At 46.3% G+C, this 288,358-nt stretch overlaps 1 protein-coding gene across 1 annotated transcript; it reads right to left on the reverse strand.

The window, feature by feature from the left end:
- Positions 1–40,548: 40,548 nt before the first annotated feature.
- On the reverse strand, positions 40,549–237,657 carry LOC144178487 (glycine receptor subunit alphaZ1-like). Its single transcript, XM_077706386.1, has 8 exons — positions 237,374–237,657; positions 132,979–133,079; positions 97,649–97,716; positions 97,309–97,532; positions 82,939–83,021; positions 63,685–63,819; positions 47,992–48,371; positions 40,549–44,616 (listed from the first exon to the last, which is right to left on the reverse strand). Exons 1-8 carry the CDS (start codon positions 237,490–237,492, stop codon positions 44,449–44,451), a joined length of 1,278 nt encoding a protein of 425 aa, XP_077562512.1. The 5' UTR covers positions 237,493–237,657; the 3' UTR covers positions 40,549–44,448.
- Between the last annotated feature and the right edge of the window lie 50,701 nt (positions 237,658–288,358).

The raw sequence follows: 288,358 nt of genomic DNA on the forward strand, positions 1-288,358 counted from the left end.
GCACGCTATTAATAATACATCGGCTGCACACAAACAGCCATTGGCTAAAATAAACACCAGAGAACAAGTGGGCCCTCATTACTTTGGTCCTCCTTTCTCCATCTTCCTTCCTTAATAGAGTGGGTAACATCCTCTGAAATAGAAGAGCCGCATTATTGCCCCTTGGGCAAATGCAAGACAAGGCGTTGCTAACTGGCCCCTACGTCGGCTTTACTAATGAAACCTCGCATTTTACCACCTCATCATACCATGATATATTCACTAACGTTCATTTTCTCTCCACGGGAGAAGCCTATTCTCGCCGGGCATTGTTGACGTTGTCGTGGTAGTTGCCGTGCAACAGTAGCGTATCCAAATATATTCTTCGGGGGGTGTTCAACCTGTCGGTAAAAAATAAAAAGAAAGCCAGCCTGTTACCAAGCAATGCCTTAGCCGTTTTGCCCCTTAAATGAAACGAAAGGGCTAGTTTTTTTTCTTCCGCGTAGCTTCTACATAAGAATAAGAGTACACAGAGTAGTCCAAGATCACGATTCGGAAAGAACATTTACTTTCTCACACACGAAAAAGCACTCACCAGAAAAAAAAACAACGCTAATGTACCTCGACGCTTCACAGTTATTAGAGAAAAAAAAAAAAAAAAAACTAGGGGTGTTGGAAGTTGAACGCGAAACTGCGCGAGAAAAAAATGAATGCCATGCGGCCTTAAGAAAGTGAATGTCCAGCGCAGCTGTTGGAAACCATCACAAATGCATATGGGGGAGGGTGTGAAATGTTCCCCGTTGTATCGGCGGGCTTGTCGCTTGCACTCTGCTTCTCTGGCGGCAAATGCTGGGTCCTGACGCATGTGCTCGGCGTCTTGGGCGAGAAATTCATGGTCGTGCTTAGCGTGACGCATGCGCTAGCCCTCGAATGACGTCAACCACCTATACCCCTTCGAGAGTGGCTGCAAACCTAATGGTTACCTGAACATATTGGGGGGGGAGGGGGTTCAGTTGTTCACGGGCGCCTTATCATCCATCATACGGTTTCGATGCATGTTGGTGGTTTTTTGCTTTACACGAATACTGACCCCTATGCTGCACGCCTGATGCATCCGCTCGGCATCTTGGGGAGAACTGCTGGGTCCTGTTCCGGTTTTTTGTTTACGACACGAAATTTTCACACCAACGAGAGGCTAATAGCTTCGCGGCAAAAATACTATTAAACTGCGATCGCGGCAATGCATAAATCTTCTGTAAGTTCCACTACAACCGGAACATTACGGAAAATCATCTGTTCACCTCCGCATCCTAATTCTCCAAAACTTACCCTCCCTTCCTAGCGAGAACGCCCGTGTGTTCGAGATTTCGGCGCACGTTTGAGATCCGCAGGTGGTCTAAATTAATCGGGAGCCCTCCACTACAGGGCGCCTGATCGGCTTTGAAGCGTCCGCGCGTTAATCCTCATAGTCAATGTCCTTCCTAAACAGAGTTGAACGAATCGCGAAAGCTAAAAGTGCGCCCAGCTTTCGTTGAAAGTGCATCCATTCAAGCGCCAACCTTTAAAGAGCGAAATTGCGAACGAAGAACGAACCCATGCGAGGATTTTTCGCGTATAAGTAAACGCATATACGAAAGATCTAACTGTAAATCTATACGTCGTTTATAAGATGAAGGTATACTATATTGTACTGCGTCGTGATCGATGCGTGTAATGTCTTACCTAATACCGTTCCTTTTCGCGATTTTCAAGTAACCGTTTTGACACAATGGACGCCCGATTTCGCGCACGTGGCGTGTGTTCAGAGATCTTATCACAGCTTTTCGGTCGACCAACCGGTCCATGGGTAAATGCGTTAGTTTTTTGACAGGACGCCATTGGTCCCACTAAGAAAGCTCTCACTTTAAATTTAAAAATCATCTTTGTGTTCGCATTCAGGCTACACATTCAGACGAAGGCAACCGCAGTAGAGGGGAAAATGCGAAAGGACCGTTTCTGGACTGACGACAATATCCCCGTACGTTCTAACATCTTGATGTGGTGTGCAAATAGCATGAGCAATAAGACAGACTGATAGGAGTGCGAAGGCGTGGGTGGAGCTTTCAGAAAATTTTATGCGGTGTTACGACACCGAACGCACCCCTGGATACGCGTCGGCCGTGGAATGTTGGCTTTAGCTCGACATAACTCGTGTGTGGCTAAGGGTTGGTGAAGCGACGAGCTATTCCCCGAGATGCATTTTTTAATGTTTTCAGGACTGCGGAGAGACTTGTTCACGCGAAAGCTTTAATAGGTCGGCATTCCGAAACTCCGGAGCGTTTGCCAGCAGTGCCCTGAACAGATGTCATCAGACCACAGAGGCTTTCCTGCCGAAACTGACGTCGGCGCCATCATTTCATCATCCAACTTCAAAGAAAACTGTTCCAGGGACGAAAATCGAAACCAGTGGGAGAACTTCTCAGTTTTGTCTATTTCGAAGTGCCCTATTTTAGCGAGCCCTGATTGGCTGAAAGCAGATGACAGAACGTGACGCCGCACACCAATTCGTCAGAGGCCTCGCAAGCACAACTACGTCATGAGTAAGCTGCGGAGGTCAAAACTGTTAACAACGAGCGAAGGCGTGGTTTTCGATACGTGCAGCGCAGCCTTGATGATAGCCACCGGGGTGACCAGCGAGATTAAGTGACGGCGCTACGGCGGCTTGGCATGGAAAATCTATTGCCGATGCTTCCTTATTTCGGGGGGAGAGATTCGACACCAAAAGTCTCTACCACGACCGCCGCCAAAGCCTATATTAAACATTATCTGACGCTGATAACCAGCGCACTCTCGTTTTCGCCTTTGGTATGGTTCCCACATTCCCCTTTTTTTATATTCGAACCATACCAAAGGCTATGACAATACTGCACTGGTTATCAGCGTAAGATAACGTTTAATATATATGCTTTGGCGGTGGTCGTGGTGAGAGACTTTCGACGTCGAACCCTGTTTTCCAAAACACGGAAGCATCGGTCATAGCTTTCACATGCACGCCAAGCCGCCGCAGCGCCGTGCCCTAATCTCGCTGGTCACGCCGGTGGCTATCAGCAGGCTGCGCTGCCCGTATCGAAAGCCACGCGTTCGCTCGTTGTTGTTAACACTTTTGACCTCTGTACGTGCACACTAGCTGCGCAATGCCGTGCCGCGCGCCGTTGGCCGACGTCGGCAGCAGCTGGAAACCTGTTTTCGCCCAGAATGGCGCGCTTTTCTTGCCGCAGAGCAACTGGATCCGAGACCCATTTCTTCCGTGCCGCAGAGCGGTAGAGAGTGGGATGACGCGCTGGTCACGTTCGCGCCAACCTGTTCCCGCCACCCCACCGCCGCTTCCGTGGCGCGCGCCGTCTCGGCAAGAATTTGCATTTCGCCTGAGAGCTACCCAGAAAAGCGGGGCAGACCTCCCGCCCGAGAGTGCTCCCGCAGGATGGGTGTACCACGTCACCACCGTGGCGACAAGCTGGTGGGGCCTTCACTGATGACGCGGCGCAACGCCGAAGGCAGCCGTCGGCAAGGCGGCATGGCACGTTTGACGCTAGTGCGCACGTACCTTAAAGCGGACGTGAGACGGACGTTTTCTAAACGGACACAACTCAAAGTACCGCCCCAGGGCGCATGGTAGCAGGCAAGTGTGCACCACTACTTTACGACTACTTCGATGCTGAACCCAGATTAAATATGAACGAATTGGGGCTAATACGAGAAATAAAACGCTCTGGAAAGAAGCAACAGAAAACACGTGATTTCAACCCTCACCGCGCCACATCTTGAATCGAGCTGAAATGGCTTCTGCGACATTTATTACGAACTTCGAAATTACCAACGGATAATTATTGTAATACGGCTCTGTTAATGATACGTAAAAACGCATTTCATCAGCTTTGAAGATAGCGTTGCTGTTTTTTAGAAGAAAGTTTTCTACCTCTACCAGCCAACGGATCTTTCGCGGCGTGCTGGACAATGAACTCCCGTCGCGGCGCAGGCGGCGGCGGGGAGGGGGGTGGCGGAGGGTATCACTCACAGAGCACACTGTAGATGACGCGGCGAATTTACCCAGCCTTCCCCGCGTGGATATGCCTGCTCGCCAACGCGCACGTCAGCGGTGCGGCTTTGTCGTCTGCTTTAGCGACGGCTGTTTTGGACCTGTTTTGGCGCAGCTTCGCGTCCATTGCGCGCTTCCTTCGCACGGCTTGATCAACTTGTTCGACAGCCCCTCTTAGGTAACCCGGACCCGGCGGAATTAAGTGGTCGTACGGCAAAGATGCGTTAAGGATTGGTTTGAAGGGCGGGAAAACGAAATTTAGAGACCACATACCGACGTCTGGCAGCTAGAGAACCGCTACAGTTTGCGCACTGCTTGTCACGAATGGAACCCCGTTTTCTAAATTGATGAATGTCAATTCGGTTGTCTTTTAATAGGTATTACAAAAGGCGGAAGGAGCATTGGTATTGATAAATAGCGATTATAAAAGTTCCCTAAGCTTTCCCGCAATTCTGAAACTTACTAAACTAAGTAGTTTAAATCGGTATAAGTGGGAATCACTAAGCTGACACACCGAATTGTTTCGGTGTCTACGCTTGTGTCGCGTGGTGGTATAGCCCCGAGCTATCACATCAGGATGGCTAGGTTGCGCTGTCACCCTTCGAAGACGCTCCTCTTCGTTTTCTTTCTCCCGACTCACGGGTGAGCTACGGCAGAGGCGTCCGCCATTCTATAGCCCGGCCGTGGCCGTCGCTGCTGCGTTCGGGACCCCACCCCGCGAATTCCAAGTAACTGCTGGCGGAATCTCTCGTTTCACTCTTTGTAGAGCCACGTCTGTAAACCAAATATAAATAGCGATGGGCAAGTTCATATCGATGCGAAATGAACATTTAAATGCTCCTTGTGAAGGCACATTTCACTTTCTTTCGTGTTTTGCCGATTCCTATGCAAGACGGGTTAACCTCATTTTTTTCTATACCTGTTGTTCGTCGGGAACTACCACGCAAACAGTCAAATCCTCAACGTTTAGGATCACTCTCCAGCCTACTGGGCTATTGAAACTGTCGTTAATGGGCTCCTCGACCGACAATGCCATAAAAAAGTGGATGCACGCAGGGAGTAGTTGTATTTTTTTAAAGACATTTATTTCATAACGAAGCTGTAGCTGATAAGCAGCACTACGTAAACTTACCAGTCCCGAAAAGTTTGATGGATTTTAGGTTCATGCTTAAAGCTTTCATCGGTAGCGGCAGAAGTGGGCGTTTGGTTAGATTTTAATCCCCTTTCGCCCGACCTGTTCGTTAATAGGTTTGCTTTGGCTGTCCTTGCCGTGAATGCGTGTAATATTTCAAGAATTGCTGATTTCGTAACGCGTCCGCACTGTATAAGTGCGCTTACGCAAACTTTCCAGTCGCTAATGGTTTTATTCTACAAAATTGGAGTAATTTTTGGTTATCGCTAAAGCCTTCTCTGGTAGCGCCAAAAGCGGACGTTCATTAAGATTTTAATCCCCTTTCCCCCGAAAGGCTCGAGGACCGAATAGCTTATCACACGTTCGCTCTCAGGAAAATTCTCCGCCCTGCTATCTCGAAGCGTCGGTTCCGCTTATTTACCCCTAGCAGTATACTGGCTTAGGACGTGCGCGTTCGAAGCAAACTAGGATAAATGAAGGAGCGCAACAGCCTGAATAATATTCACGTGCCTTCGCACCTGTTCGCCGCCCTTATTGCGAGGAGGTGGAGAATGTACGGTGCCAACAGAGCGCGCACAGAGGGATAACTCTTTCGCCTCCTGTAAAAGAATTAGTGCCTCATCCGTGCGCCCGGCCACGCACGTGTTATTCTCAGACCATGGCCATCTCCTTCGTCGCGGCGTGATGCACTACATCGGCGTCGGTAAAATAGCTCTGAGCTGTGCATTTGGCCATTGTCTTTGCCTCGGTAATGCTCGCTTCTGACGTGGTGCTGCTGAGACCTAGTGCACGGGATTATTTGTAATATATTTTTCTTTTTATTTATTTGTTTGTTTGGTTTCTTGGTTGGGTAGTTGATTGTCTGTTCTTTCGTTTTATTTATTTATTTGTTTGTTTGTGTTTTTGTTTGTTTGTTTATTTGTTTGTTTGTTTGTTCGTTTGTTTGTTCGTTCGTGTGTTTGTTTTCTTGTTTGTTTGTTTTCTTGTTTGTTTGTTTGTTTGTTTGTTTGTTTGTTCTACCCCTTCTTATCCTCTGCCCTGTCATTTCTATGCCTCTTCTCTCTGGCCACGGAATACCACGTAGGCAGTCAGATTCCGGAAATCCTTTCTGATTTTGTCCGGATCAAAATGTTTACCTCTCACTCATGTTTTTGCGTTTCTCTCGCTTTTTCTCTCCGACAAGACAGGAAAAACAAAAGCCTGCGCAGTGATATTTCCGTAACAGGCTGTTAAGCTTGGCGTATCCCTTTACCGCGGCTGTGAGTGCGTAGCGTCGCCGACAAGACTACACACGCTCAATACAAAGCCGAAATCCGTTGCAAGCACGCAGTCCTGTCGAGGCGCCTATGTTCATGGTCGTCATTCGAAGAATCTCCCGAGGCTAAAACATTCCGATGTCCGAGTCTCAAGGCCATTCGGCATTCGTCCTCTCGAAAGCTCGCCCCATATAAGTAAAATGATTTCGGTAGAAGGGGTAGAAAACATTCAAGCAGCAGCAAGAAACCGGAAAAGAGACGGAACCTACCACATAAAATTCAAGAGGGGAACGACAGAATCTGACACCCCCTTCAATGAGATAGACGAAATGACTTTCTCTGAAGAGCTGTTCGTGAATGTCCGGCGCCTTGTATAACAGGATATTTTGGGTCTGCGCTCGTGCGCCGTTAGCCCTAGCGACTGCAAATGCGGCTGCGGGAAATAGCGAACCGGCCTGCAGAACAAATTCTTTTGTCAGTACTGTTGAATTTCAGAATGAAAATGGAACACAGCCAGGGGCGCCGGAAGCAGAGCAGAGCTAGCAGAATGTTAGTAAAATGAACGCGACAAGTCCTCCAAAATGGAATTTTATTTTCTGCTGCGAGACATGCAGACATAAACAGCGCAGGAAATTATGACGAACAAAGGCAGCCAGCTCTTTTGTGCCGGATGGTGGTGCTGACGTACAGAGAGCTGGCTCAGAACAAATTACCGAGTACGGCTCAGAGCCGTTGGTTTATGCACGGGTTTGTAAGATGTATGTACGAGAAAAAAGAGAAACGAGAGTCGAATCGAGGAAGTGGCGAGGAGGGTGAGAATAAAGAGGACGAGAGGAAATTACAGAAGACGAAAAAGACACTAGAAGAGGGGGAGGAGCTGGCATGCATTGCTCTTCCCTGTTGGCTTTCAGTGCTCAGTAAGTATTTATTAATAAAACAACGCAAACAACGAGCATCTTAAATGAGATTGAGTCATTGCTATAAGACTGTAGTTGGAATCCTGTGAACCGATAGCATTAGATCCTATGGGGCGCCATTCTGAAGGCAAAAGAATTTGGCTGACGATTACGATACTACCCAGTGGCAAATTTGTGCGCAGGGCGGACTGCGGTCTTCTGGGTAACGGCGCGTACCTCCTGCGTCTCGCGAAGTGATCGCCGCATCAGCGAACACCCGAAGGCGCACGATCTACTCTGGCGTTGTTCTCGTAGCCCGTCGCCGTAAGAGGCAATGTCTCGCGCCTTTCGCCATACTTCCAACTTCCGCTTTACTGAACGCTCTATCTTAGGTGAACTCTTCGTTCTCTCGGGTATGTCGTAGCGCGTCTCGCGCCGTCGCGGCATACAGCCCTCCCCCTCACATTTTCGCCATACTTCGTTCCTCTGCTTTCCGGCTCGTTCTATCTCGTTTGCATTCGGTGTCCCGTTTCTTCGCTCGGCTACAGCGACGGACGATGGCGCCGTGAAATCCTAGCCGCGGGCGCTTAAATGCTGTGGACTAAAAGCGAAAACACTCGTGCATCCAGATTTCGGCGTACGGTAAAGATGCCCTGGTAAGCGAAATTATTCCGGAGCCCTGATAGCCCAGGCGTAGCTTCGGCACGGTTAACCCCATCATTTGAATTGCCATTTCTAATGCTGGAGCATGCGAATTAGAGGTTGCCCTTAGAAGTTCTACGTTGTTTCGCCCGCCAAAATTTTCCGCTTACTGACCCGGGGTTAGGAGGACTGGGCGTTCGTCAGACGTGCCCGCATGTGTTGCTCCAAGAAGTTGTTCCTTCGGCCAAGCGGTATAGTGTTGTGCACCACCCCTATAGCCACCCGCTCATATTCATCCCAAGGAGAAAAAATTATCCTAGACAAATTACATCAATCCACCTCAATCCCACTAATTTGTCCGTCCGTCGTCATGAGAATGTATATTTAATGCGTAGTATTCTTTGCCGAGTACACCCCCCCCCCCCCCCCCCCCAATCCCGCCCCAGCCAGGAGCGTGTAACAACACCCTGCAGTTCCACAAAAATCCTAAGTGTGAAGGCGGGATAGTTGGTTCATACTGAAGGCAAAAAAAAAAAAAAACAGCGCAAACAAACGACACGTAAGACGAGAAAAAGACAAACACGAGCGCTGAGTGACAACTCAGTCAATCAGCGGCAATCAGCGCTCGTGTTTGTCTTTTTCTCGTCTTGCGCGTCGTTTCTTTTCGCTGTTCTTTTGCCTGCACAAAAATGCTGATATCGCGAAAGTTCCAAATGTAGGGGTTATAATAATGTAAATGGAGATAATTGGTCGAACAAAATATTGAAAAAGTGAACAATCACGACAATATAAATAATTACGGAAAATGTCAAAATGTATACCGCATGGCATTTCCACAATAATGTAGATTTCACGAAAGTTTCACGTGTAATCATTATAATTGCGTACATGTAGATAATTGGTCGAACTAAATTTTGAAAAACTGAAAAAATTGAGAAAAATATAAAATAATTACGGAAAATGGCGAACCGTGTAACGCCCTGCATTTCCACAGTAATGCAGATTTCGCGAAAGTTCCAAACTTGATGATAGTAACGCAAATTGATATAATTGGTCGGGAGAAATTCTGAAAAACTAGAAAATAAGAATTTTTTTTTAAATCCGGAAAATTGCAAACCTTATAACGCCAGGCATTTCTACAATATTGAAGATTTCGCGAAAGCTTCACCTGTAATCGTTATAATATCATAATTGAAGATAATTCGGCGGACAGGATTTAGAAAAAACAACAACAAACATTTGGCGGGGAAAAGTCACACTCAAGACAGGCGGCATAAGAATGCTACGCATTAGTAGATAATTCTCTGTTTTTCTGAAGAATTTTTTGTGAAGGAGATCGGTTTTGAGAGAAGAATCTAAGACAATCCCGCTGTTCAGCTGCACTACAATGAAGTATATTGACCATTCCATGCCTCCAACCATTAAATTCTGGTGAACGACAATGTCGAGCGTACGATTTGGCCCTAAAGTTCGTTCTGGGACATCCTAATTAAATTTCATTCTTTGAATATATTTCTTTAAATACTGAGTCTACAGTCTCTCTCGGTGATCTCTGGTTTCCTTGCCAATCCCCTTGAGTGGCTATGAGCCATATCTTCTGGCACCATACCACCACGACATGGCATCACCCAATGCAAGTGCGGCGTTCATTCATTGCACATTTCGAAAGCGCGCATCACATTTTTTAGACAAATTGCATGATCGTCACCGTAATACGCCAAATTTGCTTTGTTGGTGGCACAGATGGGTCAATCGAATGCGCTGGGGTTAAACTTAATCATGGGATTGCCTTAGAGTGAAGGTAAGTTGTTTTTTTAAAGGCGATTGTCGTTCTTGGGCTACTTAAACGCAGAAATTTTGGTCTGTCTGTCTGTCTGTCTGTCTGTCTGTCTGTCTGTCTGTCTGTCTGTCTGTCTGTGACTAGCTGCGCAATAGCCATATACCCACAGCCAAATCTAAACCTCTACGTCTGGTGTCAATGTCAAGAACAAGAAATTACGCAAATATAAGGCAGACAATAAATACATAAGCGATATTTACAGAGTTCCTTTATAAAAAATTATGGATGCTTGATTTTCGTGAAATGAAATACCACATCCGCAGAAAAAAAATCACACCATCTCCTGCTTTCGACCGCGCCACCCATAGCTTCTGGTGGCATTTTAAGAAATCAAGCGGCAACAGTTACGAAAGGTTCCACTAGATAGGTTCCGCGTTCTTCTTGGAAAGCACGTAGAGAACGGCAAGGTGGTTCTATGAACGTTGAAGCAGGGCGCCTCGATTCACGCGCGTCTTCGCCGTACGGCAGTGCTGGCATCGAGGCATTCGACTTGGAGCAATGGAAAGCGGTAAATTTAAATGACTTGAGCAAACCTCTAGCGTGTTTGCCTTGGGAGGAGCGCGACGGAAGAGAAACAGGGTGAGAGATGAGCGGGAAACAAAGGGAGGCTTTTACTTAACAGATGTCGACGAGAGACTATCGTATTTCGTCGACATTTGCAACGAAATGAGCAGACACGCGGCCATTCTTTTTCCTTTTTTGCGTATGTTCTGGAAACTTTCCGTGGAAACTTCCAATATTGACATCGCTCTAAACACATTAGGATCAAACGGGATGAGGATAAATTTCATGAGTGAAGCTGCTTAAAAAAGGAACATTTAACTTCTGCTTGAAATACTGCCTTTCTGTCACAGCTAGGCATTTTCGGCCACCCTTCCACGAACCGTGAATTTCTCAGAAATGTTTACTTCAACCGCTGACAATTTGTTACGCATTGAAAGGCGCCTTAAAGGTGTCAATCCAGCCTGGGAAAAACGCTTCACGGCCTAAATCAACTTACCAAGAACTACGGAGTGCCCCGATGGCGTCTTCTGGGCAAACGTACTCATCAATAATAAGACATATTCTTCAAAAATTCATTAGCGAATCTATAAGAAGTCTCTCACAAACTTGACGCTTGGCCCGAAGCCCACACTTCGCTCCGGCTTCAGAAGCGCCCTACGCGGAGTTTCCCTTAAGCCCCTCGCACACAGTGCTCACCCAGTTTTGCGCCGTAATCAGCTCAGATGTCACGTTTGCTCGCTTGAGGAGCGGCATTAGCTGCATGTCACCCTTTCTGCCCCCCCCCCCCGTATCGTCCTTTCGTCGCCGCCATTTGCATTCTATCTTCTTTTGCCGCCTACTCGAACCTGCACTGGTTAGGTTTGGTTTCTTTGATTTGCTTGCTTAGAGCAGCAGCCCCGAAGCTTAACCAGTATTTTATTTGCCCATAGAATGCCTATGGCTGCAAGACAAGCAGGCCATAATTTCTGCGCTTGTACAACCGAGAGAAACTATCCTTTTGAAGCGAAGCTTTATTGTCCTCTCTGATGCCGTTGCACCCCACTACGCCCTGCAGAAAAGGAAACATTTTCTGACGATGATGATGACTGGTCGTGGATGAAGTGAAAGGAAAAAAACCCTTTCCGTGGCCGGAATTGAACCTGGCTGTTATGAATCCGGCGTCTATTCGATTTCTCCATTTCGACATAGTCGAAGCGGACGCCAAACAACAGGTACCGATTCGAGCCGTACACCCCAAGCTCAAACGTTAGGCCTACGGAATGCACACCCGAAAGTTGCCTCCCCATCGATGCGCATACACCAGCATAAGAAGGATCGATGCCCCTTCTAAAAGCACAAACTCCCGCTGGCTACCTCAGCCGCCTACCACCTCTTCCACGCTCAGGCGGAATCGTTTTTAACCAAAATTCCCCGCATTTCCCCGAGGGGAAGAATGTGAAAGTGCGAATGCAGGAGTTGAATTTGCGCGGTTCGGTAATGTTCGCGAAAGAGAGATCACACACACACACAACTACAAAGAAAGAAAGATGCATTTATTCACAGACACCTATTTGTGTTGTCGTTGTACTTGATTGCTAGAGCGGATCTCAGCTTTGAAATTTCGTGTCAGTACTCCTTTAAGCGGGTGCATTAGCCCTTCTCACGCCCGATTCCTGGCCAATCCCCCACGTGGGTATGTGCCATGCACAGACACCTATTTGTGTTGTCGTTGTACTTGATTGCTAGAGCGGATCTCAGCTTTGAAATTTCGTGTCAGTACTCCTTTAAGCGGGTGCATTAGCCCTTCTCACTCCCGACTCCTGGCCAATCCTCCACGTGGGTATGTGCCATGTCAGCGGCCAGGCAGCGCGCGCCCATCTCCCCCCGTTGCCAAGGAAGACGAGGAGATTCCTGGCCAATCTCCCACGTTGGTATGTGCCATCTCCCCCCGTTGCCAAGGAAGACGAGGAGCGCGCGCACCCGCAGCTGTTGCTATGTGGACGGACGGCGGTCAACGGAATTCAGGGTCGCTTATAAAGTGCATTCGCACTTAATATGTCGGACATTTAGCCTACACACCCGAAACACTTCGCAAGTGGTGTACCCCTTACCTGCCCCATCGATGTCCCTACTGCTATACCACCACTCCATCAGACCTCACACACCTAGTTTGGTGGTGCCCAGCTTTCACCAGGCACCATACATTCAAATCACCCCAATTACATACCGATCCACAACAAACTGATGCACAACTATTAACCGAAATTGCAGTTTATTCAATTAAAAGCGGTCTAGCACGGCTTGTTTGAGTGGGTTATCCCCCGAACGAACTGGCAAACCTGCACAATCTCCTGACTCCTTGCGATCTCTATTGCGATCACCCCGAACTCGCCCATTAATGTCAGATTCCAAGAACTGGCCAAGCTATTCACTCTACTGAGAGCGACCAGCATTTCTTTATTTTCTCTTACGTTTCCTCCCCATTCCTTTCTTCCATCGTGACGAGTGGTCATCATTTTTCTAATAAAGGTTTTCTCTCTCTCTCTCTCTCTCTAGAAAAGTGGTGCGCGCCTCCAGAGTAGCACATACTCGCAGTGTGGGATTGGCCAACCAAAGAATCTATCACCAGAAGGCTTCGCGTTCAACCATCGTCGCAGTCAGACGGAGGGTGCATGATTGTTTTGTGTTTACATCACTTCCCTTGTACACGTTTCCTTTAGAGGTTGAGTTTTTTTCAGGGTGAGATTGAAAGTGTGCATATGTCCTTTAATTTTCCGCGTTGTGTCTCTTATTTGGAGCTTTCCTGTATATTATTCCACGTGTATTACTTAGGTAATGTTATGCGATCCAACAGCCGTTCTTCTTCAGTGCAAGGTTGCTTACTCGTTGTTTTAGAGGGTTTTCCGAATTTTCCACCTTACAAGAAAAATCGGAGCCCTGATTTTTTAGTGGCGTAGCCTCTTAGGGGCTGGGGCTATTGGCGTCTCCTTTTGCTTGCTCGTCATCGTAATCGTAGTTTGTCTCATGTAGTGAAGGTACTAAAAAAAACGGAAGACTCGCTTACGCTTCGCGCTAAAACGTAACGCTTACTAAAAATTAAAGCCGTTCCACTCGATGTGAAAGCTGTCGGAAGTGCGGAGCCGTGATCCGCCTTAATGGGCTGCAGCGCCGTTATCCGCTCACTGCTGCATTTCCAATTTCCCGCCTTCGCAGGGCTCGCGCGCCTCCTGCCTGAATTTACTCCAGCGGGTGTTCTGTTCTTTTTGCGCTTGCTTTAATTTCACATAGATGTTTTGCGTCATTTCGAACGCGTAATTTTTTTATTGCGCGGCTGGAGCTTTTCTGAGGCATTTCGAACGCGCCATTCTTTTCATGCGTGGTTGGAACCTTTCTGCGGCATTTCGAACGCGCCATTTTTTATTGCGCGGCTCGAGCCTTTCTGCGGCATTTCGAATGCGCCATTTTTTTCTTGCGCGGCTGGAGCCTTTGTGCTTCATTTCTAACGCGCCATTTCTTTCTTGCGCGGCCGCTGTTTTCGCTTACTATCATAAAAACCAACCCAACGAGAGTTCATAACTAAATGAACGCGGGGGTTACCGGTTATATACACAGATTTTGCCTTAAATGTACCTGCAGTTTTCTTTGCGCTCAGTACCGGGGAGATGTATGACAAGCGCCAGCAATTCACGAGGTTTGAACGGCTGTGACTTTTTAAACCGCGCGGTTTTCCAAGCCTCAGCGTGACTCCCTGACCCCAGTACAGAAGGCACTACTTGGCTTTGTTAACTCGCTGCGCTGCAGTTTTCAGGCAGTCGCATCGACCGTCAAGTCCATAAAGTGCTTTGCACTTAAAAAACCACTGGGACACTCATTTACGCCTCACGCTGGAGCGCTTCGAAACCTGTACTAAAAAACACTGGGGCACTCGTTTACGTCTTGCGCTAAAGAGCTTCGTTCTTCAAAGACCAGATACTGTTACAGCAAAGCTGTATACGTCTACTCCCCAACGGTTTCATCTCCGTTGGCAAAAACGCAAAAACCCCAATAATACGCCTATACACAGCATGCTTCACCCCTCCCCAGGTTTCACGTTAGTGGACATGGCCAGGGATTTTTTTTCTCCGGTTTTTTGTTTTCTTTCAGGCATTGTCCACAACGATGGTACTTTTGTTTGTTGCCTATTCTGAGGCACCGTTTCACAAAAGCTTGGGTATTTCGCATTCGTTTTGAACTATTGGTATAATTATTCAAAGGGAAGTGCAGAGCATTGCTAGTTCAATTCTTGGATATTTTTAATCTTCTTTCTCAGATAACTAGACGTCGTCGGTCAGCCTCGCAACTTTAGCGTGCGCAAAAGCCGACCTCCAGGCATATCAGGCTTTTGTACAAGTCAGCCATTGATCCTTCTGCTCCAACCGGCAGAAAACTATAGATTCTCACCTTAACTTCCTATGTTTTGCGGGAACTTCTCGCTGCACGTATTGTGTGGTTCGAATACAATTTGTCAGTTTTTTTTGTCTGTTTATAAAACAGCAACTGCAGCGCTGAAGCCTTGGCCCTTATTGGCTCAGCCCCCACTCGGCCGCCGGGGAACTGCAAGCAACACTCAATAAACTTCCCGTGGTCTGGGCATAAGGTACTCAACTTAAATACCGATATATAAATATATATATATATATATATATATATATATATATATATATATATATATATATATATATATAATATATATAGGAGGCAGGAAGGATTTAATGTTGAGACATGGCTCTACTCACCGGGCCACTATTTCTCAATTTCATTCCCAATCCGCTTGGCGCCCATGAAAATTGCATCTCGTTCGCCCTCTTGCCTTCGCAAAACCCCGCTGATTGAAGCAAAATCCAAAGAATATTTGACCCGAGGCAAGCTTCCTGCGTCGTTTTTTTTTCTATGTGCCGGTGAGAAATTTCGATCTGAAGCGCCGCTGTAAGCGGTACTCGCGAGTGGAAGACACATCATTTCGTAATATCTCTCTTAGAATTCGATTTCGTAATATCTATCTTTGAATTCAATTTAGGTGCAATTTCAACCTTACTTCACGCTTACGCTATCGACGCCCACCCTTTTGGTATTCGTTCTGGCTGATGGAATCTTCATGGTATCAAACAGAAGGCCGAATTTAAGGAGGACGATATCATTTAATGCGGTCTTTTTTTGAGCTGTAATTGCCGAACGACCCGATCATGCCTATCGTTCTAATGTAAAACGCCCGTATCACATCCTCAAGCTGATTCACTGAGCCCAACTTCGAGAAATTAGACGCGAAGTTATTTCGTGGAACATTGAGCTATTGTAAGAGATAGGTTAATGGGAGGCGAACGAAAGAATATTAGACTGGGTGGAGCTCTTCCTCTGAAGGACCAAGGGCTGCCGCCACGGCGATGGCTTGGTTGCACAGTAGTAGCTGGTCTTTGCCATTGTTCAGGGGTCAGGATTGTGATGACGAGTCGTTTAGAATGAATAGACGACCAAGAAGAAGAGGAGTTAATTCAGGTCTGCCGCCAAGAAGTGGACCAACCAAGGAAATCCCCGAAGAAGAAACTGCAGGCTGGGGAGAAAAGCGCTGACGTGGCGTAGACGCTGCGTGCCCGCGACGCGGTAAAAGTGTCGGCGTCTCTGCGCGCGGTCGCTGTGGGGCGGCGTCGGCGCCGCGCGTCCCGACGTGGGTCCTTGTGGATACCCCTGTGGTAAGCCACTCAGCAGGAGGCAGGCCCTGGCATTGGGACCATCGCTGTTGCAGCAGGGACCACGTGGGAGAACCATCAAGCGTCGCCATGCGCGGGGGACCACCCGTCAAAGCGTAGGCTGACGGCCGTAGATTCTGTACGCATGCGCGACAGCGTCACCGCTGCTGGGGCCACAGGTTGGCGGTGCGACTCGGAGGCTGGGACCAATGCGATGTCGTCCCGGCCCAGCCCAGGCTTGAGTGACATTGTCGAATGCCTGGCCGCGTCCCTCTGGCTCGAGCCTCCGAGAACGTCCGCGTGTCCTGCTGCTTGCTCATGCTTTGTTCTTGACTGCCCCTTTGCCACCACGTGCCGGGATTAAGGATTCTCTCCCGGTGGTCACGGCGTTCTTGGATTGGCTATTCTGATTCAGCCCCACAGGTCGTTGTCTCATTCGCCGCAGCCTCCCGTTTGTTCGTCGGGCTTTTCCTGGGTGGTCCACTTCTTGACGGCACATGATGATGGTGATAACGATGCCCTCATTTTTTTAGGTGTACCGTGCACACGGGGGAATTGGCCAGGCCTAAATCACTTATTTTAATTCTTTAGGTGTTCAAAATACTCATTTATTTCCGGAAAGAAAGAGGCCGTGAAAAGAAAGCCCTCTAAAATTAAAACCACAATTAGCCATTAATTAGCATCCTTCAACAATTCAAGCCACCTGAAGCAGAAACCTAAGCTTGAATATATATATATATATATATATATATATATATATATATATATATATATATTGCCGCGAAGAAAGCTTTCCCACAATGAGCCTCTACGTCACTGGGAGCACGCTCTCGTGGCGCTGTTCCACGAAGCCACGTGGAATGCGCGCTCGTGCGGCGGGGCTAGTTTTGGAGGAGACGCTCGTGGGGAGACGTTCGGAACGGTCGGTGTTTTACGTTGTGGGCACAAGTTCGCCTCAATGAACTAATTGTAATCCACCCGTGCAACGTCTTGTCGCTACAAAACTGGTGGAGGTGCGGGGTACGATCAATTGCGCTCTACATCCACCCCCCCTGTGTAGGCCCGGCGACAAGCTCAGCCACGGAGTTGACACCCGTCCACGAACGAACCAGCCGGCGACTGCGAGGGTTACCGGTAGAATTCCAGCCTATGACCAGCAGACCAAGGATGGCCACGCGGGACGCCAGCACTGTGACCTCCGGTACCGGTACGGCACCTTCCTACTTCGTGGTACACCAGCCCCGCACACCAAAAGTTTTCTATGGGGACTCTTTCGAGGACGGAGAAGATTGGCTCGACCAATTCGAACGCGTTGCGAACTTTAATGGATGGAACGAGCAACACAAGCTGCATAACGTGTACTATGCCTTAGAAGAGTCAGCTCGCACGTGGTTTGAAAACCACGAGGCCACGTTGACGCCGTGGAACGAGTTTCGCCGCCGGTTTTTGGCCACGTACGCCTGCACGGATCGTCGGGAAAAAGCTGAGTCGGCGCTTCAAGCTAGAAACCAACGGCCAAATGAAAGCGTCACCATGTACGTGGAAGACATGGCTCGCCTCTTCCGGCGCGCAGACCCGGCTATGTCTGAGGAAAAGAAGTTGAGACACCTTATGCGAGGTGTAAAGCAGGATGTATTTGCTGGATTGGTGCGCAATCCTCCGCAGTCTGTCAGCGCATTTCTGTCTGAGGCCACAGCAATTGAAAGGGTCCTACTCCAAAGAGCGAGGCAGTACAGCCGGGACATCACTTTTATGTCGAGCGAGGCCCCTTCAGTGGAGCAAGGAAACGGCGGCCTCCGGGAGTTGGTCAGGTCGATCATTCGAGAGGAACTCCAAAAGCTGCACGGAGTCCAGCAGCTTCAAGCCTCCATGCCCCTTGCGGAGGCTATACGCCGCGAAGTCAGGCAAGCTGTTGGAGCGCCCGAGACGTATGAAGCCCCACAAAGGCAGTATGGTGTGCCGCAGGAGCCGTACGGGGTCCCGCAACAACAGACCCAGGTTGCCTCATATGCGGCAGCCCTGAGGGAGTCGGATCGCTACGTTGCCCCAACACTTGCCGCCGCAACACCGCAAACGACACTGGGCCTCCGACCCCGCGCCATGCTGACTGTTGATGAGGCACGGCGGCCTCGCAAGAGCGACGAGTGGCGCACGCCGGATCAGCGACCTCTATGTTTCCATTGCGGCGAGGCAAGCCACATATACAGAGCTTGTCCCTACCGACGACTTGGTCTTCGTGGATTTCCTCCACACGCCCCGCGCCCGAGGTACGGTGAGCGCCCCGCCGAAATCGAAAGCTACCTGGCCGAACGTCGAAATGGGTTTCCGCAGCGACGGCGCGACAACCGATCACCGTCACCGATGCGACGCCGCTATTCGAGTCCAAGCCCGTCACAATCTTCGCGGCGCCGTTCTCCGAGCCCTTCTGTCCGGGAAAACTAAGAGCAGCGACCTCGGGAGTTGGGGCCGCTGACCATCGAAGCGCTGAAGACCCTCCAATGAAACGACGACGACCAACCGGCGACGCTGTGGCTTGTTCCGATATACCTGTGCAGGTTGACAACGAGCAAGAAATAGTCGCATTGGTGGACACCGGAGCGGATCGTTCAGTTATGAGCGAGTCATTGGCTACTGCCCTGAAAAAGGTACTAACGCAGTGGACAGGACCACCGGTTCGCACCGCTGGCGGCCACTTGATTACTCCGTCCGGAAGGTGCACAGCACGCGTTAAAATTAGAGGCTTCACATACGTCGGACATTTCATCGTGCTTCCCGTATGCTCGAAGGACTTAATCCTCGGCATGGACTTTCTACAAGAGAATGGTGCTGTCATCGATTTACAGAAACCCAGTGTAAGCTTCTCGACGAAGAGAGCGGTAGCTAAGGATATCGACGACCGACGGGACACTGCCTTGCGCGTCATCGACGACAACATAACGCTGCCTCCTCGAACCAGTATGCTTATTCCTGTCAAGAACGACGCTTTTCAGGACTACGAAGGAATTGCGGAAGGAAACGTCGGTCTCTTGCTTGACAGGGGCATTTGCATTGCAAGGGGGCTCGTCAAGCTACAAAATGGATGCACAACAGTGCTGCTGACAAACTTCGGCACAGAGTGTCAACATGTCGCAAAAGGCACGACCATAGCTTTCATTGAGGGTGTTGCTGAAGTAACGAATATTGGTATGCTGGAAGAAACAGACTCAAATCACCTGGTCGGAGGTGCGCTGCTGCCACCAGTAGAAGTCAACCCCAACTTGAACTCCGCGCAGAAGGAGCTGTTACTGGAACTTGTGAGAGTTTTCTGAGTGTTTCGCATCATCATCCCGTGTGCGCCGCACATCCGTGGCGAAGCACCGCATCATTACCGACGAGGCTGCGAGACCAACCCGCCAGCATCCATACAGAGTATCACCAAAAGAAAGGGAGGCAATCAACCAACAAGTTCGGGAAATGCTAATGGATGACGTCATCCAGCCATCGAAAAGCCCGTGGGCTTCACCCGTAGTCCTGGTAAGAAAGAAGGACAACACATTGCGTTTCTGTGTGGACTACCGTAAACTGAATAGTGTGACAAAACGAGACGTTTACCCTTTACCTCGAATTGATGACACACTAGACCGCTTGCGAAATGCAAAATTCTTCTCATCATTGGACCTCAAATCAGGATATTGGCAGATAGAAGTCGATGAGCGGGACCGGGAGAAAACGGCCTTCGTGACACCTGATGGCTTGTATGAATTCAAAGTTCTCCCCTTCGGCTTGTGTTCTGCCCCTGCAACGTTCCAACGGATGATGGACACTGTCCTCGCCGGATTGAAGTGGCAAACTTGTTTAGTTTACCTAGATGACGTGGTGGTGTTCTCGGCCACGTTTGAAGAACATCTCACACGACTAAAAGGCGTATTACAAGCAATCCGATCTGCAGATCTCACTATAAAGCCCGAAAAATGTCATCTAGGTTTCGAAGAGCTTAAATTCCTCGGCCACATAGTCAGCCAACAAGGTATCCGCCCAGACCCTGACAAAACGTCCGCGGTATCTTCGTTCCCCAGACCTACCGATAAGAAGGCTGTACGACGCTTCCTAGGCCTATGCGCGTACTACAGACGGTTCGTCGAAGGTTTCTCGAGGATCGCTGAACCTCTTACACGGCTTACAAGGGAAGACGTGCCATTTGTATGGGCAAGTGAGCAAGAGAGCTCCTTTGAGGAACTACGGAGACGGTTGCAGGAAGCTCCAGTGCTCGCACATTTCGACGAAACCGCTGACACGGAGATTCACACTGATGCTAGCAATGTTGGCCTCGGAGCTGTACTTGTTCAGTCGCAACAGGGCGCCGAACGAGTCGTAGCGTATGCGAGTAGCACCCTTTCAAAAGCCGAAGCAAACTATTCCACCACGGAGAAGGAATGCTTGGCCGTCGTCTGGGCGATCACCAAATTTAGGCCCTACCTTTACGGCAGGCCTTTTAAAGCAGTCAGCGATCATCACTCCCTGTGCTGGCTCGCCAACCTCAAAGACCCCTCGGGTAGATTGGCTCGGTGGAGCCTTCGACTTCAGGAATACGACATAACAGTTGTATATAAATCTGGAAGGAAGCACAGCGACGCTGACTGCTTGTCACGAGCACCGATACCTGCAGAGTCCTATGATTACGATGAAGAATTAACACTTTTTGGGGCAATAGACTCATCCCAAATGGCCGACTTACAATGTGAGGACCCGGAACTAGGCCCACTCATCAAATACCTTCAAGGAAAACGCACTGACGTACCGCGCGCCTTCGCTCGAGGATTGTCATCCTACTGCCTCCGCGAAAACGTGCTATACAAAAAGAACCATGACAGCAGCAAAGAGGCCTTCCTTCTTGTCGTACCCTCAGTGCTTCGCGAAGAAATCTTACAGGCCTGCCACGATGAGCCAACAGCGGGTCACTTAGGTGTTAGCCGGACGTATGCGAGAATTCACCAAAAATACTACTGGCCGAGGCTTCTTCCCACAGTGCAACACTACGTGAAGACCTGTCACGATTGCCAGCGGCGCAAAACACCGCCATTGAAGCCCGCCGGACTACTTCATCAGCTGGAACCACCACAAACGCCGTTCTACCAGGTTGGAATGGACCTGCTCGGACCATTTCCGATGTCTTTCTCTGGTAACAAGTGGATAGTAGTAGCAACGGACTATTTGACACGGTACGCCGAGACCAAAGCTCTTCCTCGAGGAACAGCAGCAGAAGTGGCAAAGTTTTTTGTGCACGAGATTGTTTTACGCCACGGCGCACCCGGATTTATTATTACAGACAGGGGAACAGCTTTCACCGCCGATTTGATGAAAGACGTCCTCAGGCTGACGGGGAGCCACCATCGGAAGGCCACCGCATATCACCCACAAACCAACGGGCTTACGGAACGTCTGAACAGAACATTGGCTGACATGTTATCCATGTACGTCGACGTGGAGCACAAATCATGGGACGAAATTCTGCCATATGTAACATTCGCATACAATACGGCTGTGCAAGAGGCGACGCGGAGGACACCCTTCCAACTGGTCTACGGACGTCAAGCAACGACAACACTCGATGCCATGCTCCCCCTCTATGATGGCGACTCAGGTGACAACGGAGCTGAAGAGTTTATCCAACGGGCTGAGGAGGCACGACAGCTGGCCAGGCATCGCATTCTGCGCCAGCAGGAAAGAGACGCGCGACAGTATAATCTCCGCCACCGAGCTACAAGGTACATGCCAGGAGACCTCGTGTGGGTGTGGACGCCAATCCGCCGCCGTGGACTCTCAGAAAAACTTCTCCGGCGGTATTTTGGCCCTTATGAAGTGACCCGCCGAATCAGTGACGTTACCTATGAACTTGTACCTCGCGGTTCTCGCTCCACAGCTCGCGGACGATCACCCGGCAAAGAAGTCGTGCATGTTGTGCGCATGAAGCCATACTATGCGCGGTAGATCCACTCAAGACTTCATTGCACAGGACACTGATGTGCTATCTTTTTAGACTAGCTTCATTTTTTTTCTTCTTTGGGTCTACATTTCGTGCTTTTCTCGTATTTTTTCCTTTGTGTTTCTATTTATTTCTGGCTTAATTTCCTCACCTTATTTGTACCACAGCATCGGGGCGATGCTGCTAACGAGGGGAGCAATGCCGCGAAGAAAGCTTTCCCACAATGAGCCTCTACGTCATTGGGAGCACGCTCTCGTGGCGCTGTTCCACGAAGCCACGTGGAATGCGCGCTCGTGCGGCGGGGCTAGTTTTGGAGGAGACGCTCGTGGGGAGACGTTCGGAACGGTCGGTGTTTTACGTTGTGGGCACAAGTTCGCCTCAATAAACTAATTGTAATCCACCCGTGCAACGTCTTGTCGCTACAATATATATATATATAGCGAATCAAAAATGGGAAATGAGGGGCTCGGTGAAATAAGACAGAAAATAAGGGTTGGCAGTCAAGAAAACCTTGGAAAGCAAAAGGGAGGTTGTGGTGGGTCATAGAATCAGATGAATCTTTGAGTCAGAAAGGAAGTGGGGAAAAACTGCCCGCCGGGTAAGATCCGAACCCACGACCTCCAGAATACCGATCTGGTGCGATAGCCACTACGCTACCGGCGGGACTGTTTCGCCACCAGTTTCTCGGGTATTTATGTTAAGGTATTTTTTTATTCCTGCACTTGGGGTGGTAGCTATCGCCACTCGGACTACTCGGGGTGAAGGGGACCTTCTTTTTAACCCCCGGGCCGTGACTCTAGTGCCTACGACATGTCTAGAGTGGTCGACCAGCGTTGAACCGTCTTAAGCTACCCTTGGCACCAAGACTGCCAGAACAGAGGGGGTGGTTTTCTTGACTGCCAACCCTTTCTCTCTCTCTCTCTCTCTCTCTATATATATATATATATATAGATATATATATATATATATATATATATATATATATATATATATATATATATATATATATATATATATATATATATATATATATATATATATATATATATATATATATAAATTTGTTGGCCCAAAAGAAAATAAGCGTGAAACTGACAGGGTCCGAAACGCTGACCGAAACGCTCAATTGGGTATTTCGAAAGCAGTTGTATTGCTGCCGAGAAGTGGCGCCAGGCGAGAAAAAAATGTTCTATTGTTTCCGGGACCTGACACCTCACACATAGTTCCGTAGGGTAAAGCCCTGTTCTAATCAGATAGATATTTAGACTCAGAATTCTGCACCGCTGCTCGGTGACGGTCACTTCGCACTGCCGAGAACCACAAAAATGAACATTCCAACCGAACTTGAAGTGTTGATTCTCTTCAAATGATAGAAGTACTTCTCAACGAGTAGCATCTAGATGTCAATATCTTCTTAATCTTGAAGATTTAAAACGAGCCAGATTAGGAATACCGAATTGAACGTGAGCTGTGACAGCGAGATTAGCTTAATTGTCCGCTGACTCGTTGGCCCTGATGTCCGTATGGCCAGGCACCCATGCCAAACGTACCTCCTTCACACGCCTTCGAACAAACACCAATAACATGCGGCACAATGGAGAGTCGGAAGAGGAAGTTATTGCGATATCACTGAGATCGTATTGGATAATGTGATGAATTCTGATACATGTTGCAGTACTTTACATAGAGTGAGAGCAATTGCTAAAAATTGTGCAATAAAAATGGGTGTGTAGTCCTGGATTCATCTCAACAAAACAACTTCACGCAGATTAACGGGAACAGGAGCACATGAAGACACAAGCGCAGACTTGCAACTGGCTTTTCTTAGAACTCTCAACTGGTTTATCCCCCGTTAATTTGTTCGCAGTCTGTTCTTTGAGATGCATCGTTACCAACTCACCCAACTTTCAACCCTTTTACAGTCCGGGATTCGTAGCGAATAACTCCAATGTAGAGATTGCGAAAAAATACCAGTTCTATCTTTCTCGTCATTTTCAGATACATTTTCAGGATACTTGGAGAAATAATAATTTAAAATACCGATTAATAGAGAGTGTAGGAGACGTTTTGCAGCCGAAGGGAGGGGGTCTTGTAAGAAAAACTCAGTTTGTCGCTCACTAGCAGATACTGGGATAACTTCATATAGCTTAAAAGAAATACAAGCTAGGCATGTTTGAAGGAACTTCACATGGGAAGAAATACGTTTCTCCAATTGAGATGTAAAAATTACACTCGGAACACTGATAAATATAGGCTTTCAGCTCTTAGGAGGGGTTTCGTACATGAGGAGGTAAGTTTGAACCATCAGCAAGAGAAATCAGACTCTCAGTTCATAAATGCGTGCCTCTAAGTACAAAACCCCGTTCGAGATAAACGGCCGAGTCAAAATCGAAAGATGTGCCTTCCCAAAATGTTTAGCGTTGCAGTTTGTAAAGAAGGCGATTGCAAAATAAGACGCAGCAAACCTCCATGACTCGCGGCACACGTAGAATCGGTACAACAGCAAAAGTGTGTCCCAATGCATTCGGCCTGCTCGTTTCTCACATGGCCTCTTCATGCGTCCGAATGCTATCTCCTCCTTAGTGATTGATGCACTAATACGCACACTCCAATGAAGAGAGAAATGTATGTAATACCAACATACTTCAACGAATCCGCTTGCGGAGTGACTTGATTTTTGTAAGTGAGAGAAATTGAAACCAGTCCTGAAAACGGGAAGACGAGTAGATGACTCTTCGGCACATTTAGCGTTATATGCATGCTGTCAAGCCATGTCTCCAACAGAGATATATAGGCGTGAACACGTTCGTATAACGCATGGATGTCGACTGCGGCCGCAAAGAACGCTATTTAATCCGCATAAAGGTAGGTTCTTACATATGGGAGTAGAAGAATGTCATTCTAAAGGATGTTGAAAAGTATGGTGATAAAACAAATCCTTGAGGCACAGCTCTTGTTTGTAGAAACGTTTCTGAAAATACTCTTCCGTCTTTACAAAAGAATTTCCGATCGGCCAAAACTCCTTAATCCAAGCAAAAAAGTTTGCGGGTAGGTTTATGCGGGCTACTTTGTTCAGCAAGGTGCATGCTCGACACTGTCATAAGATTTAGCTGCATCTAAGGCCACTAATGCCTACACCATTTTTTCTTTTTGTGTAAGCAAACCGTCGCCGCCAAGTCCACATCAGAGTTCCAAATGAAACATTCCCTCCTAAAACCAGTCTGAGCAGGACTAACTACTTGCCTGTCCTGCATGAAAGAAGCTAGCCGTTCAAAAACTATTCACTATAATAGTTGGATCATGTTTGATGTCAAAGAAATCGGCCTTAAGTTGTCTAAATCGAAACCCGGACCTGGCTTCTTCTGGAGCAAAATTATCTTAGACACTTTCCTCCTTTGAAGACTTCAACAAAACGTGACAGATAAATTTTTTACATTCAATATAACCGGTGCGAATTCCTCAGTCAAAAATTTAATATCACCAACAGTCACGCCACGAAGCCCCGGCGCCCCAGATGATGGACAAGGCCTCCGTCAGATCGAAGGATGAGAATAGCACAAAATCATCCGTTTCTGGAGGACTGATCAGGCAATAGTTACTGCAACGAGAAGAAAACCGAACCGCAACTCCTCTAGCGGAGCACCCAAGAAATTGGGCATCCTCTGCAGAAGTAAACCCTTCTGATGACTGTAACTGCTTGGGATGAACCACCCGTCATTCACCGATAAAGCACGGCTTTACTTTTAGAATCCGAAAGCAAGTCATTGAATTCGGTAACCTGAATTATTACCTCTTCTTTGTCGTCAATTTTCTCTAAACGACTCGTAATCACGATCCTCTTCTGGGTTGACCCCTTAACCAAGACAGTCTTCACGTTGGTTGCTGCGCAGAAAGCACTCTCACCTCTCTCGAGCAGAGTGCGAATCCCGTGAGAAGGAAGGAAAGGGGGCAGGGGGTATGATCGCGGAGTACCCCAAAGGAACGACGAAGTTTCACAAAACTTGTCGTAGCTTATTCATGAACCTAAAAATGGGCATGAACTCATCGATTGTGACGTGGTATGGCCGCGCCCATACTGGGAAATGAATTTATTTCGTTTAACAGAAAGACCAGTTTTTATGACGGCAATGTAGTTATGAAGGCAGTTTTTATGAGACCGAATGAAAACTTCATTCCATTTTATTTGCTATGTGAACCAAACTGTTGTTTTGCCTTAATCTGCAGCTATCTATATTGAGTTGGGTTATTGCAGCAACGGCGCTCGGTGCGTAGACCCTACTGGAGGCAACACTGCGAGTCTATATAAGCATTAGCCCAATGTACAAAAGGACATGCTTTACAAATCGTCAGCTTAGGGTCATATCCTCATGATTATTTAAATAGAATTTCTGGCCTCATACATGATAAAGTATCCCCAAGTGTTGCAAAATGTGAATTTGTTACAATAAAGTCCCACATTCGGCGTTTTGTGGTAATCGAAGCGAATCAGAAAAGGAACTACTTCTGCTGTGAAATCTCACGTTCTAAGCGATATGTTATTACTGCCTTTTAATGTTTCGCAATTTTTTTATAGATTTAATTGAACCGTGGCTAGGCGTCCTTCCGCCGTTGCAAGATTTACCGTTACGCCATTCACAGACATGCTTGCTCGCCCTCTTGGTGGTTTCATCTGCATTCATCAACATTCACAATAGAAATGGTAATGGGTACAGCCGTGATATTGTTTGCGAATAGAAGGGAAACAATGAAGCATATGCGGGCAAGTCCGCAATTTGTTTTGCCGAGGAAAGCATATTTTCTCGAAAGGTGACAAGGAATATGCTTTAGTATGCCGCACGCTCAACCTCACCGCTGACGCCGGCACTGCAACTGTTCTGAAAATGCGTTCACGTCTCAACACTAGGCCAGTTTTTAGCCACGTGCCTCTTCCTAGATAAACATATTTCCCATGCGACCCACATGCCAAGGCGTCCCGGGCAGCGGTCTATTTCTTTGAAAAGTTGGGAGCCGAATTCTGCGTGCAACACAATGCGCACGTAGCACTCTTGCCCGGAAGTGAAAACAGGCTGCAGTCGTGCAGTTCCCGAAAGAAGCAACGGCCTGCCTTTTCAATCGAATTGCAAAAGCAGAGAGAGAGAGAGAGAGAGAGAGAGAGAGAGAGAGAGAGGACAAATGGGAGGGGAGGAGGGAACTGGGGAGGGAGGGAGGGAGGGAGGGAGGGAGGGAGGACAGCAACGGAAAACCCGGGCAGCACTGAAGCCCATTCTCGGTTCTTCTAGGCGGCAATAGATGGTGCTGCGTTCCCAGGGCGTAATCCACTTAATAGTATTTCGCTATGCCGGTAGCTGTCGCGCGTAGCTCGGTATTCGGGTCTCTCTCCACGTCTCGTCCGCGTTCTTGCTTTGTTACTGACATTCTTGGAGCATTCGTAACTAAAACGGCTTTGCTACACTTCCGAAGAAACGAATGAATCTGAATTCAGATATCTAGTAAGGGGGGAAAACGCGTGCGTCTACCCCATCCATTCGTACCTGCTTCCTCCTAGCGGCTTGTTGCCATGTCCTGTAAAAAGAGCTGTGTCGTATTAATGATTCCGGGTACTTAGATTCAACGCGTCACTAGATACAACTAGCCAGTGGGTTCATTCGTGGATCTACTGACCCGTGGGGTCTAGTGACGCGTTGGATCTAGTGACTCGGGTGGGTGTGCTGACCCGTTGGATGTCTTGACACGTTGGATCTAATGACTCGGATGGATGTACCGACCCTTTGGATGTTCTCATTCGTTGAAAATAGTGACTTTGTGAGGAGGGAGGGATGGGAGGGTAGTTCCGGCTGAAACCTCCTCCCCTAGCCTTCTACCTATATAGTGCTATATAGCTATACCGAATTTTCTATTCTTGCTTCACACTTCAGCATATTATTAGATGAAACAGCGTAAAAAAGTAAGACGAGAAAGGAAACACGGAAGCAGAGCTTTGCCTCTGGTACCCTTCTCGTGTTCATTTTTTCCGCCGTTTTATTTATTTATTTATTTATTTATTTATTTATTTATTTATTTATTTATTTATTTAATGCTATAAACCTCACTTGAGGGGCATTAGATGGGGGAGTATAAAACAAGCGAACAATATACTACAAGAAGAACATTACGTTTCGTGTGGCCGGTAATACAATACTAGCGAGCGCTCGAGCTTTTTAACAACCAAACTAGCAACGCTGTACTCAAGAAGTCTCTACCTCACTTAACCAGAAAGGAATGTGTAAACCTTCTGGAAGAGCCCAATAAGGTCCTATTGGGTCCCTAATTCAACCGATCCCTTGAATTAGGGGCAGGGTGTTGGATGTGTCCTCGTTTATTTTTCTTTGTCCCCTCATAATTTACATCACTAGTTTCAACCTGTTTTCTCGCTGTACGCAGCAGTACGAGATCACATGACTTTAACATATTTGCAACCGATTCTGTTCGGCGGTATTACAAGCATAGTAAGCGCACTGCTATGTGTAATTGTTTGTCTAAACTTTCGCTCACTGATTGCTGTTGAAGACTCTGCACGGAAGAAGCAAACTCCAATATAGGTCGTGAAAATGTCTTGCATGCAAGTAATTCAGCATTTCGGGGCATGTTGTAGTTCTTTTCCGCAGCTTTCTACGGGCTTTCAAGCGCACCTTCCCAACCTGAGTATGCTGCCTAAATCGTACTTAAAGCGGTGTTATTTAGAGGTCTGTGTTTTATTCAGGAAATTTATTCCAGTTCTCTAGTCTGAGGATAGTACAGATTTTTTTTCTTTTTTGCTATATGGGTAAACTTTGTCTTTGAATACTTAATTATCATTCCACACACCAACCACGCGAGGTGTTTACTCATCGACAAATTTTAGTTACAGGAGTGTAATGCCAAATGGTCGTCGGCAAAATGTTTGTTCTTAACCGAACTTTCAACAAGTGTTCAAATATCATTTATGAAAATCAACACAACAAACGCCCTATGCAAAACAGATCCCTGTGGGACACCAGGAAATGCTTTTAAGGAGTTAGATGTGGATTTCACAATGCGTACTTTCTGCTGACGGTCCCCTAAATACGAGACAATCCAATTTATTATATCTGAAATAATTTGTAGTTGCTGGAGCTTAAAATTCTTTTTTTTTTTGCGTTGAACTTAATCAGAATGTTTGGAAAAATCTACACAGATGACGTGAATTTGTTGTCCAGCTAGACGTGAATTTGTTGTCCAGCTACCACAGCTACCAGAAATAAAAATCATAAACTGTTTCCATCAGCTGTGCAACAGCTGACAATGCCTTTGTGAATTTATGTTGATGAGGTTAGAGGATTCTTTTCGCTCAAGAAAAATAATGTGCATTGCTATTATATGTTTTGTGATCTTGCAATACTCAGATGAGAAAATTGAACCTTTGTTCTGAGTATGGATCCAATCGCCAGCTTTGAATACATTTTTCCCAATCATGGTGGCAAGTTTTGCTGTAGTAAGGACCTTTCCAGACACTTTTTAAAAAATTATTGGTAAATAAAAAGACACTCATTCATCATACCTTCGTAGAAATTCGCTATGAATTCCTTCTATTCGCTCGCCTTTTACATGTCTAGCCACACAAACTGGTGAACACCCCTTCCTGTGTCACCTAAAAGTGTTCATTGCACAGGAGCCCGAAAAAGCTTGGCAAGCATTTACGTGCATCAGTTTAAACTTTTGTGAAAACCGACTAAAAAATGGTTGAAACAATTTGCTCCGTCTTCTTTTTTTCTTCATTGTTTCAGCTGAAATTTTTATCTTTTCAATTTCCTCTTTTTTATCCCTCAAGTGAAGCCAATAAGTTTGAAGCCACTGCTCCCGAGCTTCCATTTTAGCTTGTAAAAAATAACAACGCAGCAAGTTGTTCATAAACAGGCTATTCGTGGAACCGAGTAAAATAAAAGCATTTCTAAATCGTAGAGGGCACAAGAAAGCATTGTTCACGCTAACCAAGGCGCTGGAAAGTATAATCCCGACATCCCAGTGTTAGCCCAGGTGAGCCTGCCTCCTGTGGGGCGTTACGCTGTCCCAGGCTAGGGCAGCGGCTTTTACAATTTTGAAAAAAAAGCAAAAGGAAACAAGAGCGAAATAAGGCAACAAAGAGCGACGTTTGAGCGAACAAAACAACAATCATGTACCTCATGCACCTAAGCAAACAAGGCAAAAACAAAAACAAAAAGAAATAAAGCAATGTGCACCCAACCCCGAAAAAGGCAAGCACGACGGTTTTTCAATGTAATAACTCGTTGGATCTAGAGACGCGTTGGATCTAGTGACTCGGGTAGACCTCTTGACTTCTTAGATCTGCTGACTGTGACATAACGTGACCTTGTGGTGTCCTGACTCGTTGGATCTAATGACTCGTTGGATGTAGTGAGCATACACGGTATGCATTGCAAGCTTAACGTTTCAGTCCACTAAGTTTTTTGAATAGTTTTTGGCTGCACGTCTCAGAAACAGCCAGTTCCGTGATAAATCCGTGTTACAGAAACGTGTTTAGCCCTGTCCACTTCAAGTAATTATTGAAACGAACAAACCAGGCGAGGGCACTACCACTAACGAGAAAAAAAATGTTCTTACACGCAGCCACAAATAACAATTCGATCTGTTTAGCTGATGTAAGGGCTTCAGCAGTATGTTCTCCCGGACTCGGCCAAGTGAAGTACAACGGATACGGATTTCTAATGAGGGCATTCGTCACACTTTCAGAAGTGATTTGGTCGCTGCTGAATTTCATTTCCATATGATTCATAGACGCCATTTGCCCACAGATCTCGGCGCTCAGCGACTCTGGCTTATTAAATGTTTACTTTCGCGTCTGTACTGGCTCCAGACCGAGAATGATGCGCGGCAATTTTTGTTTTACGGCTATAGCATTTCTTAACCCGCCTAAAAGAGAAGGGAGGAGAGAGAGGCGCGTGGGAGGGGAGCCAGGAGACTACGGTCTTGCGGTGACATTCACAGCGAAGCAAAACAGGCGAATGGCCAGTTCATACCCTATCCAAGACCAAGGCCTCTCTAATAAAGCTCCAGTCTCCCATAGCCTGCGCTATCTAATCCGTTCTTTGCCCCTGTTTGTTTTATCTGGTGTCTCTGTCTAGGTACCCGCTTTCGCTTCTTACTAGCAGCGTTGGATGGCACCCTGTTACCCTAATGAACCGGTGGTTGTCTGTTATTCGTATTAGATGCGTGGCCAGACTCGACTTCATTTTTTTAAATTTGGGCTAGTATATCGCCCTCCCGAGCCTGATCCCTAATCCAAGACGTCCGTTTTCTACCCTAAGTGGTGTGCGCCTATCATTATCAGCATCCAAAGAAATGAAGATGAATGGAAGGGCGGAGTGGGGGTGCAAGGAAGGAAGTAATATGCCAAACAGTTCTTGTGTACGCCTCCCTCACAGTGTAAGCCAACGTCGTTGACTCGAATGTGTTCCGTCTGCCGTTGTATGTGCTCAAACTTCCAGCTATGCTGTTTTTTTCTTTTCTTCATATTCAACCGATACGCCGAAACAACCACTTTAGTACATTGATGGTATCACCGAGATGTAATACACTAACAGAAAAAGACCCTTCGCCATCTGAAAAAAAAAATCGCGCCAATCCACCCCGTGAATGTGGTTGGAAAGCAAAGCTGTAAACGGCACCCATAACGATTACCCATGCGACGTCACTTAAATTCACTCACATCGCTCTACAAATAGTAAAACCAGAGAAAAGTGAAATGTACTTAACCACACCATTTATTACTTCAAAGAGATATTCTTGGTAAGGTTAAATCAATGCATGATACATGAACGGTGTTTGGTTGAGTTTTATTGGTGTAGCACAAGAGTGGAAACTGTTTTTATAAAATTAAAGTAAGCTCCAACCTGGTGTTAGACGATCTGACTTCTCCGTCTCTGTGCCGCGGACGGAGGCGACGAGATTTGCGGCAGAGAAGGAGAAGGAGGAGGAAGAAATACTTCTGTTCAGATTTCTGAACGGCCCAGAGTGCAGCCCTGGGGAGTGATTCCTTCTTCTATGGGGCCTATATGCAGTCCGCGCGGCCTGTGTTCTGTCCACTCGCTGAAGCTGGGTAGGTAGAGCGGGAATTGACAGCAGCATCTCCCATTGCTCTTGTTGGGTAGTTGACGGAAACAGAGGAGGGTGCTCAGGGGTAAAGAAGGGCTTGCGTTCGGGCTAGTTGGTGTTCCATAACTACTTCTTAAGCGCCAAAAGGCGTTTAAGAAGTAGTCAGGGCTAAAGTCGCACACATCGATTACGGGGCGGAGTGTTCCGACTATTGAGCAAAATTTACATTCAGCGTCGTTGCGATTCGGATGCATTAAGTGAAAACGCGTAGGCTGTGGGAAGGAGCCCGGTTTGTGAGCCGTAGGGTAGTTTGTTGTTCTCTCTAAAGGTCTGGGTAAGGCGAAGGTACGGTCTGTCTCAGAAGGCGATAATGCTGGGTTATGTGTCTGAACGAGATAAGCGGGTGACTGTCATCGTACAGCTCCATAGCACGGTGGGTAAAAGTGCAGGCTTGTTGGGTGGGCATATTTGTTGCCCTTCATTGAAGCGTGAGGGGGTGTCCAGATGAGCTGAATGGAACCGTTTGGGGAGTGGTTTTTTAGCACGCGCAGTGCACGTCAGGACACCCAACCCGGCTGGTAATTCCAGTAGGCTTGCTGGGAATCAGTGACTGCCCTCCGATCCCCTGGTTGATTGAGAGCCAAGGTGATGGCTGCCTCTTCTGCTGCTGTCATTTCTTGGGTCCTAAGCGAGGTACACGCAAGGAGGTTGGTTCTGGAGGCAGCCACGATGATGGCGTATTGCTGCCCTTGATGTTTGGAGACTTCTGTGTAGATAACTGCATGATCCCCCCAGGGTGGTGTTTAGCGCTTGAGCCCGTGCTTTTCGGTAACCCTCGTCATGTGAGGGGTTCATATTTCTAAGCAAAGGGAGCATCTGTAGTTTTAGTCGCCAAGAGTCTGGGAGTACGTCAAGTGGAGTGACATTCTGGGCTGCCAAGCCAATCTGGTGAAGCATGTGGGTACCCACCGCAGTTCTTAGTCAGGCCTTCTGGTTATAAAGATGGCCTTCTATCAGCTCTTCCACCGTGTTGTGGAGCCCCGTGCTAAGCAGCCTCTGTGTGGACGCACTCATGAGAAGACCAATGGCTTGCTTGATTGCCTTTCTAATCATTATATAAAGCATCTCTATGTCTTCCTTGTCGAGAAGAAGACAGGGGGTTGACGTAAGTGACGCTCGAGAGGACAAAAGCTTCTATTAATCGAAAGGTGCCGGATTCCTTTAGGACTCGCTTCTTGGTGGCAACTCGCCCGATCATGTGTATGATTTGATTAACGCTGTTTTTGAGGCGCTGCAAGGAGACGTCACTTTTGGTGTTAGCCTCGAGATGTAGGCCCAGGATCTTGATGCTGTTGCTTGGAGTGATGGCCTGGCCATCAAGGAGTATTTGAATGTATTTCTTGATTTGGCACGAGGGCGGACGACAAGGAGCTGTGATTTTTTACGTGAACACTGGAGGCCACAGGCTTTAGCACATTGGCGTACTAGAAGTGAGATGCCATTGGTGCAAACTTCCTTTAATATTTGTAACTCTTAGCACATGAGCAAGGTGCGCACCGGGCCGCTAGACGGGCGTGAGTGATCGCGTGACGCTTTCACGTAGCATTCAGCGAGAAAGCCGGTGGTAAACCCGCAGATGTGCTTGGTGAGTACACCACCTGTCGTCCCCGTCTTCGCGTGGGCTCGTAGCTAAATCGGTAAGATAACGGGCTCTCCCTTTGTTAGTCTATTAGTTCCAGGTTCGATTCCCGGTGTTGCCAGTAAATTCTTTTATTTGTTCGCTGAAGTTTTCTGGTGACACCAACGGTCGCGAAAGAACCCTTGGGGGAAGAGGTAAAAAGCTTCGCTTTAAAAAAAAATAACTTCGCCGCACCCACTTCCGGCCGAGTTCGGTAGGCGGGACAGCCTCTCATGCGCATCCACAGCTGTTGAGGCGCACTATGCCTCCACTGTAGCTACATCAGCCAGTGCGCGGTGCTGTAGCTATGGTATGCATGTTGCGATTTTTTTTACAATTGTTTATATGGTGGGTGGTTTAGGCGCCTTTTGCGTATTAATTCTTAAAGTTATGGTTGTTTTGGAAACTTTAGGTTCATTTCGGCTGCATAAGAAAATTCTGAGCTCGCTCAGGCAAGCACTAACGGTCCTACGTATGGTTCGCATATATGGAGTTTCACAAAACCGGAGATGAAGACAACCCTTAGCTCGGCTATGTTACACAGGAATGCTTTTTGTGGAGATAGCCACGTTGGGATCTTATTCGATGGTAGTAACTGAATCATATGTACATGGAGGGCTTTGCGATTCTCTCAGCACCCCCTCGCCATCGTTCCGAGGCTGAGCCATTGCGCTGCTGGTCACCATGACATAGGTTCGCGGTCCTGGCCACGGCAGTTTTCTTTTTTTTGAGACAAAAAAATACGCCTGCGTGTTGAGATTTCGGTTCACTTTGAAAGTGCCAAGGGTGTCTAAATTAATCCGCAGCACTACTTTACGGCTCCCCTCATAGTACAGCAGGAGCTTGGGTGCATTAATCTCCCAGAAAAATATTTCCACCGTCAATTTACGATTCATTCACTGCATTGCGTTGGCGATAGACTGTTTCCACCTGTGGTGAATTAAGTGCTACCCGGGTGACACCCCACTTGAAGTGCGGAAACCCGGGAGAAAACGTGAGGTGCGTTCCTGAATGAGCACTATGCTGAAAATTCTGGTAATGGTTCAGGTAGAAATGAGATTTGGACGCGTGCGTAAGACTATTACCGCCGATACATCAGTTGGCGCAATAACTATACTGTCGTAGCGTAAAGAACGTAACCGATCATGCGCCTGCGTGGGGCACAGGTTATACCGTCGACAAGCCTTTAGATTTCACTTCTCGCGCATCTGCAGGGCCGAACGCATGATTGACGGTAAAAAGAAATTGAAATCATGGAGTTAAATGCCCCGAATCTGCACCTTGAAGATTAGTCGCGCCGTAGGGGAGGGCCCCGCAGTAATGTCGCCCGCGTGTGGATCTTTAACGTGCACCGGAGTGTCGACACACGGGCGTTTTCCCTCCTAACATCCACCTGAAAAGCGGTGACCGCGGCCGAGATCGAACCCACGTACTCCGGGTCACCAGCACAACGCCTTAGCCACCGAGCAGCCACGGCGGATACGACTGGCGATACCTAGAGAGAGAGAGAATCAACTTTTATTGAGCCCAATAAGGTATTGGCTCGTGCACGCAGGCACCGGATGGGGTGAAACCCTCTCCTAGGGTTCCCATATGCGTTTAGCAGCTCCTGCCCCCTGGCTGCCAGCGCGAGCTGGATCGTCAGGTCTGGGCTAGACAACAAGGTCTCCCATCGCTCTCGGGGGTCGGGTGTGGGAATAGGGGTGGGGAGCGGGCGGATCTCAAGAGACTTGCACCCAGCCAGGACGTGTGCCAGAGTGCCTTGTCTGTATTTGCAGAACGGGCAAGTACTCTCGTACCTGTCCGGGTACATCTTGTTTATAACTGTGGGATGCGCTAGCGACCCCGCCTGTATTCTTCGGATTACGGTCTGCTGTTTTCGGCTCAACTGCGGGTGAGGCCTGGGAAATCTGCATCTACGCTCTCTGTACATTTCAGTAATTTCTCTATAGCTCGTGACGGGGCGAACCTGCGCGGGCTCGTCCTCGGCCCGGACGGATAACTCTCGGGCGTGGTGGTCGGCGAGTTCGTTTCCTTCCACCTTCGAATGAGCCGGCACCCACGCGAGCTCTAAGGCTCGCCTCGGGGACCTTCGCTTGGACAATATCGCATGTGCCGCGAGGGACACCCTCCCTTTTCGGAAGATGGCGTATGCCTTCTTAGAGTCCGTGACTATAGTGCCGGCCCTCGGATGTGTTAGCGCGAGGGCCACGGCAACTTCCTCTGCTTCGATCGATTGGGTCGTGCGGACCGATGCGCAGGTCACCAGGGAGTCTATGGTGGTGACCGCCGCCGTAGCTTTGGTTCCGTACTTGGGAAGCGCCGCGTCCGCGTAGAGGACGTCGGGGTCCTCTTCGAGCTGGCGGGCCAGCGCCCTGACCCTTGCGGACCGCCTCCCTTCGTTTTTCCCGGGCTGCATGTTCCTGGGAAGGGGCTTGGTCTTTACGATGTCCCTCCACTCAGGAGGTAATGTCTCGGTGTCTGGATGCGGTTCGATGCTCCATCCCACCTTGCGCAGGACGGTCCGTCCGTGTTCGGTCTAACTTAGTCTGATCGTTTGGTTAGAGAGGTGGGCCTCCACCATTTCGTCCACCGTGTTGTGCCTGCCCATGCCCAGCAGTTTTTGCGTGGACGAATAGACGGGCACTCCCAGGGCGAGCTTGGTCGCCTTTCTGGCCACCGTGTCCAGGGCCTCACGGTCCGCCTTCGTCAGCTGGAGGCACGGGGCGGAATAAGTGATGCGGGACACGATGAACGCCTGCACCAATTTCAGGGCGTCGTCTTCCTTGATTCCTCGGTTCCTGTTGGTGACTCTTCTGATCATGCTCGAGATCTGCTCGGAGACGGTCTTGATCTTGTGTGTGGATGCGGTGGCCTTGCGGTCATCGCGCAGCAACAGGCCCAGGATACAGACCTGCTGCCTGGGCTCGATCTTCGTGCCGTCGATCGTGACGATCACGTTCGGTGGCGGTTCCTTCTTGGGCCTACCTGGCTGCACCATCAACAGCTCCGACTTCTGCGGGCACAGCTCAGCCCGCAGGTCTTGGCGTACTCGTGGACGGTCGTCGCCGCCCTCTGCAAGGTTTCTTCCACCCAGGCTTTGGAACCCGCTCGGGACGTCGTCCACACCGTAATGTCGTAGGCGTAGAACGCGTGGTCCACGCCTTCGATCTCTTGGAGTAACCTGGACAGGGGCAGGAGGGCCAAACTGAAGAGCAGCGGCGACAAGATCGACCCTTGCGGAGTGCCCCTGTCACCGAACTCGATCGGGTCGGACCGTTCCTCCCCTATCCTTAGGGTCACCGTACGCTTAGTCAGAAATTTCTCAACGCTGCCGTACGTCCTGCGGCTGCAGCCCGTCTTGCGGAGGTTCTCGAGCACGCTTCCGTGGGACACGTTGTTGAAGGCCCCCTTGAGGTCCAACGCAAGTATCCCGCGTGGTGAGTGTCTCGTGGCCTTCTTGAACACCAGTTCGTTTAGCTGGAGGAGGACATCTTGGGTGCACAGGTGCTGGCGGAACCCGTACATAGTAGCCGGCATCTGGTTCGTCTCATCCAGGAACCCTTGGAGTCTTCGGAGAACCATGTGTTCCACGACCTTGCCCACGCAGGACGTGAGTGAGATCGGGCGCATGTTCTCTATTGTCAGTGGTTTGCCCGGCTTGGGAATAAATCTCACTTCTGCTTCCTTCCATTCCAAGGGTAGCTCCGAGCGTTCCCAGGCCAGGTTGATGTGGTCCGGGAGCTCGCCCGTCGCCGCGTCGCCCATGTTGTTCAGGAGTCGGTAGGTAATGGTGTCCGTGCCGGGTGCGCTCTTTTTGTTACTCTCGTCGATCGCCGTCAGTAGTTCTGTGGTGGTAAAGGGCTCGTCCTGCTCCGGATTTTCGGGTCCCCCGTATTCCTCCGGCAGCGGGAACTGCCCGCGCTCCGTCTTAAGATACTTCGCCTTCAGGTCTTCTATGAGCCTCTTGCCGTCCCCGCCGTAGGCGTTGAGGACCTTGGTGAGGTTTCGGTTTGTGGCCGCCCTACCATTCAGCGGGTCGACCAAGTGTCGCAGGAGGCACCAGGTCTTGCACGCGGACAGCATGCCCTGCAGGCCGTCGCACGTGCTCATTGAGTTCTCCGGCAGAGCTTGGCGGCGTACTCGGAAATTTGCTTGTTCAGCGAGGCTATGCGCTTGGGAAGCTTTGTGTTCCTTCTCTGCCGTTTCCACCCCTCAGTCAGCGAGTTGTGTTCGCAGCCCTTCTGGGCCGTGAGGTGCTGGGTGGCCGCCACGTTGCTGCGTACCAGGACCGCCGTCCCTTCTTCCGACGGGTCCGCGTAAGTCACGTATCCCGGGATTCTGGGTCTGCCGCGGGTCTCCTGGAGCGCGATCACGTCCGGCTTCTGGTCGAGGCTCTCGATGTGTAATTGAAGTTCTACCGATTTGTTCTTGATTCCCCTGCAGTTCCATTGGTAAAAGATCGTGGCCATGGTAGGATAGTACGGCGCCGCATCGCATCGCGAGGATTTAGCGCACTTTAAGCTATTTTACGTCTTTTTAAGACACGGGCGCCACTGCCAACTTGACTCTATGGTTACTCTCATTGAGTAAGAAGCCTTCGGGCAAGGTGCCCACATTTTCCGTCATCCGGTTCGAACGCATACCGGCACCACCACCGCTATCTAAGTCTAATGCACATTCCATAAAGCCGAGCACAGCTGAACAAGCAGGAAGAATTCAGGCAACCATACCACAAACTCTTTTTATCCTTCAGTGAATTTAAGAGTCGGGTACTCCTATATAAAGCCCCAGAGCATACCCAGAAATCTTTAAGGACTTATTTAAAAATTATATAGGAATTATTAGGCATTACGAATTAATAGTGACGGATAAGATTTCTTACCTGTAGGGAAATGATAAGTGAGGAACTTACCTTTGATGAGCGATATGCCTACTGCCCATTCTGGTAGGCGGTTGTTACGAAATCTACCAAGTGTATGTGACATTTCGGGTCCTCAATTTTATGCGGGGATCTACACATGCCATTTTCTACTTACCGAAAGAAATGCTTTTTGCGTGCTCATTCACGGGTGCGCTTATATCAGTGGTTGCGTCTGTCCATTGGTGGGAGTGGTTTTTGTTGCTATTGATAAACGTTTACTGAAGGGGAAGATGATGTTGTTCGTAAGCTCGTCTTCACACTGCTTAAAGAAGGAGGAAGAAAGTGGTTTGGATGGCAGGGGCGCACGCACACTATGCGTTATGAGGTGTTGGGGCATTCAGGGGGTGTGGGTGGAGGGAGGTATACGGTGGGTGATATGTTCTGTAGAATTGTTGTGGAAGCGGAAACGTATTTTTCATGGTACATTATTTCTAGTTTTAATCTACCTACGTTAGTATTTCTAAGCCAGAAGCTAATTTTCAGTTACTTGCTTTTTAGCGAAACAACTGGCTAAATCCCTTAGAACGAGGATATTGACTGTAATTTCTATTGGCACTTCGTCTGGTGGACTAGTTAGTTGGTCGTACATTTAATAAACCTAGTTTTAACTAAAATTATTCCCTGACGATTTCTTGTGGTGAAAAAGATAGTCGTCAAGTGAGTTGGAAAACTGCAGCATGTAAATTCACCAACATCTCATAGAGGGTTGCCGTATTATGCGCTGCAAACTGTTATGTAAAATATAGTGAATTCTCTATAAAAGGAATGGTTAGGAACCGCCAATGTACGTTATGTTTGTAAGGAGTTCCTATTACAAGAAAGATGGGTTAATTGGCCAAATGTTAATTCGCCAACCCAGCTGCGAAATGTGAAAGACGCTGTTTCACTGACAATTTCTTTAGTATAGTGTCATTTGTGGCCACCTTGTTACGGAATAAGAAATTTTGATCCTTTTTATGCTTAAAAAAATGTCCTGAGTGTTTACAAAGCCGACTCTGCTTGCTGAACGGCCGAAACCGGCTCGGATATTGTTAGCTGCGAGTTCAAAAATCTCTGCTGCATTTAGTTGCAGTATCTTTACGTTGCGGGAACAAACCCAGGCGACTTCGAAGCCGTAATACTGTTGAAGCAATTTCTATTTACCGATGTTCTAGTGTGCTCCATAATAAATGATAAGATTTATGGCCCCACAAGCCTTTATAGAACCTCATGCTAGTTCCAGGACATTTATGAGTACCGAAGTGCTATACAAGGATTGATTTCGAGTGGCTAAGTCTAGCCTGTAAGCTATAACAACAGAAGCTTGAATATTACCCCGCTGGGGGCCTTTATTATACATGTCAATCATTTCGGGGGATCGCATTACTTTCGTGATAAATAATTCAAATTGGTTTGGCGCGGTACTAAGTTGTCGTGCGCTGACACCACTGACGACAAAATCTACCTTTGGGGACAATGTAACCTTCCAAAGTGTTCCAAGGGTGTCGGAACGATCAGGCGTAATTCCATAGTCACCAATATTTTATGTTTATTGTCGCATATTTCACAGAGATTTCTTCCAAGTTTATTGCTCAGCTAGTATTCAAGATAACGGCCTACTGTATGCAAAATATGTGCTTCATAACAACTCTAAAGGGTTCATAAAAGAATAAAGGTTAGTTTTGAGTAAAAGCTGATTCTGGTATGAGACAATGTTTTACTCATTTTTCTTTATCTCGCAAACAGGAAACTGTCTTTTGCCATCCCGAGCGAATCTACTGTCTCAAAATGATAAAATAATAAGATCAAAGCCTCATACTATTGCGGATATCGCGCTTGAAAGGCCTCCTTGAAGCTTACAGCAGGAAGGGACACCAGACCATGGAATCGTTTATTTTTTCTGTATCACAAAAATATGCGTAAGCACGATTTGCACAAGGTACCGACAGATGAAACCAAACTCGCAAACAAATAAGATATATTCATCCTAGCAAAACTTCCTGCATTTTCTGCTTCCGAAAAACACAACGTACCATTTAAAGTACCCCAGAATTGTTTTTATCCTACAGCTAGTCCGCAAGCTCAGGTAATAAAAGCTGAGGAGTAAAAAAAAAATCTGACACAACAGAAATAACAGCTTCTTTTTGGCAGGCATTGATACTGAAAACGTGGGGGAAACGTTTTCTACATCCTTCAAAAATAGCTACGTAAACAAATTCTTTGTGCATTGTATTTCAGTGCCTCAACATTATATCTTGCCGAAAGTCTCACTGATCGTCGGACTAACTGCTACGAGTCGAAGACAAGGAATAAAACAAGAAGAGTTCAGTTGTTGCTCATTTTGTATAATATTGCTCCCTAGGATACAATTGTCACTTATACAACTTTTGTACTCAGTACAATGAATCAATTAAACTAAACTAAAATAATAACACCTTATGACCAGCCTTTCACGTCCAACTTATTTGTTGCGCTTCCGAGCTCCAGATGTGAGAAGTTCGGGTTATTATGCGCGCTCCCGCAATTGCAACCTAATAGAGACTCTTCAAACAAATATAACATTTGCACAACATAGATGAGCAACCTGACATGTCACATGATTTCAGGCACAATTGTCATGTAGCACAACAACATTTGTCCAACAGTATTATGAGAATATAGATAAACATGAGATAACTTTTTGTTTTGCAGGAAACGTACCCCGTATCATTTGGAACATGCACAATTTTGCGAATATTTACATAAATATGTATATATTCAAGTCAAGCTAGCGAAATAGTCTCAAAATATGAACAGTGGAGTAAATATATATAAACGGAGTAGCTATTTCTTCCTCAGTGTAACATGTAGCGGCTGTGAAACCAATACAGGTTATTCGATTCACACTATTTACATTATGACTACAGTGCTATGCCATGTAATGTACGCACGCAGTAAAACGTATCATATCACCAGGACGCGGGGAAGGGTATTTCAGCGCTAGAGGATGCAGGCACGTGAAATCCTAACAATTTTTTGTGTCCCAGTACACCGAACGCTACACAGGTTTCTTGGCAAAAACAAAATGATTAGGAATGCTCATATCTTGCACAATTGTTCCCTTTCTCTTCGTGATGTTTCCTCAGGACTTACACAATCCAATTTTTTCACCTTATTTCAATTTCTGATTATAACCTCTACAGTCTGATAATCGCTTATAGCGCACAATCACACTATTAGTACTGCACTAAACAGGATTTGTTTTGCAAGATTTACTGTGCTGGCTGGTAATCACACCATAAAAAGTTTATACTTCTTAGAAGGAAAAGTACGTGAAATAACAGTGCCTTCCTGGTTTTTATCTGTGCACATCAAGCCATATTTTGAAAACTCTTAGCGTGTATCAACTATTCACTATAGGCCGGCGAATCATACGAAGTATAGAACTCAAGTTAGATTTCTCTGTTTGGCTCCTAAGGCGATTCCAAATTGTCAACTTACCATAGCTACGTCCGGGTAATTTTGCGAGTGGCACAAGTTCTTTCAACAGCAGGATCAGTCAAGCTCTTTTTTTTTCAGTTTCGCGATACAAGCAGATGTGAACCGTAGTTCACATTGAACTATCGCAAATTCTTTACTTCGCTTTAAGACTTAACAATGGCCGTCCGCATTAAGGTATTTGGTATGAAACAATAGGGTCTAGCAAAGGTTAAATGTTGCTGCAGTAAACTGCAACGTGAGTGCGAGCAGGCGAACCTTGTCTTTAAATTACAGAATGAAACGCAATGAGCTTGCTCGTCACAGTGAATTTGGTTATGGCAAAAAATTATTGCTGCTTTTATTTGAAAATGCAGGGCATAAAAAGTATAGATAGACTACGTTGGGGTCACCTATATTCCGGCATAAGACGAATCAAGAATTCAATAACTCTACCTCTTTAAAGACCAGTTCCGCCAGAACTGTTCATAGTTGATATCACAGGGCAAGTTATATCGCAGGATCGGCAACCAGGACCAAACAAGAAAATCACCCGTGACAAAAATGAATGCCTGATATGCGGGTTGTCGTAGTGTACTGAATACGACAGCAAGCATGCCACATTTCAATCAAATAAATGTTTTGCTTACACATTGCAATAAACACAGATTATCATTTGTATTTAATCATTTTCAATAATGTCCGCGTATTTGGGCAGCCTGAGAACCTAAAGGGGGATGACTGAAATGAAGAAGCACGGAGGGCCAATTAGAGTGTCAGTCCATTTTGAGCCTAAATGCTCCCTTTGCGTCCGCCCAATCTCAAGTATGCACCCACTTCAAACTTGTGCACTCGGTCGACCAACCGTTGAGAGGGAATATAAGACCGCGTCCCCGCTCTCCAAAGCCCTTCAATCCCTCCAAATGGAGAGCGCCATCACGCGCTGCAATTGCGGAGAAGTACCTGCCGCATAACTAATCAAGGAGCCCGAAAAGAGCTTGACGGAGATCCAACAGGTGAGCTTAAGCGGTGTACTAGAGAAGGAAAAAAAAGTGGACATGGTCCGCTCGTATGGGAACTCATTTACACAGAGTGCTGGTGAAGAGTTAACGCAGAACTTAGTGGTTCATCTCGCGAAGCAATTTTCGTAATTGTGACGCGTCGAATCGCGGGATAATTACGAACCCGCCAAATATTAGGTTCATGCAAGACATCAAATGGGCTCAGTTCCTCTTCTTACAAACAAGAAAGAAGTATCAGTGCTCACACTATCTGTAGCAATAACATTTGTAAAAGATAAAAGACACTAACCATGTGAGTCACCAGTGTCAGAATAAAACAAACCTTGCAGCTTTCTAAACTCAAAAAAGAGTTTGAAAACAGACATCGCCTTCAGTGACTATGAGTTGAATATACGAGCTACCACCTTTACACGCTTTATAAAGGACAGAATTGATGTATCTTGTGGGCAGAACGTAAGCAAATGTCGAAACAGCGGTTGTAGCGTGGTCTATTACCAACATCGCGAGGGCGCTCAAAGGCATTTAGTGGGTTTCTTGAAACATGCCCCTGATGTAGTTGATAAAGTAGTCTCTAAGAGACGCCAGTGCCAGGTATTTATACTTGGCTCGGTTTTCGGTTTCCGCGCTTTGCTGAACATGTACAATATGATTGCAATATATCGACCCGAACTGAATGTTGATGCCGCCAAAGGACACCGAACATCGTGGTCACAGTCCGTCAGCGGTAGGCCCTAACGTGTTTTAAATTACGCGCGAAAGGTGGGTGCCTTGTGCGCGCTATCTATGGCCAGCCGCAGCTGCTGCTTTTGTGCGGAACGTGGAGTGGAGCAGCTAACAACGGCATAAAAAGTCCCGCACAAACACACGGCGCGCCCAAACGATCTCAAAGTTCTCGCTTATGTACACACAAACGCGGTGACTTGACAGTGTAAGAAGCTGATTTTCCGATGAACGCTTCGGAAACAGCGCGGAATGAAAAATAAAAAAGAAACAACACACTCGCCTGTGCTGTACTTCTTGCACCACCAGCCCGCCGAAAGTCTGGCGCTTTAAGTAAGTGCAGCCAGCGAAAGAGAGAACGCAAAGAAACATGCCAAACAGCAAGGGGAGCTGCAGCCGTACAAAGAACGTTGATTTTTCTTTTCCCGTTCCTCCTCGCCGACTGCCCGTGTCGGTGATGGCAGCAGTGCCTGGCGAAGCGGCGCCATGCGTCGTCGTCCCCAGGGCCGGTTGTCCGTTCCCTTCGAAAGGCAGAGCGGCAGGAACGGAAGTAGGGCTGTTTGACCGCGGCCAGCTAGAACATGTAGTAGGGCCAGTAGAGGGCGTTGAAGAGAAAGAAGCCGATGGGGAAGGCGACCCGGCTCACTTGGTCGATCTGCTTGGCGCGATGCCTGTACGCCAGGATCACGTGGGTGGACGTCGGGATGGACGGCGACGTGGGGCGGCCTTTGTCGCTGTTTCCCTGGGGAGACGCGGGCAAGAACACAATGCGGCCAATTGATAAGAATTGCGCCATCAACGCTCGACGGCGTACAGCTGTTGGGCAACGGACCCGCGAGGCTTGCCTCCGCTCTTGCTTCGGGTGATTTTACGCTCTCACTGGGCAGTGGAGGAGCAGAGCAGCAAATTTGCTTTACATTAGCCAGTGCGTCGAGTCATAAATTCAACTCAAGCTGGCCATGTTCTTGGCGGCAGCTCATTCTATTCACCCTGGGAGCATTACTTAGCTCCTTATGAAATATTCGTGGGCGCAACGTTTGCGTACGTACTTAATATAGCTGTTAAGCTTGCTAACTTTCGCAAGAAGGGGCGCGAACCTTAAACGACATCCGATGGTTGTGGTATCTTCTACAGACCTATATATGGTCAGGGCGTCGCCACATTACGATAGATACCTAAAAAAAGCCATGGTGTTTAAACCACTGGTTTGTTCGCCTCCGAATATCGCATAAAGGTTCCATTACAATGGCTGTTTTGTTAAGAATGGTTTACAAATATCCGCAAGAATTTCGAAACGCTGTTACTCTTCTATTATTGAAAGATGTCTATGGGGCTCACTAACACCTTATGCTCATTGTGTGGGTGAGAAAATATTGCGAACGAATCGTTTTCCTGAACCCTGAACATTCTATACATTATTCTCCCAATATGTCAAAACAAACTCCAATCATCTTGCTCACATTTGGAACCGACATAATTAGTGTGTAAAAATGTTGCACATTGTTATCCGACACAATCGTTTTCCAGTGAAGCGTACCATGCTCCATCGTTCAGTTCATTAAATGATCAAGCTAATCGCGCACCGCAAAGAATGGGGGCATGCGTCGCGTTCATGCTTCTTGTTACTCTGTTACGGCCGAAATACTTTTTTAAACGGTATGCCGTCCTACGGAAACTTAAAACGGCTTCAAAGCAAGCGGCACCAAAAAATTAATATAAAAAAAAAACTTTTCGAAGTTCGCTAAAATATGCTTCGAATTTACGACAGAAATTGATTACGATGACAGTGAAGGGAACATCCAACCGGCTCAGGAAAAAAATTCAGGCCAATCCACCATGTGAATGTGGTTGGAAAGCAAAGCTGTAAACGGCACCCACAACGACTACCCATGAGGCGTCACTTAAATTCCCTCACGTCGCTCTACAAATAGTGAAACCAGAAAGAAGTGAAATGCACTTAACCACACCTGTTGTTACTTCAAAGAGGTATTCTTGGTAAGTATTAAATCAATGCGTGATGTATGAACGGTGGTCGGTTGAGTTGTATTGGTGTAGCACATGAGTGGAAACTTTTTTTACAAAATTAAAGGAAGCTCAGACCCGGTGTTAGACGATCTCACTTCTCCGTTTCTGCCGCCGCGGATGGAGGCTACGAGATCGGCGGCATAGAAGGAAGAAGGAGCAGGATGAGGGGGAAGAAATAATTCTTTTCAGATTTCTGAACGGCCCAGAGTGCGGCCCAGGGGAGTGGTTCCTTCTCCACAGTGCGCGCCGCCTGTCCACCAGTTGAAGCTGGGTAGGCGGAGAGGGGCTGGCCAAAAGCATCTCCCATTGCTTTTGTTGGGTAGTTGACGGAAAGAGAGGAGGATGCTAAGGGCTAAAGTCGCACACCCCGCGTATGTGGCGGAGTGTTCCTACTTCTGAGCAAAATTTACATTCAGCGTCGTAGCGATTCCGGTGCATTAATTAAAGACACGTCGGGTGTGGGAAGGAGCCGGATTGTATGAGCAGTAGGGCAGTTTGTTGTTCCCTGGAAAGGTAAGGGTAAGGCGAAGGTGGGGTCTGTCTCTGAAGGCGATAATGCTGGGTTATGTTCCTGAACGTGACGAGCGGGTGACTTTCCTCGTGCAGCTCCATAGCCGTGGAGGGGGGAGGGGGGGTGGTTAAAGCGCAGGCTTGTTAGTGGGCCTGTTCGGGGCCCTTTATTGAAGCGTGAGCGCGTGTCCAGATTAGCTGAATGGAACCGTTTGGAGAGTGTTTTTCTAGCCCACGCAGTGCAGGTCGGGACACCCAACCCGACTGCTAATTTTGGTAGGCTTTGGGAAGCGGTGACTACCTTCCGAACCCCTGGTTGAGTGAGAGCCAAGGCGATGACTGCCTCTTCTGCTGACGTCATGTCTTGGATCTTGAGTGAGGCACACGCAAGGAGGTTAGTTCTGGGGGTAGCCACGATGAAGGCGTACTGCTGCTCTCGATGTTGGGAGGCGTCTGTGTAGACGACTTCGTCATCGCCACCGAGGATGGGGTCCAGCGCTTGGGCCCGTCTTTGTCGGCGACCACCGTCGTGTGAGGGGTTTCTATTTTTAAGCATTAAGCAAAGGGAGAATCTTTAGTTCTTGTCGCCAAGAGTACGGGAGTACATCAAGCGGAGTTACATTTGGTGCTGGCCATCAAGGAGTATTTGAATGTGTTCCTTGATGTGTCGTTTGGTGTGAGGGCGGACGACAAGGAGCTGTGATTTCTTGCGTGAACACTGGAGGCCACAGGCTTTAGGACATTGGCGTAGTAGAAGTGAGATGACATGCGTTGGTGAGAGCGTCCTTTAATTTTTGTAATTTCTAGCACACCCGCAAGGCGCGCGCAGGGCCGCTAGACGTGCCGTGGGCGGAGCACACAGCGGTGCGAGAGGTCGCGTGACGCTATCACGTGACATTCAGCGAGAATGCAGGGGTTAAACCCGTATATGCGCGCGGTGAGTACACCACCCGCCTTCCCTGTTTGCGCCTGGGATCGTAGCCAAATCGGTAAGACAACGGGTTCTCACTTTGGTACTCTATCAGTTCCAGGTTCGATTGCTGGCGGCGCCAGGAAATTCTTTTATATGTTCGCTGGAGTTTTCTGTTGACACCAACGGTCGCGAAAGAACCCTTGGGGGGTAGAGGTATTACGCACTAACCAAGGAAAAAAAACACTTAAAACTTGAGGGTTGATTGCAGTCACGAGGTGGTTTTTACTGCGAATTGTTTTCGGGCCCGCAGTGCGGTTTTTATTTGCAATGCAAAGTGTTTACGAGCCAATATTTCCCACTGAAATGCCAACTTGCGGACAATTTCAGTCTTTGAGTGATTGATTGTAAGGTTTAACGCGCAGATGCTGCACAGGCGATGAGGTGCGCCGTAGTGGAGGGCTCCAGATTAATTTTGACCATCTGGGAATATGTAACATGCACCGAAATCTCGAACACACGGCCGTTTTTGCTTTTTGCCTCCAGCAGCACACAACCCGCCTCCTTGGGCTCAGCAGCCCAGTTTTAATCTCTCGAACAGTTTGCTCAATACTCGCGCGCATGCGCAACTTTCCTCCCGCCAGCAGAACGTTACAGAATGCTTGCCCTCACCACGACGAGCACGAGGTCTTGAGAGGCCTCGACGTCTCCCATGGAGGCGGGCACGATGAGCTTCCGGCGCGCCAGGTAGGAGACGAAGGTGAACTCGAGCACTGCGGCGAACACGAACATCGTGCAAGTGCCCATCCACACGTCGAGGGCCTTCACGTACGACACCGGAGCCAGGTTCGCCTGGTGGTCGGAGCTCTCGGAAGAGATGGTCAGCAGCGTGGTGACGCCCAGGGTGATGCGCGCTGGTATGGCGTCCACGTCCAACCAGAAGGACACCCACGACACCACTACGATGAGCGTGGACGGCAGGTAGGACTGCACCAGGTGGTGGCCGATCGAACGCTTCAGGTTCAGCTCGGCCCGTAGGCAGCTGTACTCGCCTGAGGGGAGAGCAAAGACTAAATTCGCCCTTAGTCGCTCTTGAAAAAGAATCGTAAGGCACGCAACGATAAAAAAATTGGCCGCGTATCTGCTCCTTTCGTTGCAAATGTCGACGTATCGTCTTTGGTCGACGTGTATTGATCTGTTTGTAGCGTTTACGGGCCGACCCAACGCCAGCGATTAGTTACGCCGTAGTGGAGGGCTCCGGATTACTTTTGACCACCTGGGAATCTTAAGCGTTCGCGGAAATCTCGAACACACGGGCGTTTTTGCTTTTCGCCTGCATCAGAAAAGCGGCTGCCACGGCCGCGAATCGAAGCCGCGTCCTCGTGCTTCAGGCAATGCGTAACACATATGGGTAGTGTTGGGGGAAAGCTTAAGATCCGTGGCTGAGCAGGAAAGGACGATATAGACGATGCCTTTCCAGGAATACCCGTTTTGTTATGTAATTAAAAGGTAACAGGTAACTGCGCCTTATACAGACATTGAAGCAATTAAATTACCCTGCAACACTTTTTTCAACTTTTTTTCTAAATCTGAAATGCTTAAAAAACACTCTAAACACCTGAATCTAGTGTAGGAAGTCACAAAGTACCTGAGCCAAAATTTATTCAGATAACCTCCCCTCCACCCAATGAGATAACTTAGGAACTGCCCTTAGGTTGCGATGGCCACAGCTTTGCCAGTACCCCTAAGTGCGAAGGAAAGAGTGAAAGTGGTTTGTTGCAGGCTCCCTTCAATGGCATCACAGTTCCGAACACGGCTGCCATGGGACCAATTTTGGCGCAAAGCGGTAGTCTCGAAGGGCTGATGGCAACCTTGGAGAACAAAGTGTCTGTAAGTATAGCCCCTAGAAATTTGGGTAGCGTGCCATCCGAGGCCTTCTGTAGAGCCTTTTTTGTGATGAAAGCCTCGGCCAGAGAGCACACCTGCCGACATCAGCACTCTTTAAGTGCCTATTGCTACTGAGACATTTTTCTGAAAACTAAATTGTTGTTTTGACAGATTTTCTTGGCATTATTGTTTTGTTTCTTCTTTTCTGTGCTTTACCACGTTTATTATTAAATTTCAGAACTGTAATATGTACTCGCAATATTCTGCACGCCTCTTATTGTCTACTAACGGCAGAGTCCAGGCGACGACAGCTAAAAGCGGCGTGCAAACAGACGACGCTAGTTTTTAAAGCAAAGCTTTACTGATCTCGTCGAGTGGTTTCGCCGTCGCGGAAAATTTGACCTTCATTGGACCGCAGCTGCGGCGCACCATTGCCAACACATCACCTGACTCAACGGTCTAAGCTCCACTGACGGCCGCGAGCGCACTGCCGCTGCCGCTGCCGGCTTGGCGCATGAGCTCTCCGCAGCTGGTTCGTGCCTGACCAAGTGACTCGCCGCGTGCATGTAAGCTTGGGCATGAGTGAGAGCGAGGCCCGGCCGTATTCTGTGAGCATTGGGCGGGAGCTGGAGGTTTGAGTCGTCGGAAAGCAGCATCTTACCCCCCCCCCCCCCGCTCCCGCCCCCCCCCCCCCCCCCCCTTCCCTTGCGGTTACAGCCGGGCGCGTGCCGTTCGGCTGGTAAGACGCCGGAACCGGCACCACAACCGCAGACAAAGGCCGGCGTTGGACGAATTCCATAGTAATTACATCTAAATCAAACGTTAACCAAGTGAAGCCATGATTTAACCAGGCTAAGCCAAGCTGTCGCTTTGCATTCCGAGAGCAGGCTGAGCTAAGCCGCAGCCATTTTTTACTTTTAATTCCCCGAAAAAATCATTCAGGCAACAAAATGTAAGCGAATGAATAATTTTACAATAAAGCTTTAATAGAACAGTGATTAATTTCTTTAAAAAATGCCTCAATGGCAAACACGGTTAGTGCGCCGCATGAGTCACTGAGAGGGCGCTGCAGCGTCTACCTGTGTGTGGTATGCGGTTTTTCGAACAAAACTGGCGCGGACGGTCGACTTGCCAACTTTCTAGGGGCTATACTATAAGTGCTGGGTTTGATAGTAGGCTTTTATTTATCGGTTGCGCGGGGAGTTGTTTCTGTCACACTGCGAGCGAAAGGCCCCGGGTCACGTGGCGCTAAAGGCGGAGCACTCGGAGAGGACAGCGACAGTTTTCGCTGGGGAGCAGGTGCCGGCGGCGTTCAGCAATTTGCTAAATTGGCGCCGGTCACTTTTGGACCCTGGCCCGTATAATCGCGTCCGTACGGTCTTCCTCAGCACACATTTTAATCTATAGTTTTAATAAAATGCGCGAAAAAAGAAATCCCCGGGCGGGTGCGACGGCGCGTAAGGGCCCAGATGTAAAAGGACTTCGCTGAAAGCGATTTTAGCGTGACTTCGCTCTTGAACGCAGTTCTCCCCGGCGGACCTGTCATGAGGAAACTTCCTTTGGGCCATAGCATTAAGAATGCAATAGCGAGAAAGCACTTATCCTTAGTGGCGGTCGGCCGCGAAGGGTGAGACAAGGGAATGCTGCTGTAGACCACCCGTCGTAAGGTGCGGATGTCGGCTACCGGAGAAGGCATATAAGCAGGCACCGGCGTTTCCTCGTGGCTCAATGGCGTTGATCTAATCATGGCAAATGAAACCGCCCGAATGAGCTCTTTTAAATGCGATGGTCTGGTTAGGCTACCCAAACGCGAAAATGTTGCTTCGGGTGTTTGTTTTAACTTGAAAGCACGAGCTAAGTTTGTTCGTCAAAAATGGCCGTCTACTCGAAGGATAGAAAACCGCGCGTTGAATTTTCTCGAAAGCCCCTATATACGAAATGGCTGAGTGGGAAAGGAAGTTGGGTAAATTTCGCACTCGCTGAGATTTGAGCAGGGTCTCTCGAAATGCTATACAGATAGTTCCTGGACCAACCAAGCTCGGTGATTTTGGATGATTAAAGGCAAACCTATCGAACGGTTTAGGGCCTTCGACAGAGAAACCTGCAGTACAGACATATGTACTCAATACTACAGGAATACCTCGAGCGAGGTAATCACATAGCTAGCAATTACGTCCGTAGCAAAAGCAAAACACATTCTAGCTAGTCGCGTGAGGCCAACAAGGACGATTGGCCGAGCTTTCCTGTCTTAGCAAACAAAAGAGGAAGAAAACGTCGCAAAGGGGAATGTATAATGAAGATTAAAGGCCGGAATTTTAGCCAAAATGTCTATTTTCCCCTTGAGTTCATATCAAGCCTAATTAACATATGAGAATAAACCAAGGAAACGAAAGCATTTGAAGCAATAGTTTATTGTGCCTGACATTATTGGCTTTTTATTGCTATCTTGAATGTATGGTTCTAATAGGCTTTTTGTCACCTAAAAATCCCTTTTTTGTGTTATATATGCTCTTTTGGCTTTTCGAGGCGATGTTCAATAAGGACGGTTCTTGCTTCAGAAGCCCGCAGCTGAGTGTTTTTCTCACGCCGTTCGCGTGAAAAATCGGGAAGCCGTACCAATCACGTCGAGAAAAGCAAACCGTTCTCGAGCCGCCGCCACCTCGACCTCGTGACATTGGGAAACGCGGTCAGGAACGCGTTCGAGTACCTGCATTTCAAAGGTCACGTTGCCGTTAACGTCAAATGGTTTTTAATGGACGGAAACGGTATGTTTTGTTTCATTGGTATTCAGTTTAAGCTGGTCCGCATGAAGCCAATTTGACAAGTTTTGAAGCCACATGTTAGCGGTATTAACGGTATATCATCCACTGAACAGAACAGCGTTGTATCATCCGCACACAGAAAAATGTCTTGGGTAGCAACAATAGTTGTTATATCACTAACATAGAGGAAATATAAAATTGGACCTAAAATAGATCCTTGTGGGACACCAAAGAAAATTTTGTTTAAACAGATTTTTCATTGGTAATAAAAACATATTGAGAACGGTTTCAAAAGTTGTCTTGCAGTAGCTCAAGAGATACCTCCTATGCAATAGTGAGGTAATTTTGCTAGAAGTACATCGTCCTTAAGAGAATGAAATGCTTTTTTCTGAAATGTAAGAAGATTCGCAGAGTGTATAGCCGGTTTTCTAGGTTTGTAGCTCTTTTATCTGTAACCTTAAACCTTAAATAATGCAATTTCTGTAGATATGTCTTCTTGAAATCTATAGTTACGTGGAGATATCAATGCATGTTTGTTTAAATGATTTGTTAACCGCACTTTAGTTACTTTTTCCTCTATTTTTTACAAGAGCTGAAAAATTGATATCCTCCGGTAATTGCTGAAGCAGTCAACGGTGCCTCCTTTATATAAAACACACGCTTTTGCAATCTTCATCTTATCAGAAAAAATACGAGTGGAAAGAAGCAAGTTGGTTATATGACACAGTACGTCGGTAGTAAAGGTCAGAAGCAGCTTAAATCAGCTGCTTAATATCGTCACACCAACACTAGTTCGTTTGAATATTCATAATTAACCCCACTATTTCTCAGGAGAAGCAGGATAAAAGGACAGAGGGTTAGAAAGGTTCCCAGAAACATATTTTTGATAACCTCCAGTGCTCGGTATTGGTGGGAACCCGGAAAGCAGAAAGTGCCTATTAAATTCATCGGCCAGAGCCTTGCCGCGAACGGTCGGCCAAGGAACTGTCATTGCATCCGGTAAAACGATTCGCGACTTCACAAATAAATTTTAAGCGTACGCGATGTGTTCTGCGGATCACACAGTATATCAGAAAAGACGTTGGTGTAGTGGGTAATGCGGGACTTTATTAGCTCCTAGTTTATGTTTTTTTTATGTTCCTAGTTATGTTATATTTATTTTTTATATACTTATATTTTTGTTCACTGATATTTTAGTACCTAGACATAATGAACTTCCGAAACAGTAGATTACGCTATTTTATTCTTTTTATTAGCTCTCCAGTTATCGAGGGCTTTTTCCCTATTTTATTTGTTTACTTGTTGACCTTAGAAATGTACGATCGTAGAGTACTATTATTTTCTCCAGAAATAGATTGTACAAGGGATTCGAATTTTTTGTGGCTGATAGCTCCGCCAGGTTGAGATATGCTTCCAAGTGGCGGAAAAACTGAATACCGGAGTCCCCCATTGCACGAGTCGGTAAACATGCGCTAATCGATTTGGGCACTAAGGGCGAGGCTTTCGGAATGAAACGAAATATGCATGGGTGATCCCTAAAATCACTTGTTATTTTTCCTGACTTCGTTTGAATTTCACCTAGGTTGATTATACTACATAGGTCAGTTGATGTTTCACTGTGTTCTGTAATACGGGTAGGTGCTTTTTTAACGTTTGAAAAACCACAAGGAAGCGCAATTTCAGGGAATTGGCGAGCAGAATTCAACAAAAACAGAAGAATAATATTTCAGTCGCCTAATATAACACTGTATATTTATAACGCTGAAAATTCTTCCAAAATGAGTTCGACGAGGTTATAAAATTCTCCAAGGGATCCTCAGGGAGCTCTGTAGATAACGCCAACGATAAATTGGCTGGTTTTCACAAACAGCGGTTCAAAGTTAGGGTTTACAGTAGTGTATTCTGAAATTACAATTATAAGAGACACGCATCGGGGAGAAGTTTGTGTCTCTTAAACGAGATGTGTCTTATAAGCAGGGAACCATGTTTTCACTTACTAATCAGACCCTAGTTCAATGTGGGCACCGTATGACTAAAATAAGCTCAAAAAGAACGCTAACGCATGTTGCAAAAGATTAATTCTAATTTATGTTTGGCCCCCAGAATTTATGAAACAGTTCTGAATCTTTGTTTGCTTCATGACTGTATTTACACTGTTTTTTACAACCGATTCTACAAGCTTTCTTTCCGTTCACTGTTTGTGGAAGATGAATCGGAGATGTTGAGTAGCTCTTTGTAGTAGATGTTGAATAGCCAGAGCGCACAGTTTCTTCTGCTGTGCGCTCAGATTATTCATTACGCTTGCAGGACTCAACATCTACAATGCTTCTTGATTGGGAGCTACGCGAATGGGGAGCCCGCATGTGCGGTCGCGCTCCAATGGATGGCAGTAAGCTTCAACCACTTCTGCAAGTTGCCTTTCCATTGGCAGGGCTTCTCATCGTCATTTCATAGCTGACTGAACAACTATGTGTTTGCTGAAGTTATAATAAATAGCGACTGCAGGCGTCTGTCGTCCACCTGTGTTTCCACAATGGAAGCAATTTCAATTAGTGACTAGTGGCACTGCATCTGAAATTAAAATGTCTGTTACAAGCGAGATTATTGATTAAAGTTCAAAAATAACTTGCCCCTTATAACCAACTTTCTACATCCAATGTCTGTTATAAAAGAGGTCAATTTAATGGGAAAGATAGGGCAGCCAACCGTGTGAGTGAATAGTGTCTCTTATACCCATTTGTCTCTTACATCCATGTCTCTTATAACGATGTTCAACTGTGTATCATAAAAGAATGGGCTCTTGATGAAGAGAACTTGCCTCCGCCCTTGTATTTCCTGAATAATGATTCACACTTGTGTCCTTCAAACTGAACAGCCTCATCGTAGTTCGAGAACAATGTTTCACTGAATTGTAGATCTTCGAAATCATGTTTTATCGAGGGTCGGAAAACTTTTATTTCATCTTTGCTTCTTAGGCTGTGGGCCATGCAGTGATAGAAGGAAAAGAAATTAGAACTACTCGATGTGAGAGAAGAAAAAGAATCAGCGTTATAATGCTGGTGCTGTTTAGAGACAGCCATAACCGGTTTTAAGCTGTGTAAAAACTATGCGAAGCTTCTTACGTCATGTTTTCTAGGTCGGTTTCGTCACTAAGGCGAATCGCGTTATGACCATAAAACTTGAATGCCAAGACACGACCGTTTCTCTTTCAGAAAAACCGGTAATCCAGCTCTGTCCCTTTGCTTTTGCGAGCCACAGAAGGGGCTGCTTATGCATGGGCGTAGGGTTGTCCATTACCTGTATTCACGGGGCGGCTATTCTTAGAGCAGAGCGCTTTTGCATCCATTTTTTCTTTAGTGCTGTTGAAGGAAAGCGGGCAATCACCACAAATGCTAGTCCAGGACGAGACGCTAAGCGATGCGGGGCATCAAGATCGGAAGTTGCGAGCTCGGGGAGCTTCAGTTTACCGGCCAAATCACTCATTCTCTCCCGAATATTTTCGTGATGTTCTTCTACAATTATTTTAAACTGAATATTTTGTCGACGACTGTATTGCTCAAGTTCGTTGAGCTGGATTCTCATTTGTTTTACCTGTGGTGAGGAGACCGATTCGATACGATCGAACCTTTCCACAGGCGCGGTGACATCGTTGCCTTGCTTGTCAAGATTTGCTAGAATTGCATCATACTGATCAGACACATGAGCGAAGGCTTTTTCAATGTCTCATTGACCTTCTTAATACTTTCCGACAATGCATCTACTTTGGCGACAAGGAGGAGGAGCAGCACAAACTTCTCGTTCAACTCTTGCAGTTTTCTATCGGTAGTCCGCAGGATACGCTCCCGACTCAGTCGCCGTGCCACTCTTTCTACGCGCGGCATCACACGTCGAGCATGTCCACGAAGATTTAAGGGAGTCACCCTTACTGCGGTAACTGGCGAGCGTTACGCCAGAGCAAGAGCCGACATGATAGACATAACGACAGAGTGTACATTGCACAAACATGCCATCATTGGGGACATCCTCATGACACACCAAGCAATTTTCCATGTTAACAACCGGCATAGCAGCAGCAGCTGACTGAGACACACGATTGCTTAACGACAGGGCAGACAGTTGCTAACCTGTAAGAGGTCGTTCTACCCTGTCAAAGAATAAATACTTGCAGTTAAGATCTATCTTTGAGACGCAGTCGCGTCTTAAAGCGGCAGTTGCCAATTATGCTTCTTCCACCAGAGCCCGTTGTTACCCCTTAAAAAACTAGGCTAATTGCGGGAAACTACTACAAAAACACGCGCCGGTAGTTTTTACAGCTTTGCAATCAACAGAAGCGTCGCGACTCAAAATATTTATACCACCTTACACTTTAGCGTGACTTGACACATTCGTATGCTCATTTCACACTCTTAGAAAGCATTTGCACAGCTGAGAGCTTGGGCACCACTCTGATTCAGAATGCTGAGAACATTTCGAAGATCCAGGAAACATCCGCTGATTGATTGATTGATTGATTGATTGATTGATTGATTGATTGATTGATTGATTGATTGATTGATTGATTGATTGATTGATTGATTGATTGATTGATTGATTGATTGATTGATTGTGGGGTTTAACGCGCCGAAGCAACGCAGGCGATGAGGCGCGCCGTAGTGGAGGGCTCCGGGTTAATTTTGACCACCTGGGGATCTTTATCGTGCGCCGAAATCTCGTACACACGGGCGTTTTTGCTTTTCGCCTCCATCAGAAAAGCGGCCGCCGCGGCCGGGAATCGAACCCGCGACCTCGTGCTCAGCAGCGCAACGCCTTAGCCACTGAGCCACCGCGGCGGGTCAGGAAACATCCGCTATCATTCCCGGAGGACCGGTTGCTGACAGAGCCATTCCTGTCTGAAATTCCGGCATTCCGTCTGACATGAGATTCCTGGATTCGCTCTGCTAAAAGAACAGCCGAAGGTCCTGAGCAGCACACATTCTGATATTCAAGAAAAATCAGGTTATGGAGATTTCCGAGGACCAAGCACGCTCCCCCAACTTTAGTGGACGTTGAGCGCAGTTTTTTTCGAACAGAATTACCGACCGGAAGGCCGTAGAACTTTAAGCAACAAATCACTGAGATGGGTCTGGTTCGTCGTGGCTTTCAAACATTTCCTTTGTTGTCGAATCGCCTTTAATTTCACGTAAATCTGTTAAAATAGCAACTCCTGTGTGGCCAATTTTCATGAGGAAAAAAAACATTACTTTTCCGCAGCACGAAACATTTTCACAGTTTTTACTGCAAATCTAATATCTGTATTAATATATGCTGCTTAAGTAAATACGAATTAAGCCTGCATGGGCCTAAATCACAGAAGTGGGTGCCTATATTTTCTCAAATGGAACTTATCAGTACGTATTATAGGCGCTTAAAACCTTGATTTTGCGTGCCTAAAGTTGCGGTCTCTAATGATGATAATTAGAGGACACATGCGTACCACTGAACACGTGGAACTCCAGACGTAATTACCGAGCATAAAGTGAACGCGCTGGGGACCGAACGACACGTTCTACAAATTTTATCGGTTCGGTGTACGCGACAATGCACTCTGAACGGTCTATATCAGCAGTAGCTGAGAGACATGGATGCCCGCACAATACCGGCGTATCCGTTCCACAATTCGACGTTAATGCGTTCGCATTCACTACATCATACGGAGTGCATAGGCGTCCTAAAATATGTCGTGCTTATGGAAACCATTGTTATTTTCCTGCCTGAACAGACCCAGTTCCAGTTCCAGCTGCACCGTCTAACCCATTGCTTAAGTAACAGTTCACTAACCGCAATGTTAGTTATTCTTAACACAACGACACCTTAATCACTCAAGGCGGCCTTAAAACAAGAAGATTAATGATTTTTCCGCGGAATTTTTGCCTTTGCAACATCACAGCAAGGCTTAAACGTTCTCAACGTCCTTCCTCCTGACCAACGTTATCGACGCAAAAGCAAACAACACCCGTACAATCCTCGCAACCGCGCGCACCTAACGACATCAACCGCTCTATCCCAAAAACGTGTTTTCACATGGAGAACACCATTTATGCTTCAGCAAAAACTGGTAACATGTGCGGACTTCCCTCCACAGTCTAGACTACTCGCTTACCGCAGATGCCTGGAGCGGGAGGTGAGGCGGACATCGCGGCGGGTGAAGGAGATGAGAGGAAATGGAGCAACGTGGCAGTGTCAGCGCAAACTTTTCATCTGTCGAAGTCAATTGCAGCGAATCATGCGGAAAGGAGGCCAGAATTTTAAAGTACTGGGAAATAAAGTGCCAAACAAAGCGAGAAGTTTGTTTTTGCATGGAGCCACTGGTAGAGGTCGTATAAATAATAGAAAAGAGGTATTGAGTTGATAATAAAAAAAACAAGAAAAAACAGGCACATTAATTTTAGCCTAAAGAGAAAATGAAATAAATTTCTTTTGGTGCGCAACCTAACCACTCTTCCGCTCTGGATGTCCGTAGCAGGTTTCCTAAGAAAACTGAAGTTTTTCTGAGCATAAGTTTAGTACGATTAAAACCCGAGCAGCACTAAGATAACCACTGGGCTTAGTTCAATTTTAATTCATGAATTCACCATGTCGCTAACTCAGTCATTTCAGGACGCTGCCAAAATCACGAAACGTTTAACAGTCAAAGCAGGAATGAAGAATATACCCGTCTATTTTTTTTTTTCTTTCTGGAACCTCCTTCTATTCTAGACTTTGAAAGTGCAGTGAACTGAACTCCCCAGCGCTGAAGGCTCTGCACTTGACTAAATCTGGTGCACCGGTATTATTAAAGCCCCGCCGAGCTGTCACTAGATATCGCTTTCTGGTGATGTTATTCCGAAGCTTTTTGTCTTGATCGGGGACCACGTATAGCTTTTCGGGCAAAAATCACTGGTGAGAGTAGCGACGACGTCTGCATATTTCTTTCGTTTGTTTTGTTTTTCCTTTACCCAGCTGCTGAAAGCTTCTCATTTCCGAAACGGAGAACTTGCTCGCTCTCAGTGACCTAGTTCTCGATTTCTGCTCCGGCATCTCAAATGCCGTATTCGATCAGGCCCTGGTAATTGTCTTTGCAGCCCCCCAGCGCTGCGAATCAGTACGAGATCCCTGTATCTAATTTACGAAGGGCGCTATTGCCATCTCGTCCGATCCATCTGCCTAATAACTGCTGGCATACCTCACTGGGCACCGGAAGAACTTCGGCGCGCAAACATCCAGGGCGGCCGGGCTGGCGCAATGCCACGCGGCGTACCGGTCTAAATGAAAAGCCCTACGTCATTGAGCCTGACATTGGCTCTGCTCTTCCGAGGCTTCGCGTTCGAGCGCTCGTCTCTATAGGAAGCCCAAAGACGTGGAGTCTGATGGCGTGCTGCACGGCCTCAGAGTGGGCGAATGTTTGGGGAAATTTAGTTCGTATGGCGTTTATCTGGTGTTGATATGTCCACACCAGAGTTGAAGCAATGGGACTAATTAAGGTCGCCAGGAAGTCGCTGGGAGTAGCCTTTTCGCTTTTTGCTCGCGATAGCTATCGGCGGGAATTTGCATGAATTGCCTTACGCAGACCCATTACTTAAACTTTTGTGCGTTTGTGTGCGCAAACGTTTTTGGAAAAGATGTTCGAAATAAATTGAAAGAGGTTACAGTCCTTGAGCTTTGGCTTAACTAGAATCGGTGCTTTTTCTCTTATCAGAAGGAAGAATAAGGCGGCTTTAGAAAGCCGTCAAATAATAATCTAGCGGAGGATATGATGCCTGCAATACCGATCCCCAATGTTGCCATGGCCGCTGATTATCTTCTGGATCTGCAGGTGCGCGCGAGACCGGGATATTATTTTACGGCTCTTTGAATAGACGCGCCAAGGAAAATCCCGGGCCGCGTAGTTGAACTCAACAGTTTAAGGAATGGGACATTCACTGAAGGCAATGAAAGAGGCGACACGGCGGGTTTTCTCAAATACTATAAGGCTCAATTAGGATGCAAGAGGGGTATCGTGACAGCAATCGCCATACTTGCATTACTTAAATTACATGTGATGTAATTTTGAAGCGATTTTTTTGTTGCGTATAGGATCCACTGCCAGTTTTACAACGCAGCCACAGAACTAGCAGCGGCAGGCGCAAACGCGATCAACAAGAAGCGCTAAGAGTTAACAAACAACAAGCAACAAGCAAGACGCACCATAACCGCATTGTTCAAGCCCGTCCGAGCGAAGACATTTGCACACAGAAGATTCTTGCCTACCTCTACCATTTGCTGATGGGCATACCATAATCCGAATGCGTGTTTCTGCGTTTAATGCTAGATCATGCGTAGTTCCTGATATCAGTGACCAAGCAGAGGTTTATCTTTTGTGACGTGATGTGGTTACGTTAAAGCACGAAAGCCGTTGTCGCCGAGAACATGCTACCGTTGCCATCTAGCGTACAGTTCAACAGCCTTCCGAATAGCCGAACTGAATCTAAGATAGTGGAAACAGCCAAACTAGACTGACTAGCATGTTGGACAAATATTTTGGGGGCAAAAATACGTAGCACGTACCAATTGTACATACAAAATTTTTACTGCAACAAGTCATCAGCAAGCTTAGAGTTTCAAGGAACAAAGAAGAGAGCATATAACTTTCCGTAAGCCAAATGATAGCCATGGCGTAATAACAGTAATTTCAAGTTTTAAGGCAAACGGCATATTTCGGGCTATTTAATTCGGAAAGACAAAGACGGAGGGAAGGATGGCGTTCCTATAGGCGTTTCGGCACTCGCTGCTTGATATCACTCGGTAGAGTCCCAACTGCCTTATTGTAAAAAAACGGTAGAAAAAAACAATATTCAGGATAGTGGCCTGATACCTTGAGAACAGAAAACGTTACACACGCCAGATGAACAGTTTTTCCCAGAACAGAGCCGCAATTGACAACGTCATTGCACTAGTTTCGTCTCTAAAAGAGAAGTTGTGCAACGAATATGTTCCTATTGTAGTGTTTATGAACATTAAATCAGCGAAAGTAATACGTTTGTAGTGCGTCCAGTTGTATTCAAAGTGCACTCGAAAATGCGTTGTATTTTTCAGATATTAAGCTCATTCCGGATATATCAAACCTGGATATATCGAATTGTTGCATATATCGAACAGTCCAAAAATCCCCTTGGAAATCCTATGCAAAAGTATAGCGCTTTTATACTCGTATATCCAACTCTCGTTCACCGTCACTTTCGATATACTGAACGGCGCGCCGCAAGTGCTCTGAAATTGCGCTTCTACTCATGGAGTTGTGGGCGATGATGATGACTTCTCGGGCATCGCGCCGCTTCGGTGAATTCAGCTCCTGCTCGACTTGCTCGATACGCTTGCATGGGGATAGCCTCATGACAACGAGAACGTCGGGTGTGATTGAGTGCGAAAGGGGAAGGGGAAACCGACGCGAGGCGTTGTGACCCTGCGGCAGATCTGCTGACATCAAGCCCGGTGCAGCATGGCGCATTTATTTTGTTCGCGGCAGTGTGTCTTCAGGACCAGGGTCGCGAAAAGAACGAAAGACATTGGATTTAGCGATGAAGGCAGACATGATTCCACAGGCGGAGGCCAGTGAAAAAGATTCGCGGTTACAGAGGTATTTAAAATTCGAAACCCCTTGTAGCACGTTTGATCACGACATTGTGCAGCAAGCTGACGTAAGGCGATGGCAAAGCAGATCGGCCGTCCTGGCGCCTGTTAGTGAGCTTGAAGACAGTTTTGTGAACTTTATGACGCAGAAGATAAAGCAAGTGAAGCTTATGGACGTTTTTCGTGCTAAATGAAGCGCGGTGGGCGTCGCGCCGTGTTTTGTATTGTCAGTGCTTTGTGGATCAAATAGGGAAGCAACCGCTTGTAGCGATCTCGGACAGCGCTCATTGTTGTGCATGCGGAGTTTTGAGATAAGCTTCAGATGGGCATACTTTGTATATCGAAATATCGACATATGAAACTATTTCGCGCGCGATCCCCTAGGACTTCGAAACATCCGCTATGAGTATATTACTTTTACGATAAATCCGTATTTCCCAGATTTTTATTTAATATTGAAAATGCATTTTTAAAATATGGGGAAACTAGATTAATAATGAGTACTCTCCAAATAAATTGAAAATGAACAGAAACGCACCAGTGTTCGCTTAAGATATTCAGAATGTATTGAAAATGCTATTTGTTTCCGAAAAACGAACATGATGGAAGTGCGCTGTATATATAATGCACATAGACTTGAATAATTACATTTAGAGCAAAAGTCTTAGCATACATTTAGGTATGGTGAATCAAATGAATACTCCACTAATATAGTCGAAATGTACTTCAAATGCGTCTTGTATTTGTGGACCAAACATCACTCTTAATAAAAAAAAAACGTCGTAAAAAGTATAGTAAAGGCCGTAATAATTAACTTCTTGCGAACCTTATTACCCCGCGGTACGGTACGTAGGCTCTGTCACTAGCAACTGCATGGTTAGGAAATTATCTGGGTGTAGGAAGCAGTATATGCTAGATTAAAGTCGTGCATATGACTAAGTTATGCATGGCCAGTTAGTAACCGCATGTAGCTCAGAAGGGTGTTATCGCTAGGACTTTACTTGTGAAGGTTGTGGTACTTACTGCCTCCTTCAGTTAGTAACCCTGACTAGCGCTACCTCCAGTTACCACCTCCATTTACTACCTACAGTTACTAAGTACATAGTGTATACTGGGACATGTAACTTGTGAGTGTTCCGTTAGTGAATTCGCTACCCTATAACAAATACATATGCAGCGCTAGTTTTTCTCAATAAAACACCAATACAGCAGTTCAATTGCGTACAGAGACATAGGTGCAAGGAAGTTTATCTCTTAACGCTCGCATGAAACAAACTACGACGCTATTACACGGTGAATGTTCTTAAAGATTTAGTACGTTAAACGTAAGAGCCCGATTTCTACTTCAAGGCGGATTGAATTAGTTCGCATGCAGTGAGCACAGCGAATGCCCATATTTCGTGGGGTCACTGAAGTAAATCATGCGATTTCTTTGTAAGTCACAAAAATGTTTTGAAAAGCAAGTCGTGTACAATGTGTCGCTTCAAAGGCAAACTCCCGTGTTATGAAACCATTATTTTTCCAGAAAGAAAATTGGTTAATTCTTTACATTTGTAGCCCTACTTTGTCGTGTAGGCCAAGGTTGTACAGTACGATCCACTGCTAAAGAGAAACGGCGAGCGCGTGGCCTCTGCGCTCCGCGAAGCGCCGGTGCCGAGACATGGCGAGAATCGGAGACAGCCGACACATGCGCACTGACCGCTCGAGACGGGAGAAGTCGCTCTGTCGTCGGCTACGGCGCTTCGTCCGGCCGCTCAGCTTGCAATAGCTGAGGAATTTCGTACTCAAAGGATCTGAGCGGCCGGGCGAAGTGCCGAAGCAAACGACAGAGCGACTTCTCCCGTGTCGTGTGGTCAGTAAGAATGTGCACGGCCGGGCTAGAGAGCGAGCTGCGCGCGCTTTGCGCGCCGCTCCCTCTCTAGCCCGGCCGTGGAATGTGCCGGCTGTCGCCGACTCTCGCCACTTCTCGGCGCCGGCGCTTCGCGGAGCTCAGCGGCCACGCGCTCGCCGTTCCCGTTAACAGTGGACCGCACTGTACATTGTCTTGATAATTTAGCATGCCCGCCTGCAATTCAAATGAAGACACACTTACCGATTTGAAATGCTCCACTGCACTTTGTCAGGCTGATCTGTTGCAGCTCGAACTGAGCCATTTTGAGACCGCTGTACATGGTGACTGCCTCGGCGTTCCCCCATTGAAGCTCGACTTCTTTCGTCGTTTTGGAAACTGAAATAAGCACATAAGAAGTTGCAGTCGTCTAAGATGCCCTGTGAACCCGAAAAGGAAAGGCCTGAAAATTTAGAGCGGTGAAGATGGGAGGCCAGCGAAGCTGCATTGGTGGATAATAAAGTATGGTGCTTACTATATTGATCGAATAAAGACACATGCACATAAACTCCTTTGAATTATTTTTAAGGTAATTCTCATATTTATTTCTGGAAAGTCTGGATAAAGTAAGAGTTACAGCTGCTTTTTGCAACCATGCTCTCTCCTTATGGGCCATGTATTGACAGCAGACAAGAATTCGCTAACATTAACAATTTCACTGTGAACTAAATCATTCAAGCAAGTAAACAAAACTCGGCGCAATATTCTAATTGTTCTTGCCGCAAATTTAAGAATTTTTTTTTTCTAAGGTACGTACGTTAAAGGGAGCGCCACAATGCATTTTACACTACCTCTTGGGTGAGCGCGCCCGATTTCTGCGTCGACGCGACCACATACACGCAAGCAATTTTGATCTGAACCTAGTGCAAGACAGCTCGGCGGTAAAAGCAGAGGAGATTATGGCAAGTTTGTTCCCCCCGTGACATACGTGCACGTCACAGGTTACCTAGACTAGTTGTTGAGACAAATCGCCTACAATGACAACGGTACAGCCCTTTATTTTTGACGGGACCTTCACTGAACACAAATATTACCGTCATCCTCGTTTCCATCTGTTCGCTGTTCGCTTATATGAGGCATCATCATTTTTCGCCTAATCCTCTTATGTCTCCCTCAGCCACTTCTTATTTTCCATTTCATCCGTCCCAGTCGGATGATGCCACTACGACGGGACTGTCTATGAAACTACAAGTCCTCCGCAACTCAGTGACTAGAGGTTGGAACTGGAGGATACTTCGCGCGAGTTTTTCTACGGGATATTGCCCGCCACTTACTTCTAACTGTCGCGTCCTTTGTAATGTCCAGGCTCTTGTGTATTTTCGGTTACCCGAGCTAACGGGTCTCCGACATGTTTCCACTAAGGTAAATATTAGTTCAAATACGGTGTTTTCAACTGTCCGGTGACGAGTTCTGGGGAGAAAATTGTGTCAACGACAAAGAATTGCCCCGTGTTTCACCTAAACCTTCCATAACTTGACCGGAAGACGGAAGGAAAATATTGTTTGAAACCACAAAGAAAACCCTACAACACCATGACACAAGTCTTTGGTGTGCATTACTAAACATCGCCACGCAGCTGGAAAATATACGTTTCGCCATTGGTCTCGTACTTTTGCTACTGCTGCTAATGTTCTGAAATTAGTTTACGTCGGTTTCTTGGAGGTTTATTTTGTCACTGGTTTGTTACTACCGCACAACATTCTATTATTAACGAAAGTCACGAGGGCTAGCAGTAATATAACAACGGCCATCGTTGGGTGTAACATCCGTGTTGCCTCTTTTTCCAATTTCCTTGTTTAGCTTAGCTCCTCAACGACGTGTTCGTGTGGGTTTTTTTTCTGTCCCCGGGGCCAACAATTCTTTAGGTCTTCTTTTTTTTAGTCACACATGTAGCAGTTTGTTCTTGAGAGGCTGGCGACCGATATTGCACTCCATATTTCGGTACAATAGTAATAGATCCCCCCCCCCCCTCCCGCTTTTTATATCCGGGCTACCAAATGCAGCAACTTCCGCCTAGCAACAACCATCATTAAGGTAAGTTATAGACTAACTTTTAGTTTATTACGCCGAGCTCATTATTCCATGGCCACTTCAGCGGACTTTCCTACGTAAGCGGGACAGAGCATGGTAAGGTTTTCCCTTCAACGTAGTCATACGAGGGCTCCTGTTACAAAGCTACGAATTTTTTGTTTTCTGAGAACGAATGCTTGCGCTTCTATGTTTAAGCCTTGCAGCTATATTCTGCTTAGCATGTCGGGCGGGTTCCGTCTGATAATCTTTGTGCTGAGTAGTGTGAGAAAAATAGGTTTAGCTTGGATATCCGCACTGCCCGGACAACTCAGTAACTGCAGTGCGTGGGATAAAAAAGGAAGACTGGGAGTAAGACTAAGCTTTTATCACGGGGTAAGCTTGAACGTAATTTTTTTGAAATATTTTTGCGAAAATGCGTTCCTGAATTAAGGAAAAAAAACAGTTATATACGGTATAGTTCACGCGCGAATTTGCAAGGTGTTCCGATAGACGTTTTTTGTCTAACTAAAAAGAAATTTGGGAGGTGCCATTTCCGATATGATCGACGGCACTAGGAACAGTGCTTTTTATCATTACTCTTCGACCATGGGTAGCGTCTATCCGGTGCTAATTAAAAAACTCAACTCAACCGGTGCTAACTCAAAACCACAGCCGCGTACTGTTACAATCTAATCAACAGGAAACGTCAATGTTTTCCCCATATAATGGCACCAAACGTCAGATTTTTCAGACCATATGAAACGGAAACCACTACACTCGTCTTCAAGTAAAATAAACCAAGACTCAGATTTAGCGTCCCTAAGCTGCACCTGACCTAACAGGCGCGCCTGTAATGAAGGACTAGAGGGTAATGTCGACTAGGTAGGATGATCTAAAGGAACCCTGCGACACTGCCGATAAGCGATTTTAATTTTACTTCTTATACCTTGAAGCATTGCCAAAGTTATGCTTATCGTCAGCATCGAGCGGCACCCCGTGATTTGGTGGTCGTAGCTACTAGCCATAGAGTTTCATACTAATATATACTAGAGGAAAATCGGTCGCTGCAGTCGCGAGCCACCGTGGGCGGCGCCATTGCCGCTAGCGACGTTCCTCGCGTACTTGGCTTAGCTAGCCATATGGCTTCTTTTTTCTCTCGAAGCCAAAAGCAACAAAAAAGATAATATTTTTTCTTGTTCACCGTGCATGAAAATTCTGCATAATCGATGACAAATTAATCTTTTTGGAGGTTCAATTTCATCATAACAAAACAAATCTGATGAACCTTTTACAGTAATATTGTTGCTTTTTTGCAGCCAGAGCCAACTTTTCAGCCTGTTTATTAGCCATGCCAAGGACAAATGGTACGTGCCTGCGCGGTAAACGACGGAACGCTCGCCGAAGCGGCTCCCCTTGACAGTGGCGCCAGCTTTCCCTCTATATATTAGTATGAAACTCTATGCTGCTAGCCTTCAAGGGCTCTATTCTCGACACAGTACATTCACCGCGAACTGTGAATTCGCCGGAACATTTGTCTCATTGGCTTTCACTTTTGGTCATGTTATTCCGGGTGACAAAGCAATTGTGCGTGATTTCGTCATTTTGGCGTTTCATAACGTTCAATGGCATCAGTTCTAGAGTTTGGCTTATTTCTCTCTACTGAAAGCGCATAATTCTTGTCCGGCAATAAGAAACTAGACGAAATGCAGCGGACATGACAGCGTAAGCCTGTCTTTGCTATTATACAACCACACGGCTTTTATGTCACGCCCTCTCTGTGATTGGCTGAAAAGTCATGGCGTAACGTAAACTGATGGCAGGAACGTTCGCGTCACACATTGGAAACTTCAGCTTGCGTAAAAGTGACGTGGTGCTACGTAACAGCTTGGAAATGGCGGCTCCTGTCGCCTTGAAATACGGCAAAAAATTTCACCGACCTTCCGCCCCATGAAATCCCCGTGAATTTGCAGCAGGTGCCGTTTCGTATGAAGCGCGGTTTAAAGCTTTAAAGCTGTTTTCTAGCGAAAGACCCGCCGCGGTGGCTCAGGGGCTAAGGCGTTGTGCTGCTGAGTACGAGGACGCGGGGTCAATTTCCGGCCGCGTCGGCTGTTTTTCTGATGGAGGCGAAAAGCAAAAACGCCCGTGTGCATGAGATTTTGGCGCGCGTTAAATTAATTAATCCGGAGCTTTCCACTACGGCGCGCCTCATCGCCTGCGTTGCGTCGTTGCGTTAAACCCTTCAATCAATCGATTTTCTAGCGAAAGAAATAATAGCTTTGACTGTTTCCAAGTCAGCGGTAACAGCGCATATAAATAACGAAACAAAATGGAGAGACGAGCTAGTTGGTTCGCAATTTCCATGAGTGAAACTTAAAGGAGCCATGAAGACAAAATACAAGTTGGGTTTATTAAAAAGAGTGCTTAGTCCCGATAAAAATGATACCAATATCATCGCAATCTTCGAACAAATAACGGAGATATTAAAGAAAACCTGTGAAGCAGTCGCGACCCCCTAGCCAATTTCCCGCAACTTTTCTATGACGTCACGGAACCTTGTTTGTGCGATTGGCGGCCGCCTAACTGACCTGTCGCGACGACACATGACTGGACGTCTGTAATGGGGCCTCTAGTTCCATTTGACCGCATCACTTGAATGCTAACCTGCAGTTAACGTACTGAAATATTTGTTTTATTGTTGGCCCGTATGACGTCATTCTTGCTCATAACACGTCACTGGGGCGCAAAATTTGAAAGTTTTTAAATACTTCTTGCTTTTTTTTTGTTAAAAAACATCTTTTGTGGTTGTAATGGAGCTGAGTGAGATACTGAATCCTAGTTCTTTCAAATTAAACCAAGTTGTATTTTCTCTTCATGGCTCCTTTAAGCGCAAAAATTTTTCACAGGGACGAGAAAGGGAACGACACAGGCGCTTTTTTTTTGTAACACAGAAACAGAGCTCGCGGAACAAGAAATAAACTGAAGCAAAATGGAGAGACGAGCTAGTTGGTTCGCAATTTCCATGAGTGAAACTTAAGCGCAAAAATTTTTCACAGGGACGAGAAAGGGAACGACACAGGCGCTTAATGCTACAAAGCTACAAAGATACAAAGCTACAAAGCTACATAGCTACAAAGCTAAGAAGCGCCTGTGTCGTTCCCTTTCTCGTCCCTGTGAAAAATTTTTGCGCTTAAGTTTCACTCATAAATAACGACCCTTATTTTGTTTCATGTTTGGAAATATCATTTATTGGTTTGGCATGACAGTAATATATGAGGGCATTAAACGTTTCTCCGTTACAGAGACCCCAATACATGACATATGTCTTTATTACTCATAGTAAGCTGGTGGGTCACATGATTGAATAAAAAAAAGCAAAGAAAACTGACTGTTTTTATTATTGCTGCGCTGACCCGCCGCGGTGGCTCAGGGGTTAAAGGGGTCCTGAAATACCTTCCGCCGATGCGTGGATGTACATGTAACCAAATAAAGCAATGTATTAGCAATCTCCTCCCGCAAGAATTTTGTTGAAGCAATGAGTATTAGCTGAGAAATCGTAAATCAAAAACCGCGTATTATCGTCGCGCCGCGTTTCCTCCTCCTTTCAACTTACTCTCCGCTGTTGACGGCGAGCGAGCCTTCCCTCCCATGATGTTGCGCTCCTCGGCGGTGACGTACTTCCGCTATTGCGCTGCTCACACAGCCGTCTGATACGGGCAAGCTTTGTTGACACCATGAATCCCGCTCTCCGCTCAAGGCTGGAAAAGCGAACGAAAAATCTGGCCGCATGTGTGCGGCGGCCTGGCCTTGCCCTTTCGCGGTGTACGTTGCTGCAGAACTTTGCTATCGGCGGCACGCGACTCTTTATTGGCGGCGAACTCACAGCCGCACGAAGAGGATCCGGCGGCATTTGAAAAAGACATTTTAAACCGATACAGAACCCTTGCCCAAAACGCCAGTTCAGCTTGGGGCGACGCGTGGTGGAGAGCGGCAACGTTGGCAAAACATGCTCCTCCGCGGCTCTGAGCTTTCTAGCGCTGGAGCGAGCACCATTTCTTTGACAATATCAAACATCGGTTGCCCTGGAAACAAGGCACAAACCGCTCTAGAAGTCAGTTACGGTTACGTGATCTCGGTTCAGCTTGGGGCCCCACCTCGCGGCATATGGGCACTGCAGGCATACTACTCACTCCCATTTGGAAGTGCGAGATGCGTTTGGCATTAGAGGAGGCGATGGTGTGTGTGTTGTGGACGCCTTTGTTTCGCGATGAAATGCGACGTTGTGCTTCTGCGGGTGGATAGTGCTTCCCATGGTCTGGATTATCTTTCTCAAGTGGCGTACGACTCAACCTCGCATGGCGTATGTGCAGTGTGCGTGGCTAAAAGCCATCTCGGCTTGTGCGCCATAGTTAACTGTTCGTCCCCGCAAACCACGCGCGAGGTGAGTGCCGAATTTACGAGGGGCAGGAGGAGGCAACCCATCGTCTGTCAATCGCGGTTCGGACTTGCAACGCATGTTGTGACGTTGTGTTCGTTCGAAACGCATCTCTGGATTGTTTGGAAGTTGAATAAAATGTATGCGGCAAACCCGGGCATTCGGCTCAGGGCGTTCTCTGCGATTGCAAGAAAGAAGTGCCATGGAGCTTCAACGCTTTCTTTATGGAACGTACTCAAGTAAGAGAATATTCATGTCGTGTTATGGCCCTGTTGCATTCAATACAAACGGTTAAGCGTTTGTTTACACTTGTTTCGTTTGTCGTAAAATGTCCAAGCACTCCGGCACTCCGCTGCCAGATCAGCCGGCGAGCCGACGCTGAGCAGACGACTCATCTCTTTGCCGGAAGTGCGTGAAAAAGCCGCCCAATAGCAGGATGTCTAGCTCATGACGAACATCTGGGAATCGATGATGTAGACATGTGAAGATGGCGGCGTTCAAAAACACGAAGGAAAGGGTGAGAAAAAAGCGACAAACTTTGAAACAAAAGTGTGAGCTTTCCGCTGCGCGTAAAAGAGTAATACTTGGCACAGATGATGTTGACGACCCAATCTAACGATTGCGCTAGTCAATTTAGTGTGCTCAAAACGCCTTTCAGGGCCCCTTTAAGGCGTTGTGCTATTGATCACGAGGACGCGGGTTCGATTCCCGGCCGCGGCTGCCGCTTTTCTGATGGAGGTGGAAAGCAAAAACGCCAGTGTGTACGAGATTTCGGCACACGTTAAAGATTCCCTGGTGGTCAAAATTAATCCGGAGCCCTCCACTACGCGCACCTCATCACCTGCGTGCGCCGGGGCATTAAACCCGCGCAATCGATTACTGCGCTGATTCGAGCTTGAAGAGTTCGATCTTGACTAATGAGTGCATCGGCGGCATCGGTGGCATCGGTACGCTCCGCCGTTATCAGGCGCATTGTTACGTTGTCCTTACCGCGTCATAGAACCGATGGTCACGGCCGTCTTTTTCTGTCATCACGCCACAAACTTGTAAGGATATATTAAGACTACCGACGTCACAGCCATATTGTGAGCTGTGGACGTAAAAAAACGGTGTGTCACGCAGTTCGGTTGGCTCTGACGGGAAATGACGTCATTTTTTAAAGTTCTTACGACAGTTGCGGCAACCAGAGCTCCGGCGGCAATGAACCCGGCCTAACATAGCAGCAGACGATAGCGTGGGTGGTGACGGCCGGGAAGGTCATTACGCAGTCAAGCTTGCATTGAAGCATAGAGCTCAACTATGTTACCAAAAGCGATTAAAATAAATAAATAGATACGGTAATAAAGATTTTGCAATGTTCTTTAGCTCAACACACGCCTTTGCTCGCTCTTTGGGTCAACGTTACTTGATTGCGTTATGGTGTTGATGCCAATTTTAACCCGAAGACATGTGTTTCTCTTGCCAAACTAAGCTTTCGTCATAATTTTTATAATTTCTGCCAAGTGTTTTATGTCTTTCATATTTCGGACGCAATATCTCCTAGCTTCTTTGTGACCTTTATAAGCTAAGTGTCAAATTACAGTGCCTATCGTCATAGCTACACGTGCATAACGTCACTGTATGCTGAGATGTTGATTACGCAAAAAAAACATGGTGACTTCACCGCGAATTTATAGGGCCAGAAGTTTCACATTGCTTTTGCTGTGATTTTTTACTGCGTACCATTCTTTTCCAAATAAAGCTGCAGATTTCGCGAAAGTTCTAATAGCGTCAATAGAGATTGCTAACAAAATAAAGAAAAACCCAAAAAAAGAAAAATAGAAAATATAGCGAAAATGGCGAACCGTGTCACGCCCTGCGCTTCTAGAAGAATGCAGATTTGGAGGAATTAGCACCTTTTATTGTTAGAATAGCATAATTAGAGAAAATTCGTAAAAAAAAATAGGCTGTAAAGAACTCACAGTCTAAACAAGCGACATAAGCATACTGTTCATTATAAGACATTTCTCTGAATTTCCGCATATGTTTTTGAAAGCGTTTATCGACCGTGATCATTGCTGCAAGTGAAAAGAAGGCGACCAACAGCCGTAACAACAGTCGAATGAAGTAATTTGAGTGTGAAAACAACTTCAAGACAGAAAAACAAAGAAAAACCTTCTGAGCGCTTTTACTGTTTTCTGGTGGGCTAGAGCAGTATTTATGGTTGAGGTACTTTGTGACCACCTATGCTAAGCACTGCGTGCACTGGTTGACTACGTTCTGGAAGCATTTCAGATTTACCTAAAAAGGAAACAAGTGTTGCAGGGTCCCTTTAACGTGCGTGGGGACATCGCACATGCAGGTGTTGGGTTCCCACCTATTAGACAGCAGCAGCAGCCTCCTGCGGTGGTATGATAATAGTTTGGTAATAAAGAGAATCTCGCGCTATACAAATTTTTCTAGTACCTGAACGTTAAGAATGAAAGAGAAGTACAGTAATACCTCGTTAAGTCGAACTCGGATATCTCGAAAAATCGGCTAAGTCGAAATTTTCCGCGGCACCGAACCATTTCCTATACGTCCTATGTATTTGGTGCCCTTTATTTCGAAGTATTTTTGGGTCAAACTGCGGATATCTCGAAATCTTGACAGAGGGGAACGAAAATTTCGCCGCCGCGTACCGTTTCACAAGATTCGCACGATGCTGCCGCGCATAAGCCCCTCGATTTCTTTCTCGTTTAGCCGCGACTATCACAAAGCCGATGTTTTCCTTAAACGTGAAGTCTGAGCCTAGAGGCATCGACTTCGTGGCGCGTCATGTGACGGTAGAGACATGCGCAGAGGTACAGCAGGATGTGCGCGTGACAGGAGAACTTACGGACGCCGAAATCGTTGAAATAGCCACAAAAGGACGGCGAATACGGGGGCGATGATGACGAGCCGAAACAGGAATTTGCTGCGCTTGCTGCGAAATAAGGTGGAGTGCAGCGGAGGGGAAGATCGGCTAATGCAATGCGTCAACTCCGTCAAGCAGCTAGAGGATTTCTTACTATAGGCCCGAGTGCGGCCGCAAAGCAGACCAGCCTTACGCAGTTCTTTTCTGCTAAGTAAAATTGCAGTGCTACAAAACCCAGCCAGTGAACGTCTCCTGTATGTTGTTTTTCTCTTTAAAACCATTATGAAAAGCAAGATTGAAAGCTGGTGTCTAAGAGCTGCTAAGTAGTAGCACCTTTTGTGCAAAGAACTCGATATTTCATGGGAATTCACGCAACCTAGCTTATCTCGAAAATCCGCTTATCTCGAAATATTTCCCGGTTTTTACTACTTCGAGTTAACGAGGTATTACTTAGTTTATTCAACCATAACAAATTGTTTGATAGTGTACTTGCGTCTTTTCTCCTTATACCAGCTAAAAGACGTCGAACACCATTAGCAGAAATAAATACGCAAAACAGGGGTTAATTAAGCGCTGGAATTGCTTGCCAAACAAATTGTGTTCCGTAGAACCTGGTGCCACGCTGCCGATGTTTGTTGTTGCTTTTAGTTGTTTTAAAATTGCAGTCATTTGTCTTAAAATTGTTATCCTTGGATGTATTCAACCTTTTACTCCAATATAGAGAATTGATTTCAGACAGATTTTTTTACCCTATGTGTTTAAGGGAAAGTTCATTTTTTTGGTGAACGGCAAAATTTAGCAGACTTTGCGCCCTATAAAAAAGCTACTTTGAAAATGGGACTGCTACAAATACGGCTTTCAATGCTTTCTCTTTAATGCTTTCACTGTGATGCTTTTTGTTCTATCTTCGTACCCTGGCAAATAATTTATATTAATATTTTTGTACTTGGTTTTATCCACCTCGCAAAAATAAGATATTGTTTTACGCCGAAACGCAGGCTCTCTTATTCCTCAAAAGCGTGAAATAAATTTTAAACTCCGTCAATGTAGCCCTCGTAATTTTTATTTGCTTTCGTCACGCATTTCGAACACCTTCAGACACTTTAAATGCGTAAATACTTTGAATAACTAATATAAAAAAGTGCCAGCGTCGTCCTGACAAAGGTCAATAGCTGCTTCGGTACAAAACAAAACAAAACGATTTTCTCGAAAAACCATTTCTCGAGAGTTCAGCTTCACAAAAAAAAAAAGGCAGAAGATTTTTTTGTATTCATCGCCGCTCCGTCACTGTCGACTGCTTTTACGATCACCCCTTTTGACCATTGACCAGGAAAATGATCACCTTCGTTGACTTGATAACTTCAGCGCCGACAATGCCCTTCCGCGCACCCACCCATTCACCTCACTTTCTTTCTCTGTCTGGGAAGCCTCTAGTCACTGGCAGCACTTAATGACCAAGCGCCCAACGGCAATTCGGGACATCTTCCCCTCAGTAACGAGCCTGCGCCCTGCGCCTTTATGTTGTTGGACATTTCGGCCAGCCGAGCACGTCGTCAAATTAGACCTGGGTCACTTCGTCGTATTTTTCTGCGAATCTTTTGCTCTTCTTCAGCGAAAGCCCCAAGAGAAGGTGGCCACTTATAGCAACCTCCAAGGACCGCGAACATTGTTCGAAACTTGTGCGCAGCACTGAAGGGAGGGGATCCGCTCAAAGGAGCTGAGGGGACTTTGTACCGCCGAGGCATGTTTTACGGCCGAGACACTTCGTCGCGTCCCGGGGATTTAAGGGGTAATTGATTCCCACAGCCCGAACAACGTGAAGCGCCTAAATGACTGGCTTATGCCTGTGCGCCCTGCAGACAGAGAAGCTTCGTCGCACGTTTTATGACATCCGAGAGCCGACGCAGTAAGGAAGCGGAGCGTTCTCGATCCCGGTCGCTTGCAGCCGACACATTCTCTGCGCTGTCATTGAGCTCAAGCGAAGACGCCGAGAAGTCTGACATTTAGGCGCCTTCATCTTACGATATAACATGAGTACGTGTTGCTCGGTTCTGACACTAAATATACACCGGACGGAAATAGAAATATCGCCGCCCGTACGCTGCCCCACCTTAACCTCAAGAATTCCTTAATTTTGTGTGTGTTCTTTAACTAACTCGATTTCACTGACGTCGTGGCTTTTATGGCTGGAAGCAGAAAAGGTGCCGAATTACCTATTTTTTCACAGTGTTAGCAGGTTCGAAAAGTATAATTTCTTTGTCCAGTCGTCTACCCTTGCACAATTTGAATAAAAATTTCGGTCGGGTCCTAGGCCAACTAAACACTTACGCCTCTTCGTCTAACCAGAACAATGTTTTAAACGCTGAACTGTACCTTGAAGGATTTCTATGTAGTCGTTGAGCTTGTAGGAGTTCACTGAGTTGTTGCCACTAGTGAGACCGAGAAAGCTTCGATTTAAATCCAGATCGCATCGACAGTGTCGGAATGGCGCAATTCGATAGGTGCCGGCCTCATAACACGTGGGAGCGAGGTTCGATTCGACCGCGAGAAGCGTTTTTTTTTTCTTCTTGGGGTGCTTGATCTCCCTTCGGTTATCATCATCCCCATCGTTCTCTGAAACCCCCTTTGTAAAGTTCACTCTTCTGCAGTGCGTTTTTGTGACGGGATGGTCGCCATCAGTACGGCATAAAAAGCTTCGCTTTAAGAGTACAGATTAATGTTAATGACACACGAGCAACTTAACCTGCCGCTCGTCGTGGCTTGAACTTGGGAGGAATGGACGTTTTAGTGAAGGTTTTCTAGCCTCACCGCAGTCCTATTGTCCTCTTCGGTGTTAGTACAGTTCTAAAGAACAAACAAATGATGTTACGCATCCTTATACATTGATCAGAGGCGCTTGATACGATAGAAAAAAAGATACACTTAAAACAGCCTGAACTGCAGGTTTCCTAGCTCTGCCTTGTGACCTGTCTTTAATTTATGGCAATACCCGACAAATTATCGTCAAGATTAGCATTACATCCTACCACCGTTGTGGCTTATCGACTAAGGCATGGCGCTGGGAAGCCCAGGAGCGCAGGCTGAAAGCCAACAACGGCAGCCGTATTTTTTTAAGAGGAGGAAAAATAAAGCCCGTGGGTCGCGATATCGTCGCGCGTTGAAGATCCCCGCGTGGTTCAAACGAATCTGCAGCCCTCCACTACGGCGGTCCTCATAGCTGAGGTGTAGTTTCGGCATGGAAACCTCCCTAACATTTAACAATTTTTGAACAGTTCATTCTCAGAAAGCCAATACGGGGGAGATGTACAGTGTTTTTTGCTGTGACGATTGATCTCATACCGAACAATCTGTTTTTACGGTATTGAAATGCATCCTAATCGTAGGTGGGAGAACCATGCAACACCAACAGAAGCACTCTGGCGCACACCGCGTGGTCCGGTTCGTTAGCAGTTCATACTTGAGCACCATAATGACACAACTGAAGTTCAAACGGCCATACCGCGTTCATGTTTTGGTATCGCCCTCACTCCACCCTCGTCCTTCCTGGGATCACCAAGAGCAACAAAATATCGAATCACATCACCCAACCCCAGATTGCAAATCGAATCTCTCGTTCGAAGTTCCTGGATAGGTCGTTACCCAGAAAACTCAAGCGAGTACGTGGCCCTCCCACTGTTCTTAGCGGATATATCTAGCGCTTCGCAGACGTCAAATGAACGAAAACAAGCTCGTTCGGATCATCCATTTGCTTGTGTTTTTTTTTTCTTTTGCAAGCCGCGTGATTGGCAAAGGGCGCTGGCCTGGCGGCGTTATTTGCTGCGGCGAGTATCGATTCAGTGACGTGGATACCGCATGGTCTGATGCAGCTCAGTGTGAGCGTAGTTCGTGATTTCTCCTTTTATGAATACCCCCCCCACTTTTGCGGTTTTTGTTATCCCTATTCATCGGAATCAACTACCCCCGGTAGGGGCACCACTAATAATGGGTTGTGCTAACTAATGTTATCTGTCAAGTGATGGAACCAATGTCCTACGGCTTCTGCAACAATCGTTCGCACCGTTAGGCACGGGGAGTAATCGGGCGTCTGCACTTCGGTCCCTGGTTTCGAAACGCCCTGCAGGCAGGCATTCAATCAGAGAGGCATCTCCCGTAATCCCCAAGGGCCAAGGCGATCTTTTTCTCTACTTGCGAAGACTACGCAAATGCCTGAAACGCAATTTGGATGACTCGCATTGTGAAACTTTGTTTCAAAAAGTAAAGCACGTGCAGGCAAGTAAATGTGTGGCCTTTCTTTTCAGAGGACACCTGCCTAGAGAGCGAAGCGGTTTGTGCACCTAGAAGCACTCTAAAGCCTTATACGCACGTTGCCCGATGTCGTGGGAGAACTACCTGCTGCCCCGAGCTTGCACTTATAGGGCGTAGAGTGTTGTGGGGTGAAGCTTTCAGACTTGTGGATTAGGTAAGCATTACCGAAAAAAATGACTACACGCGCGTTTTTGTGTTAATCAGAAGTGCGGTACAAAGCCTTTAGGCAGTTCGCCCTCTATTATGAAAGACGTAAATATGGCAGAGAGTTCACATTTGCAGAAGATTCTGCAATCTTTGTTGGTGAGGTGCAAGGAAAGAGCGTTGATTAGATACAGGCTTGTCGAAATAAACTCTAGTGCGTGCACTACAGGGTACTCTAAGCAAGTTTTCTGTTGTTCTGGCAGGTTTAAATGCTGCCCATTTGATGGAGGTAGTACGGAAAAGGTCAAGGCTAATGTAGAGGCGAAGTTTCAAAGTTATGGTTGAATTAGGCATCTAAGAAAAATGGCCCTATGTGCCTTTTCACCGAATCACGGGCAATATACGTAAAGCCTGTAGAAAGTTTGGAAACTGTTCTGAACTAACTAGACGCGACAGACAGGTGAAATCTGCGAGGAATGTGCAGCGAGTTACTAGTAATGGCGGCACAAAATTTCGGCTGCGCGAATGCATGGAAGGCCTTGCAAAAAAAAATGTTTGCAAGCTTTCGAAGCGTCATTCCTATGTTTTGTGATGAGTGGGGGGAGTCAACTACTGCTGGAGGTTAAAATTTCAGGTGAATAGGAGGAGTTAGGAGGGACGCGGGTTTCAAATTCAAAACTAGTGGGTTAATTCACCCTTTGGGGAAATTTCCGAGGGCGTATTTTTTCCGTATTTTCTGGCGTTATACGAAGCGCTTGGAATATTCGTACTTCACCCGGAAAGAACCGTAGCCGGCAGTTCAAATTTCGAGGCAACGCGGGGCATGTTGAGAGCGGTGGGCGGGTAGAGCTTTGGAGTTTCACAAAAAAAAAAAAAACACAACAAATGTGAGTTCTCCAGTGCATTATACGCTGGTGTCCAGTGCCCCGCGTAAATAAATGCCACGCAAGGTTCAAGTTGGGATAAAATATGAAACATGTCTGGAAGTTAACGCCCTGTTTCTGCGCCATCCATTTTCTCTGAGGTAAATTAAAAACGTGTTCATTCTGTGCTTGCAGCATTTTCGAACAGGCATGAACTGGAGCACACATTCTCCGGAATAAACTGCTCAACTGGCGTGCTATTGTAGGTAAGGCGAATTAATTTTCGAAAGCACCGACAGCAGGACGTTAGTTCTGGTAATACCTGTACACTTTTGTAAAATTTCGCCTCCCTCTCCATCATTTGCTAGTACATGTACTTTTAGTAGATGTATGTTAGTACTGTTAGTAGAGTGCACTTTTAATCGTAGTATGAATATGTTTAAGAAAATTATCGTATGCATTGAACTGCTAACACACTTATTGAGCCATGCCTTAGTAATAGCCGTCAGCATGTCAACTTCGCAGTTATTCGTCGGCATTAAAAGTGTTCTTGGTGTGCCCTAAGGCGATATTCTGGGTCATTTTTTTTTCTAAACAAGTACACAATGACGCCGCTCGAGTAGGCTTTTGTGCAAAATTTGTCGCCTGTGCAGATGGAAATTGGGTTATTTATAGTGGCAGATAACTGAGACATGTTCTTACATATCAGAATAGATATTCTGCGCAAACTATCAGAGTAGTCTTCATTCCGAAGAAAACAAAAGCAATAATTTTTCATGAAAAAAGCAAAAATTTAGTTGTAGTCTTCCATGTTTCCTTAATGATCGCGCTATTTAAATGTTGAAATGCAGAGACATTGAGGCTTATGGAATCGGAATGCATGCCTTGGGATTTGCACACAAGCAGCTGCAAGGTACGGCATGCCGTAGGCTTCCTGTACACTAACCGCGAAGTTTTCCTTTAAAAGCGAGACTCCTATCTTATCTTTATTTATTTCACTCATGCGTTAACTACTGTTTTCTTGTTCGGGGCGCAGTTACGCCTACAAGTAAAAAAGATATCAGGATTTTGAAAAATTCCAATTATTTCACTTCTTCAGGTAGACTCTTCTAGAAAGAAGTTACTAAAAATTCCTTCTCCGATCTTGTACTGCAAACATTCTCGTCTAAAACAAGATGAAGGTAAACCCCATGCGGTCAAACGGCTGCTGGGATGAGTCATTTCCTGTTGCTCGCCGAAAACGTGTTTACCTGGTTTACATGTTGGCTGATTTTTTTTTCTTTTTGGTGTTCCATTTGTTTTTTCCTCCTGTTTTGTTTTTCTCTTGCTTCGACGAACATGTATACGCTGTCATGTTTTTCTCTTTCCCCCCATTTGTGCAATCTTCTTGTTATTGCTGTTGTCATGTTTATGTAATCTTCTTGTTCTTGCTGTTGTCGTAATTATGTAGTCTTGTTATTGTTGTCAAATTAGTTATCATGATAGTTAGTTATCATGCCCTTTAGTTATCATAACCATCGCAAGCCCTCGTTTCTGCCCTCCCTCCCTTATGTAATGCAGAATACAGGGCCTTTAAGGGTAAGTAAATGATGATGAAATGTTGATGAAATTCAAACTCAAACTCAAATAAAAAGGCATCTAAACACTTCTTAAGAGTTGTCAACGTGAAAACATTTACGGCCATTTCATTGCCACTCAGGGCTCCTTTGGGTGTTGCTGCGGAGTAGGTCTGCTTTCGAGATTTTCGATTAAATTGGTGCGAAGCACGCCCGACAAGCCGCGGCGCAACCGGATTTCGCAGTTCTCGACAGAACGCATCGCAGCCAGTGGCATCGCCTAACAGCGCGGCCCTTTCCTTGTGTTTTATTACCGCAAAGTACGCGCGATGCGACGCCTCGCATTCGCGTCGGTTTAGGAGCTGTGTTGTCACAGACACCGATCGCCGGCTTTTTTTTTTTTTTGGCTAATGGGCTATTTTCTGCTCTCGCGTTTAATAATTTCGTATGTTGTGGGGAAAACTGAAATGGTTGACGGGAAAATTTTTTTCGCAGTGCTTGAGGTTACCAAAATGCCATTTCCACATTCCTCACATTCTCTCTTCATCACATTTTTCCCTCTCCGGCCGCGTGCCCTCTTCCTCCCCCTCTCAGTTTTCCTTCACTTCCTTAGCTCCCCTTTTCACATCTCCCCACTCTCCGGTGATGTCACGTGACTGGCACTGCTCTGGTTAAATGTGAGAGATCAAATCAGCCGCAAACAAAGGCCTCGTAAAACTTGTTTGGGGTAGTTTTTATCGTCAATTTTTTAATTGGTATTGCTATCGCTAATACGGGCGGTTCCCATCCCGCTACGAGCAACAGTGAGCCAACTTCGATGCATTAGCGCGCGGGTATTCATTTCACAAGGATAGCATACCGGGCTTGAAAAATTTACCGTTTTACCCACTTCATGCTCGCCTCCAGAGGGAAATATAATCTGCTCTTCCCTCGTCGCCGGTCTCTCTGCATTATAATCGGTTGCCTACAGCAGATTTTATGCACGCTATTATAACGGGGTTTTTGGTTGTTTGAATAGCATGAAGCAACGGCTGGGGCCAGCCGGTGATGGTAACGAAGATGCGAGCAGCAAAACTCAGCGGTTTATTGCATGATGGGAACAAAGAGCGCCTGCTTGGAACACGCGCTGTTTTGAAGACGCATAAGATCTGCAAAGAAAAGAGCGCGGGTTCGAGGTTACGTCAAGCGCGAGGCAGCGCGTAATGACGTGAGCATAAATCAAGCTGCCCTCTTCGAAGAACGGCGACGAAAGCGGTTTGAGAAGGATCAGTTGCAGTATGTTCGTTTTCCGACTATTGGGAATGTTGGAACATGTATTTAAAATTGTTCATCTCTGAGTTGGGCGTTGGCCATGTGGTTCCGAGGTGGAGTGAATTCGGTGAGTAGCAGATTCTTGAGTGTTCACCGCCATCATTAAGGAAAAGGTCCCCTTTTTTCTTAGTTGGCACCTATCACCCCCGACGTCTATTCTACGAGTCCTGCAGAAAAAGACGCTAACAAGGCGTCGAAATTGATGTAGCAATAAATTACAAAAAAAAATGGTGCGTATACGCACACACCTCTTAACAAATAATGTTACAGCGGTGCTGGTCGTTATTTGTTGGCAGAACAGCCACAACATTTCAGGGGAGAAATCTTATAAGACAGAACGACCGCCACCCCACTCATCTGTAACGCGTGAATGATAGCATATATATAACCTCACAGGGGGCAGTGACCTCTTAAACCCTTTCCACAAGGGTAATATTGTCATGTCGGTCGCTCATCACTAGCGTGAATAGTATTGTGAGCAGGGCTTTGTGTGCAGGCACTATTATCCCCGATTTTTTTTTTTGTGTGTGTGGCTACACCTGCTATTGTCACATAACATTCCGGCCGAGATAGCATTGACAGCCTAAATGCAAAAAGTTGGTACACTTCTGCGCTTTGATGTGCGAGGAAATGGTGCAAGGTGCTACTACTCCTGATCCCACTCGTTGTGATGAAATATTACCGCTGCCCTTTGGAGTATACAGGAAACAACGACGTTGCAGGCCTTGTGCGCCCATAATGGCCTGAACAAGGAAGCTTCTTCTAACGCTGGTTAACTATCATGGAAGTGGCAATGCTGCGCCAACATTGCACGAGGTAGACCTATACCGTTTTTAAGAGGATAAAAAAAAAATGCTTCCCGTCGTGCATTCCCAAGCGTAATGCCACTGGTAGCGCGTGCGTTATTACAGCCATTTTGTTTTGTTTACTTGTTCTTCGTACATAGGAACATCTCAGACCTATTTAGGCCGGAGGTCCAGCATTTTATTTTCGAACAAATACACTTTAGCTTCCGTGCTTTCCTGGAGGATGTTATTTACCATCTTCATTTTCCCAGATTTTTGTTGTGTAGTAGCGTGCCAACTGGCGCGGCTGGCTAAACTTGTTAGCGTTGAGACGCCTCTCCCAACTAAGCGGTAGTTAATCAACAACAACAACAAAAAAAACTTATCGTCGAAGAAAGTTCTCCACATCCTCGGGCATCGATTTACATTTCTCACGTGGCGTTATTAGTGCTCCACTGAGGACTAAACCATGTCGCAGTCAAAGCCTCCTTTAAACTTGAATTCTAAGAATTGTTCCGCCAATGTACGCGCTCCTAAGTACAACGAGAGTATCAAATCTATGCAAATGCTATGCTAAAGCGCTAAAGCGGATCTGCTTGAAAACATTGTGGTAATAAGACCTTGCCGCACGCATAGCCATTCATCTTGCCTAATTTTTCTCAGAAGCTTACTGCCGCGCCTGCGTTTACTACGGCAGCATAATCCATGCTCCCTAGCGGTCGGTTTATTGTGCACGTCTAAAATTGCTGTGTAGGCCAAAGTGATGAAAGGGAGTGCCAAATAAAGAAGAGGCTCGCTTTTACCGCGAAAAAGGGTGAGGGGATTAGTATCCTACTCTCGCAAAACGTGAAAGTCTAACACAAATTCAAGAGGCAAAAATGCCAGGCACAAGCGGTGTCTTCGGGCTTTTGTCATTCTCAGCGGTTGCTACGAACTCATTTATTCAGCGTAGGTGTACGCTGTCCACGCTGTCTTCATATCTCGGACGCCCGTCGCCAACCAAACTTGTTGTGCAGTGCCTCGCACGTTTATCGCAAAACGGGTGGTCGGAAGACATTCGAGTCACGTTGCGTGTGGTCATCAAACGGGGCTTAATCAGGGACTGCAGTAAAACGAAGGACGGCTCGCCGAGCCTTGAATGTCAAAATGGCCGCAGCGGCTGAAAGCAAATACTCACACGAGGCGAGCTCGATGCTGCAGACCTGTCGGTCGAGGGGGTACCGCTCCATGTTCATCATACACGAAAATGTCAGCTTTAGCCTGGGCAGGGAAAAGAGAGAGAGGGAAGGGGTTACGAGCCCGTCAAAACTTTTACTACTGCTTTGGTGGGCGTTTACGTCGTGATTCTCAGGAAAGGAAACATTGGCTTAGCAGTGAAGTTAAATGACCAAGGGTGATGGCAGTGCGCTTAAAGACAAAGCGGCTTTGGCAGCATGGGTACGAAACACAAGCAAGGTAAAGGTCAAACGTGGTACGACACTTTTCATAGTTTTCTTTCGTCACGAGTACACCGCAGCGGTGACTCTACTGTACAGTCATTGAGAAATGAAATACGAACATGAAAATGTGAACCAAAACACGCAAAACTGAAAAATACTGTTTGTGCAGGTGAAGTAATGGTGCGCTATTGGTATATTTGGAAAGCCACATTTACCGACTTGGTTACTGTAATTAACACACGCGTCAATTTGACCCTCATGGAAAGAAAACACGCTATTTGTGTGTTCCGGTTCATATTTTCGTGATCGCGTTCATTCGTTCATGACTGCGCTCCCGTGGCTGTATTTTTATTACTGAAAACACAAGAAATTATAGAAGAGAATTATAGTAACCATCATATTTGCTAGCACAACAAGGAGAACAATACCAGCTTGTTGAAGTTCCATTGGGCGAAAACTATTAGCCTATAGTTCTTTTCCTAAACCGCGTGTAGCTCTGTCGATGACGCCTTGCTCTCAAGCCTAACGGGCTTTCTTAATTCACCATAACATCTTACGCGGGTCGGCTGAAAGAAAACGACAACGGGCGCTGGAGCCTCCTGCAAACATTTTCCGAACTGTGGTGCGCGGGTGGAACCGTCCACATCGTATATACCTTTGGCCCTGCTGCACGCTTCTTGTGAAGTAAACGTATATCTTTTGACGACTCTCTTCCTTCAGTTACATACAGCATAGGAAATAAGATTGCACCTGGCTTGCGCTCCTTCACAAGTTTATTTATTCTTGGACTGTTAATGAGTGCCGCCTTTTGGGTGTACGTGTGTGTGCGTTTCTTCACGGGTGATTATCTATGCTCGTGATTATCCATGCGCGTGTGTGTTCCTGCTACTTTTCGCGGGTGCGTACGTGTGCGGGCGTGCGTGTTGGTGTGGCTGCGTGTGTCATAAAAAGAGAAACATAACAAGAGAGAAATGTCCCGTACAGGCGGTGATTTCTTTTACCAGGAACGTTACTGCACCCCCTAATAATCTCCCGAGCTCCTGATTGGAGCTTATCTTACTTGCTCAATGGGCACCGGTCTAGACAAACTACGCTTCTGGCAATTATGGAAGATCCGTGAGAGATGGCTATCGACGCTGCCTCTGGGCCCTTGGTACAGCACGCGCGCCCGGGAGTTCCGCACTTTGCGTCTCTGTCGCCCTGAGAAGGCACCCGTGGTCACGGTTTCTCTGCTTCCCCCAAGATTACTGTGCCAGATTTCTTCTGGGTTTGCAAGCGAGTCTTGCAACGCATGCATAATCAGGGACGAAGCCACTTGGGGGCTCGGGCTGTCAGCCTCTCCTGTCGTCGTCGACGTATCTCGTATTATGTAGTCACGGTAATAAGACACCGGGAAACTCGTTTTCTAACGCTTCGCGCTACAGCGTAACGCGTATTAAATAACAAACCGGCACACTTGTTATTCAACGCCTCGCGCTAGGACGTCTCATCTCCGTCGTCGAAAACGGGTACCAAAAAACACACCGGGACACTCTTTTTACAATGCCTCGCTCTTGATCGCTTCGGGCTTCAAAAACATGAGACTTTTACAGCCGAGCTGTATACCTCTACCCCCCAACCGTTTCATTTCTGTTGGCGATTACACAAAGTTGTCAAGAATACACTTGTGCACTGCAAGTTTCGCCGCTCCCCAGGTTTCACGTTAGTGGAAATGGCCCGGGATTTGTTCTATGACCAACCCTCCACACAACGTACCGCTAGCCAGCATCAGTGTTTTCTGCGCCTGTTTTCATCATTGAAACTTAAGCTCACATAGCGATCTATGCGAAACACTGCCCAAGTCGTCGTGTCAGCTTTAAAATAAACATAAGTAGACGACACGCGCTTAAAGCAGGCAGCCCGCCAAGCAACCTCCCGGGCTCGTGTAGTTCGTGTCCGAGGAGACAAATATTTCCGTTGTCTGCTTCGCAGATCAAGATAAAGCTTAAAATCAACATGCTTTCCGCCTCCATACAAAGCCATACCTTTTCGACATAAGCGTTCAAAAAGAACTCTCAAAAATGTAAAGTTCTCCTAGAATAAATTTTACTTGTCGTGTAAAAAATTGAGAAAAACCACCGGAAGTCAAGCTGTTCCAGCAGTCAAATAGCTAGTGAGCACATGACAACGTTACGGAAATTTCAGAAACCTCCTAATATAAGGTGGGCAACTGGACGATTGAAGTTTTTTGGGAAGAACGACTGATTTCACGAGAGAATTGCTCGAGGCGGTGACATTACACACCATCCCTACCGGGTTCGTCTATTGTGTCCCCAATGTATTCTTGGCACAGATCTTGGAGTAAACGACCTAAAAGGAATCAGAGATCCCACGCAGAAGCTGAGAAAGGCTGTCCTCGCGGAGCGAATACCCTTGGTTCCCAGCGCCTTTTCGACACTTCTACAAAGCAGGAGGTGAAAAGGATCGAAGTGCATGAGTGCAGAGGCTGCCGACAGCCTCTTTTACCGTTCGGTGATCGAATGGAGATGCAGTGATAGTAACTTCCCTTATCTGTGTGGCTAGAATAACGGCCCTTCGTAGTGGAATAAAAGCGCATTTCTTAGCCGTTTGTGTAGATAGAACTAGTGCATGCACGCAAAAATATATGTTGCGTATGCAGCTCACCCTTTTAACAGGGAAAACGAGGTAACGGTGGCGGGTCGGCCTCTCGAGGATTCATTATTGAGGCACGGGGCATGGTTCCTCCATTGATACGCAGAATTCCCGTTTTAAGTGCGGTGCAGGGTGTCCCTATACAGGACATCCAAGCACTTGCAATTTTACATGCTAAGCAAAGCCGGCGTCGGTAGCGAACCCTCAGGGCTTTTTTGGCGTCACTTTATTGGCGTCACTTTAAGGAAGCCACATTCACAGAACTGGCTCCAATGGGAAGTGTGTTGCCTGCTAAAAAATGCTGCTAAGTAATGTTTGGATACAAATATCCACACAAAATGATTACTTCATGCGTGGTCGTTACGAGGTGTCTATTCTCCCGTAACATTTATTAAATTAATCCGGTTAAAAACGTCTTCAATGGAACCTTAAAAGCAAATAGGAAGTATCGCTCACCAGGATGTTTATCTCCTTCAGGCGCAACGTCCACATTTGTGGACACCAAGTTCACACCTCAGTGTCTAGAACATCAGTTTTAAATCTCGCGCGCAAACAGGGCTCCCAAAATCTCTACATGTTGTGGCCAGAACCCGCGGTGCCATTTGTTGCACTACTTCAAAATAAGATCATAAACCAAAGTAAAAAAATGCACGCATCGAATTTTTATGACGGGACACGCAAGTGACTCTTATTTTTGAGTCTTTTGCGTCATATCCCTCAAGCGGGCATGCAATTTCGCATTTGTCAGTAAAAGCTAAGATATCTATCATGCTATAGAATAAGATTTTGGCAATAGGCAACTATTTAAAATGACTGAAAGGCATAGCAAACATTTTGCGTCCACGACCGTGGACGTTGCGCCTCAGTGCCTCGTTTTTAAAGAGCTTCTATTTCCCTGTTTCTCGGTTCTGCCTGCAGCAAATGATGTTTAAGAGGATACGTTTTGTTTCCTGTACTTCGAGATCATGCATCGAAACGTCATGAAGTCGGTGATGCTACAGCATAAGAAGTCTTGATGAAAATAGTCAATGAAGATGTTTCAGGTGGCCACTTTGAGATGTTTCAGACGACGACTAGCCAGAGCAAATGATAATCACTGGCCAGAGCAAACGATCCTACCCAGTGCATACCGCTGCAGGAAAGAGGAATGCTCATTCAAGAGGCGCGTCCACTGCAGGAAGTGCGACATATTTTTTTGTTTGACGTCTCCGAGCAACTGCTTCTACTACTTAATTCTAAATAGACTTTTTCTTGTGAACTAGTGCCAAATTGACAACCTAAGTACTTTTCCTGCAATGATCGTTCGCGAGTTTCAGAAATTTGAGCGTCTGTTTTCTTCTTCGTCGGCTTTCACTCATATTAGTGCTTTCAGGTGCAATGTCCACAAATGTGGACGCTAAGAAACATTTTAACCAATAAACATTTCTTGCACTTCTTCTGGATTCGTTGTTTTAAGAGTCTCAGATATTCACAATATGAACGGAAAATACTTTTCACCCTGTCAGATTTAATTCGCGCCTGAAGGAGTTATTCATTAATTTCCGCGCAACAGCGCAATACGTTTTAAAGCGCCTACTTTGAAACACATTAGTATACACCATGTCTACCCGCTAAAGCCAACGTACAGCGGGCTTAACATTGTTATGCGCGGAAGTAATTCTTTCCGCCACACGTCGCAAGAGACGCTACGTTCATGCCGCTTCGCTTACACAGACGCGAATTCTAGAAGATTACTTTCAAAGAAGATGGCGCGGCAAAAAGCCGAAGCTTTTGCTCTAGTGCACCAAATGCAATCGCACTTAAAAAGTGGTGCTTCCTTCGCGCCCCTTTATCGCACAGACGCCCGTTATAATAGATTACTTCCAAAGGGAATACCGCGGCGAAAAGCCGCCGCTTTTTTTCCAGTGCCCCCAATGCAAAAGAAATAACATCGGAACCCATATTCATGAATGCTTGCATATTACGGATGCCGCACGGATAAAACCCGTGCACGAATGCAGGTGTTACCGTCGGATGAAAACGATGCTGACATGCACCTAGCAGTGACTTAAGTAGAACAGGCGCAGGTGTGTATTATGTACACGCCTCGCGTGTTGCGATCTCCATGCATCGGCGCACTTCTGAATCCCACTCAGAGCTGACCTTTTTGCAAGGACAAGGACGGCCACGTGGGCGACGTTTACGCGTATTCACTTCAAATCCACTCGCGCTGCGGCTAAAAACACGGCGAACTCTTGAAGCGTGCTTTGGCAATCCAAATTCGTTTCCTATAGCAACAATAAAACCATTCCTGTTTTTTTTTCTGGCTCCAGGGTGGCATGCACGATGTGAAGCAGAAATTAGTAAGGATATAAGGATAGTAATGATGTAAGAATTAGTAAGGATAGTAAGGATGCTCTCCTCCCTCTTTGGGGAATGCACTGGCGGTTCCATAATCACTGCAGTTCTGGCAGTTGGAAATTTTCTTACTCAAATATCAAGCGAAGTATTTGTATCGGATAGTCCTTATAAACACAAACACGCCTAACGTTTTAGATTCTCTTATGGCGATAGGCCTGGGTATCTCTAACCGACATATCTAGACTTGCAGGAGTTGTGCAGGGGGACTAAGAAGGCCCCGAACCACACTGAAGTAACAGCTCAAATCCTTCAAATCACAAACTGATTTTCACTGCTACGGGGTGAAGGCTAAAAAATCACACTTAAATCACCTTACTTGCACGCGCCTTTAGATTGAGGGTGGAAGAACGGACAGAAAAAAAATTGTATTGAAACTATTTCGCGTCCAGTAAATATAAAGACTTAGTTGAAAATGTAAACGCACGTATGTATGCGTCTGCTCAACTGTATGGATACACAGGTGAGCGTGCACACTCATGCCCAAACGGATGCTGGTTCAACGTGTAATTAAGAGCGTGGTTAATCATACCCTAAAATTGACGCTAATTTATCGCACTGCTTCGCAATGTTCTAATTCTTCTCTTAAACTCAGTGACCTTGCTGCTAGAAGGAAAATTGCGCGCTTATGCCTCTTTCACAAGATTAACTTTACTAACCCCATTCTAAAACAGGCTCTCATTGCTGCTCCATCCTACAACTCCGCACGAAACGATCACAGGTTCAAGGTAGGGGTTTCTAAGTGTCGCGCAAACCCCTACTTTCACTCGTTCATTCCCAAGACCTGCGACGACTGGAACCACCTCCCCGCCTCCATCGCCAGCATTCCGGATCCTACATCATTCAAAACGGCTGTAACTAATGTTGTATGATATGTTAACCACTCCTCTCTGTAACGCCTTCGGGCTTTGAGAGTATTTTAATAAATAAATAAATAAATAAATAAACAAATAAATAAATAAATAAATAAATAAATAAATAAATAAATAAATAAATAAATAAATAAATAAATAAATTGCCTATTAAAGGAGCCATGAAGAGAAAACAAAAGTTTGTTTTATTCAAAAGATTAGGTGTTTCACAATACCCCAAACACTTTACCGGAAGCAAATGATGCTTTATTCACTGAGAAATAAGGCAATTTAAGCCACAATTTTAAATCTCCAGGTAAATTGCACATTTCGTGACGTGAACAATGGCGTCATACGAGCCGGTCCATGAAACAGATACTTAGTATGTCGACTCCATATAGCACCCACTCGCTGGAGTCGGACAGGAACCGGAACTTGTGCCGATACCGAGACGGCGGCCATTTTAAAAATACTAGTAAAACCTAGTGCACCCGCAGCCCTAGTCATGGAATCGCCTGATCCGGAGAACAAAACTCTCACCGAGGAGCTCGGGCTTCCATTTAACAACCTCGCACCAATTGAACGCTCAATGCTTCTAAGTGCACGAGCGGCAGGAGTTCTGGATACGCGGATGGACCGGAAAGCGACCATTCCGCTATAGCCACAACAGACGAACGCCCAGCCGTCGGCACCGCTACCTCGTCAGCACCGTCGCGACGGACGAATACAGGCTGGTACGTATGTGCCGTATTTTTATTACGGTTAATAATAGTTCAATTTCAGTAGCAGTATCGCTTATGCCAGTTGGCCGGTGTCGTGTATGGAAAGCCGTTCGCGTGAGCTCTCTGCTCCGACCAGAAAGATACAAGCGTCAGTGCGCGGTGTGTACAGTATTTTTTTTTTTCCAAGCTCAGAGCGCTTTGACGAAGTCGGCGAAGAGCGCCAGCATATCCCAGGAGTGAGCTAACGTAAGGGTACCTGCCGTAATCACTTCGTCGGAAATGAAGCGAGCACACTCGTACTTTCTTTAGCTTCCTTTCTTCTCCGTTTTCAAAGTTCACAAAACGTAGCCACTTGCTTCGCCGAGGTTCGTCGTTGGGCAGCACATGAAAGGAGATCTCCTCACCGGCGGGGATGTCGCACTCCCTCGACGATTTGCCCGTACTACATGGGCATTTCAAAACGCAGCAACGAAATTTCATTGTAAAGTACTCGAACAAACTGAGGTTTTCAGTGGTTGTAAACTGGAAACGAGCTCGTAACGACAGCAGCAAGCCAACACCATTCCGAAACTTATGCGACGACTGGCACTATCTCGTCGCTGCTTGCTGTTCCTTACTCCCCTCGTTTCTATTTTTACCTTTGCTGGTTGGCGATATGACGGCCAACCTCCTGTCAAGGGATTAAGATGCCAAGCAAGGTCGCGGCTGTACGTGCTGGAACGGTTCGTTGGCCACGAAGAGCCTCGAACCCGAAAATTAGTCTGCGCGACGGCGAGATGTCGAGCTCGGCGGGCGGTAGTTTCGTACGCATTGTCGTGCACGTTTCCGTGCTTGTTCGAAACTTCAACCGTTTACTCCACCGTTCTTAGTGTCATAAAACGAATGTGCAGTATGTTTAACGGGCATATAGCTCACTATACAAACTGGTAAGCCCTGCCTAACTTGCGTTTGCTTTTGCCGGCCTCCGCCAATCGCAGATCATTCTCGTGTGACATAGGTTCTGTTGCGGGAAATGAGCTGGTGGGTCGCATGGTCATTCCCTTTTTTCCTAATTATGTAGCTTATTTGAGTGAAGTTTGTGTTAAAAGTGGTGTCAGTATGGTTCTAACGAGGCAATCTTTCGAATGAACCAAACTTGTGTTTTCTATTCATGGCTCCTTTAACGTGCCCTACGTAGCTGTATTATGTCGAACAATAAAGAGCGGTAAAATAACAATATTTGTGCGCAAATAGGAATTGACGCTGAAAGAATAGAATCTAGTTCTGCACACACACAACAATTCGACCCCCTTTCCGCTGAAGTCCTGGGTGCTCCTTTTGTTATTCCTTCTTTTTTCTGGGTTTAACGCGCCGACGCAACGCAGGCGATGAGGCGCGCCGTAGTGGAGGCCTCCGGATTAACTTTGACCAGCAGGGGATATTTAACGTGCGCCGAAATGTCGTACACACTGGCGTTTTTGCTTTTCGCCGCCATCAGAAAAGCGGCCGCCGCTGCCGGGAATCGAATCCACGAACTCGTGCTCAGCAGAACGCCTTAGCCACTGAGCCACCGCGGGGGGTTTTTGTTCTCCCTTCAGCTAAGCCCTTCGTCACTTCTACTGCTGAGCTCAAGGACGCGGGTTCGATTCCGGCCGCGCTAACTGCTTTTCTGACGGCGGCGATAAGTGAAAACGCCGTGTGTCGATACTTCGGCGCCCGTTAAATTTCCCGAGTAGGTCAAAGATTAATCTTTAGGCCTCCACTACGGTGCGCCTCATGGCTCTCGTGTAGCTTCGGCGCGTTAAACCAAACAACCAGTCAATCTCTTCATTTTACATCTGCTAGGCATTTTCACCAAATTCCACAGCATTGTTACTGAAAAGCATTTATTAACTTTTGTTTTTGACGTCTGAATCCACACCAAATCGAGCTTTGCATAACTTTTGTTGTCCTCGACCAGCACAAACATATCACCACATCCGTCATGGAGCCCTACGTTTGGATATTTGAAGCTCTATGCGCTACTTGTTTCTGTTATAGGGAGCGTTCAACAGAACATTGGCCGCCGCCCTAGTGGGTACTTGCCACACTACGTGGTGTGCAGCCGAGGAGAGAGCCCTGAGATTTTCACGGAGAGACGGTGACTTCAAAAGTGCTACATAGTGAACTGTGCCCATTCGTAAGCTAATTGCCCTCCTGGAACGAAGTTTATTCTGTTTTCAACACGGCCATGCCTTCAGGACCAGCGAACGCAATTGATACGCTGTGTGCGCTGCGTGAAGTAAGTGGTTGTTGACCATTTTGTCCGACTATGTACGTGTGCGCAAGGCGATTGTAATTTTTTAACACGAAAGTGTTTTATGCCGAGATCCACCAAGATTTGACTGACGTCATATTCGTCATGGAAACGACATCACCAGAAAAAGTTTCTTCGACGCGGCTGCACAAGGATTCGAGCGGGGATCTCTATCGCCGCAACTGGAAGTGCCAGTGGCTTTACCTACTGCGCAATGAACTGAAGCGCAGGGAGATGCATGAACGCGCCATATATCCTTGCTATAACCTCCTCCATTTTGATGGTGCTGCCGCCTAAGAGAGGTGAAACGAAGTAGTGCATCACAATGCTAATGAGCACCGACAGTTGGCGCCAGCTGAGCTCGTCGCAACGCAACCGTCTGCCGTACACTCCACGGAGCAGGAACGCAGTGGTCGCACATTTGCGAAAGCGAAGCGACTGGAGTTCGCCGTTTGCCAAGCACACCCACAAGACAGCCCCGCAAATCATGCTCTTTCGCTGCAGCGGATCGTGAGTTCACCAAACTATTCGCTGGAAACCCGTTCGGTTTCGTTCGCATGATTTGCAAACGTGTGTGGTTTCATACGGCTTTACGCAGCGCTCCAGCGCGTGCGATTCAGTGTCCAATGTTGAGGCTTCTGACGGTGTTGTACCGGCGAAATGTAAATAGCGATGTGCAAGTTCATATCGATGCAGAATAAACATTCAACTGATCTTGTGAAGGCACATTTCGCTTTGGTGTTTTACCGATTCCTATGAAAGAGGGATCAACAATGTTTTTAACTAGTGCCGATGTAATTGAACGGCAGCCATCGAAGTGGGCAAGAATATGCAGTGCTGACTTCGTTGGCGGATCCAAAATCGCTGTCATATGCGCCTACGATTTTCCCATTGGCCTACCGCAAAAGGCCTACGATTGCTGGAGACAAAGACTCCCGTTATGAACGTTCAGTCTGTTTCTTCTATTACTTCTTATAAGGTAATTATTTGCGACACTGGGAATCTCGTAAGTCACTCCCAGCTGATGGAATGGGTGTGCATTGGCTACGGGCGTCAATATTATCACTCTTTGTGTCACAACAGCGGGGACTATTTCTGTTCGAGTAGTCGCGGTTTTCTATCACTCACTGCCTGCAAACCATCGTATTTATTGATTATTCGTAGGCGCTGTCGTTTACTAGCGGCCGTGACAGCGCACGTCAGCCCAGTCACTGGTGCCAATGATTTGGGTAAACGTTTCCCGTTTGGTTAGCGCGATTTGTTTTGTTCTTGTGCAGTGCGCTGAATGAAGAGTAAGCGCCGCCCTACTGCACACAAACAACGAACCAACACTCTTCTTATTTTTTAAAGCGAAGCCTTTTGCCTCTGCCCCCCCCCCCTCCCCCAAGGGTTTGGTCGGGACCATTGGTGTTAACAGAAAACTTCCGGGAACAAATAAATGAAGTCACTGGCACCACCATGAATCGATCCTTGAAAGAATAGACAAAAACAGCGAGAGCCCGTTGTCTTACCGATTGAGCTATAAGTTCACGCGGTGACGGGAGAGGCAGACGGTGCGCTCACCGAGCAGATCTGCGGTTTACCCCGTGCGTTTTCGCTGAATGCTACGCGATAGCGTCACGCGACCTTTCGCGCCGCTGTGCCCTCCGCCCACGACACGTGTAGCGGCCGTGTGCGAGCCTGGTGAATGCGCTAGGAGTTAGTAAAAATTAAATGAAGCTGACACCAACGCATGGCATCTCACTTCTCCTCCGTCTCTTCCGGCGACGGCGTCTTACTTCTCCTCTGTCTGCCGACGTTTCCGTCGCCTCCGTCGGCGCCGGCAGAGACGGAGGAGAAGTTAGATCAGCTAGCAACGGGTGTGAGTTTTTTTAAGTGCGAATGCACTTCTTAAGCGACCCTGAATCACGCGTCCACCGCCGTCCGTCCATCCGCACCACATACCCACTTAGGGCGATTGGCCAAGAAGAGTTTTTAAGTGCGCAAGCGACCCCACCACATACCCACTTAGGGCGATTGGCCAAGAAGAGTTCCTTCGCTACCCATTCGGCATATCTTCGTGATACTAACCACTTCCTACGGGAAATTAACAACATAAAAATCCCTGATGGCGCCTTCCTTGTAACTATAGATGTAACTTCTCTGTACACAAATATACCTCACCGAGATGGGATTGAAGCCCTGGTTGAATCCTATAGCATACATCGGGATCACGAGGCGCCAAGCCCACAAGTCATTGAAACTTTGACCAGGCTAGTGTGGGATTAAATAGCTTTTAATCAGTATTATATTAAGCGACCCTGAATCACGCGTCCACCACCGTCCGTCCGTCCGCACCACATACCCACTTAGGGCGATTGGCCAAGAAGAGTTCCTTCGCATCACCCGTGCACTCGCACTTCCCCATGCTCCCCTTCGGGGAAATGCGGGTGAATTTTTTCGCATTCTATAAAAAAAGCAGTTTCCACTCATGTGCTTCAGCAATACAGCTCAACCAGCCACCATTCATGAATCATGCATTGATTTAACTTAGCAAAGAATATATTTTTGAAGTAATAAAGGCTGGGGTTAGTGGCTTACACTTGTTTCTGGTTTCCCTGTTTGTCGAGGCACGTGTGTGAATTCAATTGACGTCACAAGGGTAATCGTTCTGGGTATCGTTTACAGCTTCGCTTTCCAACGACCTTCTCAGGGTGGATTGGAGTGAATTTTTAAGATATTTTAATATGTCGAAGTGGTGTGTAAATAGCATGTAAGAAAAAAAAAAGGCCGAGAGGAGGCGGAGGAGGGAGATGAAGCCCTCAGAAAATTTCGTAGGGTGCTCTGTCACCGAAGTACCACACCTGGCTGCACCCTTGGTTAGAATACACTTGTCGCACGCAATGCTCACACGAGTTAGCCGTCTTTGCAGTTTCGGCATGATGCAAAAAAGCCAACCCAGAAGCGCATGTCATGCCCTGAACCTTGAATCGGCATGCACGTTAGGATTGAGGTTTGGACAAGTTGGTTCAAGGTTTTGACGGAGGGGAACAGCGTAAAATTGGACACGCACGAGAAGAAGAAAACGACAGCACGGTGCTGACTTACAGCTCAAGGTTATAAGTCAGTGCCGTGTTGTCGTTTCCTTGTTCCCGGGCTTGCCCAATCTCGCGCTGTTTTCCTCTGTCAGAAAGCATGTACAGGTGAAACTAAAAGTGACTTCACGGCTGCGTGGATTAGAATAATTTCTATTTTATGTGGCTGTCAGCATAAATAGAGTATGTACTGCCGGATTTTATTTTAGGATGATTTTCTTGAAAAATCACTTCGAGGTTTCTTGCTACGCAAATGACGGAGAGATCCCTTAAAGATATCCAACCCATGCTCCGTTTTGGTTAGCTTGTACAGAGCGCAACACCCTTGTGTATAACACTGAATTCAACTTCAAGAAGTTACCTCTCAAATTTTCGGACTCGAACTTGTTACAAAAAATGTTGAGGTCAAAATATATGGTTAAGACATCAGAATGACACTATATGTTTCTTCAAATGCTGTTCGGCCGGTGCAAGACAAGGCTATAAGTACGAAACCTGTGTTATAGACAAGTGTGTTGCCCTCTGTACATGCTTCAGAGCTATTTGTATTCCAAAAACGTCAGATATTTCGAGCGATAAATCTGCGGTGCGAATGGAATAGCAAACACTATTGGTGAAGTATTCGAAGTTTGGAATATCCGCACACCTCTACTTTTTTCCCCTCTGAGCGGTTGGCTGGCAGGCGCTTTGCGTATATCCTAACGTGGAAGATGGAGCTAGTTGGTGAAGCATGACAAAAAAATAAGCAGCGCGAACGGTAAGGACAAGTGCTGTCAAAAGAAGCTGTTTCAGCCTCTTTATATTGATAGCGAGGGTTCAACGCTTAAACCTGTAAGCAGCAACAAGAAAGCTGAACCCGGCGGTGTACGGAAAAACGGGACGCCCAAAAAACACGGTAGTAGGAACTGTCAAGGTGACGTATGGGCGAAGTAAACATCTTTCTCGTTGAGCATATTGTTCATCTGAATGCTCAGTTCCTTAAGCCAGCTTTAAAAGAACAAAAATACGCTTTTTTATGAAGGGAGCGCGCGCTGGTTCCCACGTATACAAAGACGCAGATAGGAATCCTTCGTTTTCGCTAGGCGAAGATGGGTGCGCTACTTGCGTCCAGCGGTCGCATTCACCTTTGCTAACTTGCAAGACAGCGCTAAAGGGAGATAATAATGGTTACACACATGAGTTGGGACGGCGTAAGCCTCCCTGCTTACGCTTGCTTGGCGTACGCCGCGACCCTTAACAACAGTGCACTGTGCGACACCGCGTTCCTCGGACACATCGAAAACGTGCTTGCTGTCGTAAGTTTGACAAAGTTTTCTTAATTGGAACAAGTAAAAAAATACCACCACAGTCAATACGGTGAGCTGCAGCCGGTTAGATTAGACTGTTCGCCATACCGAACACCGGTCTAGCAGGAGCTCTCCGCGGCACGGCCGATGGTGGCGCTGCCAAGGCGGAGCAGCGCTCCCTCTTTAGGTGTCGCACGTTCCCCATTTGCTCTACTCTCTCCTGGAACTCGTGTCGCCGAGTTAACCATTGCCCTCGTCGCAGCGCTCTTCCTCATGATAGACGTTCATCCAATAACACGACCAGGAGCGCCACAAAGCTTGTGAAGAAAATTTCGATATAGCCGCTGTTCGCTTAAACGAGAAATCAGAATTCCGGCCTATGAAAGTGCGTACTATATCCTGGCCGGGCCTGCCATGCGACCAGGCTTGCGGCGCCGATTTAATATTTGGCGTGAAAAGTCGCACTTGACTACTATCCTGGGTGGAGTTCAGTAACACAATCATTAGTTTGTGTGGTAATCTTTGAAGTCCTGAAGTATGCACACCATCAATTAGGTGTGTGTAGCAGCAAAAGGAGCCTGCCGTGAGTCTTAGGTAATAGAAAGCTTTTCTGCCATGCTCAGATCATGAGTTCAGTTGCGGAGCACAGTAAGGATGTATGTTTATTGGAAAACAAGAAAGAAATGCTCGTTTCCGAGATTATGGCACGCTTAAGTAATTAGGTGGTCCCACTGCTCTGTAAAATATGACTATGGCATGCCTCACAGGCCACGTGCAGCTTATGCACGTTCAACAGAAAATTGTTCTTCCATTGACATAATTAAAAAATGCATCGCACTATAGAGACTTACCTGAGCATATAGAGGATGTCGCCATTGGGATATATCCTCAAGAGGACGTTGGGAACTGTGACGAACTGGAATTCCCCGTGCTTCGCATTTGGAAAATAGACGTCCGGTTTCCAGACCTTCTTGAGGAGATTGGGATCGTTGAGGTCAAGTGACCGAGTAAGGTTGGCGTTCTTCATCCGCAAATCTGTCCACGTTTGTCGCAGGTACAGGTCAACGTCGTAGTCCTTAGATCAGACGGAATTTCGAATAAAAAGGAAGATCAGTTCCGCGAAGTGTTTTTTCGAAGTCGCGTTTAGTAAACGTTAAAGCAGAAATCACAAAGGTAGAAAACGGTTCATACCATTGTCGCCGGATTCACGGCCCCGAAGCTCCTGAGGTAGATCTCGCACTTCACTACCGTGGGAACGTCTGTAAGAGAAGAAATACGGCCAAGAAAAAACATTAATTAAATTGTTTAGGAAACATTGCAATCTAATTTTCCTTCCTTAGAAATAGCGACCCATGTCCTTTTGTTTTCGTTGGGTTAGCTCTATCGACGTGGAGAAATAGGAAAAGCAGAGCTCTAATTTACCGTATGGCGGTGAAATAGAAAGCACTATATTATAGCTCTTATATAAAGAGCTAAAGTGGGTGTAGCCTATAGAAAAATCTTGGGTGAACGACGTTTGCTTCACGCCACTTTAAAGCTTTCTCCAAGGCTATCCACAGCATGTCTGGACGGGATATTTGGAACGCTTGATTCGGAAAACATAGGATTAAGAATAAATGGGGAATACTTAAGCCATTTGAGGTTTGCGGACGACATAGTCTTGCTGAGTTAGACTGCAGAACACCAGCAAACAGTGCTTGAGGAACTAAAATCAGGAAGCGCGGCCATGGTGCAAAAAATAAATATGAATAAATCTGAAGTAATGAGTAATAAACATGCCAAAAACGTCCTCTTAAGCTTAGGAAACAAAACGCTAGAGGAAGTAACAGGATTTAACTGCCTCGGATAGATGGTTAGTGCTGACCCCAACCGTGGGAGGAAAATCCTGCGCAGAATAGGTATGGGTTTGGGAGCAATCCGCAGGCATTCCCAAATAATGAAAAGTAGGCTGCCTCTGTCACTCAAAAGAAGAAAATTCCAATCAGTGCATACTGCCGGTGATGACATACGGAGCTTAAACTTTGCGCCTAACAACTATAAAGCAAACTTAGGTCAGCTCAACGGGCCCTGGAACGAGTAATGTTAGGAACACTCAGGGACAGGAAATGAGCTACCTGGATCACAGAACAAAGTAGAGTTGACGATATCGTAGTTCCAACGAAGAAAAAGAAATGGACTTGGGCTGGTCATCTGGTGAGACGAGCCGACAACCTGTGAACAGTTAGGGTAACGGAACGGATACTAACTAACGGGTAGATAAGGAGGGCAAGGCCAATGACACCATGGAGGAATGACATGCGGAACGTCAGGGTTAAACTGTGGACTAGTGCAGCGCAAGACAGCAACGGTTGGAAGTAAATGGGAAACGCTAAAAACGCAGGTTAACCTTGCGTCTCGTGCAAGAGCGGCTGCTACGACTCTCGGCTATCCGGTCTAGGAAGGCCACCCAGCACAGCATTTTCCACTCCAATAAACGTTTCTCTCCTTCTCCTTCTCAAAACCCCTTCGTTTATATAAGGCGCCAGCAAGGTCTCTATTTCCTTCGTCGTTCGCGTGTCTTCAAATTGATATGACGTGAAAACAGAAACAAGCTTTTGGGAGATCCGAGAGCAGATGAACAGCAGAGAGGCAGACTAATACGTTCGGTCGCCTGTGTGCGACAGGCGCAGCATACGCACATGTTTGCAGAGTGGGGTGCGTTAAGCAAACAAGCGCCGCCGCGCGTAATGGCGTGACCTCGCGTCCTGACACCGTTCTTCGCTTTGCTATGTGAGTTATAATCAGGAAAAAGAGACGGCCAGCATACTATTTCCCAAATGGTATCATGCGTACAATGGGTTGTTTGCTTGCATGCTTCAGATATGAATTTTATGCAGTGAGGTGCTATTTGAATTTCGAGGATGCCCACAGGGCACAGCATTTACCTGAAAAAACGCTGGTTATAGCGTTTGAACTCTTCTGAGGATGTTTAATTCTTTTTTTTCGCAGAGGCTATTGCGACGAGAGAAACACTACGTTTCTCCTGGTTGTCAGGGGAAACGCACAGGTAGACTGGACCCAAAAAGGATGCTCAGGGCACAAAGTACCCCTATGAAGTATTTTCTTTTTCTTTTATCAAGAGCGCGTAAAATGTTTTCTTTCTGCAGAAGAACTTCCAAGTGAGAATGTGGGCGTACATTGTACAAAACCTTTGGCGGGATTGAGTAAAAGTGGTAATTAGAAGGAGCGAAAAAACTCATATTTTCTCACAAATGTATGCGATGAAGGACCCGTCAAGGACAGGCGTCACACAGAAGGGACATCTCAGAGGCAGTCGGAACAGCACGTCTATTGTGAGCGGCAACCCAGAACTCCAGTCTCACAAATTATGATGTAGGTGCTTATGAGAAACAGATGAGTTACCGCATGATTCTGATAAATTTCGTGAGAAGCAGACGAAATGCAAGGTGAAGTGGACACAACAGTACCAGACATTTTTTATGTGTCCTTGATGCGGGCACTAGCGCAGCGCACTGATTTATGCTCGCCGTATCGTCGCCACTCGAATCACACTTTCAGTCGTTAAAACGAAGGGGCTCTATAATCGATATATCGGCAATGAGCGAGCAACCATTAGAAGAAGGAGGCGAGGGCATGACCCTGGGTCATCCCGAGGAGCCGACTTCCACGGGTACAGACCTGACACGGCTGGAGGCCGACGCGCCGGAGCGAAGAGGAGGAGAAGAAAAAACTTTATTATTGTACAAGACAGACTTAAAGGAAGGGAGAGGCTGTGAAGCTTCTCTAGTGTGGGTGGTGTTCCTTAGTCCGGGATTCTATTGGTTGAGGCCGCCGCCCGTGCCCGCATGAGGAAAGCCCTCTCAGACTCCGGGTCCGAACAGCCGGACAAGGCCGCCTCCTTACCCTCCCTCGTTCGCTTCTCTTTGTCTTTTATCCCTGAATTATATTGACAGGCCCATACCATAAGGTATGTATCTGCACACTCGCCGTAGAAGTTACAGGAACTCGACAGTGTACAGACCGAATTTTTTGACGTCGCAGAGTACACGGAGTACGATTCTTACTTGCGAAGTGTTGCGCTACGTGGAGGACCGGCCTGGTCGTATTTAGGTCGCAGAGAACTCCTGTTAACTTGCTGCATCACGAGCAGCAAGGTGCCATGCCCACGCAGTAGTTGAATAAAGGAAAAACGGCAGCCGCCGGAAAGGTCAAAAGGTCAGGCGAGACAACGTAGCTGTCCCGCATGCCCTATAGGCTTTGCCTTACATCAAGCAGACGAAATAAGATACCGTTTGCGTGGTATCTTAAGAAGCAAAAGATCGAGCTGATCGAAATGGAGCATATTCTCGTGCCGGAAAGGCTGCACAAACAAGGAGTCGATAGCAAGAGTTCTCTCGCGTCGAACAGGCTTCCGGCCGGAATGCCGCGTAGTGATAAAAACCGGGGAGGGCTTGTTGTACAGTTTTGGTGGGTGCTCTCCCGCACATACAAAACACCCATCGACTGACCGGAGCCCAATTTCGGGCGCATGGAGTTCCTCGGGGAAGATCTGGCTCTTCGGCAGTGAGATCAATATGGTCTCTGAACGCCGGCCCGGTTAGAATTTCAAGGCAGCCGCTGATGGATAACGGGCCACCCAAAAATGAGCTGCCATAGCACTGCGGAGGCATTGTCAAAAGTTCAATCAAACACGAATTGCAAAACGGACAGCAGTGCTCGCGTCCTGGCAGGATGAGAGGAGGAGCCCACCACGAAACCGTGCCTACCCGCCTGCCGGGAAGTGACGCTGCATACGACTGTGTGGACACTCGGCGGACGCATCAGCGCATCATCAATTCATCTTTCATTTTCCAGAAAAGATTGTCTCAATGGGCCCCAAGGCTAAAAGCTTAAAACATATAGCTTGACTGGGCCCTGGAGACCGTTTCGAGGCAGCGGCACAACAGAGACGAAACCGGGTAATACACAAAGTGAGTGCTGCATCAAAAATGAAAAATTAAAAAAGTACCGGCATAACACTATTCTAGTAATACAGGAAGCTACTTACGTACTTTATAAAGTGCAACTAACAACAATTTCAGCGAATATAAAGCAGATTCAGAGTTTCTTTTTCAGATTTAAACATAAACAAAGATGGCTGCGTAACAAAAATAAACAAATACAATTGACAATAGGAATTAACACCAGTTTTTGTCATACACACCTGCAAGTACCAAGCAACATAAATGCCTAAAATAAACTACTATAAAGAAATACTAAGCAATCGTACAATCTGATTCTTTTTACCGTACAGCGTGAACATAAAAATAGTTAGCATACCGTAAAATAAGTTGCAGTCTGGATGATGGTTTTCTTTTTGCAACAAAGCAACACAATGATAAAAGAATCTCAAAGGAGAAAGCATCAACAACCCAATTTTAACCTCTCATTTATACATAACTACCTTTCGCACAAGCCGCCTCTATCAATTATCGCCTAACGATATCGCTAGAAACAAGCGACCAGACATCCAAGTGCTAGGCTAATTTTAGAGCTGTATAAAATATGAATCAAATTCCTTGGGGCTGACGCCTTAAAGTTCGGAGAATTTGTTCAGATAGTAAGGAATATTCTATGTTAGCTATCACCCGTATTAACGCAAGTTTTATTACTACATTTTACAGCACAACGCCTAGCTTTTCGTTTCTGTATTGAGTGAGCTCAGTGTCATCAATCGCGCGGAGCGTGCGAAAAACTCCGGAGGTTGTAAAAGTACGGCGAGAGCGGAGAGAGTGAAATAAGGAAAGCGCAGGGACATTGTTACGGTGAGCGGTGCTTGCTGTGGGGCGCCTGCTGTGAAACGCGCCTCCCGAGACGAAGCTCAACGGCAATGGTGCTTATAAGCGTCCCGGGGGTCTTTTCTTTATAGGCGCAGTCGCCCAAAGCACAGACCCCTGCTATTATCTGATCATTCTACCCATGAGGGATACACACAGGAATACAGGCTTGGCTATCCAAGAACGGGTACAAAAAGAACCGTTCCGATTTACTAGATGCGAAGCATCTCTTGCATGGGGGGATGTCCCGTGTCCTAGTCCCGTCCGCAGCGCCTCTGATGATGATTGTGGCAGAATGCCTCTAGGGATTGGTCAATCAAAGAATCCATGACGAGATAGCTTCGCGTTCAACCACCGTCATCATCTTCCCGTAGGAGAACCGCTAAAGAAGAAGAAGGAGAAGAAGACAAAGCTGCGAAGAGGAGGGCGTGTACGTTGCTCTCAGCCGGTGCACCAGCGTCAACAACCTTTACCTCACCAACGCTGACGGAGAATACCGATTCTACCACAGAGACGACAACATCGACAAGAACATGATGGACGAGTTCCGGCGCCTCGAGAACCACCGCCTACTCCCCGTTACACAACAGTACTTGCGTTCCTTTGCCACCGGTTATAACAGGTGGTTATAACGGCAACACAATGGAACCACAAGGAACCCCCATGATGCTTGACATCCTCATCAGGGTTCCGCACGGGAAGATGGTGTAATTTTTCACAACGCTGCATACAGTAGGCGAGTATACGTGACGGAACTACGCAAGCGTACTCACCTACGTACACTACAGCCCCCCCCCCTCCCCCCCACAGATTATATCGTCTAAATATATTACGTAGCATAGTTAATGAATACGCAAAGCTTGACTTTAATAGCTACCTGGCATTCAACGCGTCACGCCCCACCCAGAGCAAGCGCGAAAAAACTATCCTAATGCCTTCCACGAGAACAAATGCCCACCGCCTTTCTTTTTTCCCGAGAACCTTAGTAGAATAGAATACCTTGCCTCGCGACGTCACTGGCATAACCACTGAAGACACATGTTTTAACGGCTATTCAAAATTGTGTATGATTACAGTGCTTCTTTTTTCTCACCTTGCAACGATGCTCTTAATGGACTTTGGTTGTCCTTCATTCTGTACCGCCTATTCCTATGCCTGCAAAGGAACTTGAGATTTATTTTTCCCACTTGTTGGACTGTGCGCGTAGTGCACATCTCTTGTGTTTTGTAGTAGATTATTATTGCAGCTTTTAGTATGTACGCAGGTAGGCGTGTGATTTGTAATGAGCATGATCTGTGAAGAGCATTATCGCTACCGCCGCGTGTGCCGCAGACCATGTTACTGGTCGCGTGTATCTCTACGTTCTTTGATTGATTGATTGATTGATTGATTGATTGATTGATTGATTGATTGATTGATTGATTGATTGATTGATTGATTGATTGATTGATTGATTGATTGATTGATTGATTGTGGGGTTTAATGCGCCGACGCAACGGGGGCGATGAGGCGCGCCGTAGTGGAGGGCTCCGGATTAATTTTGACCACCTTGGGATCTTTAACGTGCGCCGAAATCTCGTACACACGGGCGTTTTAGCTTTTCGCCTCTATCAGAAAAGTGGCCGCCGCGTCCAGGAATCTAGCCCGCGACCTTGTGCCCGCGACCACTCCTGCCCTGGCTGCCAAAAAGCGGCTAGCGGTATTCGACAAACAAACAAACAAAAACAAACAAACAAGCAAGCAAGCAAGCAAACAAACAAACAAACAAACAAACAAACAAACAAACAAACAAACAAACAAACAAACAAACAAACAAACAAACAAACAAACAAACGACAAACAAATAAACGGACAAACAAACAACAAACAAACAAATGGACAAACAGACAGATAGACAGGCAGACAAACAGACGGGCGGACGGACGGACGGAGAGTAAGACAGACAGACAGACAGACAGACAGACAGACAGACAGACAGACAAATAGTACAGCGTAGCGTTGCGCACTTCTTTCTGGACGTGGAACGATGTAGTAGGTGTGAGTGCTTTGTCTTCCGCTGCGGCTAAACGCTCGATCGGAGGCTACATGCTCAAATTTTTTTACCGTGTCATATCGCAAATTGAACTATCCTAATACAGTTCACATTGCGCAGAAGCATAATCATAGACGTTTCTTTATGGCTACGCACAGTGGTGTTGGGAGTGACCATTCCACCGCTGCCACCACTGTTGGGAATGGCCTTCACAGCGCTGCTGCCAGGTTGTGACTCGCATCCAGCTCGTCACCGATGTTGGGAATCAGTCATCCCGACGCTGTCTCCGCTGTAGTGACTGGGCCCTCTCTCGCCACCGCCTCCGCTGTTTCGACTGGCCACCCGAGCGCAGTCACCGGTGTGGCGACGTTGCCTTGCTCTGTCCGCTATCGACGCGGCGCAGAGCAGAGCGATGAACTTCTCGAGCCAGGGAGGAGTTGAAGCAACACTTATATACAGTATGTACATGATAAGTAAACGTTACATGACTCGCACAAAGGCGACAGCACCCTTTTACTCGGTGCCTCTGAAAAGTGCCGCCGGAGAGAAGCCGCCGGGGAATGCCGACGATGTGAGCCTCCGGGCTTGTTTTATACCGCGGGAAGTTCGTTGTGGCCCCGAGAAGTTCGAATAGCTCCAATCAGGGCTCTCGCTGCCTGAAGTTTGAATTCCGACGAATGGTAGCGAAGTGGTGAGTCAGCTGCGCTGCCAATGGGGAAAGGGAGGGCGATGCCCCCGCCGTCTCCATGACCTCGCCTCCAGGTGTAGCGACGTGCCCTTATTTGGTCGTTCTCAGATGCGGGATTAGGCCGCGCCGCCGCGACGAAAGGGAGAGGCGCCTTGGCGGTTTGGACGAGGCGTGACTCAGCCTCGCTGTCGGTGCGTCGCCTCGTGCAACGCATTTGGGCCAGGTGCTCTGGCACAACAGTGGGTCCGACGAATGCGAGTAGTGACCATGTGGCGAAAATTATTAGCGAAATTGCGTTTTTTTTATTAGTCTTGGCCAAAGTGACTTCGATGTTGGGTTAAATTATTCCCCACAATTTTTTCAGACCCAAAGCTCCTTGCAAAGGAGCCAAGAGAAGCACGGCACCGTGGAAGGAATCTGGCATTCTTGCAAACGTGAGTGCAGCCTTTATTTATTCATGAACAGTCCCACAAGTGGGACGGAGCATGAATGAATCAAGAAGTCCAACGACCCGTGGGAGAGGGCATGAAGTAATAAAGTCCCACAACTCGACAGAAGTACGGATTATCGGGCTGGTTGGTCCACGGATTTACGCTGTAAGAAGCACACATAGGAACTACACCGACAGGGTGGGAATATTGCAAGTTGAAGCTTGGCGCTCGTCCTGTCTCCTTCAAGACCGTGTCGTTATTATTTGCTCATTTTTACCCCTTTACAGCGCGGTGATGTGCCTTGAGTTGGTGTGGACAAATTCTCACGCCATATGGCCCTCTGGATCTCTTTGAAAACGATCAGGCTTAAACAAATTTTGACATATCTTTACCTTGGGTATCGGCGATCACTGGGTATGAGCGTGGAGTACAATTTTTAAAAAAATTGAGCCTCAGACATCCTCTATCTATGGGTGCCCTTAGGCTATTTCTAGCTGTTGGGGAGAGTCATATGAACGATGATGAATTATACCCTCGCCTTCCCGAGTTCACAAAGCCCAGATCTTTGCAGCGGAATTCTGTCCGATCAGTTATATTACGTGCGCTCGATTGTGTGCTCGATTTCAGAACTTACGGGTGTGTTTTATATGTTAAATCTGAGCTCACAGTGTGCACGCATTTACGCAGGTACACTGCGTAAAACCTCTAAGACCAGCTGTGTATCGCTCGGAAAGTTTGCGATCTAAAATTTCGCATTCACATGAAAGTAATTCGGGAGATGTTCCCAGTACACATAGAAAACGTGAATATATGGTCTTGAAACATCAACACATTACTTAAAGCACATCCCTAGCGCAAAACTCATTGGGTCTTTAGACTTGTTATGTACCACAAAACTATATTCGCTCCTGAGACACATAGTGGGTGGCTGTGAGAAATCTCCCCTCTACACCCCCAACCTGCACCTTTCCAAAGAGTTTTGGGAGAGAGCCTTGACCACTTCCGGCCCCGAAGATGAGGTGCGCTTGATCGAAAGTGCTGTCGACGCGGACCGAGCTGAAGGTATGCTGGAATGAGGACGCCTTACTGAAGCTTTTTCTTGATTTAGCTAAAGCTTATGCTCTCTTTCCCCCTCGTTCTTTACTTATTGTTTACGCCTAGCTCATTCCTGTTACACTGCAGTGGTGATCGCGTGGTTCAGGGAAGAGGGATGGTTTGTAGCTGCTTGACATAGACACGAAAATGATAATAATCGCGTGCATGCTTGTCTTGTTCTCTTTTGTCACGTTTTTTTTTGTTTTCACGATGATTTCTTTGCTTCCAAGTTATTTCAGGTGTGATTTCTCTAAAATAATTTGGTTCTGTGACAATCCCCGACTGCTCAGAGTTTTGTTGTATGCTTCCGATGCTGCGAGCACCATGTAGCCACATTGCCCACAAAATCTTTATTTTCTGCCATCATTTTTTTCGCTCTGATTTAGCGCTATCAAAACATGACAAACCGAAAGTTTCTGCCCCGTTTCTTGAAATGTCGCAAACACACCCATTGACACATCATCGACAAAAAAATAATTGAATGCCGCCTTGGCACTTAGCGAAACATGTTTTGATAACGAGATGGCAACCCACGCCTTCTAAGAAAACATTGTTCTAAGGTCAAAGCCTGTGCGCTTGCTTTAAGTGATCGGGTCAAAATGGTGCGTTAGATGTTTATTCAATGTCTCCCCATTGTTGAACAGCCTGGTTACCCCTAAAATGATTCTTTACGCAAACTGCCGACCACATGATACTATAGATTCAGAAACAAGTGAAATACTGGGCTAAATATAATACACATAGATTGGGAATAAGAAAGAAAATCACGAGCCATTCCACTTTGAAGGTGAATGACCAGCAACGCTTTTTAGACCGTGACATAAAAGTGATTTAAAATTTAGGTGAAAGGAATTAACAAATTTTATTTCTTTTGAGCATTGACGATGGTCACCCCCACGAAAGACCGATACATATTTTGTGCACGCTCTTCCCCGGTGGTACTTGCTGCCCGCCGCTGCCAATTACATTTTCTTTTGCGTTCGCGCCGTCTTTTTAACAACAGAGCTGTTGTAGCTGGCCGTAATGTGGGGCGCGTAACGCGTTAAAAATAACAAGAAAAAGTCGAGTGCTCGTGAGCGCGTGCCTAGCAATGACCGCCCAGCATCCCCGCCACGTGCAGTGGCTTTAGCAAAACAAAAAAGAAAACATGACGAAAACGTCGAGGATCCGTAAAATGCTGAGCACTCGTGAGCGCGTGCGTCGCAGTAACCGCCGAGCCTCCCCGGAGCGCCCAGTGGCTTCAGCCAAAAAAAAAAAAGACTGGCGAAGACCCTAAGGGTCAAAGAAAAAAACTGGCGAAATCCCCATTAGCGCCTCTTGTTGCCTAGCAACCAGCAATGCCTCAGCTGGTGCAACACCTGCTCCACAGATCCTCGACGCGACTCCAGGAACGCCGGGCATGCGTCGTGCGCGTACGTGCCGCCGCTGCCGCGCATGTAATGCTTAGGAGGAGAAACACGACGATATCGATACATAAGTTGATGACTATTACTATCACAGCGCAAAGCGACGACGGAACATTAAATAAACAACTTCAAACTTGTAAAAATGCGTGTGGTGTGTTCCTAAATGGTCACGTAGGAAGAAATCCTGGAGTTTCGATATGCTTCAAGCCTTACGCGACTTAGTGGAAGCTTCGCCAGAGTTTTATTTCGTAGGCGCGCTGGTCCCCATTGCGACAAGAGAAGCGCAAAGTTTGAAATGGAGAAACGCATCATGCCGGGATAAAGCAAGTTAGGAGCCAAATACAGTTTTAATTACATCAATGCACAAACAAATGCATCACAGATACTAGCAGTGTTTTTAGATTAAAATCAGGCATGGGCGTAATATATGCGATTGGAAACAAAAAAGAAAGGGTCCATCTCCCCGCGAGGGGGACTCGAGTAAATGCGTCGCATAGGGGGTGGGTGTATTGCGTTAACGTTTAGTGTTTGGGGAGTTGGTGGTAGTGAATGCGTTGTATCAGCAGCTTCTTGACGTAGTTTGAATGAGTCAAGGATATAAGGCGCGTTCGTAGCCTTTCATTCTGTGTCGGTTTTGTGGCGCAGTGGGAAGAGCACCAGGTACCTCTCCTTCCGCCCACAGGTAGTGAATGCGTTGTATCAGCAGCTTCTTGACGTAGTTTGAATGAGTCAAGGATATAAGGCGCGTTCGTAGCCTTCCTTTCTGTGTCGGCTTTGTGGCGCAGTGGGTAGAGCACCATGTACCTTGCGTTCCGCCCGCAGGGTCGTGGGATCGAAACCAGGCACCGGTAAGTATTATTTTTTTATATAGTGTAGGGGGAGGGGCGCGGACCTGTTGTTGAGAGCGAGGAGGGTAGCGTGATGCGAGAGAGGAGGAGTGGGGGAGAGGGCGCACCTGGAACGGCTGTTGCGGACGCCGAGGCACGCCAACGCTGGGTGACATCGTGAGTTAAAGAAATGCTCTGCATTTAAAACGCGTTAAAAACAATATTTTAACTCAAAAATTACGCCCACCTCCCCTCGCGGGAACCCTGTGTAGATGCGACTCATCGTGGGTTTTCCTCGGCGTTTCCGTTGGGTTGATTCTCCCATCGCGTGAAACGTGCCATGAACGCGTACGATGCATTTCCGTCTACTACGGGGTTCCCGCATCCCGTGCACGTCGCTTTGCAGCCTCAACGTCGGTGGTGCTAGCAGTTCTGTTATTGGGCTGGCCGGTGCTTGTTGCGGTTGCACCGACCATCGCGATAGCAGGCCTGTTAGTCTCCATTCAAAGCAGCGTTGGACATCGGAGCACCGGCGCTGGAACGACGGAGCGGAGCGGCGCAGGTACCGCGTTGTATACCGCCGCTTAACGGTGAGGGGAATGAGAGAGAGCAGCGCATGCGCATGCGTTAACCGAGCGCTAGTGCGCGCCGACGCACAGCTGACATTGCGAGGAGCGAGCGCTAACCCGCAGATAACGCTGCGGTAAGAGCGGCGGAGAGCGCATGCGCAGCTGGCGCGGACAACGACGACGCCGGATGGATGGAGGGATGTATGCATGCATGGACAATGCGGGTGAATGAGATGCGTCGCATCTAAAAAGGGCTCACGACTGAGTCAAGGGATCATGGCTCGAGCGACAAGCTAAGCAGTGACAAAAAGTCCCAAAAGATGTTCTCTTCACAGCGCAAATGCGGGAAATGAAAAAAAAAAAAATTCAGTGAAACTCCAATACGTAAATCATAGTAGCGTCGAGACATGAGGGGAACAGCGGCAGGCGTTGGCAGGGAAGAGAGGAGAGGCAGTTCCATGGCAGGGGTGGCAGACGACTGTCATCTTGCGGCAACATTTACCGTGCAGCGAGCAGATGCGCGGTCATTTTTTGTGTTAATGACGCCGACCAGGGGAAATGCTTTTTTTTTTCAAGCTCAGGCCGTGGAACGGCGCTGTATACGGCTTACACATGACGTTACCAGCGCCTTTTCTGGGGCAACGCTGTCAGGGTTTCCTGCGCTGCTTCAGATAAGTGCGGCAGACAGGTTCATAGCTTTCCACCCAGCAGGTAGTGACCAAGCATGGCAGCTACGTTAACATCAGTGCAAGCTATCACAGATCCGAAGGAGCCACGTACCCAGGATTTTTCTTTCGCGCAATCCAAGGTAACTTTTCTATGCAAATTATGTACAGACATTTCTATGTACAAACACGACGAATTCCCAGCGTTTACCATAAAGGCGCATGAACCTGCACAGAGAAACAAAATTAAGTGTATCCGCTTTTGTGGCGGAGGCGAAAAGCGAAAACACTCGTATGTTCGAGATTTCGGCGCACGTTAAAGATCGCTACGCGCAGTTTGCGAAAAAAAGAACATCAGTAATTAAAATATTTACAGGAATAAATACGCTTACGGCACAGTAACTATACATTCCTGTTGTTATATGCTCATACAGTAACTATACAGTAACTGTTGTTATATGCCCATGAGTGTCCCCAACACTAGAAAGATACGTGTTTTTTTTTCCTTTTTCATCGCAGCACGATCACTTGCGTACAGTCGCGAAGTTCGCGGACTTTCTTCTTATTTTTTTTTAAATAGTGATCACGTGTTATGTATGACATTGTAGCGGTAGTTACTGTAATCTGATAGCATGTTTATACACTGATTGATAACAATGAGACTGCTTATACTATGCTTTTCCGAATTTGGACCCACAACTAGCCTTTGGCTAAGGGTCCAAGCACTGTTTGCAAATAATATGTACCTATGCTTGAAATAAACCAATGATTGATTGATTGATTTCCCCTGCTAATTCTAAGGCATATTTCCGGAGCATCCCACACGTTAAACGCAATCGAAGTCGGCAGAAACAGAAGTGCATGTAGGCACTCGTGAGTTCAGATTTCCGTGCAAACCTCTTACGCTTCCTTATTTTTTTTCCAAACAAAACCTGTGGCTACTAGTTATGATGGAAGGGAACAAAATCGGAGAATCGGAGATGTCATACGCCTAACTCCGTGTGTTATTACCCTAAACACCCTCAGAGTTCGACGTTTTACGGTCTGCCATTCAAAGCGCCAACGATTCTGGCCTCGGGAATTGGAGTATCGAGACGGACTGGACTGCAGTAGATAAAGATTAAAACAAAAACGGTGGCAAGGGCCAGCGCGTCAGCGCTTACCTTCGAGGTTTTGTAAAGAACCTCGTTATTTCCTGGGATGCGCCTTGTCGCTTCCTCGGCATTGCATCTTGGCTTGTTTTGTCTTCCCTTTAATACGAGCGTTTGCGTTTCGGAACGTATATAATAACCACATGTAAGTGAAAGCGTCCATCCGAGCGCGCGCACTTAGAGCACCGAGCCGAGCGCTTATCTAGGAACACGAGGGGAGGTCAGCGTCAACTTGCAGGCGCTCAAGAAGAGCGCGGAGAGCTCAGGGGCTCAGGTACAAAAGGTTAACTTCTACCACATGTGCGTCAGCTTCCCCAGCGCCGCAGGCCAGCCCCGCGCACGGAGCGAAACCATCGGCCGCCCGCAAAGCAGCCGCAACGGGGATGGGAAAAAAAGAATAAATCCACGTCGCTCGAAGTCGCGCACAAAGAGGAAGTGACGTCACGGTGCTCCGGCGCTGCTTGGGGGGGGGGGGGGGGGGGGGGGGGTCGGCCTAGGCTCCTACGGGATATGGTTTGGGAATACGCCACCCGTCTCTCTCATGTTGACCGTTGGACACCTTGACTTCGTGCCGTTTTACGCTTAAGCCCGGTGTTCTCGAGGTCTGTTCATAGGAATGCAGCTCGGGGTCCGTAAACCCACCGTTGTGCATAGGAGCCTTTAACCACAATGGCTGTCAATCAACAGTGTCGCTGTCGCTGGCTTTAGTTGCCCGAAGGAATGCCGCCGGTGTCCCTTGCCACCGTACAACTGCGATGCGCGCCTTCACTTTGTCATCCTGCCCTCGTCGGGCTTGGTAACGTTCTTGCGCTTCCCTTGTGAGCGATCTTTCTTGTCCAGACGGACGCGCCGACTCTGGAACAGGGCTTTTGTACTCCCACGGTTACTTGCCCAAAGCGGGCGTAACAGTCATTAGAGGCGCCGTGCGATGAGGTCAAGCATCCCCTCGTGCCACTCCGCTCGTCACCATCCGGCTCCAAGCCTTTGTGTCGCCTTGGCTTGTTCGGTGGACGCTGAACACGTGTGCGAGCTGGACGTTGGAAGGCATTCCCTAGAGAAACCCTACAGCGTGTTTTTGTGCGGCAAGCAGAGTTCTTACCGACAAACGCAAAAGCACCATTTCCATGAAAACTAGTAAAAAACACGCTGTGAGTTCGTCTCAAGGAAGGAAACGGTTGAGCTACAAACACCAGGCATGGGCGACAGTATCCGCCGACAACACGGCGCGCTACACGGAGGGATTTGTTGAATGTTTAAAGGCAAAAATTTTCTTCCCCACCAAAGCATATATATATATGCGACCCGAGGCGCTGAAACCATCACCCGGGCGAAACAAGTGATAAGTTGCTGCTCACCGAGAGGACCAAGCACAGACTTCAGACGAACAGGGTAAAGGGGGAGGCAGCGAATGGCAAGTGGCAGGCCAGCAGCAGAGCACGAAGCCAGTGTACAGCGGTACTGGCTTCCGTGGAGACGGAGCAAACAAACCTCGCTTGTTTTTTTTTTAAATCTCACATTGACCACCAAATGAGGCGTGTTTTTTTCGAAATGAACCTAATCCACAAACCAAAGCTAAGTGAGATGAAACTGCACTGCCAAGAAAATCCTAGTAACTTTCCCCTAGAAAAAATGTGGCAAGAAAATAGTTGAGACAATACACTGCAAATGTGTACGCAGATCTTACTTCGTATGAAAAATAAGCCAGACCCTGCTGTGCCACGAATCAAAATTAGCCAAATTCATTTGCCCAATGAGATTGCGCTTTTGGTGTGACTGCTAGAGCTCTTCTGTGGGTGTTTTCGTCATTTTTTTTTTTTTGCTTTTGAGAGCTGGCTTATCATGAGCTCAGAAAGCAATGAGGAGATCTGTGAATGATCTGCCGCCACACGTCTGCGATAACGTGAACCGTAGTGAACGAAATAACTCTGAGAGATTTGATACTATCATTTTATCCCGTTTCCCTCGTCCTTACGGAGTAAGTCTGGTTATTAGTATTGTTATTACTCCCATATTTCCCATTTACGCACCTAACAAATTAGCTACCACTTACAAGCCATGGCAAATCCCCCTTCTTTGTGGGTACGAGCCACTTCGTTAAGGTAGAGAAGATGATAGGAGCAGGCTTCTTGTGAAGCGTTTTGGACATTTATGTCAAGGCAATGAAGAGGTTCATGAGTGTCTTCAGGCATGCCCAAAAAACTACCGTGAGGAACCATTCGAAAAGAGCTGGTAATGCGGCCAAGAGGACTGACCGGCTCTTCAGTATAGTTTTACTGTACTTGAAGCTCTGTTGCATGTTTATTGCTTTTCTTATCATAAACTCTATCATTCCATTCTTGAAAGCCAATAGCAATAAAGTTTTTATAAGAATGCCACCAACTTGTCTGTTTCAACTCAGTACGAGCCAAATCCTAACTTATCCTAATATTCTTCAAATTCTCCGCATAATTCTTAATTACTTGTCTCCATAGATTTTCCCTAGCTGACATGTTAAACATGTCATTTAATAAGTTTCACAGCATTGCATTTAGGTCCGGTTCCAAACTTTCGTGTTTTTTCCCTCAAATTCTCCTTAGGTGGATTTCGCATATTTCAAAAAAAAAAAAAAACGCCCCAAATAGCTATGAAGCTAAGGATTTATAATGGCGGTGGTTTAGAATGTGTGCGAGGGGAGAGGAGAGGTGGCGCGGGGAAAAGGAAGGGGGTATGGCCCGAAAAATTTCGGGGAAAGGGGGGGGGGGGCGGGCTCCCTGGGCGCTTCCCCTGGATACGTCCCTGATCCGAAGGACAGGTTTTTCTGTTACAGATGCAGGGCGCCCGTTTGGCGCTCAGTATGACTTTTACGGTTTTCGCTTAAAAAACTGGGATGCATGAAACGTTGAAATTTTAGGCGCGAAAACAACGGACAAGCAATGAACTCCTGAATATTGCACGAACGAGTAAAATAGATTACTAAAACACTGACAGTTGTGGTTTCAATGTAAAAGTTGTCCAGCGCATGAAATGAGAAAACATGAATGTTCGGAGGACACATTGTACACGAAGAACCCTGGCGGCAGCGCATAGAACAATGCCGCAATCCATCCGCTGTTGTTACGATGTTGATGCTCAGCAGTTATAAGTGCTTTTATATCTATGTCGCGCAAGTGAGCATTACGAATCTAGTGTTTGGACCCCGCAGTATTTCCAAGAAATAAAAAAGTGCTTGTGGTTGATAATATACATAAATCAACAAAGAGAAATTAGTTATTATGTGCCCTTTTTAATTATTTATTGTACTATGCTTGAAGGTGAAGGTTCCGAAGAGGGCAGATAGCTTAAAAGTTGCCAGTAAAGTGGGATCCTACGCTAGGTATTTCATCAGTCTACCACAGGTACTGATGTTTTTTTATCCTGTTTGTGTACGGATGGTGTTATTACAATGCAGCAAATTGGATTTGCGGTTCTGAATTACTATAATTGTGTCACCGAATTTTTTAAAAGTGGTCACATCAACGGTGTTGACGAGCTGTGATGGCACACACGCACACAGATGCGCACATGCACACGCACATGCACACCTCACGCACACACACATACCCACACACACACGCCTATACACGCACGCACAAGCAAACACAAGCACACACACACGCACACGCATGCTCGCATGCACGCGCACGCACACCCCCACACAGACACACCGACGCACGCACGGACGCACACACAAGCAAACCCAAGCACACACACACGCACACGCATGCGCGCATGCACGCGCACGCACACCCACCCACAGACACACCGACACACGCACGCACGCGCGCACGCGCATGCGCACGCCCGCCCGCACAGACACACAGACACACACGCACACGCACGCACACGCACGCACACGCGGACACACGGACACACGCACGTGCACGCATGCACACGCACGCACACATGCACGCCCGCACGTTCGCACACACACACACACACACACACACAGGCAAACGCACACGCACTGCATAAGCACACACATACGCGCCCGCGCACCCGCAAACACACACACATACGCACACACGCACACACACACACACACGCACACACATGCACGTCACGCACACGCACGCACGCACACGCTCACACACACGTGCGCCCGCACTCAGATACACACAAGCGCGCACGCCCCCCCGGCCGCACGCTCACACGCCCGCATGCACACACGCCCTTATGTCCGCGTACATGCTAGGACTCATTCATTCATTCATTCATTCATTCATTCATTCATTCATTCATTATTACATTAATCCATTCATTTTGGATACCCATTGAATATTTCAGCCCGGACTCTAATGTTCGGAAACATTTTTGCTGCCCTAAAATTGGGTATTTATTTATTTATTTATTATTTATATCAAGTACCCACAATTGCACAAGCATTGAAGAGGGGAGTGGGTTTTGGGGAAAAAATACAAGTAACAAAGCGGCAAGAATGTAACAGACTTAGTATGCTGGTAGTACAGACAACAAAAGTACACAAGAAAGTACGCTAGTGGTTCTTCTGGACGAATGCGTAGAAATATTCGCGTTCTAAACAACAAGCGGAAAGCATTTGCCGGCTACAAAGCAAACTACACAGTTTACGCAGTAGTGCAGAAGAAATGTGCAAAACATACGCTCAACAACAGTTATTTAAGAGAAATGAAAATAAGCAACAAGCAAGAAAAACAACAGGAACAGAAAGAATATCACTTGAATCACTACACCCGAAAAAGGCAAACAACGATCGGTGAAAAACATTTGAATCGGCTATTGATGCCATATGACCGGGAAGGTGATTCCATTCGGTCGAGGTTTGCGGCAAGAAAGAATAAAAAATGAGTTTGTGCGGCAAAAAAGGTTCGCGACTTTGTAGGCGTAGTCGACACGTGAAGAGCGATAAGATGGCCTTGCAATTATTTCACGGGCTAAACGCTGGCGGCAAGGGTGTGTTGCGAAGAAGTTTGATTCGGATCCCAGATTGAGGCGGCATATTCTAATTTTCGCCTTACAAGAGTTTTGTAGAATAACAGCTTTAATAAAAAAGGAGCTTCGCGGAAATTTCGCCGGAGGTCGCCTAATGTGCTGTTGGCATTACTGGTTATGTATTCGATGTGTGCTTTCCATGAGAGAGTTGAAGTTATAATTACTCCTAAATAAAGACAAGATGAGACGGCTTCCATCTGGGTGCCACTGAGGTTGTAAGCTGAAGGTAGTTCGTTTTGGCGAGAAAACCGCATTAGTCTGCATTTTTCAGGGTTTAGTTGCATTGTCCAATTCTCACCCCAAGGCAGGATACCATCTAGATCTGACTGCAGCAAAAGCTGGTCATTATTATTCCATATTTCTCGATAAAGGACGCAGTCGTCCGCGTAGAGATAGATACTAGATGAAACGCACTTCGGAAGGTCATTGATATATATTAAAAACAGTAGTGGACCTAAAACTGAGCCTTGTGGCACACCTGAGCTAGGTTACAGAAATCAAAGAGGAATCGTGATTGTTTAGGGTAACGTATTGAAAGCGGTCAGTGAAGAAATATTCAAGCCAGGTTAATAATTTTGGATCTAAGATATCGGCTACTGTGTTTCATGGAGGATGTTTCTAGGTGACAGTTACTGGTTATCCAGTTATTCAGTTCTTAAACGTAAGATAGCCTTCTCAAACATACATTACAGAGCGCAAGTTCGTTTCGTGGCCTTAGAGTACCTGTCCGTATATTTGCGTGGGCAATACTAGGCAGGTCAACCAGGCTATTCCGACGTCCGCAAGTAAACAACATTGACAGACTGCTACAGCGGCAAGAATGGTACCAATTTTGCACGACTTGGAATGCCAATTTAGAAAAAATATTGCGCATTCTCGCATTCTACCGGCGTACAAAAGGTAGTGCTGTATTGATCTGGGGCAACCAATGCTCCTGTGCTCCGATTTCATTACAATCTTTAGGACTCTACTTCTACCAAAGATTTTGTAAATCTACGTATTGAGCTGGATAGTGTGTGCTTCAGTATTTTATTTTTGTGACGAATTTTTGCTACCGGAATCAAGTGAAGAGAAAATTTGATTGGAAACACCGAAATGAGCTATCGTCTCTGTAATTTCAGCAACGAATACATACGTCCTCTCTTTAAACATTTTCATTTCCCTGTTTCTGGACCGCTGGAGCCTTGTATACATGCAGCAGCGTTTGGAGCAGGTGTGTTGTAACCACGCGCGACGAATGCAATAAATACAATACATTGACTGGGCGCTTGCAAAAGGCTGACGCGAGGATTCCTCCTGCTCAGCAGATCCTTGAACAGGAGAGTCATTGACCATTGGGAAAGTGCGCCATAGTGTTTCGTTAAGTATATATCTCAGCTGAGTGCTGAAACAGCATTAAGCTTCGTTTTTGCACGGCTCAGTTGCTCGTGGAATGAGGAGCACATCTCATCACACGCCTCACTGGCGTTCAAGCGAGTCACCTGGGTGCACGATGGCCGTTTCTTTTCTTCGTGTGCAGTGCTTTCGGCCTTTTTCGGACGACCGAGCTGTCCGAAAAATGTTTTTAGGGCTGAAATTGTTGCCTAGAAGTTATAAGGGGTCGTTTGTGTGTTTTTTTTTTTGGGGGGGGGGGTGAAAAGTAAGCATGATGCACAGAAAAAAATATATGCATCCCGCTACGAAATCCTTTAACAGCTATTCTACTCATGCGGCATATTATGCCACGCAGAAAAAAAAGCCACTTTTGTGAGGCATATTGCCTAAGTGAATTTCCGGCAGAGTGCATCAACTCAGCGTGGAAAGTTCACGCAGTATAGAAAATGGTTTGGTTCAGCTCTAGGCATTTCATGTCACATATAAAATCACTAACCGAGAATTGGCAGGTCAAAAAATGAAGTAACATAGTGGCAGTCAGAAGCTGTGCTGAAGTGCCTTATTTGGTGATGGTTTTTTGTGTCTGCTGCTGATGTTGCAGGCAAAAAGCAGACTTTGGTAAAACTCACCGTGCTTTTGTTTTTGCACCTTAAGATTGCTTTTTGAAAGTTGAAAGTTAGAAACAATGGACTCGCCCGTGATTCCATTATTGCTGCAGACTGTAATATGGGAACAAGACAGAAGATATAAATACACGTTTAGCACAGAAGCTGAATAACCTGTGCTACAAAAAATAAATAGTAGGGAAACGTGAGACTGATTACGTGCGGGAACGCAAAAGAATTTGACAGGGTATCGTTGAGGTAGGCACTGTAGGAACCATTACACACACTTACAGGTGCGTCGCAAGCTCACTGAAAAGGCGGGAGCCAGTTTTCCGGCTACCTCCCTAGAATAAGCGCTCACTTGGTTATTAGGCATCTTTTCTATTTACGTGCCAACACTTGTCACCATGTGCTCGTGCGGCAGTTGAACCTGTGACGCCATATGAGGTTAGGGACGCAGGCATTATCTATTTTTTGTGCAGCACAAGAAAAGTGAAAACAAAAAGCGTCGGAGTAATGCACTCGACTTCTTCTCTGGATCTCAGGGTTCGATTCCCATCAAAACTTGAACGAACACATTTTTGCAAACTAATTGGTATACTTCACGCCTAGTAGCAGCGCAAACAACACGACCAAGATGAGAAGAGGGCAGAAACACGGCGCTGACTAACAAGTGATTTTTGTTTCTTTTGGCTGTGGTTTTGTGCAAACCAAGAGAGCTAACAAAAGACGAAAAGACTGTTCAAAAAAGGGAAAAGAATGGAAAAAGGAAAAGAGACAGGGAATAAAAAATACTTTATCAAAATGTTTCTCATAGGCATTGGGCAGAAATTAGTATTTTTTACACTACATGGCACCAGCACATTTTGTGTGCCTTGCCTAGCAACAGTGACATGGGGCACTTTAATGTTCCCGCAATAAAAAATTGAGTACAATAGCCCATTCTTTTCTTGCACAGTTATACGGTAGTTTTAGTTATACGCACTTGGCCATTAGATAGGAGGAGAAGGGGTTCCGCATTGACGGATGGACAAACGTAGACGGACGTAGAGAAGGATTGTTTATTAGCGATCAAATTTTCTTGGAAACTGTGCTGATAGGGTACAGTCTGTGAATCAAAACTTATGGCCGTTTCTCTTTTCTAAACGTACGTGGATGAACACCGCATCTTTTTGAGCGTGTCCATTGTCCGGTGCTGGTGACAGCAGACACTAGAATAAAAGCGTAAGCTATCCTTTCGGCGGGTTTGCTATTTTAGGCAATGGAGCCAAAGTTTCGTGTGGCTGAAAGAACGGCCGATCTTTATCCGAGCTTGCACACATTATAAGAAATTTTTTTCCTTCAAACTTGCTCCACCAACAAACAATAATTTCAAGCGAGAGACGTATGGGGAAACATGATAGGGACACAAGGCCTCTGCGACCGGTGATATACAGGCGGTAAGATAGACGTATGAAGGCGGGAAACAAGCAAGAGTACAGAAAGAGAATGTATATTCAAAACTCAGCAGCAGCGGACGTTATGCGGCGCGCACTCTTTGAACGCTGCCAACGTTAGAAAATTTCGCAGGCAGCACAATGCCTTTTAAGAAGGCCGAATTGGTCATGCAGACCATCGTGGAGTCCTCGGTTTTTCCTTAGTTTTCTGGCGTTCCTTGGAACCCTCGAAAACTTAGGAATCCTGAGAAGGCGAGCGTTCTTTTCTACATTGAACTTTTTTGTGCGTTGTGAACGCAATGCCGACCCCAGAGAAAATAAGACCGCAGAAGTCGTCTTTTTTTCTCGGACAGAGCCTGAGTTCTACCCTCACAGTGTGGTGTTTCAGAGAAAAAGACAGTGACAGGGTGCATCACGAGGGGAAAAGGAGGAGGTGTTCGTGGAGGCCGGTCGACGAATGGCGGAATAAACGCGAGAAGTTGGGAATAAAGCGGTGGCACGTGTAGGCAAGGAATTCAAGAGTTTCTAACCCTTCGAATTGCAGAACAAAGCATGCCGCTCATGTTTCGTGGTGAAAACGCCCCCTTTCCGAGCCTTGCAGGGCTGTCAAAAATGCAAGGGAGATCGAGAGCAAAATGTACAGAGATACCGCAAGTTGTCTACAAATGCGCAGACCTTCCTACGCCTCTTGTCCTCATTCTGAGTTATATACCTTACATTAAATATCTCGCTTCACACTAATATAAAGATGAAATGTGTTAACTTGGCCAATTACGCATTTTTATGTAGATGCAAAACGTTGCATACATTTTCCTTTTCATATTCTTCTGTTTTGGTTCGTTTTTTCTGGCATTTGTATTTCGTTCGTCGTCAGACGGTGGCGCAAAAAAAGATGTTTGTAATTCCGTTGGTGCAATTCTGGCACTTCGGACGTTTATTTTTAATTCTAGTTCCCATAATTACCGTCAACCAGTTACCTTTGTTTGCACTGTTATAAAGATTAAATGTGGCAACTTCGCACCTTATGCATTTTTGTGTAGATGAAGGACAATAAGTGGTTGGCGCTTTTTCAAAATTGGTTTTTCGTGACTCGGTTTGTGTTTTCAAAGCTTTTTATCTCTGCCTTCTTCGTGTGAAGGGTGTGAAGGTGGTGTAATAGGTTGGCATTTCTGATTTTGTTAGCTTGTATTTACTGTTTTTTTATGTTTTGTTCTTTTTTTATCTTATTACGCCAATTATCCTTGTTTACACTATTATAACGACTAGCAGGGTGAACTTTGCAAATTATGCCTTTTTTTCTGCCGGCGCCGGGCATTACATGGTTGGTGCAGTGGAGTACTCGGCAAAAAAATGCTTTCGCAATACTAACGAATGAGGATGGCAGTGGGCTGAACGCACGCAGCTCCTTCTTAACCACCTAACGACCACAACAGGATTGAGGCATTTACGAGCTGCACCTTTCTAGCAGGTGCCTCATCTAGTAGGATTCGCTATCGCTGCGGCTTTTCAAACAAGTACACAATCATATAAAATAAAACTAAATAATGCATTAACGCATTATAATTACTCGGAATGAATAAAAACTCAATCCAGTGTCTTTTTATAGGCCTTTGTAAGCGCTGCGGCGCCCTCTCTTGACTACTTTCGCTATCAACGTGAGGCTGACTCTGAAAGTAGTCAGTAGAGGGCGCCACGCCCCTCTGGCAAACCACTGGTCCACATTTGACAGCTATCACGTTGAGTGGAACGGCTTTATTTGCTTTTCTCCTATCCTGTTTTTCTGAAGAAACAGCGCGCGGGGACGCGCAGGAGACGCGAGACGAGCCATCGTTCCCTACCGGGCCTGCACCCAATCTGGGATGCACTGTTTCTTCCAACACGCGCGACCGGCTCTCGCCAGCCGTTGCACAGTCCCAGAGTAATGGGTCCTGGTGCGAGTCGTTTACTACAGCTGACGGTGCAACTAACGGGCTGGGGAACCGCCAGGAGTGGAAATCGGCTGGTATTCGTGGGGTATAGTGTTATCGATTGCGAGAACACGGTTCTTCCATACTGAGTGGCGATGCAGCAAGCCACATTTAAGCCTAATTGTTATAAAATGAAGCGACACAGGAGTTTTAAACAGCAGTGCTTAGGGTTGAAATGGCGCAACTACTGTTTTTTGGTGCAGAACCAAAATCAACCCCTCCAGAAGTTTTCTTCCTAGACACACAGCAGAACTGAAACTCGTTTTATGAGTTGACTGATTAACTGTAGGGTTTAACGCGCCGACGCAACGCAGGTGATGAGGGGTGCCGTAGTGGAGGGCTCCGGATTAATTTTGACCACCTGGGGATCTTTAACGTGCGCCGAAATCTCGTACACACGGGCGTTTTTGCTTTTCGCCTCCATCAGAAAAGCGGCCGCCGCGGCCGGGAATCGAACCCGCGACCTCGTGCTCAGCAGCGCAATCGTTTTATAAGTACTTATCAGAGTTTGGGTTTGGGTTAGTTGGTAGCGGTAATTTATGACTCCGTGTAGCGCAAAAAAAAAAAAAAGAAACGACAGAAGACACAGGGCGGCGACGGGCACAAGCGCTTGTGCCCATCGCCTCCCTGTGTCCTCTGTTGTCTTTATTATTGCGCTACATGAATTCATGGATTATGAGTACTGATGAAACGATGTATCAATAAGGTTTCTGTCAAAACACCCCGTTAGCCTCCTTCTTAATAGCACTCGACCCGCAAAAAAATCAAGAATTGGAAACCCTCTTGCCTCGTATTCAGAATAAAGCAGAGCTGTATACCTCTACCACCCACGGTTTCCTCTCCGTGGGCAAAGTCGCCAAGGCCTAATATGCCGAGCGCAGGCGTCAGGCTAATCAGGCATGCAGCATAGAGCTCAGAATTCGTTTAATAAAACCACAAAGCAAGCATCGAAACCGCATTATAGATGATAAGGCACCTGTGAACAGTGGGAACCCCCCCCCCCCCCCCAAAGTGTTCCTGGTAAAGATTATGTTTGGAGATTATCTTTGAAGGCTAGGCAGGACTAGTGTCACTAAATAGAGCCGCTGTTGCCCAAGACGGCGAGCGCATGCGTCAGGCTAGGCAGGACCCAACACTGGCCGCCAGAAAAGCCGATCCTAGTGTCAGTTGATTAGGTATTAGATTATTGCCACTGAGGCATGCAGGTCAGCAACGGCGATCATTTTTCGTTTATCAGTGTTGCTAGATTGCCGCATCTATGGCCTCACCGTTAGCTTTGACCACGTAGGCAGCAAAACAGCACCTTTGGACACACTTCTGCTTTTGAAATGCTGCTACACGCGTAACCTTTGATTCGCATTCGGAACAACGTCGGCCACGCGTTGCCCCAGAGGAGGGTAGGAAAAGATAAGCGTACCAGAGTTGAGCGACTAAAACGCATAAACAACAAAATGGCGGCGCCCATGAACCGTCGCAGCGTAAACAAGTGTCACGTAGTGCGAACCGACCGATGATCATGGCGGCGGCATGGAACAATAGGAGAAAAGAGTGCCGATACTCTGCAGCCTTACCTAATGACACTAGCCGAGCGTCAGCGACAAGCCGGCCGAAACGATGAGAACATTTCATACCTTCCTCGAGAACCATCTGTAGTTGTTTACAACAGCTTTGCTGGTGATTCACTTTTGCAAGGCGGGGTGACGACCAATTTTTTACGGATACCAAGTGTATCCCCCCCGTATGTTGGCCTAGATAGTACCTGCTCTAACCATCCCTGGCCTCCCGGTTCGCGTCTTCAAAAAGATCATACTATAGTGGCGACTTCAACAACGTTAGGTATGAGCCCCATACTCCGCCCGGCTCAGACTTCGCATCGTGACAGACTCTCTAAGATGTACGACAACCATTCTCTCCCAACTATTTCGTGAATGCTATCCTACCACACTTGGCTGGCCTCCAGCGACAAGGATTGAATCCCCATGTCCACTCGACTCCGGGCCAGGAGTCAGCTGGGATACGTAACTGCTGACCCTAAGGACGCGTGTTCGATTCCCGGCCGTGGTGGCCACTTTCTGATGGAGGCGAAAAGTGAAAATGCCCGCGTGTTCGAGGTTACTGTGCATGTTAAAGTTCCCCAGGTGCTCAGAACTATTCCGGAACCACCGCAGTGGTTCAATGGCTAAGGCGTGGCGCTACTGAGCACGAGGTCGCGGGTTCGATTCCCGGCCGCGGCGGCCGCTTTTCTGATGGAAGCGAAAAGCAAAAACGCCTGTGTGTACGAGAATTCGGCGCACGTTAAAGATCTCCAGGTGGTCAAAATTAATACGCAGGCATCCACTACGGCGCGCCTCATCGCCTGCGTTGCGCCGGCGCGTTAGACCCCACAATCAATCAATCAATCAATCAATCAATCAATCAATCAATCAATCAATCAATCAATCAATCAATCAATCAATCAATCAATCAATCAATCAATCAATCAATCAATCAATCAATCAATCAATCAATCAATCAATCAATCAGAATTAATCCGGAGCCTTTCACTTCGGCGCGCCTCACGCTGGTGTAGCGCCGGCGTGGCAAACACCCCCAATCAGAATAAGATCAGCTGGGATACGAAAATGAGGGCGACGCAGAGCAGTAAGAATGCTTCTGGTTGCCCCAGCAGCATCTACCCGGTCCATAGACCAAACAGTCGCCATTTGACTTGTTGCACCTGCAACGCACCATACTGGCATAGCGCCTCGCACACAAGTGGGCAAAATTTCAACTCAAGCCTACTGCGAAGCTAATGCAAATCTTTCCGCCTTCTCAAATTACAATGCTGGCTCGGACGGCCTTGAATCGAGCCCTACAAACGCGAGCTACACATTTTTCTTAAGTATATTTTCTAAGACATTCGTCAACATCAGTGACAAGTAGAATGAGAAGCGGGTTCATCGGGTCGTCCGTACTCTACCTAATAGTGAGACCGCGCAGGAATCGATCATGCCGTCGCAAAGAAATGCTTTGTATGCAGTGAACGGAACGAATCTTTTGATTCGAACATTTCTATCTTCGCCGTGTGCTATAATGGTCGTTTAGGTAAAATGCACTACGCAACTTCCAGAAGGGGAATACGAATTTCTTGGGGCCATAACTGCTTCTTTTCAGCTCGTCGGTTGCGTGTAACTTGTTAATACGCAAAATTGGAGTCGCATTTGCATGGGCAGGCAGGTACAACGGGTATAAATTCCCTGATCCACAAAGCACGAAGTATCACAACACGTCAGCTGCGGATCGGTGCGCAGATTATCACCAGGCAGAAGGTCGCTGTCGCCACCAAGATATTGAAGTAACAACCACTATGGAGCTAATTTTTGAATTTCAACCAAAAGAACCACCTGAACAAGCTTACTCTCCCTTTCAAAAAACTCTGGTCGCTAAGGTATAGCTTCGTAATTACAGCACGCGAAGTAAAGGCAGAGTTATAAAAAGTTGGGTTATCCTAATCCGTGCATCTTTATTCCAAACGACAGTTTGATGGCATTCCAGTGTAGAGGAGAAGTCGAAGGTTATTTTTCGAAAATGATACACGTTGTACGAAATTACGAGAGGACAATAGTGACGCGTCACCATGATCAATTTTAGCCTAACGCTAGACCTCTGTTAGCTTGAAGCAGCCTCGCAGATGGTCGCTTATTCTTGAAAACAAAAATAGAGAGAGAAATGCAGTAAGTGCTATTTAATAAAAGCCCTAGACGCCAACTCTATTGCAGTCGTTTTCTGTTTTGATGAAGTTATAATTTATAACCGAGCGGACAGCGTCATCATTACAAAAATTGACATTTCAGGATGTTCTCGAAAGTAAGATGAGCTTCCCTTCACAAGCACGCGCAAAAATATCCACACTCACCGTTTCTAGTAAATGCTATTTCGAGACATGCGACTGCTTTTAACCTCGCCCTTCGGAACTCGGGCACGAAAAGAAAAGAACTGTAGTTTGGCAGACAGAAAGTTGCTAACGAGTTTTTGAAAGCGTCACGAAATAAACGAGAATGGCTGGGATTTTCGCAATCCCATCGCAGCTTTAAGTTCAAAATCATTCTATTGCTTGGAAAGGTAAGGAAAAAAGAATGTGTTGATGAGGCTGAGGGTGATACGGACGAGGAGGGCGACAAATGTTCATGTAATGAGCTCAGGCGAGGGTGGAACGAAGCGTGTGATGCCCCGTTGCAGAAGGCCAACAGGGCTAGTGGTCGGAGTGAAATCATCTACAGAGTTGCCCGAGTAAACGACCAGAAAAGAACGGCTGTTTCATCTAAACGAATATTTTTTTTATTTTTCGGAGCAGTGAAAGGTAACGCCCGCCTTCATGTGAGTTTATGCGGATAACGTAAAACAGCACAAACGACATGGACGAATAAGGGGGAATAACACAACAGCCTCCCTTTACTTTTGTCCTTGTTGCTCGACGTACTTAACCAACTCACCCATCATTCAACAATGCAGTCGATGCACTCCCTGTCAGATCTTTTGGTTCCGTAAATAACGTTCAGAATATGAACGCTGTTGGTGATGAAACACCGCGGTAAAAGGCAATAAGTTAGTACTCCAAAACGGGAGAGAACATAAATAAAAAATTAGATTTAACGGTTACTCTGTATATCAAGGACAAAATTGGTTAAGGGGCAACTTTCGGGCAACGAAGTTCGGCGAAAATAAACGCGCTCAAACTTAACCATGAAAATCCAGCTTGAAACGAAACAATGATTGTTACAACACGCGAAGAACTACATTATGGTAAAAATATTTTAAAAAACGCTGGAAGTGAACTGATTACTTAAATGGCTGGTTGCCTTGGAGGAATGTGAAAATGCGATTTAGAGCATGATCGACCGGGACCTAATCGAAAAGTGCGGCGAGAAGGGGGAGATACCATGGGAGGCGAAGAGGAAATGTGAAGAAAGGTCTTCCTTTAGGAGGGGGGAGGCTACTACGACTTCGACAAGGAGTGCCAGCAACGCTTTACGAGGTTATTTCTAGTTTAAGGCTGGGCCAGTGTCACCTGACAAGAGTTCACTTCTTTTAACACCTACGCAAGGCCAGAATTAATCTATGTGCATAAAAACCTTTTAGCAGCAATGTATGGTCTGTACAAAAACTACTAGAAAAGGCGTTTGGAAGCCCACCTCATTTCGCTGTAACATGAGTCGCCTCTTCATAGTCCTGTGTGTTTCACTTTTTCAATTACGGGATAGCCAACTTCATTAGCCGGGCTCTTCGCATGAGGTTCTTGCAAATGGCAAACCAGATTTTGATGTAGGCTTTTTTTGCACACAACGGGGGCGCTGTTTAGTTTTTCGCGCGTGTTTTGTTTTTCGCTGTTTTGTTTTGGGTGCTTATCCGTGTCAGATCTTTAAAGACTTTTCTGTGCAGGTCTAAACTGTTCTATAATTCACATTTGACATTTATATCAACATCTTCTTCAAGGTACTTGTCTTTTCTGCATGTTTTATCGACGGCAGCTTACAGTCTCTTATTGCGAACATAAAGTAACCCCAGTGTTCCTCTGTTTCCCCGGTAAATTTTAGCGAAGCTAGTGTTGGCTATGCTTTCTTGGATTTTTTGTGTCTGTCACCAAAGTAGAGGGAAAGGCGCGAGGCGTTTCATAGCCTGAGGCTTCTGCATCTGTTTGCCTTTGAAGCGCGAGCAGTTTCATTGCGCGAGGAGTTCTTGCGTGTGCGTTTGCTTGTTCCTGCCAGGCATTCTTCTGCATTTCTTTAGTATTTTAAAGACGATAGTCTTTCTTGGGCTACTTAAACCCAGACATTTTGGTCTGTCTGTCTGTCTGTCTGTCTGTCTGTCTGTCTGTCTGTCTGTCTGTCTGTCTGTCTGTCTGTCTGTCTGTCTGTCTGTCTGTCTGTCTGTCTGTCTGTCTGGTTGTCTTTCTGTCTGGTTGTCTGTGACTCGATTCTACCCGTATAAGTCCGGTGTAATGTTTATTCTTGTCAACATTGTTGAAGATGAACAAGACATTACGCAAATATAATACAACAAACTAATACAGGAGTGATATTTGCAGCGTTTCTTTAGAAAAAATTATACACGCTTGATTTTTGCGAAATAAAATAGTTCATCAACTGCAGCAAAAATTGACTCCGCCGTCGCCTGCTGTCGCCGCGCCACTATAGCTTCTGGGGCCACTTTAAGAAATCAATCGGCGACAGTTGCGAAATGTTCCACTAGATAGGTTTCACGTTCTGCTTGGAACGCACGTGCAAGGAAGGGAGGAATAACTTTAATTGCACAGCATGTCAGCGCTAAATGCGCTGGATGAGAGTGGATCCCTCTTCACAGGATTCCATATGCTGCCTTCGCCACCTGGCTCCTGGTAACCAGCCGTAGCTGATCCCCCAAGGCGGGGCTGAACAGCAAGATCTCCCATCGCTCGCTAGGGGTAAGGGTGGGGTTCTTAGTGGAGGAGTTGCTGATGAGGGGTGGGTGTTTTGGGCTGACGTCGCACTCTCCTATCATGTGGCGAAGAGTACCGAGCTGCTTGCATAACGGGCAGGTCTTGTAGTACTGATTTGAGAACATGCTATTCAGTAAGCGAGGATGAGGGAAAGATCCTGACTGAATCTGTCGATACAGTACTTGCTGCTCCCGCGTGAGTTCTGGGTGCGGGGCAGGAATTTTCTGCCTATCCTCTCGATAGTGCCGCACTATCTCTCTGTAGGTCACCATAGGTTCACCTCTGGCCTCCTCCTCAGCCGTTTCCCGGTAGGTTAACACGCGGGCCTGTCGGTGGGCACACTCATTGCCCTCCACCAAGCAGTGGGCTGGAACCCATACTAATTCAGCATGGCTTTCTGGAGGTGTTCTGTCTCTCAGGATGTAAGTACCCGCCGGGACACCCAGCCTGACTGGAAGTTCCTGTACGCCTGCTGTGAGTCGGTGACAACCTTGGAAATTCCCGGAAGGGTCAGGGCTAGGGCTATTGCCAAATCTTCCGTTTCTTCCACATCTCTGATTTGAAACGATGCGCTTGTCAGCAGCTCACCCCTAGTTGTCACCTCCGCTACTGCTCTGGTCGTCCCCTTTTTTTTGGAGGCGTCCGTGAAGACGACACCGTCTTCGCTCTCCAGTAGCCTGTTGAGGGCACGAGCCCTAGCCTCACGCCTGCAGCCATGGTGAGCCGGATTCATGTTCTTTGGGAGAGGCTTGGTCTTGATTGCGTCTAGCCATTTGTCCGCAAGCTGTTCTCGATCGGTCAGCTCTGCCACGCTCCAGCCGATTCTACCCATGATACGGCGGCCCGCCTTAGTGTGACTCAGCCTCTGTTTTTGGCTGGATAGGTGGCCCTCAACCAGCTCGTCCACTGTATTGTGTAGAGCCATCTGGAAGAGCTTGTCCGTCGACGCACTCATGGGAACTCCGATGGCTTGTTTCACTGCCTTGCGTATTACTGTGTCCACCTGGCTCTTTTCTCCCTTGTTCATCAGGAGGTAAGGTGTGCCATACGTTATTCTTGACACCACAAAGGCTTGTACCAGCCTCAGGGTGTCGTTCTCCTTCAGTCCTCTCCACCTTGTTGCCACCCGCCGAAGCATGTGCAGGATCGGTCCTGAGGAGTGCATAAGCTTGCGCACATACGTAGTGGCCTTGTTGTCTGCCTGGATTATGAGCCCCAGGATCTTAACACTGGGCCTTGGAACGATGTCTTCGCCCTCTAGGACCACCTTCACGTCTTCTTTCTGTGTCTTGGGCGCCCGAGGGCGGACAACCACCAGTTCAGATTTTTTAGGCGATCATCGCAGTCCACACTCCTTCGCGTATTTGCTAACCACATCTGCGCCTGCTTGCAGCGTATCTTGAATCCACCCTAAGGAGCCCGCCTTCGTCGTCCAGAGCGAAATGTTGTGGATGAGGGCAACGTGGTTTTATAAACGCTAAATTAGGGCGTCTAGATTGACGCGCGTCTCCGCCATGCGGCAGCGTTGGCATCGAGACAGTCGGACTGGAGCAGTGGAACGCGGTAAATTTAAAATATTTTAAGCTAACCTTTGGTGCCTTTACCTTGGGCGGAGTGCGACGCAAGAAGAATAACACGAGAGGTGAACGGGAAAGCGAAGTGAGGCATTTACTTGGCAAAATTCGATAAAGACTTTCGTCTTTTGTCGACATTTGCAACGAAAGGAGCAGATACGCGGCCAAGTATTTTTTTTTTTGCTGTTATTTGCTCCGCAGATGAATTAGCTCGACAATAGCTCTTCTACACTTTGAATTTCACTTCTCTTCAGTCGTCGTAATCGGGAGGCCGCGTGTACTGCCGACTGCCGGGCACCAGGGACGTTGGAAATTTATAAGTATGCTGAACATGTAGATTCTCTGCCTAAAGCGCCATGCCCTGATTCTCCACCATGAAAAAATACGTCTACACCCCCCTCCCCCATTAAAAATCACTTACCCGGAATAAACGCTGTCGAGGAACGGCTAGTCGCCGCACGACTGTCGTCTAGAGTTTGTGCCTACATTCTGAATACTTTGACACATAAACGCCTCTTGTCATCCGCCTGTACGAAGTGGAATGACTCATGATATTGCAAACGGTGCTGTCCGAGTTCAAAATTTTCATTGGTCATGAACGTGTGTGCTATTTTCAGAAGTGCGTGATCAGCAGCTTTGGCTTTATTGTTCCATGTGCTTATTCCTTGCAAGTTTAATTTTGTTACTTAAAAGTTTTATTACATAAATTTGTGTTGGGGTGGATATCTTTAGCACTTAAAACTAATTCACGAAAACTTCACCGTTGCAAAAAAAGTTTGCTATAACAGTGTGTACGAGAAGAAACATACGTAGCCAAATAACTTTCTCAACCACAAGCACTGGCCCGACAGTGCAGGCAAGTTGACGTCGGTTTAGCGCAAAGCAGACCTCGCGCCCAATTGAGGCATACCTTAGGAAGGGATTGCCTTTTCATTAAATATGTATATAAGGTAATTGATAGCTGGACATATGTAAACCAGTCCGTTTAGTTTATAAAGTGTGAAAGTGGCGAGATAGCTGCGCACACACAAAAAGAGATGAAATCTCGCACTTCGGGCTATAATGGCGGCAATACCTGGATTTGGGTTGTTTTTGCCGCCATGGTCCGGTCAAATTGCTGAGGTTGACGTACAATTGAGACAAAAAAAAACTGAGAATAATCGAACAGTGAGAAAATGCCACGCGCTGCCCGCATGGACGACGCAGTCATTGGCGGCAGTGGCCAACGCCCCTGCGGCCAACTAGTACATCACACAATTACGGCATTTAGGTCACCGAGATGCGCTGATCCTCCGTTTTAGTCAGTCCTATTTACTGGTCCGTGCCTTCTCATTTCCTTGGTTCAAAGATGACTTGCTCGACGTATGTTGAACCTCGTGGAAACGAACTAGTGTTGGCCATATCGTACATAGTAGTATTTTTTAACAACATTAAAGGGGTACTGACACAAAATTTTGAAGGCGAGATAACTTCGGAGATAGATTGGTGTGAACACATATACATCATCTGCAAAATATCAGCGGCGAATACCGGCTAGAACATATTTAAAATCAATTTTGAAGTGTGCGAAACGCAACCGAGCAGCCAGCAGAGGACCACGCGCAATCGACATCCCGCGGATATTTTGTAAATCAACAACATCCAAACACGTCACGAGTTTGTGTTTGCCGCTTACGCACTGCCGGCGTTTTTTGCCGGCTCGCCCGGCTCGCCGCTCCAATCGGAGGGCCGGAGGGCGGAGCTTCTGCTCTCGAGAACGAACGACCGGATCGTTGGCGGCGGAGGCGCCGTGATTTCGTCAGCTCATCGGGCAGCTGGACGCGACCAAAGTTCTACTGCGACTCCAGGCACTCTGTTTCTATTACTTTTTTATTTACATTGGGCGCGAAAACGCGCCGGAGGCACGAAAAGCCCACTGAGCGAGCCGCACGGTCGCTGTGCAGGTGGCGGCCACGGCCGCGAAGTGGCCCAGGACGGCGCAGGAAGCTCGAGTGATAGCTTGTTACCGCTGCACGAAATTGTACCAAAGTCCCAACCATCGCAGCTTATATGAGAAAGGAGTTAATGATGCGATGGCGGGTTACATTAAAAATTATCATCTGCACCGCTTACGAGAGCGGCAATCGAATATCCGCCGCAGTGCTAAGCCGAACACATCTGTAGGCGGATCTGTAGGCAGACCGGCTGACTGCTCCCAGCGCACGTCTTGCCACCCACTGTCTCGAGCGTCGCGCGTCGTTCTTTAGCCGCGGTAGCATTTGCCCTTGCAGCGCCTGCGTCACGTCCATGGTCGCTTTTTAATTAAGCGGCTCACGAGATCAGTACGTGGGGGCATTCGCAGAAACTGCCGGCGATGCGGATTCGACAGTGCTACGACAGCTCTGCTCTGTGATATCCCTCCCACGGTCACGTGGTCAGCTTTGTTCACACAAAATCCATCGGTTCACGGCACCCGTGAAACCGAAACTGCGACTGGCCGCATTGAAAATGCCTCTAATTAAACAACCGTCGCATGGTGAAGCAAATGAGGTTTCTACAGGTGATAAGTAGGTCACTAGGTACTTATCGCAGCAAAAAAAAAAAAACAAGATGCAAAATTTTTGTGTCGGTGCCCCTTTAAAGTTCACTTACAAAATCTTCGCGTGATCTGGAAAATATAAGCTCCGCTTCAATTCAACAATCCCCCACAGATGCATTCTAATTAATCCATCCAGAATCGCTCTATACTGTTATTCATGGCGCGTATTGAAGCGTAAGAAGTTCTGCAGGATTTGGCACTAACCACGCAGTCCGTGAACCGTGAGCCAGTGTTTGCCCTTAAGTAAAGCGACGTCTTTTACCGAACTTTTTTAATCAACTTCTGCCCCATCAAAATTAAAGCACATAAGTAGATTGAGACGTCTCGTACTAAACATAAAAACAGGCGCGCACAAAGAGAAACGGTGCAATCATCAAGTGGCTCAGTTTTAAAGCCTTTTATTAAAATCCCGCTTTCCAAATTCAGAGACCTAAAACTTTTCACTTCGCCATAATTAGGTTGTTTTAACCAGCTTGAAATTCAAAACTACGCAAAGAACCACAATTTTTAAAAAAGATCAATTACGTAGCAGGGTACCGGACATTTTCTTTTTTTATCGAAATTCAACCTAAATCTAATAACAATGATGTGCTCAACACCGGGCAATGAGCCTGACAAAACCTATCAGCTCCCAAGTTACCACTAAACTCGTGCGGCATGCAGCGATTTAGAAGATAACAAAAATGTACGTTGGTAATATTCCATGTAATTAATGGAAAGTGGTCTAACACGCATATACCATAAGAGATTCATTGGCTGATACCTCGTCTAACCGTGTAATAAATACAAAGTGTTTCTTGTGCACTTCGATGGGCTCAGTGAAAAAGAGTGGTGTCAAAATCGAAAGAAACCAAGAAGACCGCTTACTCGAATGATGACCGGGAGTTATCCTTCGGTCGTAGCTCCACAGTATGTTGTCCAGTATTTGAAGATCGACGTCGTCAAAAAGCCCAGGTGCGGGGTATCCCCTGCAAAAGAAGAGATAACGCGGTACTGTAAGCGCACGCACGGAAGCATTGCACTTTCTTGGAGTGAACGCTTCGAAAGCGTCTGGAAAGCCGAACAAAGCTACGGTCCTCTCAAGATTTAAAAAAAAAAACACTCAGAGATTTGCTTTTAACTCCAATGGTGAACCATCAAGCCCCCATCCCTCTGAAAAAACTTCTATATAAAACAAGCAGTTGTCGACAGGAAAATCTTGTGAGAGTGTTTTTTTTTGTTTGCTGCAAATATATACAGGTAGCAACAGATTTGAAGGGGCACAGCAGTTAAGCCTATCGCGAAAGACGGAAGTTTCAGAGTCCGACGTTCGAAACACCAAGGCTTTTATCTACGTTCAGACGTGGCGCCGACATGTGAACTGAGTGCAGCTTGCAAGCGTCGGATCACACAGAAAAAGGTGCTTTTAGGTATCTTACATCTGCAGCATATCCGCTGCACAAAATGTCCGCATCAGGATGCATTTTGCTGGACTTGGTGCATTCGCATTGCTTAGTTGTGACGGTCTCCATGGCTACACCGTTGGCACTGAGCTTTTCAGACTTGCAGACTGAAAAAGTGGTGCTTGCCGTATCGCTTCAGCTCCTTGGAAAGCGGAAAGCGTGTTTTGGTGATTTTTAGTTTCTTCATCACCTGGGTACGTCTCATTCCATTTTGCTAGTCGCAGAAACTCCGTGTTCGCGGGAAACCTTTCTGTAGACGGCACGGGCGAAGGAGCTTGAAAACATCTTGCTTTATGCTGCTATGCTGAGTTTCTTTATCACTCTCACAAGACTTTTTTTCCCTGTGGCTTGCCCATAAGGTTTTCTTTTACTCTTATCGCCTTTAAATAAACGTGAATGTGTTTTATCATTGAAGCTGAATCTTTTGCAGAGGGCATCTCTCAACAGGCCCATTTGAGGCTCGACGGAGCATTGTGAGAAGCGCAAGAAAAGGTAAACATATAAGCAAAGAAAAAAAAGTGCATTAGGAGCATTTTCAGGTTAACCACGACTTCGCGGTATATTCCGGTGTTCGTGGGCAGTCAGCTTGGGCGTTGCAAAATGGCATTCTAGCGCAAGTTCTGGGACGCCGCCCTTCAACCAGCTTTTACTTCGTGCCTACGTATACCCCAGGCTTGTACGCAAAAAAGGAGGTAAAAGCAAACTCTCCGCTAGGTGTTCTTTCTCCGCCCGAAGCCATAAAGGGAGCGTCTGTGGACGTGCATGCGACAGCCGATGCCTCTGGAGGCGGAAATTGAGATCGATATCGAGAAAAATGACGATATGCACGTAAACATCGCGAGCTAAAAAAGTCACACAGTAATAAAACTTCGGGCCGAAAAATAGCCGTGAAAGAGAGGGTCGTGAAGCCTCGAACCTTTTCCGAGCTTTTCGAAGTTGAAGAGACCGCTGTGCCATTCAGGACACCGCATTCATGCAAAGCGGCGCAGACGCCATCTATCATGGATCACCGTTGAAAGAGCGCGGAAAAAATGAGGCGGCAGATGCTTCCGCGAAAACAAATGCCGATTTTCTCGCCGTTGCGCGTATCTCCGATGGGCCGAGCTGCGGAGATGCAGAGAACAGGTGGCGTAAGTTATGTTCTTCCTGGCGTTACTGCGCGCGACAATTGAATTAGCTGGAACATGTTTGTTACACCGTGGATGTTTTCTGTGGCCCATGCCGTAGTAACGACTGGGCGGCGCTCTTGACAAATGCTGCTGTTTAACGTTCGCGAAGGAAACATGCGAGACTTTGTTATCTGAATCGGGTAAGCGTGTTTTTTCATAAATTACAGTCTTGTTATGGAAGGAAGACAGAATCCCAAGATATACTTGAATGAAGGGGCGAACGTGAGGCCGCCAGTATTTCTTTTTTGTATGTGAACCTCTACCGCTAAATGGCCGAACGTAAATATTTCGGTGCATTGCTCGCCTGCGTCAACACTTATAATCACATGTACGGTGCAAGAAATTACAAATAATTGAAGGTATACATCTCCACCACATTTTACAAACGCCTACAACCCCATCGAAAACAAGCGAAACGCAGAGAATTTACCCGAATTTCTACCTCAAAATATATTTATATCCCTACTAGTAGGCAGTTTAACCGCTATTATGCGATATAGGGCCATATATTTTCGGCATATTTCTCTTGTCACAATGCCAGTAATTGGGTAATTGCTTTTCGAACTTAGTACCACAAATTCGATGTCGACTCTTTCGTGGGGGCTGGTTTAATCAATCAATCAATCAATCAATCAATCAATCAATCAATCAATCAATCAATCAATCAATCAATCAATCAATCAATCAATCAATCAATCAATCAATCAATCAATCAATCAATCAATCAATCAATCAATCAATCAAGCAATCAATCAATCAATCAATCAATCAATCAACGAGGATAGAGACTAGAAGAAAACATAAAAGCCTAGCCTACTACTCATTGAAGAGATTTAGGGGGACACGCGGTCAAAAATGGGAACTTTAAAATTAAAAGCACTTTGGCCATGCCCCGGGCAACCTTCCTGCAGAATTCTTGCCAACCAATTCTTTAAATCCTGTACATCTGTGGGCAAATGTATATGAGCAGGGACAAATAATCAAGTTGGAAAGAAGAACACCGTTATCGGACGAAAAAAAAAACGTAGGCAGAACGTCAGTAATAAAGCTCTCACCGCAAATATAATTGTAGCCCATTTCCAGCCATGTTTACCGTATGAAAAGAGAACAATGGCTCGTTTTCAGGTATTTTTTTAAGCTTAGTTACTCTGGAAAGTTTTGTTGTTTTCAACTGCAATGCTACACTTCGGTTGAATCGCCAATGGCCTCACTTACAAGATTCTTTTGCAAACCCCTATTGCCAATGTTTTCATGGTAGCCATGCAATAGCGACCTGCACCACTTGCTATGGTTCTGTCTCGCCTTGCGTCCGACAAGGCTGCTGCATCTTGGGGCGACGGGTTTCTCCGTAGACGACGCATCCGCATCCATCGAATGGTCACATGGGCCCCATCATCATTCCGTCCGAGCCTTCATTCAGGAAGTGAGCATTGTCATGTTAGTGTAATCAACTTTCGTCGCTGTAAAGTCATACCCTCTCATCACACCCTGTGGCAAAATAAACGCTCTTGAAAACACTAGATTAATGAAGCCAGATTTGAATTTCTATACTGAAAATATAAAATCATCAATGCGCAGACTATTATTGATTTTTTAGTTGCTCTCGCCCTTATATAAGGATAAGTAGCTTGGCGTAAAATACGAGTTGGTGGTTTTAAGTACCGAAGTGAAAAACTGAGCGAATGAGCGAGGGAATCCAGAGCAACCAAAACGAAACGTTTTCTTTTCGATCTCATCAGATAATACCACATTTACGTAGCAGATGGTCGGCGAAAAAGGAGCACATTGAGAGACCCCGATACCCTGCCCCGTACTGCCGCTCCCTTTTCCTGGATGTGCTTCAAATCCTCACACTGAGGCGTGTTCTCAGAAGATTTATTTCAGACGGAGTGGGGTTTCCTGTCGACCGAAGCAAACATTTGCTAAACAATTATAAAATAAAGACCGATGTTGCAGAAACAAAGCACACAGTGCACGACGTAGCTGAAGCCATGGAGGGAATCCGACATCCCCGTTTCGAAACCCTCGGAATTCCAAACCGCAAGGAATGCTTAATACACCGAGGAGCTTTCTTTCCGAATGCGCAGACAACAGGAGGAAGCTTTAGGGCCCTCTTGTTGCAACTCCCGCTCTGCGTACGTTTTGAAGGAACTTCCGTAAGCGTTGTGTTGTTACTTCTTCAGGATACAGTTCCCAGCTCTCAGTGAATGGACCATGTTCGGAGATTTCTCAAGCCAGTTGCACGTACATATACGGAAGAAAAAGAACTTAAAATATTTCCTGTGGAGTGTAAAGCGTACTCGTCGCCCGTCTGCTGGCGTCAGCTGTCACGATTCAGTGGAAACGTCCCGCAAACTTATTTTGGGCAATTTTATCTTGGCATCGACTATGCCGGGACAAATAAAAATAACATAATATCCTTTTGTAAAGCCAGGCTGTTGTCTGGGTGGTTGGAAACGTAGGTTCTCGCTTCTGCGGCAAACTATTACTTTTTTAAACAGCGTGTGTACAGCTGAGAGCAGACTTATGGCCTGTTGTTCTTAAGATCTTCGGTAACCACAAGAGAATTTTTGTGATATCCCATAACTGCGACGCACTGAACACGGGAAAATGAAGAAGCTTGTAAATCTGCCTTTTCTTTTAAACTCACGATTCCTCTAAGCTGTTCCATTTATACCTTTTCATATTTTTAAAAATTTTATGACAACCCTGGCTGGTACTTTCTCCCATGCGGCATGCACGTTTCGAAGATAAAGAGAAAAGAAACGCTGTTATTGAAAGCAAGCGGGGAGCGGGCTGTTGTGGAAAACGGATGAATTAAGCATCACGTTTGCACCAACCAGGACAAAATCGATCGATTGTAGGGTTTAACGCGCCGACGCAACGCAGGCGATGAGGCGCGCCGTAGTGGAGGGCTCCGGATTAATTTTGACCACCTGGGGATCTTTAACGTGCGCCGAAATCTCGTACACACGGGCGTTTTTGCTTTTCGCCTCCATCAGAAAAGCGGCCGCCGCGGCCGGGAATCGAACCCGAACCAGGACAAAATACTTTTTGAGCTGTATATATATATATATATATATATATATATATATATATATATATATATATATATATATATATATATATATATATATATATATGTCCTTCGTCATATTTTTAACGAACTACTTAAGGGGATGAGCATGTAATAAGGATTTCTAAAACTGTTAAATAAAATATATCCATCATTTTACGCTCTTCAAAATACATGTACCTGATTTCAGCAGCATATCGCGTGTTTAAATCCATCGTTAACGGCGCAAGCTGTGCATGAAACATTCGTATTCCCAGTTGAATTTCGTAGGACGCCTGATTGAGGACGCCTTTTAGAAGTTTTCGCAACATGCGCGACTGGTTTCGCGTTAGAAATGCTCACACCACGATTTTAGGTAGCAGCCCTAAATGGCACATATAGGAAGAAAAGTCTCTGTCCGGCGTTCATACCAGAAACGGCTCCCTTCGGAAGTGTTCCTTACCAGAACGCGTTTTATATCTTAAACTCGGCAGTCCCAGGTATTGGCGCCTTCGGAAGCGTTCATTTGCACGATGCGTTCCACAGCGCGAACGTAAGCTCGGATAATAGCGAAAGGGGTGGCCCACGTCAGTACGCCACCGAAGGAGAGAGCGGAAGAACGCAGCCGAAAGAGCGGATAGGCGAGCCGGTATTCGCTCAACGACGTCGCCTACCATCCCATTTCGTGGCGGCAGAACGTGGCGGCAGAACCATCCCATTTCGTGGCTGCAAAATAAGTAGGAGCATGATCGAAGCCATTCGACTGGCTCAATTCGGATAGCAAAGAAAAGCATCTCAAGCGGAGCCAGGACGGAGCCCTTCGAAAATGAGAGGCGTTGCCATAGCAAGCATGGCGAAGAAGAGCGTATCAGGCGTTCAACTCGAGATTCCCGCTTTCCAAATTCACAACTTCAAAGAAATGCTGGGGTGTCTCCGAACTCTTAACTTAACATATGTACTTACACTTTAATAAGTCTTCGGTATAGATACAGTGCTTAACCTACTTCGAAACTATCACTGAGTAATAACAAAATCTTCATCTGTTGCTACAAGTTTTGAGTTGAAGGCACGTAAGCAGAACAAAATAAAAAAATCTATATACTACCACTGAATATTAAATAAAATCTCCCACTCTTGCCGCAATTTATTTAATTAAAAAATCTATATACCATCACTGAATATTAAATAAAATCTCCTACTCTTGCCGCAATTTTTGAGTTAAAGACACGACAGTAGGAAAAATATATAAAAAATCTCTTCGTGGGAGAGCTTCGAAAAATTCCCGTAAACCGGCGAAGCCTCCACCATTAGCATAAATTGGGTCGCTGCACAGAGGAAATGTGAATATTTATTCTATCAGAGGAGCTCGTGGGACTAAAGAAGCGGCACCGACGCCAAATTAGTGCAACGAGAACGTGCACCGCCGACCTTATCGCATAGCACAGGTAATGAATCACCCGAGACCACGGTGCACACTGACTTTTAAATCGAACGAATCGAATTACATAGAATCCCCTTAGGAAGAAAACAGCGGTGTGATTCGACAAAGGATTTTTCCGCGCTAATAAAGCTTCCGGCGGAGACGCAATTAATGAAAGCGGATCCTACGCTCCCAGGGAAATGGAACGCGATATAGGCAAGGTACTTCGTGAGACCGCATACCCAGCTCAAGCGCAAACTTTGCGAATTGCCTCAATGAGACCTTTAGTCGCTAAGAAAGCACCCCGAGATACAATTTCACAATGTTTGAAAAAATCCGCGAGGAGCGACTGGCTGTGCATTTGATATCCGGCGACTGGTGAACGCAGATACGTGATTTGTGTAAGCCTTAATAATTCAGTTACAAACGCCACTGTCGGAGTACGATTCCGCAGTTTATTGTGTTAGAGCATGGGAGGCAGCATGTGAACCTTGGAAAGTGAGGACGTCATCTGACAAGATAGATATGCCGAAGCTTAAAATTCGTGCTCCCATTTTGAAAATGTGCAATCTGTTTATAGTTTCCTGACGAATCTCCAGATTGTGATCATAGACCAATGGGTAGTTTTTCTTTTCTATTTTCTTGCCTATAAATCGGTTCTTTCAGGTACAACACTGCCTGGCCGTTGGTATGGCGTGTTGGTCATTCTATTCACCAAAGTAAATTAGATGGGCTAAATGACGTCCTATTGCAACGACGGTAAGAACTCTATTACTGCAATTTGTTAGCGGCGTAAAGTATAAATTAGATGTTTACTGTGAATAATAAAGCTAGGCTGAATCCCACCAAATTTCCAACAGTGCTGGGGGTCGCAACACACACTGCTTGTCTTTTAAATGTTGGCGTGCATCGCTAACACAGTTATTACACAGAATGTTATTACCTAGCATCCCCCTCGCGCCAACTGGCAAGACCACAATCTTGCAAAAATTAATAGCACAGAAAGAATATGCCTGCGTACAATGGAAAGGAGCAGTAGTGTGATTAATTTGCGGTACTCTGAAAACTAAAAGAAGGTAGATAAAATGCTTTGAGATGAGAGATCAAAGACTCTGAGATTGATTTTCTATGTCTTTTGATGTTCTAGTGGAATTGCTTGAATCTTTATTTCTTTCTAGGTTATATAACAACTTCCGAACTAAAATTTTCAGAATGTACTCTGAGGTTTCCTATCGGCACTTGTAACAGTGCACAATAATCAACGAAGTAGGCTGCACATGCGGGTTATAATGTATAATAATGCGGGTTCTTTCCCAGGGCTGCTCGGCTACCGGTATTGCTAACGTCTGCGTGGTTTCTCTACGGCGGTGCATTAAGGTCAGAGCTATGTGAAAGAATGTACTCGTTGCCTTGTTTAGTTGCGGAGTACCTTAGTACCGCAAAATGCCCGTCCGTGTCCGTGCGCATAGCATTTAAAATAACACAGGCACCGGCAGGATTCGAGCGTGTGCCTGGTAGATCAGACAGAATTAGTGCCAGTCATCTTAACCACTGAGCTACGACCGTTAGTAAGTACCCGAGAGTCAAACGGCTTACTCACTCGCCTATAACGGCGCGAAGTACCTTACGACCTCCGAATGTCCGTCCGTGCCCATCCGTGCGCACACCCCCATCAAGCGAAACTCAAGCGAAATTCGATTTGAGCTGTGAATAATCAAGGTGCAACTCACAGCTCAAATCGAATGACGGTCGGGGCGCAAATCAGATGTCACTCAGGGCGCAACTTGGATGTCATTGCGAGTCCCCGTACTCCGCACCCTCGTCATCATCCACGGAGGGGAGATGCTGCCATTTTTCCGGCACGTGCTTGTCTGCTCTAGAATTTGTATGCGGGCAACAAATTACGGTATGTAGGCTATTATGTATTGCCGCTGGGAACAGCGGCGTCTGTGCACCGTATTTACTGCATCTTGCATTTTTTTTGTTACCATGTGTCTTTTGTAAAAGGCCTGTAGGATTCTTTGAGCCCAGCCAGTTCAAGGTATCTTCATTGTGAAATGACTTACTTGTGCCCGCCTCTCGGGATACAATTGTAGGAAGCGGGCATGAAGCGGATGCGGCTTCCCACATTTATTTAGGCCACGTAGGCCCGGCCACAACGAACGGCCGCCCAGCTGCTGAGTCCCGTTCCAACCGTGTCACGCGCCACCCCAGTCCACTGATGGCGATTGTCAAAGAATGCGGATGATGATGATAGTGGCGCTGATGGTGACGATTTCGATGATGCCGCTACCCAATCACTGCTGTTATGGAATTCGGGAAAGAGAGAGCGAACAATCTTTAATGAAACTGGCGATGTCAGCCGAACTAAGCTGCCTGGCTTGCTACGCCTGATGAATGCGGTGGCAATGACTTCGTAATGAGAAGGAATATATATGAGTTTAAGTATTTCCAAAGTCTGATCAAGACTTCTCTCTTTTAGGTACGCCAATAGGGCTTTTGTAACACGACAGGCACATTTGGAGGAATTCCAAGGACCTAAAACATTTCTCAGTTCTAGTCCTACGGAAAGCAACCAGCCCAAAGACACTGCGTGAGGCACTCTTTGCGTACTAAACCACGCAAAATCACAGATAAGGTGTTGCAAATCTTCAGGCACATCCCACTGTGGGCCCAGTGGCGAAACGGATTGGTTGATTTTGTGGCAAAAGTATCGTGTGTCGGCGGCCTTCAACCGCATACGGTGGAGTGCTGCTTCATCATGCATGAATATAAAGTTGGCATGCTAAAATACAGTGTGGGTCGATAGAGTAGAGGGGCGCGTAATGATGGGATGTGCCTGCCCAAATCGATCGCTGCACGCTCCATGCCACACGGGATTCAAGTGCTGAAGCATCTTTCGGAGAAAATTGCACCAGTGTTTGAGGTCCACGTTGATTATGCGCCAAGAATGCGAGCACCCGCCTTCATATTTGAAGTCATTGCGCAATCAGCAGGGAGCCACTAGAGTGTTATTTGATGGTGCGCCTGTAGAGCTTGAACATGCAAACCATGTACATCAAGCAGAAGCTGATCTTTCGGCATAGACGCCAAACATTGCAGCGCAGCCCGAGAGTTCGTGAAGGCGCCCCACACGCGTGCAGGCTGCTCGATGGTATAAGCCAAGGCCAGCCACACAGCTGGATGTTCGGTAGCCGTAGATGACGTTTTGTGGCTGAGCATGTCACTGAGGATGGTGCGTGATGAAAGTATCCACACCGCAACAGTGGATGGTGTGGGTGACACCGATCCGTCAGTGTATGAATGTGTGTGTACTTCATACATGTGATGGATATATTAATGGGCAAAAACTCTTAGAGCGACAGGCGGAATAGGCCCTTCGCGTGTGATTCCGGGAACTGTGGTCACTATTTTCATGGTCGGGAACATCCAAAGGGGAAGCAGAGGAAGGGCTAGGGGCTGGTAATGCTGTGGCAGAAGTGACACACTTCAGTGACCGAACTTAGCGCTAAAGTGGGATCACATTGCCTTGTCACAATCTGCAGTCGCACGCGAAGAACCAGGCCGCCTCATGGCACTTCCAATTGACAGGCGAGACAGCTGTCAGTGCTTTCGCATAAAGTGATGAAATCCGTATAGAGCCGAACTTTTGTGTCATTGGGGCGTGGAGAATAAGTGCCAGAAAAAAGGTGCTTAACGCCATATCCAGGCTTCCCAACAATGAGAACGCCTATCCGCAATATGAATGACAGCGACATAGTGTAACCAGGCACGTCTGTGCGTAACATTAGTGGCCATATTAGTTCGCATTGACACTGTACGGCTTGAGGGTAAGCGTCACTTAGTACGGAGATTGGACACTAGAGGTTTGCTACATCGCATTCATATGAGGTCATTTTGCAGAAGATGACATTAATTTTAAACAGCTGCGCGCAAGAGCGAGGGTGATGACTTTTTTTTCTGCTTGGAGACTTACTTTACTCTCCTCTTATATATGCTATGCTCTCGCTCCTGCAATGTTGTTAATTCGCATACCCGTTTTGAAAGCGGGGCGTTTGCTTTACTCTGATAGTTTTGTGCCATATTTATGCGTGAAAAAAAACAAAAAACGACATTTGGCACAAATAAGACAGGGCAAAAAGTCTGCTTCACCGCCGATCCCCGTTTGGACGCTTGTATCCTATTAACCTGTCCACATTCATTGTATGTAACAGTTTTCTCCCGCATGTTGTGCCTTATTTCCCGCTCCCGAGGAAGGGTAAATAGTGTCTAGAGCAATTTAGCACTTGAAAGGCATTTAGTTCAGCCGTGTATGGAACGAGCTCGTCTGATGTTTGTGAAATTTTTTACCGGCTTATAAAAGCCACACCAGCTAGATGTTAGTTTCGCAAGGCTCCTTTTGCCAGATTTTTACTTTCAACAGCACAGCTGTTTAATCTTGTGCTTGGTGCATATGCGTTATCAAAGAAAAAAAAGAAGGAAGCTCACTCTATCACGTCAGACTTGAAGGTATCGAAGCTGTACGCAACCATCACAACCATAACGACGGTTTAATATGGAGTTTTGGAATAGGGGGCCCCGACACTCTGGGGCACCCAAGCATCTTGGGGCGCCGTACTGCGTATGCGCAGGACCCAAGCCGTCCTTGGGATTTCGGGTTTGCGTTTTCAGCGCACGCTATTTTGCTCAAATAGCAGCCCCCCCAAAGCTGGAGCTTGCGTTGTTGCGTCGCTCTCGCAGCCAGCGAGATTGCGCGTGACCATGGCGGAAGCGAAACTTGCGGCTCGTTTCCCGATGCACCCGATCAACTACGACGATCGCTGAGCCTAATTTGTAGATTTCTAACGTCGTTCACCAGTAGTGGATAAAACAGGCAGTCGTGAAGCGTTTTCTGCCCTCGGAAAGAGTCCCCGCACACGCCGGCCACGCCTCCCCGCTCGGCCCGTTAAGCGGCTGGAACCGGCGCAGACCACGGTATCTAAAGCTTGTCGCCAATCTTCCAGTCAATCTAATCGCGGAAAAGAAGTTCCACATGCGAGAAAGTAGATGTTAGTGTGGTAAAAAATTGTGCTAGGGATTGTTATAAGCGCTGATTTTAAAAGCGGCGATCAGATATCTGCCGCGATGCTAAGCCTACGCGGAACGGCCGCGGAGTTTCGGCGGTCCGACCGGGCCGCACGGTGCGAGGTGCGGCGAGCGCCCGACGGATGGCGTTATTTCCGCGGAAGCATCGAAACCGGCCACGGCAGATGTCTTGGTCACCGATCGCTCAAACCGCAATTATGGCGGAAATAAAGTTCCACATGCGAGAAAGGGGATGATAAGTGCGGTGAAAAGTTGTGTTAAGGAGTGTCATTCGCAGTTGCACAGATAGCTGCCATCAAATATCCGGAACAGTGCTAAGCTAAAGTTCCCAACACCCGAGCCGACGCGAGCAACGCAAAACGGTTGCGGGCTGTTGGGGTTGCCCGTCTTTTAAAACTCGCCGCGCGCGAGCGGGTTGCGTTTGCGTTCTCCTAACTTCTTGGGGGCCCCCGACGCCGGCTAACCCTTTTCTAAAACTGCCTAATTCCACGATTGCACCCGATTTGCTTCTGCTTCGCTGCCACAACAGTCCTAGCACCGTCGTTATTGATGTAAGTGTGAGCTTCCTTCTTTTTTTTTGGAAGTGATAATCATCGTACATCACCTTAGAGGAGTGTTCGCTAGGACGCGTCTTTCTCATTCGGAGCAAATATTGCCACGATTACGGCGAACTCTGGAGATTTTTCGTTTTTTTTTTTTTTTGGGGGGGGGGGGGCAATCTTGTCAATCTCCATAAGATGATTAGTTTAATAACCCGAGCAGTTATTACTGCTATAACCCGAGCAGTTATTAGAGTTATTACTGACAGTTATTTATAACCTCAGCACTTATATCTTTATACAACATTTTTGCGTTTGGACGACTCGAAACTACAGTACTCACGAGACCATTGTGGATGGAAGGCATTTTATCTACAAAAACGACAATACAGCCAAACGCCATTTTCCAGTATTGCGTTTAAATGTGTAGCCTTCTTTGGATTAGGGGTATCATTTATTATCAAAATTTACTTCGGCGGCATCGACAGGTACCGATTGTGGGATCCTTGTCGGCATAATACCTGTGTTGCAAAAAACGCGCTTACGCGGGTGTACGAGCGCACAGCGTGGTCATCTACGAGTTCACAAAACGAGCCAGCAAGCCAGGTTACTGAAATCATGATTACTAGCTAAATGATTATTTACCTTACGCTAAATAATCAGCTAAAAACGCGCGTGTCCAAAAGAGGGTGAATTAGATAATGGCCGGCTCCTGCTTTGTAAGGATACCTTCAGCCAGCATCTACGCCGTAACGCGCCTGTTTGTGCATGTTAGCCCAAGCTTTCACTCGTCAAAAAAGACATTATTTGGTTTTAAAGTGGTTTTTTGATTGATTGTGGGGTTTAACGAGTCCAAGGTGAACCTGGGCAATGAGGCGCGCCGTAGTAGAGGGCTCCGGAATAATTTCGACCACCTGGGAATCTATAACGTGTGTCTACATGTAGACACACGGGCGTTTTCGCTTCCATCACATACAGCAGCAACCGCGGCCGTGATAGAACCCACGACCTTGGACTCAGCAGCGCAACGACTTTGCCAATGAGCCACCGCGGCGGCAAGCTTTAAAGTAGTAAAGTATGAGTTTATGTTAAAGGCTTCCATTTAAATTTCCTATTTTGCTGTATCGTTTCATTGTGGATAACATGGGCGCAGCCGCTACACGTCCAATATTGGTACAAGCACGAATAAAGTGTAAAGATAATGGCAATGTTACCTATTTTTTCTAACAAACGTTGGCTGCACCGTAGGGAGAGTTTTCTCTTCACGGCGTATTAGTCCAAAAAAGACAAAAATGCCATGCGCCAAAGTAGTGACAAGACACAGACCAGGCTTACAACTGATTTACTGTCGCTTAGAGACGAGCTTAAAACAAGGACTAAAGAGAAAGAGACGCAAGGGAACATTCGAAGCTGCGATCTCCAATCTTTCCCAAGGGAATTTCAGTACTGTTTTCTACTTGTTATATTCTTGTTATAGGCCACCGACCAATTTGCTGTAGCTGTTGTCGTTGAGCACTAGCTACGGGTGGGATTATTCGTACAGACGTCGCGCCAGACTTTGCGCCTTAGTGTCAACGCACCTTAGCACACAACTCAGTCAGACTCTTATCCCTCTGTAAATCCTTTATGGTCAGATAAGCTGAGCAGTAACCGTAAAAACACTCGCCTTTTTCGCCAATAGTCGTTCTGGTACAGTAGCATTTGTACAGACTAAAAAGTAAAACCTTTTCCACTTAAACTGTCTCGGACTTTCGGTCGTTGAGCTTGTTTCGAATAAGTACTAAATCAAGTAAGAGTCTTTGACGTGGTCTTTCTTTTTAGGTTCTTCAATGGTAGTTTTTTTTCGAGGCGGTATCGCACAGTGGCTACAGCTTTCGCATATTTTCTTTTACCTCGTTTACATTTGAGAACTCTTTCAGGTGAGCCATCAGCACCTCTTTATCCGCCAACAGAAAACTCGAAGTTTTCAAGAACTCAAGGTGCAATTGCGACACCTGTCACATCAAACCGAAAATAGGCAGGCCGCGTCCGCAGATCGCTGCATTTCTTTTTCAGGAACAGAAAGTGAGTTATGTTCGCTTAAGCGAGTGACACATGCACTACACTTAGCGACCAACGCTCCATACAGCACACTGCTGTCATCCCAGTATCGTCAAGAGGGCCGTTGGTAGAGGCCCCTCTTTCCACGTAAATATACGCTTGCTCGCCTCGGTAATCATACGTGCCCCGTCGGATTCCCGGGTACCGCTAATATACCAGTGTTTTGTCCGAAAGAACAAGTACATCCCGAGTGGGCTTGTCATTGCCCAACATAACTTCTACGACGCTTTTCTCTGGCGTGTTTTGATGTGCAATTGCGGTCGTTAACGTTTTTTCCCGACGAGTTAGTGTGATTCGAAGACAAATGGCGGTACAAGTACAGGACCTTGGTCTTTCTCCACTTCAAATGGGTTGTAAACATGTCTTAGTCCTCAGCCGCTTTTTATTGTCTGATGCATTGCATAAACATTTTGAGTAAAAACGCATTTAAGATAGGTCTTGCTCAAAAATATCGCAGTCTTTTCCGCTGCCCAATAACCCCGGCCCAAATTCACGTAGCTTTTTGCATGTATGGTATCACACTATCAGTTTGCGAGTAGGCGACGACAGTGCGTGGTGTGTTCCCCGCGAAAACCGAAATAATAGTCTATGCGCTTATAAACTGCGGTTACTGTATATTACGGCCAAACAACTATCACTGCCTGAGTTTACAATTTTTGAAGGATAATTTATTTCCTCACGTTTCAGACGGAGAAGTACATTATTAGGATACATGCCAAATATTTGCAGTATAGGTAACTCACAATTTTATCAATAACACGGTGGGGAGGAAGGTTCGAGAGAAGCGGCGCTTTCGAATACATTTCTGTCGGAACAAAATTCATATAATTCGTCGGGAAACACCGATAACATGGCGTACACATTCTAGAATTTGTTCTGGTTGGATTATTTGTTTACAAATCTTCTCTGTGCTGTTTTATGAACAAGCTAACGTGAATAATAAGCCTATAGGTTTTATGAAATCTTGTGGCGACTCCACCAGTGCCACATTGTTAGCGGTGCTAATGGTATCTTGACAGAACACTGGCCACAATGTTGTCACGTTTCAGTTCCAGATATCAGAACGGGTGCTGTAAAAATGCATTGCAGATTGCCCATCAAAATAAAAATTTTAAAAACTCAACTTTTTGATCTGGCTCACTAGAATAATGGCGCCGCTTGTAGTAGATACTGCAAGCGGCGCCTAGTGGTGCAAGGCTGGAGAAACCGTAGAGCTGGAGGCCGCGCTCCCTACGTCGCAGGCCCGGCTGTGGCACCTGATATATGTTTCCGTACTTGGTGTTGGTAAGTTCTCCGTGGCTGGCAGGCCCGGATCGTTTTGCTCGCAGACTTTCACATCTCTCCCAAGATGAACTGTGTTAGCATGCGCCAGAACACGCGGCAACCGGCTCCGCAAGATGGGCGTCTGTGATCCTCAATTCAGGCGTGAGCGAACGGGAACTGGCGACGAGAACAGCACGCGAGAGATCACGTCACGAACGCAGTCGCATAGAGCCGGTTTCACAACGCGAGGAACCGGGTTGGATTTCAACCACGGGTGCGTTTTATCCCTGTGTTCGTTTCTTTTTTGTTTCCTGCGGCGCTGGTCTCTTAATTTTTTGCTATTGTGCTTAATTTATGGGGTAAGGTTATCGCTTTTTTTAATACTTTTTGTTATCTATTTCCAGCCTCCAAACACATGTGTGCATTAGACCTCCCGTCTCGTAAGGAGGCAGCCTGAGAAGGCAAGATGGAATCGTTTTTCCACGCTATGAGCGCTTAAATTCGTTAGCAGGTTTAGTTTTTTTTTTTCATATCAAAACTAACCCGCTCGGCATAATACTTGTAAAAATTTATATCTCGCCTTTTTTTCTTGTAGGTGTGGCGCACTGCGTGCAAACACTACCTTTTTTTTCTTTCCGACTGGCTGCCCATGTGCTGTTTGCCGCCGTTGATAACGCCATACCCCTCGTGCTTTTCGGGTGGCCCAGTGGGTGGGGCGCCGCTTTCACGGCGTAAAAGCAGCAAATTCGATTCTCGGGACCAGCCTAACCACATTTCATTTTTCTTGAGGCGCGCATTCCCAACACCTGCTCGTGGGCTCCTTGCCCGCTCACAACTTTCCCTCACACTTCGAGGTGTTTTTGTGAACTGACGCAAAACGCTCGGCCCAAACAGCTGCGGTGTTAAAATCGCCCAATGTGAGCAATTCGAAGTTTTAACGACCCATTTTTAGCTTTTATTTTGTTTGCCAGGCAGTTTGAGTGTTCTCTAAGCGAGTTGCTGTCGTTACGCGCAAGTGCGATTAGAAACACCCGCCATTAGTCTAAACCACGGCGGTATACCAAAAACAAGGCTAGCCCCATTAGCAGCTGCTCTGACTATACAGATATTTTGGAAAAACGCCGCTTTTCCAGGAGGCAGTTATTTAGCGTTCACAGTGTATTCTACTTCTCTTACTTGAACTTAAATGACCCACATTGCCAGAAAGTCTCTATATTATACTTCGCACTAACTGCTTATTCGAAACAAGTGGTCAAGAATGGTTTTGCAACAGTGTTTGCTAGCGATGGGTCCAGAATAACTCGGTTTGTATTCGAAGCTCTGCTACACATGTTCTTATTTCTGTATTATATATATATATATATATATATATATATATATATATATATATATATATATATATATATATATATATATATATATTTATATATATATATATATAAATATATATATATATATATATAAATATACCACCCCCAAGCACAGGAAACAAACATACCTAACATAAATACCCCAGAAAGTGAATGGGAAAATCGCCCCGCCGGTAGCGTAGTGGTTATCGCACCAGACCGGTATTCTGGAGGTCGTGGGTTCGGATCCCACCTGGCGGGCATTTTTTCTTCACTTTCTTTCTTTCTTTCCAAATTCTTAATCTGTTTCAATGATCTCCCACATCCTCCCCTTTGCTTTCCGAGGTTTTCTCGACTGCCAACCCTTATTTCTGTGTTATTTTCAACGAGCCCCTCATTTCCTATTCTGATTCGCTACATATATATATATATATATATATATATATTCGTAAGGCATTCGAGATCTAATGGAAAGGCGTGGGTTCGGTCCCCACTCTGGGCGCGTTTTTCTTTCTTTCTTTCTCCCGTAATTAATAAAAAAAATAATGCAACGTCACTAACGGTAAAAACTAGTCTAACCATCCCCCTATGCCTTCTTTGGCGTTGTAGACTGCCGGCATTTCTTTCTGTATTCCCTAACGAGCCCCTAATTTCTAAACCCTATTATCGTGCGAAAGCTTAGCGAGGGCCTCGGTTCTCGCAGCCTTGATGCCAAGGTAGCATAAGAGGGTTTCCCGCCAGTTACCCGCTTATGACAGGCTGTAGACGTTCGCGTCACGCCCCGGGGGTTAAAAAGAAGGTTCCCTTCTCCCCGTGTAGTCTGAGTGGCGCTGGCTACCACACTCAAGCTTCAGATACAGTTATAGTAAATATAAACACCCCAGAAAGTGAAGGAGAACACAGTCGCCCAGATAGCCGAATTGGTAAGGCATTCGAGATCTAATCGAAAGGCGTGGGTTCGGTCCCCCCTCTGGGCGCGTGTTTTTCTTTCTGTATATATATATATATATATATATATATATATATATATATATATATATATATATATATATATATATATATATATATATATATATATCAAAAAGTAGAGTCCGACGCAAGTCTCAAAAAACAAAAACAAACATGTTTACTAACGTTTCGACTGGTGGTCCAGTCTTCACCGATGAAGACTGGACCACCAGTCGAAACGTTAGTAAACATGTTTGTTTTTGTTTTTTGAGACTTGCGTCGGACTCTACTTTTTGATATTTTTTCTGGACCATTGGAAACTTCTTTTGTTCGACCGTATATATATATATATATATATATATATATATATATATATATATATATATATATATATATTGCGAACCAGACTAGGAAATGAGGGGCTCGTTGAAAATAACACAGGAATAACAGTTGGCAGTCAAGAAAACCTCGGACAGCAAAAGGGAGGATGTGGTAGGTCACTGAAACAGATAAAGAATTTGGAAAGAGGAAACTGGAGAAAAAGTGTCCGCCAGGTGGGATCCGAACCCACGACCTCCAGAATACCGGTCTTGTGTGGTAACCACTACGCTACTGGCGGGGGGATTTTCCCCTCCACTTTCTGGGGTATTTATGTTTAGGTATTTTTGTTTCCTGTGCTTGGGGGTGGTAGCCAGCGCCACTCAAACTACTTGGGGTGAAGGGGACCTTCTTTTTAACACCCGGGCAGTGACTCGAGTTTGTACGACATGTCCAGAGTGGTCGACCAGCGTTGAACCCTCTTAAGCTTCCTATGGCACCAAGACTGCCTGAACAGAGGCCCTCGCTATGCATGTAGCCAATCAGAATAGGAAATGAGGGGCTCGTTGAAAATAACACAGCAATAAGAGTTGGCAGTCAAGAAAACCTCGGACAGCAAAGGGGAGGATGTGGTAGGTCACTGAAACAGATAAAGAATTTGGAAAGAAAGAAAGTGGAGACAAAATGCCCGCTCGGTGGGATCCGAACCCACGGCCTCCAGAATACTGGTCTGCTGCGATAACCACTACGCTACCGGCGGGGCGATTTTCCCCTCCACTTTCTGGGGTATTTATGTTTAGGTATTTTTGATTCATGTGCTTGGGGGTGGTAGCCAGCGCCACTCAGACTACTCGGTGTGAAGGGGACCTTCTTTTTAACCCCCGGGGCCGTGACTCGAGTGTCTACGACATGTCGAGAGTGGTCGACCAGCGTTGAACCCTCTGAAGCTTCCTATGGAAAACGACCTTTTTTCTCCACTTTCTTTCTTTCTTTCCAAATTCTTTATCTGTTTCAGTGACCTACTACATCCTCCCCTTTCTGTCCGAGGTTTTCCTGACTGCCAACTCTTATTCCTATATATATATATATATATATATATATATATATATATATATATATATATATATATATATATATATATATATATATATATATATAAACAACCATGTGAATGTTGAGGTGCCTGCATGGCAGCATAAGACCAATAGTGTTGGCTGGAAATCGTGTTTCTAGCATAGCAACCATTTTTTTATTTAGTGTTTAGTTGTCGAGAAAACGACCTTTTTATAACTTTGATTCCGCAACTCGACGGGAAAAAATTCGTTTTAAAAAGTTGAAAACTTTTACATCTCCTTTTAATGGCCCGGGATCATTTGTTTGTGGTGTTATACGCCCTGAGCGGTTGATTAATTTTCTGGTAAAAGGAGAAACAAAAAAGTCATGTACTCCTCCGTCTAACGACGACGATGGTTGAACGAGAAGCTTTCTCGCGAGGGATTTCTTGGTTTCGCCCGAGTTTAGACTTAAACTCGCAGAGGGATCGAACTCTGACTCGCTGATCTTTGACTTTGGCTCGCAAGCAGTTTGAGATTTTCATCTTAGCGGCTTTGACTTTACCTTTCGCCATTTCATTTCGCAAGAAGAAAGCTTCTGGTTAGAGGGATGGGTGCATGCTTGTTCTGTCTGATTTTTCACTTCGACGCACCCCCCCTCAAAATCCCAACTGCTTCGGCAGGGCTGGAATGTCGCAAACAAATAGGTATTGGCTTCATAACGCGTGAAGCCTAGGTTCGATTTCAACCACGGGAAGTGGTTTTTTTCTTCACTTCCCCCACGGCCATCATCATCATCAAAGAAAGTTACTTTTCTTGCAGTGAGTTCTGGATGTGACATGCGACATCAGTGAGACATTGAAAGCTTGGCTTTAAAAGGCAGAAACGAATGCTCGCAACGTACGCGCAGTAAACACGGTCCGCTTTCTCAGAATGCAGGGCTATGTTGAGAGCCACACAGGAGCAAAAAAATTTCACCATCTTCCCGTAGGGGAACCCTGAGTAGTATGCGAAGCAGCCATGGCGTCGACTCAAGTTCCCATTAGTTTTCAGTTCGATCGCGGCGTTCCTGGAGGAGAATCAGGGGAGCGGAGCGCGCCTACGCAGGCGTCATTTATACCACGGAGCTACAGTGTCACCTTCAGCGGAGTATGCAGCGGCTACCATCGCGTCTCTAACCCTGAGCTGCTTGGCATTATGCGCGAAGCCGCAGGTGTTGCCATTCGTTGCGCGATCCCGGAGAGGACAGGAGCTTCGGAGAGGAGAGGAGGCATGCCTCGCATACTGCTCAGGATTCCCCTACGGGAAGATGACGACAGTGGTTGAACGCGAAGCTATCTCGTGATGGATTCTTTGGTTGGACAATCCCTAGGGGCATCCTGCCACAATCACCATCAGCGGTGCCTGGCCAGGCATGCGCAGTGGGAGTGTATTACTCAGGGTTCCCCTACGGGAAGATGACGATGGTGGTTGAACGCGAAGCTATCTCGTGATGGATTCTTTGGTTGGCCAATCCCCAGGTGCATCCTGCCACAATCATCATCAGCGGTACTTGGCCAGGCATGCGTAGTTGGGGTGTGGACGCCGCGCCCACACAACGGCGGAGGGAACAGGCTCGACCATAAGCTGTTTCGCATCTAATATTAGCACTTGTCTTTCCCCTGGCGCCATCATAAATGAGGTAGGGCACCAATTTTGCTGCAGTTGCGAAATGCGGGGCAGATGACTTCCCCTAGAGACGGTGTAGACGAACGCAACGGGCAGCGTGCGAAAACAAGTGGGTCTAATCAGCACATTCCTTTCACTTCTCCCTTCTCGTACCCGCGTTCTTTTTGCGCTCACACACAAAGGAACTGACTCGCTAAAGCTTCTATGCTCTCACAAGCAGTCACGCTGGATTGGGTTGACAAACGGTGAAAAATTAGTCGTTCGCTTGTGATTGGGAGAGCTGTCTTTGCTATGCTTCCATGCACGCATGTCGCCTTCCGGCGTACCTGTGGTATCCGTGCAAAAGGCAGCACTTCGCAAAAAGCCAAACTGGGTGTGTTGGAAGTCAATATAGAAGTTTCCAGTTGCATATTGGTAATAGGAGGTTACAAAAAAAAAATCTGACCAGGTAATTGGGCCGAGAACATAGGAAGCTTATAGGCAGATACGACGACTACAAACAACATATGTGACATAATGGCGTGCAATAGAAAGTCCCTGTCCCACACCACATTATTCGTAAAAGCAGAAGTCAGGATATCCGACACATGTGCACCACGCAGTTAATTTCGATACCGCCTGCTCTTCTCGGATGCCGTGTGGTCTGAGCAAGCATGAGGAAGCGATTATATGCCGCATACGCCTCAAAGACACCTTTACCAACTACCTGCACAAGACGCACCGAGGGGCCTCACCTCTCTGAGAGACCTGTAGTGTTCGTGAGGATATCAATCATGCACTGTGTGTGTGTGTGTGTGTGTGTGTGTGTGTGTGTGTGTGTGTGTGTGTGTGTGTGTGTGTGTGTGTGTGTGTGTGTGTGTGTGTGTGTGTGTGTGTGTGTGTGTGTGTGTGTGTGTGTGTGTGTGTGTGTGTGTGTGTGTGTGTGCGTGTGTGTGTGTTTGTGCGTGTGTGTGCGTGTGTGTGCGTGCGTTCTTTCCTACTCTCCAACTTTCCGTGAAAACGGTATTGTGTCTGCCTTGTGACACACGTTTTACACTTACTGATGTTCTCCGACTACGTTACTCGGCGGCCGCTGCGACATGTGCTACGAGGACCTTGTGATTCTTTGTCCGAGAATGCGGCTAGCACAAAATTGTGAACGCTTTACCCTAGTCTAACTCCTGCGTGCGTGGGTTAAGTCGGCGTTCCGGCGTCTTGTATTGCTTGTGTGCGGGTTTTGTAATTTTTTGTCTGCGTTGTAATGTGGCATGGAGTAGCAAGCCAAGCTCGGTAGTAAATCTCCCTCCCTCCCTCCTCCCTCTTTCTCTACCTTTCTCGTTCTATGACATAGAGATGAATTACGCTTCTACAATGCCTATACTGAAAAGTTAAAAAACGATAGGCGACTTGTGGGACTTTCACACAGCAATAAAATAACTACACGTTTGAAGAAATGAGAACAAAGAATCAGCGATGAACGAACCTCGCACTGGCAGAAGTCAACTTTTCTTAAACAAGGTGAACATTGTCACATACCAACGAACGCCGACGGGATAGTCAAAATAACCGAGAATTTTGATCATCGCTATTTGGCGGTAACACAAAGCTGGAGAACGTTTTTATTAGGATACTCACACTAGAATTTGAAGGCGTCACCAAAAAGAAGTAATAAATTACACTTGAGGACATGAGCAGGTTTTTAAAAAGCACTAGGAGGCGACAGCCTCCGCCCCGTAAAATACCCGGCGAAAAATTTGGAGGGTACTGCTTAACTGGTTCGCAAGAAATGGCGTGGTTGAACTGAAGAACTGTGAGGAGATTGGCCTTCTCCTCTTCACTCTGCATAGATGATTGCCTCATTAGAAGTACGTGAGTTCAAACGCAATCCGCGAAAGTCACAGCCACGAGATTGAGCATGAGGCATATTCAATCTGCACCAGGTTCACTTGTTTTTTCCCTAGATTGCGTTTCCGAGTTCAATTTGTCCTACGCAAGGAATGCGTCAAATTTCTACAGACCAGTTATATCCCCCGAAGTAACTACTAACGTATTCATAATTAGCTAGAAAAAAACGCGTGAGTAGAATGCAGTGCCAAAATCATCACAACCCTGTTTTTAAGGCGAAAGTCTTAAGTGCCCCATCCGACGCAAAAACCGTCGTCGTCGTCGTTGTTGCTGTTGCGCTTGCTGTTGTTCCGTGTTCAAGAAAATGGTCGCCGCAGTAAAGAGTAAATGAAAAAGCATGTATGATACGATAGCATCCGAATTCGGATCTCTTCAGTAGAAGCCAAATGCGTTTCTACTGTGCTATGTCTGCATGTTCCCACAGGTGCAACAGAAATTACAGTTGCTGTAGTACCATACTTCCGGACACATACCTGCTTAGGGTATTTATTGGCCAGGAACAACAAATAAGTCATAGCATCTTACAGACCCCCGAAACAAATTATAATTATCGGCAGTCCAAACGAGGCAGTCCACAACTTTTTGTAAAAATGTTACGGGATTTACTTTGAACTTTACAAATCAGTGTCAAACAGGCTTTGCTGCAAAAAGACAATAGTACTGAAACGTTAACTTGTGTTTATTCTTGTAAATTGACAGAAAGCGTGCCAAAATACCAACACCACTGACCATTCTTTCGGGAATAGACCAATATAAAAATGGAAAGCGAAGAAACGTATATTTGGGCGGCATTCGATAGCCTCAAGAAGCAGCTGTTTCGCAATTTTACGCAGTTTGCTGTGCTCATTTCGTCGGGGTAACACATGAGGGGGCTATAAAGGGCAACTTATCAGCTTGCGTTTACACTGAGACGTATATTAGCTTTAGCACCCAAACATTAAAGGTAAATATTTTCAGCTGACGTAAAGAGTTTCGTCATCAATCCTTAACTCACGTTGTCTAAAAAAAAGTTCATGGTGAAAACAGCGAATAAAAGACGAAGACAGAGAAGGGAAAATACAAACACGGTGCTGGCATAGTGCGCTTTTATGCGCTGTTTTCACCATGAACATTTACCAACTTGGCGTTTATCAGTTTGCCGCACTCGTAAAAAAAAGTTGCCTAAAATGACCCATAGCTCTCCCCTTCTGTTCCTTCTCCTTTCTTGACTAGCTCGATTTCCTACGTTTTTGTGTTCGTTTGTAGGTGGGGTCTTAGAGAGCACAATGTTCCTGTGGTCTTTACAAAAAATGAAGTCTCCGTCAAACTCAGCTTTCTACGTTACATTCTAAATCCGCTTAACCTATCTACGTTCAGTTTTGTATTTAAAAGTGAATAAGGCATGAAATTAAAACAAGAAAGTCGGCCTATTCGCGGTTCCGTAGACTCGGGAGGTTTCTTCTTTTTGGGTAGCTTTTGTCCACCCGCTTGCAGAGGGATAAATCTGATAAGTTCGAAATATAACTTTGACACTTACTTTGATTTCTTTTATTTCTATGGCCTTCATAAAGGAGACTTACAAACCACGTTATCGCACTCTCTAGGATACTTGTCTCCTTCAATCCGCTATGCAAACTATGCTCCACGGCCGTCCGGGAGCAGCAGGGTTATATGTAACAATCTCCTTTGTAGCTTCAGGGCACACATTCTTTTGTTAAGTTTTAAAGAAGTTATTGTTGAAGATAATGATTTTAGGCAGGGCTGGCGCTTCTCCAATCTATACGTGTATTCTCTTCCTGCCCCTCTGTTTTGGCGCTGCCTATTGCATGTAACAATAAAGGTGCTTTCAAAACGAGAGACTGTCGCTACGTTATTCCCGCGTCTGATCAATTTAAATATCACTCAACTTGTGCATTTGCTTCTGCCATGCGTCTTCAGTTCTTCTGTGGGCAGAAAAGAATACCTTACAGCGTTTTACTCGAAGAGGAGGGATAATTAGATACAAGTTCGTAATAGTATCTGGAGAGCGAGCACTACTATTTTGGCATCGGTAAAAAGAAGTTTCAAATCACAATGGCGGATTTCTTTTTATTATGATAAACTTCGTCTGCTGGACCCAGCTTCGCATCACTTCCATCACGGCTTAGCATGCCGCTCAACCAGGTGACATCCTGTAGGAAATTTGGCCGAGAAAACTCATTCATTGTTCATATTTTCTCCTTAAAGACATTTTTTACCAGAACATTTCCTACGCTAATAGTGGCACTGCACCCAGACATAGCCACCGTGTAGAAGCAGTGAACTGGTCGGGGCCTTAGCGACCACCCAAATGCAAATTGGCCCTTGGACGCGTGCAATTACGTGGGAGCATTGCACCAGCAAGATTTTAATTAAACATGAAAGCGCCGCTGACAAATAGAACGTATTATACAGTTTTAGTTTCACGTGAGGACAGAGTTCACGTGCGCAAAAGTGAAAAGTATGCGTAGGCCACGTGCATGTAGTTTGAACACGTACACGCGCACTCCGTGTATACTGCGTCAAGGTGCGAGCGCTCTCCGCCCATAGCCGCGCGTAGACGCTTCAGCCGCACGTTATTTGTAGCGTCATCTGCTAATAGACACGCACACCGCTGTATCCCTCATGATCTAGAGAGGGCTTTGCTATGAAGACGACAAACGCCACTCCGTCAGCCTTAACAGCTGAAGAATTGACCTAGTAACTAAAAAACAAAAGTTGTTTTTCGATTGAAACTTTGGGTGAGAGAACGAATGAGCAAATTGAAGGCAAAATCAGCCGCTTAAATCACGATATCGCACCTAGGGATTAGCGACGAAGCTGTTGTCGCTGTGATGCCGGAGGGCAGAGCCCCGCCATGTCGGTCAACTCTACTACGGAAGCAACGTAAAGGCCTTAGCGGAAGAATTCGAATCTCACGTACGTCCGAAAGACTCACGGCGACCCTTTAAGTTCTGCTGATGCGCACTCGTCATCCGTAAAAGATCTACGTACATGAAGCTTCTACGTACGTGAAACTAAAACTCTTTATTGAGTAAAAAACACCAACTAGAAAGATAAGAAAAAAAGCCGAGCGACGCAAAAAGCCGACGACATTACCACTATCGACGCCTCATTTAGGCCGACAAGCATAACATGAGCTGAAAGACATATAGTTTTTAACACTGAAGTGTTTTATTCCGGGATACACAAATATTTGAGTGACGTCCCATCCGTTACGGAAATGACGCCAGTGCAACGAAGCAAGCGGACCCTAAAGGGTGCACCCCCCACACCGGGTCTTCTTGCGGTGAAGCAACCTTTAGAACCAAAGAGTACGTTATACTTAAGGTTGTTTGTTTTCGGGTTTTATATGTTAACCCGAAAGTGTTTTATTGCAAAATACTCCAAGATTTCACTGACGTCATATCTGTCACGGAAATGACGCCAGTACACCTTTGCCAAAACGACCCGCCAGCGGGACGTCGCTCGCCAAATACACCCACGAGACAGCCGCCGACCCGCAAATCGTGCTTAGCTTCAAATTTCGCTTCACATTTCAGTTTCGTGTTTTACCGATTCCTATGACAGAGGAATGAACCACAACTTTCTGTATACTCAATTTTCCGTGTTCTTATACGAAGCCCTGATGTTGATTTCTGCATTTATGGTCTTGGGAGCTTAAATAAAATTTTGGCTTGAATTGGTTACCATATCGGTTTTAACATAAGGCGGGAATTCGCCTGAAGGCATTGATAGGACGAGCATACAGCCCCCGAAATTCATAAAGGAGACACAGTTGACAGAAGCAATCCACGGGCCATAACTGTGCAGTAAAAACTAGCCCCAGCTTTGTCTAAAAAAAAGCTGCACTGCACAAAAGTTACGGTAACAGAGCAGACTGAGTTTTCAACCGTGAATCCCCATGCGCTCGCAATTTCAGTTTTCTTTATTCCCTGCTCGAGCGTCAGGTCTGGGTAAAAGGCCTAGGCAGTGAGATTGTTTTTTTAGTGAACAGAATAGCGAGTCCTTCCGGCCATATTGTATCTGGCATTTGTCTTTATCTGGTTAAATAAACAACAGCAATTTCACTGATACAGCTACACCTTTGTACTAGAAAAAGACCTATACAAAAGGACCTAGCATTGAAACGAAATAAAAGACCACATTGTGCAAATGTCACCGAATTTTCCCACTCTTCAAATGCAGCGCTTTCAGAGTAATTTTTACATTTCGACATAAACAAACACACCTTTGTCGAACCTGCGAATAGATCTTAAAAGTCCGCATGGTCGCTTACGGAGCAACTGCTCCAGGGTAACGATTTATTGTCATTACACCTCTAAAATGCGGTATTCTCTAAGCCAACCATTAGGAAACTGCAAGAAACGATAACAAAAGAAAATTGAAATCCAGAATAAATGGTGCAACGTCACGGCGGTTAAACTGCGCACATAAAATGGGGACGCAGAGAGGGGACACGTAAAGGAAGACTTTTTTCCACTGCTTTATGCGCCTTGTTTTGGGCGTCCCCGTTTTATGCGCGGAATTTTAAAGCAAGAAGTAAGTTATTTGCCTTCAGGCTTATAAATTCGACGCCAGGAAATCCTCCTTCTAGCTAATAGTGAACAGACAGGAATGTTCACTGGCGATAGGCCGCTGACCTGAAAATGACGCTTATTCGGTTGTTCTTTGGCGGTGTTTTGTTATTCGTGCATGCGGAAGAAAATGGGGACGTAGTTTACGTTTTAAATAGGCATAAATTACTACAACCACGATCGTAACTTTTTTACAAGTCGCAGCTGCAATCTCCATCGTAAAAATGCCTCGAAGACGCCCCTTAGCATCCTTCCCGCTTGCGTGGCCCCTACAGGGCTGACTGCTTCTCGTCACTGACAGCATAAGGCTGCGTTTTTACAGTCCTGAGAAATTACTTTGGAAAATCGTGTTTACGTCTCTAAGGGGGGTTCCGACGAAGAAGATTTAACATCAGAGTTGCGTTTGAACAATCCCCAGTCCCCCGTCTTCCCCGTCCTTCCTGTGGGTGTGCGTACGAGGTTACGCTTATCTGTCTATACACCTCGCACCTCTCAAAGAGGGACCATCGTTGACTGGGAGAACTCTGACGGGGAAAAAATCATTTTTGTTGGGTCCGTAATAGCTGCTTTGTAGTCTTTAGTTTTAAGATAAATTTGCTTTAACCTCGGAAGAAGGGTGATAGGCATTTTTTTATTGCTGCCTATCATATTTGTTGTCTGAGCGAAAAAAAAGGAAATTGTAAGCGCGAGGCTGCCCTCGGCTTTAGGGCGTGTTAAAGCGGGGCACTCCGGATTAATTTTGACAACCACGGCATCTTTAACGTGCGCCGAAATCTCGACACATTGCGTTTTTTCTCGTCGCCTCAATTTGAAAAGCGGCCACCGCGGCCGCCGATCGAAACCGCGTCCTTGGGCTCCGCTTTCAGAGAAAAGCGCTTCAGTCTACGATCTTACCAACAAAGGCAAGGCCTGTACATGTCTGGTGACAAGTGCGCACTGGTTGATTTTGCCCACAAGCTTATGTACCGATAGCGCCTCAAGATCAATTAAAGGTTGGTTATCTACTCCAGGCATCACAAATTCCTTAGCGTCATCATCGACAGGGACATTTCACGGAGCGGAAATGTGACTGTCCTTAACTATAAACTTACCACTATTGCCCACATATTCATATCTGTTGGTGGAAAGAAGTGGGGAAAATCTGTAAGAGGAATGCTGCAGCTGGACTCCGCACTTTTTTAGTCGCCTTGCGTGACAGCTTGCTAGAAATTTTTAATAATTGCTGTAGTAACTTTCGGTTAATAAGAGCATCCAACCGCAGGTTCAGCGTACGTTTCTTGGTTTCCCGCGGTGTGCATCAACAGTGGGCACCATTTGCACTGCTCAAGAGCATGCAATAGCAACGTATGTGGCAACCGAGACACTACGCCTGTACATCGGGCTCCTTACGAGGCTGCCACCTCACCATCTGGCACAGCTCACTGAGGATCGACCACGATCTACATTTTCAGCCGTTAGCACAACGCGCAGGGCTGAAATCCCGTCGAGGTACGCCCCGGAGATTACAACGTCCTCCCCGTTGTGGTGCCTGGCACAACCTTGGATTCATCTGAGCGTTCCGGGCATTAGAAAAAAAAAGCCGGCTTGCCAGCATTGGCCCTTCAACAACCTACAATGCTGCTACTGCACAAACGTTACAACTAACGGAAAGATTATACACGGATGGCTCCGTAGTGTCATCCAGCTCGGAAGGTGCAGTTGTTGCTAAAATTGTTTGGCCTCTATCCTGTCCAACAAATATGTCGCCTTTAAAACAGCCTCTGGGGTAAAATCACAAAAAAGATTCTTCTACAGCGTGCGAAAGAAAGTCAATAACAAGAAGATGCACTCGCAGCGAACTAAATTCTCAATGGCTGCGACGCGTTTCATAAGCAGGGCATCCGAAGAAAAAAATTAAAAAAAAAATCGCAGCGGACATATCGTTCGCAGTCTCGGTTGGCCTTCAGCTCCTGTGGAGGTAGTATCGCAGCAGAGTGTGTAATCATTCTGTACTATAGATGAACCTAACCAAAAAAAAAAAAAAAACGTTTTTGCGCGCATATCTCATGCAAATACGTTTATGTAACCTCAGAAACTTTTTGTTTTTCTTTCTGATCTCTTTTGCCTTAGCGCTGCAGCCCACAACCATTTTCGACATCTTCGTTTTACTTGTTGTTTCTCTAAATAATCGAGTAAGATGATCCAAATGTCACCTTCTACCCATGCAGGACTTCTCATAAGGCAGCAAAAATTGTACAGTGCAATCTGATCAACAAGCCGCGCAGCCGTGTTTGCACGTTAGGAACATACCACTTCAATGCGCGAAAAATCTCGCGGTAAACACCATGACGTATTGTGAACTTTCAAAGCGTGCGTGTGTTGTTTTCGGGTTTTTCGTGCCTGTTGAGACTTCGTAAATAGCGCCGACGGTCGCCTCTCCTCCAGCTACTGACTTATCGCTGGCGCAATATTTGCTCTCAAGAAACCACTGAAATGATTTTCTCGATAGCTTGTTCGACCGCACCATATGAAATGAGAACCGGTTTCGAAGCGCTCCGTTTCTCTTTGCCTCCAGCCTGTTCGCAATCTAGGAGTTTTGTCAGCGCTTTTACGAAAGCCACTTGGACTAGGGGATGGGAATAGGTTTCATGGATGGACTTACGTTTCAGGAGTGGTTTGCCTCGTGCGTTTGAAGGCCGCATAAAGTAGTGGCTGGAAGAGTTATGAGGAGCAGCTCATCTTCACCTGACAACAATGGATCGGACTTCAGCGGTAGAGACCATGTCGTCTCGTCGAGTAGCATGAAATGCGGAACACATTTAGACAACGGCTAACCACTTAGAAGCTCTTGGCAAAGTAAAACGTAAGACTAAAATAACTTCGTCGCTTGTTCACGGCCGTTCTTTTGTCTTTGCCTATTGACATGCCAGAAGTGTCTTTGTTCGTGGAACCCACAGATATTGTTTCCGCCGCATAAGTGGCTGCTTAACAGCAGAACGTGATTCTAAGTGGCGCAATTTTATGAAGTTGAAATTTCTGAGCCGAGACTCAGTGGAGTTTTACAACATTAGATGACACGTTAAACCATGAGGTTGTTGCAATTACTGAGGGAAGCGGGGCGACAAATGTCGACGAAGGCGACCTTGACGCCTTTATCAGATAATGCCAAGGTCGATGAAAGTGAGAACTGGCAATCTTGACGATGTGAAGTAAATCGATTCCGAGTTGCTAATTTTATTCATGTGTGGCCGCCGTTTCACGCAACTTCTCGCCAACTAATTCGACTGCGGCCCAGTCAGTTTAGGACTACCGGGATGGTTTATTTTCAAAATTAACAGAAGTGGCTTGCGCCTGTGCAAGCGAGAGTAACAGAAGTATAGGAAAAAAACCCGCGGACCCTTTAATGCACGCGCAGTGTTCTGGTCACCAGAGCCGACGCATAAAAACTCAGGCCATGTAATCTCTACAAAACTATTCTGACACATACTGACAGCGACGGTTCTTCTCAGTTTGATCCTCGACAGCTCAACAATTAGATGCGTGAGAACTAAAAGATAAACAAAACATTACACAATCTTTTTTTCAGAGCTAGTCTACGCGAAGCTCCTCAATTGTCACCGCGCAGGAACACGGCGTATCACGCAGTGCTACAATCCCGATGGCCCATAGGGCCCATTTTTCAGCTTTGGCCCTTTCGTAGCGGCTGTCATCGTTTCGAGTTACTGGTAGAGTTGCTGTGGCATGGCTGTCTTCACCAATTATCTAGTCCAAGCAGATCAAGCAAACAACCTGTCGGAGCTGGATTCCAGCCAGCTTTAAGAGAGTCTGGGCGGGGAATTCGTCCGTTGGTGATGTTGCATCATGGTCCAGAATGGTTAGGCATTGCAATTATTTTAGTTTAAACTTGAAGCATTCCCTTTTGATAGTTCATGAAGCGCATTTTTCTCTGTAACTGCAAAGCTTGAACTGCTTTCTAAAGCCAATAAAGACGGAACGGGAGAGAGGGGAGAGAGGAGGGATGGCATCGGAGAGACATTCGACAAACGACGTACTTTAATTCTACAAAATAAACTGATCTCTAGTGCATTTTTTTGCAAAGAAATGTGTAAACATTATTCGCTGCACAAATGCGATGCGATACAACACCACACAATTCATTAGGCTCTTGTGCTACATTGCTCCCCATTTCTCTTGCGTAATGGGTACACAGCAAGACATTTTCAAGAGCAGATAGTTAGCCTTCTCCCGCTAACAGTTAATATCATACGCTCCAGAAACTTAATAATGGCGGCGGCATCTCATACGGGAGCAGCAACTGTTGGTGTTTCAGTGTCCGAGGAAATCGTGTTTGTATGTTCCATCGGTTCTTGGCATGGGCTGCTGTTGTTCAGCGGTGCGCCGAACAGGTTCAGATGCGCTTTCACGTGCATTATTTACAGGGGCCGCGAGGAGCTTTAAAACAACAAAATTCCAGCCGTGCGAGCGCAAGAACTTTTTTCGGGGAAGAAGCCGGTCAAAGAAGAAGTATCTGCTGCAAAAAAGCGTCTACTGAATTTGAGTGCCCCAATGGGCTAGCATTCTATCCCCACGATCACGAATTTTTTTTTTAAAAGAAAGACTGCTTATACACGATCTTACCACTCATCGCGGCATTATAGAAACTATTACACGTTTTCTCCAGCCTTAAGGCACTAACGAGTCGAAGGAAGGCATGTTGAAACATGCGATTAGAGCGTGAAGCGAAAGCCCTTGTCGTCTGCTCGAAAGTGCATGAAAGCGAGCGCCCAACGGAAAACTTTTGTTTTTACAGCCGAAGCACGTCTAAGCTAACCAGAGCAGCTTTTATGCATTTTATTTTTGGTCACTTTCTGCAGAGGATTTCCACTGTCGAGGACCGTATTACTGCAAAAATACTGCTGTCTTACAGCGCGAATTGAGAGGAAATATATATACACAGACGAAGAAATTGAGAGAGGCACCCAAGACTGCTTAGGTATTTTAGTGAGGTAACCTTGCCTTTTATTCGAAGCTATGCGATGATGGAAGCATTGTCACTGCATACAATCATTACGTGTCATCGCGAGGCGATCGAACTATGAACAGTACCATTAACATCATTGCCACATTGCATAGTCATGACGTGGCGCCTCCAGCGAGAGTACACCCTCACTCGCCGTGGTGGCTCATTGGCTGCGGCGTTGTGCTGCTGAGCCCAGAAATGCGGGCTCGATTCCCGGCCGCGGTGGCCGCTTTTCTGAGGGTATAGAAAAGTGAAAACGCCCGTGTGTTCGGGATTTCGCTGCACGGTAAAGATCCCCGGGTGGTCAAAATTAATCTGGAGTCCTCCACTACGGCGCGCCCTGTCACCTGTGTAGAGTCGGCGCGCTAAACCCCTCAATCAATCAATCAATCAATCAATCAATCAATCAATCAATCAATCAATCAATCAATCAATCAATCAATCAATCAATCAATCAATCAATCAATCAATCAATCAATCAATCAATCAATCAATCAATCAATCAATCAATCGATCAATAATTAATTAATTAATTAATTAATTAATTAATTAATTAATTAATTAATTAATTAATTAATTAATTAATTAATTAATTAATAATTAATCGAAAGTAGACGATCCCAAAATTTCAAAAATATCATGGGAGCAACGACAGATCGGCAGGTCAGCGCTTTATCATTATTTACAGAGGCGAAATAGGCGAGCGTAGGCGCACCCCCATAAAACTATGAGCTTTATGAGTGTCGTCTGCTACGCTGTTTTCCTTAGAGAAGAACACTCCCTAATTTTTTTATCTGTGAAAGCCTTATGCTAGGCGTCAAAAGCTGCTAAGCTGCGTACACCGTCCTGACTAGCGTGTCAAACAAGGGACACAAAACAAGAAACCAATCTCGCGTTGGAGACGCGGATATTCTTGAAATAACCCCGGTTTTTCGTAAACTAAGTCGTGCAGACACCATGGCAGGGGGTATATCACTCTCAAGGAAACAGCGTAGCAGACAATCCTCATATAGAAGAGGGCTTTTGTAGCGTGAGCTACACTGGCCGAGGTTTAGCAGTTTCGCATGGCTCCTGAAGAGCCGTGCTGCGCATGCGCGAGGAGCAGTGACGTTGCACGGCGCACAAAACGTTGCTCGCTGCCAGGCGTCTCTCACACACCCCACGCGCCCAGCGTCTTCGCCAGGCCTCCGTTCCGCATGTGGCGGCCCGGTCCACTTGATAATCATGCGAGGGGTGGCCGGGTGTGGAAACAATGGATCGTGCGTCGCAGCAACACCGGCGTGCGCCTGTGGAACCAGCTTAGCTCTGGGGAGATTGGTGACGCTGCGCCGGAGCGGCTTGATAAATATACATGTGTCACATAATGCGTATACCACGTGTTTGTCATTGAAGCAGCAGTAAGCATGATAACAGAGCTAATCCTAGAGAACCAGGAAAGCTAACAATATCCAGCTGAACCTTAGCTCACGCTACGTATATCCTGGCATAGCCAAGCTAAGCCGCTCCTAATTTTTTTGCGCGTGCGTCTATTCTTGCTTATTTCGGCTTTGGATACCGTGATAAGGCTCTTAGAAGCCGATTGGTCGTCACTGCCGTGTTATTATTAAAAGTTTTTGAGGGTATACTTTGCAATAGACGCACCACCGATGAAAGTAGTGTGACCTCTTATTGTCATCATCATGGCCATTTTTTTCTCTGAGCTGTTTTCGTTTTCCCTCTGGTAAATAATTGGCCAATAATGGCCTATTATTCTAGTGTTAGCCATACATATACTCTATTAGCGTAAACGTGATGCACAGGCCTCAATATACGTTTCTAAAACATGTCTTCACATCGGAGGCCGCAGCGCATAACTAGGTTCACCTTTTGTCGACTGTACTCTGGAGGGTTCCCATTTTGTCAACTCTGCTTTGCATCGAAGAACTCTAGAAGGCACGCACCGACGGAGTCAAGGCCAACTTGACAATGAATAGCGTGCGTATTGAGGTGTTTACAATGTTCTCCCACACGTTGAGAGGCTCCGGTTTGTTGTATGGCCTTTTTGGTTGACTTCAAGATACTATTTTTGTAGAAGGTCTCCTCGTTTCGCACCTCCGAATTTCTTTTTACGGAAACATAAAACCTGGGGCCTTTACCCAAGACAGTCAGAAATTTAAATAGCAAGCGAGAACAGTAGAATCTCGTAATTCGGCCCCCGTTAATTGAACAATTCGGATAATTCGCCCTGCCCACACCCTGCCTTCTAATATATACATAGCCCTATGGCAACAAACATTCGCTAATTCGACGCAAAATTGTACGCGCACCGGTTAATTCATACTGGAGGAGAGCCAAGGACGGCGCAACTGAAACCAGTTTTCGAAAAAGAAGGCAACGTGGCGTAAACTAGAAGTGGACGGGAGAAGATACGACAGATACAGGCGTCACGTCCACGTCTAGTTTGCGCCACGTTGTCTTCTTTATGTAAACATGTACCAACTAGCTCAGCAGCAAGTCCAGTTTTCGGACCTTAACCCCATTTTAAAGCGAGAGCGACCAGCGACCGGCATTGCCGTCCGGAGGGTAATCCGTCAACATCAGTCGCCGTCCGTCGACAGCAGCGGTGCGCTGTCGAAGTTGATTGCAGAGGCCAAGGAAAACCGCTTTTCTTTCGAAAACGTATGATAGGGGACGCTGGTGTAATCAAGGCAACGCCTCCTTTAGAAACAGTTGCGCACAGCGGCGCCAGAGCGGCGGCGCGCGCTGTGTTGTATGCGCCATTAGTTGTGGGAGGTCGTCGAGAGATGGCGCCAGCTAGTTTCCTATCTTCTCCAAGGAAGTTGGACGATCTCGTCGTTGTAGAGGAGTTTGACTACGATTTTAAAGGCAATACGCTTGCGTTAGAACATTGTCGCATGCCTGAAAACTAGTCGTTTACGCTCAGCTGTCCGCAAAAAAAAAAAAAAAAAACGCGACAGATTTCTTGTCAGAGTAAACGTATAGAATAAAAGAATTGAAAATGTCCGCTTTTGGTATTCATTCTTTATTTCTACACTTGGATAATTCAAACACTTCTTTAGCTCACTTGAGGTACTAATTAACGAGGTTTTACAGTAGTACAAAGAGAAGAACTGAACTGACCAAAAGCCGGGGATATTTAAAGACACCACTCCCTGCAGCAAGACTCGTCCGGGCGAGCTCAAACTTTTCCTACAAGCTAACAGACGCACGAATGTCGTCCTCAGCACAAATAAAATTTAATTTATTATTTATATTTTATAAAAAGTACTTTCAAGGCCCTTAGGGCATAATAGACAGGAATGGTGGAAGCCATGCGCAAAGAGCCGTTGTTTTTGTAATTACCAGATTCAAACAGACAAAAGAACAAGTCACAAAAGATGAGCTCAACAAAGAGCGTTTCAAATATATTCACATTGATTCAACTATATTCACATTTGACACAGACACGACACAAATGCTACTGACTGAGCACTCATTCGGTGTTTAAGCAAGGCGCAGTGAGTAGACACCAAATTTACTAAACGTTCAGTGCAAAAGCACTGTTTATAAATAGGTCGTCGGTATGGGACGCAAAAAGGCAATCTGTGGTCGTGGCGGCGTGAAGCGTTTTAATTCATCGCATATGCAAAACTGCTGATCGAGAAACAATACCAAGAAAAGGGCCTTTGTTTTCAATTCATGCGTCGGCCGACCCGGGTGACTGAGTAGCTCGCGGCGTCAGCTGTTGGCGTTCCGCACCAGATGCTTTTCTCGGAAGGAAAAACAGCCGCCAACATATTGAGATGAGACGGCTGCCAGCATCGCTTGCTCTGCTCTTGAAACGATAAGCGTCAGTGAACCGCCAACGCGCGTCCCTGGCCTGGGTAATAGCTCTGTTAACTTTTTTCTGGAAGGAGGTCAGGAAACAAACGCTTAGGCCAGCAATCCAGCAATAAATAAATAAATAAATAAATAAATAAATAAATAAATAAATAAATAAATAAATAAATAAATAAATAAATAAATAAATAAATAAATAAATAAATAAATAAATAAATAAATAAATAAATAAATAAATAAATAAATAAATAAATAAATAAATAAATAAATAAATAAATAAATAAATAAATAAATAAATAAATAAATAAATAAATAAATAAATAAATAAATAAATAAATAAATAAATAAATAAATAAATAAATAAATAAATAAATAAATAAATAAATAAATAAATAAATAAATAAATAAATAAATAAATAAATAAATAAATAAATAAATAAATAAATAAATAAATAAATAAATAAATAAATAAATAAATAAATAAATAAATAAATAAATAAATAAATAAATAAATAAATAAATAAATAAATAAATAAATAAATAAATAAATAAATAAATAAATAAATAAATAAATAAATAAATAAATAAATAAATAAATAAATAAATAAATAAATAAATAAATAAATAAATAAATAAATAAATAAATCTTACATACAAATTGCTGCGGAATCCCTCTTTTCCTCGTATTTAGCAAATCGCCCTGAATTCACAGAAAGGGATTCTGGAGAAACATTTAGCCAACTGTCCAACCTTTTAAATTGTAACAATCGGTTGGCTCTTTCGTCTTTACAGTTGTGTACCTTAATAAGAGCTTGCTTTAGAAGGCGTGGAGGTGAATGGCACTCATATTGCAAAAAAGATGTGAAGTTTCAGATTGTACGCCGGAATCTATAAAATCACACTTGTACTACGAACATTCCACTCTTAGAATCAAGTAACGCTTTTTTGCGCTTGTATTGCGTCTTTATATTACACAAGGACCGTGTGGAGTTTTTCTATAGATGAGGACAGTTGATGAAAAAAAATGGTATAGCAAACTATCACCTCCCGTGAAAATAAGAGAATATCATACAGTTCTTTATATATGTTACTCTGACCTTTAAGAAGGAGAGGTACGAAATGTCACGAGTTTAGATGGAAGAAGCCATAAATAGAAAAAAGCTTTTAGGAGGTGTTCTTTTTTTCAGCCCACTATTTCTCAGAATTGACTGCCTACGCCACGTTGCGAAACTCCATACTCCTCTGCATACAGTGGACTTAATATCTCGAATAAAAATTTATTTACAGCAAATAAATATGTGAGCTAAGCAAGCGAGAGAGAGACAGAGAGAAAGCCTAAATGAATACTGAAGAGGTTAGCCCCACAAACGGCGGGGCTTGCTACTTCAGGTCCCTGCAAGCAAAGTGAGTAATTCCGAAGCAAAGAGGAAGAATTTAAATGCACGAGGCCTCATACGAAAACTGAGAACGTCAATCAATCAATCAATCAATCAATCAATCAATCAATCAATCAATCAATCAATCAATCAATCAATCAATCAATCAATCAATCAATCAATCAATCAATCAATCAATCAATCAATCAATCAATCAATCAATAAACAGACGAGGGCACTACAAAAACAATAAATAGAGGAAAAAAAAGAAATGAAAAAGAAAGGAAAACCGAAAAAGAGAAACGAAGGAAAGAAAGAAAGAAAGAAAGAAAGAAAGAAAGAAAGAAAGAAAGAAAGAAAGAAAGAAAGAAAGAAAGCAGTATATGAAACTGAAGAAAGACTTCTCTTCCACCGAACCACCGTTGTATGGCGAACGCAGAGACTGGGCGCCAGCGGTACTGTGACGCGCGAAAGGAGCTGACGGGTGGATGTTTGCGCGAGAGCGCAGCAGACCCGAGATACATGATGGGAAAGATAAGTAGGAGCAGGGATCCAGGAAGCAAGCGGGCAAGGACGTATAGGCAAGCTATTATAGCAGCGTACAAAAACAGGGAATAGGAAATTCGGGAAATGAGTGCCACTGAAATAATTAATGCCCGAAATGACACAGACCAGGGTACATGTCGGGAGTAAATATGATCGGACTGGGCTGCTCCGCGCTTAGAAGGGGCGCTGACGCCGGTTACTTTTTCTGATGGGTGTGAAAAGCAAGAAGTTTCTCACGTATGCAGCAGGTACACACGAAATAAAACGGTGAGCAGAGAGCTTAAGTTACGTCGTAGCCCGCTGCATCCCAAGTGCAGCTCAGGTAAAATGAAGCTTCTTAATAAATACTGAGGTGTAACATTCAGTCACGCAAGTTATGGTGTTTTATGGAGAGAGAGAGAGAGAGAGAGAGAGAGAGAGAGAGAGAGAGAGAGAGAGAGAGAGAGAGAGAGAGAGAGAGAGAGAGAGAGAGAGAGAGAGAGAGAGAGAGAGAGAGAGAGAGAGAGAGAGAGAGAGAGAGAGAGAGAGAGAGAGAGAGAGAACTCTTTAATCTGGGCTGGAGAGGTCAGCTCTGCCAGCGGCAGTGCTTGCTACGCCAGATGGGGGTGATTGCAATGCAGTGAAGTGAATGTGAGAGATCGGGAAAACAACAATATAGAGAAAACAAAGTTAAATAAAAAATGGGACACAATGAAATGCAAGGAAAAATCTCTAAATAAAGTTAAGTAAAAGCAAAAAAAAATAGCGCGATTGGTGCCGAGGAAGCGCAGAGCGCATAACAAGAAAAAGGAGTCAAAGCGTACATGACGACGCAAACGCGTACAGATGAAGCCATGCGCACAATGCAAGAATTGTAAAGTTTTGTCTAGTCCAGAATCCTGCAAAAAACGGAGCAGAATTTTTGTTCCTTAAGATGAGTCATTGCTGTGTGCCCAAGGTCCAAGAAAATGACACAACTGAAGGCTTCCTTCACGTCGTACATGAGACAGGTAGCTAGCCGCTGTTAATCGCGCAGCGGGAAATCGCGGGCAGATACACAACAAGTGCTCGGTAGCGTCGCGCTAAGCGCACGTGGGGCACAGTGGTGAATCCTCCCACCCTATTTTAAACTTGAAGCTTCGGGTGTAAGCCACTTTGGGACGCAAACGATGCAGTACGTGTTTTATGGAGCTTTGTTTGTAGTACAGGCTGTGATGCACCTGTGTATTTTGTACGCAGTGCCAGGTTAGGTGCCTCACCAGGCTGCACTCTCCGGTGGTTGTAATACTCACTTTATTTTTACGTGTGCAGCAGTGTTCCACATCTATAAGTTCTGAGTTGTCAATCGACTGCAATATTGCTGAGCGGTACATAGCGAATTTCGTGTAATGACTGCTTGCCCCGAACATGATGACGCACTCAGGGTAGAATTAGGATGTAAACTACTGGCCCCGCCCTGAAGACGGGAGCGTTGCCATCGTAACAACGTGAGAGATGTCGAGGGCGTATAACTAACATAGCTCTATACCTGGCAACAAACAGACGACGTTGAAGTAGAGGAGATAAATTGTAATAGTAAATTTATATACGGGTTTCTCTCAATAAAACGTTTATAATACAGGAACTTTAAATACTTTTGGTACGCAGGCATTGTTCGAAATGTTGTTAAATTTGAACCGTCACATATAAAAATACGTATATATTGCTGGTCAAGCCTAAGCTGGTTAGTTTGCTTCGGGTAGTTTAACTATAGTCTATCAATGAACGTCGTATCGCGAAAAGCTCATAGGACATATAAGCACTCCGTGTAATGTAGTCATCGCGAAGGAATTTGTCGAACTTATCGAACTTGTCCACTCATTATTATTAACATCTTTTTTTCCTTTGCCTCTTCTTCTTCTCTTTGTTAGTGCGTCCCTAGGCATACGCGCGTTCGCATCGCCAAGTAAAAAGGATATTTGCGGGAACGTATACTTTGCTACTCGCCTAAACAATACTTCACTGATTGGTATTCTGAAGTTCTTCATGTAAGCCTCTCTCGCATGCGCTTTCCAGTCGAAGGCCACAACGCATTTCCTGGCTGCACCTTAACTCCTCTAGAGTCATTGCTTTGTGGTGATGCTGGAGATACGTGCAGGTATCTTATCCCCGAGTTTTAGATTGAAATCCCTCCTAGACACAAATTTGCCCAACTTACTTTGCTTACGCACTACTAAAACTCGACGACATGGAAGCGATTCTTCTGAGACAGGAATGTGTGAATGCCGTTGTGCAAACGAACGCTGCTGAGTCCCCGATCAAAGACCGCAGGCTGGCCTGCTCCTCACGGGGCGGCCTTTCACGCTGGTGATTGTTGCCCCGCTGGGCGAGGGAAGCGGGGCCGCCCAGAGTGCGAAAGTTGGCAGGCCGCATGCTGAAATCAAATCGGCTTAATTGGAGGCACTTTTCGCCGAAACACGTTGCACTGTGAATTGCCTCAGTGGTCCTTTTTTTGCGTTTTACTGCTCTGCCTCGTGTTTGTCCTTTTCTATTTTATTGTTCAACGCACAATATGCTACGCGTCGCTGCCAACGGGTGCGCTCCTTCTTTGTGCTGTTTTCTAACACGCTCCGTAGTGCGAGTCGAAGCCAGTGGGAATTTAAAGCTGAAACAAACCCCAACGCCAGATTTTTTGTTAGAAGGGCTGCATAATGCCTCCGTGTGATAATGGGATTCCTTCGCTGCAATACCCCGTATTAAACGTGGGATATGCACGCATCTGCAGGAATTCGGGAGGGCCAAATATGCTGCTGTTTCACCTGTGCCATGCAGGCAGTGGTGGGGCGCAACGTCGCTTGCTGCAAAATTTTCCGTGCTGCTACTCTCGATGCTCCCTGGTGGCACTGATGACTTCAGTCGACCCCGGCCTGCCACTCCACTGCTATTCATACCAGAGATGCGAGTAAATAAGGCAACACTAACGCGACCACCATGGGTTGAAGAAGAATGCGCCCTAAAAGCCGACTATGGAGGCTGCCTATATTGAAGTAGAGCAGTTTCCGTAAAGACCAACTGACGCCCAATTATACCAGCATAGTACCGCATGTTGTTGGGCTACTTCGTACTGCATTTAAAGGGTGGAAAAACTGCGCGTGAGAGACAAGACAATAAGGAAGGGACAGGACGGGCGCTGTTATGTTGTGCGGAAGTGAGTTTGAATTTGTGAACAGGATGGCGCATTGATAACGAAAAAAAGAAAAGCAAAAGAGGAAGGAAATAAAAAACTGTCTTCTTTGTCCGCACGTGCAATAAACGGTATATATTCAGGTTCGCTTTTTCAATAAAGCTAGTTCTGAGTCTGCGCCCGTCCTGTCCCCTCCTTATTGTCTTGTATCTCACGCGCACTTTTTCCACCCTTGAAATACCAGCATAATTTCAAATGGCGCCGCCCATTCCAGCATTACAAGTATTGGGCATTCTTCTCCTAACCCACGTTTCCACCCTCTAGGCGTAGGTGTCTAACGCTAGATATAGCGTTAGACACCTAATGTCTAATGCTATTACGCGTCATGGCCTACGAGAAGTCTTTCTCAAAAAAACAAAAACAAAAAAACGTACCCATAAACTTGCAATGTAGATGATCGAAGGACACCTGCACCTCGTAACTCCATTTTCCCATATCACTTTTTCAAATTTTATTTTTATTTCCTCGTGGTTAAGCCTCACACACCGAGACAAAGCTGTCCTTTTAGTATTTTTTATTGGCTACTGGCTGCTCACCGTTTTCGTATATTTGTCCCTAATATTTTTTTTTGTTACGAAAGCCAGACTCAATTACTTTTCCACACCCTTCCCGACACCATCTCCTTCCCATAAGTCATGAAATCCCTGCTGATTTAATGCTACCCTTTCGGTGGTTCCTGAAATATGATTGAGGTCGAGCTTCTGAAATCGATCTCTGGGTCGTTCCTAGCACCCGAAAGTATGCCCGACTTCGGTGGTCGATAAAATGACCCGTACAGTATCTATATGCGATTTTTCGGGCTCGTTTGTGCTCGTGTTTTCTTGGCCGTGGCCTCTATTGTCATCGCAAGAAAAAGAGCAGACAAAAAGCCGATTTTTCGACATGTTGATAAGTGACGTTTCTAAGTTCCTTCTAAGACTGTCATGCGCCACGTTATGAACATTATCATAGCAACTTTAATGACCCCTCGTTCCAAATATATGGTTGTGAGAGCGTCTCCTATAGATGGGTGTCATATTGTCACTGAACATTGCCACACTTTCGTTTCGCTTCTGCACGCTTGATTCGAGGAGCCGCAGTGCATGGGCTCTGCCATCCGTGCTTGAGAACGTGTCACGAAGCTGTTGAAAAAAATTGCCCCATGATAGGAGGCTTGCTTCATGGTTCTCGACCCATGTAATGGCACCGTCTTCTATGAAAAGTAGACATATCTCAGTTTTGGTGACGGTTCCAAAAATTGGAGGAAGAGACCCGTTCGTATGGGATGAGCCATTCCTCGACATCTTCAACCACATTTTTATGAAAGATGCTTGGTACCTGACGTTGTTGGAAAATCGTGTGGGGTGAGGGCCCTTTCTCCATATTTTCCGTTTGACGAGCTTGACGGGCCGGTGCGTTGCCTTGCCGAACTCAGGTGTTAGGCCTAATAGGCGACGGCTACCGCGATAAACAAGGGCTTCGATAAGCGGAGGTTTCCGATGGCTTGATGCCCGGCTCCCAGATGGAGTAATCAACATACCCCGCGCTCAAGCAGTGTTGAGTGGAAATAATTGCTAGAGCCGAAGGTGACGGCAAAAACAAAGGGAGTTGATTAAGGCGAACTGGTGCCTCTACTACTACCGGAAGGGAGACACCAAAAACATCGACTGATGCGAAGCGCCGATGAGCCGAATTATCACCTTCGAGCTCGTGCCGTTTACGGGCTCTCCTCTACGTGCCAATCTGAAGTTCCTTTCTTCTGCGTCGTCTTCGTGGCGCACATCTGTAGCAGATGCTGTCGCAACAATATGGCGAGCTATACGCGTAGGGAGGGCGCCGGTACTGGCGGTCTTGGAGGCGCAGGTAGCATGCAAAGGCTTCAGGCCACTCGACTGCTTCCGCCATGGCTTAGATGCTCGAAGTTTGTCCGCCGCGGGCAGCTATAAGTTCTCTGTCGCCCAGGCTTTGCCGGAGCTTGGTTGGGTGGTACTCCCAACTGCAGGATGCAGTTACACTATTAGAAATACTTGAAAAAAAATTACGGCGGATGCTTGGAACTTTCCAAGAATGGTAAAGCGAAAGCCTAGTTGAACGTTCTGCTTATCTGGTATTGCACTTTTCACTGGAGTTCGCGGCGGCGCCCGCCATTACGTGGCTAGCACCCTGGACAACACCCTCTGACGCTCACTCCTCTCGCTCGGCATCGCCAGGGGCCTCCTGTTTGCCCCCGCACATCTGAAATGAAGTCGTATTTCACGTGCGGCAGCGGCCTACCCTTCACCGGCGCTGCTTTTTCTGTTTGCAGGCTATTGTTCGTGTATCACAGTTTTTTTGCTCCTCACAGTCCACTTGCTTTAAAAAGATATCTAACGCTTTCCAATTATTAAGGAGGTAATTGCAACCTCTCCTTCATCGCAGCGTGTGTGTGTCTGTGCGCGTGTGCGTGTGCGTGTGCCTGCGCGCACGCGTGTGTGTGTGTGTGTGTGTGTGTGCGTGTGTGTGGGTGTGTGTGAGAGAGAGAGAGAGTGTGTGAGTGTGTGTGTGTGTGTGTGTGTGTGTGTGTGTGTGTGTGTGTGTGTGTGTGTGTGTGTGTGTGTGTGTGTGTGTGTGTGTGTGCGTGCACGTGTGCCTGTAAGTGTTGGGGTTATGGGCGTGTTTGCGTGAGGATAATTTTACCTAATGACGAATAATCCTGTGTGTTCTTTCTTGGAAACAAGCGAGCTAACAAAGTAAAATCCCTGGATCGATTTTTGCTTGAGGCTGTTGGGGGGATCTACTCGGTAAAAGGACGGATTTTTATCATTCATACATGCTCGCATCTATACGATTGCGTGCGCCTGCATTGGAAGTTTTGCATCGCATTTCGCTATTTTATTTAAACTTCTTCTAATAGCGCCTTGAGGCACGACCTCCTTTTCTCGAACCGCTTTTTACTTCAAGTCAACGTTAAGTGCGATCACTTTGAGTGTGCACTAATTACTGCGCACAGGCCGATTTGGCTGTTCAGACATATCGCCCACCCCGCTGCATGTTCTATGCTCTTTGAAGTCTGCACTCTTGAAGCGAAGGCAAGATAGTAAGATAGAAAAAAAGATATACAAAAACTAAGCACTTCTGAAGACGATGAATGGTACCGCAAAAAAAAGAGAAGCCATGCTTCGCGTTGTGGCTGTCCACCGTTTTTTTTTTTTTTTTTTTTGTCTACCCCGTTCCTTTCATCGTGTTTTCCCGCTCTGAGTTCTTCGGTTTTCTCTTTCTGAAGCCAAGACAGGATAAAAGCAAGAAGTGTAAAAGACTAAACACCCCTCAACATGAAAAAATGTTCTCCTGAAGAAACAGGACGGTCATTGTACTGTGGCTCTCCATCTCCATTTCTTTTGAATTGTCTGAGTCTTTTTTTTACCATGTTTGTTGAGCAACCTACGGGCTCAAGTCTACGTCTTTCCGCAGGTCGATACTTATTCCTTACGAACAGTTCCACCTACGTAGTGCACGCGTATGAACTTGTAAGCCACAGTCTATACACTGTGGCGAGGTGCAAACTCAAGAAACCGATAATGGCGGTGAAAGGACAAATAGATTTAATAAAAAGGCGTACTTGTACCTCACTAAAAACGCACGCCCTAGCACAGCTACCACCGAGTTCTATCTCGCTCGCCGCGTGTCGGTCTTTTTCAGCACATGCTGTGGTTGGTTGTGCGCTGTGCTCCACGAGGCATCCTTTTATTATTTTGTTGTTCGTGCCCAGGCGCCTGCAATAAGGCCATGCCGGGACAATATCATGCGGGTGAGCAGCAGCCCCCTTTAAACCCCCTTTCAGGTGCAAACGGCAAATCAGAGAGCCTACTTTTTGTTTATTTCACAAAAGCATACGAAGTTGGAGTTTCTTTGTTATACCTCTTTTATTTCCCATTTTATACCCCCGCTCCTGTGGGTAGCGCAGCAGCTGACGTTTTCGCGAACTCTCTGTTCTGTTTTCTTCGCTACAATAAACCCTTTGTTCAGCAGTGTTTACAGTCGCTTCACTGGTCGTGTTGCCCCTCCTCACGATGGCGGAACCCCGGGAAAATTCATGGAGAAAACGTCCGTCAAGTTTGAAGAGCTTCGCACACGGATGGAGAGTCGTCGGCTCATCGATGGACTCAGTGTCAACAGGCATTCGCGTTTGCTCTCACGGGGCTTTTTCTCTTCAGACGGTTTCCCTGTAGCGCAAATGTTGTGGTCGCAGTACCACCGGATTGCTCGCTCCATCGCAGATCGCATGAAGGGGTTGGGCAGCCACAATAAAAATGGTGGCACATTGTACGCACACAACGCTATGAGATTCTTCACAGTTGCTCAGGGGACGCGAAGCCAGCACTTGCCTGGAAGCCAGCAACTGGAAGCCAGCAACTGGCATCGAGCCCGGGTGGCTCAATGAGCTAGCGACAGGTAAGTGAAATTGTGCAATTACGTTGTTATTACAAATGATAGCAACACAAACTCTACGTCATTCTCTTCACTTCAACCATAAAGCATGCTCATGAAGGTAGCTTTCTTGTTCAAGTGATATATGGGTAGCCAGTGCCAAGTGTTTCCCAGTGCCCAGTGTCTCCTAGTGTCCATCCTGATGAACCAATTTTTTTGCTGAATTCATATTTGTGATGGTGGAAGTCCATTTAGATCATAAAAAAACTTCTCACACGCTTAGGCAAAAAAAAAAAAAGTTTTGGGCATCAAAAGGTAAAAGATGTGGGTTGTCTGTAAAGCGTGCTTTGCCTGTACGGCTTGTCAGCCCAGTGACAAAGCCTCACTTTGGGAAAATAAAAACGTGATCATCAGCGCAAGTTGAACAGACACAAACGAGGGGACACGTGGGCGGGCGCTAATCCGCTTCGATTTTCTAACGCGCGTTACACTTGCCGAAAACCATGTTCCAAACCGTAATAAACACGCACTCCAAAAATTTAGTTTGAAGTAGAGAACAACGGGTGCGCACAGTTTCTGTGAAAGCAGCGGTTTTTCGAGAATATCTGGTAGATCTGGTTAACCGAATTAAAATGAAATGAAAACTCCAAGTCTTGAAAATACAGACACCGAAGTAAAGTGCATAGAATGATTGCTCTAATAGCTGGAAGAGTTACTCTCTAGCGTACTGCTGAGCGAGATTTATTAAGTATTATTCGGTTCGCAATATTTGCAAGAGCAGCTATACACGAGAAAAAATAAAATAAATGTACCGTCGGCGACTTGGCGTTCCGCTGAATTAACAATACATCTATAAAAAATAAAGAAATAGAACTCGCGCATTACAATATAGTTGGCAGAACAATCATATATGAGGAAATAAATTCGTCTGACCGCCACACAAAGCAGCACACCGCGCAAGAAAAGTGGAGTCGGCTTTTCGAATTAGCAAATGGACGGACATTGGTTTTATCTTAATATAAGTTGGCACCGGAGTGGTTCTTGCTGAAAATGTTGCCGCCATGAACGCCAGTTTAGTTGATGGGCTCCCAATCTTCGCCGGAATATTTTCGAAATATTTTTTGCTTATGCCTTTTCTAAACGAGCAACGTTTTTACCGTTTTTTAGGTAGCGGCGTTAACCATTTCTTTTCACCTCCTTCAAAGTAAGTAACCCTTTAAGAAGCGTGTACCGCCGAATTAGCGAATATAAAAGCCATGCATATTTAACGGTCAAGAGTGCTGACATGAAAAAAAATGAAATGAAAATGTTCCCGGACAAAAAAAAAAGAGACTACAATAGTCAGCGGCTCTACCGCTGTCGAAGCAAATGGAGCAGTGACAGATGCGTTGCAGGTGCCAAAGCGACGTGCTTGCTTTAGTTTTTATTACCCGGTGATCTGTTCTCCGCTCCACTTTAGCGCCTGGGGAACCATACGTTTTTATGCACATGAACTGCCGAGCAAGCTGGACCTCGGAGCTGCATCGATTTTGCGCCAAAGCTAAGGATTAATGGCACTCCGAATGCGCGAAGTGGCAAGATATCCCCCGCGAACGTGGATTGGAGAGAAAGGGGTGTCCTTTCGATTCCTGCGGCGCACGCTCTTACCTTGTTCTTGTTGAGCCCCTCAGCAGCCTATCGATCCGTCGGCTACGTTCACCGCGACGCGAACTCGGCCGTATCATCGGAGCCGAAGAGTATCTTTCCGAAGACGCTCCACTCTGCTCGATTTGATTTCAGCCTTGCGTCTTGTCGGCGACTCCGAAACGAAAGTCGCTCTCTTTTTCCAGGATGTCCCTTGTGCCCGCCACTCCCTGGTTGGCGCGATGCTGTGAAGGCTGGGGTTCTTGGTACGTGGAAACTGGAAGACGTTCGGTTTTGGTTCTCGCTCTCTACTTTTTGCAGCCATCTCGTTTTTCGGCATTTTGAAGCGGTGCTCAAAACATACTCGCTAAGAGACACCATTAAGTTCGCGTTTTGGTTTTTTATTGTTTCGTGTGAAAGGTTTACCATTTTCATCCTAGCTTTTTCGGTTCTTCTTGAAGCTGTTGATCTTATTTATATCTTATAAATAAGGTTGTAAACGACACTGCCGCTGTTAGAGAAAATCTTAAAAACAAATTCGTTTAAAGCAATGTACCGTAGTTCTTCGCTACCACAAAACATTCTATAGAAGGTCGGAAGCAGGCACCGATAAGAAAAGCGTGAAAAAAGTGTTGCCGCAATTCCTGCGGCATCTCTGACTTCGAGGACGCGCTTTAATTAAATGAGCGGCACTGAGACAAGTGCCTTGGGGCAGTGTGTGCCTAATATGGGCCCGAAGTTCTCGGAACCGCTTCACTCCGATGCCCTCCGATGAACCTTTCATTGTTATTTTTGTTTTCCACGTGTCCTTTACTGTTTTATGATGGGCGCCTCTGCAGACAAGAAAGTCGTTCTGCCGACGGTGGGACAGTTTATTCCTTTTATTTTACACCCAAAGATCCGCCCTTTTCTCTTTTGTTTTCCTATATTGCCTCTTGGATAGTTCCCGCTACGTTATTTACGTTGGCGGACCGTTATTCCAAAGCAAGAGAATCGGGTCACCATTGTATACAAGCCGTCCAGGTTTAATCTCACCTTTGTCGTTGATTTGAAGCCATAGATGAGGGCAATAACTTCTAGAAGTTTCTGAACGCATGTTTGTACAACGAAAATTTTTTTCTAAGAGGAGGATGATAATCTTCACTGTACTTTTTTTGCATGGTGCGTCACACAGGCACGTTGTTGGCATCCTAATTAGGTAAATCGTTTATGTTGTATCTTCTTTGAAGGCACTACGTCAGTCTTCCCCAGTGTAGGGCTGCAATATTCAAAATAGTTCGGAAATATATCTGGTTGGACCAAAGCTCTGCTAATGCTTGTAGCTATCAGAGTTTTATGCCTGCATCACACGCTTGTATACGATGAAGTATGCCGAAAAAACAAAGGAATAAATCTATTGGACGTCCATTCCTCTTAGAAGGATGGTGTGGTAGCTATTGGTTAAAGGAGCCATGAAGAGAAAATACGACTTTGTTTAATTTGAAAGAACCAGGATTCAGTATCTCACTCAGCTCCATTACTGCCACAAAAGATGTTTTTTAACAAAAAAAAGCAAGAAGTATCTAAAAATTTCAAATGATGAGCCACATTGACGTGTTATGAGCAAGAATGACGTCATACGGGCTAACAATAAAACATAATTTTCAGTTCGTTAACTGCACGTTCGCATTCAAGTGATGCGGTCAAATGGAAGTAGAGGCCCCATTACAAACGTCCAATCATGTGTCGTCGCGACAGGTCAGTTAGGCGGCCGCCAATCGCACAAACAAGGTTCCGTGACGTCATCGAAAAATTGAGGGAAATTGTCTGGGGGGTCGCGACTGCTTCACACATTTTGTTTAATATCTCTGTTATTTGTTCGAATATTGCGATGATATTGGCATCATTGTTATCGGGACTAAGCAGTCTTTCTAATAAACCCCACTTGTATTTTGTCTTTATGGCTCCTTTAACGGTCACAGACCAGACAAGATTTAAGAGTAGGTTGGTATGAACACATTTTCGGCACAAATATTTTAAAGCAGCGTTTTTAATCAGCAACTAACCTTCATTTACACTGCAAATCAAGACTAGAAAAAAACTGAAGGGGCTGCAAGCGCACATAAAGACAAGGGAGGGACATCAAGCTACAGAGTGGCTAATTTTCATAGCGCGTCACAGTTATTATGCACGAGAAATAGCATAACAATGATGAACTGTTCTTAGTCGCGCCGTATAGTGATGCAGCGTTCCAAGGAGTCATGATTGATTTCTCGGTTTTGAGAAATCAAGGCGGATATACTGGCGGATATAATAATATACTGCCGTCTATTCTTAGTTTTTAAAAAGTTGCACTGTTATGGAAGTCTAGTAGGAATACTTCTGGACGGGATCGGGTGATATTTCAGTGCATTTAATTCCCTTGGAGAAGGCAAAAAAATGGCGATGAGTACAAAATGGCCCTGTCTAGCCTGTCCATTCGAGCTTTTGAACATTTAAGTGTAACAGAATAGAAGTTTCGACTATGTCGCCAGGAATTACCCTCATTTAGAAATTGGTAAGTAGTGCGCTGCTCTTGTTCTTCATTATAGCAGTGAATGCTTAAAGAAATAAGACGGCGTCTTGTAGCACGCAGCCTGCAAGAACATTGTGCATTTTTTGTGGGGCGTAAGAATACCCAGTGAAATCTAACTGTTCCGGGAGCTTCTGGGTGAACAGAATCGTTGTTCTCACACCTCACTTCTCTCACACTTCCCCTTCGCCCTGCTAACCCGAAATTACAACGACCAAAATAGGTTCTCGTACACGAAAGCCTAGCCGTTAATGTACACGGCAGCAGGCACCATTAAGCGAGCCTAATTCAGACAAACAGCCGAACCGAGGATCGGATCGCTTTACCGAGTGCCGCAGTCAGAGAAAAAAACAAGAATTAGGAAGCATCATTTTGCGTTAACCTAATCCAGTCAAAGTCTGTATTCTTCATGTTCTAGTGTCTGACTTTTTGGCACGCGCAGTGGTTTGTTTCCGTTTGTTCGTATTTGTATAAAAAAGGGAACGTAGATAAAAAGAAAGTGCGGAAGTAAGAAAAACTCCCAATATTTAGGCCGCTTAGAAAAGCCTACCCCACGTAGGCTAACTGAGGCGTAATTTGTGCCAGAAAACGCGCGGTTTGAGCATCCATAAATGCTCCGTAAAATGCGTTATTTCTAATTACTATATATAAATAAAAATACTGCGTTTTAGTCGCACCCTAACACATTGTAAAAGGCAATTTAGAAATCTGCTGGTGTGAAAAAAACCTATCAGCCGATTTCTGCTTTTAGTGATAAGGCGACGCACCATGTTTGCATATGTATACTGGAAAAAGAAGATATTAGCAGTTACGGTACTAAAACACTATTCTTTTTTTATATCATCAGTTATTTACGCTACGGCGAAATATGAAGCAGATGACGTGCAGCCGCCCCAAAAAGTAAACGGAGCACGGCTTTGTGAAATCAGAATTATTTCTATTTTATGCGGCTGCCAGCATAGATAGAATATATGCATACCTATTTTATTTTAAAATGACTTTCTCGAAAAGTCACTTAGAGGTTGCTGGCTAGAAATATACAGGAGAAATCTCAAAATCTCCAACCTGTGCACCGTTTACTCCTTGGGGCACTTATACAAATAGCAAATACCTAGGAGAACTACTTTCTAGGTATCGCCCAACCGAACACAGTAAAGAACAACTATTGCAAAGGTGCTTGCGGAAAGAAGTGAAGTGCGAGTGAAACGAATGTTTTTTTTTTAAATACGGGCAGTACTTCAGATGACGCCAATTTGTCGAACGCCACTGGTTTTGTTGGGCCGAAAACGTGTCCACACATGCTGGACCCTGGCTGTGATGCGGCCTCCCGCGAATAACAGCCGATGACACCCGTTGCAAAAATGCTCGAAGGCTGTGCTCGGAAGTTCTTTTTTGGACGCGTTATAGACGGGCGGAAATACGACGTGATGACACTACCAATTCCGAAGGATGCTGAGAGAATGCCTTGCACAAATTGCAACGTTTGTAGTCTAACAGCAATTATTTGATCGTAGTATTTTCAACATTTATTCGTGTCCATTGCACAAAAGATTCAACTGACTTTTGCGACTTCAAGATCGTTGGCGTTCAAGGTGTCTAAGCTCTTTATAGCTGTCCTTATACTTTGTTACGTCGAGGTATCACGTCTGCATTACCAATCAAGCAACGTAAATAAAGTGCAAGGAATTGTGAAGCAATGCCTCTGTTGCGTCGTTCGGTTGAAAAGTAATCTGCCGCCCCTCCACACGCACTGGCGCCATGTAATGTGGCGCCATGGGGAGCACGCGCAGTGGGTAGTTGGACTGCAAACAGCTCCTGCCAGGCTGCAGAAGCCTTAAGCGCAGAGAGCGGCGATATCACGCGAATGTTTGAGAAAAGACCCCAAAATTGGCAGGCTAAGATCATAACAAATCAATCTGCTTAAATTGTAAAATACAAGTTCAATGTATATTTTGTTGTGATGGTTTACGCAAGCAGTGCGAGACATATATTGTTACCCTTAACATTTACTACGTTTCCTCAAGTGACTCTAAGATGCAAGTTAGCTTGAGCATTTAAAATATCGATGTTACTTCTCAAGCACCGTTACTCCCGTCCACCGATAATTGCATTCCGGCCGAGGTGTTTACTGCAAGCTCTTGCTTAAAGCAGCCATGATTTTCCGAGGTGAAAGCAATTACACGAAAGCACGGTGTGTAGTGGATTGACTGTCAAAACGTTACCACGTAAATTTACGTTATGCTATGCTACAAATAACCGTTACAAAAAGCGCTTCATTAAATGTACCATAAATACTATGAACAAATTTTATTTGTTTGAAAGAACGCTATGTCACAGTAACGAGCCTGCACTGTTGTATACAAAGTTTAAGTTTTCCAGCTTGAAAACACAGAAAAACGTAGCAAATCGCAAGCCACATTATTGCAGTGCTCCTATTTCGCCAGAGTGGCTAGTTCGTCTGATTACGGATGTCTGGCTAAAGGTACCAGCAATAGCCATGGCAAAAGAATTTTCATTGGTGGCTCTGATTTTATTTGATACGTCACTTGAATGCAAGGTCGAAGTTAGCGCGCTGATCATTTCGTTTGTAGTACCTGCCTATGCTGTATCTGCTGACGTTGCGTGCGGGCGAGGTGTCTTGAAGTTTTTCAATACAAGCGATATTTTTTGTGAGAGAACCCAATATGGAACGGAGTTGAACGTCGTCTGCTGGTTCTGCCAAGTGAGCTACCCGAGAAGATGAACAACGCTGACGATTCCAGAATCAAGACGTTGACCTCAACGAATCAGTACAGCTAAACGTCACCGCCGAGAGTACCCTCTCTCAAATTCTTTGTTTTAAAGGAACCCCGTAAAACTTTTTTCAACTTCTTTTGAAATCTTAAATGCTTGCAGAATATAGTCACCGAACGCTCCCAGTACGTAGATTATGGCGTCGCAAGTACACCAGCCAAAATTTACTGCTCTATGCCCATCAGATAACCTGGAAACTATCTCAAAAAATTTTTCCTTCTTTCCCGGTCTTGCCATTCTTCGACGGCTCGAATTACGTAAGCAAGGCCATGTAGAGCCTGTTGGCCTGTTTTCATTCAGTTGCAGCAATGAACTCTTTTCGATAGCAACTTTAAAACTAAAGCCACATAAACAAAGCAGAAGCGGAAAGCGTATCTGCTGTGACGAGAACATCTCGCAGTGCCGCTCCGTGCTGGCGATAACTGTAGCTTTGGCAGTGCTTCCAGACGCGAAGGAAAGAGGGAAAGCGTTTATCGAAAGTTTTACGGGGTTCCTTTTATATACTGAAAAATCAAAACACCTTAACTTCTTCACTACAGTTCGGCATTGGGAGGATTGTAAGCTTTGGGTGCACTTTTTTAACCATGGGCCGAGTCCGTGGGTTGACACTGAAATGCGACGGTCGTATCGGCAGGTTTTCTTACGAAAAGCGCATGTAAACATTTTCAGTATTCCAACGAAGCAATAGACAACACTCTCAGACCGCCTTAATTGCTACCATCGATCACCAGGGATACGAAACTACTTCTCAATAACTGCAATCGAAGAGCTGTTACGGGAGCGCTTATCGGGCTTCGAAAGCTGTGACGCGACATTCATTCTACGAAAGGTCAGTTGAATGGTTCAAGAATTTCTCTGAACCGTTCTCCCGGCACACCAAAGTGAAAGCACTCGAATGGTATTGACAGAGTATTAAAAGCCTGGTGTCGGGGTAGATTATTCACCGCTGAAGCGATTTTTCTTAATTATTAATGGCTGACCTTTGGCGCGCTCCCGCACCAGGGCCTGACATCGAACTCATTAATCTCCTAATAGCTTTGCCACCGCCACTCGCATTGAAAAGACGCAACACAAATGAACCAACGTGCCCATCTTCCGCCTATTTATCTCTAAGCCACCGGATTATCGATAGGAAAAATAGGAAAATTCGGGCTCAGTGCTACCACGTATGATTTTATTTATCAACACTGCTACCGTGCTTTGTTCACCGGGACATTAAATTTATGCAAATGTTGGAGTTCGAGGCTCTCCGGTACGCTAAAAATGTCAAACTACCCCAGCTGCGGCGCATTGAACAAGCAAAAAACACTTAAATTGGCAGCGCTATGAAATTCATCCCAGGAATGCCGCACCAAATAGCCATTTTGTAAAGTGTCTCCCGTTTACTACAAGGAGTGATTATGACTGGGTCTTGTGGCGGTCAATACGTTCTGCGTCTGAGTACAGCGTCACTCGTTTCTAACAGTTACCACAGCCGTTTTTTGATAAAGCGAGAAATAACGATGCTCCCGTGTTCTGCAATATCTACTAAAAACATGAGCTTCGAGCCGGGGAATAACTCTGGTAGAGTGCGAGTGGAAAGTGGCTCAAAAGTGTGCAGGAATGAAACAAAATCGAGGTTCACACACATCAATTGGGCTAGATTTGTGAAATATTTTTATTAATTTGCTGCTGATACCTCAGTGTTCACCTGGGTACCTCCTTCTTTTCGCATCAGCATCCCTTTTGCTCCGCCACTTCTCCTCCTGTCGCGGGTGGCTTTGCTGCCAGACAACTCAGCGACAAGAGAAACGCAACTCGGAGCCCGCTTCACAGTCTCTTAGCGGAACTGCATGCAATGACTAAATCGGCATTAAAAACTCCGGCCTTCCTGCCTCAGTTTTTATAAAGTTCATTGCATCTCTTCTGAAGAAACGGCTTTTTTTCTGGCTTCTGTGTTCCTTCAACCAGCTAATGTTCTGTTTACACGCTTTCATGCACCCAACACTCTTATGAGAAGCAAAACGCATGCCTAAACTGTAGGCCCCTAAATGGCCCTCTCTTCTGGTGTTTGGACTTCAAATTACCGGACCCGCGATGGAAGTTTCGCATTCGAAGTTTTGGCTTGCTCGTTTAAGGACACGCATAACATGGACCTACTGCACTATTATCGACAGACGGCGTTAACTCGATATAATCCCGTGTGGAGAACGAACCACCCTATTGCAAATATTTCTCCTGAATTTACATTTTTGCTGTGTTCTGCTTGGGCTTTCTGCGAACTTCTGCACTTAATGAAAGACTATTAGGATTCAGATATATAAAACATCCGGGTGACGTTCTGGTGCTTGCTCTTGTCTACAACGCCTCCGTGAAGGAAGAAAAGAGAAAACGAAAAAAAATGAAAAAGAGAGAGAGAGACAGTTTGTGCCTAAGTTACGAGCAAACGAGCGTGTTTCTGGGAGGGGAGAAAGAAACAGCAGAATAATATACGAGAGAAAGAGAGATATAGAGAACGTGAGATAGGGACCAAAGTGGTGATTTATGAAGCCGAATTGGTTCCGCGAGATCTCCGGGAGCAAAATCTGTACTGACAGAAAGCACTCCCCGATCGCACCCGATCCCGAACGCCTCAAATTCACGCTCGGTTGCAGAAACGTACCGTAAATCGGCAGATGGTCTACGCTCGACGCGTTCAAGCCACGCTTGCTCCTGTGCCTTTTCGTAGAAGAGAACGAATTGTTAGGGAAGTTGGAGCGTCAAAAAAGCACAAATCACTAAGTTGGCACGTGGCAGAAAGCAAAACATTTCGGCCGAAATGAATGCGGAAAGAGCGGAGTGAACGCAAAATGAGCACCTTCGAGCGGGACACTGATAGGCGTTGGAAATTGGCGAGAAGCCCTCGTTTGTGCATGCAAGGTGAAGGTTTGAGTGCATCCTTGCGTTAAAACGTCCGTTATGATTTTTTTCCTGAGCCAAAAAGCACTTGAAAGAAAGGTGCGCTCGCATAGTCTGGCAGAGTTTACGGCTCCTTTGTTTTATCCGCAATAAAGCAAGAACGTCGTATTTGTAATTTAGAGTTTAAACCAAAGCCCATACAATCTCGCGCTGTTGGCGCGTGTCCCAATGAACTGTCTTATTTTCAGATTGGCTTACTGGTTTTCCTCCGTGCAGATCTTTTTGATGATATTTCACTATTGCGCACACACAACTTGCCATTTAATAGACTTTCTTGTTAGACAATGAACTGAACAAACATACAGTTTTACGACAAACAACGGCAGGGCGAAGAATAAGGCCTCATATCCAAGGAAACCTTCTTCTTTCTTCACTTCCACTCACTATTCTTTGTATTGATTCAAGCTGAAAATGCACAAAGCGACCAAGGCTAGTATAACACTCCTCATTATTCAGTAAACATAATGATCTCATAAATTTCATCCGACCTCCACATTCCTTAACTTGTTATCTCCCATACCGTGACAACTAATTGAGAGGCTATCGTATTTATGGTTAGTTTGGTGACAACCACGCTGCGTCCCCATTTCTGTGATCAACGTTTTTTTCTTCATTTGATGTTTCCGCCTGGTGCACGCCTTAGCCGAGCGACTGAACAGCCGTATTTTTCCGACCTCCACATGTGTGCAAGGAGTGTCAAGGTGGACAAGGAATTAAGAAAACGTCGAGATGAAACTGAACACTTAAAGCCTAAACAAAATGCCCGCTTACGACGCAGGCAAAAGGCGCAGGTGGCAATCGCCAACACACATTTAAGAGGTTCGCTAAAACACAAGTAAAGAGTCAGAAGGCTGTTAAGGAATTTTGAACCTCCTCCGTTTTAGGCCACTGGATACCCGTTTTCTTAATAAATATTAATACATCTACCATCTACCAAACTATTAGCTTACACTACGTTTATTCGACCGGTTCTTGAATATGCCAATACAGTGTGATTCCCACATACTACAACTCTTATCATGACTTCAGAAAATTGGCATCGACAAGCTATTAGAATCAATCATAATAAGTATAGGCGGACTGATTCACCCACCAACCTAGTGTCGGCCTCTGGCCTGTGTACACTGGTATTTAGGGCAAGGCAGGCGCGTCTTAAATTTTTGTTCTAGTCGCTTCATATCTCATAAAATCGACGTTACCAAGTATATTTCCCTTTCACGGTCCCGCCAAACACGACATCAACATGATTACACGTTAACAGAATATTTCTGTCACAATTATACATTTAAATGTTGATTTTTCCCCGTGCGATACATGAATGGAACCAGCTGGATCCTGACATCACCAGAATCCCTTCATCAGCTGAATTCACGAAAATAATTGATGAGTTAAGTGAAAGCTAACACCAAACTGTTTCTCCTGTGAACTCACATTGGGGGATGATACACATGTTTATCATCCTCTGAATATTATCTCACTAAAAAGTGTATTTCTTTCGCACCCTTCCCCATTTCCATGTGTTCCGCCTTGGTTTTCCGCAGTTCTCGGGAAGTACTACAATACTCAATGACGAAATATTTGCGTTTTCATTGTTTTTTTTGTCTCTTTTCTAGTGTCTTAGCCTCTGTAATGTTTTATCTGGATTGCTTTTTTTTATACCTTTTGTTGAAAATGTTAGCATTATACAATTCATGCCGGTGGTTTTATGCAAAATGGAAAGTTTGTTGTGAGTAATCGTCATCAAGTGACGAATATTTGTTTTATGTGCCTCATTCTTATCTTCGTTCCCTGTAACTACTGTGGCATACCAATGCATTGTATTTGTTGTGGCCAGCTGCAATGCTTTCAAGGTGAGAGTGGCAGTGTTTGAAATAAATAAATAAATAATACATACGTACACTTCCCCAGTTTGTGACTTTGTCACAGAACCTTTCTGCCTTACAGGCAAAGCATGCTTTACAGAAAACAGAGCTCTTTATGTGACGATGTTTCTGTCCGGGCTGCTGAATGTTTCTGAAGCTAATGTGGGGAGGAAAATATCCCGATAAATTACCCCTTTCGCCATTTATTTTTACGTCACACAACTGACTAGGGGGCAGTAAGAGAACATTTCGGTTTTTTCCCGCACCATGGCACTTTTTAGTGCCATGACGTAATGCCATAAAAAATTTTGTGGTTTCAGGCACCGACGTAATCCCATAAAAAATGTGGTTGATCGCGGTTACATCTAGTTTGTCTACACGCCGCGGTGGCTAAGGGTTACGGCGTTGTGCTGCCGAGCCAAAGGACGCGGGTTCGATTCCTGGCCGCGGCGGCCGATCTTCTGATGTAAGCGATAAGTGAAAAGGCCCGAGTGTTCGAGATTTTGGCGCACGTTAACGATCGTGAGGTGGTCAAAATTAATCCGGAGTCCGCCACCACTACGTCGCTCCTCATCGCCTGTGTAGCGTCGGTACGTTAACTCCCACAATCAATCAAATCCAGTTTGTCTAGCAATACGTTGGTTTACGGGCCGAAAGCTAGTAATAAACGCGCTCACAATTGCGTTGCAAGAAATAAAAACACGGCTACTCTCTCGCTAGGCACGCAGGCGCAATGAAATTGGGTGAAGCCAGCTCCATCCTTTTAGCGGTTTTTGATGGCACGAGTCCTTACGCTTTCTCATATCTCCTCTCCCTACACCTCTCCCCCTTGAAACTAATGAGCAATTGACGCTTTCACTCCGCAACCGCACTAGGCGCTGGCTTGACCTTCGCCGAGCCGTACCGTTAGACTGACAGAACGAGGCGTTTTTGGATGATATATTGGTGAATTGTTAAGAATGCGTTAGCAGAATATTAGTAAAGCTTGATGTGTAGATATTCAAACACAGCTGTCTATGCCTCCCTGACGGCACCGTTGCATCATAACGCACTTCAGGAAAGCCAACATCATCTGCAGATGATGATGATCATGGGTAAAGTAAAATATGGTTTACACGCGAAGCTTTCTCTGGTAAAAGCCCAATATCTTCCAAGTACAAAGCCAAGCTCCAAAATCCAACTCGTTACACCTAAGATGCGCAGCCGGAAAGCCAACTTACACAATGGGCTTTCACAAAGGCACATCAAGCGCCTTAAGAAAAAAACATGCTTCCTGTGGTCGCAATTAAACCTGGGTCTCTCGCGTTATGCAGCCGACGTCTATCCGATAGCGAATTAGTTTTAATTTCAAAGTCTGAAATTTATTCAAGTTTTATGGGAGAGAGCTTCGCGTTTTTAAGGCAAGAGGCTTTGATTTTTTTCTTAAAGCTTTGAAAATCAGCCCAAAGTGCGTGCCTTGCTCTGGCTTCAGAATACGGCATGTCGAAATTTCTCACGTGTTGCTTAATTATCAACGGAAATGCCTGCCTCTCGCTCGTCTCCTTATAAAGCAATTTCGAAGTTCCATTGCCGTCAATCGTATTTCCTCCTCTTTACGTATTGGGCCGTGGAAAACTCCATTACACTGATTTATACTTCCTTTTTGACCTATGTATCAAAGCGTACTGGGTTTGAGGTTATCGGCCGACGGGGACTTGAAACGGCTGCAGCGGTGGCGGAGAGGTCGAGACTACGTTATTTGCCTCTGGGCCAATAGCTATCTGTTTCCAATCCCCTATCTTTCGCTCCCCCAATCCACTCCCTCTTGTGGTCATAAAAAGAAGCCGGTAACGTTTGTCCGGTATAACACTAAAATTGCTATCTTACTGAGTAAGTTTTGGATAGACGTTATAAAAGACTATTTTTCCCAGTAGAATGCGCTCCTCTACGCAACAATACAAGATGTATAAGCAATACGACAAAGTAAGGCATAAGTGCATGCAATATCTACTGATCCCAATTTTGATACCAGAGTAATACACGGAGATTTCTTCGGGTGTTCTGATACTGAACTAACAGATATTTACAAAATTCCAACTTCATATTATCGAACTAAACGGTCAATTGCGTAAACGTTTTTATATCTATGCAGCAGAAAAAGTCACCCCGACGGTATCAACCATCGTTACTTTGCTATCATTGCTCCCTAGAAGGCAATATCATTCAAATAATTTCCCGCCTATCTTTCGGTGCGCTACCAACTTTAGGCCCACCTTTTTTTTCTGCTTCATTCTTGCACAAGTAAAACAAAAACTGCCGCATCTCATTTTTCTACTAAAATGCTTTGAACATTGCTGTAACCTGCGATCCAGACCTCGTGCATTACTATATTGAATATCTCTCGGTTACTTTGCAGCGTACTCTTGTACCTATTATGTAATCGGTCATGAACCTTTATTGTAACACTTATGATTTCTTTGGCCGTTCCAGGCTTGCAGTATTCCAGAAATAAAGAAATAAACAAACAAGTAAAAATCAATACATGTATACTTGAATCGAGAAATAAACACACAAATCGTAAATAAATAAACTTGTACAAAAGCTCTTTGACCTTAAGGCCCGATATCACTGCCACACGCAGAAGGAAGGCATCTTTTCGCAAATCGTTTGCTTATGTAGGCCGAGAAAATTGCTTTCTAAGCTTTTACAAAAATACCCGGCCCGTATGTTCAGCTTCTTAAATTGCCCTTTCGGTTTTGGTGTTTTCATGACTGAGCGGAAATTACGGCCACTGTCCGCGTGGAGGGCGATGCCAACCTGGAGTGAAGTATTTTTTACTTGCTCGCGTAAACACGCTCTAAAATGGGTAAAATTCCCAAATTAAAACTTTTCTGTTTTATTCGCCAGGGGAATTATGGTTTTTTAGCACTTGGAATGCCTTTAAGTCTCGTTTTAGAAGCTACCTTTTCTGTTGACGGGGTCACGGACGCAACAACAAACAACGCAAGCTCCTCAAACATTGCCTTGCCTGAGTAGGGTAAACCTCATCTTTTGAGGCCTTTCGCGAGGCACGCGAATAAGGGAAAGGGCGGGATGGTGAATCAACCAACGCAGTGGGTACAAAAAATACAGCAGAGAAAATGCGCTTGCCGGAATTAAATCTTGCGGGTGCCGCCAGCTGCTATTAGGCGCGTGCAGCATTTGTTTCTCTTTGCTGTTTTAATGTTTATTCTGCGGTACCACAGTAATAGTTTCTTTTTTGGCTCGTAGAGCTGCCTGGAAATTCTGCAAACCCCGGCTTTTTTTTCTTCATCCCCAGCGAATATTGCGAAAGCCTAGATTTACGTACATGTTTACTTCTACGTGAAGATTTTGCGGTCTATTCCGCAGAAAGAATCGCTCGCTTCTCATTTTATTGCGTTCCTAAACATGTTTATATAAGTTTTTAAACACGCCAACCAGTAAAAATATTTTGCTTGGCCAGCTTAGGTGCGCGGGTGTAATCAGAAGACGCTGCAAAGAGAGATGCATTTGGTAAATAAAAAATCCCCACACGTTGCTTAAGCTCGAGAATAAAGCGAGAATGCAATTTATTATTTTGTTTGTTTGTTTGTTTGTTTGGAATGTTTTTTATGCCGCTTTTGACTCATACGGTGGAAAGGGTTTGGCAAGAAAGCAGGGTTAAAGTAGACGACAGGGGAGGCGAGGGTGTGGTCCAGGGATGATGTTATTCGGTCCGTAGGTATGGAGGGTGAGAGCGACGAATGCACGCAGCACCTCCTCGGCGTAGCATCGCGTGCGAGCAGGGGGGACATCTATTCTCTCTTGTCGCGGACATGTACTGCAGGTGTTATCTTCTTTTTTTTCTTTTCAGACTCTGCTTCTGCCTCCTTACGCAAAATTCATGAATTCTCGGAACGCACGTGTTCTCTAACTTCATAACCCCTGCCCCCAAGTGAGTTAATAATCCAATTCTACGCGTGAGGCCCCGCCTAAACGGGGCTGAGAATTTCGCATGATCAGCATGTGCCCCCAACAGCGCGCTTATTCTTGCCATAAATCCACCGCGCTTTATATATAACCACTTTATAAAATAAATGATTGCTGACCGCATGCGCACGCGCTGGCGGTAGTTTCTTAATAAACACCGAAAGTCAAAATCAGCCGGAGGTGGCACATAATGTTTGTTTAATTCTATTACAGAAAACATCGGATAGCTGAACATTCATAATGGCGTGGCCAAATCCCGCCCCGCATAAAGACAATAGAAAATATTGCCCGGCATTGTTGGTACCTAAAAGACTAGCAAAAACTGCACCCGAAAAAAATAGTCAAATAAAGAAGTTTTTGAAAAAGGGCGGATATTTTGTTGTTTCGGCAGCCCAACTATACAATCAGATCATAAATGTTTTCCTTTCGTTTAGGATTTCTTCTGACTCTACTTTAGTGTGCTTGCAAGCATGTGAGGGGTACCGCAGGGTGGGCCATAAATTTGTGAAGCAAAAAATACCATTAGCAAAAAAAAAAGAGCACGGTTACTTTCATTCCTTGCAGCCTGTAAAACCACTGACATCTATACCTGTACAAATGACAGATCAACTAACTTCCCAGTATATGTACCGATATTTTTGCTAGCCGATTTTCCCGAAAGCTACATTAATTACGAAAGCTGGAGGGACATGAAAGTGAGGACGCTTATAGCACGACAGAGTAGGAGAGGTGGATGGCAGGCACTGTAGGCTTTTTTTGTGAATGTTCTTGACGTTTTGGCGAGACTAAGTTGTCACGCTCCCATAAAGGCGTCAGCAGAACGAGTTCAGCAACGACTCCACATAGTAATGACTCTACATAGTAACAACTCCACCTAGTGCCCCTTATCACAGCAAAATAGGAAAAAAAAAAAAAAGAAAAGGACTGTGTCTCTTTCCCGTGAGTTACTCTGCAAGCAAAGCACACGCAGATACCAGAAACGGTGCTCTTCTCAGCAGCATTTGTTTCGCTGCACAATAGCAGACTTAAAATTGCTTGACAATACGGACACGGACTGCTGAAATCCCGCAATGTGAACTGAGCAAAGGACAGCATTCTTTCGGGTGAAGAATCGTATAGTACATAAAGAATCAAATCAATGCACCAGAGCTTGAAGTAGTGGGTCTGCAAAAACAAGGAGTGCCTTGCTCCCCCCAGAAGTTTGTATACCCTCTTTCCTTTCTTCCTCAGCGAAAAACCGGAACATTGTGCCAGCAGAATGGAGGCCAGTAATAAAAATACCAACAAGAAAGTAGAAGAGAAATTGAACAAAAAGGCGGTTAACCAAGCGTAGAGCCCGATCCGCCACTCCGCACTTGGATAGCAGAGTCAGGGAGCAAAAAAGAGCAGGGAAAATGAAGGAAAAACACGCAGACCCGTGGGCACTCCGAGTCCCTTCGACAGGCGCACAAACTTTCGGATTACCAGGTAATGTTCAGGGGAAGAAGAAAGCCTTTGGTCCCCTTTCTGTAAAACCCATGGTCCGGACCAATGTTTCAAGACTGTTTCCAATCGTCATATTGGCCGAACTTAGTAAAAGACAGATATCCCCCAAGTGGGGGCAGCGTGAAATATTATCTGTGCAGTCTCTTCAGCGCTTCATACTTTTTGGGGTCCTGTTGGCTATCTCAATGAGGAACTAGTGGTCTTTCGTGAAGGCTACCGCCTGCAAAACGGACGAAGTAAGGTTGACTGGGATCAAGGAAACCCAGACTGATGTGTCCTGATTTACGGTATCCAGGACGTAGACGCTCGGATGCAGAGAATCAACTGTATTTCTCGGTTTCGTGGTAGTCGCGCATGAGAATAAAGCGTCTTCGCCGCATCAGTTCATTGTAGGTTCGGCTGCTGCACTGGCCGGGGAGGGCATCTTTATCACCCTAATCCTTTTTTGCCAATCGTTTTATTGACTTCACAGCCAATGGAGCGCAACGACACGACTATTCGTGACAACTCTGTGGAATTGTTCTCGAATCTCCGGCACCAGTTGGCGGAGAGGACCAAAACAGAGGAGTACTGCCAGACTTTCTTGAGAGCAGTAGAGCTACGCTGTTTAGCGTGGAACAACAAAATAAGGGGAGACACATGTGTATACAGGGGCCCCAAAAAGTAAACAGCGCACGACTTAGTGAAACTAAAATAATTTCTCTTTTATGCGGTTGCCAGCAAAAATAGGATTTTGGAGGCCGGATTGTATTCTAGAATGACTTTCTTGAAAAGTCACTAAGAGTTTGCTGGCTAGGCACATGGTGGAGAAATCCCCTCAAAATCTCCAACCCAAGCTTCGTGTACGTTTTGAGACCCCAGTAGGTGTTTGGCCGCATAAATGTGTACGTGCGCATCTCGTCTCCTTTTTGTCCCTCGTTTACTGCGTAGTGCTTCGATTCCTAAGTATTGTGCTACCAACTATCTGGCGAAAGACCTGCTCCTGTTTGGTGATAAGCACTCAAGGGCCCAACAAAGTATCTAACTCGGGGCATTGGCCACAGGGAATTGAATTGTGGTCTATTCTGCTGTTACTAGAAGCGCACCTGCCGGGACAGTTGAGATTACTTTACTCAACCATCAGCGGCAACAAGTTTCATTTAGTAGTAACACCTCTAGCTGGTTTAAGGGCAGCGCTGACAGGTACGTTTCTTCGCAATGACAGGAACGCAGCGACGAATCTAGCGTTGTGCCAAGGACCATACAGGGGAGTATGGTGCCTCGGAAAGCGTGTAAAATAATGACATTTGACCTTTTTGGGTTGTGACAAGGCAAAAAATGACTGTTTCTGGCAGAATTCATACAGCTGAGCGTCATGGTAAGGTGGCAGACTTGTACAAACTCGGTGTAAAGTCGTATTGCCTGAGCCGAAACAAAACTTATCATTATGGGGTCTTGAGCAATGCTAAAAGTCCTATCGTAAAGGCAGCGCAATAAACAAGACAATTGTTAAGAGAAACAGGATGAGCGCTGTCTTAAACCGCTGTGCTGTTAGAACAACCAGCTAGGGCCAGCCATTTAAGATAGTTTGTTTTGCGAACAGACGGTTTTCAAATAGGCGATAAAAGGAAATTGCCCTCCTCGAGCTTATAAACTAGCGTCACAGGCACAAGGAACCCTCAATTTTTTTGGTGCACGTCATACCATTAGACTCGGCACAAAACGCTGTTAGCTATTCCTATTAGGTAGCAATGCTCGTCGGTAAACGCTACTTCTGACGGCCGGCTGTAGTAAAACGTGGATTTTAATGGCAGTGACCATTATTCTTTGCAAGGGGACTAGGTAGTTCAGGGTGAAAAGTAAGACAGCAATGCGGAGAAACTTCTCCAAGATTTTGCAGTGCTATTGAAGTTGATGCTATTGAAACGTTTAGGCATAGTACTGCGGTTGAAGACAAACATTGCTCTGTATGTATTTCTTTTCTTCAGCTGTCTGGTGCATTACCTGATTTAGAGACACCATTCCTCGGACGATAAGATGCTGGCGCATTTTCCTTTTGTAACGTTCAGTCAAATCAGTTTTTTTAGTAAGAGGTCGTTTTCTTGTGCAATGCGTCGGTTTTCAGATCCAAAGCCTTTATTGTATTCGGAGCATCCTCGCACAAATATTTATTTCACGTTATAAAATTTAGGTACGCGCAGAATTTTCTCCTTCAAGGCAAAAAAAAACAAAAACAAAAAGGCAGCTGCGCTGAACTTTACTACATCGGACTTGAAAACTTCGAGTGCACATTCGCCAAGCAAGAAGATAAAAACAAATGAAATTAGTTTATTGCTAGTAAAGAAATCAAAAAATTTATGAGCGCAAAAATGTAGCAAAAGCCATGGCCAGTAGCGCCAGTGCAGCCCCAACTTCCGCGCTACTGTTAAAATAGGCATGTTTTTATTTTGTTTAAGTTAAATTCAAATGCTTGCTAAAAGCGCTTTAGTCAAAATATGAGCATTTACAATTCCACTGGAATATATTGCAAATCTCGACTTACTAAACATTTTCTTGTGAATTATACGAGAATAATTATGCTATGACAAAAGCCACGCATTTTGAGCGAATAGGGGCCGAGAATTACCATAAACATGCTTTCATAGTTGGCGCCGCTGAAGGATTCATCCAGCGCAGGGCCCGAATATCAATCGAGGCCGCATGCAAAGTTTTACTTGGACAAACTTTTTGAATTCACTGTCAGTCACTGCTGTCCGACGAAGCCGTTTGCTTGCCCATCCAAAAGGGAGTGACATGTCAGAATACAGCGTGTTCTAGCGGAAAGGGAATGCGCCCGCTTTTCGCACTGTTGAAAAATATTGAAAAAAAAAGAAATGAAGAGAACTGCTCTCTAGGACAAAGTATCAGCACTAAGAAGGGCAAGTCTGGGGACAAAATTCTGTGGAACACTGCACTTCTGTTCCACGAAGAACGGCGGGAAACTTCCGCATGCGAACTGTCGGATAGTCTGTACGTACGCCTTCTTTCCAACCGCTCGTTTAACTGTTGTTAGATTCGGCTAAGCACGCTCAAATGATGAGAAAAGCCCAATTTTACGGCGACGACTTCACTGTAAAGTGGGTTCAACTGTTATATTCTGAATCCCTCGAAAGCAGACTTCATTACACACAAAGCCCTTGCCGAAGAAACCTTGTTTAAAGTACACTGAGCAGTCTGGCGCCACAGTACGAAGACGTATGGCCTGTTAATAGGGCGAAAACATTCGGCAATTATGTTGGTAGAAGTTCTTTTGTTTATGGCACACAAAATAGCTGACTGGTGGCAAGCCAAATGGCCGACTCCTGAAGGTATGAAAACTGCTAAAAGTATCATTGATATGACGACTCATCTCTCAGGTAAGCGCCTGTTCACAAACTTACCAACTGCGTTTACAAAAAAAACGGTTGGCAAATTTTGCGCAGGGTTGCATTTGAACCAGGGTCTTTCATAGCGCGGGACCAGCAGGGAAACCCTGGTAGACAACAGCATGATGATTTAGGTCACTAAATATGAAGGTAGTCAATGGGATTTATTTCCCTTTTCTTTATTTCCCTAAATTCCAATATTAATAAAACAAAGGCTTCGAAATAATCCCTAAGACCACTGACGTAACCGAAAAAGTTTTCCGCTTCGAAACTTAAACGTGTGTTTATTCATTAGGCGTTGATGACCACAGTGGCTAACACATGTTTCCAATCTTCGTTTTCTGACATCGACCTCCAGATGATTCAGATTAGAATCAATGATCACAGGCGCAATATGTATCAGGAAGAAGTAAGAAACGTTGGATGGGGAGGAAGGAAAAAGCCGAGTCCCAGATGGTGTGGACGTTACTGAATAAATTTTGCGCAGGGTAGTCATTTTCCTGCCGTTCCAGTGCCACTAAGCACTACGCAACGTGATCTCCAACTGCTCTAATGGAATCGAAGGTCTACGAAAGGATGAGAAGGAGCGGTGAAAGGGGAAAGGCGGGCAAAAACTGGAGGTTGCAGGTAGGAATCATTACGCCTTGCTCGTGTATATATCTCCTGCTTGATGAGCCTGGTATCTCAGTCCTGCGCGGCAAATAACACATTGCCGAACCATTATGCAGCCACTAGCTGAGGGGAAACTTTCTCGGTGTTGTGTGATCTTGTTCAGTGAGTGAAGATTATTATTTCGTGTCAATGTTAGATGTTCTCCCGAAAGCAATAACGGAAGAGCTCCATCGGGCGATAGCTTGCCGCCGTCAACTAGCACTTTTATCTTGTGAGGCCTGTCAGACATACTTTCATTTTTCTCTTGGCCTCGACATGCCATTCGCCGCTTTACACTTTTATGCAGAGATTCTCTTATGCTGGCAAATCTTTCGAAATGTTCCGTGCTCATACACACTATTTATGCACAGAATTTTCAATATTCTAACGGCCGGCTTGAACTGGCTGTTGCGTACACCAGCGCTGGCCTTCAACTTCTGCAAAGAGTATTATTCTGCATAATGCAACTATGTGTGCGTCCATGCATTCATCATGTGTCTGAACTGTCGGGGGGAAAATGAAGGTTGGAAGGAGTTGGCTATGATGTGAAATATTGCACAAAGGGGAGTCGTGCTCACGCGTCGGGGTTTCAACATGGTTTTAGCTGCGGCGCCAACGTTTATACAAGCCTCGACCTACATAAGAAGGCGTTAAGAAAACGAGGGTGATTGAAGGAAACAAGAGAATTTAGTTTTTGCTGTCAGTCAACTTGAAGAAACTGTCACGCGTGCCGTGCAAATTCGCTTCTCCGACATGCGAACGAGCAGCCAATCAAATAATCATGCAATCTGTCCATCTATCCCAGTCTCTCTATATGTAGAAAGGTTGCAGGGAGAAAAATAGAGATAATGGCAAAACGGCACGTGGCGTGTTATAAAACAAGAAAGCTACGATGGGCAGAATGCAGAAAACACATACGAAGAACAGCGTTCAAAAAAGACGACACAGTTACTGAGAGTAGACGATCGGTCGAATTTTCTCTATGTTTTGTTTTTTCTATACGTGACACGGCTGGGAATACCAGTAAATAAAACTGATCCGGGTCTTCGTATAGGTGGAACTTATGCAGAGTAAAACGCGGCTTTAATCTCCTCTTTAGGATTGTCCAAGTTGCAATTTCTTTCTTCTAAATATGATTCGTCATGTTTTTATGGATGGGCTACTTGTAGTCCCGCAAAGGTTCTTTTTTTTGTTGTTGGCGGAGTACTTATTGTTTTCTGAATGTGCTAGAAAGTTTACCGGGAAATATGCACGTTACTAATAAAGCATTCGCAGTTTATATTTTTATAATATAGGTCCACCGCGTACTGAAAGATTGGAACATCGCTAGGCTGCTTTTCAAAACTGTGATGTTAGTGGGCTCATAACTCACTCCAGCAGCATCCCAAAGCCGCCCTGAAACGGACAGCGTCGTGTTTGTCAGTTAGAAAATAATTTCAGTCCTTTCTTAGTTTTAGTAAAATAAAAACTGAGACGAATGATAAATAGCAAGCTATGAGGTATCGTGTTTTGTTCCGTGTACTCACCTTGCTTTGCCGCCAAACCAAGTTACGCTGGTGATTGGGAGCTCATTTTTACGCTCCGACTATACCATAACCATACAACTTTTAATTAAAATAGATAACAGTTAATGGTCTCCACGCATATGAGAGAATAGATATAAAGTGATGCGATGCTTTACACTTCTCCTGGCACACTGACTTCAACAATTGCATGTTTCAAAGTTTAACTTAAACTTCATCGTTGTCGGAAACGTCGCACGGAAAGGTCATAACAATATACATGGTCGACGTGGTCGGCGACGGTGGTTGAAAATTTGGGCGACGATACCGAACTGACCCCGAGCATCAGACGCTTGATCTCCATAAGAATCGTTCCGCTTATCGCTCCCGGACAATGTGCTGACAACTGTTGTCGTCATTCACGGCCGCCACGCGTCGCTTCCTTGGCTGACGACTTCGAGCCACCATACATCCCCGTTCTGTCTCGTGTATTGCTGCGCAACCAAGACTCTCCTGTATGGCCACCATGCTGTTTATACGCCAGCTCCAAACGCAAAGAACATGATACATGCACGAAGTGGGGAACGTTTCCACTTAACCATCGGGTGCGGCGAAAGGCCAGTGACATCTGTTGTTGTAATGGAGAAACACACAGGAGCGTCCTTCTAGACCACAGCTGCGCCCAAAAAGCCGGATGCTTTTCGCATCCGCCATGCTTGTCATGAAATCACATGCTTGTCATGAAATTAATATACCTCCCAGTGTTCGTTCTTCGCACATTCAGAGCCCAAAGTTGTCAACTTCCATGATTATTTCCCCAGTAAGCAAAGCCACACATTCTCAGCCAGAAAAATGAAGCTTGAAGCACATTTTGTTCCGGGCTACCCACAGGCTTCCGCCAAAGCGGCATGCGTCATACTATCTCCCTTCCCGCAGCTTCTCTGGGCACTTGAAGAGAAGAGAAGTTTAGAAAGATTGCACGGAAAAGGGCGTTCATTGCGTTCATTATATAGATAAATACTACAAGCAAAACGCTGCCGTTTTAAGCCTTTTTAAAATCGATGCTCAGAGATGTCAGCCAGTTGCATATTATTTGCCGTTTTTCGGTAGTTTGCTTTTGTTAATACGTATTTCAGATGACTGGAGTACTTTACGCTACCGCATTAGATCATTTCATCCAAATGTCTAATGTTTATTTATTTATTTATGTATTTTCGTTTATTTATTTATTTATTTAATTAATTAATTTATTTATTTATTTATTTATTTATTTATTTATTTATTTATTTATTTATTTATTTATTTATTTATTTATTTATTTATTTATTTATTTATTTATTTATTTATTTATTTATTTATTTATTTATTTATTTGTTGCCGGGCAGTACCCGGCAACGCCCGGGTTGGCCATTATACTAATGACACTAATGGGTATAAGACGCCTTCAGTTATTTGTTAGTTGTCATATTGGCTAGGAAAACATGAAGTGGTACACAATTCAGGGGCGGTATTCCCGTGTTTTGTCCTTTTTGTGTCCCTTTCAAAATTTTCCCTTTTCAGTGAGCCCTGATTGGCTAAAAGCAAACACCCGGATGTGACGCCTTACAAGATGTGACGCCCTATGAGCCGTGGCTACTCGGAGCAGACGATTTGGAGCAGACGATTTTTTGTCGCCTTATTGTTGGTTCGCTCGCGGAACAAAAAACACATAAAAGACACTCTGATACGGTTTCACTTCTTTAAAATGCGTTTGCAAGACCAGTAACGGTATTTGAATCCAAGGCCCACTGCTTCACCGGAAGTACGTCACGATGAAAGGGACGCAAAAGGGACGTTTTCAAAGGGGACAGTTACGAGAATACCGCCCCAGAACTCCTGCCTGCTGTCAATACATGGTCTCAAGCCGGAGGCGTGTCGTGGTAATGAAAAATGTCTGGAGCTCATGTTTTACTGCAACTCTCGCTAAACAAATCGCACCAAGATGGTGCGCTCAAGCGAATGAGTGAGTAATTGAAGAACATTTTATTGAGCTGGTGAAGTTGGAGTGGTTCCCTATTCCAGGCAGCCATGTGATGAGCGGGCAGCCTTCGCTCTGGAGGCCAAAAGTGTCTGGGCATCCACATCGCTGCTAGTTACCAGATTCTCCCACAGCTGAGGGGTGCGGAGGTGGAGTGGAAGAAAGGTGGGGAATGGGGTTTTTCTTGCACTCTATTGTGATATGAGGAAGAGTGTCAGGTTGTAAACAGAACATTGCATTCGGCATGCAGGAGGTTGCTTTGGGACCTTGTGATAGAGGCGGACTGGGTGAGGGAAGGTAGTCTTACACATCGGAAGTGTCATGTACGCAGGTATGAACGATGCTCATCGGTCACAATTTTATCATAAATGACACGGGCTCCTTCGGGAGGTGCGTGGTTGCAGAAAGTGCGAACAGATGTCGCGCGCTATGCGAACGCGGGAAAATTTAACTGAATTACACGTCCAGAGGGATGTAAATTGAAAATATCTCGCTGGCCTTTTTATCCGCATGTTAGGACCAATCCTCAAATCAATTTTTGGGCAACTGGATTGGCACCATTCGCTAGCAAAAACGAATTGGATATATCTATGGTCTCTGGGGTTATTAAAAAATGTATAAAAACACACAGTTTTCCCGAAATCCTAATTGCCTCTATGGTTGTCGTGAAGATATGTTGTGGAAGAGTGCTTAGATGCCTCAGTAAGTTACCTATTTCAAGTAAAAACCAGTTCAATATCTGAAATGGTGTGTGAAAAAAAAAAATCTCTGAAAAAGGAATTCACCGCTTTTCACTCTGTCCGTGGTATAATTTTAAAAATTTTCAGCTGTACTGAGCTCCAACACCGCAATCACAATGTTCTCATGAAATTTGAAGCCGTTTGAACCATCAGCTTGCCTAGGCGTGGAAATCACCTGTTAAGACTTTTCGGCTCGTTAGGCCTGTCATTTGTAAATAAAATTTGGCCCTGTTACCGCCTTCGCAGGGCGAAATCCATAAAAACAGTTTTCTGCATTTTTATGAGTAACATATGTTGGCAAAAAGCAACTGGATAAATGAATCAGTGAAAGATTTATTGGAGAATCTTTAAGAACTTGCATTTTGTTCGGGAATACGGAATCACCTCGATAGTGTTGCGTGGGGCGAAATCGTAAAACTATTTTTAGGTAATTCAAAGGTTACGCATATAAGCAAAAAGCACTTGGATATGTGAACGAGTGACCCAGATGATCGCGAATTTATAAAACACAATGTCACTCTTTCCCTCGGTTAGGAGGGCGATTTCCGAAAATCCACCTTAGTGAGCCCCTACGCTAGGACAGAAATGTACTCGCGAAATTTCAAGTCTCTGGACCTACCAGCTTTAGCTGGGCGTGGGTGATTCGGTCACTCAGTCAGTCATTCAGTCGGACACTTCTCTTGATAGGTATTTATTTATTTATTTATTTATTGTTTTTTAGGTTAGAAAAGCGCAATAAAATGACAAAAACATAACAAAAACACAGGTTTGTTTGCAACAACCAAAAAGTGCAACCAGAACAAAAACCTTGTTTCAACAAAGGATGCTATTTGTGCCTGTTTCGAAGAGCGTGTAATCTAGTAATGGCAGCGATGGCAGAAGGCGGGCGATTCCTCTCTGAGGTGTCTTTGGAATTAAACTAATCAATACATATCACGTTGCGACAGGGTGGCTCACTGACGTTCCAACCATAGCCAATTCAATATTATCATGAATGGAGAGCAGACAAAAGTTCATTTTTTTTCAGACAGGGCTGTGACGGTACATTGTGTGGAATGAACACGACAGCATTTACGGAGCGATGTTAGTCGCGCAGACTGGGTCTTTTTTTCCATAGAAGTGACGCCCGCAAAACACGAGTTAAATGGTCGGGTCTCTCAAGTGACACGTTTTTTGGATAGATTTGTGACTTAGGGGGAGCGCGGCTTGGCTGTGATACAAAAGATGGCAACGGATTCGTTCAGCGTACCCTGGATATGCAAAGCGAAAGTTGGCTTAGCCTGGTTAGTTCTTGGTTTTGCTTGTTTAACCTTCGATTTAGCTGTAATTATTATACTATTCATCCAAAGCCTGCCTTTGTGTACCGTAGGGGTCCCGCTTCCGGCGCTTTTCGGGCCGAACGGATCACCTGGAGAGATCCGAGGGGTGGTCAGACGCCCATTGCCAACGACGGCCCATCGCCCCTAGCTAACGCGCAACGCTCAGAGACGACAGCCCGGCCTCGCTCTCATTCATGGCCAAGCTAGCATGCACGCGGCGAGTGACGTGGTCAGGCACGATCTAGCTGCAAACAGCGCTTAAGTCAAGCTGGCAGCGGCGAATGCGCCTGTCGCGAAGCTCAGCCCGGCAAGTTGCGTGATGCGTTGCCAAGGATACGGCGAAGCTGCGGTCGTATGAAGGTCAAATTCACCGCGACGGCAAACCGCTCGACGAGATTAGTAAAGCTTTGCTTTAATATCGCGCATGTAAACTGTTGGAACGCACGGCAGTTTACTACGGTGTTCATTCAAAACAGGCAGAATCAGACTGAAAATCGCCGCACACATAATCTAGCACTCAGCATTCCTTCCGCTGAAGCTCAAACACCACAATTTTAATACCCCTAACAAAAGTGGCAATAAAAAAGCAACACCAGCCTGAAATAAAGTCGACCAAAAACAACAAGAATATGAGAAATCTTAAATTCGTATCTGAACAGTAATGACTAAAAAAGGCTTTTCTGGTGTACAAAGTGGTCAGGATTTGAAGGAGGAGTTTGAAAGGGAGCTGTCAGAGGCCTTGGCTAACATAAGCACTTTAAAGGAAATCAAGGTATGTTCACAAAGCATATCTTACTGAATAGTTTATTTATACTTACCTTATGACAGATCGTTCATATGAGGAACTAGATGCCTTTCGTGCCAGTAAGTGCATGCTTACTGGCACGAAACATTTTTGTCTGCTGATGTTATGAATCAAGTAAGTGTTATTTCTTGATAGGGTTTCATCGCACATCGCTGAAGTGTGTTGTTTGCTGTAGCGACCGCATGACCACCTAAGCGATCTAACATCGCCTACTTCAAAATCTAAAAAACCTGCTATATAATCACCTTTACGTGCCCCAAGAAGTGCTACAACCAGCTAATTGTTCGTTTCATTATTGTGTTACCAGTCCTTCGGCATAAATTACCTAAGTTGAATGTTGAGTGTTTCCCCGCCGTAAAAGTATTAGTAGCTTTAATATCTACGTCAGTTCGTACGAAAAGAAAACTAAATTTTTTTCTTGGAAGTTTTCCCACGTTCCAAGTTTCCCACCAGCGCTTTCCCACGTTTCCAGTTTTTATATAACACCCGTTTCGTGCTCCTGGATTTCGTAAATAAAAACTTTGGAACGAAGAACCTTACACGTCAACAACCTACTCATAGAGCTTTTTATTGGCGGGGACATACATCGTGCATAATTCTCGACGTACTTCAAAATCTCCATCCTTTGAAGGTACGCGGAGAAACATTTAGCCGAGAAAAAATTGAGCTAAAACATCGTCGTATGCTTTCACGAAATAACATCGTTGAGCTCAAAGTTGGGGAATTTATGGTCGATATGGGAAGAGGTCATCAAAACGTCTTTGGGCTCGTTAGGACCAATAATTCTAGCTTATCCATAAAAATGCGCGTGAGATTAAAGCTGCAAATGCTTGTACTCAATTTTATTTTCTCTATCGTGTTTGTTTTTAAAATTTCGGTAGCGTAAGCTCGGAACACTGTGGCCCGCAAGCCTAGAAACATGTGCAGTGAAACCTATACTCATTTAAGGTATCAGGTAGACATAAATATCCATGCTAGCTTGTGTGAACAGCAGCAATTTATAATGATTTGTTTCTTCGTAGCAATAAAAATGTGCCTATCTGTGTTCCCGTAGATTATACAAACAGCCTAGAAACTCCACCTGATGTTCTAAAGTACAAATAACTCCAGCTTCGCGATACTGGGAAATCCCTCAACTACGGGAGCTAAGCTTTTATTTTTATTGCTTGCGTTGTGTAATTATTTTAATAAACGTCTGCTTTTTTAGCGGCCTAAAAAATAACAACTACACCAAAATGATCATAACGTTATACTATAGACGTAAACAAGTAGGGTGATAAACGCTGTTCTAACAGCTTTTCACGAGGGAGGCCTTTCGACAAAACCTTGAAAGAGAGTCATTTTTCTCCTTTTGTAATGGTCATGTATTAGGAATGCCCGCTGAATAGAGCCGCCATGAAAATTGAGGTAGCCATGATCAATAAAGGCTATCACAATAGCACACCAAGCTTTAAAATTGGGTTGTAGTGCGAATAAAGTATTTAAAATTGTTGTTGTCGAAACTTTGATACAGAACAAAAAGCACGAAAGAATGGTGGACTTTGGTTGAATTATCTCTCATTGAAAGAGGCAGCAGCTCTGTGGAAAGAGATTTTTACAATTTCGTAAGGTTTATATTATCTATTTTCTGCACTTTGCTTCGGAACATTCGGAGCAAAAAACGCTAATTTTTTCTCGTCACAAGCAAAATATTTAGATATATTTCGCCTACAAAGAGGATAACAAATGATCACCGTCATAAAAACCATTACAAGCGCTAAAAAGCGAGGTATTCTCCGAAATTTTTGGAAACATAAGGATCATCCCGCAAACATATATCCTTTTAATTCTAATTATTCCAGGAGGTGCGCACTTCTATGAAACAATTGACGTAAATATCAGGTCAAAACGTAACGTTTTTGAATACATATGGCTGCGCCTAAATTAACTAGAGTTTCAGCTGAAGTTTGTAGTATTGTGTGCAGCACCATATTGTATTTAGCTAAGTATATTAGCATTTTTTGGCTTGATTATAATGTTAACGTAAACAGGCAAACGTGGTGTTTTTCTTTTAGTCTATACAAAAACATTTGGAACAAGCAACGAGGTCCTACATTTATTTTTTCTCATTAGATAGGCCTGAGTGAAAATGAGCGAGAAGGTAACGTACTGGCCATGCAATTATTTGTGCTGAACGAAAAATCCAAGTATAATAATTATTGCCGGCACCGCGATCTAATCGCCGCATGAGTCTCGTACGTACAACATTTTGGCCCCTCATGAAGTTTTTTATTTATTTTCTACGAAAAAAATATTTCGTTTCTCAAATTCTTTCATGAATTCAACGAAGGAGTTTTTGTTCGGCGATTACTCCGGGTACTTTTTTTTTGTGCAAATCCCCCATTTATCCTTTGAATGAGCCGTGGTTGGGGATGTGTTTGGCCCGTCGAATCTCTTCGGACATTTCTGACGGCACTCTCGGTTTACAATTTATATTTCTTCATCACAAACGCAGACGGGAGTTGTGGGCAAAGTGCGGTTGGAAAGTCTTTATCCACGAGCAATGCGGAGACTCCTCGTCTAAAACTTTGCTCGCATTGAACAACGAGTCGGCGTAGCATAGACAGTTAATCCTCAGCTTTTCAGCTGAGAGGACCAATGATCGATGCCGGCCCAGACAGTATTTTTTGCAGTTCATCAGATTTAAAGCAGCGGTAAACTCTGCTTTGCTAAGCTACGAGAGCTTTCATTGTGAAGGACAAGGAATGTTGCTGAAGCACATACCCATATACCCATCCTTATAAGAACGCATGGGCGTCAGCGGATGTCTCACGTCACGTTCCGTACCACTCCCATGCGCAGCACCCACAGCACGTGTTATTGAACTGGAAGGTGTGAGGAAACTCGAGAAGGCATTCAGGCACATGGCCGAAAACAAGGCTACTTGCTCTGAGTCCTATTGCCGCCTTGGCACGAACATGCTGGACTAATGGATTCCGCTCACAAAGGGAGCACCGCCCACCAAGACACTCGCGAAGGCCGAAAGCGTCGCATATCGTTTTGTCCTGCCGTATCGGTGCCGCCAACGAGAGCAAATCACTCTGTTGACGCAGGCCAAGCCGATCCAATCCATTACCGGGGGCCCCAAACCCCGTAGCAAAGGCAAACAGGACTCCCGAAAATGGCTCCGGGCGCCAAGAATGCGAAACATCTGCCTTCGGTATGCACCCGAAAGCTTCGCATTTTCGTGCCTTGGGATGTCACTCGCTCTGAAAGCTCACGAGGAAAAGTTAGCCGTTGTGCAACCTACGCCCATTCTACCGACAGAAAGTAGCTCTCGCGATCTGCAACAGGGTCCGTACGCTGCTATAAGTAAGCTGCTTTCTGTGGCCGTAGCCACAAATATGGTCGGGGCCGCAAAGCCAGTCGCCCAATAAGATGCCACCCCTCCCGCTACCAGCTTTCCACAAACAAATCACTCGCAAATGGGACCGAATGGAACGGACGAAAACGACAGAGAAGCTGAGCCAAGATATAGCCCCCCCTTTTTTTTCTCTAGCCCGGCGCGCAATGGCTTCCTTAGCTTGGAGGCCTGCAGTTTCTGGTGGCTGGAAAGGCACAAAAAGGGAAAGTGTCCTGTTCCTTCTGTCTACGGCATTTTATGTTTGACAGACGAAACCTATAGTCAAAGTATTAGTTACCCACAAAGATAATCGGAAAGGCGGAGGTTACGGTTTATACGCCTTTACATTTCTCCTGGATGTTTAAGGAGATGGTTGCAGATAGACGTGACTGCTATATAGCATGACGTTGCGCCCTAAACCTCATAAGTAGTGTGGGTTCTACAGCTGGGCTTTTGACACGACTTTGCCGGACAACTACAGGCCACTACGCGTTTTCAGTTTAGTCTGCTGTAGTGCACGGTCATGGCTATCGTGTACGCACGATCTCTTCCAAATCGGAAACTAAACATGGTAACCATTCATGTGACGCGTAAATAAGTAATGCTCTAGGAATATTATAGGACTGGGTGTGTTTGTTCGAATGGGGGCTGCGTGATTTCTTCAACCGCATTTTTAGAGTGACATATCGGTTTCTTCCCGTACAAACTAAGAAAATGGTTCATTCGTCGAAGCGTGAACTTGACCTTCAGGTTCAGCCAAGGTCAAACCAGCGCATCGTGCGGCTGCGCAGTGAAAGTTTCGCATCGCCCATTTGTTCAAGGGGGAGGGGTGCGAAGAGGGGAATAGGAAAAAGAGTAAGCACGCAAGCGATTAGAAAATGATACAACGAAGCCCTGGTTAGGTCTAAATGCATTCCGCGTTTGCTCCATAAGCGCGACGGTGCCAAGCTGCGTCTGTGTTATGTCTTGCGGTGCAATTGTGTACGCTTCCACAACGCACTGTCGGCACAAAAACTAAGCTATCACTCGACAAATTTTGTTTGACTGCGTTCAACCACGGCAATTTTTTAACTCGCTTCAGTTTTACCCTCATGTGATGCGCTCATTAGAGTGTGCTCAAGTGCAATTGCGCAGCACAAGCTGCCACGGCCGGTTCTATCTACACGGCTTTCGTACGAACACAAACGATGGCTGCTTAACCAAGAATGTATCTGCCCCTTGTCTTGGGCCTTAAGATAACAAAGCTTACTCCCACTGTCTCTATCTCTGTCTTAATGAGCAGTACATGGACGGCGCGCACCAGAAAAGCTTGCAGAAATTAATCACACTTGCAGCAACTTTTTGGTGTGACTCAATGAGAGCTCTCGGGTTGCTCCTGGCAACCAGCCCGATACCACATCAAGCTAGATTTGCACACTGATAAAAAAAATTTCACCATCTTCCCTTGGGGCAACTCTGAGTAGTATGTGAACCAGCCATGGGGTTGACTGAAGTCGACTGCGTTTAGGTTGTCCGCAGACCACATGCTCACCTCGTCTATGATCACGCATTTCACGTTGCGGAAGGCGACGCGGAAGGTGTTCAACTCGCGTGGCGCTCAGGCCCCCGTCCTTGTTGGGGCCGGTGGTCTCCCGAGAGAGCTTGAAAGTCGCGTGCATCGTGGTTCCTCCCACTGCCATAGCCGCCTTTCCGATGCACGCGCAGATGACGAACGCGTTGTAGGCGGTGTTGTTGCCGGTGTTGTTGTACCGGTTGTAGAGGTCCATGGCAAGCCGGAGGACGAACGTCTTGCCGCAACCGGCCGGTCTGGTGAAGAAGACCCGTAACGGAGGTGCTGACGGCGTCGTCTGCCGGTGGACGATCTCGCGCAGTAGCTCATGTTGTTCCGCGTTTTATTGATTGGTTGTAGGGTTTCACACGCCGAGGCAACGCAGGCGATGAGGCGCGCCATAGTGGAGGGCTCCGGATTAATTTTGACCATGTGGGGATCTTTAACGTGCTTTGAAATCTCGTACACACGGGCGTTTTTGCTTTTCGCCTCCATCAGAAAAGCGGCCGTCGCGGCCGGGAATCGAGCCCGCGACCTCGTGCTCAGCAGCACAACGCCTTAGCCACTGAGCCACCGCGGTGGGTTTGTTCCGCGTTTGTCATCCTTATCCAGTTGTAGTAGTCGTCCCGGTCCATGATGTACTGGTGCTTGCACACGGCCGCGCACGGACTCGCCTGTTTCATCAGGTGCACCAAGTCTTGGCTCGGAATGAGGTCGGCGTCTTCGTGTTCCGGGTGGACGATCACGGCAGGAGGAGGTGTTGCTCCTTCTTTTTGTTGTTCTTCTTGTTGTGCCCTCTTCTCCGCGCCACTGTCCGTGACGCTGGCACTGGCGTTGACGCTGGCCTTGCAGGTAGCGTTACCGGCGGCGTTGCCCGTGGCACTCATCGTGGCGTTGCGTGCGGGAGAAGGTTCCCCTACGGGAAGATGACGACGGTGGTTGAACGCGAAGCTATCTCGTGACGGATTCTTTGGTTGGCGAATCCCTAGGGGCATCCTGCCACAATCATCATCAGCGGTGCCTGGCCAAGCATGCCCATTGGGGGTGTGGACGCCGCACGGCGGAGGGAGGGACATAGCCCCGACCATGAGATGCTTCGCATCTAAAAATGTATGCCCTGTATATATGCCCTTCCATACAAGGAGGCCAAGGTCTGTACAGAACGGGCAGCATGAAATGGGTGACGCAAAATCGCGGAGCGTAAACAAACGTTTGCGCAAAAAATACGGCATCAAGCGTGAGTACACAGCCCTTTATAAGGGCTGCATGCCCCCTACTACTCTTTTATATAATCTGCGGATTAAAGTGTCTAGGATCTCAAGGGTAGGAAATTTCTTCCCCGCTTTGATGTGTACACAAGCGGGAAGGATTTAGCAATAACAGGAAGCGCGAGGCTAGTGGCGATCATCTCTCACAGCTTTGAGTTTTTGCCGCTGAGCCCTCTTCTTTCCGGGCCTATTGGCATCTTCCGTAAACACGCACTTTCATATTTCCTCTAGTGGGAAAAAATTCCGCCGTCAGCCGGGCTTTGCTGCATGAAATGGGCCGATTTTAAAGTCCTTCCGAAGAGTAAAATGAAGTGGATAGGGATCATGCTAATGGAGGAGAAACCCTCTCGTATACGTTCCCCCTTTGACCTGCGACATTGCACTGTTCCTCTACATGACCCACGCCGTTGGGTTTTATAGGTCTGTTATGACGGCTCTCAACCACATGCGGAACTGTAAAGGCGCACGGGCTCACCGAAAAGGGTATAACACCAGAAACTAAAAAACAAAGTCTCTACAAGAACTTCGAGGTCTTTTGGCGGAGGACCCTGTTCTAGTGGGTATGATTTGAGTCTGTTGATTGCCATCATTCCCTCTCTGCTGTGGTGCGCTAAACTTTGTTGTCGTGAGAATTTAAAATTTTTTTCCAGCATTGCCAAGAACGCTGGGTTAAATACAAAGGGAACAAAAAGCATGTGATATTTACGACACGAAATGCATCCGGATTCACTTTACAAGCAGTTCAGAATTGCAGAGCGTAGAAGCAGAATTTATCAAACGACGGATGCAAGCGCTGTTTCGTTCTTCACTGTAAACTAACTAGCCGGGCTAACTTTGTTGCTCCCGGATGTGTTTTTTGTACGTGGGGGTATTTGACTTGGTCACACGTACCTTGTCTGTAATATGACTGGTTTTTTGAAGTTAATGGTCTGTCTGTATCATGCGTGGTTTGATGATGCTAACACTTTTCTTTAATGTGTCTCGACTAGCGAGGGCAGAAAGCTTATTGTATGATGTATTGTAATCCTGGCTTCGGTTTAACATATCGTTCGTCCGTGGAACCGAATCTTCATGGCAAACTTCCCGACTGAATCTCTTGGGGCAGCCCTGTGAAACTTGCGAAAGTTCGTACGCCTGTATTGAGGCACAACTGGCGCGCTTCTATCAAGATGTACGAGAAAAATCCCGCTCGAACTTTAACAGGTGCTAACAGATCGAACACAAAACATCGCCTTGCCAGCCTTGTGTATTTCCTGCTCTTTGTCCTTAATTTGTGCTGCTAATAAAATTTAGTTCTCGAACAAACCAGCGAGTCCAACGAAAAAAAATAGCGGTTCGGTTACGGTTCGGGTTCAGGAGAATTCATTTTGTTCCAGTGCAGTTTCGGCTTCACTAAACCACAGCCCGAACCGGTTCGCGAACCTGTTCACCAGCTTGAACCAGTTTGCTAACCGTTTCGGTGAGTTAAATTAATAGCGAAGTGCGGAAAAATGTTTTGGAGTTTAAAGCGGCCATAAAAACTATCTAAGGATCGGGTGCATTCAAAATACTGCTTTTTGTCAATAAAAGTGTAATTTTAAAGATAGCAGTAAGTGGTTAGGCCGTATATAAAGGAAAACATGTAGATGAAGTAGTGAAGATTTTCCCGCTTCTTTACCGGCCAGCCCAATGTTGCCGTAGGGACCTCCTGAAGCAACCACAAAAGGTCGTGACTGTTTATGGGATATACTTTCTCCCGCTTCCTTTTACTGTTGGTGCTGTTGAAAGCGCAATTTTCTTTCTGGAATCGCCTATCATACTTAATGTTAAGCCTACTAGAGTTAGGCGTGCGTACCGTCGAGTGCCCTCCATGTATTCGCCGAGGAAGTGTTTAATAGCAGCTGTATACTGTTTTTATGAGTTGCAGCGCAAGAAAAAAAATCCTGCAGCGGTCACAAAAATACTGCCCATGAACTGGATTGTTTGACCACCTAGGGTAACTTGTTAGCAGTCATCTTGTCGAAGGTGTGAGCTGAAATTTCATTAAAAGTGGGTATTACTTAACGCAGAGTCCCTCATTGCTCTGATGACTAAAATGTATTTTGCGTAACTATTACACTTGTGTGCATCGCCTTGAATACGTCTCCGTTCCGCCTGACCACCACCGTCGTTCCATCCGCTGTGCTGCGGAATCTTATAACAGATTAAGCGATTACAAACCTAAGGGTCCTCTATCTCACGCGTGAAGCGTGAGATAGAGGACTATTGGGAAGACGCGGTTTAATTTGACGACGGCACTACGCCCCCCCCCCCCCCCCCCCCCTTCCCCGCAACCAGCAAGCGCACCAGCGAGTTGCGAGTTGGACTACTCAGTAGAAGTGCATCTCGTAGCCCTGAAGAAGACAATGCATAGAACAAGCGCAAAGCATAAGTGCTAAGCAAATGGGATTGTGTGGGACCGGCCTGCCCTTCTGCATGTCTCATCTACATCTCTAGTCCCGTATTATATCCAAAATGAAATACGTAGCATCTGCAAGAACCGGCAAAACAGTTTGTTGTAGAAGAAAAAAGCCCGCAATGGTGCTTACCGTGCATTATCAACAACACATGGTTGCACCGTTTCATCGTGAGCAGGTAACCGTTAATCTTTTTTTTCCGGTTCAATTCAGGTTTGGGTTTAGCGTGCTAAAAAATAATGGTTCGAGTTCGGGTTCACTTCCGGGAGAAATACCGGTTCGGCTCCCGTTTTCGGTTCAGCTCAGTTCCGATTCGACACGCTGGAAGAAACAAATAGCCAGCTTTACACTTAAAATCGTTGAACTGAACTGCGCCTGGAGACATGCTGCCGTAAGCTTCCTCGACCGTCATGTCCATAATCAAAGACACATTAAAACTTCGAGAAAGTTCGTGTTGAGTGCTAATAAACTGTCGGTGTCTCTAACGATCAGACGTTCGAATTGGATAAATTGGCAAGAAAGAGAAAGCCTTGAGCTCTATGACGCTCGGTGATAAGACGCAGGTGGACGTATCAGTCCGAAAAAAAAGGAGCATTTCGGGGAGCTTGAGCCGCTGTCTGTTCCGGTCGAGAGCAAGGACGCAATAAAGCGCGCAGCCTTCTGGAGAAAACACTATGCAACCATGAAAGTGAGACAGAGTATTAGATCCGGTCTGAGTACCCCCGAGTATTCTGCCGGCACCCTCAGCTCTGGGTTAAGAAAATTGCTCCACCGCTTTCTTGCCTCTCTTCACACGTGTTGAGAGCTCGCGAAAGAAAGGTACTCCGTCGAGACGAGTAGGAGGAAGAAAAAAAGGGCTGCCTTCCCAGACAAGTGGCAATAATCATTGAGAATACGGGTGGGTACACGGAAGCAGGTGAAAAAGGAAAATTATATTGCGAAGTGTCAGTATTTTTTTTCTTGGAGTGTTGGTTGTGCGGCTTAGGCTAGCGCCAGCTTTTAACCGTCCTTGTGGCATCGTTATCGAGACTGCTTGCCTCCGTCTTGTCGTTCCTAACACTCGTTCTCTTGCTTTCACATTTGATTTTAGGGGCGAAGCTCTTTAAGACGCGGGTCTGTCCATCCTCGACATATGTATGTAGCCACCTCTAGTTTAGTTCTTGGATTGTTTACTAGATGGCGTGGCTACCTCTAGTTTAGTTCTTGGATTGTTTACTAGATGGCGGTACATGTATATGATGAAAAGATGCGCTTGGATTGTTTACTAGATGGCGTGGCTACCTCTAGTTTAGTTCTTGGATTGTTTACTAGATGGCGGGGAGCGTTGTAATAAAAAAACATCCCCCTCGCGAGGGGCACGATCAAATGCAAAGCATTTCTGCGGGGGGGCGCGCCTGCAAGTCGTATGGATTACGTATTGGTTGTTGTTGTTGTAATTGTTGTCTTCCAGCGTAGACATTGTCGATGAAGTCGATGGTGACACGTGCCGTGAACCCCCTGCCGCGGCTATGACGCAACGTGGAGCGGCGATGACGCAACGTGGCGCGGCTATGACGCAACACAATCCAACACAATCCACTTTAATCCAATCCAATCCAAATCCAAGCCAATCCAATCGAATCCAATCCAATGCCTATCGCGAGAGAGTGTTATAGCGCCGAAATCACCACCACGCGAACGCGTGATGCTGACGTCACGATCACGCCACAGATGTTAGCGACCGCAGCGCGCGCGAACGACATATGTGGTTTAAGCGCGAACCGACCACGGCGAAAGAGCGCGATGCGAGCGCCCCACCTGTTCTTGCGCGCGAACCTAACGCGGCGAGAGAGGGTGTTGCGCACGTCCCCACCTGTTGTGCGCCCGAACCGAACGCGGCGAGAGAGGGCGTTGCGAGCGGAGAGAAGGCGAGGAGGACACGGGGGAGAGGGCGCACCTCTGGCTGACGGTTGAATGAGTCAAGGATATAAAGCACGTCCGTAACCTTCCGTTCTGTGTCGGCTTTGTGGCTCAGTTGGTAGAGTACCGTGCACCTTGCGTTCCGCCCGCAGAGTCGTAGGATTGAAACCTGGCGCCGGCAAGTATTATTTTTTTATATAGTGTAGGGGGAGCGATGCGGACGCGGACTACGGACGCCAACGCGGGTGACATCGTGAGTTACTGAAATGCTCTGCATTTAAAATCCGTTCGCTGTTTGCGCGCGCTCGGAGTCGCCCGATGGATAAGGCTGCAGATGTGCGAGCCCGCGAGGCAGAAGCGCTCCGTGAAGCTGCGCGACGCCACCGCCAAGATCCTGCCGTACGAGAGCGGGAGGCCGAAGCGTGTCGTCTGGCTGCGCGACGACGCCGCCAAGATCCCAGCGTTCGAGAACGAGAGGCCCAAGCGTCACGGCAACGGCGCGAGGACCCTGCCGTACGCGAAGCGGCACGGCTGCGGCGCGAAGAGGATCTCCAAAACGTCAGAGAACGGGAAGCGGCAAGAAAGCGCGCGTATCGGCAGGCAGACCCCGATGCAGTGAGAGCTCGTGAGGCGTCTGCAAAACGCATCAGGCGAGCTCAGCCCCAAGGTGCCGACGCGCGGTTTAAGCGAGACTTTCTAGACGTTACGTTCGGACACAGATGTAGTGGGCGAACTTTCACTGAAGAGTCACGGTTTTACCGATGATTTCCCCTCAGGAGCTTCGCCCACTCATCATCATTCACCCCGTGGATATGCTGTAAATTTTTTTTTCTTGAAGCATCCTCAAGCAGATTTCTTGTTTACTTTTTCTAAGTGGTCTTTGGTGTCGAAACTGCGTGGCATAGCATATATACACTCGTGCACGCAAGAAAACATGTAGTTTTTCTTCGGAAGACTTCAAAGACCTATAAATAAACAACTGTCGCAGCCTGCACTACTGGTGCAAGGCTAAAGAAACAGTGTCCTTTCGCAGGAGACCCGGCCCCTGCACCTCACATGGATTTTCAAACTTGCCGTGGAAAGTTTTCTATGACTGGCCAGCCCGGATTGTTCTGTCCACGGGCTTTCACGTCCCTCCTAAAGTACACCGAGTCAGCACACGCTAGAACTGGTGGCAACCGGCGGCAACCGCCTTCGCGAACTCCTCGTCTGGAGCGCGTGCTGTCCTGTGGTCCCCACTTCACGCGTGGACACACGTGCACTGTTTTCTTGTTTTTTTTTTTCGAGCTCTTCCCGTGGCACAAGCCCATGCGCACGCATGGACGACGCCGGGCGCTCCTCACGAGACGCACGCTTACGTCCGCTCGGTATTTTTTTCTCGGCATTTTTTCTAGTAACGCTCGATGGCGGAGCCACAAGCTTAAAGAAGTCTGCCGTTAAAACTGTCCGCAACTCCAAGGTGTAAAATGAAGAAATAATTGGCAGTTCTGAGCTTAGAGAAACCAATGTCTACTCAGGCTGGTGTAAAGGTCGCGGGTTTCTCGTAAGATTTTGAGGCAGAAATTAAGTCGTTGAGTACACGAGAATAAAGAACAGAATGTTTTCGGAAGCCACCTCGTTCCCAGGAAAGGAGGCATGCCCGGAGTCCACTCCATTTAGGTGTAGGGGAGGCCTTGACTTTTTTCGAGAAGCTTAAGGCTGTGGAAGGTAAGGAGCCAGAGACGTAGTTGAGGCAGGCTTGCTAGGAGCTTGCAATGACGGGGATGTGTCCGCCTATAGCGCAATGGTAGCAACGATTGTATTGACGGTTCATAAAAAAGTAATTAAAGATCTATTTGTGGATCTTTAGGAATGCGTGAGCATCTCGTCCCTCTCCCTCGCGAACTTCCTGCTCGGCCCAACGCACACACGTTCCTCCAGCTTTAGAAGCCCGAAATGCAGTGTTTCTCGCACCCCTCTCGTACGCCGGGCTGCGTGTGGGTGTTTGCTACAGTCAGGTGACACGCTGCACAACCTAAGGGTCCCTTAGAACATATATCACCGTGCTTCTGATAACCTACTTTACCGAGGCTGGACCGGTGGGCGAGAAAGTGCAGTGGTTTCCCTTCGGGATAAAGTTTGTCAAGCTGAGTTTTATTCCCATAAGCGCAGGTTTTAGTTACGGCTTGTCGTACTTAAAAGATACCATCCTTTATCCCTCTGTGCTTTACAAATAGTATTTCGGGTAGTTTTGTTCCTTTTAAGTCAGCTTCAGTGACTGTTTTTTGTGTCCGTTATGTTCGCTTTGTCTGTTATATGTTTTACAGGAGTGCTGTCTAAGCTTTTAGTCCCGCCGTCGAGCGTAACCAGAAAACAAACTTTACGGAAAAATTAGCAGTGGCTTAGCTCGGCTATGCCAGGATATACGTAGCGTGAACTAAGGCTCAGCTGGCTATTCTTAATGTCACGTGAACCGATGGTGAGGTTGTCGTTACCAGCTCAGAGCAATGGACACAGGGAAGCCGTTGACGGGTTTAACAACATACATTCAATGCACACTCAGAAACCCTAACGCAGAGAACTCAATAATTAAACTACACGCAAAGATACGCACTGAAACCTCTAACAATCCCAAAACAACTCAAATACAAACCCCTAACTTAACAGCTCAATATACACTTCAACTCAAAACCCCAAAGTCTCTACCATAAAGTCCTACACTATCAGTTCAAATACACTCCTTAATCAAGTTCTAGTTCATTTCTCTCGTATCACAACTCCCTAGTTGTGTCCCTTACAAATGCTTCCCTACTGGACTGGCCTACCCCGCTGTCGTCGGCGCTGACGTGTCGCACCCGTTGCGTGGCCGCGACTTGGTGGTAGCCGTCCTCGTCTCGCCTAGGTGCCGGCGTTCGATGCGCGCGGTCAATCCTTGGACGGCGTGGGCTCCGCGCGTCCTCACTTCTTCCCTCTGTGGCTACCCCCTGGTAGCCGCTCTCGCTGGAGGTCCTTGATGCCGGCGTTCGACGCACGTGGTCATCCCTTCGGCGGCGTGCTTCCTCGGTGGCTACCCCCTGGAAGCCGCTGCCGCTGGGGGTTCCAGGTCGGCTCGGCCCGAACGTAGCGTTCCGGGGCCGTCGAGACGAACGTCGACGGAGCGTGAACGTTGGCCGCTGGTGCCCGACCGATGCCGCTGGGGCCACGAACCTCAGGTTCGTGGTGCACCTAGGGTGACGGTGCCGATGCGAAGTCGGCCCGCCCCCGCCCAGGCTCGGATGGCGTGGTCGATGGCCTGGCCGCGTCCCCCTGGCTCGTTCCGTGAAGCTCACGTGCTCCGGCCGCCTCCTGATTGTCTGCCTCCCGTTGTCTTGCCTCAACCTTGTCTTGCCTCCCCCTTTCTCTTTGTGTGCCCCGCTTTTACACCCTCTGGGCTCTCTCGTGGCGCACTCCCATTGGCTTCTTGCTTCTTCCCTGTCCTTATATGGTCAATACGCAACTTGTCCCATGCGCGGCCTTCCCTGATTGACCGACCAGTGTGCTGCCACCTTTGCCCGTGATTCCTCGGTCCGTCGGCGCTGGCGCTTGCTGATTGACGCGCTCCTGGTGCGCACTTCCAATGGCCGTTTCTTTGTTCTTTTAAGTGCAATGCACTTCTTAAGCGACCCTGAACCTGCGTCCACCGGCGATGTCCGCGCACGTGGAGATGGGCGCGCGCAGCCTGGCCGCTGACATGGCACATACCCACGTGGGGGATTGGCCAGGAATCTCCTCGTCTTCCTTGGCAACAGGGGGAGATGGGCGCGCGCTCCTGGCCGCTGACATGGCACATACCCACGTGGGGGATTGGCCGAGAATCGGGCGTGAGAAGGGCTAATGCACCTGCTTAAAGGAGTACTGACACGAAATTTCAAAGCTGAGATCCGCTCTAGCAATCAAGTACAACGACAACACAAATAGGTGTCTGTGAATACATGCATCTTTCTTTCTTTGTAGTTGTGTGTGTGTGTGTGATCTCTCTTTCGCGAACATTACCGAACCGCGCAAATTCAACTCGTGCATTCGTACTTTCACATTCTTCCCTTCGGGAAAATGCGGGGAATTTTTTTCCTCGTTTTCCGGGGTTTTCATGCATCCCCTCTCGGGGGGGAGAGGGGGGTGCCCTTGAAACATGACACTTAAATTTCCTGGTTGTCTAGGATTAGCTTGATTATCATACTTACTGCTGCTTCAATGACACACATGCGGTATGCGCATGATGTGATGATCATCAAGTGGACCGGGCCGCCACGTGCGGAACGGAGGTCGGCGAAGACGCTGGGTGCGTGGGGTGTGTGAAAGACGCCGGGCAGCGAGTAACATTCTGTGCGCCGTGTGACGTCACTGCTACCCGCGCATGCGCAGCGCGGCTCTTCAGGAGCCACGCCAAACTGCTCAACCTCGGCCAGTGTAGCTCACGCTACAAAATACCTTGCGCACGAGAGCGCGTGCCTTGTGAAGAGCGCCCGACATCGGCCAGGCTTGCGCGTTCGCTTGCGCTACGTGAGGAGCTCGAACAAAAATACCAAGGAAAAATACAGAGTGCACGTGAGCCTTCACCTCGTGTAGAGCGCCCGGCGTCGGCCACCTCGACCCTCGAGAACACTGCACAGCGTTCGTGGCGTGATCTTTCGTGTGTCGTGTGCTGTTCTCCTAGCCAGTTTTCGTGCGTTCGCACTGAAATGGGGTACCTAGACGCTGAGTTCGCGCTACTGACGCCGACGCCGGTTGCAGTTGGTTCCTGCGTGTACTAACGCGTGCTAACGCAATCCACTTTGGGAGGGATGGGAAAGTCTGCGGACAAAACGATTCGGGCCTCCAAGTGATCGAGAACTTTCAGCGGTAAGTTCGGAAAACCATGTGAGGTGCAACAGCCAGGTTTCCGACGAAGGGAGGGCGGCCGCCAGCTGCTGTTTCTCCAGCCTTGCACCCCTTGTGCAGGCTACACCAATTTTTTTCCAACTTGGTGTTTTCCGTGTTGAATGAGGTTTGGTTCACATCTTTTGTAATTTGGGTGGTTTGTTCTTTTGTTCTTGCCATGTAGATCGGTTTCGGCAGCCCATATAGATCAACAAAGGGTTGACTGAGCTAGCTGCACTAAGAATTTATGGACGTTGTTTTCAATGCGTAGCATTCTTTGCCGAGAACCCTCCCCCCCCCTCTTCTCCCCCCTTCCCCCGTTAGGACTGTGTAGCGCTCTGCATTTTCACAGAAATGCAGCTTTGGCAGAAATACCGCCTTTAATCCTTATAATAACGCAAAATTAAGATAACTGGTGGGCTCAATTTTTAAAAACCAAAACCTAAGATATAGAAAAGAAATAGCCAGGATGGCGAACCGTGTAAACCCCTGCCCTTGCACAAATTTGCAGATTTGGCGGAAGTAACAGCTCTGATCGTTATAATAGTGTAAATGGAGATAATCGGTCGGACAGCTTTTAGAGAAAAAAAGCAAAAAAATAAGGATGCAAAGAACTCATACACAAGACAAGCGGCATAAGAACGTTACGCATTAGTATACAATTCTCTGAATTCGTGCAGATATTTTTTTCATATGGGTTGCCTAGAGAGTTTTAAGGTCGTTTATTTATGGCCGTTAGGACGGTTTGTGTGCTTAAGGTAGGTTTATTATTTGATATAGCCCTACCGCTAACTCAGGTTACAGCTGCTTGTGCTAACTATGTTTCGCACATACGCCAACGCGCGAACCGTGATTAGCGCTTTAACCGTCTCAGCGGTCACGTTTGCTTGCTTTAGCCATGACTTTGGATGCCTGCCGTTTCTTTCGTTGCCCACCAGTGTCGACATTTCGGCGCCATTACCCCATCCTCACTCTTTTGCTGTACTGGCTGCATACTCGATTCGGCAATGCGTACAACTTTGACGCGTTTCACGGGACCCGTTGAGACAGCGTCCGTCTTAACGACGCATCGCCAGAGGGAAGCAGCGAGCCCCGCTTTGACTGACGCCCACGTGGCAACGTCGCCAGCTTTGCCGTGACAGCTGTCTACACTCTGAAAACCAGCTCTCTACGCGTGCTCTCTTCACTCTGTTGTTCTTTATTAACATGAAAGTGTTTTATGCCGGGATCCAGCAAGATCTGACTTGCGTCATATCCTTGACGGAAATGATATCGCCAGAAAAACGCGGCCACGTTTGCTCCGTCGCCGCAACGGAGGGGGCCAGGCGCTTTACCGACTCCGCTACGAGCTGAAGCGCAGACAGCCGAATGAACGCGCCATATATCTTTTATATAACCTCCTCTAATTCGATGGTGCTGGCGTCTAAGGGAGGTGAAGAGAAGTAGTGAATCGCTATGCTAATGAGCGCCGACAGGTGGGGCTATAGCTGAGCACGTCGCAACGCAACCGTGTGCCGTACACACCATGGAGCAGGGACCCAGTGGTCGCACATTTGCGAAAGCGACGTGTCAGCAGATTGTCGCTCGCCAAGCACACCCACAAGACAGCCCCGCAAATCATGCTCTTTCGCTGCAGCGGATCGCGAGTTCACCAAACGATTCGCTGGCAATCCGTTGGGTTTCGTTCGCATGGTTTGCGGGCGCGTGCGGTTTCATTCGGGTTTACGCAGTGCTCCGGCGCGTGCAATCCAGTGTCTAATGTGTATACGTCTGACGGTGTCATACCGACGAAATATAAATAGCGATGTTCAAGTTCATATCGGTGCAGAATAAACATTCAACTGATCATGTGACGGGCCATCTCACTTTCGTGTTTTACCGATTCCTGTGAAAGAGAGATCAACCCCATTTTTCAATTTATTATTCTGTCACTCGGTCTATAAACGGACCGACAGGAATATTTTGCCGTCATGCTGCATCTTTTGTTCATGCACTCAAGCGGCACAACGAAGGACAAAGAAGTTCAGACCACCAGCAGACCTACTTACAGCGCTGGTGACAAACAAAGCGCTGGCGTTAGCCTGCTCACCTTCGTCCTTTTCCCATGCGCTGTTTTATGTTCCTACATTGTACAGAGCATATGTCCCTGCCGCGGCTTTCAATAGTGCCTAAATGAATGGCATAAACAAATGACCATAGATCTTTGCATGGCCACTGTTTACCACGGCAGCGGACGACGTGTGAATAAACGGAGACGAAAATCTGGGGCCTCATTGCATATATCAACACTCACCCTGTTTCACGGGGAAGCCGGGAAGAGGCAGCTAATGTTCCTTCCGGGAACAGATTTGGCACCATGAATGGGAAAGTAATGTTGTTGGATGGCCCAGTGCCAACAGCTGTTCGGGCTGCCGAATATTGCGCCGAAATTTCGGCTCCAGTTTTCGGGCGGTTTCTAGGATAGAAAGAGAACATCTCTGATAAAAAAGTAAAACTCGTACGAAATAACTCTGTATAGATAATCATGATTATTCAACCTCCATCGACAACAGGTCTCGAAGTACTATAGGCGGTTACGATTTTTCTCTGATGACAATATTTTGTGGTTGTGTTTGTGTCCTACACTATTTCTTGTCCCTTGTATCTTGCGCTGTTTCTATGCAGTGTTCATCTTTATTTAGGACACTTAGTTCTTGCTATGACCTGTTAATGAACAATGCAACTGTTTCTGAATTCCCTCAAGCGAGGTCCAAGCCCATCCAGGAAGCCACTTACTTCCCTTTTTTTCCCTCACAGGCTTTACTGCTCTCTACTGCCCAAACGCAACAATAACTAAGACACTTCAATCTAGAAAGTTTCGATAAATATTAAGAAACAGCGGAGCTCCAAGGAAGGCTTGGTATGTGATAATTAACCTGATGGAGATAAATGGTAGCATTCAACGAGTTATGTATGATAACGCCTCGAAGGTACGAAAAGCGACCTTTACTACGCCGTGATGTCTCACGCTACCTGTGGGAATATGCTGAAGCAATACCGCAAGTCGGGCTAGTTGTTGCATGATCGAAAACTTCAAGCGCACAAAAAACGGGGACAAAGAGGAGCGACACACACAAGCGCCTACTCGCAACTACCGGTTTATTGAAAAAACACAAATTTATACATGAACACAAATCAAAGGTTAGACAAACATGGTGCCGCCGATTAGCGCATGTTCCTTCCCGTGAAGAGTGATGGATGATTTGCTGGGAATATGCTGGGCACAAATAAATTTAGGCGCCATCATTCAGATTTTGCCACCCAGAGCTCATAGAGTTCGAGTAACCTCCGAGTCAATAGCTCTTGAAGGTGCCGTCTAGCGCTGCCCAATGACCCTTTGGTCTGTAGGTCATTGAATTTGATTGTCGATCAAATGTGGATGTCAGCGACAAAATAGGTTTGACAGCTCATAAAATAGGTTTGACGGCTCATCTTTGCCCGTTTGCCTTCCGGATGTTGCGAGGCGTATGACGACCTAACATAATAGGCACGAAAAATCTAACAACCTGAAAAGCTGGAGTGAGTCAGGTAGGCTATAATACGGTACGTACCCAGCCAATGGGAGACACGAAATAGCTGGTCACTGGCGTCAAAAGTGCGATTAAGGTTGTTTCCAAACATGTCATTAGCTCGGAGAGCAAACAAGCCTCGTTACGCCTAACCAATGGGTAATGAGAGTGCATTAGCGACGCCGAGTGTTTCCAACTTGTCTGCCCCATCAATATCCAAATGTGCGGAGCCGTTAGCGCAAGCAATTAAGGGCAATGCCCTAGTTTTCGGCCAGCGTCACGGAGACTGGTTTGAAGCCCGCGGCAAGAAAGGTTGAGTTATTGCTTGCAAACGCCGTGTTTTCGCAATTCGTATCTGCTGGGCAACGTACATCGGAAAATTACCATTGCGCTGTACAAGGGTATTGGTCAGAAGAAATCAGGAGACTCAAACGGGTGCTTCAGCGCTGGCATCATTGTTGTGTTCTCCATTCTAACGGGATCTCTATAGCAAAGCGCCCAAAACATTTCCGCAATTATTAATAGTATGTCCCTGCTGGTAACCAGGAATCGGAAATAAATAAGTCTGAACAATAAGTATAAATGCGAGCCTACATCATCGAGTTTATCGTACTGGTATGAGCGAACCGGGCTTATTTATGCGATGTGTAAGAAGTATGTCGGCTTGCTGCGTAGCAAGAGTTAGCTATATGTCCCAGTAAGTGTAAAATAGTATGTTCGCAAAATCTACTAATTCTGCGTACTATATGACGGTTCTCCAGCACAAAGTGTGGCCCAAATATATTTTGGATAATGCGGCACTTTTATTTATGGACTCGGACTCACCGCTGTTAGTTTAACGTAGGCCGAATACCTAATGCCGGAATTCTCCTCGGGGAGTCCGCGGTTAGTTTGAGACACATAATTGAATAGCCCCAATGCCCAATCGAATAGGCCCGCCTTGCTAATTTTCCTCCTAAAATCACCCCTACCGCGAACTCCCCCACCGCCTCCCTATAGCCATAAGTATTAGGTATGAATATACAAAAGCCGCATGTGAGACCATGACTAGGGAACTATGACGTGAGAGTATGGCAAAGGTAAAAGTGTAAAGGGAAGTGTAATTACAGATATTTTTGCTGCACGAGGTCGGGCCACGTCCCACACTTTGACCTTAGCCAAAAGGCATGATACTGTGGGCACACTGCCAACAGTACCACTTTAACAATAAAACTAAACTACGTCACCTCAGTTGGTTCTGTCCCCAATTCCCTCGTTTTTCTCCCGCACCAACAATTAAACGATACCTACAAACCGCCACTCCGTGCTAATTGGTATATTTGTATTCTTAGGCGGTCTAGTACGAGCATTTTAGAACCAATGGGCATTCTGCCCTCCCCTTAATGCGATGCCTATCACCCAAAGGACCCACGATAAGACTAAAACCCTCGCCTTTAATGTGGTCACTTTGATTTCACGCAATCTTTTAAACTCCTTTACCCACTTCCGTCGACTGGCCTAGAGCCTGACTTGGCCTCCGGAAACGCTTTCTTCTTTCTCTCAAGGTGTATGGATTAGCTACTTAAGTCGACTAAATTTTTAAGCACGCTCGTTCTTGAAACTACTTAGCTTGGGGGTCTTTTTACCGATAGATGAACTGCGCAGGTAGAGCTCGTCTAAGTAACACATACTACTTGCGGCCCGGGAAAAAATGTAGCTATCATTAGCTTGGACATAAAATGATTAAGATTGAAAGGTTTAAATTAGGCTGTTCACGCACACAATTCCCTGAAGAAACTCGCACCGTAGAAATGCACACGAGTACGCATGCATAAAAAAGGGTGAGGAGGACACAATAAAAAATCTCTGTTACTAGGAACTTCAAAACATACAGAGCAGGAGGCTCTTTCGCGTTGAAAAAGAAAAGCTCAGAAATACTGGTGCCTGCACTAATGCACAGACCGAAAAGCCTAATTTTGGGAAACGATTCCGGACGAAACCGATATTTTTCACAAAGTGTCTGCAGCATATGAAGCAACTAGTGCGATTGTGTGCGAAATGAATTTCTCTGACAGCATTGAAAGCAAAGCCTGCATTAGTACGCGACCCTTTGTGTGCCGAAGCGAGACGTGTTAGTACAGTATGGCGTTGTTTTTTTTTTTTTAGGTCGACGACATGTCGGAGAGCAGGATAGTGTTTGCCGAGCCAATGCGTCGCGCGAAACTCGCGTTGAGAAGATACAGCCTAAGGGCAAATATAACACCGAACAGAACACGCCGGGATGGTCTCTAACATTTCGCTGTGACCAAGTGCGCTATAACGGCTGCCAGGGTTTTTTGAAAAGTGAGCCGTCGGAACTCTTAATGGTTACTAGTAGCACTCTGTCCGCATATTATTGGTAGTCTGCAGTGCACGTACGTCCGTGTACGTGTGCGATTTGTATGCAGCGGCCGGGTTTTACGCATTGAAAATGATAAATTAACTTGCGAGCGACACGCTCAAGCGCCTCATTAATAGGGATGACTCTAAGGTGCAGCAATATGCAGTTTGACTTTCCCTTTCACAAATCTTTCAATGACCTGTTAGGCTTCAAGGACATTTCCGACGTTGAAAATATAAAGTGACGCTTAACGATAGGATTCAGGGCGCTGCACATGTGGTATTTTTCCTCTATAGTATGTGCCGTATTCCCCGAGGACCTCTTGTGACACCTTATTCTCATTTATACTGGGGAAGTGCTTCGCCTGACGGTTCCGCTCCGCGCTCAAATCAAATCAACCTAGGAATGAAAACCTATTTTAGCTTCTTACGTCCCACATGTTAAGGCTGTAGGTGACGCCCAACAAAAGAATAGAATTGTTTGACGTGTATAAGGAGAGTGGTGAGAGTAGTATATTTTTGTCTAAGTTCATAATCCGGGGCTGCGGCTGGGGTCTCGCGGGTATTTCTCATGTTTCAGCGCGAGCATTTCAAAAGTAGCCCACTTAGCGCTCCCTGACAGCCACTGTCCACATAGGCCGATGACATCGGTTAATGATGAAATACATGTTATCTTCTTGTATCGTGTCAGCTGCGCATGCGCCCTTTGTATCTGCCTTTTGCCTATCACTATTCGTGTACCGCATGGCTGGGATAATGCAGCTGCCGGACGCTATATATACCGGCACGCTATCACGAATAAACGGTCTTCTTTATGCTGCTTCAACGCTGCGTGCTTACTGCTGGACGCCGGAACACTTCTGGAATTCATCTTACGAACTCACAGTTACATAGCTATGAATCAGTGTAACAGCGATAACAGAGAATGTGATAAAAAATACGTGCAGCTGAGTTGTATACTTGCGTCGTATTTGGCGGTCGTCACAACTTCTTTTATAATATACAGTCTCCGTGCCCATCCGCCCACCACTCTTACCATTGAAAATCATTATAAATTACAAATAACAGAAGAGAGGATGGGCAGTCGTTCTTGGTTGAAATTGCTGCCACAGGATTTCTTATTGTAACCGTACACCTAAATCTACGTGATCAAGCAGCCCAGGCAGATTGTGAATCTTTTTACATGAAGATGAACCACCGGAAACGACTCTAATATTGTTCGTGGCCTGGATTCTTGGAGCAGCTTTCATCCCGCAACCGAACCCAGATTTTACTTAGTCGTAAGAGAATGCGAAAAATTTCGTCAAATCAGAAATTTTGTAACATTGAAAACAGGCAAACATGTAGTTAAAACGGTAAATTTATTTGCTGGTGAAATTTTTATGTTGCTTTTTGTATGGTCAATAAACACACTCGCTGCGTCCTCATCGGAGCTTCACGATTCACGATTTCCGCCTATTCAAAACTCTCGGTTGGGTTCATCTTTACGTTGACCCCATGGTGTAAGCCTAGCCAGTGATCATATCCAGCGGAATCGTGTGTATTTAGCGGCGCGACAACGCCAGATGCGCCATCTCTGTAAAATTGCGTCTGTCGGTGTGACGCTTGTCAACCAAGGACCAACAGTGAAGAATTGCCACGCCAGCGAGCAGAAAAACAAATTAGCCGCGAATCTCCTCCTTTCGTCGCAAATGTCGACGAAAGACGATAGTCGAAAGGCGCCCCTGCCAAGTAAATGCTTCTCTTTCTCGCTCACCTCTCGTGCTGTTCCTCTCCCGTCTCGTTCGTCTAAAGATAACAAGTAGGGGATTGCTCAAGTGAATTTAAGTTTACTGAGTTCTACTACTACAAGTCGGGTGTCTTGATGCCAGCGCTGCCGTACGGCGGAGATGCACGTGAACTGAAGCACCCTACTAGTACAACCTTTCTAGAACCACGTTGGCCTACTCCACGGGCGTTACAAGCGGAACGTGGGACCTATCTAGTGGAAGCTTTGGTTGCTGCTGCGGTTCGATTTTTTTAAATGCTGCCATGTAGCGCGGGCAACAGCAGGCGACGGTTTTCTGCAGTTGATATAGTATTTTAATTGCTATCGCAAAATCCAAGAGTTTGTGAATTGTTTAATAAAAGAACACTGCAAATGTAACCCATGTATTGATTTTCTGCGTTATATTTACGTGATATGTCTTGTTCTTGTTCAACAATGTTGAAGAGTATGAACATTGACACCGGAAGTTTAGATTTGGCTGTGAGTATATGACTATTGCGCAGCGTTTGACTCACTTTGGCCTGGTGGCTGAATAGAGTCACAGACAGACGGACAGACAGACAGACCAAATTTTCTGCGTTTAAGCAGCCCAAGAAAGACTATCGTCTTTAAAAATACCCCGAGCCATTTTTCTCTGTGAAGGTGGATGGGCAGTTGTGCTTTTCAGCGCATCTGAAAGAGGTGACAGAACATAAGTCAAAGATATGGGCAAATTTTGTTTCTCTTAAGAATTGACGGTGGTTTTTCCCAAGACACACGCACACGCTTTTATTCTGACTCTACTCATCGTGAAAATGGTGCATTTTAATAACTGACCCACTCAGAATACATTTAATGCAAATGATGAGATGTATAGGCTTGAGGTCTACCCCATGTGTTGATCCATCAAATTAGGCTTATTGATAGCTAATCTACTCAACATGCATATCCAAGTGACGACACATATAAAGTTGAGGTGCTCATTCTGTTTTGAACGGCGTGCGACTTTGGTGATGACCGCACGTTAATGGCACTCTAACCGTTCAGGACGTTTGTTTTCCAACGCCGCGTGCTATAGCATGCCCCGTGCTTGAAGGACACGTGGATCCTCGGGAGCTTCTGTCCGCAGACATAAAAACGACACAAAACCGTAACCATATAGGCCTCCCTTAACAGCGTTACTAAGCAACGCCGTCTTCCGCTACCGGCGGGAGCCTTCCAAGTGCTTCGTCTGCTATCCTTATGTGGTTCAGAACGCCGTGTGGCGCGACGGCTCTTGCGTAATGTATTCAACGTCAGACGGTCGCCGCTCGTTTTATACACTGTTCCCACACATAGGGAGACAAGAAGAACCGTGGAGTTCACCGTGAAACGGCTCTAGACTGCTGGACCGGCATTTTATATTTGGCATGTGGCCCCTCCTAAGATGGGGCTGTTGTTCCTAGCTCAGAGCCGGAGAGCTGGCTGACATTCTACAATAAAGACATCTCCTTCGAACGGCCGGTTTTAAACCACTAACCCCTTGATCGTCAAGCGAGCATGCTTTTTACTGTGAGCGAAAACGGGGTGTTTCCTATGTGCATAATGGATTTTTTCTCTAAACTGCCATGTTGTCCACTTATTGGGGTCGGGGCCCTTGTCAAGCTGTTTTCGCGGCTTTTTGTTCCGCCTCCTACTTCTAAGAAAATAAAGATAATGATGAAGATGACTTTTGTGTTCTGTAATGTTTTCTATGAGTAATCGGGGTTCCAAGCATCCCAGTCCCTCCTCTAAACCCTCCTACAAATATTTCGTGACTAGGATGACTGAAGTGCCAAGGTAACCCAGCAAGACTTGGTGGAGCGGTGCCGGTCTTCCAGCAGCTGCCAGGGCCCCACAGACATCTGCATTTAACGTAGAAAATCTATTTCCTACCACCCTCACTCATTTATGAACTTACGTACTCACTCAAAGATTGCAGAACAGTTTTTTTTTTCAGATTTAGGTGTAAAGTAAAACAATGAAATTTGTAAACACAAGTCTTAAATGTCAGAAGCGTCCTACTGATAGGCTGCTTGAAAATACCCGGACATCACAACAACCCTCGGTGGAGAAAAATGTGAAATAAAACCGCAATCACAAGTTCAGCTGTATAGGTCTCGGCACATGAAAATTCAATATAACAAGAGCTTGTGAACATTCACGTCGTTTTGCTGTTTGTCTCTCCTGTTAGACAGTTTATGCTACTTTTATGCGACGCTTTTATAAGGAAGATTATACCGCGAGCTTGGCTAACACAATCGCGTTAGGGAATACGTAAAACAACAAAAGCGAGCACCGCAACTCTTGTACTTGGAGAATATACCTTGAAAGTGGAAGAAAAAGGGCAGTAATTAGTGAAGTTGAGACTTTTAATGATTCATGGACGCTCCCCAATACCTTCACTTACCATTTGGTATGTCGTAATCACGCCTGACCCCGTTCCCCTTATTAAAGAAAAGTTTCTCAAATACAAGTCATTGTTTGTAACCAGTTTTGCCTTGAGATTGCGAGCGTCATTTTTTTAGATGTCATTCTTGTTTTGCGCAAAAAGCAGGGAAATAAAAAGCGATGTAGATTGCGGTAAGGCGAGCCATAGCGATGATAACGAACAATGCCGGCGCGCCTTGTGTGGGGGACTATTATATGCCCTGGAAGACTCTGGTGAGCGCCGCAGCGCAAGGCACTTAAAAGGTCCGCTTAGGATGCGAAGATTAAAACGAGTCCTCAAACAAGGTCCGCTCGCTCTTACGTTCATGGGAACTTTCTCTAGAAATATTTCCTTTTATCCCCGGGCGTGACTGGCGTGACTCGATAGGTAAGCTTGATGTTGGTAAAAGCAGTCAGGAAGTACATCGGGGATGTACATCACTTATTTACGTAGAAAGCTGTACTTTAATGCCAAGAAATTTTCCTCTCAGTCCTTCGAATCCTCAGTCCTCGAATCCTTTTTTTGGGACTCCTGATTATTCGGACATAACGGCGGTTCCCGTCGAGTCCTAAAAAACAGCATTTATATATATATATATATATATATATACACTCGACGGGAACCGCCATTATGTTCGAATAATCCGGAGTCCCAAAAAAAGGATTCGTTAAAAAAAAGTTTCATTGGCCCAACGGCTGGAAAAACGTACGTATGCTCGTTTGTACACACGCATGCCTACGCGCGACTAAGTCTGCCCGTATTTCAGCCAGTGTTTGTCCGCTACTGTAGACAGACAATAGCACCGCAAAGCCTCGCGCTAGACCAGTATTTCATGCCTCTGGCATTGGTGGCACGTCATCATCGTAGTCGCTGTCCAACTGCGCCAGTTCGAGAACCTGGAGTACGATTTTGGTATCATCCCACTCGGCACACAGCAGGACGGCACTATCGATGTTGGTAAAATCTTCAAACGTACGCACTCCAACATGGACACCGCTAGCACGGAGTTCATCGAAAATGTCGGATGCTGCGGCAGGTGGCATCTCAGCTGTGTAGTTCTGGACTGCGCCATAATCCTCGTCTTCACTGCCAACCACAGATCCTGCATGCCGAAAGAAGTTGTGGATCGTGTCCTGCGTCACTGCCTTTCAAGCATCAGAGAGAACGGTGACAGCCGACAGCACATCCACAACGTAGCTTTTGCCGCTGTCCACACACAACAGCACACGATTCAGAAGACGAGATCAGTAGTGCAGCTTCAAGTTCTTAATGACACCTTGGTCCATGGGCTGCAACACACCGGTGGTATTAGGCGGCAAAAATTCTTCACCGAAGTTAAAGTCGCAAAAATCGAACGGCGTGCTGTGCGGCGTCCGAACTATCGGTCCTGGATATGCACGTGCTTCAATGGGACAAGTGGTTGTGCCGCGAAGGTGTCCGAGTAAACAAGCGTGTCCGAATTTTCGCCCTCCGAATAAACGGTCGGCGACTGTAGGGATGCAGGCAGTATTCCCTCTAGGTTGACGTGGTAGCACGCCCGTAGTCGAAGGCGCCGGAGCCCGTATTCGGCGGTATTTCACTGCAGCGACTGTTTATGCTGCTTGGGACGCTAAACGTACCATCAAGACAAAGCCCACCCTGCTGTATTTGTGAGGATTAGCCTTTAGTAGCTCGCTTAGTGCATTATGGTAACAACGATGTTGATTTCACCAGAAAAGATAAAAGCCGGAAAAAAAAAACATGTTTAGGTGTTGTTGCTGCTGAACTTTGTTTTATTTCTTTTTTGTATTGCTCCCCCTACATGAGCCCCCACTTCCTCTGTAATGCCCTTGGCCTTGAGGGTAAAATAAGTAAATAAATAAATAAATAAATAAATAAATAAATAAATACACCGACGGTTTTGGTATTTGTCATACTATGGGTTTTGTATTATTATAAAAATTAAACTAAAAATGTCATGAAAAAGGTATATTAAACAATCTATATAGGTCACTACTGAGTATAAGCAGTACAGCTTTTTGATACGTTTACAAACAGCTGTGAACATCTAAGCTATTTAAGCTCATATATGGAGGAACGCGCTACAATTATTCCAGGCAAACTGGTCTTAGATGTCTGGCCGGAAACATAGCCTTATGTGAATATAAAACATTTCGGTGCGTATACCTACTTCCTTCTTGAAGCGAAAGTTCTGTTCTAAGTAAAGTCATTAAAGACATGTTGTAAGTAAAGTAAACACATCTAACATCGCTAATAATATATAGAAGAAGGAACCTTCAAAGTGACATTATATAAAGAAAAAAAAACAGCCACCCGAGTCTTTTCAGCTAAAAGTAGACTTCATCATAGGTAATTGACCGTCTGAGAACCTTGCACGATCTGCACAAAGTAAACTGTACCTTGCTGCAAGTTTTACTTACGTGGGCAAAGGCATTCACGTTTCTCAGGACGAAGCTTTCAATAGGTCAAAAAAGCCCGATTTCGACACCATCACCTTTTGCATTGGCAACTGACTCAAACCCGCCGCGATGGCTGTGTGCCTAACGCGTTGTCTTGCTTAGGACGAGGTCGCGGGTTCGATTCCCGGCCACGGCGGCGGATTTTCTGATTGAAGGGAAAAGCAAAAACGCCCGTGTGCTCGAGATTTCGGCGCACGTTAAAGATCCCCAGGTGGTCAAAATTAATCCGGAGCCCTCCACTACAGCGCGCCCCAACACCTGCGAAGCGTCGGCGCGTTAAACCCTACAATCAATCAATTAACTAACTCAAGCGTTATTTACATATAGGGCTACGTTTTTAGAGCTCACAGTTTTTAACACGTCCAGACGAAGCACAAGAACATGAGATTATTTCAGTAAAGAAATAAAAAAAATCAATTACAGGAACTCCATCTTTTTTTGTCGACTTGCATCTTAAGGCAGTTACGTCACCATAAATTGAAACGACACGTGTAAAATAAAGACTCGTGTCGCTAAGCGAGTGCTCCTACCACAACTGTTTCGTCACGTGAAGACTACCGCTTTCACTACGAGTAACGTAAATTTTTCTACGGACAGTTGGGCGCGTTTATTAAGCCCGACTGCGTTATAGGCTATTCACTTTGTTTTAGTTTTTAAGGCGGCTACCTCTCCCATAAATTAAAGCAGCACGTGTCGAAAACCCACTTCCAATCACTAAAGAAGCACCCCTACCACCACGGTTTCGTCACGGAAGAGCTTCCTGTTTCGTTGCGAGAAAAGTCAAATATTACGCAAACTTGGAATTGCATTTATTAAGACACGGTTGCGTTGATAGGCTCTTCAGTGGGCTTGCACTTTACGGGGGGGCATGAAGTGCGAACCTGAGTCACGTATTTTTAGGAGCCAAACTGCAGAAGCAATTTTGTTATTTTGTTTTAAAGGCACTGCTTTATACTCAAACTTTCATTGCTGTGGGCCATGTTTTTTCAAGTACGTGGTTGTTTACGCATGTAGGCGTATCGGCCCGAATCACGTTAACAAAACCGTATATGATTAAAACAAACATTGGGGTCTCACCACAAAAAAAAAAAAAAGGAAAAAAATTGAGAATATTTCAGCGTAATGTAAAGCCTCTTGAAAATTTAACGGTAGCGTTAGAGTGAAATCAATTTCCGCAGTTCCATCAAGGGTGCGCCGAAAGCGACGAGGATCGGCAATCTAAAAGGGCTGCTACATGTTGAAGAACTTTGCAGCGGAGGAGGCAAAACCGTTAAAAAAAACTGAATGACCTAGATAAAGCGTAAAAAAGTCAGCTAACGCTGGTTGGGCGCGGTGCGCAGACGCCTCCTCAAATCCCTGTCCTGAAACTACGAGGCTCTTGCTCGCCTTCTCCGGTTTCATTTCGCTGGCAGGATGTAACTTCGGGACGTTCCGGTTTCCCTCGATCTTCTCGTTTCTTTAGCTATATAATTTTTCTTCCTACTCTTCTCGTGTATACGTTCTGCTTCGCCCTCCCTTTTAATAGTTCATTTCATTATTTCAGCTGCCTAACTGTCGTCCTAATTGTTCTGCAATCCGTTGCTACTGCCGTATTTTCCGGCAAATGGCGTCTCTGTCAGTCTTTGTATTCGTCACAGCCAATCATAACAGCACATTGTATGCATTGCAGGTAAGCTCGAGGAGCATACGCTAGGGCTAAGTGTTATAAACGGCGTGTTTCCAGGAATACACACAGGAGCCTCATTATTCGGGACCATTGAACAGAAATCTACCTTAGATCCTCAGTACCTTGTATCCACGGGACGATTACAAGAACGCTCTACAAATAATGAGTTATAGAGGGAAGCAATTGAAACCAATGTATGTTCATTGGTTTGTTATAAGCATTTGGTATGATGGACGGGGTTCCCCTCAAAGTGTTTGAGTCCGCGTGTCAAAAAGGGGCGAAGATTGCCTTGCCGGCACTGTGGAAGCTTGGAATTTCCAGAATCCTAGTAGCCGGCTGCTTGGGATCTATAGAAAAGATCTTGGGCATACCAGATGCACAATCATTGACAAATGAAGCACGATCATTTAAATATGAACCAGAACAGACAAATAGCGTCACTTCATCCCACGCGGGACACATTAACGTGTTTCCGAACAACGCCCACGAAGCTGGCAAGTGTGGCTTTTCAAATATACCAATACTGCGTCATTATTAAACCTCCATGAACAATATTTTTCAATTTCGCGTGTTCTAGTTCATATTTTCGCGTTTACATCTAGCTTGTCCATGACAGTACGATAACCAAGAAAGATATCAAGAGCGCCTATGCGCAATTGTCGCATATTTCAAACGTTGATGACGTCTTACTTGCCGCAAACGAAAAGCTTAGAACGGTACATGTCTCCCATCTGGAATAACGCGAGCTGTTCGAGCTGCCTATTTCACGGACGAGTTGAATCCCGAAATGTTTGGCGCATTTAATCCTTTCACGTGCCTTTGATAAGCACCCAGAGTAATTAGTGCTCGTCTGAAGGTGTGGAGGGCTTACAAGATCGATAACGCTGTCGGTGCGACCTTCGGTCTGCAGCTTGTTTACGCCTCCACGGCATATGGCTAGCTTTTTTATCCAGCGGTGTGTATTTTCCCCAATGGCTGAGTTCTGTCACCGGCACCATTTGCCTCCAAACGGCCAATGACGCTACAAGCCTTGACAACTGCCCCAACCAGATAATGGCATGTATCATCACTGTAACGTCCGAGAGCTGCTGTGCATGAACAAATCACCTAGTTGCTAGCTGCCTGGGCACCTACACCTCCTCACACACACCAGAAAAGTTTTTTTCTATCGCAGAAAAAAGTAAAAGATCAGTGGAATCAACGCTACGCATGATTTAACACACCTATCGTGCCTTAACCTGACCGCGAATAAATTATATCTCGCTTTCCCTACACAACACATGCAAATTGTTTTATGGTCATTACGGCGCACTTAGACCTGCGCGTGTCACTTTTGACTCATCTTTAAGTGCTGTGCATCCCTCGTGCACGCACCAACACTTACTGGAGTAACTTCTACAGTTTAGCTCAAACACCCTTTGAGAAAAATAACCTGGGAATTTGCTTGAAATTTCATCATTTCACTGGAAATAAGTGTTGATTACACAAACAACAACCACCTAAACACACAGGTAAAGACTCCCTACTTTGCAATTTCATATTTGGGAATGAAACGGGGCAAAGGAAATCTCATCATGCAAAAGAAAACAGAAGAACACAGCAGTCGCTAGTTGCCAACTTTGATCTACTCAAAGCAGTACAACCTGTAAAGTGCGAAAGATAGTCCGCTGACCAAACACGAGGATAGGAAGCCGCAGAAGAAATTTCCCACGGCAACCGATTGCTCGGGGTGTCCTCAACGAAAGCTCCTATTGACCTCTGCTCAGCAATGTAGAGGGGATTACCGTCTGACTCACTTGTCAATGTGGTCAACCGCCTGTGCCAGCCAGGCGCCGGTGGTCGCGCATCCGACGGCGAGCAGGAAAGCGCACATCCCTCCGCACGCAGGAGCGGCAGCTTCGGCCGGCGCGAGCATATCAGTGAGCGCAGGCGGCGTGAGCAAGCGCGCGCGCGCGCGTCGACTCGGCCACACCACTCGCTGGAGCCACCGCGCGCAGGCGCCTTGTACAATCCCAGACCCTCCGAGTACGCGCCCGGAATCCCGTGCAGCGCCGCGGGTCCGTGCGCGCGCTCACTCGCCCACCGCTACTTTCGGGAGAGTAAGGATGCTGGGGATGGAAAGGAGGGTGGGGTCGCTGTGGATGGGGGCGAAGGGAGCGGCCGAGATAAGCCGGGGGAGAGCCGGCAGACGGTCGGTTGCAGCGACTCAAGCGCCGCGCTCACGCTACGGCGCACACATGGCGACGGCGAGCGCGCGCCTCCTTCGTCTCCCGTTACGTCCTTTTTTTTTTTTTTTTTTTTGCTCGTAGTTACACGCTCGATTTCGACTCGACAGCTCAATTCCTACTCGCACTTCTTTGTGAGGTATTCTGGTGCGGGGAGGTGGAGAGAGAACGGCGGCGTTACTGGGAAAGGAGTTAAATGATTTGGGTTCGAATCAGAACTGCGTGACTGCACCGCTTGATTAGAAAACATTATGAATACGCTGAAGTGCTATTCAACCGAACTAGATTTGAAGTCCTTTCAAAAAATTGAATAAATTTTTATTCCTCAATTTTAATCGTCTTGCAATGTTGTGTTTGTGAATTTCTCATTTAAAAGCGTTGATTACACACTCAAGCGTTATTTTGCTCCAGGCAAGTTTGTTATTGAAAGAGAATAAAAGAGCGTGAAAAATTTTGAAGAGTTAGGAACAGTGCTGAATATCGTTCGGTCTTTGTCTATTAAGGCCCATGCTATAATTGAAAAGGGTATCACCAACCAAGCGTCTTTCCAACCGTCCGCACGTGCCATCGCCGCATGTCACTCTCACAACTAAGAAATTAGATCAGAGTACCGCGTGGTATTGGAGACAAAACCTTGTTTGCGTAGCGCACCTCACTAAAGCTTCATACGCCCCCGTCAGCAGTTCGGCGAATGAGAAAACGTTTGCCCTAGATGTCTTTTCGTTTTGTAATCACTGGAAAAAAATGCTGCGTCATGTGCGGCTTAGGAAGAATTGGTCAGATGTTAGAATATTATTACAGCATTATTTATACCCGCAAATACGAACGCACCCCTGTAAAGGGGGACTCACGGGTTAACATTTCTATCAGGTGCTAACATGCCACTTCATGACCCATGAGCTTAAAAGTCATGATGCACCTGTACGAAAGGTTTTGCTAATCCATTAAAATGCTCCAAACGGCCTAGTTTTCTGTTTAGGGAATATCACCTTGAGTACTTAAATAAACAAATAAAACTCTCGCTTGCTCGGTAGCTAATGCTATCTAGTGAAAACAAGATAAACTAAAGTGTTTCACTTGTTTACTTTTTATTTCATTAAAGAAATCATATATTTCTAAGAGCAGAAAACTAGGCTGTTAGGAACATTTTCTAGCGTGAGCTACACTGACCGAGGTTGAGCAGTTTCGCGTGGCTCCTGGAGAGCCGTGCTTCGCATGCGCGAGGAGCAGTGACGTCTCACGGCGCACAGCTGGCGCGCAGGAGCCGCCGCCGCCGCGACTGGACTGGACTGGACTGGACTGGATTGGATTGGATTGGATCGGATTGGATCGGATTGGATCGGATTGGATTGGATTGAATTGAATTGAATTGAATTGGATTGGATTGGATTGGATTGGATTGAATTGGAAACCGTTTCAGCAGCAGTAAGCATGACAATCAGCTAATCCTAAACAACCAGGACCCCCCTGATAACCAGCTGAACCTTAGCTCACGCTATGTATATCCTGGCATAGCCGAGCTAAGCCACTGCTAATTTTTTTATGTATCTCTGAAACTTTTTGTTTTGGTACACGATGCTTTTAAACCCGTGGGTTATGAATGACTAAGTCCCATATCGAGATTGATAGGGAACAAGTTAACAATTCCCTGTGTCCCACCATCGACGACGACGAGGGAGTGGTTGACGTGCAGCGTGGGCGAGCTCTGCGGCAGTCGCCATGTAAATAGTGTAAAATATGTCGTCCGCATCTCATGGTTCATGTCCTGCCCCACGTAACAATATGATCAGGTGAGTCCCCCTTACGTCCGCTCCTGAGACACTAGTGAATTGAGTAGGATTCCGTTCTCCCTTTCCATGAGAGGAATCACAAGTTCGCCCCTTCGCCGCTACCACTGGATGACGCATCGCTTTCCTTACTCCGGCGCCAGACTCCTCTACAGAGGCAATATTGGCGTGTCTCTACCGTTCAGTCTACTCATCCATCAGTACGTCTCATGAGCAGCGGTATCAAACTCCCTCCCTTCGTTCTAACGTTAGTGAGGGGGGATATGACTGGCCACTAAGTAACGCCATTGTAATATCTCTCATCTTTTCTCCTCCTCCCCATTGTTAGTGGGGAGCGGGATAGAGAGGAGCTAGACCTCACTAGGTATGTGCGCATGTATTTATGCATGACACGTATGCATAGATGCACGCAAGTATGTTTGCATGTATGCATGTAGCAGTCGTATGCATGCATGCCTCCACGCGTCTCTGCACTTCTATGCATGCACACATGTACGCGTACTGCTACTCAACTGTGTCCATACATGCGGGGATGTGCTTGTATGTGGTTATGCGTGTGCGCGCGTGGCCGCGTCGGTGTGTGCGTACATGTGTGTGTAGGCTATAAGATAGGTCTGCTTGTCTGGCTGCGTCTTTTTGAGACCATCCGTACCAGTTGCAATGGCCTCCGATGACCCGGTCATATCAGAAAGAAAGAGAGAGAGAGAGTGGGAGAAACAGTCGAACGGCACATCTTGCTGCACGCGATGTGGTTGACAATAATGAGGTGGGGCGACAACAGGACATGCGGTTGACTGTAGTAAAAGAAATAACGAAATTCATTCGCCCTTCCACTCTGTGAAGGAGGACGAGCAGCAAACATGTGGTGGGTTTAAACGCCAATCAACGCTGCTATGCATAAAACAAAACACGTTTGTCTGCAATTTTTGATTGAGCATACTTAATAGGTAATTAACTGAATGACATTCGGAAGGACTAGATCTATATTGTAGGGAACAAACATGGTGCTGTCCCTCTTCCTCCCGTAGAAGCCCATGCACTGACAGCGGACGGGAATTCCACAGTATTTACAAGTTCGCTGTGAACTACGTGGTTACGACAAGTGAATGAAACTCAGAGTCGTCTTGGAAATTAATTGTCATAGTTTCAAGAAAACTGCATTTACAGCCGTTTTTTTTTTTTTTGTAACCATATTTCCTCCGCAGATGGCTATGCATTGACAGAAGACGGAAATTCTGTCACGTTTACAGCTTCCCTGTGAACTAACTAATTAAACGAAGTGAACAAAACTCTAGTGACAGTCGTCTTAGCGCGAAATTTCAGTATACGTTTTCCGAGATAGCTGCATTAAATTGAGAGCTACAGAGAGTTCGCAGGAGACTGGAGAACAACATTTGTTCAAGTAGTAGCGACGCGTAGACGGACAGACGTCGGCCACCCCCGCCGCAGGGCAGCTACACACAGCTTAGCTGCAGAAGGAGTAAAGCAAAACATTGTGTGTCTTGCATGCGCTCAGTGTCTCTGACAAATTCATAATTCCTACGGGTTCTCCTGTCATTACAAAGCTTACGGCAATGCCACAAATTGAATTCTTGCTGACACGCGAAGAACCTTTTCGTGGAAGTAACGAAGGGTAACAAGAAAGCGAGAAATGCCGACCTTACCCTGGGGTGTTATTATTGCGCTTATGTTCTTCGCCCAAGTCTCGGGAATAACTTTGAAACCGCAAGAAGACGGCAAGTTGTTCATGAACAAGTGTCATAATTGTTTTTAACTTGTAGCTGCTGAAGCTAACCCAGCGCACTGCAGGGCCGCAGCGACTGCTTCTCTTCAGATTTTGCGGACTAATCCTGTTAAAGACATAGATTCCTAATGTGCAGATACATTAGAGTAGTTTGAGCATTTATGCTGTAAATAAAACAAATGTATAAAATAACATAAAGCATCCACACACGTTAAGAGAGAATATCTTGAAACGCCGTGACAATTGGGGCAATACCTACCCTTTTTTTTTACAAGCTTAGTCAGCCCGAACTCTTCATTTATATCGCGTTGAGTAAGCTTTCGATAATTTTCTGCTCAATGCTTGCCGTACATATTGTTTTTTTTTCTTTAGTTGGATGGACAAAAACAGGATTTGACCTTTGCGTGCTCCTGCCGAAAATATACCCTACTGCAATTTCGTTTCCTTTCCCGCAATATCCTGTTCACAGAACTTCCCAGAATGTTTAGTTTTCCTTTGGATTATTCTTCATACTTAAGGTATCAGTAAACATGACTGACATGTTTCTTTCGTGTACGTCATTCCGCAAGGCCTAATTTCGCCAACCTGACCGTCATTCTCCGAGCTTATATCGCTAAAGCGCCTTCGTTTCCAAGATGAGCCGAGGAGATTACTCAAGGTGCACTTAAATGCTACGTATATATGTCGTGAGACATACACACACAAAAAAACGCTAGCGTGCAGTTTTGTCGACAGGATGTTGGAGTGTGACCTCGTACAACGCTGCACACGTGTTCTTTATAGGCTTGGGCAATCACTTCGTCGCCGAAGGTAGAGAGAGCAAATACAATTATCATTACTTCAATGCATCGGGTAAACATTGGTTGATCATAACTTCCTCATATCGCAATAGAACAAACATCAGTTTTGCTGTCAAACAGGCACGATGAATAGGAAAGCCAGATAGAGAGAGCAAAAAGGTCACACTTGCAAAGCTGGTGATTGGGCGAAACTTGTGTACCTGGCCCCGAGGCCGCATTATTTTTTCTTTTGTTTTACGTGTAAATGCATCTTCCTATTCCCAGAACACTTGCACTGAAATATGATGTTGGGTTCCACTGCAAGCGTTTTCTGCTTAATGCGGCTGTTGCATCTCGTCGGTGAATGGTGGCTGACCGTTAATCCAGTGCGCCGTAGCGTTGAATAGCACCGAGGAAAAGAAAGCCTTAATCGCCATCGGCGAATTATCAGGCGCAGCCGAAGTGTAAGCTTCTGTAAATAGAAGCCCGCATCGGGCGTGTGGGCCCATGACGACAAGAGTTTCAAGTATTTATGTATTTCCAGCACAAAATTAACGAGCCTTTCATTACCTAGAAAAAAATAATTTCACACCTTCCTTAACGGGGTTCGACTAAAAATTTGGGAGTAAGATAAAAAAAGAACCTTTGTGAATATGCCGCATACGAATGCGTTTCATAGTTGTTTTTTTTTGTGCGTTAACAAATGCAGCGTAGCGAGGCGCAAAACAAGTCTGCCCCCACGCCGGATAAATCTAAGCAAAATTTGAACCTTGCTAGCTGGTTTAAACAAAAAGAGAACAGCGTAAAGGCGAAATACCAGATAAGAAATTAGACACAGGGCTTCCGAACTTGCGCTGTTGTCTTATTTGTTCGTATTACCCATTTTCATAGATATTTTAGCAGTACTTTCTAGTATTCTCGATTAGGCCGGCGCTTACATTAATGTAAAGCGCAAGCGAAACAAAGTAACTCGTGGGTAGCTACAACAAGCTGTGATAAGTCAAGTGAGCTTTCATTTTGAGCGAGCCAGGTATGTACAGTCATGCAGAAATAAAATACGAACCGAAAATTATGAGCTAGAACACACAAAATTGGTACTGTACAGTACCAACATTGGTACTGTAAGTAATCCATGCGTCAGTTTGACTAGCATGAAAGGAAATCGCGCTAGTTGTGTGCTCTGGTTCATATTACCGTGTTCGCATTGCATTTTTCTATGACTGTATGGTTTTAGGCTATGATACCAGATGAAGCATGTGTTATTGTTGTGTCATAGATGGGAGCGTGTTACACGCGGGTTGGGAAAATACACGGAATAAGGCAAAACCGATGCTGAATAATCGCCAAGAAACTTCACTTAAAATTCATCATCCATAATTCAAATTTGCTGCGATTCGCGCATAATCATAATCTACACGCTCTTAAATCCATTCCCGTGCGGAGGCCTATACCTGAATAATACAACAAAGCCTATGCCTACGTCCTCGTCGTCCATTTTTTGTTCCCGAGATGAGGAAATACGGAAGCGGGGAATGGATTCCGTGTATGCGCTGAAGGAGGAGTCGGCGAAAAGGGCTATTGTCTTGCAGTGTGCGTCACAGTTTAATGAAAATGGTAATGGTGCGCTATATATCAAATTCCAGTAAAACAACTCGACTTCGGCTGAGGACCGATACGTTGTCCTCAGTGCAACGTGTACAAACGTTTTCCTTTGAAATACGATATTTTCTTAGTCTAACCAATGATGAGGCACCGACTTGGCTTTGTATTGATCCTGTACATATTAGAAATAATCAAGGAAAAAAGCCATAAAACCAGAGTTTCGTGTGGTGTTTCACTACGAGTTGGAAGATGAATAGGGGAGAAGAGATGGCTTAGGTTACCGAAGCACTTATCATAAGGGGAGGAAAGAACAAAACATCAGAATAAATAACTTTGGGCTACACACGTACACACGGGCATAGCGTAGGACATAGTTAAACATACATAGATGACATCCTGAGCTCTAGAGCACCTCGATAACCTAGGACTAAAGAACAAAACCGACGCACGTAATTATGCCCTCCCGGCGTTTATTATTATTTTTTTATGGTCAAAGCAATGACTGAGAATCTACGTCTATTGACATATGTTTTCGGATCCCGTATCTTGTTACCGACCGTGATTCTCATTTCTTGTATTTGGCAAGTAAAAAGGCAAAAAGTACGAGCCTTTGAAATTGTTAATATAAGATTGCGTATTGCAGACGTGCTGTCTTGTTTGAGAAGTCCGCTCTCTAATTAGGCCACTAGACTTCACGCGCAAAACTGGAACGGCCGCGGCCCACTATAAAAAGACGTAATCAAATTTTCATCAAAATTGGGCGGTGATATTTTATTACGGTGCAAGCTTTTTAATGAATTAGTGGACCCGCATTGAAAATCAAGTTAATAGGTTCAGAGAATCAGCTCTTGTGTGACACACTTACCCCTCTAACGACCACAGATATCCCATGTGTCCTGGAGCGTCGCTAAACCAATTACCTAGAGTACCTAAGACCGAAGTGGTTTGAGAATTCCGGGAACCAATTTGAACACCCCGCTAAGCTTTTGAGTAGAATTTTAAGCCTGAGTCGTTTAATACCGAATTTTTTTCCTTAGCTGTACCAGCCCAAAAATGGTCGACCTCAAACTCGTTCTCTTTTATGCCTTACAAAAAAGCGTAAAGCAACTACAAGATGTTCATCTAATTGTGGGGTTAGTACAGTATTCTGCCAACCGACTTTTGCAGTGTGGGATCTTGAGGCGTTTCCTCTTTATGCTGACATGTTCGATTTTGCAAGTTTTAAAGCAGGCAACACACTTTTGAACTTAAATGCAATCGTGAAGTTGGAGGCTGTACGTTCTAGCCCCGTAATTCAAGCGAGAGAGCTTCATTGGGAGCAAAAAAGCGTTTGCGTGTTCTTCGCTGTAGAAACTTAAGACTTTCAAGGTGATCCCAGAAGAGCGCAGACATGACTATTCCAAATATAAAAGATATTTTGCTGGTCAATGCGCTATTAAGGAGGGTCGAGGTGTTTTGCTGTTTGTTGTTCCAGATGAATACACAATGCGTGAGTGTGTTTCTGAGCGCCTGGAACGCTTGGTTAGCGGGTTAGGCGCAAACTTTCCAGTTTTCAAATATTATATCATCGGCGCCAGTAGTTCACTATCCGTGAGCATACCTGAATGCGTGAGGTACGCTTCGCTGCATTATTAAGAACCACGCGAAGATGAACAGTTGCAATGCAAGCACGTTCTCCAAAGAGTATGTTTTAGAAAACCAGCTGCCTTCACTTCTTAGAGCAAACGCCTTCTCTAAGGGGCTTGCTGATACGTTTGTGTCGGTTAACTCGTAACCAAGCATGTCGAAGACAGCAACGCTGAAGTATAGCGGGTGAAGAAGGGTGTAACGTCGCATCTCAACATGCCGTGCGAGGGTTTTGCGCATACCCCACGTATTTGTATCTACTCTTCGATTTCGATTTCCGTAGCGCTGCTGCTTTCGGGATTGATGGGAAAACCAAGTCGCAGATATTCCGGTACATTGTCGTTGCGCGTACTACATTATTACACAAGTCTATAACCATTCGAAGGTGTCCGTAACGCGAGAGATATTCTTGAAATATAACGTACTGAGAACAAACCGCCTCGTTATCAGTAACAGCCTTCCCAATAGGCCCTTTTCTATGAAACCGCAGTGTGAATGCACGTCTGCACTGGTCACCCGCATTCATATTTCCCTGGAAATAAAAGTTACAGCGGCAAGGAGCTTTCCGTTTCGATGTGCGAAAGCGCAAACATCATTTCTCGCGAAGTTGTGAAATCATATATAGTTGGCAGGGTGTGTTTGACATTCCCAGGGTGTGTTTGACACGGGAATAAGTGATTCGGCCATTAGCCTCTGACTGCTGCTGTCATTGCCACTGGCCAATCCACCTGAGCGGGTATTTTGTAGGTTTGTATTGAGCCTTAACTTTAGGTGGCCTTAACGTTGAGCCCCACGAGGTGTTAAGTATTGTCACTTTTTGTGCCTCAGGTTGCGATGACCGGTTGCCTACGTTGGTCCTTGAACACTAATGTTAGGAATGACGACAGGTCAATGCGTACAACCGTTATAAGCCACATGACCCAGTTTTCAGTCAACGGAGACGTTTGGCACGCGCATACTCCGTTTGCAGCTCATAGGAGCAGTTGATGGGAAGTTTCTCGCTGTCCGCAACCCACGGGCGTTTTAGGGACAGTTGATCGAATGAGAATTTTGATGACATGTTCTGGCCCCAGGATCTCGACACGCGATCCCCCCCCCCCCACCTCCCACTCCTCACCCCTAAAGTGAACCTAATAATTCCTGAGGGATGGTCATGCAATTAAACCCTGGCGCTAAAAGGAAATCCTTGGGGAATGACCACGGGCAATGTCTTAGCTGCATTCCATAGTAACGAGAAAAAAAAAAAAACTGGTGCAGTTTGCACTAGCGGTGCAAGGCTCCAGAAACAGCGGAGCTGCGGTTCCACCTGTCTTCCGGGTTTGCCAAGTTTTGCTAGGTTTTGCAAGGTTTTGCTAAGTGTTGTTAGTTTTTGCGATGTTCTTACTAGGCTATGCTAAGTGTTGACGGGTGAGGCCAAGTTTAGTCAAATGTCAAAAGGTTGTTTTGGTCGGTCCCCGTCACTGACAGCGGATTCCAGGGGTAAAGAAGCTAGCTTGGCCCCAGCGGCGCTATTTCCCGAACCTAGCACCAATACCGCAAGCTGCGTCAATATTTTTTTGTTCTTTCGTGGGGCGCCACGGTGGTGGCGGCAGCGGAAGCGGGAGGGACGGCGGCGGCATCAGCAGCAAGCAACAGCAAGCAACAGCAATCAGCAGCAGCAGCCAACGAGGGCCGGTTTACGCGAAGAGAGACTGTTTGCCACGCGGGTTCTCTGCTCGTGTATACAGGGCCTCTTTTTGAGCACACGGCCCCCGCCGGCTGAGCTCCACTATTTCTCGTTTCGCAAGTCAACCTTCTTTTATGCTGCGCGTTCCAAGAGTAAAGTTTAGCCCGGCTAGGAGGCTAGGCCGGAAAGCTAGCGCGTACTGACTTTGACTTTGAGTTTGAGTTCGCCAGTAGGCACCACGTGAGCATGTTTTCTTGTGTTCCTTTTGTTAAACTTCCTGTCTCCGCAGTTGGGGCCCAGTTATCGGACCCTATGGGTGAGCGGTAACCCGTGGCAGGGACCGCATATTTGGCAATTGGCACTGTCTGATGCCCTCGCTGAGCAATCAGTCTTGGAAGAGAGTCAGACAAAAGGATTGGAGCAAAATTGCTCCCCCCATTCCCACCCTTCTTCCCATAACCCTTCCCGATGTCCAAGTTCCCGTTCCCAACAACCCACCCTATCCGGCTTTTTCCTAGGGAGGACAAGGGGGGTCCCCCCGGGCTCGTCCCCCTGGCGGTGGGTCGCAAGAAAGCTTTTCCCGTTAATTTCTCTCCACCTTCGGGTGGACAAAATTCTCTTTGCCGGTTGGCATTTTTTTTGTACTGTTGCAATTGGGTATAACCGGTTATACTACGGTGGTGCCGGGGAGCTATTGAAAGCTCCATTTACTCGATGTATATATTAACAGCTACGCTGTTAATATACCCTGCAAGTAAATTAAGGGCAATAAACACGGAAATTGAAGTAACAAAGATATAGGCGAACCACACTCACATAATGGCCGGTAGCTCCAGCGTTCTAAGCTCGCATGTGCTTGTAATCTTCCAGGTTGACTTAGCAGACTCCAGTACTGGCGAGCGAAATAAGGGCCCCACTACTGATGAGAACAGTGGGTCGCCAATAGCAACAAGAAATTGCAAGCCAGGACAAGTATTTAAAGGTATGGTATTCCGTACACGAGGTTCCATTCTCTAGATACCCACGTGATGCATCGTTGTAACTAATTAGTTGCGCTTGCTATGACGTCCTTGGTATTTGTGTTATTTGAGCGGCTTCAAACGCTTAAGCTACTACCCGCATGTACTCGCGCCAGTCCACTATAATGGCCTAAATGCCACAACTTTAAAAATTTACGGTACATAAGCCCCGACGGTCCTAACGCACCTCAATAGGTTCACGTTAGTTGCAAAAAAATACTTTCTTGAACGAGTTGATACACAGCTACTAAACACATAACCTTGCGAAGTTCGATGATAATTTGGATAATTTGGCTTGCCCAGTGTGTCTTCTAGGCCTTTGCGAACCTTCGCGGTGTTGAATGTTCCTTAGTATCAAGTTAGTGCTCAATCACTGCATCGGACAATTGATATGACCAAAAAATGGTTTTAATTACATACGTACAACTAACGCTTTTATTACATACGTGCAACTACAACCTCGTCGATAAACACAGGTTGGATGTTGGCACGGGGGTGATTTCGGCTCGGGGTGAATTTTCGCTTTCTGTGCGTGGGATGTATGCTTCAGTGAAAGGAGCTCGTGCACTTTGTTTCCCTATTCTCACAGAATTTATCCACAAAGTATTTCTTTACACAAGTGACAACAACCATCCCCCCCCCCCCCCGGAAAAATTCAAGAACATTCCGTTGGTATCAGAAAACTCGTAAATACTGTATTATACTCTAATAAACATATCAAGTAGCTTCTGTAACATATACCTTGCCGTAAACTTTCAAGATAGAATATCTAAAACCTACAACAAAGCGGCTGTTTTAGCAACACTCTGTGACCTTCTATTCATCACTGTTAGTAAGAGATACCAAATAAGAGGACAATAAGGATGGCAATATTTGCATGAAATTGCATAAATACTTTCAGTAAAGTACGCTTGTAACCACTACGCACTGCACGTTTTCAGCTTTTATGAAAATTCCTGAACATAATTTTGCTAGAATGGCGTTAAATGCATCGATTAGGTAAAATAAAGTCATACCTTAAAGGGGTCCTGAAATACCTTCCGCCGATGCATGGATGTACGTGTAACCAAATAAGACAATGTATTAGCAATCTCCTCCCGCAAGAATTTTGTTAAAGCGATGAGTATTAGCTGAGAAATCGTAAATCAGAAACCGCGCATTATCGTCGCGCCGCGTTTCCTCCTCCTTTCGCTGTTGACGGCGCGAGAACCTTCCCTCCCATGATGCTGCGCTCTTCAGCGGTGACGTACTTCCGCTATGGCGCTTGCTCATACTGCCGTCTGCTACGGGCAAGCTTTGTTGACACCAATATTCCGCACTCTGCTCAAGGCTGGAAAAGCGAACGAAATATCTGGCCGCATTTGTGCGGCGGCCTGGCCTTGCCCTTTTGCGGTGTACGTTGCTGAAGTTGCTATCGGCGGCGAACTCACAGCCGCTCGCAGAGGATCGTGCGCTCGGTCCCTTTTATGCACCGCGCACTGTTTATCCAAAAAGCGCCGTATCAGATGTGGCCCCGCTGGTGCCGGGTCTTATTTTGCGGTGGTGGTAATTCCTTCCGGCGGCATGTGAAAAAGACACTTTAAACCGGTACAGAACCCGTGCACAAAACACTTCAATCATGTGACCAGTTCAGCTTGGGGCGACGCGTTGTGGAGAGCGGCAACGTTGGCAAAACATGCTCCGGCGCGGCTCTGAGCGTTTTAGCGCTGGAGCGAGCGTCATTTCTTTGACAATCTCAAACATCGGTTGCCTTGGCAACAAGGCACAAACCGCCCCAGAAGTAAGTTACGGTTGCGTGATCCCGGTTCAGCTCGGGGCCCCACCTCGCGACATGTGGGCACTGCAGGCGTACCACTCACTCCCATTGGGAAGTGTGAGATGCGTTTGGAATTACAGGAGGCGATGGTGTGTGTGTTGTGGACGCCTTCATTTCGCGATGAAATGCGACGTTGTGCTTCTGCGGGTGGATAGTGCTTCCCATGGTCTGGATTATCTTTCTCAAGCGACGTACAACTCAATCTCGCATGGGGTATGTGCAGGGTGCGTGGCTAAAAGCCATCTCGGCTTGCGCGCCAGAGTTAAGTGACTTGCTGTTCGTCCCCGCAAACCGCGCGCGAGGGGAGTGCGGAATTTACGACGGGCAGGAGGAGGCAACCCATCGTCTGTCAATCGCGGTTCAGACTTGCAACGCATGTTGTGACGTTGTGTTCGTTCGAAACGCATCACTGGATTGTTTTGAAGTTGAATAAAATGTTTTCGTCAAACCCGGGCATTCGGCTCATGGCGTTCTCTGCGATTGCACGAAAGAAGTGCCACGGGGCTTCAACGCTTTCTTTATAGAACGTACTCAGGAAAGAGAATATCCATGTCGTGTTATGGCCATGTTGCAATCAATACGAACGCTTAAGCGTTTGTTTACACTTGTTTCGTTTGTCGTAAAATGTCCAAGCACTCCGGCACTCCGCTGGCAGATCAGCCGGCGAGCCGACGCTGAGCAGACAACTCATCTCTTTGCTGGAAGTGCGTGAAAAGCCGCCCAATAGCAGGATGTCTAGCTCATGACGAACATCTGGGAATCGATGATGTAGACATGTGAAGATGGCGGTGTCCAAAAACACGAAGGGAAGGGTGAGAAAAAAGCGACAAACTTTGCAACAAAAGTGTGAGCTTTCCGCTGCGCGTAAAAGAGTAATACTTGGCACAGATTACGTTGACGACACAATCTAACGATGGCGCTACTTCATTTAGTGTGCTCAAAACGCCTTTCAGGGCCCCTTTAAAGGAGGCATGAAGAAAAAACACAAATTTGGTTCATTCAAAAGATTGCCTCGTTAGAATCATACTGACATAACTTTTAACGTAAACTTCGCTTAAATAAGCTACATGATTAGGAAAAAAGGGAATGGCCATGCGACCCACCAGCTCATTCCCCGCAACAGAACCTATGATGTCATTCGAGCCAGCTCTGCGATTGGCGGAGGCCGGCACAAGCAGACGCAAATTAGGTAGAGCTTAGAAGCTAGCCGAACGAGCGATTTGCGATTAAATTTAGGGCACATTCTTTACAAAGCAATAAGAATGATGGTACAAACAGTGGAAGTTATGAAAGCACATTTAAATATAGAAGTACTGATGCGTACTGCTGTTGGTACTGCGCGCACTATGCTTGGTTTAGCTGCACAGCACTGCGGGGCTTGGGGTTGTCTGAGACGACAGTGGCCGATTGACGCAAGCAACGGTGTCATACGTGACCATATTTGTCGAGCGAGCACTGTTTCAGGGAATGAATATTTACTCCCAAAACAAAAACAAGCCATGTTTAAAAACGTTCAAAAACAAACCAAAGGCTTGCCATGGTATGGTGGCGCCATCTATGTTCAGGTAACGTAAAGAAACGCGGGAATGCCACCGTAGAATACCTGGAGGTCCGCACCGCCGTACAGGGTGGCGACACCCTTTGAACGGTGCCGTGCCGCCGCAATTGGGCCAACGTGCTCAACGCGTTGTTCTTTTCGTTTCCCACGAGACCTAGCAACGCGAAACAGATAAGATGTTTCAAACTTCGCCAGTAAACCGCGTTGCGGCGATAATTTTAGCGCAGTTTTGACACAATGACTTGCTTCGGTGGCGAGGGAGCGACCCAAAATGTCGGCGCCAGGGTATTCGTGTCTCTACCCTGTGCGGAGGACGCGTGAATCAAGGCATTCTAGGATGCAGAGCGGTCGGTTCCTGTGATGTCATTTCAGACCCCGAAAACAAACGAATTAGCGGGAAAATCAAACTTTTAACTTAAATTGATTAATTTAGTAGTGAATAAGGCATCATTTGTGTCCGGACAAGCGCTGGGGGCACTATAAAACACGAAATCTTTAGAATAAAACAAATTTGCATTTTCTTTTCATGGCTCTTTTAAAGCAGGACGGTATATACAAGAAAAGTAGATCTATGTGCGAAATATGAGTGTCCTAATGAGCTTAGACAAATTTATTAAATCTGCAACCACTCAAAATAGCCTGACATTTTCTTCCATTAAGTCACATCCTTCGTACAACTTGGTGGAAACAAAAGCGCCCAAAAAACAGGGACGAAGGAAGACGTAGACAGCACTGTTTTTTGAGCGCTTTTGTTTCCACCAAGATGAACACCTACCAACTAGCCCAACTTTCCGTTCTTCTGCCTTCGTACAAGCTGCGTCAAACATGCTAAATAGTGCGTTGGATCAAGGCCCAATCGATAAACAAGAAGGCGGGGAATGGGGGGGTATTGTCGGGATGGAACTGTATGCGAATATGTCAAAAAGGATGACGGAGGTTGTTATTGTCAAATGCTCGCTAAGATCTGTTTGTTCAATAACATACAGTTATTGTGTGTTTCCACGTTCCTCTTCAGCTTAGATAGAAACGCTATGTGTGGGGGTAATATCAGCAATACATTTCACTAAAGGAACAAAAAAGACAGAGGCCATTCACACTTGCGCGGATTGAGATGTGATTGCAAGCGCATATGGCTGCGGTGTGTTGCTAAATTTGAGAGCGAATGCGACAGCTTCAATGTTTCGAAGTGCGTTTACTGTGATCATCCTTGCGAGGCCCGGGCTTGGCCGCTCGGCCCCACATATAATTTGAAGTTGAAGTTCTTTATTTCAGTCAAGTACAATGGCTGAGGAGGCGGAAAAAAAAGCCGCTGTACTCGCGGCTTGACGGAGCTCCCACCCCCCACGACACAATCAGCAGGAACGAGGCAGAATAAAAAATATCACAAATGCAAATACAAAATGCAAGCAAACAAGAAGCAAGCAAACAACCACAACAAAAAAAGCCTTTGTCTTCGCCACCGAAGACAAAGGCTTCGGTGGCGACCGGACCAGTGGAGATTCGAAAAGTAATTGGGCAATATCAAACGGTATTTGCATGGTATAATTTCTAATAGGCACACATTCTAGTAGGTTTATATAATACGTAGGTCCCATTTCATTTTTTAACAACCTATAGAGTGGATTTGCCTCCTTTTTGCAGTTGAGACAATGTTGGAAAGAGCGTGAGTTCCGGTGGAGGAGGCGCTTTATGGTTACGGCTCCAGTTCTGGGCACTGCTGGCGACTGTGTCTGCCGAGCACCGCGACAGCAGCTACGGGGAGGAGAACGAACTTTACTGCGCAGGCGCGAAGCTTGCTGAAACCTTGTACAGTGAAACCCCTTATATACGACTTTCTCGGGACCGTGAAAAAGCGTCGTAAGATGGGGGTGTCGTAAAATCCGAACAATGTCGCAGACAAATACTGTTTCGCACAACTAATTTGCAAGAAACTTCAACGTAAACTGCAAACTAATGCGTTACTGTGCTCGGAAACAAGAATCACTAAAAGAAGTAAATGCGAAAAGAATAATACACTGCAGGTGCCCATAACGCTGCATTAAAACAAACCTTGTACTGCAGTTCCCAGCCGCGATTCCGGCCAGCCAGTGCGAATCACGGCAGCCTGTGTTCTCAGACGGTTTTATGACCACAGTATTAGAAAAAATCCGTAAGTTTGTTCTGGATTTTCTTCGCGCGCAGAAGTGGGAGGTTTCGCTCTCGAGCCCCAGGCAATGTTACGTTCCGGGATTCCATGCCACTTCTCGGCCTCCTGGATAATTTTAACTTGTCACTGAGCGACAAAATTATTCGCTTTCACGGCACCGCTGTACCTCTGAAAAATGGAAATATTCGCTACAATGATGAAAAACACATGTGGAAGCCCCAGGCTGTAAGCGTAACCTGGTTGGTGATTGACTGCTAACTGCCCCTACGACCGCTGCGCAACAAGTCAAGAAGAGACACCAGCGAGTACAGGATGAAAGCGATTGTGCAGGGGACCGGGCCGCTGCTGGAGAGGATCGAAACCAAAGATGATGAGGGTAAAAAAGCTGTGCCGGAGAGAACCGATTGAGCGAGCAACATCCGTGGAACAGGCCCGAAGGACTTTTATTTCGTCCGCTGGTCGGTCGCGCGCTTCGCGTGCGTCGCCGGATAACGCGGGTCAGGCATGAAAACGCGTCGTATAACCGAGGTATTTAATACATCGTTTCTAAGGAGACTCGCCGGCATTCGACTAGTTAGTCGTACAAACCATGTAGTGAAAAAACCCGATGATGCATAACCGGGGTTTCACTGTATTTTGGTCTCTTCGCCATAGAATCATCGAGAGCGAGCTTACCGAAGCGCCTCATCTTTTCCCTATTCCTGTTCCAGCTTTGCCAGACTCCAGCTTCAGAAGAGTACTCGCTTTTGGCTGCCGCGTTGTCTACAACGGTCGCCTGATAAGTGCAGGTTATCATGGCTTATCCGGTATCAGGACGGGTGGTAATGGGTGGAAAGTACAACGGATAGTCGCTCAATGAGTATAGTAACTTCCTCACGTGAGCAAAAAGAGCTGGTGGCTATGGAAACGAATCATGGCGATGGTACCCAAATAGGTGCTCCACAACGCTGGTGGTAAGCGACCGTTACGGCAAATTGATCTGGGAAAAATGAAAGTCCACTCCTTGGAATCGTAGCACAGACACTAAGCTTGTTGCACAGGAACCTTTGGGCGTACGCATAGGAGGGAAATCAGAGTTTCAACTTTCAATAATTCCAATGCTGTTATTTTCCTTGTATGCTGCATTTTATTGGGTGAAATGCGATAATGAACTTTGAATTTCACCTTCAATGACATAGTCACATTACACGTCATCTTCATCTAAATAAACTCCGGTCGTTCTTTTTCAACCAATGCTAGTTTCAAGGTTTTGAAATTCAATTCGAGGAATTGAGCAACCAGGTAGTTTATATTGTCAACGGCTAACCACACTAAGCGGCTATTGCTTTTTTTTTACCTGAAGTAAAAAATGTGGTACTGCCCCGAAAGCTCTATACTTGCACTTTATGCAGTACCTAATCTAAAGCTAAGGCAGAAAGACACTTTCATTCTAGTCTAAAAAAATTTAATAACCGACCCTGGGTGCAGCTTCGGCTTTAAAGAAATTGAATAATCCTCTTTGTTCGACTGTCCAATCTAAATGTGACAAAGAAGCTTTACAAAGGGCCTGCAGGCACCGTATTCTACACCAACACATTTATTTTATTCTTGTGTGGTGTGATTTATTGAGTTTTTTTTATTATTTGTTTTAGTGGCGCGGAAAGGGCACCTGAAGGTTTTCATGCGGGTCGAATTTGACGGTGCTTTAAAGGTTCTGAGATTAGGTGGGGATAAACGAGAAATCTTGAAATGAAATTGCTCAATGTAAGAAATTCATATGTCAGAGTGAAGTAAAGATAAAACCATAGAAAAGCCTAAAAAGAAACTTAGTAATCAAGGTATAATTTTGAGTCCGCGGAAAGGTCCCGTAAAATGGGATTGTTTCGTGGTTGTTTTTATTTTGTGTGTGTGGGCAGCAGCAGTGGGAACAGGTAGTTGAAATGAGAACGACGATTGTTGGAATTTCGTCCTGAAAGGACGAACAAATGGGCGAAAGAAGGAAGGATAAACATAACATTTTGATTAGGTCGGAATGAATCGGGGTTCGGGATAATTCTGCGCCCAAATTTCCGAGTCATTTTTGCCGTGAACTGAATGTTCGTCCCGGCCGACAACCCGCGTAGTGCCAAAAATTTCGCTAGACCAGCGTTTTTGTTTATTTTCGTTCTAAAATGGTCTCGTGGCTCAATTCGAAGCGCTCTTGCTTTGTAAGTAATCTTGTATACACCAGGTCGATGTAGAGGCTGGCGCGGCATTTCAACGAGTTTACTTAACGTTCTACATCCCACCGCCCGATCTCGGCTTCCACCTATTTCAAAACGAAATAACGCGGGAATCTCACGAAACCTGTGACCGTCATTGGCCAATCTCCATGAGCGGGTGTAGGAGAACGGCGGGTGCGTATGTTTGGCCGCATTCAAATAGGGATTGGTGAGGATGAGTACAATAATGAACAACATTTTTTTGCTTCAAAAACTAAGAAGAAAAATTAGCAGTGGCTTAGCTCGGCTATTCCAAGATATACGTAGCGTGAGCTAAGGTTTAGCTGGTTATTCTTAGGTTTCCTGGTTGTCTACGATTAGCTGACTATCATGCTTACTGCTTCTAAAACGATTTCCCATTGCTTCTAAAACGATTTCCCATTGCTTCTAAAACGATTTCCCATTCAATCCAGTCTAATCCAGTCCACTCCAGTCACTACTCCTCGCGTATGCGGGGCACGGCTCTCCAGGAGCCGCGCGAAACGGCTATCAAGTGGCTCCGGCACACCGTCAAACTTTGCTACTGCGCAACGGGGGGCACAGCTGGGCACGCGCCGGCGCCAGTGTGTCTGCCGCGGCTATGACGTCACTCCTCTGGAATGGGCAGACCGGCGAATGTGCAGACGCAATTCTCTACATACCCGTACTCCAACTGGATTGAATTTCCAATCCAATCCAATTCAATCCAATCCAATTTATTCCAATTCAATCCAATCCAATCCGATCCAATCCAATGCTCCTCGCGCTTGCGCAGCACGGCCCTTTAAGGTCCACCCGAAGCTGCTCAACCTCGGCCAGTGTAGCTTACGCTACAAAAAAAATCTAAGAAAGAAACTTCCGAAGCATGTCCGTAGGCCCTAGTTACAGACGGCGTCCGGAGATAGTTGGACGAGAGCTTTTTTTTGAAGGTCTGCATCGGAGCTGAGCATGAATGTCTTATTCCTCTAGTGTCGTGAGCCGGACAGTCATGTCCTTTAGCGTGGAGTGTTTTCTAGAATATTCCTAAATAATGTTAAGGAGGGGGGCACGGCCTGGTTCTGTCTCCATTTACCTGCGTCCGTACAAGTTTCTCGGTACGTGTAACTCCAGGCTATGGGATTAGGGAATGTACCAGTCTGCAATTGTCTCCACGCATTGCATTACCGCATATTCTGGTGGGATGGGCAAGAAGGATGCGTAGAGGACTCGATACAGATGAAACACATCCTGGGACATCCAACTGGGGCAGGGGGGGAAGGGGGGGGGTGCCATTGCGATCTAGGTCCCACAGGAAATGGGAATTGATGACAAGGCCGTGAGATTCACACAGCATCTATCAGTATATAATTGTCACTGGCCAAGACAACCGAGTGGACAAGTTGTTCTGCGTACATTCTGCCCATTCTGCGTACATTCTAATGTGCGGTTACAATACGTTGTACCTAATGAGATGCCACGCAATTACAAGCTTCCTATACGTCGAGATGCGTGTACCAATTGTCGACGTCTTCAGAGATGTTTTCTTTGTCGTGTTCTAGGTAGTTTATATAGGGTGCGACTCTGTCCACTTCAGACAAATAATTTAACCCCTCCCCCCAAAAAAAGTATGGTCGCCATTCCGCCCTCCAAAAGTGGACGACTAGCAAAGTTGTTGCAAACCACTACAAATGGTAATGGAGGCTGACATTAAATGTTTCTCGTCCTCTTGGCGGGCTTGTCGCTTACGCTCGGCTAGTGTCACTAGGTAAGAATGCAGAGTATCGGCACTCTTTTCTTTTATGGTGCCATGCCGCCGCCATGATCATTGGTCAATTCTAATTACGTGACATTTGTTTACACGACGGTTCATGGCCGCCGTCATTTGGTTGTTTATGCGTTTCAGTCGGTAAACTCTGGTAGGCTTAGCTTTTCCTCCGTGCTATGCGGCTTCGCGCGATTGACGTCGTTCCGACTGCGAATCAAAGATAACGCGGGTAACAGCAATTCAGCAGCAGAAGTGTATTCAAAGATGCCGGTTTGGTGCTTCTTCGGTAGTATTGTTAAAAACGATCCGGTAGAAGCTAACGGCGAGGTCGTAGATGCGGCAATCTCGCAACACTGATAAACGCCAAAATAGCCGCCGTTGCTGACTTGAGCGCCTCAGTGGTGGTGCTCTCTCCCTTATCTACACTACGCTGGGCTTCTCCGGGTCCTGCCTAGGTCCTGCCCAGCCTAATGCATGCGCGCGGTGTCTTGGGAAAGAACTGCTCTATTTAGCGACACTAGTCCTGCCTAGCCTTCAAAGATTAAGAGCAAAGATGATTTTTGCCATGAACACATGGTTCACAGGCGCCCTATCATCCATAACGTGGTTTCGATGCTTGTTTTGTGGTTTCTTTAAACTAATTTTGATCGCTATGCTGTATGACTAATTAGCCTGCCGCATGCCCTTGGTGTCTTAGGCCTTGGGGTGTTTGCCCATGGAGATGAATCGGTTAGTGGGTAGATGTATACAACTTTGTTGTAAAAATTGTTTTCCATGCACTAGCAACTGCGAGAGCGTTCATCATGTCAACACCCCACGCAAGAAATCCCTAGGCACGATTGAGGCAACATGTGAGCCTGACCGAGATTAGTAGGGTCACATTCCTTCAATGCTTTTCTGGTCACGAAACTCCGCCATAGCGCTATCGGAGGGGTTTGATATGCCGCCCCGCGGCGCAAGTGGGGGACAGATGAGACCTGCGCGCTGCGTCGACGAAGCTAGGCTCCCACGGAATACGGCAGCATCGGGCGGTTGTTTTCGTAGTTTTCAGTGATCAGTCAATGTGACGCCTTCGGTGATATTATGCGGTGGCACTGGGCGGAAATGGCAAAGACTTGCTGCGTACCGGGATGTTGCTCCGGCTGCAAAGGTACGAGCGAAGAGGTCTCGTTGAAATTTGTTTACCATGTAGCAGCCCGGAATGTCGGCTGCTGAAGGAGGCGAGAAAGCAGACGTGGAGCTGGTTTGCAGTTTCTATACAAGACTGTTTATTTTTAAAAGATGCGTACGCTGAGAGCGTCCCTTGACTAGGGAAAGAAGGGAAACCCCCGCTTCCTTCAAAAGAGAGAGGAGAAAGCCCCCCCCCCCCCCCCCCCCAAGCGAGCAGATGGCAACAGCGCCAGGACTAATGCCAGGAGTCGGCCGGACAACAAGTTATGCCTCCCCCGACGGCGACCGTTGAAGAGGGAGGGGGACTCACCCCTGCACTAAGGCGGCGGCGACGTCGCCAATACGCGTGCCGCTTGCGCTAGGGTGCCGGGCGGCTTCCGCTATAGAGGCGCCCCCCCTAGATTGCGATGCTTTTAAAGAAAGGCAGGAGTTACCGGCTGAATGGCGAAAGGGCAGAGTACACTGGTTATCACTGAAAACGTACGTGAGAGGCTGCATGAACAGAAACCTCAATATGAGCAGGCTTGGCGCGGTCGATGGCGACGACTTCTCGTTTGCCAGGCACGTCGATTGTGATGGTCTTGTTATTACGTCCCAAAACTTTGAAAGGGCCGTCGTACGGAGAAGTGAGGGGCGGCTTTGTTGCGTTGTGTCGCACGAACAAATGTGTAGCTTAGTTCATGTCGGGAAAAGTGAAAACCTTTATGTTGCGGGCGATGCGAGGTGCTGTTGGCCTGAGTTGCGCAAGCCATGCGCGCAGCTTCTCAATGTGGTCGGAGGTTGCTGGGGCGGAAAGTGTCTGGTTGGAAAATAATTCTCCCGGGAGGCGCACTGTTGAGCTGTACACCAATTCCGCAGCGATGAAGCCAAGGTCTTCCTTCACCGTGTAGCGTAGGCCAAGAAAAACAAGCGGGAGCTTTCCAACCAGTTCTGGCGATCGAGTTTCGCTGTAAGTGCAGTTTTGAGATCGAGGAGGAATAAACGTCCCTATAAAGCAGTTCGCCTTGGGGAATAGTCCTTATTCCAGGACCCCTTGAGACCATCCGGCTTCTTGAGCCCTCTTCACCAGCCAAAGCTGGTGACCAGGGTCCGAGCTAGACAGTGCTCTCTCCCAGTGCTCAGGGGAGGGGAAGGGCAGGGGGGTAGGTTGGGGTTCTTCTCGCAGCCCCACACAATGTGGTAAAGCGTGCCCGGAGCCTCACAGAAGCGGCATTTCGAGGAGTAGAGGGTGGGGTTCAGAATGTGGGCTCTAGTTGGGTGGGGAAAGGTGTTGGTTTGGATGCATCGAAGGTGGTGTTCTTGCTCTTTTGTGAGGTTTTTGTGTGGAGGAGGGTACATTGTTTGATGCAGGCGGTAGTGCTGCGTGATTTCTGTGTATGACAAAAGGGGACAGACACGCCACTGCTCGCCGAACTCCTGACTAGCCCGGTGTGTCAAATCTCGGGCATGCTGGTGGGCAGCTTCGTTGCCGCGGACGTCGGCATGGGCGGGCGCCCAAATAATCCTTACACGGTGTTGTGGCGGATGCTGCAGTAGAATTTGTGTGACGCAGGGTGAGAGGAAGCCACTCGAGAATGTTCTGCATGCTTGTTGGCAGTCTGTAATGATGATCTCTGCAGGGGTTTGAGCAATTGCTAGGGCTATGGCCACTTCTTCTGCCTGTAGTGCATGGGTGGTAGGAATTGATGCACTTGTGAGGAGGGCTTGAGCTGTAGTCACAACAGCGGTCATAGCTCTCCTCCCGGGATAGGATGCTGCGTCCGTATATACTGTGGTGGAGTTTTGGCCGTACCGTTTGAAGATTGCTTTCGCTCTGGCATCTCTGCGGTCCTGGTGGTGTGTCGGATGCATGTTCCGGGGCAGTGGAGCCACATCAATAAATTGGCGAATCTCATGCGGAAGCTGAGTCACATCGGCCTGTGGGTGTTGAATCGAGTTGCCTGTGCAAGCGCTCAACCATTCCGTTGCTGGCGGGGTGGTAGGCGGTTGTATGCTGCAGCCTCGTGCCGAGGAAGGTCGAAAGCGCGGAAAAAACGGTTGCTCTGGAATTGCGCCGTCTCTGTCAGTTGTTATGCGGGCGGGGCAGCCAAAGCGGGAAACCTATGTCTGAATAAAGGCCTGCGCGATGGTCTCAGCTGATATGTCCGCAATTGGTATAGCTTCGGGCCATCGGCTCCATCTGTCGATGCATGTGAGCAGGTACCTGAAATCTTGGCAGGGCGGTAGCGGTCCTACCAGGTCGAGGTGAACGTGGTCAAACCGCGACTCACGAATCTGAAATTCCTGTAGTGCAGCCCGATTGTGGCGAGTCACCTTCACTTGCTGACACGTTTCACATGTCCGAGCCCAACGTCACACGTCCGCGTCGACTCCGGGCCAAACGAAGCGTTCTGTTATCAGCCGCTGGGTGTCGCGGACACCTGGGTGGCTGATGGAGTGGAAAGTGTTGAATACCATTCGGCGAAAATTCAGTGGGACGAAAGGTCGTGGGATTGCCTGGTGGGAATCACAGGTTATCGTGCCCTGGACGTAGGGAAGTGCAACCTCCGAAAGCACGAGTGAAGATCCCCCACCTTTCAGTCTCGTCAACTCAGTGTCCTCCCGCTGATCCGCGGCCATCGCCTCTAATTCCAGGACTTTTGTGCCGGAAGCATTGACGAGAGACAAGGCGTCGGCTGCTTCGTTTTCGACCCCCAGAACATGGCGGATGTCTGTATAAAACTCAGAGATGAATGAGAGCTGACGAATTTCCCGTTCTGAGTAGGAGGAACTTTTGTTGTTGAATACGTGGGTAAAAGGCTTGTGGCCTGTCAAGACGTAGAACTCACGACCTTCGAGGAAGTAGCGCAAATGCTTAATGGAACAATAGATTACGAGCATCTCCCTTCCAAAAGTGGTTCACCGTACTTCCGCAGGCTTCAGGCGTTTCGAAAAGAAGCCCAGTGGCTTCCACTGTGCACCCTCCTGTTGCTGCACAACTGCTCCGACCGATGTGCAGGAGGCGTCCACCATGAGGCGTGTAGGAGTTTCAGGCAGTGGATGAATGAGAAGGGTAGCCTCAAACAGACCGCATGGAGTTGTTATGGCTGTTTACGGTATGTCCTCCGGTTCGACGGGGACTTGGTGGTATGCCGCTACGAGGTCGATCTTGCTGTATATTTTTGTACCTGCCAGCCCCGCACTAAAATTGTGAATGTGTAGCAGAGGATACTGGTCCGGCGTTGTCGATGCGTTCAAGGCTCTGTAGTCACCGCACGGGCGCCAGTCGTCCCCGTCGTCTTTAGGCACCATGTGCGTGCCGCTTGAACTCACTGCGTGCCGCTTGAAGCCTGTTGCTGGACAGCCGTCGTGGCTGGGTGGTGACTGGCGGCCCGGTGGTGACGATGAGGTCAGTCACGTCATGTCACTCCGGCTGTTCTGTGTTGCGGGGCTTGGTGAGAGAAGGGAACTCGACCAGGATGTAGTGGTAGGCAGATACTGGCTGGAAGGCGCAGATGCCAGATGAGCAGATGTTTGACTCTAAACCACGTACTTTCAGGGATGTGTTGTTATCCTTGAGGCAACGGTCACGTACGCTCGCATCCAGGTTGAAAGTCTGCTCCAAGTATGGCGAAGTTAACGTCCGCTACCACGAAGACCCAGCGAAACAGGCGCCAAAGTCCAACAGCTATTGCCAGCGAGCGGAAGCCGTACGTAGCGATGACAGTGTTGTTCACCGCCTGCAGCGACGATATGTTCTTGCTACGTCGGCGATCCGCGGGGGTTGCCGGGACAATAGAGATTTCGGCACTTGTGTCGACTAGCAGGCGCGAGTTGCTTTTACGCGGTCGACTACGAAGAACAGGCGGCTGGGTGGAGGGCCGATGTCGTAAGCCGCCGTTAACGACTGGCCGCAGCGTTTCCCGGAAACGATCAAGGTTGAGTGCAGCGGCTAGCACCTGTGCCGAAACGACGGTGTACCGGCAAACTCCGTCCTGTCTATCTCGTGACTGGCTTCTCTGGGAAGAGCTTGGCTGTCTTAAAGGGGATCGATTGCGTCGTTGCGCACCCTGTTGGGTGCGCAACTAGACAGCAAGAGTTGCTGCATGGTCTCAGTAAGTTGTTGCACTTTCTCCTCAAGCCGCGACAGTCTGTCTGGTTGTTCGTGTGTTCTTACAGCAGCTATGGGCGCGAAGTTTGGAGCAGAGTATTCCGTGATGCGATCGGAAGGTTGCGCTAGTCGATCAAGGGACGTCTAATCTGAACCCGCGAGAACCACGCGCACCGAATGGGGCAGCCGTTGCAGAAAAAGTTCAAGAAGAAGTGGGAGGTGGCCGTCCTGACTCCCGTGCACACCGAATGGTTGCCGCATCCGGTGCAGCAGTTGGGAAGGTTGTTGGTCGCCCAGCTCTTCCCGACATAAGAGCTGCTGAAGTCTGCTTTCTTCAGGCGCCTCGAGGCGGTCCAGCACCATCTTCTTGAGGGTGTCGTATTCCCCTTGGGGGGGGGGGGGGTAAAACCAAAATGTCGTCGATAGCGTCGGCGATTACTGGGGGCAGGACTGCGACGACGTGAAGGTACTTCGTTCACTGCGAGGTGATGTGCCGGAGCTGAAAACGGGCCTCCACTTGGCTGAACCAAACTGTTGGATTTTTAGGCCAAAAATTTGGTAGCTTCAGTTCTGTGGCGAAGACTGCCGGCGAGAAGGCAGCAATGTTGTCTTCGGAGCTCATCGAGGCGTGTTCGTTGAAGCGTTGTTCGGGTCAACAATTTTGTAGCAGCCCGGAATGGCGGCTGCTGAAGGAGGCGAGAAAGCAGACGTGGAGCTGGTTGGCAGTTTCTAGACAAGACTGTTTATTTTCAAAAGATGCGTACGCTGAGAGCGTCCCCCGACGACGGAAACAAGGTTAACCCCCGCGTCCTTCAAAATAGAGGAAAAGGACCCCAAGTGAGCAGACGGCAATGGCGCCAGGACAACTGCCAGGAGTTGACCGGACAACAAGTTATGCCTCCCGCAACGGCGACCATTAAAGAGGGCGGGGGAATGACCCATGCACTAAGCCGGCGGCGACGTCGTCAATACGCGTCTTCCACAAAGGCGCACTGTCGTCAAGCGGGAGAGAAAGGAAAAGCCGCGTCTCGTGGGAGCCGCTTGCGCTGGGGTGCCGGGCGGCTTCCGCTACAACCAAGTGACGCTGATAAGCGCGAGCAGTGGAAAAGGATTAAGCGCCTAAAGGTCCAACGAGACCAAAGGTCCAAGAGTGGATATTCCGTCTCGATGGACCTTTCATCTCGTTTGACATTCAGGCTCGATTGGACCTTCAGACTCGGTGGATCATTCGTTTTGTCGGACATTTAGGCTCGATTGGACCTTTCGTCTGGTTGGATCTTTCATCTTGTTGGACATTCAGGCTCGATGAACCTTTCGTCTCGTTGGATCTTTCGTCTCGCCGATCACGTCACGAATTGGACCTTTCGACTCGTTGGATCTTTGGTCTCGTTGGACATTCAGGCCACAAGCGGTGGAAACGCGCAATATTGCGACAGGAAGCCGGCACCTTAACTCACATGTCCGTGTCGGTGAAAAACATTTTGAGGCTACCGACGTTATTTGTTTTGTTACTAGTACATGACCTCGCCGTGTTGAATTATCTTGTGTTTCCAGCTGAGCGCGATTTTATTACTTCTATCGTAGTGATGTCCGGCAATCTTGTTTGAAGAGAAAAGGCTGTAAGCTTGTCGCCACTAACCCACGCTTCTTATCGCATCGACAGTATTCTCGTTCTGTGTAAATGTTGCTCGAAAGAAAACCATTCCCCCATGAGAGAATGCAGAGCAAAATTTGCGGCATTCGATTTTCCAACGCGCGACTGTGCAAGTCACTTAGCTGAGTCTTTCTTCGACATTTGTGCTTTTCTAGCTTATTGCGGAGCACAAGTTCACTTCAATAGACCTTATTGCTTTGGGGTCCCTACGTTGTCATTGGCTATGTGACATCGCTGAACTGCCTGCTGTTTATGCTTTTATAGCTTATTGCGTAAGCAAGCCTGCTCCAATAAACCGTATTGTTTTAGGAACACTCTATCGTCCTTCAATACTTGAAAATGTGTATTAAAATATCCCCTTTGTGGTATCAGTGTCTCCTTAGCTTGACAAAATTTGGGCTATTTTGACTCATGTTAGTAGTCTACTAAATAAATCGCTTTTGGAGCAGCTGCATCATGCTCATAAAAACGTGCTCTTACTTTTTCAGATTCGAGACGTTGAAACCCGGCCTCGTTTCAGTAGATCAACTGGCACCGGTGCTATCGTTATTGCACTACGCCTTGCGAGTATAGTCAGTCATAGCAACACGCCCTGTTAAACATGAAGCATGCGATTGTAGCAACAGGTTTGGCCGGCCGCTACGATAACATGTTCGATCCGGCGATGAAGTACACAATAGCCGTCGAGGCCCTGAGGTCAACTTTTTTTTAATGTAAGGACGACGCCATATGCTTACAACACGAAACTTACCAATAATAGAACATATGCCATTTACAAGAAAACAGAGAAATACTCAAATGCACTTAGCTAAACATATTTAACTCACGAGGATCTCCCGGCATCTGCCCTCTTTCGCTCTCATTCTATCGACCCCCCCCCCCCCCCCCCCAAAACACCAAACACTTCAGTTTTAGTATTGCGAAAAACCCCGCCTCCGAGGGCATGACTCAATGGAGAGTGAGGAGTGCCTACTAATAACACACTGTAGACCTATGATTGGCCGCAACAACAAACACCAAATGTCTGGTTGCGTGTGCACAAAAATGATCACGTTGTCCGCACTCTCACTCATTAACATCAGGACACGAGTACGACACAGATTAAAACCGACCAACTAAAAGCAACTGAGCGCTGGCCATCAACCCTCTGGTTGTCTTTCTAAAGTACCGTTCACACGGCGTGCCCCGAAATTATGCCAAACGCCGACGAATTTCATGCGTTTTTTAGCAAGGCGCGGGCATAGCAAAAAGAACCACCTATCTCCGCCGTCGTGACGGCGCTGTAGGCACATAACTTATCGGAAACTCATGGCGTATACGTCGGACTATACAACTTCACCAGATTCAGCGGCGCGCCTTTACCTATTCATCTCTGGCCCACGATTGACCTCGCAGCGAGCGTAACCCCGACGATTAGGACGCACCCGCGACTCGCACGCACTAATGCGGTAATTACCCCCAGCAGCGACAGAGAGACGTTCCGATGGCGTCACAGGCACCGTAGGTGCCGCTCAGACCTACGACAAAGGTGCGATTCCCTGCAAAAGGACATTGACATCTTTCGCTGACATAGAATATTTATATTGGCTAGACGCGCATCCCCCCCATTGCTCAGATAAACCATGACAGGCGGAAAACGCTCCCGCGGCTGCATCTAGCACCCCTGGAACACGTCATCCCAGCCGGCACAAAAAAGGCACGAAGCCTGTACACTAACGATAACGCAGCTGCCGGCGGTCTTTGTTGACAAACTGAGGTACTTGAACTAGACAGCCCGTCTAAGTCATTTTCGAACAAATGGAACGGGCCACTCTCGCTAAGTGGGAAAAGAGCAAATTGAACTATGACTTCGCGACGCAACATTGAAGTGGTAGTAGGATTTGCCCAAGAGGGTGGGACGTTTCTGGGAGACCAACGCATTCGAAAATTGAATCTTCCCGAATGACCTTCGGTGGCTACACAATATCACGGTCGACGCATTTTTGCTCGTGCAGTGCCTATGTGACTTCATGCTGTTGAATTGAATTTCCGTGAAAATTAACACGAGCTGTAGCTGCGAGCTCGAAGTTAAGCTGGTTTAGAATCCTAAAGATCAGCCTGCATTTACGCGACGAAAGCTTTATCGCTCGCGCTTTGAAATTTTGCTGAACTTCTATGCGATAAGCGCACCGGACGGTAGTTAACTTGAGTAACCTGTAAACACGCGAAATCTAAAGGTTTATTTTTCGTAGCGCAGCCGCTGCAAACACCGGCCGCATAACGGTCGGACTGCATATATACTCGCGCTATCGGCGTCGCCGCAGGACTCGCTGCGCGGCTCATATTTGCCAGTTTCGAAACCTCGGGCTTCACCAGTGTCCTAAACCTAAGTAAATAACCTTCGTTTAAATAAAGCACAATCTTACTCTGCCTTCATTAGATAAAAAAAAAACTGCTGCAACACGTAAATGTATCTTAGTAAAGCATGTTGCTGGGCTAGTTGGTGTTGCATAGTTACAGGAAACAAACTGCGCAAATGGACGGAACGGATGAAGAAGGACAACAAGATAGCGCAGTCTTGTTGTCCTTCTTCATCCGTCCCGTCAATTTGCGCAGTTTTTTTTTTCCTGTGACGTAAATGCGTAATTTCTACATAGGCACGAGTGGCTCCATCGAAGCATTGATATCTTGCAAAGGTAAGCGAAGAAAAAGTCTTCACAAGTGAATGCAGCCACCCCATTTTATGTCAAGCTAAATGTCAGTGAGTGATAGTAGAATATTCTCTGCCTATCAAGAATTTCCCCGAACGGGTAGCAGCTTCAGCGGAGAGCTGTGCGTGCGGGTGGCGCGGGTACGGAATGCCCCCTCGCTGACAGCGGCGACCCTAGCGGCAGCTTTTGGTCCTTTATGGAACTGCGGCCAGAGTTTCGTGACCAGAAAAGCATTGATGGACTCTGGTAATGTCCTAGCTGCTATTTAAAAGCAGAGTCAAATCAGTGAATTGTTGGTAGTAAACAGGTGGACTTGGGCTTGCAGAGAGGACCGGCAATTGCTCTGCCCAAGCAGCACAAAACTATCTGCATCCAAACACCACCAGTCCCACAAGTTTGCGTCCTTGAAAAACTAGAGGACCAGGTGCGATATGTGCGGCGTAGTGATGTAGTGCTTATCCAGAAAAAGAGCGACTTCCAAAGAGGCATGCGGGGAAGGGGGGAAGGATTTCCTTCGAAGTGTTTAAATAAGGCTGACCGCTACACCACATGCTCCGTACAGTCCACGATGACGGGTCTGATGTGCTCAGTATACCACACGTTGGACACAAGGACGGTGAGCTGATATTCAGCTTGAATCCCAACGCCGGAGCCCATGATGTATTCGTCCATATACGGTACAGCAAGACACCTCTGCCATTTTCATACCATTTTCAGGTGTAGATGTAGGATTTTATAGACCCTGGTATATTGTGGTATTCACAGTCTGCTCATCGTTCATTACGTTTAGGCATTAGAAACAGCACAGCAGGACAGTATGCCAAATCAAGCTGGCCACATGTCCGTCCCGCGATGCCGCTGCCAGTCATACCCCACAGACTCACTTTGAACCGAAATATAGAGTGATACCGCAGGGCGAGTTATTTAGCTTCACCGAACCAACGTAAGCCTGGCGTAATATTACTTCATCATTAGCGTGACAGTACAGAGGCGCTAAAAAAACAAGGGACCACGCTAGCGTGGTCCCGTGTTTTTTTTTTTTTTTAAGCAAAGCTTTCTAGCTCTACCAGTCAACGGTTCTTTTGTGGCGTGCGGGGCAACAAACTCCAAACGTGTCGGAGGCGGCGGCGTGGGGGAGGGAGGAGCACGGAGTGTTTCACTCACAGAGCACACTAGAAATGCCGCGCTAGTTTACCCAGCGTTCCCCTCGCGCGGAAGTGCCTGCTCGCCGGCGGTGGCGTCAGTGGTACGGCTTTGACGTCTGCTTTAGCGACGGTTGTTTTGGGCCTGTTTTGGTGCAGCGTCGCGTCCACTGCGCAGTGTCTTCGCACTGCTTGATTAACTTGTTTGACAGCACCTCCAGGGTAACCCGCACTCGACGGAATTAAGTGGTCGTACGGCAAACATACGTTAAGGATTGGTTTGCAGGGCGGGAAAACAAAATGTACAAACCCCATACAGACATCTTGCCGCTTCATAAACGCCCCCTTTTGCACACTGCTTGTCACAATGGGACTCCGTTTTCTATATTGTTGATTACCAATTCGGTTGTGATTTAGGAGGTATTACAAAAAGCGCAAGTAGTAACTGGTTCTGATCAATAGTGACTGTAAAAGTTCCCTCAGCTTTGTCGCAATTCTCAAACTTACTAAACAAACAAGTTTAAATCGGTATAAATAGCAGTGTTGTACGTACCGATGTTCCAAGCAACGGCGTTCCTCGAATGATTGATTGAAACAACTTTTATTAAGCCTGCAGAACTAACGCTGACGTCGAGATGCTAGCGCTTGTCGATCGGGCCTAGATCATCCTCGAGGGAACGGCTGGGCCGTCGCTTTATGGTCCCCCATCGGGGTCCTCCGGGGCCTGCTTAGTCATTGCCACTCTGGGCCGCGTTCCCCGAACTAGTTCCTTTTTGGGGGAACGGCGGAACGCCAGCGTTTCATTAAGGGTTGGTGGAACTGTAACGGTAGCTCGTTAGGTTTATGAAGGAATGGCAGGAACGGCGTTCCTTCTGCAAACGTTACATTGCTAGGATTTGGCTGTTTTTGATCCCAAGGATCGAGTGCCAAAATCCGCAAGTCGCTACTGTGTTTCTCTTCCTACAATCTGGCCAGTTTGCCGGCGCCCTTCAGCGAACGTGCTTTCTCGAAAGTCAAAGGCAGAAAAATAACCACGCAGCGGGCCGCAGCTTTTGCTTGCTTTCATGCCGGCGGAGCTTACGCGGCGTTCGAAGGGTGAATAGCGCAGCCGCGAGAATGCTTTTCCCCTTTCATCATTTCTCTGGAAAGGCCAGGATGCGCGTCTGGCCGACGGAATTGTTCCCTGCCGGGGAAAGGTTGTCCAAGTCCGAGCGGCGCTGCAGGTTCCTTGTGACACCACCATATCCGTATATTGTCAGGGGTAATTACCACATTAGTGCACGCGAGGCGCGGGTGCGTTGCTATGCTATGCTATGAGGTTTCAAGGGGGGGGGGGATAGATGGGTGAAAAGGGCCCGAAACTGTCTGGCGTGGGGTGCCGACGGGGGAGTTGCGCTGGCTGTGAGGTCATTCGAAGTGTCACCGGCTATGAATAGGGCTGGGCGCGCGGCAGTGCCTCGGGATGCTGTACTGCTCAAAGTTACAAAGTACGCATGCAGTTCGTCACGGCGCGGTCTCTGGGTCAACGGGAATGGCCGAAGGGAGTGCCAGGACCTTTTGTATTGCACGGATAGTGTTGACAAAGGACAGGAATTTCGTCATTGTTGGGCACAATTTCGTCGCGTGTGGTATGGACAATACCTGAGAGAGGCCGCCGGAACGTGGACATCCAGCGTTCAGAGTTACTGTAGTTGGTCAGTTTCAACCTGTGCTTTGATTTTTTTATATCGTAAATGTTTTTACGCGCGTGATTATGCTCCGCGTTATTTCCTGTACTTTTCCCTTATGTGTATTTCTAACAATTTCTATTGCTATTTCTATTTCTATTTTTGGTTGTTTACTTTAGCTACTACCCTCATTTTTCTCGGTATACTTTGTCATTCTTGCGCGTATAGATTTCATGAGTGACTACGCTGCTGACTTTTATTTTTCTTCTTTTTCTTGCCTTGAACTTGTATTGCGAACCTTGAAGCCATTACTTGTTCTGTTGTGTTTTGTTACTCGCAAATTTGTGCTGTATGATCCGCACAGCTTCACTTTTGTAATCCCTTTACTCAATTCCCTGCACAGGGCCTGTAAGGCATTTTAAATAACCGGCCATATTGTATTAACCATTCATCGTTGTATCAGCAGCTTCTTGACGTAGTTTGAATGAGTCAAGGATATAAGGCGCGTTCGTAGCCTTCCATTCTGTGTCGGCTTTGTGGCGCAGTGGGTAGAGCACCATGTACCTTGCGTTCCGCCCGCAGGTTCGTGGGATTGAAACCACGCGCCGGTAAGTATTATTTTTTTATATAGTGTAGGGGGAGGGGTGCGGACCTGTTGTTGAGAGCGAGGAGGGTAGCGTGATGCGGGAGAGGAGGAGTGGGGGAGAGGGCGCGCCTGCGCGCTAAGCTGTTGCGGACGCACGGCGGACGCTACATGTGAGTTAAAGAAATGCTCTGCATTTAAAACACTCATCTCCGTTTTCTTTCTCCCGACTCGCGGCGGTGTCAGCCGCTCTAGCCCGGTCGTGGCCGACGCTCCTGCTACGTTTGGGACGTCGCCTCCGTGAATTATAGCTAACGGCAGGCAGAATCTCTGGTATCCCTCTTTGTAGAGCCACGTGTGTGAATTCAAGTGACGTCGCGTGGGCAATTGTTGTGGGAGTCGTTTAAAGCTTTGCTTTTCAACCACCTTCACAGCGTGGATTGGAGCCAATTTTTTCGCTTCCCAGTCCTTTCACATTAGGAATGAGCCATTTTTAGCTGTGGGTACCAACTAGCCCAATGTTCTGTTTCGAGTATAAGCGTGCAATCTATGCAGCTTTTTAAAAGACGGAGCTTTTTGATTTTTTTTAAGCTTTAAACGTCTTCATCACCAAGTGTTTCACAAAGCTCATATGCGCAATCTTGTTTTTTTTTAAATACATTCATTTCTATCGTCACCTCTCCTTTTAGATTATAAAGAACTGCTTCGCGTCTGCCGCCCTTGACAGCAGAGATGCAAGTTATGTTCTTAAATAACGTTTTAACGTCTTGCTACCTGGAGGCAATTTGTGACGCCTCGATGTGCAAACATTTTAAAGGCATTACCTGGAGCCATGAAGGCAGGTTCACTTTCGATTAAGTTAATATCCTTGCACTCAACGCATTTGCGCTGCGTTAAAACCACTTAGGAGTACGCCTAATGCTCTCTGTATAATCACCGATACGCGAAGTGGGCAAAACACGCCTTACGAAGAGTAATCCTCTCTGCATAATTATACAGATTATGCAGGCTCGTAGTGGAATTTTATTCTCTCGCAACAAAGTGGTGTTTTCGAATAAATTGCGAAGAAAAAAAAACGCCTCACGAAGAACAACTTCATAAAAAAATGTAATAAAAAGCCGTTTTAAGCTTTCAAGAGCCTCAGCGTCTAAACTCCATTAGGTCAACTGCTCACAAGCTCATAAAGCCCTTCAAGTGGATCTATATTAATACACGTGTTCGTAGATTAAGTATCCCTAACTCTTGCGTTTTTTTTTAGCATTACGTTTTTGTTGGGTCTAGATAGGTTTTGGAGATACAGGTAGTCATAGCTTAGAGCTGCGTAACACGGCGCAGCGCTTCGGTTTTTTTGTGGCAGCTCTACCTCGATGGAGGTGAAATTTATTCAAGACCCGCACAAACATTTTAGTGCGCAAGCATTCTTTGACTAGTTCGGCAACGCGAACTCGTCAAAGGAGTCTGCGGAGATGCCTTGTATCAGAACAAAAGTATGTAGTCGGTGATGTTAAAACATAGCAAACATACGTCATTTTAGAAACAACAAAAAACAATCCCCCCCCCCCGCACACACACACACACACAAAGAGAAGTCAATTCAGTAACACTATTGAGAGCCAAATGTGGCACTGCGGCTATTAAAAGCCAAATCAAGCAACAACGGTCCCATCTAGAAAAAAATAAACTGAAAATAAAACAAGTAAATCGCAAATGTCTGCCCATCCTATACAAGTGTCTTGTTTTGTGCGAGAACTGCTACTTTTTCGCCTTTTTTTTTCTCCGCGTAGCCAATGATTGAAACGGCCTTTGCGGCTTCATCGTTGCAATCCCCTGCTCATCAGCCATCGTAAAACCTAAGAAAAATCTGCAGCAATTCAGACAATTGTCTAATAATGTGTCCCATTGTGATGTCGCTTCTCTAGGGTGCGAGTTCTTTATAGCCAAATGTTTTGGTTTTTTTAAGTTCTGTGCGAACAGTTGTCTCCAGTTACGCTGTTATAAATATTAGAGGTGTTACTCCCACCAAATTCGCATTTTTGCGTGCATGAAGGGCGTTAAGCGGTTCGCCATTTTCGTTTTTTTCTTCTTATTTTTCTTATTTTCTAGGTTTTCAATATTATGTTCGACCAATTATCTCCAGTTACGCTATTATAAATATTATAGGTGTTACTTCAGCCAAATCTATACCTATAAAAAGAAGTGCCCGACTGACTGACTGACTGACTCATCAACGCCCAACCAAAACTGTTAGACCTAGAGACTTGAAATTTCACGAGTTTATTTGCGCAATTGAGTAGGTGCTCACTAAGGCGGGTTTTTCAGAAATTGCCCTCCTAACCGAAGAAAAGGGCGAAATTGTGGTTTCGCGAATTCGTGATTTTCTCGGTCACCCATTCACATATCGAAGCGCTTTTTGCTGATAAAAGTAGCCCCTAACAATACCTAAAAAGTAGTTTTTGGATTTCGCCCTAACTTACACCAGCGAGCTGATTCCGCATTCCGGAACTAAAACGGTGTTCCTAAAGATTCTTAAATAAATCTTTCCCCGATTCAGTAATCCAACTGATTTTTGCTAGAATAAGTTACTCATACAAATGCACATAACCGTTTTTAAGGATTTCGCTAGACGACGCCGCTAAAAGGGTCAAATTGTTTTTTTACAAATGACACGGCTGATGAGCCAAAAAGGCCTGACAGGTTATGTACACGTCTAGCCAAACTGCTCTTACAAACGGCTACAGATTGCAAGGGCACATTCTGATTACGGTGTTGGAGGTCAATATTTCTTAAAATTTTGAAAAGTCCACCATGGAGAGAGTGAAAAGCGGTAAACTAGTTTTTCAGATATTAATTTTTTTACCGCCCGCCATCTGAGATATCGAAATGGTTTTTCTTGAGATAGGCAACTTACTCACGCATCTCAACACTGTTATACAACATTTTTCAATGACACCCTCCCAATAGAGGCAAGCGGGATTTCGGAAAAACACTGGGTTTTTACACTTTCGTAAATAACCACCCAGCCAGTTGATATCTCCCTTTCGTTTTTTCTTGAAAATGCTGCCCATTTAATTGCCCAAAAACAACTTTCAGGATTTTGTTCTAACATGCTGATAAGAAGGCCAGCGAGATTTTTTATTCTGCATCCTTTTGGACGTAAAATTCAGTTGAGTTTTCCCGCGTTTGCTTAGAGGTCGCCATCTGTTGACACCTTCGGCAACTACGCGTCTCCCGTAGGGGCAGGTGTCATATATCATAAATGTAAGGAGCCCGTGTTACTTATGATAAAACTGTACCGATCAGCATCGTTCATATCTTCTGAGATAGCCCTTCCTACGAGGAAGAATACCCCTCACCCAGCCGGCCGCCATTATGTGTTCCCAGCGCAATCTCCTGCCGAATTCAAGTTGTGTTTGAAACCTGGCACTCTTCCTCATATCATATTAAGAGTGCAGGCAAACCAAGCTCCTCCTTCTTCCATTCACTTTTCCAAACCTTGAGCTGTTGGAGAACTTGGTGACTAACAGCGATCTGGATGTCCAGACAATACTTCCTCCAGAGCGAAGGCTGCCCACTCATCACATGGCTTTCTGAAATTGGGAACCACTCGCACTTCGCCGGCTCAATAAAACCTTTTTCACTCACTGACTCATTCGCTCAAACGCTCCATCTTCGTGCAATTTGTTTAGCGAGAGTAGGAGTAAAACACGAGTACCAGTCCTTTCACATTACCACGACGCGCCTGCTGTAGGAGCCTATGTACTGACAGCAGGCAGGCGCTCCCGAGTGTGTACCACTTCCCAATGAAGTAGCCTAATATGGCGACTAACAAATACCAATTGCTATCCTTAATATAATGGCCCACCCGGGCACCGCCGGGTACTACCGCTAGTCTGCATTATTTGGGAAGTTCAGGGCTTTGCACGATTCGACATTTTCGCTATTAGATGCGACAGCATCTCATTCACTCGCCTTGTCTCTCCATTCGGCGTTGTTGTCCGTCTACACCCCTCCCCCATTCTCCTCGCCGAGCGAGCTGCGCTCTCCGCCGTTCACCCCCTCTCCTTCCGATAGCGAACACTCTCTCGCGAGGGGCATTGGATTGGATTCGATTGGATTGGCTTGGATTGGATTGGATTGGATTTGGGTTGGATTTGAATTGGATTGGATTGGATTTGGATTGGATTGGATTAAAGTGGATTGTGTTGGATTGTGTTGCGTCATAGCCGCGCCACGTTGCGTCATAGCCGCGGTAGGGGGTTCACGGCACGTTTCACGCGAGGGGAGAATCAACCTAACGGAAACAACAACGCAACCCCCTATGCGTCGCATCTACACAGGAGTTCCCGCGAGGGGAGGTGGGAGTAATTTTTTTCTTGAATCCTTTCTTTGAATACGGACCTTGATTAGTAATCCCTTTCCCTCCATCCCTCTCCCAACCGTACGACACACGCCCTCCTTGGTCCAATAAAATATTGTCAATCAATCAATCAATCAATCAATCAATCAATCAATCAATCAATCAATCAATCAATCACTCAATCAATCAATCAATCAATGAATCAATCAATCAATCAATCAATCAACCAATCAATCAATCAATCAATTAATCAATCAATAAATGTTCTGTCGCTATTTATTGGTTTTTCAAAATTCAGTTCGACCAGTTATTTCTATTTAAGCTATTATTGCGATTATTGGTGTCACTTCCGCCAAATCTGTATTTTTGTAGAAATGCAGGTCGTTGCACGCTCGTGGCTGCGGGGATACTAGGTAATGAATGCTACGTATTAATGCCCTATGTGGCTTAAACGAATGCCTCGAAATGGTATTTTCCTTTGCAGAAACCATATCCCATGGAGTACTGAGTCCCTAAGGAAATGAAACTGAAGTGAATTACAATGAAATTCAGCACCGTCATCCGGACACGTAAGAACAAAGCAGGAGGAAATATGAAAATAAAAAACTGAAAATTCAACGACAAAATCGCAAAGCTATACAAGGCAAGCGCTCTAACGCGATTACCTAAAACACAAAGAAGAACCAAGAAAAACTAGCTGTCCGGATTGACGTCTTCCTTCAGCGTCACCAAGGAAACAAGACGTTTTTGAAACTGGCACAGGCAGAGAGGAACAGAGAGGGAGAAAGAGAGACGAGTTTATAGCACGATTCATGCCCAAATCGCGGAATTCTGGTTTATAATGTGGTAACAACGGAGGCCTGGCTATAGAACATGAAACCGGGAGTGGGGGGGGAGGGGGTGCACTGGCAGGCAGCGATCAAGGCGGATATCTGTCAAACACACAACACAAAAACTATGAGCTGCACGAGTTGTGGCTATAGTGCGGTACTGATATTTGCATGCGAAATTACCAAGCTCTCTCAGAAATAGGGCGCACTGATGGGAAGATTAAGTGGGGAGATGGGGAGGGTATGGCGAACGAGGAGCTTGAGGAATGCTGAATGGGTAACTCGAGAGATATCTGTTGAATGTTGATGTAACCGCTATGTAGCTGACAGCGGGGTAGGCCCGAGCGGTTCAGTTTACGATGGTGGAAAAGGTCGCCCGGCATACAATTATGTTGCCCTTGACAAATGTAGGTGGCTTGGCGGCGTTTGAAATTCGAGAGGAGAAGGGCGTGAGGAAGAAGGCGGCGGGAGTGGCGGAGCTCTCACTTTCTGGCACCTGTACTTTAGACGGCTAACGCGCTTGTCCGTCGGTTTGTAAACTTCTGTCCCTACCCCCCCCCCCCCTATTAAAAAAAGAAAGGCAAGGTTTCCTGTGAAGTTCTGCGATCAAGAGCTCGACTACATCCGTTCCCTTTATGCCCTGGATGCCAGAACCATATTCTCGAACTGCCCGTGCTCAAGGTAGCAGCAGTGTTCATCTCTTCGGGTTGGTGTAGAATGGCCTTGGGGGCTGCTGGAGTCTCGGCAACGGTGAGGGCGGAACATCGGTAGGGTGGTAAACTTCTTGGTGGCGGGGGCCAGTTGATGTAGTCGCGGCGTTGAGGTAGGAGAAGATGGCATCTGTGTAATAGGTGTGGTGATGAGGTGTCATGGGGTGGACAGCCCTGGCTTGTCGCCACGCCGAATCTTTCTGCAGCTCCATGTTGTGGGGTATTGTAAAAACTGGTGCACGGTAGTCGACTCCTGCCTAGCGTTGTGTCCTTGATGGGGTAGGTGCGTTGTGGAGTACCTCCCGGCGTAACCATGATAGGCAAGCCTTACCAGGAGGAGCTTGAGCACTGGGGTAAATCCATGCCATAGGCTGCGGTTTTCTCCTCAAGAGTGCTGTGTTGCGCGGTTATTTCGAAGAAAAAGTTCGGGGTGCATGAACGGGCTTCGAGTTGGCAAGGAGAAGTGGTGTAGTGTGCTCGCGTATTAATGGACAATTATCAGAATTTCTGTGGCTTCTTCCTCACTTTCTCCCTCTACAGTAACCTTAACGAACTGCTCAAGATTCTACTTGAGGATATTATGCGAGTGTTATCAGCCTTGGCCGTCATGCATGAGCGGACTTCCTATTAGTTTTCAGGTAAGGAGCCTCCAGCACACTATCAGAAAGCTTCTTAAGAAAACCTCTGGACTGAATTTTTTGCGTATACTTCAAGATTAAGCTCCCAATTTGCAACGTAAGGTTGGTTCTCAGCAAAAATGCACTTCAAGTGTGAGTAAAAGCTCAGAGGCTACGTAGGAAGTTCTTCATAATCTATAGAAACAAAAAATATCAACGCGCACTCACAACTGCAAGCGGAATAAAGTGTAGTGCATAAAACATCTGACAAAATCCAAGAAAACAAGAACCACCACCTTCGCGACAGAGTATCTTCTTTTTATGAAAAAAAAAACAAGACCCAGGCTCATTTCCGCTGAAGGAAAGTATACCACCAAAGCGTTAAGTGGTTTTTAAGCCTGCAAAGCCTTTCCAGATGAACGAGTGTTGAAGCCTGTGATTGATGCGTAGATGCGACCACGCACTTGCATCACTCTAATTACTGTCCTCGAATCGCCTTCTTTTTTTCTCCAGCGTTTCGCGGTTGCTAGAAAGTTAGCCATTCGTGTTGTTTTCAAGTAAAAGCAACGAACTCTGCTGGACATTGGCTTCATTTACTTGTCGGTTTTAGATGTCCCTTGTGGGAAATTGACGTTCAGTAACAAGCATAAAAAAAAGGCTGCTTATTCTGCGTTCCATAATCTGTCATTGCCTCCATAACTAGCATTCGCTTGGGTCCGTACGTTGGACGCACCAGCTCCCCAGAATGGTGTGCGAGGGAAATATTGGACATTCCTTCCCCGCCTCTTTAGCCCTCTTCCACCAGCTTCTGCTCGTCGTTTTGCTCCTGCAAACTTCTCTTCGACACAGCCGCTGTTTGTTTTGTGGGGTACGTTCCCGCTATTTTCATTTATACCCTTCCACAATTTTGCCACTGTTCTTTTTACACATGTTTCCTTTTACGCAGTGTGGCCAATTATGATACATTCTATTTTTCGGGACCTTTTCTAGCTAAAAGTCTCCCCTGGATTGAGCACCCCCTCCAATCGGCTGACAGAGTATGCCTCTCCCAAGGGACTGTAAATAGCAACTACAATTGACAAAGAGAAGCACGTAACTGTAGACTCTTCAAACGCCTCGTAGCAGATACCCGGGGGACAGAGAAGAGCAAAGCGCCTTGATGTTATTGGAGCACTCCTAGGTAACCAGTTCATCGTTTCTAGTTTCGTTTTTTCATCGTTAGCCACGAGTAGTAGCTTGTCAGGCCCGCAATAAGAGTCAAGCAAGCTGGAATGGGACTAATGGATCAAATGAGTGCGTTGAGTGCCAGATTACGTCGTTAATTGCCTTCGAAAAGAACAATACGCTCTGTTTCGTGATTAACGAGTTCTCGCGTCTAGTGGCCACATTGTTTTGTACACTGTTTCGCGAATGGGGCTGCAGGATTGCCTAGAACCTACGTTGCCGAAAGCGAAAACTCCTGCGGGGCAATCCGTCCGCGGTAATTACTTTCGTTTGAGCAAGAAACAAGGGGAAAAGGCAGGCTGATGGCACTGCCCGTGTCAAAAACATTTGCGACAGAAATGTCCTCACGTGGAGACATGGCACCCGCTCATGAATATTCACAAGAATCTAGTCGACCCGTCGCTTCCCGAACAGTCGCCAAAAACGTTTTCGTGTCCGCATTGAATATCGCTCGAGTAAATATATGCTTGGTTGTGAGTGCTGCTTAACTGCGACAATGGTGTGTATGCAAGCTTTTCTAAAATTATGTTGGAACCATGAAATATTTCTCTCGTGAAAGCATACGCAAGGCTGGCATAAGAAAGAACTAACATTAAAAAAAAAACAGCTGGTTGATTTGAGGGCTACTTGCTAATAAAAACAGTTTTTCAGCCTTTATTATCCGTTACGGCGCGTTTAAACGCCCAGGCATTCGTGTTACTAAACTAAGGAATGAAATTGCTTCATTACTAACACCACGTAATGGGATGACTTGGATGGTGCCGAAGGCGTTTGTGCGGATGAGTGCGGGCGATGGGAATTGCAATATTCCGAAGCAAACTGTAAAGCTAGTTCACATTAGGGCAAAGACCAGCATGTAATAAAAAGACACATAAAGCGAATATGGCTTCATTGGTAGAGAATCTGCTAACCGAAATTGGTGAAAACAAACAAAAGAAAGCAACAAAAAGAAGGAAAAAACCAAGCGATAAATTTGGTTATAACATATATAAACCAGCCTGCCTGTGACAAAACATTTTACAAAATGAAATAACTTTAAAAATGTATCTACTTTATAGGTCAAATTACCGACAGCTGCTGCGTGGGTCGCTCTAAAAAATATACGCGTCGATTGCACACACTGCACATCTGCACACCCAAATACACCTGGAAACCCAAAGACGAAACGGTGTCTGTTCCGGTACTGACAAAGACCCTTCTTCGTTTCCGCTGTAGAAGACGTGTCTTGTGTCAGAAACTGCTCGATTTCACATGTTGAGCTTCCTGTAGCCGTCGCCGATGTTTTTTGACATGGAAACCCATGACGATATAAGAAGCATGATAAAAATAATAAACATCAGATAGGCCAAGATAAAAAAAAATAATGAGCAGTTCCACTATGTGAAGGTGAATGACCAGCCAAGGTCGAGCACAAGCTATCAGCGGCATTCCCGTTACGACAAAAGAAGAGCAGTGGAATTCCAAGCTGAGAGCGGGAACTTATCTTGACGATGGGAACGTCTGCCCGAGGAGCCGGAGGAAACTGGACACACAAGTGCTTGGGACGCCGATATATATATAGAGGGCGGTGCGGACGTAGACATGGCCTATTCGGGTAGTTGAGCGGCAAAACTTTGAGAAACATTTACTCTCTCCGTGAGACTACCAGTCTTGAAAATTATGCGTATTGATAAGCAATATACTCAACGTGCATACCCAAGTGATGAGACGCATGTGATTAAAGCCAAAATTATTTTTAATTTTGAAAATGCTGCCAAAAACTAAGTGATCTACTCAAGATGAATATCAAATAGATGAGGTGTAGAGCCTTAAGTTCCAAATCAATGTTTCGAACGGCGTACAACTTGGGTGATAACGGTGCGATAATAGCACGCGAACCGTTCTTTTTCAACGCCTCGCGCCATGGGATGCTTCAAACTGCAAAGACATTTGCCTTTTGGTTCACAGACATTAAAAATTCTGGCACCCTAGCAATGCAAGGTTCGCCTAATACACAATATATATACGAAGAAAATTCGCTGTGCGTCGCCTAATTCATGTATATTGTTCCACTACTATGTATAGAAAACTCAATGAAACGTACAGTAATAGGCGCCACTAACGTTGCCAGTACCCGGAACTCCTCGTCCGAGAAAATGGTCCGTTTGTGGGAGTCGGTGGGGCGGACCCTTCTCGGGACCAAATGGAGCGGGTTTCTCGCACAATGAGACGCTCGCTCCATGAGATCTCCGAGGAGTGTCTCATTATTTTCTGGGACAGCCGGGCCACTCGTTACCACACTCCTGTCGCCATCCATGTGCACTCAGGAGCGTCGTTAAGACACGCAGCTACCACCGAAAATCCCAGCTATAAGAAAATATGAACACCCGCCGGAAATTGCTACTCACACGGCATATCTCGGCGACAGATTCGCGCACGCTAATGTCCGCATGCTCAACCTTGTTAGAGGTCTATCTCCCGCTAGAAAAAAAAAACGTAGGTTTCGAAAAAAAGGGGAAACCGGTGCTCACAAAACCCAGGAACGCGAGCTTCTTGCGAAAATACCACGACCGTGTGGTATCTGGGCCGCGCTCGCGGGCCTTTTCTCTTACCCCAGATTCAAATGAAGTTTGGGAGCGCCACCGTGTGGCGGTACCTGCATAGTGTTTTGTTTTTTTATGGGTCTTTAACAACCACAGTCGCCTAAACGCACCGCCAGCTTGCAATTACGGAAGTGAGCCCAGCTATTCAGGCGTAACGTGTGGTGTAAACACTTCGCCCTCATCTTTTTGCATGGATGTAGCCTACGCGACAGTTGCATTTTTCCAACGTTGGCACGACGTGAATGCAGGAAATGCTTTTTTGGGAGACCGGGAATGATCGTCCTGTGTCCTCTTTTCAGATGGTGCCGGCCTTGCTTTAGGCACGAATAGCGTATAAAGGGTGTGTTCATTCCTGGCGAAATTCTTGTACATGCTTATCTTAGGCAAAGCAAGTACAAAACAAAATACGCTTTTATCCCGACGTCTGAGTAGGCGGGGAACAGTTTGCAGGCAAGGCTTTCTGAGCGAGACAGGCTGGTACTATGCGCTTGCACAAGACATTATGTGTAAGCCCAGTCACGAACTGCATCCGGCATTTAGATTGGTTGGCTACACTAGCTAAAGGGAGGTTGGCTTTGACCAGAAAAATAACCAAATCAAAGCAGAGAAGCAGAACAACTGTGTTGCTCCCGGAAGCATGGTTTGCTTACGGAGACACAAAAGCATCCGGTGTCGAGAGTATTCAAGTGACTGTTTTCGCGAGAGAAACTTACATACTTCGCTCTGGTAAGATAGAACGGTCGCGTTCCTTTGGCACTTGTTAGCGAGGATGATGAAACTCTCGCAGACGATGTACACGAGAACACTGGGAATTCAATTTGTTTTCGTAGCTTTTCGGCGTACGAGCTGTGGGTATTCTACAAGACAGAAGGAAGTCAATACTGGCCGAAGAAGATGGTGCTCACGAAGTTGTTCTGCACCTCTGACAAATATACTGAAGCCCATTCACGGGACAAGCGTTGCATCACAACCAGTGCTAGTCAGACTAAAAACTGGGAAAAAAATGGGGGGAGATGGGGAGAGAAAATTAATCAAGAGCGGCAACGTTCATGCTCCGGATATTTAACCTTTTTTGAAAATTCTTCATCATATACCGCTAACAAGTATTCAGATAACTTCTCTGCGTATTTGAAATTTTCCCTTTGGCTTGTACACTGATCAAGCGGTAGAAGTACATACACAGCGGAGGCATATGAAGACATGTTATCAAACACTAATCAAGGGCATTAAATATTCCGAACGTTTCATTCTGCCTGAGGTTGTAAAGACGATAGTGTTTGTTAGCCTACTCAAACGTAAAATGTTTGTCTGTCCACTGTACACTATTGTTTTCTCTATCATTCTAAAGGTATTTAATTGTAAACCCAGGTTTACAAACAATACATTCATAACTCTGCCAACAGGGCCTTCTTGGGACTACATGCTTACCCGCTTTTTTGTACCTCAATTAAACCTTGCTTAAGAAGTTTATATAGGGAAAAGCTTTCCAAACTACTAATTCGGGTAACATATTTCATACCTGGAAACATTGTTCAGCAAGAAGAAAGCATTAAACATATTTGAGTCACGTTGTAAGTGCATATGTAGCGTTCTCTTAATTAAACGTAGACGGGGGCTTGAGTTTTTGCAACAAAAATGAAAAAAAAAAACACGTAAAGAACAAATTCTGGCTAAAATACAAAAAAAGGGCTCACGCTCGAGCTACGAGGTCGGGGTGGAACTCCAAGACCAACTGTACCAAACGGTCCCCAGAAGATGGCACGCAGCAGTGCGAACACGGGAAAATTGAATTGAATTCAACGAACATCTACTGTGTTCAGGCAGAGAGAGAGAGAGAGAGAGAAACATCTTTATTTGCCCTTCTATAAAGGCTTCTGCGTTGCTGGGGGAAGGAGCTGCTGTTACCAGTCGCCCCCAAGAACTGCCTCAATGTGTTGGAGGAGGGCCTCCCAGTGCTCTTCTTCTGTCAGTCGTAATGAGGAGGTGGTCAATTGTCGGACTGAGGGCGCGTACCGGCCGGCGCTTTTCGTCCGCTTGCGGAGAGCGAGTTTGAGTTGTTTTTGGGGATCCTCTGGGGGGTCAAGCCACTCCGCCCAAGTGCCAGGAGTAGGGGAAAGGGAGTCTGTGTATGTGTTTCTTGTCTGTATAATCTCTAAGCAGTCCCACATGTAGTGCTGGTTGTTAGGGTACCCGTGACCGCAGCGTGGGCAGCTAGGGTGGCCAGGTTTATTTTCTATGTAGTGCATGATATGTGGGGTGCGTAGGACACCTGCTTGAGCTCGGCGGATGCAACTTGTCTTCGATCGCGGCCAAGAGATGGGAGGAACGCAGTGTGTGTCTTGATCGGTACGAAGGTCTACCAACTTTTGGTGCCTGGCTTGTCTTTCTTCGACGCGGCTGGTGTGGCGGTCGTATTCCTCCGGCAGCGCAATTGGAGGCTCAGACTCGCGGAAGAGAGTTTCGCGCGCGAGTTGGTGAGCCGCCACATTTCCTGGTATCCCTTGATGACCTGGGATCCAGCGGAGTTCAACCGAAAGCTCTGGTTGGGAGGTTAGATGCACTTCGAGAATGTTGCGAATGTGCGTGGCTATTTTATTGCGGCAGAAGAGGCGGATCGCATCCTGGCTGTCAGTCAGTATAAGCAGTTTCCGTCGGCCGGTGAAGTTCGTGATGGCATCTGCTATGGCTAACGCTTCGGCATGACCGGGATCACTAATTCCTAGGAAGCGACGAGTACTTTGTCCGTTCCCGTAGTACGCGGCGGTAGCAACTATACCATCGTCTGATACGGCGGCGTCGGTGTAGACCGGAGTGTAACCCTGGTCTATCTTCTGCGCCACTAAATGACGGGTGGCACGCGCTCTGTGGGCTCTGCGCTCGTGGTCGTTTTCCACACTCATGTGGCGGGGGATAGGATGTACAGTCAGCCTTGGCAGGTGTTCCCAAGGAGGGCGTTCTGTAATGTAGCCTTCTGGTTCCTCGATTTGTGCCCCTAGGGAACGGAGTATAGCTCGTCCCTGACTAGAGGCGCGCAGCCGAGACTCTTGCGCTGGCAACGGCCTAATCAGTGTCGCATCATGTCCGCCCTGGGAGCAGTCTGTCTTGATTTCACCCAACCCAACCAACCACTTCCGCTCCCTGAATACCCAGAGTCACTGTTAATTATTGATAGTGACGCTGGCTAGTCAGTGAGCGGAAGCGGTTTGGCCGGTTGGGTAAAAATCAAGGCAAACTGCTCCCGTCCAGTACAGCAATCCTAGCTGGTGCCATTTCGCAACTGCAAGTGATTAATCTGTCTTGATTTTACCCAACCGGCCAAACCGCTTCCGCTCACTGGCTATCTAGCGTCACTACCAATAATTAACAGTGACTCTGGATAGTCAGTGAGCGGAAGCGGTTGTTCGGGTTGGGTGAAATCAAGACAGACTGCTCCCATGGCGGCCATGATGCGACAATAATTAGACCATTGCCCTGTGTTTGTCATGAGAGCAGCGAGAAAGGACGGAAATAGCGTGGAGGTGGGCCGGGGGGAGAGCAGAGGCAGTGACGTGGCAGGAGTAGGACGAGACTATTGCCCTTCGACGACATTTTCAGCCAAGCGAGCTGATACGCGACCACTTCTCCTGTTCATGCGGACATTCGTATAAGAACAACGCGCAGATGGTAGCTCTCTGCATAGAAGACGAGATGACCGCTTTTAAGCCAACTAAAAATAGTCACTATGCTTGCGGCTACAACAACAAAAACAACAAAAAAGAAAAATCTGCAGAAATTCTGTGAAGTCTTTATCAATGCGTAGCATTCCTATGCCGCTTGTCTAGACTGAGTTTTTTGCAGCCAATTTTTTTTTTGTTTTTTTTTTTTAATTCTGTCCGAGCAATTATCTCCCTTTACGTTATTATAGCGATTAGAGGTGTTACGTTTGCCTAATCTGCATTTTTTTGTAATTGAAGGGCGTTACACGGTTCGCTATTTTCACTAATTTTAGTGTTTTTCTTATGTCTTGGTTTTTTCGAAATTGTTTTCGACCAATTATCTCCGTTCACGCTATTATGGCGATTAAAGATGGAACTTCCGCGAAATGTCATTTTTTTAAATGCAGGGTGTCACACGGTTCGCCATTTTCACTAATTTTAGTTTTTTTGCTTTTTTTGAAATTTTGTTGGACCAAATATCTCCATTTACGGTATTATAACGGTTAAAGGTGGAACTTCGGTAAAGTCTGCATTGTTGTAGAAATGCAGGAAGTTGCATGGCCCTGGCTAGGGCGGGGTACTCGGCAAAGAAGGCTCTACATTAAAATTATCAGCCATTCTACTAAGTGAAACTGGATGACCAGCGAAGCTGAATGGACACGGAATTTCCAACAAAGACACGAAGTCTCGACGGAAGTAGTGCTGCTACTAGCTGTTTCTCGGATTCATTCAATTTCGGTAGATGGTCTCGAATCGCATAAGATCGGGGCGGAGAATCACGGCGCGGCACTTTTAGGCAGAGTGTCTGCACCTTCCGCAGAAATGAAAATATTCTACGAACCCGGCATCCGGCAGTCCGGAGTACAAACGGTCCGCCGATTACGATGGCACGAAGGAAGTAAAACTGATATTCAAAATGGTGAAAGACGTTTTTCTGGTTTTCCGTCACGTGCACGGTTGGCAGGGTTAATTTTTTGCGGTGACGGATGCCTCCTTCGGCAGGCACTGCCTATTAGCAAGCAAGCAAGCAAGCAAGCAAGCAAGCAAGCAAGTAAGCAAGCAAGCAAGCAAATCGTGTGAGTAAGTGCTTCAACTGTAAGCAACGCCGGCAGTGCAAACATCGTCGCAGCGGGGAATAAAGCGTGTGTAAAACGAAACTAAACGAGGCTAACTATAACAAACTTCGGAGCAGTGTAATAAAGGTACCCACGTGGCGAAGGGCCGCTCTTAGCTAGGGCGGAAATGTTCTTGCCCTTCGGGGTGCTTTTATACCCATGAGGGTTTCCCATCGCCGGCAGTACCAACCATTTAAACTAAAGCGGTTCATTAGGTTGAGCGCGCTTTTTTAGTTTATTTTGTTGGATATAAGGGTAGGTTGCCTTGGTAACATTTTTTCGGGACCATGCCAAAATATTTTTCAAAAATGTGAAGCTTTGATAAAAACCAGCCGAGTTGATTGCGCCTGCGGGCCCGCAAAATTACGAAGGTTTGCAATCCCCGCTCTTCTTGCACTTTATACAGACATTTATTCCACGTTAGATTGATATTTACTTGGCCATGAAGCGGAACCAACCACCGATAATTTCTCAACGCATCTTTTGTCTGAAAACCGAACGCTATATCAGTAAAAAATGGAGGAGGGGTTGGGCGTAACATTATGCAGAACCAACACATACGTCACTTTCGACGCTTATCGCTTGTGATTTGTGTTTATTCATCAAAAACGACTTCAATAAGCACATCCTGAGTTCTCAGCCGCTCATCACACACATTGGTTGTTCACGCGCAAGGGGCTTCTAGCTCAGCCATTAACGTGGGCGTGGGTTAAAAAAACAGCTTTACGGTAGACCATTAGTGTATCAGATGCCATTCATTTTTCCTAGGTGAATTTGCGAGGCGTCTTCATGGGTGATAGGAATGTACGGACATCAGATGTGACCTGGATTGGGTCGGATGGCCCCCTTACTATGTTCTTGTTTGGTGTCACAACCTCGTTTGGGTCTGCTAGTGTGGCCTAATTGAGCATATATGGTGACTTCCCCATGGGCGGCCTGCCCGTGTGACATTGCGACCGTACCAGCGGGTTCTTGGACTGAAGGCCCCGACCACTAATATGGGTACTTCAGCTCTAATTAAAGTTTCTCTCTCTGTCTCTTCCAGTGCACGTGGCTGTTACAGTGTTATTTACTCTGGCTACCACCTGCAAATACACAAGTTCAACTATTTAACATGCATGTTCAATAAATCACCTAATCAATCAATTTTATTAATATCTGATTGATTGATTGATTGATTGATTGATTGATTGATTGATTGATTGATTGATTGATTGATTGATTGATTGATTGATTGATTGATTGATTGATTGATTGATAGATTGATTGATTAATTGATTCATTGATTGTGGGGTTTAACGCGCCAAAGCTACACTTGGGTGGCTATGAGGCGCGCCGTAATGGAGGGATCCGGATTATGTTGACCAGTTGGGGTTTATAATTTGCGCCGAAATCTCAACACATGTGCATTTTCGCTTTCCTCTTCCATAAAAAAAAAATTAGCAGTGGCTTATCTCGGCTATGCCAGGATATACGTAGCGTGAGCTAAGGTTCAGCTGGTTATTTTTAAGTTTTCTGGTTGTCTAGGATTAGCTGACTATCATGCTGACTGCTGCTAAAACGAGTTTCAGTCCAGTCCAGTCCAGTCCAGTCACTGCTCCTCGCGCATGCGCAGCACGGCTCTCCAGGAGCCACGCGAAACGGCTATCAAGTGGCTCCGGCGTACAGTCAGACTTGGCTACTGCGCAACGGAGGCGCACAGCTGGGCACGCGCCGGCACCAGTGCGTCTGCCGCGGCTATGACGTCACTCCTCTGGAATGGGCAGACCGGCGAATGTACCCAATTCTCTTCCTACCCGTACTTCAATTGGATTGGATTTCCGTTCCAATTCAATTCAATCCAATTTAATCCAATCCAATTCAATCCAATGCCCCTCGCGCTTGCGGAGCACGGCCTTTCAAGGTCCACGCGAAACTGCTCAACCTCGAGCAGTGTAGCTTACGCTATAAAAATCAGTCACCGCGGCGGGGATCGAACCGGCGGCACCTAATTACAGTGCCGAACAAAAGCCATAGCAGCGTCAGTTTATACATGGTTTGCAGCAAGGATAGGAACTTCAGGAGTGCTTCCAACATGGCGGGCAGTTGCCTCGGTCGTATCAAAACTAATCAGCATTCCTCACGGGAGGGGTAAAAATGTGAGTCAGTGTCCCTGTTCGCGCTGAGGAAGTAGAACTTTCATTCAAGTCGTTTGAAGTCCTGTGCTCTGGTCCAGTCGGAAGGAAGCACCTCTGAAAGGCAGCCCACGGGCGCCTGCGGCTGCTAAAACCCACACATCAACAGCGAAATGTCAAGTGGCGATAGTTGATCAAGAGCAAAAGTAGAGATGTAACAAGCCGAAACTAAAAGAAGAACGAACGAAAGACCGAAAAATGAACTTGATGCCTTCAGCGAGCGATCAGAAAGAAGAAAAAAAGAACACGAGCACCACCGAGCGCGGAAATGCGCGGTGCTGGATAACTTAGGAAGCGACTGGGTTGGCTTCACTTCCGTCTGGATATTCATATTCACCTCGCCTGGATATTCATATGTCACATTTCCTCGACGCCAAGTTGTGAAAGTGGCAACGGAAGAGCCAAAGTTAGACGCTCAGAATGGTTGTGCACGAAACGTATCTCGCCTTCCTCTCGCTTCCTTGCCCCCTTGCCAGAATTTCTATTTTGTATTTTCTGACTCGTCCCGATTTCGCCACTTTCGTCGGGGCTCTGACCCAGCGGCAAGTGC

This window comes from Haemaphysalis longicornis, unplaced genomic scaffold (genome assembly GCF_048455015.1).
Source record: "Haemaphysalis longicornis isolate Haplotype H1 unplaced genomic scaffold, Haemaphysalis longicornis Haplotype H1 scaffold_4, whole genome shotgun sequence".
Classification (NCBI taxonomy): domain Eukaryota; kingdom Metazoa; phylum Arthropoda; class Arachnida; order Ixodida; family Ixodidae; genus Haemaphysalis; species Haemaphysalis longicornis.

What these genes read in the sequence shown, in the direction of transcription:
- LOC144178487 (XM_077706386.1), bottom strand. Translation starts at nt 237,492, where the DNA reads ATGCTCGCGCCGGCCGAAGCTGCCGCTCCTGCGTGCGGAGGGATGTGC. An exon ending in GCGGTTGACCACATTGACAA is followed by an intron (nt 133,080 to 237,373) that starts GTGAGTCAGACG and finishes CTTCTTTTGCAG; the next exon opens with GGGATACCCCGCACCTGGGC. An exon ending in CAGTGGAGCATTTCAAATCG is followed by an intron (nt 48,372 to 63,684) that starts GTAAGTGTGTCT and finishes CTCTCCCCTCAG; the next exon opens with GCGAGTACAGCTGCCTACGG.